Source organism: Aristolochia californica, unplaced genomic scaffold (assembly GCF_029961685.1).
Source record: "Aristolochia californica isolate CCGP_79_NKW_82.1479 unplaced genomic scaffold, dmAriCali1.0.hap1 SCAF_7, whole genome shotgun sequence".
Lineage (NCBI taxonomy): Eukaryota > Viridiplantae > Streptophyta > Magnoliopsida > Piperales > Aristolochiaceae > Aristolochia > Aristolochia californica.
In genome coordinates this window covers 36,836,731-37,113,384 of record NW_027182268.1, presented here as the reverse complement: position 1 = coordinate 37,113,384, position 276,654 = coordinate 36,836,731, and the positions used below count along the sequence as shown (strand labels likewise).

The 276,654-nt window shown below is 37.7% G+C and overlaps 31 protein-coding genes, 2 long non-coding RNA genes and 2 pseudogenes across 51 annotated transcripts; 16 read left to right on the top strand and 19 right to left on the bottom strand.

Moving 5' to 3' along the window:
- Positions 1-15,822: 15,822 nt before the first annotated feature.
- Positions 15,823-21,780, bottom strand: LOC137935943 (boron transporter 1-like). Its single transcript, XM_068780381.1, has 13 exons — positions 21,698-21,780; positions 20,372-21,599; positions 20,074-20,156; positions 19,750-19,942; positions 19,516-19,654; positions 18,528-18,693; positions 18,208-18,374; positions 17,824-17,997; positions 17,562-17,657; positions 17,324-17,461; positions 16,922-17,241; positions 16,423-16,693; positions 15,823-16,288 (listed from the first exon to the last, which is right to left on the bottom strand). Exons 2-13 carry the CDS (start codon positions 20,473-20,475, stop codon positions 15,959-15,961), a joined length of 2,181 nt encoding a protein of 726 aa, XP_068636482.1. The 5' UTR covers positions 20,476-21,599; positions 21,698-21,780; the 3' UTR covers positions 15,823-15,958.
- Positions 21,781-31,212: 9,432 nt separating this feature from the next.
- LOC137936958 (uncharacterized) lies at positions 31,213-33,199 on the top strand. Its single transcript, XR_011109592.1, has 2 exons — positions 31,213-31,723; positions 31,901-33,199. It is a non-coding gene; the product is annotated as an uncharacterized lncRNA (long non-coding RNA).
- Positions 33,200-35,371: 2,172 nt separating this feature from the next.
- LOC137936378 (DNA (cytosine-5)-methyltransferase DRM2-like) lies at positions 35,372-43,230 on the bottom strand. 5 transcript variants are annotated; one of them, XM_068780990.1, is made up of 9 exons: positions 43,152-43,230; positions 41,877-41,922; positions 41,694-41,798; positions 39,606-39,702; positions 39,449-39,495; positions 38,098-38,217; positions 37,352-37,448; positions 36,807-36,919; positions 35,372-36,724 (listed from the first exon to the last, which is right to left on the bottom strand). In XM_068780990.1, the coding sequence occupies exons 2-9, from the start codon at positions 41,877-41,879 to the stop codon at positions 35,474-35,476; spliced, it is 1,833 nt and encodes a 610-aa protein (XP_068637091.1). In that variant the 5' UTR covers positions 41,880-41,922; positions 43,152-43,230; the 3' UTR covers positions 35,372-35,473. The 5 variants fall into 5 exon arrangements, with proteins under 5 accessions (XP_068637091.1, XP_068637092.1, XP_068637094.1 ...); XM_068780991.1 differs by lacking the exons at positions 41,877-41,922; positions 43,152-43,230 and adding exons at positions 39,924-40,535; positions 40,939-41,229 and having other exon boundaries at positions 41,360-41,781; XM_068780993.1 differs by lacking the exons at positions 41,877-41,922; positions 43,152-43,230 and adding exons at positions 39,924-40,545; positions 40,939-41,229 and having other exon boundaries at positions 41,694-41,710.
- Positions 43,231-43,609: 379 nt separating this feature from the next.
- LOC137936100 (uncharacterized) lies at positions 43,610-46,563 on the top strand. 2 transcript variants are annotated; one of them, XM_068780647.1, is made up of 5 exons: positions 43,610-43,672; positions 44,272-44,645; positions 45,610-45,714; positions 45,831-45,878; positions 46,089-46,563. In XM_068780647.1, exons 2-5 carry the CDS (start codon positions 44,379-44,381, stop codon positions 46,335-46,337), a joined length of 669 nt encoding a protein of 222 aa, XP_068636748.1. In that variant the 5' UTR covers positions 43,610-43,672; positions 44,272-44,378; the 3' UTR covers positions 46,338-46,563. The 2 variants fall into 2 exon arrangements, with proteins under 2 accessions (XP_068636748.1, XP_068636749.1); XM_068780648.1 differs by having other exon boundaries at positions 43,622-43,672; positions 44,310-44,645.
- Positions 46,520-48,760, top strand: LOC137936096 (pentatricopeptide repeat-containing protein At1g74600, chloroplastic-like). The gene is made up of 2 exons (XM_068780642.1): positions 46,520-46,603; positions 46,803-48,760. The coding sequence occupies exons 1-2, from the start codon at positions 46,584-46,586 to the stop codon at positions 48,745-48,747; spliced, it is 1,965 nt and encodes a 654-aa protein (XP_068636743.1). The 5' UTR covers positions 46,520-46,583; the 3' UTR covers positions 48,748-48,760.
- Positions 48,761-49,107: 347 nt separating this feature from the next.
- Positions 49,108-55,306, bottom strand: LOC137936095 (coatomer subunit alpha-1-like). 2 transcript variants are annotated; one of them, XM_068780641.1, is made up of 5 exons: positions 55,198-55,303; positions 54,787-55,041; positions 53,044-53,538; positions 51,200-52,529; positions 49,108-51,026 (listed from the first exon to the last, which is right to left on the bottom strand). In XM_068780641.1, exons 2-5 carry the CDS (start codon positions 54,992-54,994, stop codon positions 49,397-49,399), a joined length of 3,663 nt encoding a protein of 1,220 aa, XP_068636742.1. In that variant the 5' UTR covers positions 54,995-55,041; positions 55,198-55,303; the 3' UTR covers positions 49,108-49,396. The 2 variants fall into 2 exon arrangements, with proteins under 2 accessions (XP_068636742.1, XP_068636741.1); XM_068780640.1 differs by having other exon boundaries at positions 54,787-55,306.
- Positions 55,307-60,095: 4,789 nt separating this feature from the next.
- LOC137936097 (probable polygalacturonase At1g80170) lies at positions 60,096-63,224 on the top strand. Its single transcript, XM_068780643.1, has 9 exons — positions 60,096-60,375; positions 60,488-60,616; positions 61,195-61,365; positions 61,489-61,509; positions 61,635-61,842; positions 62,065-62,146; positions 62,244-62,352; positions 62,503-62,619; positions 62,744-63,224. Exons 1-9 carry the CDS (start codon positions 60,124-60,126, stop codon positions 63,044-63,046), a joined length of 1,392 nt encoding a protein of 463 aa, XP_068636744.1. The 5' UTR covers positions 60,096-60,123; the 3' UTR covers positions 63,047-63,224.
- Positions 62,116-69,933, bottom strand: LOC137936098 (shaggy-related protein kinase epsilon-like). 3 transcript variants are annotated; one of them, XM_068780645.1, is made up of 14 exons: positions 69,739-69,933; positions 68,251-68,351; positions 68,044-68,136; positions 67,909-67,968; positions 67,543-67,815; positions 66,951-67,025; positions 66,811-66,867; positions 64,984-65,124; positions 64,818-64,868; positions 64,639-64,734; positions 64,462-64,545; positions 64,174-64,276; positions 63,610-63,721; positions 62,116-62,588 (listed from the first exon to the last, which is right to left on the bottom strand). In XM_068780645.1, exons 1-13 carry the CDS (start codon positions 69,770-69,772, stop codon positions 63,636-63,638), a joined length of 1,254 nt encoding a protein of 417 aa, XP_068636746.1. In that variant the 5' UTR covers positions 69,773-69,933; the 3' UTR covers positions 62,116-62,588; positions 63,610-63,635. The 3 variants fall into 3 exon arrangements, with proteins under 3 accessions (XP_068636746.1, XP_068636745.1, XP_068636747.1); XM_068780644.1 differs by lacking the exon at positions 62,116-62,588 and having other exon boundaries at positions 63,372-63,721; XM_068780646.1 differs by lacking the exon at positions 62,116-62,588 and having other exon boundaries at positions 63,372-63,718; positions 69,739-69,929.
- A 1,981-nt stretch (positions 69,934-71,914) lies between these two features.
- On the bottom strand, positions 71,915-73,540 carry LOC137937072 (iron-sulfur cluster assembly protein 1-like). Its single transcript, XM_068782115.1, has 3 exons — positions 73,095-73,540; positions 72,392-72,446; positions 71,915-72,236 (listed from the first exon to the last, which is right to left on the bottom strand). The coding sequence occupies exons 1-3, from the start codon at positions 73,366-73,368 to the stop codon at positions 72,089-72,091; spliced, it is 477 nt and encodes a 158-aa protein (XP_068638216.1). The 5' UTR covers positions 73,369-73,540; the 3' UTR covers positions 71,915-72,088.
- Positions 73,541-74,770: 1,230 nt separating this feature from the next.
- On the bottom strand, positions 74,771-80,242 carry LOC137936148 (ADP-ribosylation factor 2-like). The gene is made up of 7 exons (XM_068780706.1): positions 80,108-80,242; positions 78,826-78,985; positions 77,338-77,408; positions 76,898-77,017; positions 75,643-75,761; positions 75,445-75,526; positions 74,771-74,978 (listed from the first exon to the last, which is right to left on the bottom strand). Exons 2-7 carry the CDS (start codon positions 78,971-78,973, stop codon positions 74,973-74,975), a joined length of 546 nt encoding a protein of 181 aa, XP_068636807.1. The 5' UTR covers positions 78,974-78,985; positions 80,108-80,242; the 3' UTR covers positions 74,771-74,972.
- Positions 80,243-80,644: 402 nt separating this feature from the next.
- LOC137936093 (1,4-dihydroxy-2-naphthoyl-CoA synthase, peroxisomal) lies at positions 80,645-83,967 on the bottom strand. The gene is made up of 9 exons (XM_068780638.1): positions 83,656-83,967; positions 83,372-83,494; positions 83,033-83,134; positions 82,311-82,349; positions 82,112-82,210; positions 81,892-81,939; positions 81,290-81,385; positions 81,091-81,213; positions 80,645-81,013 (listed from the first exon to the last, which is right to left on the bottom strand). Exons 1-9 carry the CDS (start codon positions 83,911-83,913, stop codon positions 80,897-80,899), a joined length of 1,005 nt encoding a protein of 334 aa, XP_068636739.1. The 5' UTR covers positions 83,914-83,967; the 3' UTR covers positions 80,645-80,896.
- Positions 83,968-84,088: 121 nt separating this feature from the next.
- On the top strand, positions 84,089-86,149 carry LOC137937391 (peptide deformylase 1B, chloroplastic/mitochondrial-like; annotated as a pseudogene).
- Positions 86,150-92,622: 6,473 nt separating this feature from the next.
- Positions 92,623-94,528, top strand: LOC137936881 (galactinol synthase 1-like). The gene is made up of 4 exons (XM_068781821.1): positions 92,623-93,000; positions 93,129-93,449; positions 93,889-94,023; positions 94,120-94,528. The coding sequence occupies exons 1-4, from the start codon at positions 92,671-92,673 to the stop codon at positions 94,339-94,341; spliced, it is 1,008 nt and encodes a 335-aa protein (XP_068637922.1). The 5' UTR covers positions 92,623-92,670; the 3' UTR covers positions 94,342-94,528.
- Positions 94,529-95,500: 972 nt separating this feature from the next.
- On the bottom strand, positions 95,501-102,010 carry LOC137937826 (uncharacterized). The gene is made up of 6 exons (XR_011109664.1): positions 101,936-102,010; positions 100,348-100,420; positions 100,132-100,207; positions 99,853-99,968; positions 96,993-97,188; positions 95,501-96,081 (listed from the first exon to the last, which is right to left on the bottom strand). It is a non-coding gene; the product is annotated as an uncharacterized lncRNA (long non-coding RNA).
- Positions 102,011-108,144: 6,134 nt separating this feature from the next.
- On the top strand, positions 108,145-109,913 carry LOC137937390 (MYB-like transcription factor EOBII). Its single transcript, XM_068782453.1, has 3 exons — positions 108,145-108,280; positions 108,453-108,582; positions 109,616-109,913. The coding sequence occupies exons 1-3, from the start codon at positions 108,145-108,147 to the stop codon at positions 109,911-109,913; spliced, it is 564 nt and encodes a 187-aa protein (XP_068638554.1).
- Positions 109,914-116,400: 6,487 nt separating this feature from the next.
- On the top strand, positions 116,401-129,089 carry LOC137936820 (pantothenate kinase 2-like). Of its 2 annotated transcripts, none has more exons than XM_068781720.1 (23): positions 116,401-117,198; positions 117,836-118,127; positions 121,322-121,531; positions 121,689-121,744; positions 121,905-122,021; positions 122,143-122,262; positions 122,356-122,450; positions 122,559-122,652; positions 122,935-123,066; positions 124,683-124,795; positions 124,952-125,144; positions 125,250-125,458; positions 125,579-125,623; positions 125,726-125,774; positions 126,192-126,274; positions 126,660-126,776; positions 126,922-126,985; positions 127,270-127,416; positions 127,519-127,677; positions 127,941-128,024; positions 128,146-128,343; positions 128,657-128,728; positions 128,813-129,089. In XM_068781720.1, the coding sequence occupies exons 2-23, from the start codon at positions 117,881-117,883 to the stop codon at positions 128,900-128,902; spliced, it is 2,694 nt and encodes an 897-aa protein (XP_068637821.1). In that variant the 5' UTR covers positions 116,401-117,198; positions 117,836-117,880; the 3' UTR covers positions 128,903-129,089. The 2 variants fall into 2 exon arrangements, with proteins under 2 accessions (XP_068637821.1, XP_068637820.1); XM_068781719.1 differs by having other exon boundaries at positions 121,683-121,744.
- Positions 129,090-129,374: 285 nt separating this feature from the next.
- On the bottom strand, positions 129,375-131,627 carry LOC137936543 (uncharacterized). 2 transcript variants are annotated; one of them, XM_068781280.1, is made up of 6 exons: positions 131,487-131,627; positions 131,061-131,210; positions 130,822-130,986; positions 130,586-130,708; positions 130,282-130,425; positions 129,375-130,007 (listed from the first exon to the last, which is right to left on the bottom strand). In XM_068781280.1, exons 2-6 carry the CDS (start codon positions 131,169-131,171, stop codon positions 129,558-129,560), a joined length of 993 nt encoding a protein of 330 aa, XP_068637381.1. In that variant the 5' UTR covers positions 131,172-131,210; positions 131,487-131,627; the 3' UTR covers positions 129,375-129,557. The 2 variants fall into 2 exon arrangements, with proteins under 2 accessions (XP_068637381.1, XP_068637382.1); XM_068781281.1 differs by having other exon boundaries at positions 130,822-130,920.
- Positions 131,628-132,378: 751 nt separating this feature from the next.
- On the bottom strand, positions 132,379-137,929 carry LOC137936871 (monodehydroascorbate reductase 4, peroxisomal-like). Of its 3 annotated transcripts, none has more exons than XM_068781810.1 (9): positions 137,516-137,591; positions 136,471-136,494; positions 136,261-136,349; positions 135,542-135,593; positions 135,085-135,165; positions 134,779-134,897; positions 134,212-134,431; positions 133,603-133,721; positions 132,379-133,471 (listed from the first exon to the last, which is right to left on the bottom strand). In XM_068781810.1, the coding sequence occupies exons 3-9, from the start codon at positions 136,261-136,263 to the stop codon at positions 132,734-132,736; spliced, it is 1,332 nt and encodes a 443-aa protein (XP_068637911.1). In that variant the 5' UTR covers positions 136,264-136,349; positions 136,471-136,494; positions 137,516-137,591; the 3' UTR covers positions 132,379-132,733. The 3 variants fall into 3 exon arrangements, with proteins under 3 accessions (XP_068637911.1, XP_068637912.1, XP_068637910.1); XM_068781811.1 differs by having other exon boundaries at positions 136,471-136,544; positions 137,516-137,529; XM_068781809.1 differs by lacking the exons at positions 136,261-136,349; positions 136,471-136,494 and adding an exon at positions 137,840-137,929 and having other exon boundaries at positions 137,516-137,684.
- A 3,971-nt stretch (positions 137,930-141,900) lies between these two features.
- Positions 141,901-143,628, bottom strand: LOC137937389 (high affinity nitrate transporter 2.5-like). Its single transcript, XM_068782452.1, has 3 exons — positions 142,667-143,628; positions 142,355-142,576; positions 141,901-142,186 (listed from the first exon to the last, which is right to left on the bottom strand). Exons 1-3 carry the CDS (start codon positions 143,566-143,568, stop codon positions 141,901-141,903), a joined length of 1,410 nt encoding a protein of 469 aa, XP_068638553.1. The 5' UTR covers positions 143,569-143,628.
- Positions 143,629-145,406: 1,778 nt separating this feature from the next.
- Positions 145,407-149,551, bottom strand: LOC137937543 (probable apyrase 7). 2 transcript variants are annotated; one of them, XR_011109619.1, is made up of 3 exons: positions 148,237-149,551; positions 145,815-146,854; positions 145,407-145,641 (listed from the first exon to the last, which is right to left on the bottom strand). XR_011109619.1 is itself a non-coding variant. In XM_068782611.1 (2 exons), exons 1-2 carry the CDS (start codon positions 149,339-149,341, stop codon positions 146,289-146,291), a joined length of 1,671 nt encoding a protein of 556 aa, XP_068638712.1. In that variant the 5' UTR covers positions 149,342-149,551; the 3' UTR covers positions 145,407-146,288. The 2 variants fall into 2 exon arrangements, 1 of the variants encoding a protein (XP_068638712.1); XM_068782611.1 differs by having other exon boundaries at positions 145,407-146,854.
- A 1,683-nt stretch (positions 149,552-151,234) lies between these two features.
- Positions 151,235-151,654, bottom strand: LOC137937387 (uncharacterized). The gene has a single exon (XM_068782451.1). It carries the CDS (start codon positions 151,652-151,654, stop codon positions 151,235-151,237), a length of 420 nt encoding a protein of 139 aa, XP_068638552.1.
- LOC137936796 (uncharacterized) lies at positions 151,585-154,694 on the bottom strand. Its single transcript, XM_068781680.1, has 3 exons — positions 154,492-154,694; positions 153,276-153,589; positions 151,585-151,703 (listed from the first exon to the last, which is right to left on the bottom strand). The coding sequence occupies exons 1-3, from the start codon at positions 154,692-154,694 to the stop codon at positions 151,672-151,674; spliced, it is 549 nt and encodes a 182-aa protein (XP_068637781.1). The 3' UTR covers positions 151,585-151,671.
- Positions 154,695-155,856: 1,162 nt separating this feature from the next.
- LOC137936749 (uncharacterized) lies at positions 155,857-159,652 on the bottom strand. Its single transcript, XM_068781611.1, has 3 exons — positions 159,404-159,652; positions 158,541-158,724; positions 155,857-156,314 (listed from the first exon to the last, which is right to left on the bottom strand). The coding sequence occupies exons 1-3, from the start codon at positions 159,543-159,545 to the stop codon at positions 156,092-156,094; spliced, it is 549 nt and encodes a 182-aa protein (XP_068637712.1). The 5' UTR covers positions 159,546-159,652; the 3' UTR covers positions 155,857-156,091.
- An 864-nt stretch (positions 159,653-160,516) lies between these two features.
- LOC137936727 (glycosyltransferase BC10-like) lies at positions 160,517-169,887 on the top strand. The gene is made up of 11 exons (XM_068781580.1): positions 160,517-161,255; positions 162,240-162,353; positions 163,424-163,524; positions 163,716-163,787; positions 164,860-164,941; positions 165,072-165,152; positions 165,445-165,483; positions 165,701-165,766; positions 167,001-167,150; positions 167,320-167,448; positions 169,733-169,887. Exons 1-11 carry the CDS (start codon positions 160,953-160,955, stop codon positions 169,748-169,750), a joined length of 1,155 nt encoding a protein of 384 aa, XP_068637681.1. The 5' UTR covers positions 160,517-160,952; the 3' UTR covers positions 169,751-169,887.
- Positions 169,888-170,264: 377 nt separating this feature from the next.
- LOC137936728 (CRAL-TRIO domain-containing protein C3H8.02) lies at positions 170,265-174,711 on the bottom strand. The gene is made up of 6 exons (XM_068781581.1): positions 174,347-174,711; positions 171,698-171,850; positions 171,390-171,536; positions 170,972-171,124; positions 170,722-170,844; positions 170,265-170,391 (listed from the first exon to the last, which is right to left on the bottom strand). Exons 1-6 carry the CDS (start codon positions 174,473-174,475, stop codon positions 170,314-170,316), a joined length of 783 nt encoding a protein of 260 aa, XP_068637682.1. The 5' UTR covers positions 174,476-174,711; the 3' UTR covers positions 170,265-170,313.
- Positions 174,712-178,604: 3,893 nt separating this feature from the next.
- On the top strand, positions 178,605-182,658 carry LOC137936372 (protein neprosin-like). The gene is made up of 7 exons (XM_068780982.1): positions 178,605-179,330; positions 179,439-179,525; positions 179,615-179,857; positions 180,971-181,135; positions 181,220-181,273; positions 181,362-181,508; positions 182,082-182,658. The coding sequence occupies exons 1-7, from the start codon at positions 178,968-178,970 to the stop codon at positions 182,457-182,459; spliced, it is 1,437 nt and encodes a 478-aa protein (XP_068637083.1). The 5' UTR covers positions 178,605-178,967; the 3' UTR covers positions 182,460-182,658.
- A 1,160-nt stretch (positions 182,659-183,818) lies between these two features.
- On the bottom strand, positions 183,819-196,425 carry LOC137936589 (arginine-specific demethylase JMJ20). Of its 2 annotated transcripts, none has more exons than XM_068781360.1 (10): positions 196,261-196,425; positions 195,118-195,454; positions 193,919-194,089; positions 193,171-193,333; positions 192,118-192,235; positions 191,257-191,326; positions 191,107-191,187; positions 185,691-185,747; positions 185,486-185,597; positions 183,819-184,431 (listed from the first exon to the last, which is right to left on the bottom strand). In XM_068781360.1, exons 2-10 carry the CDS (start codon positions 195,325-195,327, stop codon positions 183,902-183,904), a joined length of 1,512 nt encoding a protein of 503 aa, XP_068637461.1. In that variant the 5' UTR covers positions 195,328-195,454; positions 196,261-196,425; the 3' UTR covers positions 183,819-183,901. The 2 variants fall into 2 exon arrangements, with proteins under 2 accessions (XP_068637461.1, XP_068637462.1); XM_068781361.1 differs by having other exon boundaries at positions 195,118-195,190.
- Positions 196,426-197,326: 901 nt separating this feature from the next.
- On the top strand, positions 197,327-204,221 carry LOC137936130 (hexokinase-1-like). 2 transcript variants are annotated; one of them, XM_068780684.1, is made up of 10 exons: positions 197,327-197,498; positions 197,602-198,017; positions 199,142-199,292; positions 199,391-199,573; positions 201,460-201,534; positions 201,753-201,908; positions 202,029-202,127; positions 202,227-202,357; positions 203,460-203,541; positions 203,657-204,221. In XM_068780684.1, exons 2-10 carry the CDS (start codon positions 197,746-197,748, stop codon positions 204,002-204,004), a joined length of 1,497 nt encoding a protein of 498 aa, XP_068636785.1. In that variant the 5' UTR covers positions 197,327-197,498; positions 197,602-197,745; the 3' UTR covers positions 204,005-204,221. The 2 variants fall into 2 exon arrangements, with proteins under 2 accessions (XP_068636785.1, XP_068636784.1); XM_068780683.1 differs by having other exon boundaries at positions 197,327-198,017.
- Positions 204,222-204,760: 539 nt separating this feature from the next.
- On the bottom strand, positions 204,761-211,939 carry LOC137936787 (25.3 kDa vesicle transport protein SEC22-1-like). 3 transcript variants are annotated; one of them, XM_068781664.1, is made up of 7 exons: positions 211,701-211,939; positions 209,657-209,780; positions 208,785-208,990; positions 208,366-208,526; positions 208,103-208,249; positions 206,044-206,120; positions 204,761-205,234 (listed from the first exon to the last, which is right to left on the bottom strand). In XM_068781664.1, the coding sequence occupies exons 3-7, from the start codon at positions 208,970-208,972 to the stop codon at positions 205,151-205,153; spliced, it is 657 nt and encodes a 218-aa protein (XP_068637765.1). In that variant the 5' UTR covers positions 208,973-208,990; positions 209,657-209,780; positions 211,701-211,939; the 3' UTR covers positions 204,761-205,150. The 3 variants fall into 3 exon arrangements, with proteins under 3 accessions (XP_068637765.1, XP_068637766.1, XP_068637764.1); XM_068781665.1 differs by lacking the exon at positions 209,657-209,780 and having other exon boundaries at positions 208,785-208,999; XM_068781663.1 differs by lacking the exon at positions 209,657-209,780 and having other exon boundaries at positions 211,701-211,938.
- A 5,888-nt stretch (positions 211,940-217,827) lies between these two features.
- On the top strand, positions 217,828-221,728 carry LOC137937529 (cell division cycle protein 48 homolog). The gene is made up of 9 exons (XM_068782594.1): positions 217,828-217,912; positions 218,290-218,452; positions 218,560-218,788; positions 218,888-219,654; positions 219,755-219,976; positions 220,125-220,196; positions 220,377-220,658; positions 220,789-221,148; positions 221,247-221,728. The coding sequence occupies exons 1-9, from the start codon at positions 217,878-217,880 to the stop codon at positions 221,541-221,543; spliced, it is 2,427 nt and encodes an 808-aa protein (XP_068638695.1). The 5' UTR covers positions 217,828-217,877; the 3' UTR covers positions 221,544-221,728.
- A 428-nt stretch (positions 221,729-222,156) lies between these two features.
- LOC137937528 (LRR receptor-like serine/threonine-protein kinase RGI3) lies at positions 222,157-226,225 on the bottom strand. The gene is made up of 2 exons (XM_068782593.1): positions 222,881-226,225; positions 222,157-222,769 (listed from the first exon to the last, which is right to left on the bottom strand). The coding sequence occupies exons 1-2, from the start codon at positions 225,729-225,731 to the stop codon at positions 222,261-222,263; spliced, it is 3,360 nt and encodes a 1,119-aa protein (XP_068638694.1). The 5' UTR covers positions 225,732-226,225; the 3' UTR covers positions 222,157-222,260.
- Positions 226,226-229,690: 3,465 nt separating this feature from the next.
- Positions 229,691-234,849, top strand: LOC137937802 (kinetochore protein SPC25 homolog; annotated as a pseudogene).
- A 9,252-nt stretch (positions 234,850-244,101) lies between these two features.
- Positions 244,102-247,220, top strand: LOC137937681 (galactinol--sucrose galactosyltransferase-like). The gene is made up of 4 exons (XM_068782796.1): positions 244,102-245,325; positions 245,512-245,689; positions 246,172-246,539; positions 246,649-247,220. The coding sequence occupies exons 1-4, from the start codon at positions 244,102-244,104 to the stop codon at positions 247,210-247,212; spliced, it is 2,334 nt and encodes a 777-aa protein (XP_068638897.1). The 3' UTR covers positions 247,213-247,220.
- Positions 247,221-249,257: 2,037 nt separating this feature from the next.
- On the top strand, positions 249,258-254,509 carry LOC137937744 (altered inheritance of mitochondria protein 3-like). Its single transcript, XM_068782900.1, has 3 exons — positions 249,258-249,612; positions 251,674-251,952; positions 253,149-254,509. The coding sequence occupies exons 1-3, from the start codon at positions 249,367-249,369 to the stop codon at positions 254,244-254,246; spliced, it is 1,623 nt and encodes a 540-aa protein (XP_068639001.1). The 5' UTR covers positions 249,258-249,366; the 3' UTR covers positions 254,247-254,509.
- Positions 254,510-255,282: 773 nt separating this feature from the next.
- On the top strand, positions 255,283-276,323 carry LOC137936474 (zinc finger CCCH domain-containing protein 27-like). Of its 2 annotated transcripts, XM_068781177.1 has the most exons (8): positions 255,283-255,554; positions 270,408-270,526; positions 270,604-270,666; positions 270,757-271,481; positions 271,587-272,792; positions 273,063-273,407; positions 273,897-274,430; positions 275,808-276,323. In XM_068781177.1, the coding sequence occupies exons 1-7, from the start codon at positions 255,499-255,501 to the stop codon at positions 274,425-274,427; spliced, it is 3,045 nt and encodes a 1,014-aa protein (XP_068637278.1). In that variant the 5' UTR covers positions 255,283-255,498; the 3' UTR covers positions 274,428-274,430; positions 275,808-276,323. The 2 variants fall into 2 exon arrangements, with proteins under 2 accessions (XP_068637278.1, XP_068637277.1); XM_068781176.1 differs by having other exon boundaries at positions 270,604-271,481.
- Positions 276,324-276,654: the final 331 nt, after the last annotated feature.

The following is a 276,654-nucleotide window of genomic DNA, read 5'->3' as shown; positions in this document are numbered from 1 at the left end:
TATTTGTCATTATCACCTAACTGAAGGTAGATTTTTTTAATTATAGGTCACCACGACCTTTTAATGAAAGCAAGAATGTGGATCACATTTAGGGGTGGCATCGAGCCGAGCCGAGCCCGAACTTGCCTATGTTCAAGTCGAGCTTGATTTAAATATTTCGAACTCGAGCTCGAGCCTAAAATTGTTATCAAGCTCGAGCCCAATAATTTTAACCGAGTTTGAACCGAGCTCGAGCTTCAACATTCAGTTAAAACTTTTCAAAAAATACATGTCTCGAGTTCGAGCTCCAACATACATTTAAAACTTTTCAAAAAATATATATCAAATAAATTATATATACATTATGCATACATTTTATATAAAATTAGGCATGAACTCTACTTAAAATTGGGCATAAGGGTGGCATCAAATAGAGCCAAACCCGAACCTTCCTATGTTCGAGTCGAACTTGATTTAAATATTTCAAACTCGAACTCGAGCCAACCTTAGCCTCGAGCCTAATAATTTTAACCGAGTTTGAGCTTCAACTTACATTTAATATTCTGCATAAAATATATGTCAAATAAATTATATATAAAATTATGCCTACTTCAAAAAAAGAATGATAGGGAAAGTTCAGGATTGAATCTCGATAATGGATTAGAATGCACCAATATTAATCTTTTTTATCCCAAATGTTGTCTAACTTATTTTGTAATTTCTAAATCTGGCCATAAATTTACTATAGCCTCCTTAGTGACCCTGGTTAAAAATTTATATTCTAGGAAAAACTAGAAATATTTTTCCTAGGATACATATTTCCAAAAAAACCTTTAAATAAAATCCTATTACTATTAGTGACTTACTAGAAAATTTCAAAACATATTTTAAATTTTCTTGGGAAATTTAAATGAACCTCTTATTGCCTCTTCCAGGGAAATAAATAAAAATTAATAATCAATCTAATATATTACTATACTTATCAATAGATTTTTAATCAAATATAATGTAAAAAACAAAATTGCTATAAAAATTGTCTCATGCTAAAAGTATTACAACATCAACTGTCAAATACTTATTCAAAAATTTTCTATACAGTTTTCTAGCCCATCTTGGCAGAAAATCTTACTTAGAAAATTATATGATTTTTTTAATAAGAATTTCCAATTAGAAAAATGTTTCCAAAAAACATGAGGCACTAATAGTCCCTAGAAACGTATTTCTACTAAAAATGTCTTTTCAACATTTCTTTAAAAAAACACTAATATGGCTTTGTTTTTAATAAATTTTTATTACCAATACTACAAATTATTTTGTATGTCATGAAATTTATCTTTGTGATGGGTAAATTAAATTGAAAGGGTATTCTAGATGAGTCTTATTTGGGGGGGTTAGTCAACTTGACTCAGGACATGAACTTTAGCCGCATTACTTAGTTCATGTCCTGGGGTCGTTAGTGGAGAGCCGGACTTCAAGTCATGTACATGACTAACATGACTCAAGAGATCATGTCCAAAGTGTAAACGACGGAAAGTGTTTTTCGCCCAATTTTGTCATTCATGTACATGAAACGAGCGCGCCCCTCTCATTTTGTTCCCGCACCTCCTCTCTCGACTTCAGCATCCATCTCTCTGCTCCCTCTCTCGGCTTCAGCATCCATCTCTTTGCTCCCTCTCTCGGCTTCGGCATCTCACTCTGGTCTCTTATCTCCGGTCTCCCTCTCTACGGCCTCTCCCTCTCTACCTCCGTCGCAGAGTACAGGAGGTCGAGAGGGACAGGAGAGGGAGGCCTTCCTCCCTCGGAGACGGATTCTCTCCCCTCCCCCCCCCCCTCGTCGGCCTTCCTCCCTCTCCTTTCCCTCTCGACCTCCATCGTAGAGCACGGGAGTCCGAGCATCTGTTGCAAAACCTCTCGGCCTCCCTCTCTTCTTCGTCTCGGTGTACCGTCGGAGCGCCGCCTCTGTCGGCGTTGCCTGCTGGCCCATCGCGGTCGCCGTGGCCCGCTAGCTCACCGCTGAGGAAAAAGACGCACAAGACGATGGTTTAATTTTTCCTAAGTTAGGAAAAATTAAACTATCGTCATAAAAATCACTAATTTATAATTTTTATTTATAAAATAATTATTTTTATTTATTTAATATATTTATTTTATAATTACTGTATTAAAAATAGTGATTTAATAGTCATAATTAAAATATTATTAAAATAAATATTTGAAAAATTATTTTGGTTTAATTATCCCATTGCTATAATTATTAAACCAATGGTTTTAAATTTTGTGACAATATATTATTAATTAGTAATACATAAAATATATTATGTTATTGATACATATATAAATTTATTTATTATATTATTTTTATTATTGTATTAAATTAGTACTTTTTAATATTAAAACACATCTTATGTTATTAAAAAATAATTTATAACGTTATTTATTTGTTACTTGTAATTAATCATGTGCATATTTCATTGGCTCACGTAATTACCATATTAATGCAAATAAAATATCTAATTCAATTAATAAATATATTAATATATTTAATTATACATTAAGAACTTATTCGTGTAGTAATAATGGTTGTTTTACCTAATTTGGGATCTAAGGATTATGTTATAATTAAGTGCATTGTAAGGGTTTAGACATTCTCTTGCTTTTTATGTTTTTCTCATGTTGGGGCACTAACACTGGAAACTGTTTTCCAGTGCACATGAAGTCGTCAACACTAACACCAAGTGCGAAGATGAAGATAATATAGATGACTAACATGATCTTCATGTTGGAGATGAACATGAACTTCAAAAATTCATTTTGTTGACTAACCCCCCCTTACTTAACAATCCAAATTAATAACTGAGTTTCATGTAATAGGATCAACTTCATCTCCTTTACCTACTGCTCCCTACTTTCATCTGGTTTCGACCTTTCGACCCTCACAAGTCACAAAGACTTGAAATACACCTCTAAGTTAGGAACAAGATAAACTTTCAAATTGAGAACAAGATTTAAGTACAATTATTTAAGAACATGGCTCAATTGTAAAAGAAAATATTAACAAAATATTTCACATGTATAAAAATATTTTTTTATAAAATAATTTATATTTATTTTCCTAAAAGTTCACTTTAATTATATTTTTAATTCATTTAAAATTTTTAAATATATATTTTTATTTTTTTCCTTCACTCTTCTCCTCTTATTGCTATTTGTTTCCTTTTCCTTTTGTCTTCAACTCTTATTTATTTTTATTTTCCTTTTTCCCTCTCCTCCATTTTTTTCATTTTCCTTTTTTTCTTCCCTTTTTTCTTTATAATTTTATAAAAAATAGTTTTTATTTATTTTCCTCATTTTTCACTTTAATTATAATTTAATTTCATTTAAAAAATTTAAATATATTTTTTAATTTTTTAATTTTTTCCTTCCATCTTCTCGTCTTCCTACTATTTGTTTCCTTTTGTCTTTCAACTCTTAATTATTTTTATTTTCATTTTGATCTCTCCTCCTTTTTTTTCATTTTATTTTTTATTTTTTCCTTCCTTATTTTTTTATTTATATCTTTATAAAATATTTTATATTTATTTCCTCATTTTTCAAATTAATTATAATTTTAATTCATTATATATATATATATATATATATATATATATATATATATTTTCCTTCACTCTTCTCCTCCATTTTTTTCATTTTCCTTTTTTCCTTTTTTCTCTTCCCTTATTTTTCTTTATATTTTATAAAATAGTTTATATTTATTTCCTCATTTTTCACATTAATTATAATTTTAATTCATTTAAAATTTTTAAATATATATTTTTATGTTTTATTTTTCCTTCACTCTTCTCCATTTTTTTTCCTTATTCTCCCATTTTTTCCTTTTTTTCTTCCCTTGTTTTTTCTTTATTCCCTTCATTTTCCTTTTCTTTATTCATTCCTCTATTCACTAGAGGTTTATTAGTCGCACATAGGTAAAAAGAGGAGAATGGAATGAGATGAAGGCTTATAAAAACCTACCTAGAGGAAAGCCAAAACGTAGTCGAAACTCGGAGACATCCCATCCCAATCCCAACTCTTGGCTGCTGGGTCTAGTTAACGAGTCAGAAAAATCGAATCGAATCGAGTCAGAATCGAGTTAAGTTTGAGTGTCTCGTGAACCGGTTCGGTTTGATGCCATCCCTAAATCACTTTCATATAGGTTAACTTCATCAGAGGTAAACAATAAACTTTTTGGTTACGCTCCGAGGTAGAAAATGAAACGGAGTTGTGCTCTACCTTATTGAAGCAACTAAGAAGTCGTATTGGTTAACATGTATGGCTTGTGGTAAGCCAACAAGATTAGGGTAAAACACCGAATAATATTAAGTAACAGTAGAAGACATGTTGGACATATTTTGTCAAAAATAGGTATTGTGTAAAAAATGGTATCAGAGCCAAGAGCTTAGGTAAAAAGATACTTGTGTACATAGGTAGAAGTTGTTATGTGATAAGAATGCAAAATGACATATTTTTATCTCTTAATTCTTAGACTTTTATAATTATTTGGTGCCTAAATATACTCATTATTTTGATATTTTGATTTAGGATACGATTGAAAGCGCTAAGTGCAAAACGAAGTTAATTGGGTGATTTTAGACAATTTCGACATCGATTCATAATTTGGGCATAACTCTCTCATCCGAGCTTGGATGGAGATGATTCAAGATTCTATAGATTTAATGTTTTGGATTTAGTGCAACACGGGCTGTATCTAGGTCGAAATCGGGCTTGAAGTAGTTGCATGTGCACTGTGACCCAAACCGGATGCATGAAAAGAAAAACCCTAAACAGGGAGAAAGAAGGGGATTAAAAGGAAAAAAAGGAGTTCGGAGTCCCATACCTTATTTTCTCTTCTCCAGTTTTTCTTCTCTCTTTTCTCTAGTTTTTTTCTTCAGATTTCTTCATGGCCCTGCGTGGCTAAACTTTCAGACTTGGTAAAGGGAAACTGAAGCCTCGATATCCATACAACTGTGAGATCTGATTTATTTTCATCATTCAATTTATGTTTTGAGTATCCAATTTTCTTCTAAATTTTTTTTCATGATTGTCTCGTTTAATCTCTAGGAGGTCTACTAGTTTATTACTCGTTGCAATCTACTACTAGGTTAGATGTCAAATCCGTAATTGTTTGATCTCTCTAACTTGTGAAGCAATCAAGATTTGATGATTTGCTGCGTCAGAAATTATTAGATCTTGAGAAGAACGTTGGACTAAATTAAATGCAGCCGCTTGTGCTTGTGTTGTTTAGCTTCATCGATCTTTCTAATTCTTAAGGTTACTGCTAGATTAAACCTTTAGTGCTTGTTTTCTAATTAACTATGAAAGGAGAGATAGGAAGATAGTTCCAACGATGAATGTGAATTGATATATGCTTGCATCAATGATCAGTTGTGAAATTCTGATAGTGGATGTTGACTTAGACCAATGTTTGTTCTTTTGATTGATTTCGATTCTTTTAATTTGAATTGTTTCTAAGTTGTTTTTTTTAAAAGTGTTTTTGTTATACTCAAACCCCTCCATCCTTGTTCACGGAGCATAAAAAGTAGACTAATCACTATTCGTGGGATCGATCCTTACTCGCACTACTACATATATTTTTAGGAGTATAGGTTTTATTTTTGGTTGCCTACGACATCACACCAAATTTTGGCAGATTAAGTGATAAGTAGGTGTGTTCTTGAAAATGAAATTAGTTCTATTCTCACCTTTTGTCATTCTTATGCTTGTGGATGTCACTTTGGAGCTAAGAGGACATCCAGAAAGTGCTAGAATGTGGTTTCTATTGGCTGTCTTTATTCAAAGATTTTATTCTTTTTGTAAATCATGCGAACATTGTCAAAAGACAGGTAATATATCCCCAAGGAATGAGATGCCACAAACCCCCATACTAATTTGTGAAATTTTTTATGTTTGGGGCATCGATTTCATGGGACCATTCCCCGTATCTTTTGGTTATGTTTACATTTTGCTTGTTGTTGATTATGTTTCAAAATGGGTACAAGCTAAGGCTACAGGGACTGATGATTCTAAAGTTGTTACAGATTTTATCAAGTCTAATATATTCTCCAGGTTTGGAATTCCAAGAGCTCTAATAAGCGATCAAGGCACTCACTTTTGCAATCAAACTGTGGAGACTTTGCTGAGAAAGTACCATGTGACCCACAAGGTGTCGACTGTCTATCATCCGCAAACTAGTGGACAAGCGGAAGTGTCAAATCGAGAGATCAAATCTATCATTGAAAAAAGGGTCAATCCAAGCAGAAAAGATTGGAGTTTGAGCTTGGATGTCGCCTTGTGGGCATGTAGGACTGCGTATAAGACGCCCATTGATATGTCACCCTATTGGTTGGTGTTTGGGAAACCATGCCACCTTCCAGTTGAGTTAGAACACAAGGCTTATTGGGCCATCAAGCATTTCAACATGAAGATGGATGAAAGTGGAGAACACAGGAAGTTGCCACTACAAGAGTTAGAGGAAATTCGTAATGATGTCTATGAGAGTGCAAGGATTTACAAGGAAAAGATGAAGGCTTTTCATGACAAGATGATCTCTAGGAAGGAGTTTAAATTGTCAGAGTGGTTCTGTCCACTCTTGTAAGCGGTAGCTTTCTGCACCTAACAGATCGATCTGTTGGGTTGTATTGGCTAGCCGCTGTCATGGTATCAAAGTTGGGCACGCCACGTCCTGCGTTCAAACCCCGTGAGAGGTGGTCAAGAATGGGCGGGGTGGGTGTCAGAGTGGTTCTGTCTACTCTTGTAGGCTGTAACTTTTCGCACCTAATAGATCCATCTGTTGGGTGTATTGGCTAGCCGTTGTCATGGTATCAGAGTTGGACACGCCACGTCCCGCATTCGAATCCCGTGAGAGGCGGTCAAGAATGGGCAAGGTGGGTGTCAGAGTGGTTCCGTCCACTCTTGTAGGTGGTAGTTTTCCGCACCTAACAGATCGGTCTATTGGGTGTATTGGCTAGCCACTGTCATGGGTGTCAGAGTGGTTCTGTCCACTCTTGTAGACGGTAGTTTTTTGCACCTAACAGATCGGTCTATTGGGTGTATTGGCTAGCCGCTGTCATGGTATCAGAGCTAGGCACGCCACGTCCCACGTTCGAATCCCGTGAGAGGCGGTCAAGAATGGGCGGGGTGGGTGTCAGAGTGGTTCCGTCCAATCTTGTAGGCGATAGCTTTTCGCACTGAACAGATCAGTCTGTTGGGTTGTATTGGCTAGCCGTTGTCATAGACTTGGTCAAAAAGTCCTTCTATACCATTCACGGCTTCGTTTGTTTCTGGGTAAGTTGCGTTCTTGTTGGATTGGACCATTTGTTGTTACTAATGTTTTTCCTCATGGTGCAGTTGAAATTCAAAGTATAGCAACTTCCAAAGTGTTCAAGGTGAATGACCATAGACTTAAACCTTTCTATGAAGGTTTACAATTGATGAACTTGACAACATTGGACCTTAAGGATCCAATTTATACTAGTTGAAGATAGAAGCATTGAGTCGAGCCGATGACAATAAACAAAGGCATTGCTTGGAAGGTAATCCAAGGGGAGTTCGTTCTTTTTTCTCTTTATTTTTGTACTTATATTTTGGTTATTTGTGCCTTCTCTCTTTACATTTCACCTTACACTAGGGACAATGTAAGTTCTAAGTGTGGGAGAGGGGATTTAGGTTGTGTTCCAATTCTGTTTAAAAAAAAAAAAATTCAAAAATAATATTTCTTTGTTTTTGTGGTTTTTAATGATTTCTTGGTTGTGTATGTCATGTGCAAGATTAAATTAGGCTCTTGAAAGATTCATAACATGATTGAATAAGTAATCTTCCAATTGAGAATGAATTAGTCTAGTTATTTTCTTTGAGGATGGTAGTCACTAAATTTGGTAGACAAAAGCCGATGAGGTTTTGAGCATTTAGATTGACACATCCATATAAGTCTCACTATTTTTTTTCACGAGAGATATTCTTGCATGGATTTGTTTCTCTAGAACTTGCCTTGATTCTCTTTGAAGTCACATTGACACATGCATGCATGAACATGATTAAGGCCCTCTTTGTTATAAGCTACATAAGCCAAATAGCCTACCTTGTAATTAATTTTTTCCTTTTGTTGAACCCCTTTGAGCTTTATTGTTTTTTTGTGTGAACCCACGTAACAAGCTTTAAACCTGAAAAAAAAAAAACCTTTACCCAAGCCATAGATCTAGTGGAGCATTGTTCATCACTATGGTTCGTGTGGGTGTGCAAGAAATAAGTGTGGGGGTGTCTGGATTTGTGGTATGGTAATGAGAGGTGAAATGGAACATGTTTTCATTCTAAATTCATGAGTTCCATTGTTAGTAAAAAAAAAAAAAGTGAAGAGAAAAAGAAAAGAAGAAAGGAAGTTATGGAGGGAATGACTTTTAAAGTTACAAACTGTCAGTGTTCATAATTCCTCCTAAAATTCCAAGAAAGGGGTCTATTTATACGAGATAGATACAAATTGAAGAAGATGCTGAGTGGAGTGATTGGTTTTACATGTCTAATATATTTGAGCTTGAGTTGATTCATTTTTGCTCCACTAGTTTCGATGGCTTTTGAGCTACATTCCCAAATATTTCCCACCTTGATCCTAAACCCTGTTACAACCCTTGAAAAGTCCTTATGATTTGTGTTATGCATGTGATATGACTGGTGGAGAATGAGAAGATATGCAAGCCAATGGTAGATCATTTTCATTGGAATGAATTTGAGAGAAACACATACTTTTCAACCACATGAGAGTAGAGTGTTTATTTAGTTTACTCCATCTTTGAATGAAAATGCTTACTAAGTAATTGTAAGTTGTTTAAGAATGTTTGTTCGTGATATTTTATGAGTTTTGAAGAGCTTGGTTGTTTTTTGTTGATGGCGTTACAACCTTGGTGTTTTTGGGAAAGTGAATTTGAGTTTTACCCGAGGACGAGCCAAAGCTAAGTGTGGGGGAATTTGATGAGAATGCAAAATGTCATATTTTTATATCTTAATTCTTATAATGTTATAATTATTTGGTGCCTAAATATACTCATTATTTTGATATTTTGATTTAGGATGCGAATGGAAGCGCTAAGTGCAAAACGAAGTTAATTGGTCAATTCTGGACAGTGTTGACATTGATTCGTAATCTGGGCATAACTCTCTCATCTGTGCTCGGATGGAGATGATTTAAGATTCTATAGAATTAAAATAAAACTTTATATAACTTTTATGTTTTGGATTTTGTACAATACGGGTTGTATGTAGGTAGAAACAGGGCTTGAAGTCACGACATGTGAACTGTGACCCAAACCGGATGCACGAAAAGAAAAACCCTAAACGGGGAGAAAGAAGGGGATTAAAAGGAAAAAAAAGGAGTTCGGCGTCCCAAACCTTATTTTATCTTCTACAACTTTTCCTCTCTCTTTTCTCTAGTTTTTTTCTTCAGATTTCTTCATGGCCCTGCGTGGCTAAACTTTCAGACTTGGTCAAGGGAAACTGAAGCCTCGGTATCCATACAACTCTGAGATCTGATTTATTTTTATCATTCAATTTATGTTTTGAGTATCCAATGTTCTTCTGGAATTTTCTTTCAAGATTCTCTCGTTTAATCTCTAGGAGGCCTACTAGTTTATTACTCATTGCAATCTACTGCTAGGTTAGATGTCCAATCCATAATTGTTTGATCTCTCTAACCTGTGAAGCAATTGAGATTTGATGATTTGTTGCGTAAAAAATTATTAGATCTTGAGAAGAATGTTAGACTAAATTAAATGCAGCTGCTTGTGCTTGTGTTGTTTAGCTTCATCGATCTCTCTAATTCTTAAGGTTGCTGCTAGATTAAACCTTTAACGCTTGTCTTGGGTTGTTTAGTGGTTAGGGTTAATTGGATCACTTGTTTTCTAATTAACTACGAATAGATAGATAGGGAGATAGTTCCAACGATGAATATTCAAGTGTGAATTGATATATGCTTGCATCGATGATCAATTGTGAAATTCCGATCGTGGATGTTAACTTAGACCAAGGTTTGTTCTCTTGATTGATTTCGATTCTTTGAATTTGAATTGTTTCTAAGTTGTTTTTTTAAAAGTGTTTTCGTTATACTCAAACCCCCCATCCTTGTTCACGGAGCATAAAAGTAGACTAATCACTCTTCGTGGGATCGATCTTTACTCGCACTACTACATATATTTTTAGGAGTATAGGTTTTATTTTTGGTTACTTACGATAGCACACCATTATGCTCCTCCCAAAGTTACCACATTGTCAAAATGGTTTCAGAGCCAAGAGCCACATCTCGTCCCCGCTCTAAAAAATAATGTTTTAATAAAAACACCCGTATCAATTGATGCTAATTACGGTGACACTGTATCATCCCTCCCAAATCAACTCATAGCAACAAAAATCTTCTTCACAATAAAACAGTAAGATGTTTTATAAAAAAATGGGTATAATCTACATATTTTTTTACATAGGAATAATGAGATCTCCGTACACAAATGAATAATTAAAAGAACAAAGCTTAACATACATTAATGACTTACTTGAGAAATAGTTTATTACAGCTAAAACCTTGTAAATTCAATTCTAAAGGGCTGAACTTTTTGTTAAGTTTTGAAAAGTAATAAGATTTTTTATCCCATTTCGGCCACGAATGCCAATGATTCTGGTCCTGCTCTTGTGCTTCCCTTCCTCTTGATTTATTTCTCTCCCTTCTTCTCTAACTCTTTTCTCTTCTTTCAAATCATTGCGCTTGACCAATGGCTAATGGTTCAAGGTAAGAGAAGACCAGAAAGAAAAAACGGATGAAGGCAGAGAAGGTTGTTGTGTAGGGCAGTTCAGTTAATTGCCAAAAGGTGCTCGAGGTAGAGTGTTCGATGGGTGTGAGAGTAAAGTAAAAACTAAAGCAGAGGTGTGATATTACTGATGTGGAATTATAAGATAGGCATTAGTAGGATGCCACATCACAAGTAAGATGGCAACCTCAACCCTAGGTGCACTTAAAGTTTTTTCTTTTTAATTTTTTTTTTGTATGTCTTACCTTGTAATGAATTCTGGTATTTTAAAGATGCTGAGTCATCTCTGAAATTTATGGTCACACAAGACTGGGCCCAAATCGGCTCATACCAAGTCACACAAAGTGTCACACCATTAGATCGAGTAAGAAAAAACTTTTAATCCCTCATGGGTGAAAAGTAAGCTAATTAGCCTATCTTTTAAGAAGAAATTAAACAAAAAATGAAGATAAATAAGCTTTCACGTAAATGGGGAACTTCAAACACGAATTTGAAAATATTTATGTGTGACTTATAAGACCTTATTTATAGTATCCTTTACTCAAACTCTAACCAATAAAAAACTACTACCTAAGTAAGGAAAATCTCAAATTTGTTCAAGTAGGCATTATCCTACATGCCTAAAATCCCTCAAAACTCATATCCAAATCCATCTGGATAAGCCCCCAACTTCAAATTTTGAATTTTGAAACCATCAGCTAGCCATCTAGATAGGCCCGCGTGCATGAGCCACCCTAGATCATGCCCGCACCCGCGTATCATTCTCCCACAACAATAATACAAACGTCCTTGTCACATTACCTTATTTGATGGCTAAGAATAAACACTTACCAACCAAGTGAGGTCACTTGATTGTTTGGCAGAATGCAAGTTAATTAGGCTCCTCCCAAACTTGCTACAAAATGTGTCAAATGACACAAGAGCCTGCAGTCCCATCACAAACACCTCATCTGCCGCATACTCGTTTGGCACGAACACGAATGTGTCCAAGTCAGAAAACAAGTCTATTAGTACCTCCTTGAGTTGCTTTCCAAGCATCTTTTGCACTTGGATCGCCCTTGATCATGTTTGTAACCTCCCTCCATGGTGGAGGGAAAACTCTTTGGCAAATCTTCTGGCATGAAATCATTCTTTAGGATTTCCTCCTCTTCATCTTTCAACCCATTGTTCGTCACCTACCAAAGAAACAATAAAATTGGGTTCTCCTCCCTTAAGACCCATTTTAAGTTTGAGAGCTGAAACCATTGTCATTTTCCCCTTTACATAGTCCCCTACATCAAAAATTACACAAGGTCCTTTCTCGTCCATAATCCTTAAGCATTACAAAGGCCTTGCTTTTACAAAGGAAATCTACCCCAAAAATTACATTAAAATCGTCCAAATGAGCTACAACAAAATTTAAAAATCCAACTCACTTTCCAACGATGACATGAACATGCTTGGCCACTCCAAGCATGGCTTTAGTTTTGCAATTGACAACTATTAATCAACTGTTCACCAATTTCCCACCTTAATTTTTATAGTGTTGCTTTCTCCTCTGAGATTAAGTTGTGGGTAGCTCCCAAATCAACAAGAGCTTTCACATTGTAATTATTTAGCAATGCATCTAGAAAAATTAGTTTAGTCCTTATTGGTTTCTCGACCATTGCTCAAATTGCATAAAAGAACCAACTCGACGTTCTTCAACATGTTGATCATCACTTGATTGCCCGACTCCATCGTCCACTTTAATAGCATTTAGTAGCTTCTTTTTACTTGGACAAGCTTTCACCAAATTATCTCCTTCACAAAGAAAACAAGTAATCTTTCTATTTTTAGGATTAGTTTTTTTCGTGAATTTTTTTTCTTTTCTCCATTTTTATGTCTCCCTTGTCTTTTTCAAAAGTTCGTATCCAAAAGACGTATTCTTATGGTTTTCATTGTTCTCATTTCTATCGGATTTGTTCTCAAAGTATTGCAAGAAGAAAAAAAAAAGTGCAAATCCAAGGACAAAGTCCTGCAAGAAAAAAAAAATCTCATTGGTCGTGTTATAAATGCTTAACGTTAAATAAGTATAAGATTGAATATACTCATGAATCATCATTTTTTGCTTCAATACGTGCGATTCCTTTCAAGCTAGGTAATCAACATCTTTGGGAAAGAAATGGCGCTTCAATTCACGCTTGAAATCTTCCTAAGTGTCAACCGAATTTTCATCATTATCAGCATCACTAACCTTTCTTCTCCACTACAAGATAACATCATTAATGGAAAACATAGATGTGGTACTAACTTTTGCTTACTCATCCGTGAGATTTGAAGTTTCGAAGTATTTCTCAACTTGCCATAAGAAGTTCTTGATCGCCTTCGAATCTCGTACGCCTCCGTACAATTTAGGCTACGGAACCTTGATTTTCATGTGTGGAGAAACCCTTTCCCCATTCAAAATGGATCACTCAATAATCTCCATTCTCATTCGCATCTCATCCAACTCCGTTCGCATCTCGTTAAGATCGTTGCGAGTATCCGCCTTTAGAACTGTAACAACAGCATACACATCGATCTAGCCCTTTGCTTCAAGCCTACGTTCTCAGACATCTACGACTTCTTGAATCTTCTCCTTCCAACTCGAGCTTTGACATTCCACCATACTGAGCCTAGTTTCAAAAGAAGTTGAATGAGAGTCGATTTTGGAGACTTTCTTCGTACTTTTGTTTGGAGCAATTTCCAATGTCGATCCAGAAGAATCCATGACTGAATTGTCTCTGCTCTTATACTAATTGTCACGTTGCTAGAACTTTTCTTTTTCTCTCTTAAATTTCTTTTTCTCTATCTACCCAAAGTCTTGTTCGAAGAAAAAAGTTTTTGTGCATTATCCATAAGTGTAGATCAATTGTTTTTGTTAGGGTTAAATATTTTAATTCTCCTAAATAATTATTAAATTCCTCACATTCAATTATCACTTAAATTTTTATATTTTATTTTCCACCGTTTTTATTATTTTAAACATTTATTACGGCGTATTTGTGCCAATAGAAAATTGTAGGAAAAAATGTCATAGGAAAATTTTCTAGTGTAAACACAAACCCCATAACTAATTTCTCATTGTTTTATATGACAAAACAAACTCAAGAAAACCCGCCAAAGAGAATCTTTTCTAATAGGAATTTTTTTAATGAGAAAAATAGTCAAAATGGAAACGAATTTTCCGTTGTTTTGTTTTCCGATGGCAACACAAATAGTCCTTAATTTGATCAACACTAAAATTTTCTTATAACATTTTTTCCTATATTTTCATTTGACACAAACACACCCTTAATCAAGTAATTTGACCATTTCTTTTCCAAGCCTCTAAAGCTTTATTTGATCCAAAATCTGGAAAACTAAGCATCATTAGTCCAAAGGAACACGGTGAATGCTCTCTTGGTTGCAATTAGGTGAAACAGACATTCATGTGTTGTTTAATTGATATAAAATGCAGACAAGGATACCATTTGAAGATAAGTATCCATTACCCACTTTCTACTTACAACTTGTTTTCTGGTTCGTGGTGGAGAACTACTCACACCCATGACTGATAAAAAAGATATCTAAACAGGAATATAGCTTTCCTTGTAATTGCTTCCTAATATTTCCTGCCCAAAGTGATTAATGTCCAACATCACTGATTGCTTCTACAAGTAGTTGTTTTTCATTCCAAATCAGTTCCCAAGTTTCAGTCACATTCCATGGTTGAGAGGAAGGTAGTAGCTGTTGTGAGAGCTTCATCCCAATTGCAATAGAATGCTCCTGGGGGCTTCTTCTTTCCTGAGCAATTAACATTTGACAGCAGGGGAAGTCATTAAAGCCGTCCTTCGAAGCAAGTGTTGAAAAAAAAAAAAATGAAAAACCTAAAATGCCTTTTCTTCAAACTTCATTGATCCAATAAAGCCCTCTCTGGGCTTCCACAAAAACTCTTGAGAGAAAAGTTATCTAGCTGGATGCATAGTGGACAATGAGTCATTGAACTGATCCAACTTCCAAGAGTGAGTTTGAATCTGGTAGAACAATGGCAACAAACTTGCCGGCCACAAAATCACCTTTTATCTTTCTTCTTTCTTTACATTTTTCTTCTTGGGTCTAATTGTTCATTGTTCCAAGGAACAAAAATTTAAATGGTTTATCCAAAATTTGTCAAAAGTACCTTTTCTTATTCTGGATCTTGAGTATCTTGTTCAAAATGATGTTTCACAATTATAAAATTTCCAAGCACTAATCTGTGCCAAGAGATTAAAGATTAGTTAAATTCCAGTATAATCCAGCACAAAAGAGCAGATTACTGATGCAATGAGTTCAATTTAATGGTATTTAAGCAGATGAAGCTGTGTTGCCTTGTCAAGGAATCCCAAAAGCCAAAGAAAGAATATCTCTTGCAGCGACAGACAGAGGAGAGAAAAGATAAAGTCCTGATTGATTTGGAGATAACATCAGCCATTCACATTTCCCCACTTGCTTCAAATACGTGCAACTCAATGGCTACCGTTCACATGTCCTGCTTTGTCTTTGTCACAGAAATGGCATGCAGTGATACTGAGTGGCAGACATGAATTCATCTTCCATCAAAGAGTACCAACTAGGTATAATCCAGCAATGTCTAGGACCAGGAGGAGACAGCAAAGACACACTTTCTTATCTTCTTGAAACCATAATTTTGTCTAAACCACCACAAATGAAGAAGCAGAAACAAGTTTGAAGCAACACCTTGAGGCACTTGATGAACATGCACTTTATCTGCAGAAAAGACAGGTGCCTGCCAAGTGCCAATTACAGGTGAACTACTGACAAGCAAGCAAACAAACTACTTTACATCAGACTGGGTATGGTTTCCTTCTGTGTGTTTGTGTATCTTTATCCTTCCTAGTCCACATTCCACAGTGAACTAGTTTTTTCCTGGAGTGGTGGTTTGGAAAACTGGTACGTATATCAGAAATGATCATGAAGAGAAAACTTCAAGTAAACATGCGTTATATTTGTCAAGATCTCAAGGTAACAATTTCTGGCCATCTGACTAAGTGATAGGGTCTAGAGCATCATACCCATGATTCAAATACAACATACCAAATCAGTTTACACGATACACAATTTACACTATAAGACCCCTCGAGTGACACAGAAAAACAACATAATATAGTGACTAGACATCAACCAGATTTTGGAGTTTGAGAACTTTGTCCAAGTGTGGAAGTACGAGGGCTTGGAGTATGCTTAGATGGGATCTCCTTGCCAGAAACATGTAGGCCCTTCTCCATTCTTAGCTCACTCAAATGTGGGCTATGAGCCCTTTGGGAAGCCCGGGGACTGTATATGGCCTTTAAGTCCTCTCGTGGAGTAGTTGGTGTTGAGCTTGATACTTTTGGACTGTATGTATGACGAATCTCCCCTCGACTTCGTGTAATGATGTCATCCAGGATTTCTCCTGAATCTGCATGAACATCTCTTCTTCCAGTTCCAATCATGCTGGAATCTCCCTCCTGTTACAGTGTAACCACTTTTTTTAAGCATGGAAATTTTTTTATTTCTTTTTCATTTTTGTGTCTTAGTAATCAAATATGGTAAAGGAACTTCAAAATTTGACCTGAATAGAGCACTAAGATTGCCGACTTACATTTAGTGGCATGCTGTATGACAAAGCTGGGGCTTCTTCATATTCTGCAGCATCCAAATCTTGAAGGTGTGCTGCTTTGAAAAAATTGGGAAGAATATACTGTCGAACTGGGACTAAGAGCATAATAAGCAAGGGGAAGAGTACTCCAGCAATGGGAATCCATGTTAGGCCGAAACACATAAGCAAGTAAGTTGTTTGAAACAATGTGAAGATGGCAATGGCCTTGAAGGGAACTGTCTCAACAAATGTGGCATGGTACTCCTCGAGGACCCTGTTACCATTTAGAAAAAAGTGATGTAACAGCAAAAAAGCAAAATCATGCACGGACAATACAGCAGAGCAGTATAAATATTAGAAGCAACCTGAAGCATATGCATAGGTAAAGTGATAAATTGGAAGATAATACTTCCATTGCAGTTTGGTTTCCTGTTCATTTAGGGATTGTTATTTAAAGATGTTTAGTCTTCAATTTCTGGTTCAACTTAGAAATAGAACTTACTTGTATCTTCGACTTGGAGCTGTGAACAGCAACAGTATCCTCTCCCAGAACTGGTTTCCAGGCAAGCTTTCAATAGCCATGAAGGCAAAGTATCCCCAGAGAACCGAGGTGGGAATCTTCTTTAAAACTGGCATAGCAGCAACACAGCCTCCTACCATTGTAGCCTGAAGCAAATTACTAAGCCTTTGCTCTTTGACCTCAACAGGTAAAAGATCATCTAAATCCTTCTCTAAGTCAAACACAGACTCATCAACAGGGGCATCCATGCTGCCATTACTTGAAGCCATTTGGATGGTAGATTCTTTCAACTCCCTTAGCCCCTGGTTAAAACAAGATATTAAACGTAATTTTTTAACCTTTATGAGAATCTAACTGAGATATATAGAGAGATGCTAAATTTACCAGACCAGTGGGAGCTTGATAAACCAATGGAGTTTGGATCTGATCATAAGCTTCTTGCATGTTTCTATACAACTGACTCAAATTTGAATTTTTGCTAATACTTTTGCGGGCAGTTGCCACAAGCTTGTTGCGCAAGAGCTGTTGCAAAAGCAAGTGAGCACCACATGTTAGTTCGCACAAGTAATGACACAATTTTTGTGAACAAAAACAATATTTTCTCTTCCCCCTCTTTTGAGACCTGATGCTTGAGCGTAGCCAAGCTTTTGGTATGCATTGGAGATTGTGGAATAACACCATTGGAAGGAGGAATACCGATAAGACCACAGACTATCACCTGTGTCACCATAGAATTACCAGAGTTTATGATTAATCCTGGACAGCCAGAGTAAAAAACCCATTTAATATGATTAAATATCCCAGTTTATTTCTAGAATCTGTCTCATTAAACTATCAAACAGAAAAAATAAAAAGTAAAACTTAATCCAGCAATAATAGCTTACCAGGAAGCCAAGGAGAAGCAGATCATAATGAAAAGAAGGAGGCTTTTTAAGATTGAACTCCTTTTGTTGAGCCAGTTGTGATGCCACACTATGATCAAAATAATAGAGCACAGCAATCATGGTGGCTGGGATAAATGCTCCAAATATGTAAGTCAGTGGCACATTCAGCATTTCCTGCCAAAACAAGAAATAATGAATCTGCCAGACAATTTTGCATCAGAGTAATTCTACCCTTTTAATTTGTTGCTTATCTATGATTGCCTGGATCATCCACAACCCAATCTCCACTTCTTTTGTTATTGTAAAAAGAAAATAAGAAATCTGAACTCAGTCGGAGATATTGCATTTTGGAAATACAATAGCTGGAAAAGTTATTGCCAAAACCTTGATTACAGTCCAATTCGAGTAAGCCCCTGAAGACCATGGATTTGGGCTGAAAAGACGCCTTGGGATCCCACTTGGAACATCCTTTGCTGGTATATATGATATGGCAGTCCATACAAGTACCATTAAGGGAACCCCATAGTCAGCAATAAACCCACGTAGCCACCCTAAGAATTTCACGTGCATATTCAATCACAAAGCAAACTGTCAAGGAGGAACATGAGAGCACACTTTACTAATGCAAAGGCTTAAACTTTGTTACTAATGGTTAATATCCCATGTTATAGTTATTAATCATATGTCATAGGGTTTTATAGTACCTGTTCCATAACGCCATGATCGTGCTTTTCGGCTCTTCAATGCAGCAAGAAGAAGGCCAAAAGATAGAACCAAGGCAAACATTCCATTTCCAAAGCGCCAAGCTGGTTGAAGTGCAGTTTGGTTGTGATTTTCTCTTTTTGGTATGCCAAACTCATCAACAACTCCCTATTCAACACAAGTGGTTAGCTTTAGAGCACTGATGAAGTAGACTGCATTTACCGCTATACAAAAGCAGAATAATTGTTATGCTATATAAGGTGGCAAATTTTTTTAAAAATAGTATATATAAGTAAATGATAATGAACTAATATCTCCCCATCAATTAATTTGCTCTCTTATGTCCTTTACACTTTTCTGTTTTTCCTTTTTTTCCCAAAAGGGAATAATTTTTAAGCTTAATGAACTACAGTCAAAATCTCACAAAATGGTTTAGAAAAAGGAAAAAAAACTTAAGGTATGTTTGGAACCCCTAAAAAAGAAAAGAAAAGAAAAGAAATTTCTTTTCTTTTGTTTGGATGTCCATGGAAAATGAGAGAGAAAATGAAAGAGAAATATAGTTTCTCTTGTTTGGATACATGTGGAAAATGAAAAGAAAAGAAAATTAGTAATATTTTAAAATTTTGATGATTAAAATTTTCTCTACCACTTTCTATTTCTTTTTTTTTTCTCTTGGAATTCCATCATTTTAAGATGGAAAATATTATAACTAAGAGAGAAATTATATCTCTCTCATTTTCTTTTCTCTCCATGATTCTCTGTTGCCAAACAGCAAAAATCACTTTCTTTCACCCTTTTTTTTCTTTTCTAGGGATTCCAAACAGACCCTTAGTAATGGATGCTTCCAAAAAGAAAGTACCAAACCACCAAAAAAAATAGGGCCCAATGACTACAATATTACTAAAAATTCAAATAAAATAAGTATTAACTAAAAAACACTCAAACTGAACTATTTTTTATTAAATACGAAAGACTATAAAGAGGCCTCACACGAATAGCTTGTTGCATGAAGAGCATTGCAATAAGCAGCCCAAATAGTTCACCAGCAACACGAGTAAACCTATTAATAATGGAGCATGCACCCAAAATTGCAAGCAAGAAGAGAAGAAATGCTGTCCACACACATACCCTGAAACCCAAATTAAAAAGTTCAGGAAGAAAAAAGAGGTAATTAAGAAACAGACATAACACACTAGAATGTAGTTAACATATCACATAGTATACCATGCCGTCCATGCCAGAAATAGCTTTTGACCCAAATCCTGTCTATCCTTTGCAAAGTTAAACATAAAAGTATACATGAGAACCGTTGGTTCTGCAACACCTAGGATCAGTAGTGGCTGTCCACCAATAATAGAGTGGATAATGCCACATAACGATGTAGAGGCAAGTGTTTGCACAGCAGTTATCGTCCCATCTGCAGCAAACCAAAGGGAGTACATTCCGTAAGTTCAATCCCATACAAGACATTGAACAAATGGAAAAAAAAAACATAAATTAGATAAAGAAAAGGTAAAGCAAAATTATTGCTAAAAACAGCTGTCCTACTCGTATTTCTCTCCAGTTGCTCCCCAAATGAAATGACCGGAATAGCAGAAGCAAAGAAGATGTAAGTTGTAGGTGCAAGGATCCTGAACATCCAAACAAGGCAATTCTTTTCAAGATAAAGTTCACAGATTAGTAAGTGCTCTTAAATTGGTCGTGAACTGACAAAGCGTAAGTATTGTTTGTACCTCATAAATTCAAATATGAATGAAAAGAAGATAATCTTTTTGAGTTCATACATGGTACTCCAAACTGGAGGTAACAATTGCCTAATTTTATTTAGCATTTCATCAACCCTTACCTGAAACCTGCCCGGAAACCACCAGTCCAGTCTTGTTTGTAGCAAAGCAACCTTCCCTCCAAATCGTTCTTAATGCCACGGAAAGGCACAAAGGTCTCCTCCATTAAGATTGTTTCTATTTCTTGAGCCAACAAGGGCTCATATTGTATTCAATTACTTCAAGAAGATATCAAAAGACAAGAAAGACACACTGGAAAGCAAACACTAATTTGGACACAGACTTATGAGCACTCGAGAGGCCTTCATGACATTTAGACTTGCATAATTTCCTACAAAATCTTTGAAAACTATAGGCCGATAAACTCAAACTCCAGGAAATCAGATGAAAAAAGGCCCAGGATTTTGGTTAGATTGGCTTTGCCAGATGAAGGACCTGTGAAGTGGCCCATGAATTATTCTGTACACTTTCTGGATACTACATATCTCAAAAAATTCAAAGAATGAGTTTAGGATATCGCCAAAAGAATTATTTGTATTAGTAAAAAAAAAAGAATGAAAATACCAAAATCTTGATTACTTAAAAGCCATGGCTGAAAAATCAGTGAGCTACGGACAAAAGCTTTTAGGCCTAATTGACATAATTAACGAGCAGCCGCCATGTGATCTGATGCTACTGATTAACGAATGATCCCAAAAAACCTCTCAACCATTTTTTCAACTCTTCAAAGAAAAGAAAGAGTGGAACAATCTCCCCAAGGAGAGAGCAATGCTTGGAAACAGAAGAAACCAATTACATGGTCAACACACAAAATCTTCCTCCGACCAGCAACAAAATCCCAGAGATCAGATAGCGGGGGCCGAAGAATTAGCGAAGATCCATTATCCACAACCGAATTTCAAGACTTCTACAACAACTGAAAGCAAATGTGCATTTCTCAAACAGGAACAAAAGCTTCAATATCCAAACAGTACTGGCTATCAGGAAAATAGAACATAATCAAGCAAAGACCGATCCTAGGCGATTTACATGTTCAAAACAGAGACCCTTTTTCGAATTACAGCAATTCTGAGACGACAACACGGAAAACAAATGCTGAAATTGAGTTACATGATACAATGGAGTAGGAGAAGAAGAGCACACACAAACTCCGAACTGGTAAAACAAAAGCAGGTTACTTATAATTGGAGTGTAAGCAAGAAATGTGCTGGAGAGAAACTGGGGGATCTCGAGAAACAAGCTTGCAACGGAAGCGGCAGTGAGGTTGGCATATATAATTCCTTCCATAGCCTACAAAAAAGATTAGCAATAAAAAGCAGAAGTAATACTGTAGGTAGGAAAAAAATGAAGTTTTTTATTTGTGAGATCAGTTATATCTCGAGACTTACATGCGTGGATGAAATCAAGTTGCAGAGATAGAGCCATAGAGGGAGAGGGAAGGACAAAAGAGGTGAAGCACAGAAAGTTTTCCTTTTCAGAGGCAACTACAGAAAAAAAAAACTGACGGAAATCAGAAACCCGGAAAAGGACGATTTGAACAAATGAAATGCCGGAAATGTCCACTCCACCTTTGGCCTTTTCCTCTTTTATCGGTAATGAACATCATGCGGCGGCCTTGCTTTTTAGTTTTTACGGCTGTAATAATTGGAAATTTGAGGGTATTTTTGTTTACAACAGGTTTTGATCGCGGCAAAAGCAGATTAGATGATGTCATAACATATAATAAAAAATTAAAAATAAAAAAATAGATGAAAGGGGGCCCCTCCCCCACTGCAGTTTCTGCCTAGGGGAATCCCTTCCCTGTGACTATGAAAGGGGAACAGGCGGCTGCCCCACACCTTTCTGGCTGTGGGGGTCTTACTTCGCTGGTGCCAAAAACTGTTTTTTCCTTTTGTCTTTATTATACCTAGTTGGCATTAGTGAATGTCAACTCAAATAAATAAAAATATCCTTAAGCAGATTAATTAATTTATAATTGGAAGGCCGGGCATTTAAAAATACGATCTATTCAAAATCACATATAATCGGGTCGTATTATATTTTTAAAATTATTTTTATCCTATATATTAATGACTAAATATCTTTTTTCACAGTTTTATCTATTTTTATGATAAAATGAAAATAATAAATATAATATAAAAAATAATGATATTTTTGTAAATAGTTTTAAGTTTCTAAGGAAGATAAATGTCATTTTAAAAAAAGATAAGGGTAAATAAGAGAATTGAAACGGAGAAGGTGCTGGGTTGGGTAGGTGTGGTGAATCAAGCATATACTCCTTTGTTGGGTTGAGTTCATCATAAATAATGAGACTGCACGCGGGATGTGCAAAAAGTCTCACTTTTTTATCTTTCGTACCAAAAAGTAGACCCCACTACCCTTTTTCCTTTTTCTTTATTTATTTTTTAATCTAAATACAATCAAATAATAACCGCCCAATAAGTTTTATTTATTTATTTATTTATTTATTTTTTGCTATGTACCACTTATATAGGGTACTCTCCATTAATAATATCCCTAAACCTTAGAGAACCAAAACCCAAAACCCTTAAAAAATGTAAGTCTACTCAATGTTATTAAACCTGTCATAGTCTCTTATTCAATGAAGTAATTTGTGTTGCTAAACTCTTTTTCAATTGGGTCTGACAGTTGGTTTGGATGAGGATTAAGTCATGCATGGATCTTAAAAAAAAGATCGATAACAGTGACAATTCCAAAAGTAAGTGGGCAGAAATAATTAGGGGTGGCATCGAGCTGAGCCGAGCCCGAACCTGCCTATGTTCGAGCCGAACTTGATTTAAATATTTCGAGTTGAGCTTCGAGCCGAGCTTCGTCTCGAGCCTAAAATTGTTATCGAGCTCGAGCCCAAAAATTTTAACCGAGCTTTGACCCGAACTCGAGCCTCAACATATATTTAAAAATTTTCAAAAAATATATATCAAATAAATTATATATAAAATTATACATATATTTTATATAAAATTGGGTATGACCTCTACAAAAAATTAGGCATAACCTATATATATAATACATGTATAAGATTGAGGCATAACCTCTTCTTAAAATTGAGCATAATCTATGTATATAATACCTGTATAAAATTCGGCATGACTTCTACTTAAAATTGGGCATAATCAATATACATAATACCTACATAAACACTCCATAAAATTATTATACATTCCATAAATACTCCATACATTGCATGACATTATAAATAAACTCCATACAATAATCAAACACAACAAAATTAAATGAAATATCACTATCAACTTAAAATCACCCAAATAAAAACTATAAATCCATTATAAAATTACAAACTATAGTTGTTTCTCTTAATGCTAGAAAATAATATACGTCCCTGCATGAGCAAAATCTCCACCTATGACAAAAACAAAAAAATAAAATTAGTTATTGTCAAATAAAAAAATATTCTTCCACTACTAGTTACTCAATGTCGTTAAAAATATTAAAATTACCATGATGAGAGAAACATGAAAAATCATGTAGCTGGTAGCATTATCTCTACACTCTACTTCTCAGGCTGTAATCATAAAACAAAATTTTAATAAATAAACCTAAAAAATATACTAAAAAATATCAAAATAAATAATTAATCAAAGAAATTCACTTTTTGATTTTTCTTTACACCTTGAAGAACCCGAACCCTATCACTGCCACAAATCAAAGCTTGAACTGTATTTGGTGCCAAGGAAGAACGATAAGAGTCTATTACTCAACCACCAACACTAAATATAGACTCTGAAGCTACTGTGGATATGGGAATTACAAGGATGTTTGATGTCATCTTAGATAATACTTGAAATTTCATATGATTCACTTTCCACCATTCTAAAACATTAAAATCATATTGTGAAGTTTCCTCACAACTATATACACCTTCTTCAAGATAAATTTCCAATTCTGACCTTGGTGAATTAACTACATCATTTTGTTTCATATAACTCATTAACTTTGACCAACTTGAACTTGATGAAGGCCTACGACTTGTGGAAACACCCATAGAGCTAGTACTTGAAACAATCTCTTCATTTCTAATATTCACATTATATAAGGATACATATTCATCGTAGATCTCATATAAGGTGCGTCGAACTAAATTTATATTCATTGTAGTTTCCTCCTTAGAATATATCACTGGAAAACACATTTCGATCAACTTTAATTTGACCATTGGATCCAAAACTGAAGCAACAACCATCAATAAATTGCATTCACCCCAATACTTCTCAAATTTCTCTTTCATTCTACTAACCATTGTCCTAATGAAAACATTTTCATTTGTAGAACGAAAATTCAGAACTTCTTTTACCCTATATACTTCACTAAAGTACAAATTAGAAGTAGGGTAGTCACTCCCAGAAATTATATTAGTAACTGCATTAAAAACTTCTAGAATCTCACACACCATGTCAACCTTATCCCATTCATCAAAACTTGACAAACAATCATAAGTTGGTTCTCTAACTTTAAATCTAGAGAATGCGTCTTTGAATTTTAATGCAGAAGACAACATGTCATAAGTGGAGTTCCAACGAGTTGGACAATCAATAACCAACCTCTTTTCACCAAGTTCTAATTGTTGTACAATTTCAAAAAAAAGTGCGAAGTCTAGCCTCAGACAAATTTATGAATTTGACACTTTCACGCATATTATCAATGATATCCTTAATCTGAACAAGACCACCTTGGACTAATAAGTTCAAAATATGAGCACAACAACGCACATGAAACAACTTTTCACCACACACCAAATTTTTTTTCCTTGAAAATTTTTGTTTCAAAACTCTGATACAAACATCATTATATGCAGCATTATCAACTGAAATACTAAAAACTTTATTTTCAATCTCCCACTCTTTCAAATACTTGTAAATAGCATCTGCTATATCAACGCCACGAGGAGGAGGATGAACATGCACAAAACTCAAGACTCGTTTTTGTAGCTTCCAATTACTGTCAATAAAATGCCCAGTAATAACCATGTATTCAATTTTTTTATTTTGGGACTTCCAAAGATCCGTGGTAAGACTAATCTTGTTAATCTCTTTTAACAAAATTTTCAATTTCTTTTTCTCGGCCTCATACACCTCCATACACTCCTTCTTAATGGTCTTACGAGATATTTTCTCATAATTCATATTTGCCATCTTCATTACAAAATTAAATCCCTCCTCCTCTACTATCATGAATGGATGCTCATGCATATGAATCCAATGAGCAATGAGTACTCTCATTTTAGCTTGATCATATTTTCCTCCAAAATCCATAAAAGGAAGCCCAGATGGACTCTGATCAACATTAGACCCCGCTCCCACTGGTTGAAAGTTTAAGGTTTTTTGTTTTCTCATTGCCACTTTTCTACTAGTGCAATGTTTTAAATGTCGACTCATATGTGTGGTCACTCCATTACTAATAACACTCATATTAATTTTGCAATGAACACACTGAACCTTTTTTGTACCATTAAGTGATACTTCTTTGAATTCCAACCACACATGAGACTTTTTTTGTCTTTTTTAAGTATGGGTAGAATCACCTGCATCCTCATTTATGGTAATTTCATTTGGGCCCACTTCTATGACAGAGGGTAGTGACTCTGGTGGAGTTGAGTCACTATTTATAGCCACACTAGAACTAGTGTTAATTATTGATGTCAATTAAGGAGGTGTTGACATTCTTACTTCTAAAAAAAAAAAAAATTACAAATTAAAAACATAAAGAAAAGAAAGTTATCCAGACAACAAAGATCCTACACATAATTTAAGATACTTGTCTATTCTTAGAGGAAGGTATGTGACATTGTGATAATCGGGAACGACCCTTGTCTTTCAATGCAGCGAGGTCTCTTTGAGCCTGTAGCCCTGCACCCAATAGTTTCCAGTCTAATATACCGATCCTTTTTTATATATAAATTTAAAAACTGTTAAGAGAAGGAAATAAGCACACCAACATTCTCTTCTAATATTTTGATGAAATTCAACCTCAATACCAAGAAATTAATGATAAAAATGAAAAAAAAAATCAACACTTACAGAACCCGAAAGTGTGTTCGCCGTTCAGGGATATCTCCAAAAGTCTTTCCAAGAATGAAGAAGCACTGCTGAAACGAAGCGAGAGTTAGAAATTTTGTAGGGTTAGGTCGGCGACAAAAAAAAAAATAGAACATTAAATAAAAATCTTACCTCCCGTCGGACCGTCGCTTTCGTCTCGTCAACGAGGAAGAACTTCAGATGAAGAAATCGAAGAGGAAGGATAAAAATCGATTGTAAAAAAGAGAAATAATTTACATCCGTCTATATCTAACGTATCAATTCAACGAAATATGAACATTTGACAAGGTTTAGGCATCATATATCATCCAATGAGTAAATTTAAGACATCAAAGGTTCACACGCAAGATCTCAATTTCCAAAAGATAGAAAAGGAACTATCAAATCACTTTTGCTAATACATCAAGCCATATAAAATTTTAGAACAACAACAGATATAAGTTCAATGAGAATTAAGAAAGAAGGACAAAAGCTAACATTTTTTAATTCTTTTTTATAATAAAGAGAAGTTGGATGCAATTAAGAAAACTCCTGATTCCATTAACTATAATAGAGTATTATTGAACAGAATATGTTATCAACACTAACATTTTTTGTTTTTTTTACAATAAAGAAAAGTTGGATGCAATTAAGAAAGCCCCTGATTCCATTAACTATAATAGAGTATTATTGAACAGAATATGTTATCAACACTAACATTTTTTATTTACTTTGATAATAAAGAGAAGTTGGATGCAATTAAGAAAGCTCCTGATTCCATTAACTATAATACAGTATTATTGAATAGAATATGTTATCAACACTCAAAATCATGAAATAAAATTTCATTGCTAAAATATATCAAGTAACAATTTGAATACCATTGTTGTTTATTGCTGAAATGTATGATAAACGTACAAAATTTTATAAGAGGTCAAACACCTAAAAATAAGAAGGCAAAAAAGAAACAGGATCCCAAAACATAAAAATATTTGAAAGTCTAGAATAATAACTTCATTTATGAAGAACAGTGGAATTTGAGAAAAAAAATTATTGATAACCAACTATTTTCCAAATATTATAGCACTTGAGTTTAGTAAGTCATTCTGAGATATACAAAAGCATAACAAATGACAAGGTGGGGGATTTTTCTCCCCCACCCTTCCTTTCCTTCTCGAATGTCATAACTCAGTATGAAGTTTCCTGGCTCTCGGCCAGCTAGAATACAATTGATGGCACACTCAAGCAAAAAATAAAAAAAAATAAAATAAAATTAAGAGAATAAAATAGGTCAACCTCTAGTAAGAACAGGTATCACTGAAGCACCATTGAACTATTTGAGATGCAAACAATTGCAAGAAAAAGAGAGTATACCAAAAACTCATCTAGTGGAGGAACCTATATTACAATACCAACTGCCAGAATTTGAATGCCCCTCACCCACCAAAATCACTTAAAACTAACTTTAATATTAACATTAGGATTGGAATTGTAAAGGAGATTTCCTTGAAACAGTGGAGGTTGTGCAGATGAGACTTGAAATAAGACATGAGAACAAAGAAAATAATTATGACATCTCTGTTGGAAAATCCATCCCCCAAAGCTCTTTTTCTTTAAGTTATAGAGGAAAAGGAAACATCCTTATACAATCTGTATAAAATGATCTTCCTAGTACGTTGTGACAGTGCATTTCCTTCTACCCTTAAATCAAGAACTCACCGTTTCAAAAAATCAAACAGTATCAACACTTAAAATCATGAAATAAAATTCAACACTCAAAATCATGAAATAAAATTCAAACCAGCAATTTTCTTCCAAGGATTTCTTCTCGAGTGTACTTTGTAAGTTGAAGAAAACTGTCAGCTGCAAATATCTGCAAAAAAAAAAAAAAAACAGATCGTTATCTTTGCTTAGGCATAACTGCATTCTAATACAGGACATTTCACTTACAGAAACAAAGTGTTTGCCGTTCGGATATCCAAAAAGACTTTCCAAGATTGAAGGAGCACTGCTGAGAAACGAAGCGAGAGTTAGAGATTTTTTAGGGTTAGGTCGGTGACGAAAAAAAAGTATAAGGTTAAATAAAAACGTCGATTTTGTCTCGTTGGCGAGGAAAAACTTTGGATGAAGAAATTGAAGAGGAAGAAGAGAAAGAAATCGCAGAGGAAGAAGAGACAGAAATCGCAGAGGAAGAAATCGAGGAATTGAAGAGGGAGAGGGAGAACGAGGGATTTGAAGACCAAATCCCCCATTTCCCCTGAATACCTGTCGACGGACAGCGATTTCCGCAAGAAATCATGCTGAAACGGCATGGAAATGGCAGAGTGAAGTATGGGTTTCGCAGGCGGCAAGACAAAACGAAGAGACGGTTTCCCCAAAAATTTCCAAATCTCCCGATCCCCGAATCGCTCGTTAAATTAATGAGTCGGCTCGCGAGACGACGAGCCGAACATGGCTCTGCTCAAGCTCAACTCGTTAATGTAAACGAGCCCATTTCTAAGTTCGAGCTCGGCTCGAGCTCGAAATATAACGTATCGAACCGAGCCGAACTCGAGCGGCTCGCGAGCCGGCTCAGTTCGAAGCCACCCTTAGGCAGAATGCAACCTCTTTCCCTTTTCGTTGGTTAGAAAAAGGGGAGAGAACTGTATTTTTTGTTATTTGGCAGTAAAGAATCATTGATATGAAAGAAAATAAGAGAAAAAATGACAAAATTTTCTCTCACAAAATGATGAAATTTGGGGAGAAAATAAATGAATTAGAAAATTGAGAGAAAATTTTAATCATCAAAATTTAAAATTTAATAATTTGTTTTTTCATTTTTTCTCATTTATCCAGACAGTTTCTCTTGTGCATTCTCTCTCATTTTCTATAGGAATCCAAACAAGATAAAAGAAACCTCTTTTCTTTTCTCTTCATTTTCTTTTCACTCAGCTTCCTATGTTCCAAACACAACCTAAAGGTTTTAACTTATTTTGGTAAAAAAATAAATTTTAAAATATTATTAAAATTTTGAGATATAACCATTTCTAAACCTTATAAGAAAACATTTTAAGCATTTTAAGATGGATATAATAACATGTCAACGACATGGCTACAATATTATTATGTAATAATAAATTTTATTTCCATGTATTAAATATTGAATTTTGTATAAAATTATTCAATGACAAAATCAAGGATATCGTGGGATTTACTAAAAAAAAATTGGTTGATACATGGGAAAATTATAACTATTGTATATATCATGAATAAAACTCATTCACTTGTCAGCTTCAAGATTCTCATCTTTGATGTCAATTGAGAAAGGAGGAGGAGTGCTCGTGTCTCATCGCTTGAAAATGGAGACATAATTGTGGGTATTTTTTACTTTTAGTTAAAAATTTTAAATGATTTTCCTAAAAAACTTAACTTTATAGCCGCATTCAAAAAAAATCGCATATAATCGAGTCGTATTTTAATTTAAATTTATTTCCTATCCTATATATTAATGATAACTATCTTTTTCCTAGTTTTATCAATTTTTATAATAAAATAAAATTAATAACTATAATATAAAAAAAGTAAATGATATTTTTATAACTTGTTTGACGTTTCTAAGGAATATTAAGTAAGATACATGCATGTCAATTTAAAAAAGATAAAAGGGTAAATAAGAGAATTGAAACGGTGTGGTGAATCAAGCACTTATATTGCTAAATTCTAAATATTACCAAGTTCATTGTGGACTAACCCCCCCTTTTTTGTTAGGTTGAGAGTTCATCTTAAATAATAAGACTGCACGCGGGATGTGCAAAAAATCTCTCTTTTTTATGTTTCGTGCCAAAAAGTAGACCCCACTACCTTTCTTCCTTTTTCTTTCTTTATTTTTTTAATCTAAATACAATCAAATAATACCCGCCCAATAAGTTCTTTTATTTATTTATTTTTTGCTTGGTACCACTTATATTGGGTACTCTCCATGGGTGGGCGTATCGGATCCAATATGTATATACTAAGTACGTGTCAAAATCTTATATGGTGTGTCATATTCGTGTTTAAGAGTAATATAACATAAAAGGTGAAATAGTATTAACCGTTATGTAATATAACATATATACCCTCTTAAAAATGTGAAATGTATCGACCAATATATATCACTATTTGTTTCGTGTTAGAAGGGAAACAATACTACTCTCATGTAAAATAACACATACCCTCTAAAAAATGTGACATATTAAGTGATACATGCAATGCATTTATTAATATATTCACCACAAGTTTATTTCGCCATAGAAAATAATGAGAAAATTAATTGACGCGATAAGAGTTAAAAAATGGCTTGAATGCGTTTTAGTTTGTTTTTCTCATATATTTCTATTAGAGTAATATGAAATTCATTTCTTCGCTTCTGTAGAGGATTAAGAGAGTTGCACAAAAGATTATTATGTTTTTACATGTTAAAATATATAATATTTTAAATCAAATAATATAATTTATTATAAAAATCTTATTTTTTTATAATTATTTTAATTAAGCATATTTGGTAATTATTATTCATATATTTATTATAATGCATTAAAAATATTATTAATTTTTGAAATTTTGAAGGGGTAATTTCAAAATATAACCTTCTTAAATTATCGTATTTTTTAATTCAACCTATTATTCATTAATATCGCTAAATTCTAAATATTAACAACCAAGGGAATGCATTAAATTTTCAGTATTATTTTGATTTATTATTATAAAGTCCAAACGAGTCCTCCTTTTTTTTTTTTTTTTTTATAGAAATAAGAAGAATCCTTCCCTTCCTCTCCTTTTTCTATATCCGTAACTCTTTCTTAAGGGCAAAGCAAGAGGGGTGTGGTGTGTTTCCTTTTGGTTGGTACAATCACGGTTAAAATTTTCTGGAGTGAAGGCAATCGATTTGGTCGGTTCAATCAAAATCTGGCCTACCTAGAAGGCGTCGCCAATGAAATCGTTGCCGATCGGTTTATGTCTAATTCATCCGGGATCTGAGTGATTCTGCACCAGGCTGATGCTCCATTAGGGGGTTGGGGGGGTTGCGTTTCCTTTTGGTTGGTTCAATCATAATCTGGCCAACCTAGAAAGCGTTGCCGATGAAATCGTTGCAGATCGGTTTATGTCTAATTCATCTGGGATCTGAGTGATTCTGCACCAGGCTGATGCTCCATTAATTTATCAGCAACTACTAACGACGGCGTTCCAGTCCCGCAACTCCATTAAGTATATAATATACAGGTATGATGACTCAGAACGAGATGTGATAGTCGATTTTCTGCTTCACACTCCGGCCGAAGTTTATTAATAAATCCAACGCCATCTTCCACGATTCACAGCTCATCAGAGCCACCAAATGAGGTATCTCTGGAGTTTCTTTTGCTTTGTTTATTTTTTTCCTTTACAGAGAAAATTACTTCCTGAGCTTAAAAAATCTCCGCGGCCCAATACCAAACCTCACGGATCCAAATTAATCTTCTGGAAGTATATAATACGACCCACTTGTGTGTTTATTTGCTTATCCATTGTGAAATTTAGGTCTATGAATGGAAGGAGCAGGATACCTACTTTCTTGTTTATTTCCCATTCTCTAAGGAATTGAAGCAAATCTACAATAAACGAGATGAGTGACTGATGGGAGACTTGTGAATGGTGATAAAAGGGCGGGGGAGGATACAACTGGAGGAGGTTTCAATTTGCACTGTTGATATCCCATCAGCCTTCGGGAAAAGGGATTCTCTTTTACCTCACTCACCCTGTTGCGGCATTAAGAGGGGAAGAAACACAACACCTGTAAGTATCATAAGTCTTTCTTTAGAGTGGACAGGAGAGAAGTTTATGTTATCATTCGCATAATTCACCAACCCATGAATTGAAAACTAACGCAAGAAAGAAATATCCATGGAGAAAGGAACGAATGAAGGTGGTTGTTTTACTGGGCAAATTGTTTTATGATCAAAGTTTGCCCGGAAGTTGTTTGTGGATATGCTTAAGAGTTGAGAGATAGAGCGACAGAAGGGATGTTTACAGGGCAAATTGTTTCATGAGCAAAGTTTGCCCGGAAGTTGTTTGAGGATATGCGTAAGAGTTGAGAGATAGAGAGACAGAAGGGATCAGAACGAAGAGAAGTTCCGTCACATGCACGAAGGGAGTGGAAATGCAGAGATGGTGAGATCCCAATATCATATAGAATATTGTAATTAGGTCAACTTCGAACATCAGGAATTGATTATGGAGAAAATCTTACTGCTACGTTGTCAAAAAGTCTGATGGAAACACAAAACCTACTTTATGATAAAGGTGAGTGACGTGAAGATGCCGAATAAATAAATGTTACTTGTATGATTTGATTAATCTCCACTACCGAGAGCATCACTATCATGCAAGCATTGACCCATGGAATAATGAATAGCCGACCTTAGTTTTCTGGGCTTCTCTTCCATCAAAGAATCTCACCATCAAGCTCTGAGAACTTCAAATGTCAAGATTGGCTATTAAATGGTTTTGACGTAGCAGGATCAGGTTGGTATGCTTATTTACAATTTTTTTATCTCTGCTTTGGATTCATTCAGTTCCTAACATCTGAAGCATGTAGACAAAGGGGGAGCTCCAATAAAGAGGTGACTTTGAGAAGTATTGGGCGTTAATGGAAGTCAGGTCAATCGTTAGGGTAAGGGATGGAAGGCAACGTGTCGAGTTGCAGTTTGAAAAAATGAAAGCAATTTAGGTACTAGGTCTACATCAGATGCTGGAGCAGAGATGTTACTCCTGTCAAGGTTTTGTGTCTTGTACTGCAATTGACCCGCCATTAATTTGAATCATTAAAAACTTTTTTTTCTTTTTTTAGAATTAGAGAAAAAGATAAAGCATCTGTAGGGTCTGTCAGTGTCTCTATCCTAAAAAAAAAATGACGGACATAATTATTTTTTCTTTGAATAATTTTTCATTAGAAAAATTTGTTATTGAAAAATATTTATTTGATCAATTTTTGTCACCATAAGTAATGCTTGTGTCTACACTGGAAACAAAAGGAAATAGTTACAAATTGATAACACAGAAGGTAGAAAATAAGTCGATGGTCATTTTCCTAGTCATTTTAACATTTTTAAGTACTAGAGGAGTTTGTGTTAAAAAACAGCACAAACATAAAAATTTTCCACTGGTTTTGTTTCTTATAATTTCTGGTTGGCACAAACTTACTCTTCCATGATATGGTGAGTTCTGCACTAGCAAAAATGATATTGACAAAGGTTTTGTGGAGACATTTTTGCATCAAATGACTCTATAAAAACTTGTGTTTGAGGACTGGGATCGAGTAAAACAAAACAATTACCACCAGGTAAGTGGTCCTATTTAAGGGGCCAAACACAACTTTTAAATTTCTTGGTTTAGCAAATTTCAACCCCATAATGCTTGTGCCGAGTCGAAGACTTACATGGTATTTTTCCCTTGGAATATATTAGAATGTCATTTCAAGTTGTGTAGAGGTTGGAATTAAGGTGACATTGAGCCGAGCTGAGCCAAGTTTGAACATGTATATGTTCGAGTTTGATTAGATTTGAATACTTTGAATTTGAGTTCAGCCTCTGAGTCCAAATTTTTTAACTAAGTTTGAGCCCGAAGCCAAGTTCGAGACCTTGGTACTATTGAATTGCAAGGTATCACAAAGGAGTCTAAGACTTTGTAATGGAACATACTAATGTATAATAACTAACTTAATAGACCTAAAAAAAGAACAAACACTTTCATCAATTGTGTTTATTCTATTGACAAACAACAACATTAATGTTGAGGGACCCAAAAGGGTTGAACAATTGATTGTCTTTGAAGTTTGAGGTAAATAAAAACAACTATCAACCAACTAAAGAGGAAATTGACGAGATCAACTCGAGTAAATGGTTTTTTTTTAGAAAAATTATACTAAAGAGTTAGCTCACCAACTAACAAGCCAAGTTTGGAAAATCTCTAGTTTAATTTGTTATACTTAATGAGCTTATTTCAAGTTTGAACTCGAGCATTACTCAAGAAAAAACTGAACAGAGCCGAATTCAAACAGTTTGCAAACCGATTAGGCTAGGCAACTCCTCTAGTTGGAAAGATACAGAATTATCAAAAAATGATTATGAATGTAACTTTCTCATCACTTGGCCATGAAGCTAAGCATCAGCAAGGAGTAGACAAAGCATGACAATCTGTCTTGGAAGCATTTGGAAATGTTTGTTTAATTGTTATGAGTGGAAAATAAAGTTCTACTGAATATGGTAAATGCTATTTTAGTAGGCAACTGCTACATGTGAAGTTACTGATATCTCACCGAAAGCGAATTCTTTGTAGTGGCTGTGGATTGTTTGCTCTAGTGCCTTTTTAAAGAAACGAAAAGAACAGAAATTGAGAATGAGAAAAAACAAAAGTGAGCAAAGAGAAAATAGGTCGAACTCATTGAAGGCTTAAACTAGAGGTAGGCGTAAAGCAGAGAACCTAGTACCAGGGGGGCCACAAAGAAGCGAATTCTTTGCCACTTAGGTATGATTTTGTAACTTTATATCATTAAGATGAGGACATAAAGCATAGAATACCAGAACATGCCCCGGACTTGTCGTGTCTGTTGTGATGAAAACCTAGAGCTCCACCGCTTAGCACTGAACTCTTACAGGTTCCAATATAATTTCCAGAAGTAGCATGGTGCACAGTCAAAAGTGAGGGGTTGGGCATGACATGTAAAGAGTCTGAACATGGGTGGACTAAATTAGATACCACTCAAGTGGAAAAGCTCTATGAATTCCTGGGCTCAATATTATACCACCCAACCTTACTCCCTGTGCTACTGTGAAGCCGAAATTTCCAGAATGAAACCTTAACCAAAGGTGCTTAAGATATGATTACTTTGGAATATGCAAACTATGCAGCCTTTTTTCACTTGAATGATGCTTGAAATTCTAGTTGGATACTGGTTTTCTTGTTACCTCTTTTGATGTGGCATGTACCTATCAGATGTTGGCATCCAATACAAGGTTAAAAAAAATTATTGGGAAGGAATTAGAAACTTAGAATTACCGAAAGTATTGCAGAAACCAAATATTTACTCATCAAAGGAGTGATATTTCCCAAGAATCACATTTTTTTCTCCATGATGCTCTTAACACGATCTAAGATTCGAAAATAATCATAAAAAAGAGATGAGTGCTCGCCTACAAGTCCATCTCTACTCACCCGATTACCACCTGAAAGGTTATTGCATGGGCTACCGCCAACAACCAAATCGAAACCCCCAACTCTTTTGATCAATTGCTCCAGCCTATCAGCAGTCAAGTCCTGAACATCATCCAAGTCAACCAAAATCCCCCTCTGGTTTGTCTGTTCCCACCAACTCCTAAAAATGTTTCTGCTAATTTCTGATTTTTCAACTGAAACTACTGCCTTTAAGGGTATTCCAAGCCTGTGCAATGCAACTTCAGCCCCACCTATGCCAGAGAAAAGAGATAAAACTCTGATTCCATTTGGGAACATATCTTTTAGGACCGATAAGTGGTAGGCTACTGTGTCAACCTGAAATGAGTTCCCTAGAGCTTTAAACCTACAAGTCCTGCTGGCACCACCTCCTCGAGTATGATCCTTTGGGAACCCTAATAACATTTCCATCTCATGAGGCTCCAGAGGAGCAGCCCTATGAACCCCAACCCACACTAAGTTCCACTTTCGGCAGTGTATCTTCACATACTTCTGAACATTTGGTGGAGGTGGATCAGAACAGCAGGAAAGTGCAGTCCGTATCCTCTCTGTAACAGTGCTGCTTGCCTTACATGTCTGCAAACAGTTGAGTTGGGTTCTTGTGTCCCATGAAGGCCACCATTTCTGGGTTAGTGGAAATGCTTCAAAGATTGTGCATGGTGGCCGTGGCTCTAGAGGAAACCTGTTGTTAATGGGCAAGTTGTGGATGTAACCCCTTTTCCTTGCTGCAGCACAAAAATGCTTAGAATCAACAAATTCGGGCTCGATGTCATACAGGAAGCGGCTTATTGTCTCCCACACCCCCTTGGGAGCTAATGCCACATTCTCATAGTAAAAGAAGGGCGGTCCAATGGCTACCTCAGGGATCTTTCTGTGGGTACGAATATTTGGCATATCAGGAATCCCAAATCCCATCATTGAACTTGGAATGTTGAATGAGGCAAGTTCATCATTGTCGTCATTGTCGTCATTATCATCATTATTGAGAAATTCATCATTGCCACAGTGGAAAGAGGGTTTTTTCTTTTTTAGGTTTTTCCTTTGAGACTGAATTGTCCTTGCCCATGTCGAACATTCTTCTGATGTCCTCTTTCTTGTGATTCCAGAATTCTCACTTAAGTGGCTCAATCCTTCCTGTAAAATAAGACAAATTGTTGTACAATCATAGCATTATGGATTTTATTTATTAACACACTTCCTCATTCTTGCTAAGTACCTCATATTCATTAGAACCTGACTGAGACAATTTCTCTAGCAGAGCATCCGATTCTCTAGCCATCCGAGCAGCATAGATGAAATCTTGTAATTCTATAAGAGAAGCATTTGAACCTTCACGGAAGAAGACAAGCCAATAGTATGAACAAGAGAATAAAGAAGATCAACACACTCCAACAAAATTTTTGTACGAAAATAAAATAATTTCCAGGACAAATCTAAAAAAATAGATCTATTATGACAAAAAAATGCCAATCGGAAGCCAGCTTCACCACTTAATACCAATAGGAAACAGAGTTTCACCAAGTGCAGAGCTAAACTGTCAAAATAATAGAAGTTCCACCTAGTTAAGCCAGTGGATGCAAGCACAAGATTCTACGAAATTTTTGAGAAGCAAAATTCAAATGCTTCAGGTTCATAAAATGTTCAACCAAAAGGGCATTAGTTCACATAAGACTAAACCATTTCAGGAGTAAATTAGGAAATTCACAAGCCATAGCCTACTTTCAACTTGCCCAAGCACTACTGTAAAAAAACCATACGCACCACATCTATCCATAGCTGCAGTGGCCTCATCTTCAGTGAAGCCCATTTCCACCAAAAACATCCAGTTCCTTTCTTTGTCCGACACCTCAATCTTTTCCTAGAACAACATAGAAGAATCACTAGAAGTCCTAAACTGCTCTAAACTTCATAATCCCCACTGCGCTGCTTCTGGAATCCAATCAAGTATAAGAAACAAAAAATGCAAGAAAGGATGAAAAAAGATAAGGAAGAAATGGAAAGAAGGAAATGAGAGCAATCATTTAACTAAATAACATGCAATCAAGCTACCCAAAAAACTTAGCAACAGCAGTTGAAACAGTGGCAGCCTAAAAATGCCTATTTGGATAGATAACAAAACAGCTTATTCTGGAAAAGTTTGAGAACTTGTCATTAGCAACTCAAGATATCGTTTTGCAGATGATGCTCTTCTAGAAAGCCCACAATGTGTTGGCATGACCTAAACTACTTAAATAAGATGCAGATACTATTGCTACTTAACAGAGACAGCAATCCTACAGAGAGACGAGAAATATGCTGAAGAGAGATTTGCCAAACTCTGGAAGTAAATCAACTTCCCTAAGCTAGAAAGATTTTCTGAATAAGCACTCAGCAGCAAACACTTTAACGAGCATCTCATAGAAAATTAATAAGGTAGCAATATAAACATGAATACTAGCCATGATTATCTAACAGATGTTAATTTCCGGTATGATCTAGTTATAAAGTTATCAAACAAACTGACGAACCTCGTCTGCAATGTCACTATCTACCGCAGAGAACTCGTCATCTAGTGAATAGCTTTCATTTGCAGAGGAACTTGGATCACTGACAGCTTGTTCACATCCTTGAGGGGACTTTTCAAGAGCCTGGCAGGTAAGGCAATATAATCATCAGACTACATTCTCAACTAACAGACAAACAATGTCCAGAAATAAACCATATGCAGTCCCTGATCAAGGTCATGCATTTCTTATCCACAACATGAAGATTTTTATTCAAAATTTGGACTTTTCCAAGGGCTATAAAGTTTCCTAGAATGTTTTGTAGAAATTCAATCGTCATCTCTAAAAATGGTATTTATACTTTCTGTTAGTCATTAATATGTAACAATTTTTAAACCACCTGAATCAGCCTTTAAAAAAATAAAATAAAATAACCCCATACCCTGGAGAAACTTGCACCCAAGACCTTATATTAGAAACCTGACCCAGCCACTGATCTCAATGACTGGTCAACTCATGTCCAAACCAATTCAGTCAGGTCAATAACTGGTCAACCAGTTCTTAATAAAATAAATTTCATTAACACCATTTTCTGTAAAGGGTTAACCACCAACATACTCTTAAATATTGCATAACTGCTGTATTCCAAATTAATACCTACACTCCCCTGTAATATCCCCAAAATTACTTATTTAAATTCATTCAATCAGCTGTAACTTTGCCAACTGAGAAGACAAAACCACCTTTAAGACAATTAACTTATAACATTGACCCAGGGAGGAAGGGGGGGGGGGGGGGGGGGGGGTTGGGTGGGACGGACGGACTAGCCCCTCACCGAACATGCAGGGCTACTTTTCTCCCTCCCTGTTGACCTTTTTTTTTTGGATAGTCCTTTATCTCATCTTTTTTTAGGTAAACTTAACTGATTGGCCCAAGTTAAATTAAAGAGAAAATCAAATTTCTAACTATGGATGTACATTTATCTTTCAAAGGTTAAGAGTTAACTGCGAATTTAGTGGTAGAGGTATTTCAGCATGCAAGTATTTTGCCATATTTAATGAGTATGTAGGTAATTAAACTTTCTTATATTGAAAGCTAAAAAATACAACTAAGCTAACTTGATCACAGGATGAACTAATCAAGCTAACTGAAATTTTCCAGTGTATTTTCAGGCTTCTAAGACTTGGCTTGGGCTAGTCACATCCCCTCTCATCCAAATCTTTAGACATTTATTCAAATAACTATCACATAAGCAACCTGTCACTCCTATGTCTATAATGCAGTTGCGAGAAGAGACAATGCCCAGCCACAGGTAGTTGAAATAGTCAACTGTAGAAAAAGAAAAGAAATCAATATGAAGATATATATTCCTTACTGCATATGTAAGCAGAGTTTCCAGTATTGTGTTTGCATTCCCTTCGCCTGCATGTTGGCAAGATAACATAATAGTAATCTCAATTATTTCAAAGCAGGCAACCAAGAGTTAGTTACACTGCACTTAAGCCAGCCAATTACAAGCCTTTGGCCCATACCATTTTCTTCAATTGCCTTAGCCACCATGTCTTCTGAGAATCCCATTCCAATAAACTCGGAAAGAATTTTGGAACGGGAAGGCCCCGGAGCTCCTGCCTGAAACAGGAAAAATAAAAAGAATGAAAACCAACAGAGGAAAACAAATAGGTCATATAAAATTAATGATCTCCTTTCTTAGAAAATAATGAAACCGAGAAACCTCAGATAACATTCAACAAGGACACTATCACCGAGTACCACATGTTCATAACAGAAACCAATAGAAAAGGATCCTCAAAACCTGGTAAAATAATATATGTGATAAGCAGTCGTTCAACCTGCAATTTTGTATAAATGAATTCCCATCTCCATCTAGGTACCATAAATTCTTAACAGACTAGAAGCACTCCAAACACAATGCCTGACTTGTCTGGGGTAGAGCTGCTCCTCCCATAGTCTTGATTGACATATATGCAGCATGCATGTATCATAACATTCAACACCATGGTTGTCATGCTGCTTAAATAAACTTAAATAGAGGAGGTGGAACAGCTAAATCTTATATGAAAACAGCCTCAGCTGAAGCATTGACAGCGTCCCTGTGTTATTCAGCTCTGACAAGTTAGTTGTGTACATAGCTGATTTCAGTCTCTGCAAGTGCTGCTGCTTGCACACACACTTTTGGTCATGCACCATGCTCTACTGCAGTATGTCACCAGTCAGTTCAGCTGCTTGAGAAGGAGCTCCTGCAATGGATAAACACAAACAAGAGTGCTGCCCAATGCATGTGAAAGACTATTTGGAAACTATTGCCTTAAGCACTGGCTGCTTGCACTGCCCTAGTTGACCTATCATCTGCAGTCTTCTATCCTGGCATACCTAATTGTTATTGGCTGCTGGTAACATGCCATGTGCAGAACATATGGAACACTTACACCAAAGAGCAGTGCCTGTAAAACACTTAAAGATAGATGCCAAAACAGAGAATCTAATAAGAAAAAACAAAAAAATAAGGAACAATAAATAAGGGACATCACTAAAAAAACAAAAAGATCCAGAAGAACAAGAAACTTTAAAAGCTTCAAAGCTCCAAGAATGATCGTGACTTGAACAAGGTAGAGGCAAGCTGAAAGTCTAACATAACATCATGATAACATAGGACTCCTAGTCCGTCTGATAAACATGATTTCAACAACAAAGGAAGATACATGAATGGAGGACATGAATGTTTACTATCAAAATCACCATAGCCTTATCTCCTCCAGCACCCAACACTCAGACGTTTTGGAGGAAAAGAAGAACAACAACAAGAAGAAAATAGACTAGGAGAGAACTAAATGATCAGCGACTTACTTCTAACAAATTTTTAGGGCAGAAGAAGTCGGCCATGTACTATGCTAGCCCAGTTTGACCACAAGTCACAATCATTCACCTGGGAAAATGGCAAAATGATGCTTCCCAATCAAATTGAAGAGAGACCAGATGATATTGCCATTCAGTAGGTTATAAGTCATAATCAGGGTGCTCATTTTTTCTTGTTGTCCTCTCTTTCTCACAACCAGTCTATTTGGAGCATTTCTTGATTCAATGAACCCTCTCTGATTTGTTTTGTGGATTTCACAGCTATCCATGACATGTGATTCACTGTCAAGGGTAAACCGCATCAATGCAATAAATGACAGTACTCCTGATATAGTAATGCAATCCAACACCAACAGTAAATCATTTTTTAAATAAATCAACCAGAATATATTAAATAGCAAAAGATACTTACCCTAACTATGCTTTTTGACCATGGTCCAATCTAACAGGAAGGACGGCCAATTCAATTGTGGTTGCAATCTCATGCTGACTTTTGTGTTTAATGAAAAGCTAGGTTTCAGGACGCAACAACAAAGAAGTATAGAGAACAAAAATGAACATGCTTTCTTTGTAAGATACAGTTCCTGCATCCCCTTTTGAACGAGTGAAAGCAGAATCTTCAAGTATACTAAACCTATGTAGTTAATTTCTGACACTTAGTCTCAGACATTTTGAGCCTTTTTTTTTTTTTTTTTTGAGAAAGAATATTAGAACAAATTATCATAGACTTAAGAAACCACATTCACCTCTTGTACACCACTGGTGCAAGATGGAGAGGCAATTTTCTCTGTCTCAAGTTCATCTTCGCTCCAACTAAAATCCTCATCCTCTCCACTGTCAGTTTCACTACCCTACAGAAGCAGGAGTAGAAAATTAAAGGCATAAAAAATAGAAGTGCTTTCTAAATCTGTCAATATGACCAAATTTACCATTTTTAGAAATTTCCAATTTGCTACTGGAAGGGATTCCTTAAAACTGGTAAGAGACAGAAGAAAACATAGTTAAGCTCCATTGAAGAATGCAGTCAAAAGCAAAACCTGAAATCCAAATGAAATAATAATAAAAAGAGATAACCAATTCACAGATTAGCTTACAAATACCACAGGGAAAACCTAAAAAAGAAAGTAATAGGTAGCTTTCTATGACTCAAAATGCGTGGAGCACAACAAGTTGTTTTACTATTGGAAAAAGTACAAAAGAAAATGAAGAAGGAAAAGAATAGGAAAAATTTTTACCCTACAATTGACGAAGTATAAGTATCATGAGATTTACCGCTATACTAAACTATGTTTGAAAGTACAATCAGTCAGGGGGAAGACAGAGGGATCAGTGAATGCCACGAGATAAGATGGAAAATATGTATAATGAATAAACTACAGGGGGAATTAATGTGTTTGGAACATGAATTTTAGAACTCAGAACTCCAAAAGCAGTGCTCGAGTTTTAGTGAAAATGCAATCACTGCAGCAATAGGAACTTGGAAGTGAAGTCTATTTCTGATCCTTGCAGAATTTTATCACTGTTCCCTAAGTAAAGGACTTGAACTCTTCTCTCCTCTCTCTCCTCCCTTTTCCTTCCTTCGCTTTTTCTCTTGCTATATCCTTCTCTTCTTCCCCTATCTGTTGTGGATAGTAATCACAGGGAGCAGATTAATCTACAATATGTAACATAGTAAAGAAAAAAACCTAAAATCTGTATCTTAATAACAAAACTCGAGAACGTATATTCCAGAAATAATTCCGAGACATTCCACCCAATTAGCGGGTTATGCTCAACATGCTCCTGCTATGGACCTAACAACCAAACAACTGAGGCAATCTTCTTAGACGCTGCCAGGAGGCACTCCGTTCTTATTAACGTCGGTTAAAATGAAAAATACCGAAGAAAGTGCAAACAATTAAGATGAAACAGCATAGGCACCTCTAGAACAAGGCACCAAAAAAGCTGAACGGGAAAAACAACCAACCAAACGAACGCAGAAAAAAAAATCAGTGCTAAGACACTCAAAAGTACGCCCAATAATGAAATGCATACAAATTGAGAATGAAACGGAAATAGACATAAGAAATACTTTCGTGTGGCCAAATTGGTAGAGGAAATCTATTTTTAAGGAAACAATGCTGTCATCAAAGCTTAAATCAAAGCAGAAAAAGCTAATGACATTGCCTAATGAAGATTGAAACGCAAAAACTATAATATTTTACCTTGGATGACCGGCAACATTGCTTTGTCATGAACTCAAACCGCGCGCAGTGGCACGGAACTAGGGCAGGCAATTTTTCCCGATTTCTTGGTCTTCCTTTTTATATGTACCTATTATTTAATTTTTTTATTAATCAATGTCAATTATAAAGTTTATTAAAGAATGGTTTGCGGTCATACAATCACAAGAAAAGAGCGCAGTCAATCGACATCGGCCGCGTAATCAATGCAGATCAACGGCCCTGATCCTCATTCAGCTGATTAAAGAAGTCAGCGCCTGGCGCGCGAGAAAGCTCAAACACCAGTCAAACCACGTGATTCTGGATAATTTCCAGAGTGTAATATATTGGCATAGACAAGGTTAGTTTAGTCAATTTCTTATTGCCCCGCCTGAGTATACGGGTGATGACGATAGATGGATATGAATATACAAAATAGGCGTTGTCTGATTGATTCTTTGCATTCTTGCTGTCTGGCTTCGGCCATTCTCCGCACAGGAGCTCTACATGCGTAGCTCTCCCAAGTAAGCTTCACATGTGTTGGTTTAACAGATTCAGCATGTTTTAGGGTTTCTAATCTCGGTCAAGCTGCCTTTCTTCAGTCCAAGAGTACATATTGCTCTTCTTAAAGACTTTGAGAGTTGAACTGTTTTTTAGTTGGTGGTGTTCTTGAGTAATTCGTAATTTCGTATGCCAGACTTTATTTTATTATGGTTTTGGTGCTATCGTTGTGTGTTATGAGGGTTTCTTTTGTTTTGATAATAGCGTCTTTGTGCTGGTGGATTGGAGTTAAGTTGGTTTTTTGTTTTTTTGTCCTCGAATTTGCTGTATTATGCAAGTGATTTTTAGTACATACTAGTTTCATATTTCTTTTGGATTTCCATAGCAATTGAATTTGATCAAGTTCTTGTAGGTTAGTGTTTTTCATTTAGTTCAGTTGACTATATGTAAAGTATTGTTACTTTGCGTACTGAGGGAGATTATTGATTTTCGTGCTTTGATGTGTGAAGATCGTTTCCTTTTCTTTTCTTACTTTCTAACATCTAGTACTGGATGAGATCAGTACGTTAATGATGAGTTCCTTGGGGAAATCTCCAAATCACATATTCTAACTATTATTCAGGGAAGTGGCCTTGAACTTGGTTGATACTTTGATCGTAGTGTTTTTTACTTCTCTGGTACGAGCACGAGAACGAGGTCTTGAGGATTGGATTGAAGTCAGGTCAGCTGATGGGATCTGAAGGCCTCCCACCGATTACAGTTCATGTGACAGGATTCAAGAAATTCCAAGGAGTTCCTGAGAATCCTACGGAAACTCTAGTCAGTAACTTGAAAGAGTTTGTTCGCAGAAGGGGATTGACAGGACCTATCACTCTTGGGAGCTGCACAGTTCTTGAGGCTGCAGGAGATGGAGGCCTCCCAATGCTCTACAAAATGTTGGAGTCATCTTTGCCTGATTCCCAGGCAGATTCGTCAAGTAATGGACAAATCATATGGGTTGGTTCATCTTTGCTCTCTTTAATTTTCTTTAAACTCTGTAAAATTAACACTGAAGTTCTAATTGTAAATCCAGAGATCTAGCTAAGACAGGCAGCACGTTTAGCAACTTTTGTGATAGGGTGTTTTGTATTGAGGATTTTAGAGTGTATCTTGTCAAATTTATCTTGCCATGCTTGAAAATTTCCTGCTTACTTTCTTCTTTTGTTGTTATATTTCTGCTTAAGATTCTGTAAACTATATTCTATCCACAGCTTGTAAAGGAGACTCTTCCAACCGTCCAGAGTTCCAACTCTTAAAAATTATAAAGCTAGAAAAACATACTTTGCAGAAGGTTTTTCCAAATTCCTAGCTTTACTCCTGCTTTGTGTGAGAACTTTCGTGGAATATAGAACAACATTTTATTTTTGTGCTCAATATAGCATCAATTTGGTTTTCCTTCCGTTCTTCCTTCAAGATTAACATACCAAAAGATAATGGCCTCCAAGTTGCAAAAGTTTGTACCGGTGATAGTATTTTTTTTAACAATTATTTTTTCTGTTTAGGCAGGCAACCAAATTATACATCCATATTTAAGTTTTTCTTTGAACAAAAACATCTACTGCGTCTCATGCCAAGTTATTTGTGAATGGACATTTGATTCAGCATTTCCGTTATAAAGTACACTGTTAGACGATTAAAATGTACTCTCAGGATTGAAAATATATTCTCCTATCTCAAAAATTGAGTGAATGGTACAGGAAAAGTCAGGGGCTCATGCACTTTTCTAGTCTCTGATTGTTACAGGTGCTGGTCAGCGAATATAATACTTTTAATTTTCTCACAAACTTTAAAGTTACTGGTTCCCTAACTGTAGACTAAAGCCTAAGCATTATTTGTTGCATCTTCTTACTGTCACATATTCCATTTAATAGATCTTGGGTAAATTAAATGACTTTAATGTTTGTTATTTCACTATTTTCAGCTACACTTTGGAGCCAACAGTGGGGCAATGCAATTTGCCATTGAGAGGCAGGCTGCAAATGAAGCTACTTTTCGCTGTCCTGATGAGCTTGGTTGGCAACCTCAGGTGAGTCTCTTGGTTGCTCTGACTTCAAATGGGGCATAAATTAATTTGTCTCTTTGTTTTTGGTGGAACTTTGATGGTTTTATTTTTCTCTGATCTAATTTTTGTGATGTTGTTAGCAACTTCCCATATTTTCTGAGGATGGTGAAATTTCCATAAAAAAACTGGTAATGTTTCCAATCTATTTTCTTCAGTGACATTTGGCTTGTAATCTTTGAGGTAACCAACAGCTAATATCAACCCTGGCTGTTGTCCATGAATTGTGACATGTGTGTAAATTATTTGTGAGTTACTTTGCTGAATGTATTCAGTCCAGAGCTTTTTAACCCAGTTTTGTGCTTCTTTTCCGGTTCTTGTGTTCTTCTTTGTTTATGTAGACTACTTGCTGCATTGACTGGATCACGACTGTCTTAAAAAAAGGGGGTTTTGATGTGGTGATTTCTGATGATGCTGACCGGTTTGTGTGCAACTATCTCTACTATCACTCTCTTCGGTTTGCAGAGCAGAAAGGTCACAAGTCTCTATTTGTTCACGTCCCTCTCTTTTCACGAATTGATGAAGATACACAGATGGAATTTACTGCAACTCTGTTGGAGGCTCTTGCCACTATTCACCAAGGATCATAAACATTTCAGGCAAACATTTCATCTGTAAACTTCCTGTTTGCATGTCTTGTTTATAAATAAAGGCCTCCATGTGTCGGGAGGAACTTTTGTTGGCAAGATTTAGAAGTTCTCTGATCTTTCGAGGAGTTTATGTAGTGCATGTGTGTGCTTGAAGTCTGTGACAATGGTGATACCAGTATGATGCAATAATCGCCCTGTATGTGCAAAAGAATTTTTCTCTTCGGTCCTCTGTGGCCATGACTCCTAATGAAACTAGTTCTTTATGGGTGAGTTATCTTACTTCCCTTCCTTTGCTTCTCACCCTCCCTAACCCATTTCTTCTTCGATTCTCTTCTCTCTTCAGTCTGGCGCTTGTATGTAAAAGCACCGTCTCCTACTGTACACTCTACTTGTATCTTACTTTTGTTTCTCGTTGGTTTTCATTTGCATCCAGATAACAAATGTGTCTCTCTTTCCCATTTTCAGTCTGTTCCTAATGCATTCAGGGAATTTGCTGCGGTCCACTGCAAAGCGGTTAAGATCAAGAACCTTGGCCGCTATTCCTGCAATTCGAAGTTTAGATGGGGTGGATATGTGCGTCGAGTCTAGTTCTTTACGTTCGGAAGTGGAGTTGACTGCGGAAATTCCTGAAAGAGAAGTGATCTCCTGGAACAGAATGATCGTGAGCCATGCTAAGCATGGTTTGTCAAGACAAGCCTTCAACCTATACAAGGAAATGGTTAGTCGAGGAATTAGAGAGAATCCGTCTACATTCTCCTCTGTTATAAGTCTCAGTAGTGATGCTGGGTTTTTTCTGGAAGGTCTGCAACTTCATGGCAGGGTGACGTTCCTTGGGTTTATTTCAAATGTTTTCGTTGGGACTGCTCTCGTTGATTTCTACATTCAACTTGGGCATCTGGATCCCGCGTTAATTTTATTTCATGAGCTGCCGGATCGAAATACGGCAACCTGGAATATAGTTTTCCGTGGGCTCTGCAGATTTCGTCGATCAGATGAATTGTTAGAATTATTTATTAAAATGAAATCTGAGGGTGCTGGTGCGAATTCCATCACATTTAGCTATTTAATAAATGGGTGCCGTAGTGGAGGGTTTCTGGAACAAGGGCGGACTCTCCATTGTCAAGTGATTAAAGCTGGCTGCATGCCATCGAGTTTGTTCATTGCTAATGCCCTGGTGGATTTCTACTCTGCTCACGGTTGCTTGGTTGATGCAACAAAATCATTTGAAATGATTTCAGTTGAAGATGTTATCTCGTGGAACTCCATAACTTCAGTGCACGTAGACGACGGGTTCGTGCCGGAAGCTTTGAACTTTTTCAATAGAATGAGATCGTGCGGCAAGAAGCCATCAGTCCGTTCGTTTGCAGCGTTCCTGACATCATCGAGCAGGAATCAAAACCTCCCATTCGGGAAGCAGGTACATGCGTTTGTGCTGAAACTGGGATTTGACCGCAGTTGTGTTTACATCCAATCTGCGCTAATCGATATGTATGGAAAATGCAGCGAGATCCAAGCTGCAGTGCAGTTGTTTGACGAAATTACTGATAGAAACTCGGAGAGTTGCAACTCCTTGATCAGTGCTTTACTACAGTGTGGCTATGTGGATGACGCAATCGAGATGTTCGGGATTATGGTTGATGAAGGCGTAAGACCTGATCAAGTGACCTTTTCTCTGGCAACAAAAGCATTATCATTGTCGGCCGTGGCATGCTTCACAAACTGTCAATTGTTACACAGTTCCTTGATAAAATCAGGTTTCGAGTCCAATGACATGGTTCTTTGTTCGCTCATTGCTGCCTACTCGAGGACTGGTCATATTGAGCTCTCCCACCAAATCCTAACGCAGATTTCAGCACCAAATTCTGTCTGCTACACATCGTTTATCTCAGGATGTGCACGAAATGGAATGGGTAGAGAGGGCTTAGAGATGCTGGAGGTGATGATCCAAAAGGGTCTAAAACCGGATGCTGTTACATTCTTAAGTGTCTTAGCTGGTTGTGATCATACAGGACTCGTGGAAGAAGGACGAACAGTGTTCAAAACAATGAAAGATGTTTATGGTATTGAGCCGGATCAAAGGCACTATTCATGTATGGTTAATCTTCTTGGTCGAGCTGGACTGTTAAAAGAAGCAGAAAAGATGTTGGTTCTTGCGCCAATCAGAGCTGATTCTGTGATGTGGAGTTCAATCTTGAGAAGTAGTAGGGTTCATGGCAATAGGGATATGGGAAGGAAAGCTGCTATAGCTTTGATGGAGTTGGAGCCTGAGAACCCAGCAATCTATTCTCAGGTTCTTAGCTTTTATTCCGAGATTGGGGATACAAAATGTTACAAGGAAATTAGAGACACAATGGAGACAAAGAAAATAAGCAAGGGCGTTGGCTACAGTTTGGTGGAGGTTAAATTGTAGTAATTGGTGCATATCCTTCAGTGAGTTTACAGCTTCTTGTAGCTTAATCTCTCTATCTTACTACAGGAAATTTAAAAGCAACAATTTAAAGAGACACCTAGATCAACTACAATTATTTAAAAATTCATTTTCATTGGAAACGAATTCAAGCGCAACTCAACCTAATACAGAAAATTGATGATTTCATAGCCTTATTAACTTCTTCCACTGAATACATTGGAATTTAAACAGTTAAGAATCTGAATTATTGATTAGTTTCACTTGAATCACCTTCCATCTCGGAAGGAAAAAATGACACCAGGGAGAGAGAAATTCCATCGTCAAGGTTTTCTTATCCATGCAGCTATGAACAAAACTGAGAACAGCAAACTTCGCGACACGGTGTATCATATAATATTGAACTTACAACTGTGCAGTTCATCTACCTATCTTGTTTTATCTCACAAGAAGCGGATGATAAAGGCAGTCTAAAGCAGGAAAGGCATCTATAGAAGGGAGAATGACCAGTAATAAAATAAGGACCAAGGGCATAATGTTCTTCTGACGAATGGCACATTGAAGCAGAATCAGCCGTACTTGGCAGCTATTTACTATTGTTACTCAGATAGAGAAGGTTATCGGAAGAACAGAAACGGGAAGACACCTTGGATCATCTTACCTGAGAAGGTGAACAGAAAAGTCCAGATGCATCTGCACCGACAACGGCCAAATCACAAACAGCACATATCTGTCCTTCAATAGATGGTACAAATCGAGACCCACAATAGGGACACCCCACATCTTTCTGACCACGGTAAATTGGCACATGTGTGGAACCACAGATCACAAACGGATTTCTGAAGTCATAGTTTAGCTGATATGTATCTTTCATGTTTTCCTTGGCACAAGCTTGCAAGACTTGTCGAGCCTTCTTCACTTGGCTCGCATTAGGAGGGTCCGTCTCCAAAAGCCGGTTAGCAAAACTAGCTGCTGTGTTATAGTTCTTACCCTTGTAGCAAACACCCATAGCATTTATCAAGACCAGCCTCAGGTGAATTCTTTGCAGATTGCAGTGTGTGAAGTAGGCTGCCAATTCCTGTTGACGTACTGGGTCATCCTTGATCTCTTTCCTTCTAACCTCCATCCTCAAGCCTAACGCATATTCCCTCACTATTGAGATCAACTCCTTTACCTCATCCACCACTCTCCTTGAATCGACACGAATTAATGGAATGGTGTACAGGATTTGGAGGAAAATCCTCAATGCCTCGCTGAACCTTCCCTCTGTAGTTAACTTGTAAGCACTCTTGAGTTTCTCATCTAACTGGGAAAATCTGTACACAAGTGTGGGTGCGTTCTGAATATTTGAGTTTGAATTGATCAATTCTTTCCCAATTGCCAAAGGGAGCACAGGAGTAGAAGCAAATGCACTAAGATAGCTCTGACTACCTGTGTGAAGGTCTAAGAACAAGGGTCTCAAAGGGCTGAAGTTTTTAATGCCCAATTGCCGGCTCAATAAATGCATTGCTATATCAAAATTGCCAGCTGCCACATGTTCCCCAGCAAGAGAAGATCTCTCAATCCAGGTCTCGTTCACAGGTTTACCAGGTGTGGGAGCAACAAAGACAAAAGATCGAGAATTGGCCATAGTTTTTGGGCTATCAACATCAGCAGGCAGCCCTAAATCATTGAGATCTTCAAGTTCCCATCCACCTTCTCCATTCCCCTCTTCCTTTGGTACCCCATCTTCAATGCCTGATGCATCATACTCATCTTGCATGTCATGCTCATCTACAATGTTCAAATCTTCACCCCAGCTGGCACCAGCAGCTTCTCCATCCTCAGCTCCTGCGCCACTGGCATCATCAAGCCCCGCTTGAAAGATACCTCTCTCAACTCTAAGCAGGGGCCAGTCTCCACCAGAGAGAATAGGTTGTGGTGGCAAGAGTAGCAGAGGAACCTTTCTTTCTGGCAGAGATGGAACTTTCCCTCCTAACTCAGCTGAAAGTTTTTCAGCTTCTTCTCTGAGCCCATGAACTGCAGCTGTAATATATGCACAAGGCAAATGACCGGCACTTTCCAGGATTTTGACTCGTTCACGAATGTCGCCAAGGTACAGGGCATTGTGGAACTGACCCATCACATTGTTTTTAATCTCTGCTATCTTCAACATCTTTGATAGTTTCTCTATGTTGCCTGTTATGAGATATAGAAAAGATAGCCTTTCAAAGTTCTTTGTCCTCTGATATGCATATTCCACATAGCTAGCGTTCCCCTGCCTGAGGGCCTCAATGCCTAACCTGCAGTGTGTGGAAAATGATGAAGAGTGTGTTAGAGGGACCAAATATAATACTGCTGCAAACACCAAAACAAACAAAGAGTTACCAAAAGTGGAAGGGCAGAATAGCAAGAGGAGACAAAGTGTGGGAAATGAAAAGCATAGGCTTAGTGACCCTCATTACTGATACCTAACCTGTACCAATGATCTTTTTCGTCAATCTCCTTTGCTGAAGCGACTGCAGTCTGGATGTTTCCACTTTCTATTGCCAAGTTGAATCGAGTTTTCTCATCTTTCACAAGGTGAAGAGCCACTTCGGGGAAACCCTTCTGCTGCAGATAAGCAATCATGGCCTGCCCACAGAGCTGCGAGCCTCGAATCATGCTCATAATGTTATGATATCTCTTTTTTAGCAGGGAAAGCTTAAAATTATACTCAGTTGAATCAATTGAAACGATTTGGTTCTTTCGATCTCGGTCCAAGCAATAAATGGTACTCCCCAAAATCTTTGCGATATAAATAGGGTCATCAAGGGTCCGGATAATTCCATTGTCTCCATTTGGAAGACAATACTTAATATGGTTAAGGGTTGTATATATGAAAACACCACTATCATCCCATCCACCACTCTTCACACGAGTTGTCTCATGAAGGGTACATTGATGGATAAGTCTTTTGTTTGCAATAACAATAGCATGTTTGCTAAGCAAAGCAACATTTTCCGAGTCATTGGACCAAATAACATACTTCACATAGGGGGTCTGAAGTTCCCCAGTGATGGTCCTCTGCTGGAGATCAAAGATGACAACCTTATCCTCTGCCCTGCACAACAAATTGCCTGTACCAGCATAGAAAATTCCATCGCAGGCAATTGGGAGATTGCTTTTCTTAACAATCTCATTCTGAAGGTTCTTGACAACAGCTTGATTGTTACTCCTATCAAGCACAGCAAACCTATTTCGTGCCACAAAAATGGCAGAACCACTGACTCCTCTTTTTGGTTCTTGCAAATTATCACCTCTGTCAGCATGTTCACGGGGTATGATGTAAAGTTCATATGACCCACCATCCAGATCTGAACAAATCAAGACAGCATTCTCTGTGGAACTAAATGAGAGAGTTCTTGGCCCTTGACTCAAGCTGGTGGATCCAGGCCGTCGAATTGGAAGGAGCTGTATATCTCTTTGAGTAGAAAACTCAAGGGAATGAAGAAATCGATCCTTGACATAGTATAACAAATCACCACCCACTGAAAAAGCTGGCCTTTCTCGCTCCAACTTGAAAACAACCATGCCACTATCATGACCAGCAGCAAAAAGGTTCATTTCAGGATGGGCAGCAAGAATCCAAAACCTGTCATGATCCCTACGAAATGTCTGCAGAGCAGTTCGCTTTGTGAGATCCCATACACGTATACTCTTGTCCTCCGAGTTCGATATAATAATATCCTGCTTTGCATGGAACAGTACACAAGATACATTATTCATGTGTCCTCTCAATGTGTCTACTTCCCAAGCTTTAGTATCTGAATGAAAAAGATGAAAGGAAGAAAATCATTGCCATCAATAGTAGGTCAAGTTATCGCAGAAAATCATTGAAAAATAAAAGCAAACATTATGACACCACATCTTCCAACAGGTTAAAGAAAATACTGAGTTCAAAAGCATGTAGATGCAATAATCAGTTTATGGTAGCTGGTAACTTAAGAGCTATAATTAAACTTAGATTTCCGAAATGAAAAGCCACCCACCCTCTCTCTCTCTCTCTCTCTCTCTCTCTCTCTCTGAAAATGACGCCAAGCGAATAACTTCAAGCTCACATATAATCCCACATTTTGATTTTGCAAAACTCAAATAGATGAAATTGAAGTGAATGAAATGTATGCTTACTCGAGCTATTTTTCAAATAAGGTTTTCTTTCCTTTCACCATTGACTTAGTTTTAAAACAGAACTCGGAAAAATCTTGGTATCTTCCCAAGTCACCAATCAAATGCTAAAGCCATAGGTTTAACATAAAGAAATGGATACCCAAGCATTACCATTCATCCTCCATAATTTAACTTGGCGATCATCAGCTCCAGACACAATTAGAGGCAAACTGGGATGGAAAGAAGCCCAATTCACCCCACGATCATGACCTTCTAAGACATACTTAGTAACACAATCAACCCCTCCAAATAATTCTGTATTCATTTGACTGAAAGGAAGTACATCATCAGCTGGAGCCACAGTCTTCTTTTTGAGGGCACTGATATCCCAAACACGAACTACTTGGTCCAGTGAAGCTGTTACCACAAGGTCTTCCTTAGGATGAAAGGATGCACACATGACATAATGATTGTGACCAGTTAAAACATAAATGCAAGTGCGTGATTGCCAATTCCATATTCTAATAGTTTGATCATCACTTGCACTAATTATCCAAGGGCATTCATTATGAAATTGAACAGTGCGGATGTAATCAAGGTGCCCAAGCAGAGTAAATAGACAGCGATGCAGCTTATGATTCCAGACTTTGATCTTGTAATCATCACCTGCAAAAAAAAAAAAAAAAAAGTCATAAGCAAATAGCACTGCCAACAGTGATCAGGAATTCCTTACTTCTCCAACACACATTGTCCTTCTGAATTATTCTTTTTCTCTAGAAGTACATTTTGTTGCTTGTATTTTTCTCATGCACAATTATTGATTTTGTTTATCTTTGACTTACACTTTTTGATATATCATCAAAAAGAGGTATTGAGAATTGACTGAGTGGACAAGGCAATAGATGGTATTGGAAGCTACTCTATTTTCTTCCTTATCCTTTGATTAGACTGTAAACATAAATTAGAAAATTTTGTAACAATAAATTTTGATTAGTTTTCTAGGTGTTTATTGGTTCTAATCATATATAATCACTCCATCAACCATTCTCTCCAGTGTCAGGATGTGCCCAAAAAATCAGTAAATAAATTTCCTGACATTTGTATGCTCCCAGATCGATAAGAACATCCTACCTTTCTGAAGTGACAAGAATTTAATCAACAAAATGAGATGGCTTGAACCTGAGAATTCCATGATTCGTTTTTCACTCAGTTCTGCACATATCATGTCAAGAAGCTCAAAAATTATTTAACCTCTCCTTTTCCTCTCTCTCTTACTCAATAATCCCAAACTTCTAGAACCACAATTTCTGTTTCCTAAATTGTCATTTTGCTAGCATTTTCTAGCATTTGCAATGATACCCACAAACAATACACAGGGCACAAGTAGCTATATAAACTCCTTGATAGTTTGACAGGGCAGATGCTCAACTACAACAGCCGCAAGTATTAGAAATGTGTCAACTTAAAAAAATTGCCAAGGTAAATCAATTCATAAGGCTCGGTAAATGGAACTGTTAGCTAAACCCAAATTATATTTCCAAGCTGCTTAGCAAGCAAAAAATCACTTAAAAAAAAAACCAAAGATTTCACCGTGAAAACAGGGGTTCAGCTGCCTTAGGTGGAGAATAATCAACAAATACAACATTAGGACATTCAACTTTTGATTGATCATACAAGTTAAGAAAACCCAAAATAGTCCTCTTCAAACCAATATCTACAGCTAGAAGGCTCTAATAGTGTTCATCCGTTCAGATTTTCCAGTAGTGAAACAGTCTCCATAATGAGCAATACCTTCAACAGGAGAAGATTGCGCGAAATTCAACAGATATTTCACAGTAATGAACTCATGAATCATGATCACTAAAATTGAAGTAAGAGTGAAGAACAACTAGGAGAAATGAGAACTTTAAATACCTCCAGAGACGAAGAGCGGCTGAGAATTATGGAAGTGGACCCCCCGGACGGGTCCCTCATGCTCGTCAAATCGGTCGATTAAAGTTCCCACTCTGTAGTCCCAAAGCTGTATCACCCCAGTGTGTAGACTAGCTAGTATCCATGGCCGCTTGTTGTGGAAGCTCAGACCCTTAACCCTATTGCTCTTCGTCTCAAACTTCGTCAACATCTCTCTTTCTCTCTCTCCTCTATATCGGTATGCACGCTTCTAAATCCCTAGAGCAAACAAAACACAAAGGATCCAATTGAAACAATGTCACATCGATTTCCTTTGCATTCGAATTAGGGATTTTGATAAATGATAGGTCCACAACCACGTGTGTACTGCAGTAAACAGATTCAGATCTAGAGAGAGAAAATCGAAGGAGGGACCTGCAGGAGAATTTGTTGCATTTCTTGAGCAGAAGTCTTCTTTCTCTCTCACCACGCGCTCTGTAACTTGCTCCAGTTCAACTTACATCATGTTCTTGCTTTGGGAGAAAAGAACAGAAGCGGGTCGAGGGGAGAGACTCGCTTGCAGAAATTAAGCCCAAAGCGACGACAAAGAGGGAGTTGGCATGGGTAGGAAGGCAGACAAGTGGATAGGGCAGAGCCCATCAATAGCAAAATGAAAATGTAGGCCCAGTGATGCGCCATCGGAGACCCAAAAACCCAATTAGGATCGGACCCTAAACCCTAAACCCTAAGTTGAACCACTTCGAGATCGGCTCTGTTTACACCCAAGTTCAAGTCTTCGACTTAGTTTAACAGAGATCAATAATTCACAGGTTTTATCAATCTGAGATACGAGTTTTTAACAAAAAGATATATCTATTTAATCACGTTAAACCTTTTTTTCTTAAAATTATTTCAGACATTAGGCCATGTTAGTACACCCGAAGAGTAAGTAAAGTGAAAGTGATTAGACTCTCACTTACTCAAAACCGTCAGTGCACGCACCCAGAAGAAAGTTTCACTCGTTCCTGTGTAACAAGGGTGAAAGTGAATTCCGACCCAAATCCTAGTTCATTGACTTTCACTCGCCCGCTTAACACTCTCAGCACCCTGTTGCTTTACCTTCCCTCTCCATCCTCGACCCTCTCTGCTTCCCCTTTCTCACCTCTCGCTCTTTGTTGGAATCTCATCTCAGCCCTCTCTGCTTCCTCTCTCTCGCCTCTCGCTCTTTTTTTATTTTTGTAGTTAATTAAACAAATAATTTATTTTTATTATTAATTTATACCATATTAAAATCTATCTTATGCTATTAATAAAATATTTATTTATTATTATTATATTCATTGTTGTTATTACTATGTGAAATTAGTGATTTAAGAGTGATAATTATAATGCTATTAAAGTAAGTTTTTTGTATAATTATTATATTTTTATAATTAATTAAAATAATAATTTAAAATTTCCAGAATTAAATTATTAATTTATACTACATTAAAATCTATCTTATGTTATTAATAAAATAATTTATTTATTTATTATATTCATTATTGTTATTACTATATTAAATTAGTGATTTAAGAGAGATAATTAAAATATTATTAAAGTACGAATTTGATCAAGTGTCTAAATATTATAAAATTATACATTTTTGTTTAAGTATTTTATTTTTATAATTAATTAGTGCACAATTAATTTTTAACTCATAATTATTATATTAATTTAGACTAAACTACAGTCTATCTTAATTTATTAAAGAAATATATTATTTAATTAATTATTATATAAATATATTTTAATATTACATTAAATTACTTATTATAAAAGTAACCATATTTGTTTAGTTCATTCCCAGTTTAGGTATATTATAAGAAGTAATTCATTCTCTTGTTTACACAACATTTTTCATTTTGGCCACTAACACAAAAAAATTGTTTTCTAATGCACTTTACATCGAACACACTAACACAAAAAGTGATTCACTTTCCCTCCGCCCCCTTTAAGTACACTAACCCCTCTAGGTTTAGAGGAACAAATTTGCCTAGTGGAGAGTTGAACCATCTAAGCCAAGCCTTAACTTTTCTTGCAATTGTCTTAGATCACCGTGATTTGAAAATTTATTAGAGCATATTCTAGTTAAAACCACTTGGTCCAACCTTAAATGAATGACTAGGATAATATGAGGGCACCCCATTCCTATAGGGTGGGATCCCCTAAGGGCTCCTTTCTTCTTAAATCGATCAGTGAACAATCTCAACCTCTGTTTATCTAATCCATTGTTTTTGCTCTTTCGTGCATTTGATTTATATATGAGTATTGTTGAATTTATGAAAAAGAGAAAAACTTCATTGACTTCAATATAATCAGAGTACATGAACCTTTATTTATAATAGAGAAAATTAGTAAAATCCAATTATAATCAAACTACTTTTGTCTCAATTACACCCAAACTTTAACACTTACAGATAAGTCCTAACATAATTAAATAATCCAGTATAAATAGAAGATTAACATGACTAAAACACCTTTAAACTAAAACTCATCTATGAGACCTGCTACCATAATAATTGTGGCTCTGTTAGACTTCTTATTGTGTAAGACTTCTTATGCCATTGAGCCAATCTTCCAATACTCTTGGATATGTGGGGTTTCCTTGGTCTTAAGGGTTTGGGCTCATCTTCTAACACACTTGGATATGTGGGTTTTCTTTGGTCGTGTGGGCTTGGGCCCATCTTCAAACAAGTATTAAGATTGTCCTTGTTGGCGTAAAATCCTCTAGGGAAGGACTTCATCCAAATCCATAAAAACAGAGGAAGAAGTCCTCCGTAACACCAACTTCGGAGATGATCCGAGAAACCAAAATTAATTCTAACTATAATTTTTGTATATAAATACGGATGTAACTAGATGAAATAATTGAATAATTTTTTTTTTTTTACCAAAAGTCTACATGGTATCAGAGCTGGAATAACCTGTTTGGCGACGACATAGGGAGGAAATTCATGTTCTTTCTCCCTGCATCATGCTTCCTACTGCGGACCCAATTTCGGAAGCTCTTGCCATTTACTCAACATTGGATGCCACTTAGATTACGTTACTGACTGACGCCACGCCTTTCTCCATCGCCTCTGCCTCTTTGGCCAACGGACGAGTCTCACTCGCAAACCACTCTCAGATCTTGTTACCGAGTGTGATGCTTAATCTGTTCAACACCTCCACCGCTCCTCCGATACTCTGCGAGCAAATCAAGCGCTTAGGCAAGAACCGCGACATCCTCTGGGGTCTCCTCACCAGATCGTCTCAGTAGGTGAAGAACGAAATTATACATAAGCTAGCCCCGTCGAAACCTCTCAATCTCCACCGACATTGAGTTACACACATTCAACACCTTCATGTTGTCGTCCAAATAGGCCGTGAAGAAGAAGTGGCTAGTTCGGAGAGATCCAACGACCCTCTCTTAGAACCCAAAAGCTCTGTAGGGCGCAATGCCCTCCATAGCTCGTCAAACCTCCCCATGTTGAACTTGCGAGCCTGCATCAGCTTCCTCTGTTTCACGTTGAACCAACTCTCGAAGAATCACTCGAACAAGGGTTCCTTGGAGGTCCGCAAGAAGAAGCTATACCCGCCCACAAAGTACAACAATGTGACGAAGTAGATGGGCTCCATCACGTCCCACGACAACTCCTAGAATGTGAACCCCACCGTCTGGGTCACAAACACGCACAACTTGGCCCAGAGTTCCCTCCGCATGACAGTCACAAGCTTAGGGTTGTTTGAAATTTGATAGAAGCAAGTCTGTCTTTGTGGGCGGACATGTGGATCGCATTGAATAAAAGTTCAACACAACTTTTATCAGAAGCAGTTTGACTCGGACTAGATTCAAACCGGACTCAACTCGGAGTAGACTCGGACGTATCCCAAGTTGTCTAGATGTATATCTCAGGCAAAGACAAGCTGGGGTATTTGAACGACAATCTCCTTCGATCTCCTCTACTCGTGGTCGAGTTGACCACGAGAATGACTGAAGCCTTGAGCAAAGCTTCGGCCCTAACCCAGACCACCAACATTACTACTACATATATTGGTGGCAATGACACCTCCTATGTATATGATCTCCGACGACATGTGACACTGGTGACTATCTTGAAAATTTCTACAATAATCTCAAGGGCCGCTAGCATAAAATAGACTTCCGCCGATCGAACCCGATAGAGAACTCAAGAAGAACGGATATATGGCCTAGACCATATCCAACTACGAAGAAAAACCTTTGAAGCCAAAATAATTCAATTCCCGTTTGTTAAATTTGAAGACTAGTTGGCATACATACTTACAAAAGTAGTATGCAGCAAGAACTTTTACAACTCACTTGGCAAGTTGGGCTTTAGAGATGTACATGCACCAACTTGAGAGGAACTATTAGCGTGAGATCCTCTAGAGGACAACTTCTTCCGTATACATAAAAACAGAGGAAGAAGTCCTCCTTAACACCAACTTCGGAGATGGTCCGAGAGACCAGAATTACTTATAACTGTAATATTTGTATATAAATACAGATGTAAATAGATGAAATAAATTAAATAAAAAGAAAGATTTTACCAAAATTCTACGGTGTTACTTGCAGGAGGGATCCATCCAGAATTAAGTTCCTCTTAAATTCCTGTCTATACTGACCTGATATGATTCCTAATTATAGGAAGCGTTTGGGTTATATACTGTTAAGAATATCCTCACGACATCGAGGTGGGATCCATGGGGGATTTTGTTTCTTTTTTAAATGGAAAATAAACGCTGTTAAAGAACTTGGTAGCTTGGCCTCGATTATATTTCTGTCAACCGGAACAGAGCCTCGGTCTGGGCATATTGTTGGCTTCATTTGTTCCAGAGTGGATTATATGAGTTCTGCCAGCAATTGCGTAAACATGTCTACCCACCATGAAAGACGAAAAATGTCCCAAAATGCAGTGTAAGACAAGCCACAGAAACCATTTCTCAACAACGCAGTCAAAGTGCAGCTCTCTCTCTTGTGGAAGAGTAAAGCAAAGAATACGCTGAGAATCCATTTCCCACCATGCAGTGAACTGAAGCAGACCGCCTCTCCAATGGGGAAGAAGAAGAGTAAAGCAAAAACCTTCAAAAGAGAAGATTTACTTGAACTTAAAGCCTACACATGAAAGGGGAGAAAGCTAAAAAACCCACTTCGCTCTTTCATCTACTTCAAAGCCAAGCCATATGTCTCGCGAAAATTCACTGCTAATCTACTGAGGACACACCTATTATAAAGCAAAATCTACTTGGGCTGCTGATTTACAGTTAAGACCGTGCAAGAGCGTCGAATAACAAGATAACAAGCATACCTTAAGAAAAATGAAGGTGCTGTGCGTTTCCCTTGTTGTTCTACTTCTCACATTGCATGGAGTCGAGGGAAGCACCTTCATTGACGACATTTTCACACCTGATTTTGATGACCAACACTGGGACGAATCAGAGGAAGAATGGGAAGAGGACGACGAAGTGTTCGAATTCTTTCCGACTCTGGGAAGTGAGCATAGCGGAAGAACTGTTGTGAATGTGGATGGATTTGGAGCAGTGGGTGATGGTGTTGCAGATGATACTCGGGTAAGTCTCTAATGGTCACTATTTTGGCTCTCTCTTTGTTTTTCCCTGAAACTCAAGTCTCAAGGCTTCGTTTCATTCTCTTATTGTTTCGGGTATGCTGTGTAACTGAAAGGCCTTCGTGAACGCGTGGGCTGAAGCTTGCTCTACTGCAAAATCAGTACTACTAGTGCCAGAGGGTCGGGAATATGTGGTTAACGCAACCAGATTCAAGGGGCCTTGCGCTGAGAGGTTAATCATTCAGGTAATCTTATTGCTCAAACTTTAGCTTCAATGCCTTGCTCCTTTTCTATCCCATAATAATGATGTGCTGCTTCATTAGTAGGTTATGGACCTTTTGCCACATTCAGTCGATAATGTAAATCAGTGTATCACCCATATGTTTCAAATTTATTTTTGTAGGTTTTCTGTGAAGTTGGGTCAAAACTCTTCCCAAAATAACTAATAATTTAAGGAACCTTTTTCTTAACTAATAAACTTAAGATTTTTATAGCCACTAATCTATGTGGGACTATTCCTTAACACTCATTCTCATATAAATACCTGTTCTGATGCCCCTATGATGTATGTGAAGTTAGGTCTAAAACCTATCTCAAAATAACTAATTTCGGAAGTTTTTTTTTTTCAACTAATAGATTCAACATCTTTCTACTTATTAATCCATGATTTATGCTAAAAATTATAAAATATGTAATCCATGATTTATGCTAAAAATTATAAAATATGTAGTGATTGGTGTTGGATATTGCTCACCTTTGACGAATAAAGGAAAATAACTGCACAACACAGAGATTGTCGTAATGAAGTTGTCCTTTGGAACAGATATCTGGAACCATCATAGCGCCTGGTGAACCTGATTCCTGGGACCCAAAAAACCCAAGAGTTTGGCTCTATTTTACCAAATTACAAGGGGTTAGTTTCCAAGGTGGAGGGACTCTGAACGGCTCAGGCAGCAAGTGGTGGTCCTCATCTTGCAAGAAGAACAAAGCAAATGTAAGTTCTTTTCTATAACCAACTCCGGAGACAATCTTCACTCTCCAGAAACAAATTCTACTTACCCACATGGTTCGTTAACTGTTAAGTGCTGATATCTCTCGTCTATTTTTGTCTCGACAGCCGTGTAGATCTGCTCCGACGGTGAGTTCACTCTTTCAATCTGAAGTGACATAACGGAAGCAAGTCCAGTACTCCGCTTTTGTTTTTTCGACGAGGAAACCAAGAGGTGGTACGTTTTGAAATGCATTCTTATGTTTTAAATGCAGGCATTCACGATTGACTCGAGCTCTGCCGTGAGGGTGAGGAACCTCAACTTCAAGGATAGCCAGCAAATACACTTCACAATTGCTAGATCTAGAGCTGTACGTGTATCTGCTGTCCGAATTGACGCACCACAAGACAGCCCAAACACTGATGGAATTCATATAAGCGACTCCACTGACGTTGTCGTCGAGAATTCCAAGATAGGGACAGGTTTGTTTCGACTTTTTAACAATCTTGCAACCTGTCAATGCCATTGAACTCGAGAAAGATTTCATCTAAAATACCTTTCAATTTTTAAAACCATAAATGAAGTGTGACTAAAATGGACTTTGATCGACTTGATATAAATTCGGCAAAATTTTACCTACACTAGTCATATTTGACACATCTTTGACGAGACTGAATTACTCACCTTGCTCTTCTGGTTTTCAGGGGATGATTGCATCTCCATTGTTAATGGTACCTCAAACTTAAAAATGAAGAAAATATATTGCGGACCAGGTCATGGAATCAGGTAAGAGCATCTTGTATAAATTGTAATTACACAGATACCAGAAGATCAATAAAACAACAACTTACAACTTGTGCTCGTCCTGTTTCACATGGATTAGCATTGGGAGCCTTGGCCAGGACAAGACAACAGCTACAGTGACGAATATCGTTCTGGACACTGCTACTCTCCAGGAAACTACAAATGGTGTGAGGATTAAGACCTGGCAGGTAAGACTTCCATCTCCAACACAGCCAAATCGGCCATCCTCCCACTGAACAATCTCCATTGAAACAAGCTAGCTTAGCCATAGTGAATAGTTCACATAGGCAGTGAACAACTCAACCAATTTCATACTCTACATGAACTTTTCCAAACAGGGAGGCTCTGGCTATGTTCGTGCAGTACGCTTTGAAAATGTGAGGATGATCAATGTTGCCAATCCAATCATCATTGACCAATTTTACTGTGATTCACCAGCTAGTTGTCAAAACCAGGTATGCAATCTTTGACTGAATTAAACAGGAGCCTACAATATTTCTCATGTTTTTATCCACTCTCCAAGAAAAACTAAGCCAATTTCAACACATAACTAGTTAAACATTTTCCTTTGCTCATTAGACATCAGCAGTGAAGATAAGCCAGGTGATGTATAGAAACATAAGTGGAACTTCAAAAACTCCAAAGGCTATGAAATTTGCATGCAGTGACGCTGTCCCCTGCAGCAACATTGTATTGTCTAACATCAACCTAGAAACTGAGAATGGCAAGGCAGAAACCTACTGCAACTGCGCCACTGGGTTCAACTATGGGACTGTACAGCCTGCAGCAGATTGCCTAGGCAATGACAAGAACTCCCGTTGTGAGACGGCAAATGTCAATGTGCAAACAGAGAATTGGGACCCAGTTCACACAGAGCTTTAACTGAAGAAGTATATGTTGCCACAACCACTATAACTGACTGTAAGGCAGAGAGATGTATTGCTTAATGAGCCATGTGAGAGAGATCCAAGGGGAGCAGGTTCAAAATCCCAGATGGATGAAAGAATTGGCAATAGTCATAAACTTACAAAAGGATTATAAAGACATCTAGAAGCATAGTGAAAAAGGAGTTTGTTTCTCTAGTATTTCATTTTGTTGATGAAAAACTTAATACTTACGAATGTATACTACTATGAGGTCAATAAAATTGTTTTGGATTTTTTCTGATATATTTTCAGTAACCTTCTAAAGATATGAGCCCTCCATATGGAAATTTTGCACGCATTTGCATTCATGTGCTTCAGTGTCTAATCTTTAATGTTTTTGTATCATCACTGGCTGGATGAAACAAATAATTCAGAGGACAAATACAATAATACAATAACAGGTTTAAGGTCTTGAAGTACCCGCAGCTGGGTACATGAAAATAATAAGCCAAGAAGTCTTCATGATACAAGGTACGTAAACAAGACATTGATACAACTGGTATGACCACTTTGGCATACCTTTGTTTCGTGGATGTGCAATGAACTTAGAAGCCAAGGAAGGGGCACTGCTTCCGTGCATGCTCTGGGATTAGCTTTGCTAGTAGCTCAAGGGATGCACCTTTTAATTCTGCTAATAAGAGACCAACATATTCAACCAAATGCTATAACCGGCTTCTTAAAAGAACAGTAATAGACCTTTTTGTAGTGCCAATAAATGTGAAATTCTAAGCATGGAGCGTAACTAGCATTACATCAAAGGCCAAATATGGTCAAAGTAGCCATAAACAAATTAATTTTTATGAGTACTTCTTAGCAATGACAGTTGAGACAAATCAATGGGTATATAACATCTTAAAAACTCCAAAATAGTTTTTTTTTTCCTGAAAGGCAAAAGTTTTACTAAAAGAAAACAACAATACAAGCCACCTCCACTCACTAGCCACTAGCAAAAACATTCAGTAAGTTGGGGCTCAAACCCAACAGCAAACTATTCACTTGCCACAAGCAACTTGTTAGCAAGAGAAAACAATGAAAAGTATGACTTCCATAAGCTACAGAATTTAGCTAGAGACTGTAACAGACCTTGAGGCTTAAAGTTGAAGAGGGGAGGCAAGGGCCGGCCATTAGGAAGCCGCGTATTTGAGTCACGGAGTTCATCGAAAAACGGATGAACCAATGCTTCTAACTGCAAGTCAGAGAGAACAATGAATGACAACTGAAAAAAAACCCACTTAAATATAATGGCATGAAAATGAAAATAACAAAAGACAAACGAACCACAATATAAAGGAACCATCTACAGAAAAATGAGACCAGTGTAAGTGAAAGAAAAACATTTGCTTAACAAGGGGATGAAAATAAACTACTCACAGCAGTGCACCGCAGATTTGGGGAGTATTGAAGAAGTCTTGAGACAAGATCTACAGCTTCTGGAGGCATGCGTTTATGAAATATCTGAGGAACAAGAAATTTTAGGGCTTAATACTTTCTCTAATCTTAAATATGAATACATAGTCGAAACATGCATCAATGATATCAAGAGCTAACTTTGTGCCATGGATGGGCCTTGATTTGTGGGAACTTGAATTCCGTGTAATTGGGATTCATGCACTTTATTTCCTCTCGAGTAGGTGTTCCAAGAACCTGGAGTATACAATATATAAAATCATAAGTGGTTTAGTTGACAGAAGCATTCTGTTTTTGTTCAAGGTGTTCAGAAAGTCCACCTTGATGATCTCTACAAGTTGGTCCACACCACTCTCTCCAGGAAAAAGCGGCTACCACAATGTTTCACATGAGAAGAACAAGAAATATGAATTCTTTAGAAAATGTTTCTCACTTCGGCTGACATCTTTAGAAAAATTTTCTTCTAGTATCTAGCAAGTCGTATACCTGTCCAAGGAGCAATTCAGCCAGGACACAACCTACAGACCATATGTCAATTGCTGTGGTATACTCTGTTGCCCCAAATATGAGTTCAGGAGCCCGATAATAACGAGAGCAAATATATGATATATTTGGCTCACCCTTCACCTATTGTCAAACAGCAGAATGAATTTATCAAATTATGCAATAAAAAAATCATGTAGGAAATAAGACAAAACACATGAAATCAAAAAATACGCACCAGACATCTGCCCAGTTTTTTAGCAATGCAGGATTCCATGCATCTTTAAGTTAGTTTTAGGACTCTCTAAAATAATATTTACCAGAGGAAAACATGAAAAAATGGCTCATGTATTCAGAAATCGATTTAATTTAATTCTACACACTAAGTAACCTACAAAGTTTACTCAGCAATAATATTCTTTATGGCCTCATAGATGTACAGTTACAAGAGAACATATCAACTACATTTAAACTAAGCCGAACATCATAGAAACAATATAATATACAATAATCTTTTCAGACAAAACTTTTACCAGTAGAACCATTATACATCCATGAAACTCCTCTAGTCACTAAAAAACTGTACTCTTCAAAATCATGCCCAGACAACTTTTTTAAGATTTTTCAACAAACTAGACAACTATCACCAACAGCCTTCATTATGAACTTCAAGCCGTCATCATTTCTCTTACCAGTCGATTTTGAATTTTCATACTATTCGCCAATCGATTTGACACAACATGGAAAGCATCAACAAAGGCATGCCCTTGCAATTTTTTCCATCCAAAATCAAATAAACCAGGCAAATATCACAAAAATGAGATGCCAGAGGTTGACCAGCAGGTTCAAAAGTCAAAATATAAAAACAGCTGAGGATATCGAAAGACTAGGGAGAGGAGGTTTTCCAAAAACAAAAAGCACAGTAAACCCAAAACCGGAGACCTGAACCTAAGACCTCACGTTAAGAAACCAGGGAACCAAAAGCTCATTTGGCTCAGTTAAACAAATTTATACTCAATGTCTAATCAGTTAATTTTGTACCTGACACCATATTAATCACATAGAATCAATCAAATGGATGTTAAGTTGTGGAGCCTAATTAACGCCTTACGCAGAGTTGGTTGCCCAAGTTTTCTCTTTATATTTGGGAGCGCCGCATCAGAGGAGAATCATTAGTTGCGGCTGAGAGAGGTTAGAGAAAAACATGAGTATGAGTGATTTCTCTTATAAACTACATCATCATAGTGAAATATTACAGCGGCGGAAGACAGAACGTAGATTCACCTTGAGGTGAACCTGTATAAATCTTGTGTTTTTTGTGCTTATTTCTTTTTCTACGATTTTTATTGCTCTCGTTAGTATTAAATTAGGGCGTCTAATTCCTAACAATGGAACCTTGGCAGATGCTTGCATAGGTGTCCAAGCTCATATAAGGATCTTAAATTACAGACCACTGGTTCAAAGACAATATAAACGTACCTGATTTGCAATCAAAACTCCAAGACGTGTATAAAAATTAGTATTCATTGATCAACAGTGACATACACAAGTTGGTGTGCCTAAATAAACTGACACATTGAATTGAAGGAAGAACCTTGACTGCTGGATACTAAGCCATGTTTTTTAAGGATTGAAACTAAAAAAAAAAAAAAAAAACAGAGAAAATGCGATAAGTGTAAATGATCTCAGAATATTCAATCAGACAGACATGAGAATCACTAATCTCTGAGACTACAATTCCACATAAGAAAATTTAAGGTACCTCAAGATATAAATCATTTTTTGATTCTATATATGGAGAAAAGCTAACAACTTCAATCAGAAACCTACCAGAACTTTCGCACTTCCAAAATCACATAGTTTGAGCTGGTGAGTATGAGGATTCACCTGAAACAAATGGATGACTAAGAAGGGGCACCAACGAATGATAAATAAGTAGCCACAAATCTAAGAAAATATATAATACAAACCAAGAGATTCTGAGGCTTTATGTCTCTATGACAAACTCCAACACCGCCATGGATATATGCTAAAGCTCTACAGATCTGCCAATATAGATCAGCACTTGGATAAATTCCTAGTATCCCAATACAATGAATGTAATTTAAATTTTTTAATAGAAGTCTCTTCTTTCAGTTTTTTTACTTCCCAGGGTTGCAGTGTTATCTGTAGTAAATACAGGTAACCTACAAAACACCCATGGCTTTAATTGATTTATCTGGGTATGAGAGCCAGTAATGTTTACTTTAAGGTATCTCATACACAAGACACTCTGCACTGAAGCAATTAATCAGATGACTCGCAAGATGGAAAAGATAAGAATGGGACATGCAATTTATAAATAAATATATTTAAATACAAGAAATACCACTAAATTTAGAATGAACTGAAAAGACAAATATGAACCATGCAATAACCTCAACTAGCATTCCACATGAACAATGCTGTTGTACTTCTATATTGGTTGGATCTCCTTGACAAAGTCATCACCCGTTCAAAATGAAATTTATTCTTTCCAATGATTAACAAAAGAAGAGCACCCACATATAAAAGGTTACAAACCTGATAAGTATAAAGTTTAACATATATTATAGGCATCCTCTGATTTGCTCTGCTATAGTGTTTCCCTACACGGTAAACCGTCTCAGGTACATACTCAAGAACTAAGTTGAGATATAGTTCATCCTTCTCGGTTGTTGAAAAGAAGCAATGTTTCAGGGATACCACATTGGGGTGATCAAGAAGGCGCATTGTTTGCAACTCTCGATTTTTATACCTCTTATCCTGCAAAACCTTCTTGATTGCAACTGTTTCTCCTGTTTCTAAGCACTTGGCCTGTAATATGAAGACAAGGGGGAAGCCTCAACGATTACATGATAGCTTAATAATGTTTCAAATAGAATACACATAAAAAATACTATTAGTTACCTGAAACACAATACCAAATGAACCATGTCCCACCACACGCTCTGCCATGTAACTTATAGTCTGAGGTATGAGCAGGGATTATTCAGAAGGCATGCCACAATATTGCAAAATCAAAACCATCTAGAAAACATTTACCTGCTTGGGTTCACCATTTCTCCCACCAATTGTTGTCACAATTATATGCCCTGTCTCTGTACCATTTCCATCCACAACCGTAGCTTCCATTTCCTAACCAATCAATACAACACTTAAAATAGAAAAGGAACAGTGTAGTACACAGGTAAATATTTTATTACCAAAAACCAAAGGAAAGGATTCAGTAAAAATATAAGCATCTCCAACCTTATCATCCCTAATCTTCATCTCATTAATTTCCTCTGGCAACTTATCAACAGACATCATACTTCCACCAGTCTTTACAATTGTTGAAGGAGGCGCCATACCTGCAGAAGCCATAACTTTTAAAAGGCCAGACACACAGTTCTTCAGAGACCACAGCCTCATAGTCTCAATAACAAAATTAATAATCTAACTTGTACAGGAAACTATACAAAAAATCCAAAAAAGTACTAAATGAGATCAATTAGCTGCATTTGAAGCCGACAAATATCATATCCTGCATCAATAATCAGCCAGTTGAGTTCCTCCATAAGAAAATTCTTACAGTGGGTATCGACATTAGAATTATTGGAGAAATGCAGTTTGCTAAGCACACGAAGTTGTCATAACGGATACTAGAAACATTTTGAGACATTCACATTTTACTTCACTATCTGCTTAAACTGCAAATCAGTAGTTCTCAGACTCATCCAAGCAATTAAGAAAGGACTATCTCAACTTCATTTTCTCAATTTCTGTGTTGCAGTGACGATCACCAATTTACTGCAATACCTCCTTCAAGTACCCCTGTTTCTCATGCAAACACATCAACCTCTAATCAAAGAATTGATCATTGATCGCCATCCATTTCAAAGACCAGACATTGATTTTGGTCCTTATGGCATGCAAGTCCGCAAACCATATACAACATGCGATATGAAGGAAACCATTTCAACCACTAAGCATTAGATACTCCGCATTTCAGACTTCAATGAAGAGATAATGTTGAATTTTCTGTATCCCAAACTCATGCAATAAGATTTTGTTGTACAAGTAGTGCTTTAATGATTGTAAGTGCAGCTATGTCCAATGCCGTATTCACAACACCTCTGGCTCTTAATAGTTTCTTTCCGTGCTCTACTTCAGTTTCTTGGGCTGCAACGTAATATTACTGAGGCTCGGCAAATACCAATCACTAACCAGCTGTCAGGTCCGATATTAAACAACGATCTTCAAATAACGAAATCTGTCAGCAGCCATAAATACTACTTATTTCCTTAAGGTTGACCTATTCCACATAGCTAAAATACACCCAGGTACTAACCAAAATTCTTCGAACAGAAATAAAAACAATTGACAACTCATCAACATCAAGTCCTTCTGTTGAAATCCAAAATTCAGCAGAGAAGTGTATACAGCTGAAATCAAGCAGCTCAACCTTCAATTAGATTTGTCGCTAACATAAAGAGAAAACAAGTAAGAAACGTACCGAGAGGAAGTAAGCCAAAATGAAACAGAAAAAAGAAGTCACCACGCTAGTGTCCATCACAAAAACGTTTATGCACATAATCGACCACATCAAAGAAAATGCGGAAACTAATACAGGATTACTTGAACACAACAGACTCCACAAATAATGCGCACAAACAAAACAACGAAAGAAAAGAAACGAAAAGGAAGAAACAAAAGTAAGGCAACAATGAATAAAAAGGAAAAAACGAAAAACAGTACCTGGAATAGGAAATTTTTGTGCAGTTGGCACCATTACAGAGGAAAAGGAGCGCCTACAAATTCCAACTCGGCCAAAGAGAAAATCCAGAACAAGTAGAGCACCAACATAAACAAACTCCGCCTTCTTCCTCGCAGCGATCCTTCATCCAGGCTTTGACCATCAACTCGTAGTCCGAAAGCTCTCTTTTTCCTTGTTTAATGCTCACTGCTCGAGCAGGTCGGATTCGAGAAGACATATTAAATCCGATTGGCAGGTGGCTTTGACGTCCGGAGGCAGGAAGTGATCTCGACAGCTCGGCTGACGCCACGTAGCAAACAACAATTCTTTTTTCAGTGGACTTACTGACTCTTACATTTGGCGCTGACGTCTCCATCTGTGTAAACCAAAAAGAGTCGAGCCGCAGTCGCGGTGATTTTCTCCTCGACTGAAAAGACGAAATTATTCACACACTCTACGCAGTAAAGGAGGGCAATAATGTCCTAATAAATTAAATTTATAGGGCAAGTCGCTTTCCAATGCCACGTCGACCCCTCTAAGCCACGAACACCAGGAGATCCTAACCGTCGATTCCAAAAGGGCTCCACAAAGAGCCTCCTCAGAGCTCTCTTCCAGATTTCCCGAGGTCCTTCCTCCGCTGTTCGTCTCCATATCACCATTTACGAACACTTTGAGAAAAATCTAATCAGAGACACAGTCAAAGCTATAAAGCGGGAGCGAATGGCGATGTCCAATAAAGTGAAGGCATTGGCAGGGAAGTGAGGAGCTGATTGACGACTGATGAGTTCGTCTGATGCCGCAGAGGAGAGAGGAGGAGATCTGAGATCAGGTGACGTGTGGTAAACTGCGTACTTCTGTCTGTGGAGATAACGACGAGAGGCAGATGGCAGCAGGAGATGCCAGGCGTGGCAGATGGATTCTGGGTACATGGCCAAAATGAGGATTCATTGTTACTAATTAGGGCTACCTATATATTTATGTTGTCATGGCTTTGCTAGTGATAAGGAAGACATTAATTGAAAAAAATTAAATGTTGCTGCTCACGCAAATTGCCTCAGGACTTCTGGTTTTCTACATGAAAAATACTATCTCAACAAATTAGAAAAACATCAGTGAACACATGAATCTGGTAACACAATTCTCACTTACAAGAAAACTGAGATGAAACTTTCAAAGAATAATGCTCCTTGTACTCGAAAAAAACACCGCTTTACCCACCCTTCATTGATGATAGGTAACAACATATTTATTTATTCCTGCACAAACACCCCAGAGCCTGTCCAGTCCAATCCCTTCATACTTCATTTTCTTGAACAAATTTAAAGCTTCACCCAATCTCCCAGCCTTGGCAAATCCGTCGATATCAGTACTGTAAGTGACCACATTTGCCCCACATTCCTCTTCGTCATGATCCCCGTCTCACGACCAGCTCCCTCTACCCGAAAAACAGAACCTCTTTATCGCCCCGTCGGTGGCTTGCAATGCCTGTAAAAAATAAATTTTGCTGCAATTACTCCTCCGGTGGAACAATTTCATGGTGGCTTCTTGAACCCTAGCCCCCCGGGTTGGGTCTACCTCCACCCCCAGGACCTGCGAGACCTTGTGCCTTCGCTGCCACTGTCAAACCTTCCCGCCGTTGATGTCACCTGTCGTCAACTCCGCCGATCATCTCCACCGGTTCTCGTCGGTGTCGCACCGCGCCAGACTTCCCCCCACCCCTGCCCTGTGTCGTCTCTGCCACATCGTCGAATGAACGACCTAATGGGGGAAATTCCGACTCTATTGATTTGCTAAAAAGATAGGATGAGAGAAAGAGGACTATAGAATTGAGAGAGTTTTCGGCAGACTCCAACATCACAGAAGGCCCTAAATAATCATTTAAGTTAATGAACTCCCGAACTCATGAACGAGACTCGGTCATAACTAAACAAATAAAACCCTAATCTCGAAATCGACTCAGATGGGGATGCGTTGAACTGAACCGTGCCGGAACCAATCAGAATTCGAACTGTTTGGAAATCGGCTCAGTTCGAACAAAGATCAACTTCACAAGACTCGGGCAAGGCGGCAGCCCAAGGCAAGAGTAGCCACACCGCTCTTCATTTAATATTTAACAAAAAATATTAAATATTAAAAGTAACTAAATGGGGTTTAATGCAGATCAGGCGATTCCATTACCAATTGACCTGAGTGACATCATTGGATTATAATTTTTAAAATATTAATATTAATATTAACTTCGTAACTGCCAAATAAATATACAGAAGAAAAGAAATAGAACACCACAACGTTGGACTTCACATGGCTCATTTACACTCTTTGTATAAGAAGATGCTTCACTTGCATCGTCACTCAAGCATCTGCAGCTTTCTCAGTATTGGCCACTGACAATTTGGCCTTCTTCTCCTCGTAGTCTTTGACTGCTGCCTTGATTGCATCTTCAGCGAGCATACTGCAGTGGAGTTTTACGGGAGGAAGCGAAAGATGTTTAGCTATTTCTCTGCAAAAATCATAAGAGACACAAGCATAAGAACCGTCTGCAGTGTGCACCCTGTGGCCATATCAGAGAGCATTTGAATAAATCAATTGACGATAAGAGATGACATATGTTCTAGTTTTTTGAAAAACAGAATACATTAAAAAAATACAACATACGTGTTTCTGATAGTCAATACTTCCTCCATAGCCTTTCCCTTCACCCATTCAGTAGCTGCAAATCAAAATGAGACATCATTTAATTATCATACAAACCACAGGATTATAAAGCAATCACTAAAGGCAGCAACTCAAAAGCCCAATCCAACAAGATAGCGAGACTACAAATGATGGAGGAGGATGAACAGAATAAACTGATAAAATACTTGTATTTTACACTAATATCATCCAACAACAGAAGTCACGGAAACCAGAAAAACAGATATATGTTATATTAAGCAACGAAAAGGATTTGGGCATAACCATGAATTAGAAATTCACTAGTTATAATCTCACAAAGGATGAAAATCATCCTTGGAATTCATAGAACAACATCTAAAAGCATTGGAAATCCCTAATCATCAAGTAAAAATGTTTTTTTTTCTCAGTATCAAGTTATATCAATTAGGTAAAGACACCTAGACTATGTTTACAGAGAATAGGTAAACCCCAAACCGCCCAAAGAACACCCTCAAATCAAATTATTGATCAAATAGAACGGAAATCACAGAAATCCTAGGAGCAATAAAAACACCAAAAGCTACAGCAAAGTGTATTTAAAAAACAATAATTTTGCGGCAGTAAACAAACAAAAACTTGCAACTGTTATAAAATATAGATAGCCGTTACGGACTAACTAGCTCTAAAAGAATCGAGAATATACCAACAGAGGAAGATGCTATGGCGGATCCGCAACCGAAGGTCTTGAAGCAAGCGTCGACGATGTTACCAGAGGCCTCATCCACTTTAATCTGCAGCTTCATGACATCTCCACAAGCGGGCGCTCCGACGAGGCCCGTCCCGACCGAGGGATCATTCTTGTCAAAGGCTCCGACGTTTCGAGGGTTGTCAAAGTGATCGACCACGCGCTCGTGGTAGAGACGGGCGGTCGTTCGTTGCCCCAACGCTAGGATTCTCCTGCCTCCGATGCTCAGCATCTTGTCAATCTTCTCTAATGAAGAAAACACAATCAGAAGAAACGGGATCTAGGGTTTGCTCGGCTCCTTGATTCTCTTCAATAATCCAAGCCTTTCCCAATTGAGGAATTCTTCCGTTCAATCTTAACCAGTGACGCTGGAAGGCGGTGCTGATAACAATAACCTGTTGATAGTCATGTAGTTGTCTTATATAAATAGGCTACCCCTGAAAAGAAGGAAATAGGTAATCTCGACACGAGTCCCCACGTGTCAGGGGTTGGCCGAGTCGGTCGGGGGCACTACTCGGTTCTCACTATCTCTACCGTATACGATGAGATATTTTCTGATTTTGAACATGATTTAATATATAGAGGTGTTAATTTTATCTATTATCCATTTTATTGTCAACAAGTTTATTAAAAAAATAGAATCAATTAATACCTTTCTCATATTATTATAATTTTTACGTACTTATATTAGGAGGACCTTATTATATTATATATTTTTGGTTGAAACAGAATTATTTTATTCAGCTCATTAGATAGACTAACTATTAACAAAATAATAGATATATATATATATATATATATATATATATAGACACATATTTTGAGTCCTCGATTAAATAATTCACACCTCTATATATGTGTGCCGTATAAGAATAAATCATATAAGTTATATTAAATAACTCAATGTCGCTACACCGTGTTGTATCCATACTTACGTGGACCTGAATTCATATTTAGGATGCTCAATTTGAAGAGTATCCATGTTCTTTAATTTTTAGAGATAAAATGTATAAAAAGGTGTATCAAATCCATATGAAAAGTTTACTAGTTTAAATGAGGAAAATTCGCGAGATATCGATCCACTAAAATGTAAAATGTGCTATCCCAAAAAATTATGGAAGTATCAGCTAATTCTTAAGCTAATGCTCAAACTAGACAATCGGCAACCCAATCCCTAAGAATTTAAATCGCATTTTCCTTCAGTTAAGAAAAAAAAAAAAAAAAAAAAGGGCTGCCATTGCTAATCGCTGTGTCAATATTGCACCAGATCCTTACAATACAAGTACAGGGCGTTAAACGTTATCAGTATCAGATCTTATCTACTTGACTCGGTATCGTAATCGTTAAAAGAATAAAAGTAACTATATAATACATATCACATAACTATACAGTATATAAAACATTATATCGACATTTTCACATTCCGAGTAACGGCATCGAATGGCACCAATACCTTCGTCAAAACGGCAATTGCTTCGTATCTACATACCGAAAATTAATTTGCACAATGGCACAACCACCACAATCCAAATGCTGATGCATAATGCCAAAAAAAGCCCAACCATAGACAAGCAGCCCCCACGCACAGGCCAGACATTTTTTTCTAAAAAATCAAATGAGACGGCAACATTCCCTTGCAACAACCCCCTCAACATTACCAGACAACATTGTTATATTATGCTTTCTGATTAATACAGTAATGCGTTACCAGTTATAACGGTGAAAAGAGGAAGGCCCTCTAATTCCTTGAAAACCGTAAACACCTCAACCCCAAAATGGAAAACAAAGATAATATTTACCCCCCTGCATCCACCAAAAACCAGCCTCCGCAAGTCTTTAGACCTGCTCAACAGAATTTAGAAAAAAACAACAAACAAAGCAAATAAGCATTTACTTATAAATAGATAGGACATTAAAAATAAATAAAAATTCCAAACTGAAATCTTCGTTTTGGCAAAACAATAATTAAAAAAGGCAGAATACAGCTACAAAAATATGATAAAGATCCTAAAAATGACAATTATACGGCAACTTAAGGATCTTAATGTTGAGAGGATTTTATCATTTTTCTAATTCTTTGCACATCAGAAGCTTTATTAAATAGCAAAGGTCCATTTGCTAGTTTACAAAATTTAAATGACATTCACCAAGGCAATTCGGTTGTTGGATACATGCCCTATCAGGATAAATATTATAATTTCCTCTTTTGTTACGTAAAACCAATGACACTTATACCCACCAACTCAGTATGGGAACTCTCATTTTGACATGAACCCATTATTCTAAAAGCTGATGGGTATACACTTGCCTTGTTTGCAATGTTGTTAGAGAGCCAATCCAGACCCTCATATAGACCCTCCCCCGAAGTTGCACATGTGCTCTGGATGTACCTGAAAGACCGATGCAGGAGGGGGAAGTCAAAAGATTGGAAGTGAGGACTCGCATTAAAATGGATTAAAATAAAGAGCAATTAAGAGGGGTTAGTAGTTAAAATCCAAATATGCACCAGTGGCGTTGACGAAGGGAGTGAAGACCAAGCTTGTCTGTTATCTCTGCAGCATTCATTGCATTTGGAAGATCTTGCTTGTTAGCAAAAACAAGCAGCACTGCATCTCGCAGCTCATCCTGGCATGACAACATAAATAAGTCTGACAGCAATTCAACTGAATTAAAGTGAGGTGTCGATGAACTAAACATGGATCGAGGAACAGGAACAGCATATACTCTACTCATAGAAACTCATTATTTAGTTAGGATAACATGGAAGCCAATCATAGACTTTTTGGTACATTTTCTTTTTATTTCTTCACATAAACCAAACTGGTAGCAGATGATTGGGACATCTGTGACTATTAAGAACTAAATGAATGGAAATTTTGGTTCACCCTTTAATCCTCACCCATTTTATATCTTTTCTTCCTTATGTTGGCCACAAAGGGAAGTTAATCAGACAGGAAGAAAAGGTAAAAGACCCATGCAAAGCATTCAATATGTTGTCACCAGATGCAGAAGCATATATTTGTCACATCAAGTCTACACATGAAATTGATTTGAATTTTTAATAGACTGATTCAGGCAGAAAAGAGAACCTCAAGCTCTGAATCATAGAAATTACAAGATACAGAATAGGAGCTGCAACAGTTAGATGTATCAGTCAGTATAGGATAATCTAATGACAACCCAAATATTCGATCTTTACCACTATGCATTAGGAGATAAACTCCCATAAATTAGCATCCCTACAATCTCACCTATATCATCCAATATCATCCAATATCTAACAATTTACTGGTAATACTGCAAATATTGGTTCCGGACCAGATAGGCAGCATTATTACATAACCTCATAAGAGATGATCCATCCTCATGAACCTAAACAGATAATGATGCCACAGGAATATTCATTATAATCAAAATATAATGCCCCTCATTAATAGTAAAATCCCATGGACAGCCATCATGAAGAATGCAACCATAAGTAAATAAGTATACACTTTTCCTAGTTCCAGTGATATAAACAAATTGCATCAACAAGCATTCTAAAAGCAGTGCTTTTTGCTTCATTAGTTAGACTATGCATAGCTGACATGATGATACCGCTATCTACAAGGATTTCAACGAAACTGACACATATATACATGCCAGCTTTAGGAGGTTAACAAATACCAGCATTGCAAGCTACAACAAAATACAATACCCAGAATTAGATGCCACACCTGCATACCACATTCAAAAAAACAAAAAGAAAGAAAAAGAAATACCTCATTCAACATTCTATGCAACTCATCTCTAGCTTCAACAACACGATCCCTGTCATTGCTATCAACAACAAATATAAGACCCTGGGTGTTTTGGAAGTAATGTCTCCACAAAGGTCGAATCTGCAGAAGTATTAAAATGGGCCTCATCATTAACTTATCTATTGCAAGATTTCTGAACATGACAAAAACTAAAACACCAAATGCCAAAAACTTGTATGGTATCAAAATAAAGACATGGTACAGTGACCCGGAGGGTGGCCTTCCCACAAACTTGAAAGGGACTAGCTTACAAAATTATAACCCCCAGAGAAAAAAGACAATTAGCCAGAACTCAAACAGCAAATATATGTGTTCTTATTCAAGTTACAAATTCACAAAATGATTAATGCCAAAAAAACAAGTTAGAATAAGATATAAATGAAAAAAAAAACATATATCACCTTGTCTTGGCCACCGACATCCCACACAGTGAAACTGATATTCTTATATTCTACAGTCTCCACATTAAATCCTGTAGAGATGATATATGCATTTAAGTAGGGCATTTGCAGGCAACCAAAACAAAATAAAAAAAATATTGCAACCCATTTAATTTCCACACAAACGGGATGACAAATGTAATATAATTGCTATATTTCCAAAATTTTATTATCTATAGCTCTCTATGGAACTAAATCAACAAAATATACGGCAATCAGTCCTCCAAAAATCATAGAAAATAAACAGAAATGTATATGGCATCTCAATGTACCTTTTATCTAGAATTAGTAGTGCACAAGATGACAGTTTTTGTTGTGATATTTATATTTTATGTGCTTATCAGGCAGCAGACATATTTTTCAGGTGAAGATAACTGCTCAGGTGATTTATATATTGCAAGGCCAACCAAAGTCATGCAAACAGCTCATAACGGTGCAGTGCATGCAATTCATCTTAGTAGCAATTCAGGCTGATAACTTCATTACGTGTTTAAGAATTCAATATTGTCCTAAAAAATTCCTATATGTGATATTTTTGGACAGTCCCTCTCAAGTTAAGGGGATCTGATAGTCAAAAAACATGGAAAAAAAAAAAAAAAAGATAATATGTCTTTGATTCATTGGCCCATTCACTGCCAATATACGTAACTTGAAATTTTCAGAAAACCAAAAGATGCATTCTTTGGACAACGCCGTTTTCCCTTAAGTCTCCATCATGATTTGAAATGACTGCAATAAATCTATTTAAATTGAATTATAAACTCTGATGTCTGCTGATCACTGCAAGGGATGATTCTTGAAATATTTCCTCTCTACTTCAGCCTCCAAGTTGATGACATGGCATTATCAGCAGCAAAGGTGAAACTACCAACCGGTATATTCAAGAAATGCATGATTTAAAAATAATAATAATAATCTAAGTACAAAGTCCAAGTAGTTACATTTCAATAATTTGAAGACCAATCTGGGCGCCAGAATGATTGTCCGGACAGAATAAACAATGGTATCCCAGTAAAAATAAAAATAATAAATAAATTGAAAGTTTATATGGATCACATCACTGATCATGACTACAGTGATGATAATCCAAAACACAAAAATATTGATTGTCAGACAAATTTTAAATAAGAAGATAAGAGGAGGACAAAAATGCACTTAAAATTTTGAAGAATTCTACAATTATGTTCACATAGTTAATCAGAACCAGCAGATGAATTCTTCTGTCAGCAAAAAAGGACATATAGCTACATAGGCAGCTCTACCAGAAAAATGTAGTGCATCAATAGAAAGATGAATACATCATCCTTAAGCAGGAAATTAACTGAAATTCAATTATATGCAACAATCATCACAAGCAATAGCCCACTTAATCCCTATGATGTACTTATACTTATTTTTCTCTCACATCTACTTTCTCCTACAGAATGTAATCTCACATAATATACTTACCAATGGTGGGGATCGTGGTGACAATCTCTCCCAGCTTAAGCTTGTACAAGATGGTAGTCTTACCAGCGGCATCAAGACCAACCATCAGAATGCGCATCTCTTTCTTTGCAAAAAGCCGGCTAAAAAGCTTTGTGAAAGTCAACCCCATCTTTGTTACTGGCTGAAATATACACCAAGGGAGGTAGAAAAACTATATAAGACTGAACCTAAAAAAACTGGAATATCAAAATAAAACCTAGTAATAACAAAGGCACCATAAAACTGATAAATGACTAGAACAATAAGATCCAGAACTGCTCAGCTTCCACTTTGACACTTTTTTTTTTTAGTTTTCTGGAAAACATAGTCCGTTGAATAAAAACTGATATACATAATACAGATGTCTTAAATAAATCATATACACAAATTATGATAATTATGACTAATTAACAAGGCTATAAGAAGTGGAAATCATGAAGAGTTTTGCACAAGTGCAGCATATGAGAAACCACAAGCAACAAATCATGACATGGTAAATCAAGGTAAAAAAAATGAACGATCTAACAAACTTTGGATTCTGATCCACGTTCAACATTGAGCTATACCACCTAGAAAAAGTGTTGACCTTCACAAAGAATATCATCAAATTTCTCTTGCAGAAAAATTCAAAGTACAGATCAACACGATCTCGTTACAGATTTAAATAATTATAAGAACTTTCAAACAACAAAAGCATGGACCTCTAAGACGAAAACAAAAATATCACCAAGATCCACAAATAGATAGACATCTTTTTAAAGGTTTTTTTTTTTTTTTTTATAAAGTAGACATCTTTTTAAAGGTGAATAAACAGAACCAAATCCAATGGCTTAACGAACGAAGAAAAATTTTGCACAATACTTTCAAGCCTAAACGGAAAAACCTCAAGTTTGCATTACCGAAAGAGATTAAAAAAAAAAAGCAACAAATTCAACAGCGCCACGCAACAAAATCAATTAGAAAGGCACAATTTAACACGGATCAAATCGATCCGATGAACGACACATCCAGTAGAAGGTTTTTAGTTTCCAAAACTATATCGTTTAAGCAATAAGCGCTATCGACTTAAAATTCGAAATCTGCTCCAAAGAAATAAGCTAATGTTCAAAAACCCTAGGAAAATACATAAAATAGCTATTACAAGGCCACAATTATAAAAACCCCAACCAAAGGACTTAAACATATTATAATAACAACAAGAGAAGACACGAAAACGATGAAATCTAACAGAAAGAAAAGGAAGATAGAAGAAGACAACGAGTACCTCGGACTTCGGAGCAGAGAGAATGGAAGCCTAAGAGAGCTGATATTTCACCAGCATAAATGGGGTAACAATTCGTGATAAAAAGGAAATCGAAGTACCAGACTACCCTTTAGTCGTGTGAAAAATAACAGTAGACCACCTCCGGACCAGGCGTCGTGCTGCATCCGCCCACGAATCGCTCTCCTCAAAAATAGGTAAGGACTAATACTTAATAATAAACATCGGTATACCGTAAATATCTACGTACCCTTAGTTTTTAGCCTATTACCCATATACCCCTGTAAATTTGCCAAATTATAAGGGATCATTACGGCCAACGGGAAAATTATTTTCCTTCTGATTTATTTTCTCATAGAAAAATTTACTTAAACTAACTCTCTTGCGCTTATACCACCATTAGAAACTATGAAAAAATTAGTCAAGATGTTTGTGTTTAATACCATTAGAATCTCTGTTTTTTAATATACTTAAAATAAAGTTAATTGCTTTTATTTAATAATTAAATATAACCCAAAAATAATATTATCTATGGGAAGGAAGTCATTTACTCTTATTTGGGGAAGGGAACTTTAAATCTTAGTCTGCTTTTAGAAAAAGATAATACCATATGCTTGATTAATCAAAACTAAGATTATAAAACCCAACTTGATTAACTTAGCAACATCAAGAACCCGAGTCAGCCATTTCGATCACCAAAGCTTCCATTAGCACTTAGTTGTTTCTGATTCTTTGCTCGGACAGTGATAAGGAGCTCGAATAATTGCAGGAAAGATTGCAAGGGAACAATCGTTAAGGTCGTGGAGGAAATTTCGAGAAATCCGGGCGTCTACGTTCCATAAATGCCGTCCTCCCCTCGTTACCCTCTTCTGTACCGTAAAATATCAGAGTCGCATTACCTCCCAACTCCTGTGAAGATAGTGAATTTCTTAAGCAATGTCCAGTTAAGTGAGGATGGAAATCAGCTTCATCGTTTTAGGCGGTACCTGAAGACCTGCGTGGCCGTCATCTACTGCATTCAATGAAGCTTTCAGCACCCGAATGGCAGTTGGGCTGTTTCGTAGAATCTCTCGGCACCATTTCAGTGTCTCTTGCTCGAGTTTTTCTAGCTGCATCACAGACAAAAGATGAATTAGTTGAGGCGGAGTAGACACAAAGGCTTGTTATTTTGCATAAATCACTTACGGGAACCACAGAATTTACTAGTCCCATTCTTTCTGCTTCAGCAGATGTGTAGAACCTTGAGAGGAACCACATTTCACGGGCTTTTTTAGGCCCCACCTGATAACCAAGAGGTAAGAGTAAATACTCTGAAGAGATTTGCAGAGAAGAAAGAGTGATCTCTCAGGATGTAGGACATGTCAATCGTCCAAAAGAATTTAACGAAATAGTTTTATATCAGTTAAAGTAACAACTTCGTCTCATAGTTCAAGGGCCAACTTACTTTCAGATTTTTAGTTTACTTCTGGATTTTCCTGTCAGTTTATCAAAATGAATAAAGCAGATCGATAGCTGAATAGTTGTAAAAGCTACAGACTCTGTTGTAATTCTATAAATACTGAATACCTGATCAATGAAATGAATGGCAAATTAATCTACGTTCCAATTCTATACAGATGAAATAAAGTTGACAATGTTAGCGGCTAAAACAACGTAAAAAATTTCTCTTTTCCTTTAAAAAATCGATATCGGTTTAAAACAGTAGTATCAGGAAAAAGAATTTAATATTTCTGTTACCCAGACAAGAAACTAATATGGATAAATGAAAAATCCCACTCGCTGCTTACCAATCGGGACATGATGGAACTTCCATAACCTGCATCAAAGCTTCCAACCTGCAAATAGAAATCAATGTCCAAATCAGCACACAATGAGCACGAACATTTTTGGTGCAGACGACTAGTCTTTAGAGAAGGGTTAATAAGAGCTCTACAGGAATAAACTGTCAATGTTTCAGCTAAGCAATCAATCAGCTCCAACAAGAGAGAACAACGAACATATGAGCACCTTTGGACCTGTTTGGCCGAATATAGCATTATCAGCGGCGATTGTCAGGTCACAAACCATGTGTAATACATGTCCCCCTCCTACAGCATAACCCGCGACCTGCTCATCCATAAGCATTCATGAATCATGAGCATAATTGTTACAGGAACATGGATACCGAAACAATCTAACACGAGCAAAAGAAGGGTTTACCAATTACCATTGCTATTACTGGCTTGGGAAGGCGACGTATTTGCACCTGTATGAAGTCAAACAAAGTACAAATAAATAACGAACATCACTATGTCTCTTCTACTAGGAGCAGCGGGTCTTCTAAACTACCAAGTGATACTTAGGGATTGTTTGGAACCCCAAAAAAGAAAAATAAATAAAACGAGAATTTGACCATTATTATTCCCAAAAATAGTTAGTGAAAAGGAGAATTTAATCATTAACTATTTTTTGGAATAATAATGATCAAATTTGCAAGCCCACTTGGGTATTGAGCATTTACCTGTAAGAACTGAATTCCTTGTAATGGCTAGTTGCAACTCGGAAAAATGGAATCCTAAAAATCTTTTTTTATGTAGAGTCATAAATGTGTGGATCACATATAGATTTTTTATGGATCCAGTTTTTCCTTAGACTCTTGCTCGAGCCGGATGATGACAAATTATCATGTCCGGTTCCCTCGGGGGATGGATCCCGAATCTTTTGAAGCTTTTGACAAATCCGTCATTGATAAGAATCTCCTTCAACAAAAGGTTGAGGACTGTATGGGAGTAAATGGAGTGTCTTGAACTATTTCAGGCTACTCAATACCTTGAATGATATGCACTAGTCTCGTAAACAAAACATAACCACGCAACATGCTCAAAGGAAGCAAGTAGGAAAATAAAATTTTAACCAGTCTTCAAAGAGCTAGGGGTATCAGAACCAAACCTGCAGATCTAAAACATTAAGCCGACCAAAATTTTCATGATCGGCGTATCCATCGGCGGTTCTCAGTGATTGGTCACCACCACTACAAAATGCCTTGGATCCCTGTCAAAACATATTCCAGCTGTGGTTAATTTTCAGTTTATTCAACCTATTTCAACGAAGAACATTACAATTTCCACTAAGATTCCTTCCAAATAACTCCGTCTTCTACAGAAATCAGAATAGAAACTTGCCGTTCTACAATTCTAGAACTCCAAAAAACGAATGACAAAAGCTCTTCAACGAACTAACTGAAACCTTCAGACAAGGTCTCGATTATGCTGAACAGAGGCGAAGTACCTTTCCCGTGAGGATGATTACTCCAATTGAACTATCATCCCTGGCATCATTGAATGCACGCATTAGCTCCTTCACCGTCTGTGGCCGAAATGCATTTCTTCTCTCCGGCCGATTGATGGTAATCTGAAAGCGCAACATACACGGAAGCTAGACTAAAAACTCGATTCAAAGCCTATTAACCAATGAAGCAATAAGAAAGTGAACGGTCTCCTCACATTGGAACAGAGGCTCCGAAATTAAAGTCATAACTTGCGTTCGCATAAATCCTAGAATCAAAGGCATACCTTGGCAATCCTATCACCGACAGCTTTCTCATATATAATGTCTGTGTACTCTTTCTCCGACTCATCGCAAGCACTTCTCCAAGTAGCTTCGTGTGTCGGAACTTCTCCATGAACGCGGTGATAACTGTCTTTGGTTGAAGTATTCCAAAGAGAAATCGTATGATGAGAAGGGAGAGTAATGCGGGGCATCAGGTGATTCGAGAGTGCATTGATCCTTCTGCTCACGATTTCCCTCTCTTTATCCGAGATTTCCGCCATGAAGCTTCTTGTATTGGCGACTCCGGTTGCTCCGCCTGAGAGGATTAACTTATCTCGTCGAACGCCCGTCTCAAGACACGTGTTTCAAGTAGGGATGACCACCGAATACTGAGAAATTGGGGAAGGGTAAAATAGTAAAATAATAAATTATCTTTCTTCCATCGTTTCCGAGCTGATGTCCTTCCTTAACGTTTCGCCTCCTGCTACATCCTCAACTACTGCAACATTTGCCAGAGCCGATAACATATACGCAGCAGCAAAGATAGATTTACCTCCTATCGTCGTCTCCCTCTCAATGAAGCCATCAACGCGAGCTAAAAACACGAGTATAAAAGCTATCACATTTCTTTGGGTGATTCCTGCTTGCTTGTTTTCTCCTTGCTGTGGGATCTGGTAAATTTATCAAACTAAGCAACAGTCCTCAAGCTGAACTTCTAAAGTCATTATTCTCTATTATGTTTGTAGTTCTGACATGCGGTTTGAATCGCCACTGACAATTGTAGAGTATCCTGATCCCGTGAGAGCTAAAAAAACAAGAGCATTGCAGCATTGAATGAGAATCTGAAGAAGTTAGTTGACGAGATGATTGATATCATGTTCAAGTTAGTTCTTTGGAGTATTGTCATGGGAACTTGGTAGTTACTCTTGCATTTAAGGTACTTTTCTCTAGGAGTCTGTAAATTGGTTCTTTATCTCTGCTTCATATATAGGCCTGCATCCAAACACATCTTGCCACAGTAACTATTGCTTCTCGACACTCAGTGACATATGATGACCACCACAAAATCAGTACTTCACCTTATTTAGTCTGTTTTATGTTGTGGATTTGCAGATATGTATTTTGTATATTTTATATGTTTATGCAGAAACTTCATATCTACAGGCATGTGAACTATATACTTCTTGGCTTCCTTTTGCACAGAACTGATGGCATTGGATTTTCAGCTCCTCACGTAGGAGTTAATGTTCAACTCTGGTGTTTAATCCTGCTGGTGAACGTGGTGTAGAGGAAGAATTGTCCCTGTAAATCCAAAAGTTTACAAGTTCTCACAGAAGACAGTTCTTTTCAATGAGGGTTGCTTATCCTTTCCAGGGATATATGCAGATGTGGAGGTGGTGACATGTATGATGATTTTGGATTTTGTTACATGTATTACTGGATCTAATCAGGATCACTGAATCTGTTTTATTATTTCTTCAGAGACTGGTGTCCCTGTAGGTTGATGCTTGGGATGTAACTGGTGCTAGATTTACAATGAGTTTATCTAGCTTTCCTGCACGAGTTTTTCAGCATGAATTTGATCATTTGCAGGCGCTTATCTTCTTCTCATGCTTCTTCAATTGCTATAGTACTTCATTGTTGTTCTAACAATCCATCTCCTGTTGGTTGTTGTTTTCTTTTATCTTTTACTGATTAAAAAGTCACTTGGGGACTTGATACTCTAAACAGCTGAACCCACTAGCCAAGAGTAGTTCTTTAGCATTTTGTTGGAGCATTTAAATGAACTAGGGTTTAACTTGGGGAAGGTAACCATAGCTGAGCAATGAAACTCATAATTTTGGATCTCTCTCTCTCTCTCTCTCTCTCTCTCTCTCTCTCTCTCTCACACACACACACACACACACACACACACACAAGCATGTGTATGTACCCACAAACATTCTGGAAGACAATATTGTGCTGGGGCATTAAGTTGGATTTTGACTTTTTCAGGGATTCTTTTCTTTGATCAAATGACTACTGAAGTGCTAGACAGCATTAGCTTGGACCTTCAGGTGATTTAAGAGATGCCATATTTTACCATAAGAGGAAGATTTACTGTTCTTACTGATTCTCAATATATTGAGTGTTCTTACTGTTCTTACTAATTCTCAATATATTTAAGACATGTACAGACTTCAGCAAAGAAGTATCAAACTCTGACTGGATTGCCAAGCCCTGAAAAGGTTGAGAATCGGAATGGAAGAAAAGAGGCCGTTGGCATTGCAAGAAAGGAGGTTTCTGGTTTTGGAAAATCATGAAGGCTGGTTGGCTATTACATCTAGATTTTCTTGTTTAGTTTGTTGAACACTTCATTCTACTCTAATACTCATGTTTTTGTGCTTGTATTCTTGATTACTAGTCAAAAGCTATGCCTTCCAATTGATTGTTAAATTTTAAAAGTACAGCGAAGCTTTTTAAGTCTTATTATTTATGTATTTTGTAGTGCCCATTTTGGATGGATATATACCATGAGTAGATTTCAGAGATTTGAGATTCAGTTTTTTCAGTAGCTTCTCGTTGATGAATGGGCTATGCCTTTAAATCTAGCCAAGCACTTTATGCATTATGTATTTCTTTTACCCCTTAAAATGCTTTCTCCAGGGTATTATCCATAGAATCTTTTGGGACAACCATTGAAGGAAGTCTGTCGAAACAGTGATATGTGTAACATATGACTGTGATTCCTCTAAGAATTGGGGGGATAGTGTTGATGTGTTTTGGTGCCAAATCCCTGAACTGAATCAGCTGAGTCAATGTCAGATGTTTGTCCCCATAAGTGGTTCCAGCACTTGGTGTCGAGCAGTAGTTGATAAGTCTAACGCTACACTTACTAGAAGATTGGTCAAGGATGTGGCAAAGTGACTTGTAATAAAAAAGATCTGAAAAGCACATGATGAGCTGTAAAAGGACTGTAAAGTTGGGTCCAAGGCCTATCCCAAAATAACTTGTCATCTTAGGAAACCTCTTTCCCAACTAATAAACTCAACATATTTGTTCTCACTAATCCATGTGGGACTATTCCTTAACACTCCCCTTCACTTGTAGGCCTTTTGGGCTCTTACTTGTGGATAATTTGGGTGGAGACCCACTTATGAGTACCTGCTCTGATACCATGTGAAGTTGGTTCCAAGGTTTATCCTAAAATAACTAGTCATCTTAGGAAACCTCTTTCCCAACTAATAAACTCAACATATTTGTGCTCACTAATCCATGTGGGACTACTCCTTAACAAGGACTATGTCCTAATAACACTGGCAATCTGAAATTGGCTATGCCTTTCTAACAACTTGACTAAACTTTTTTTGAAATGACATGTGGATTGACTGACATTAGTGGACATTTAAATTTTGAAATTGTTGATTTTCAAGACTCCATGGATTTAGCTCGTGGAGAAAAAGAGAGAGACACCCATTGGGAGAAAACAAGAGAAATAAAAGGTTATGGACTTGTGTCCCCCCCCCCCCCCCCCCCCCCCTGAAACTCAATTTATAGATTAATGAAATTACAATATTACAATTATGCCCCTGGAACTTCAAATAATTACATCAATGTCATCTCTATGACATGACTCTTTATTTACCACCCTGCCATCACTATCTGGGCCTGCGGGCCTTCTCCTTGGTATGTGGGCCTTGAGCCCATCTACCACATCTCTTGGATGTATATGTCTTCTTTGGTTGTATGGGCTTGAACCCATCTTTAAACACACATGGACTTGTGGGCCTTCCTTGGTCATGTGGGCTTGGTCCCATTTTCCAACACTCCCCTTCAAACTGGGGGTGAGAGAACATCATGAACGCCCAAGTTGCTACAAATAGTGTATAAGATCTTCCCGTATAAAATGCTAGTCCACCATATCTTCCAACACTCCCCCTCAAGTTGGTGGTCTCTTCCAAGAGACCCAATTGGCATAATATAAGTGGGAGTAAAATCACTCTTAGTCGTAAGACATTGCTCCATACTCCAATCAAATAACTCATGCTGGATGTTGGGCACACTCCTATCTTCTGTAGGTAGTGGGTCTATACGCAGTGCTCAGAAGTATAATAAAACTCCTTCATCACTGTGTCCCTCCGCAGGACACCGACTCTCAAATGGTAGGAATAATAAATGCTAATTAAGGGGGGTAATGGGTAATCACCCAAAAGATAATATTTTGGGGCCACCATATGTTTTCTAGTTCATCAAAATAACCAATGCTGACAACAATCAGCAACTGAGAAGTCCTTCAATAATAATGTCTCAGTCAAAGAGACACAATAGCAGCAGCGAAAATTGGCTTGGTCCAATAACACGTACCAAATAATGAAAATCCAAGGACCCATAAAATAATCCGCTACGAGTCCATCAGAAGGTTGTGTACCAAATAATATGCTGACCAAAGAATAAGCTGCCAATACCTCAAAATAGCCGAGTCGCGGAACAAATAGGTATAGAACTCAGCACCCCAGATCCGTATAACCGAGGCAGGCAGCAGGTGAGCTGGGCCGAGTCAGTCTGACCCGGCTGAGTTGACTCGGTAAGGAACATAACCAGTAAACGATCCTCGGGTCTCTGATTTACTGGGTTAACCCAAGCAGAATAGGGTGACTCGGGTAATAACTCAGAACAATGACTCGGCTTGTTGGGGTGACCCGAGAGGAACAGAGTCATCGTCTTCCCCGCGATGCTGGCCTCTCGTCTTTGTTGGCTTTGCTGATTCGTCGTCCAGAAATGGCAACCCTTATTCTCCATAGCCAGAGGATATTCTGAAAAGAACTGCAACAGAGCTGGGGCAAGGAGAAGAGCCAGCGAAGGACTTTCCGAAATAGATATTTCCAGCAGAGAACGTGCTGCCTGGAAGATAATAAGCAGGAGCAAAATAATTCTGGATGGTGACTGTTGATTTCTGGAATGATATTACGGTTTCTGGAATGAAGACGACTTTCCACTACATGATTGTCTGTCAGATACCATATTCAGCTTGATAATCAGACTGTCAAGATTACAGAAAATCAGATACCAGTAACGACAACAAGGCTGGATGATAAAGGCCGGAGAAGGTAAGACGATAAGCCAGCTAATGTTAGCAAAGAGACGATCAACGGAAATTAATCGGCAACGACACGGTAGAGACAATCTGGAATGAGTTTCCAAGAGAAAATTTTCTGTCAACGAATAAGCCTGTCACCAGCTGGAGGAGATAATCAAGCAACGATACTGCTGTCAGTAACGCAATATCGACAAGATATTCAGAAAGATATGTAATAGGCAGAGACAACCAGCAACTCGGAAGCCTTTCTATAATTGTCTGCTGATAATAATTAACAACTCGGTATGTTGTATATAACCTCTCGGCAATAAACCATCTCGGCTCTCAGCAACAGCTGCTAGCAGAGATACGAGGCAGGAGCAGAGTAACGACGCTGTCAATCAAGTTAAAAATGGAATGATAGGATGCGAAGATCAATCATGATGCTGGCAGCAGTAAGCCTGATCAGAGGAGACGAGCCATCGAAAGACTTCCAGAAATAGATCAATTCAGCAGAGAGCTTTCCAATGGTGCTGGGGTGTTTATGATGAATTAGTGACTTGGAATTGTCTCTATGTCTAGCAATGTAAAATGAGATAAGCTCGGGATAGTTGGTCTGAACTGGATTACAGCAGTCTGATAGATCAAGTGAAACTAAGATATGAGTTGGCAGAAGGAAGCTAAGATAGACCAGATATGATTCACTGAATATCTGGTGAGCTTGTTCAATCACCAAAGCAATTTCCGGAATGAAATATCTAATGCCAGCAGAAACAATTTCTGGAATGAAATATCAGATGCCAATGCTCGAATAACATAGGCTAGATCGAACTAGCCACGCTTTGCCAGCCAAGGTCCAGCCAAGAAAAAGAGTCAATCCTCCATTGATCAGTGGACATTGACAGAGAATGACAATAACTTCAGTCTGATGGCAGGGATATCAGAAGTCAACAACCTGTTTACCAAGTAATGGAATTGCTGTCTGAAGTGATCAACTGCCGGACAATAGCGGAGCAGAGATACCAGAATAGTGGAGCAGAGATAGATTCAACAACAGAGAATCAGTATAACTTCAACAACACCATTGCTGCAGTATACCGGGGGATGAAGATTAACGACTAGCCAACAACCAGAGACCCATTCTCTTCATCGAAAAAAAAAATCCCAGACAGAGTCAAAACTGCTTCTGTCGTGACTCAGAACATTACCAGACCAGCAAACTAATGGAAACTGCTCAGAATTCTAAACATCTGCCGTTCAAGAACAATAGCTATCATGTAACAGTTGTCTTTAATAGAAAACCATCATTTTGCAACAATAACCACCTCCCGTACTGCTTCTTTTACAGCAGCTGCAATCCTCTTCCATTCTGAATTCCAGAACAGTGGAACAAAAGTTCTATAATGAAGAGAAAAGAAAAAAAATTACCAGACTAGCTGAATAGAGTGATGATGGCCGAGTTCAGTGACCATTTTCTTCGCTCCATGGAAAAATAATTGAAATCCTAAAACACCATAGGTACGAGTCGAAAAAATCAATGCTCTGATACCATGTTGATTTTTAGGACTTTATGGATTTAACTCATAGAAAAAAAAAAGACACCCACGGGGAGAAAACAAGAAAAGGTTATGGACTTGTGTCCTAACCCTCCCCTGAAGTTTAATTTATAGATTAATGAAATTAAAATATTACAAATATGCCCCTAAAACTTTAACTAATTACATCAATGCCATCTCTACGAGATGACTCTTTATTTACCATTTTGCCATCACTATTTGGGCCTATGGGCTTTCTCCTTAGTATGTGGGCCTTGAGTCCATCTTCTACATATCTTGGATATGTGGGCTTTATTTAGTCGTATGGGCTTGAGCCCATTTGCTAACAGAAATCAAAGAGTTAAACATTGGAATGCCTAAATTGATAGTGGAACTTAGTATCAGAAAGTCTGGCAGAAACTATTTGTAGTAATACTAAGTCAAGTCATAAAGGCTCACCCATTAGTGTTTAAAAAAAAAAAAAGTCATCACGACCTCTATCCCTAGAAATGTCCCAAATGAGGAAAACTTTTTCTAGACATTTTCTTCTACTCTTTCCTACCTATTTGACACAAACAGACTCTCATTTATCCTCTTACTAGGGTGTAAGGATGAACGTTTAGGTTAAATCTGCTAATTTCACATACATTTCAAAGTACTCACAAAAATAACCAATAAAAAACATGTATTTTTTAGGAGCCATGAACGGAACTGGTCCCGATTCCACTCCATGGAGTAGCGAACACGTAGGAGGAAATATCAAGATTAGAGGCTGAGGCTGGGCCTGTTTCTGCACACATAATTTTCCTTTGTTCTCTACGTTTCAGACGAAATGCATCAACATCCGGAGCTCGAGAGACGGATATGTGGCGGTCGATGACAGAGACGGAGCGCGAGCCTACCCCGTTCTTCGGCCATTCGAAGTCTTGACTGTATTAGATCAGTTTGAATGCACGTCGGATTGGGTTCTACGTGGCTTCCGTGGTTCGTGGGAATAAGGGCTTGGTTCGATCTGGAAGTAGTAATACACCTAGCAGTTTGAGCCAGTGAATGTCTGAAGTTCTGAAGTCCCCGGCAAAGACAAAAGTGCAGGAAATTATTCTCTCTTTGCTGTTTCCACATACTTCATTCGCACAGTCACTGTGAAAATATTGGAAAAGTGGAAGCGAATCCCACCCACAAAAGAGCTAGAATTCCTGTAACGGAGAAATGGGAAATTAACAGGCCAGAAAATGAATTCAAACGTCGTGGCGTTGGAACTTGGAAGTCTCCAGAAAAGACAGCTTTCAATCTCAAGTGGACGCAGCAAAAGACACATTGCAAACGATTCTGTTGAGATGGGGAATTGGACGGACGTCCAATCATCCCATCAAGTTGGCAATTTTTCCATCTGCTGCCGTGGATGCTCAAAACGGGAAAAAAAAAAAAAAGTAACTAAATAACCAGGCGAAGAAGACAAGACTATCAATTTGCCTAGTCCTCGTGATCACCCTTCTCCTGATCAACTATCGGCGAATCTTTGATTATCCATATGGCACAAAATGATTGGTCAATATGTGTCCGACTGGAGACGAAACAATGAGCGTGAAACTCTCATTAGTCTCACCGTCTCATGGTCATCCTATCTTAACTTGGAATTTTTTTATTTTTTGGATTATTTAAATAAATAACATATTTGTTCCAAAGTGGGCCACCCAAATTTGTATCTCATGTGTGGGGGCCCCGAAGACCGCTTTCATGGGTGGGCAGGTCGGACCAAACGTAAAGGCCCATCTCTCAGATGAAAAGCGCACGTGCTTTTACAAGGACCGAATGCGGCTCCACGGTAGTCGCTTACTCGAATAACTGGGACCTACACTGGTTAAAGGTCACTATCGCTACCGTTTGTTCTTCCCATGCAAAAAACCCAAAAATTGAAAAAATGGAAATATCTTTGACGGTAGTCCGCGGCGGCGTACCACGCCAACACATGCAGCCTCGCACAAGTTGCGGTGGGCCCAAGTCAATTAACGAACATGAACCGTTGGATCAAAAGATGGGAATTTTTCGATCCTGAGCGTGCCATGTTGTTTGTGGCCAAAAGAGATGGATTCTCTTTCTTCTACGAACGAAAAGGACTCCCAATTCGACTCTTCTGCTCCCGACGAAGACGACGACAATGCCATCTCGACCGTCCGTTCTGCGATAAGGCTCAATCGGACGGTCGATTGCATGACAATCATTCGTATCCTTCCACTAACGTTGGCTCACCTCATTTCATCTGCGTTTCATTTCCCTCCCATTTGCCTCGCATTTGCAGCCTATTTAAGTACTCTGAGTGCTTCAATGAAAGGTCAGGAACAGAGTCTAGTAGAGTTGCAGCTTTGTCTTGCTCTTTTACTTCTCAGTCCTCACTTCTCTCTCTCTCTCTCTGTAAGCCACTCAGAGGAGGAAGAAGAGGAGATTTAATGGCTCCAGGAGTGCAGGTGCTGTCTAGTTCTGGCAAGGTTTCGACCCTGAAAACTGGGTATTCGAAGCGAGCTTACGTGACGTTTCTTGCTGGGAATGGAGATTACGTGAAGGGCGTTGTTGGGTTGGTGAAGGGGTTGCGTAAGGTGAAGAGTGCTTACCCTTTGGTGGTGGCCATCTTGCCGGACGTGCCTGAAGAGCATCGCCAGATTCTCAGGTCACAGGGTTGTATTGTTCGTGAGATTGATCCAATTTACCCGCCAGAAAACCAGATTCAGTTCGCCATGGCTTACTACGTCATCAACTACTCCAAGCTGCGTATATGGGACGTAAGTAAAACTTTTAATTCAAACCAGCTTCCGAATTTCAATTGATCGACTTACTGTGTGATCAGTGATTCCGTTGTGATGATATTGAATGGTGGTTAAGTGAATTTGTGTTCATGATCTGGTTGCAGTTTGAAGAGTACAGTAAGATGATTTATCTGGACGCGGACATCCAGGTGTATGAGAACATAGACCATCTGTTTGATGCACCGGACGGGTACTTCTACGCCGTGATGGATTGTTTCTGCGAGAAGACATGGAGCCACTCGAAGCAGTACTCGATCGGGTACTGCCAGCAGTGTCCGGAGAAGGTAACATGGCCGGCGGAGATGGGTTCACCTCCTTCGCTCTACTTCAATGCCGGGATGTTCGTATTTGAACCCAGCAGATTGACATACGAGAGCCTCCGCGAGAACCTGCAAATCACTCCTCCGACTCCCTTCGCCGAGCAGGTAAATCACCTCTTCACTTCGAATGATGTTTGATTAGCAGAGCACGCAGTGTCCCAGTAGAACTATTAACAGCTTTGCATGGGATTCCTTCTTCTTCCCTCACGATGGAACGTATACTGGGTCGAATTTTGGTCAATTTAAGAAAATAAAATGAAACAAAAGTACTGAAATAAATGACGAATGGGGTCTGATTCATAAAATAAAATCATCAGAGAAATATTACGAAGTCTTGGCATTTCTGCATCACAGAAATTTTGGTGACTCGGCATTGGTTGGTGGGTCCAATTTGTCCGTGTTCTTCATGTTTAAAATTCAAAATCACGAAAATAAGAATAGGGATTTCTAAATCTTTCAAGGCTCTGTTGGCACCTTCGCCACTTCCTTTCTCTAAAACGTTTTTCATTTATTCACTAATGTTTGAAGACGGAACCTTGGGCAGGATTTCTTGAACATGTTTTTTGAGAAAACATACAAGCCGATCCCTCTGCTGTACAACCTCGTCCTGGCGATGCTGTGGCGACATCCGGAGAACGTTGAGCTCGATAAGGTGAAGGTGGTGCACTACTGTGCTGCTGTAAGTTCATTCTCTCTTCCCTCTTAAGGCTCTGCAGACTTCTCTCTTCGAAGCGCTACACCAGAGTAATCTTCTCAAACCATTTTCTTGATTCAGGGATCAAAGCCATGGAGGTACACGGGAAAAGAAGTGAACATGGATAGGGACGACATCAAGATGCTAGTACAAAAATGGTGGGATATCTACAGCGACGAATCCCTCGACTTCAAGGCAGGCGACGCTGCTGTATCAGAGGGAGAGACCTTTTCCAGGCAATCGATCATGGCGTCCATGCCAGAACCAGCAATCTCTTTCATTCCTGCTCCTTCAGCTGCTTGAGATTAGCAGCTAGCTCGTTACCCTTCTGTTTTGTTTGCTCTCCGTATAGATCTCCGAGGAAGAGAAGAGAGGGAGCCTCTTCGTTGGGTTATGCGATACTCCATCCACCCGTATAATCAATTAAGGGTGTTTTATTTTGTTCCAATCAATTTATATATGTACGTGACTACATGGTCTCCATTGTCACAGTATGTGGCAGATAATTGAAATAAGTGAATGAAACACTAGTTTTCACTGGTACAGAAACATTTTGGTCCTCTTCGCAATATGCACTTCCTCCATAATTAGACAAATGTAAATCAATCAAGAGATAAAAATGAAGTTTAACCTTAACAAATTTTCTTTTTCTGGACGAAAGAGTGAATAACTCACCTGTCTGCAAGTTTTTTTATGTCATCTCTAAGCCCGAATTTCTAAATTATGTATAAAATTCATAAAACTGAATTAAATGGATCTGTATATCTATCTCATTCTCAACCATTGTTCTCCGTCTCTTGAATATATCAAAGACGTCGGAATGGGTCAAACCTAAAAAATAGGGAACAATTAACAATCTCTTCACCCATTAAAATGTAAAATTTCAAATAACAAGTAAATAAGTCTACAATTTTTGTGGCACTTATATATTCGCACAAACAAAAAGCATATTTTTTAGAAAAAAAGAAAAGATTAAAAGCACCGAATGAACTTTTAATTATTCTCCCTAATTGGATTGTATTAGCTATTAACCCCACGAAGATGAAGATGTGAAAGATGATGATTCAATGATATTGGCCCTCCCATCCTAGGTTCCAAGATTCCTAAATGGAGGCAGGCATACACCACTCATCTGCTGGACAGTTTATGCCGCTAAGAATTGCAAGACGATCGCTTTTAACCCCCACCACCAGACAGTGGACTGCTCTCGAAATGGAGAATGATGCGGGGGCATCTGAAAATAGCACTCTTTGACTTCTTGCACCTCGAATCGCAGCTGTCTTTAGATAAGACAAGCAGTAGCAGAGTTTGGATTGACTACTACCATGCCCGAGCTTCAGATAATTCACTCGAAAATCTAGCACAAATTTGTTGCTAGGCCATAGGTGACACAAAAACGATTCTTACCGCTGACATTGAGTATCAGACGAGATCCAAATTAGGCTCAGGTATTCACAGCCAGTACTGGGGATGGGAGGCCACCAATATCCAAGAACAATCGTGCAGAAGAGACAACGGGACCTATTCAAGTCACTATCTGCTGATATGAAGCTAATACAAACAAGTTGTGATCAAATTGACAAGAAGATCCGCTAAGCATGTACAGGGGATAAATTGCAATATGCAAGGATGGTTCCCAAGTTAATCGAGAGCTCCTGTTGATTGATGGGTTCTCACTATAGGCTCGTCATCAAGTTTTGAGTTGAGGAATTCATGGAAAACTCACAAATTCAGATCTGTAAATATTTTTAAGTTCAAAATGCCATCACATACCTCACCTTCTTCATTGTCTCGATCATCTTCTTCATGCGTGTTTGCAGTCTTAAAAAAGAAATGGTTCTTCCCCTCAACCCATCTTCAACTCTGTGTCATTTTTCTCCATGACTAGAGTGATCTTGTCTGTGGTGCAATATTCCACCCTCCCTTGATTGACCATGTCTCTTTGGCTTGGAGCCCAGGATGGGAAGCACACTCATCTTGAAACTTCAAATCATTAGATGAAAGCATCTGGCCCACAATGGATTCAAGGACATATCTCTGAACCTAAGGAAACAAGTCCGAGTGGAACAATTAGAAATAATTGACTCTTACTATTGAAATATAAAACCTGAAACAATTTTGCAGTTACAAAATAAAAAAATGCCACCATCATGATATCAGATAGGGCTGCACACCCAGGTGACTTTTTGAAAAGCCAATCCCACTCCAAACACTGAACTGTCCCTGTGATAGGCCAGGAAATGGGGTTGAAAATCTAAACCCTATCCCTCTGACAGCCTATAGAATTGGTTTTTTTCTTTTAAAAACACCATTTTTAATTAGATATTTTATTTTTTTAACGTTATTACAGTCTTTTCTTTAAGAAAGAAGGACATAGATGTCATTTAGTTTTCAACCAAACTTTTTGTTTCCTCACATATGTCCTTTTTAAAAAAATTTAAGTACATTATGTTAATAAAGGCCTAAGATCAGGTGGAGAAAACCTGTCCATGCTCCAAACCCACACGTGTCTAGGGTGGGCCAGGTCGGGGAAGGTTCCCTATTTAATCCACCCCACGTGCACTCCTACCTATGTGTCACTAAATTTTGCAGTCATGAATTTGAGTTATAAAATATTAAATATAATTTTCTTGTGACATATTTAAATACTGTCAGAGTCAAACATGTTTCAATAGGATAACTTTGGTTACTGTATATCTCTTTATAGTTCTAAACTGCTACTCTGACTAGCATGATAATGATAACTGCCAGGTGAACTGAAAATTAATGGACATTTGAGAGAGCTCCATTGTTAAACAAGTTTGTTCTTCTTCCTCTTGTCTGATTCTAGGTTCAAATTCAATCTATACTGTCAACAAATGCACAAAAAGATTATTCAACATAGACATTGAATATTTCCAAGATTTGGATGAATAGAAGATTCAGTAGCCTGCATATTGATTGAGAAAGCCTACTTGCTTGAGAAGCAGATCTGAAACTTCTTCTCCAGAGTATTTCCATGCCTGAGAATATAATCCTTGACAGCAGAGCTTAGTTGTACATGACGAGGCTGGGAATCTGGAAGTAAAATGTCCTCATTGGCCCAACAAGATGCTTGAATCTTGAGCCTGGTCCATTTGCATTCTTAACTTGCAGTTCGACTATAACTTTCTAAAACAAACATAAAATAACCAGGAAACCTCAGGTTATTCAATCATCTACTGCTTGAAAGCTGAAATACCAAAAGACATAAAACTAAAACATGAAAAAGTAAAATGTACAATCCCAAGGCAATTTCATATATATAACATCAAAGAACTGGTATGAAAAAATCTCACGCGACTCTCATAGCAAGAAATCTCATAGAGTCAAAATTATTATGGTGGAGTCTTACAGGAGTCTCACAAAAGGAGGTCTCACAGAAGAGGCTTAGTTAAAGGTATTTTAGTTGTGTTAGTCATCTATTTATGTTTAGTTATTCAATTGTTCTAGGATTTATCTTTTAGCGTTTAACTTTTGGTTGTAACTGGGACAAAGGTGGTTTAATTGTAATAGGATTTTACTTGTTTCATCTATTATAAATAGAGGCTCATTGTACTCAAATTACAACAAGTTAGTGAAGTTTTTCTTTTTTCCAAAAATTCAACATGGTAGTTGACTCGGTTAACCCACAGAGATAATGTGATCCTTTTTTTAGTTTATCATCTCCAGTAGTTTAGGTTCGTATTCTACCTTTTTTGTTCATTTCCTGTCCCAGTACCCGTTGTTTCTTTGGCGTTAGCACTTTCACACTTAACCTTTCATATTGCAAATTATATATTGACGAAAAGATCTTTTAGTCTACTTTCCAAATCAAAAAGAATTTTGGCAATCGAAGTTTTCTACAAAGAGAAATGATATTTGAAGCAGCAAAGCTCAGGCAACAAGAGAGATTCGAGCAGTAGCAGACAGCCTCAATTTTTGATCCATTTTATGCCATCAAGAATGAGACTTTATATGGAGATTTATATGTCAAAATAAAGATTTGTAAGTTTATTTTCTACTTTATCAAACCATTTCTTGATCTAAATTTTCGAGAGGGAGATATCAATTTCGCAAGTCATGCTGGCCAAGATAGAGTACTCAATTTGACCAGATTACAGAATCCGAAATCTATCGTATTCTTTTTCTCTAAATAAGTATATTTTTTGAAGAAATGTTATACTTTTTTTTTTAAGAGAAAAAATGTTATACTTGAATGAAAGGTATCAAATTTTATGTCAATCTGATTTATCTATAAGGAGATGTTCACATTGGAGTCAATAAGGGTCAAGCTACAAAACGAAGTAAATCAAGAGGTCATAAAAGATTCAAGAATGAAGCTTTTTTATGTCAAATTAGGTATCAAATTAAAGTTCTTTTAGTCTAGTTTCTTGAGAAACAAATCGTTTGTGATTCTGATCTATATTTTGGGAGATATTGATATCAGAAGTACTAAAGGTTAGTTTTGCCGAAAATCTCTTATTTTCCTATTTTTTCTCTTATTTTTTCTCTTATTATCTCTCCAAGCATTAATGTGAATTGAGTTTCTTTTTCTCCTATAATCATAATATTTAAGCCAAATTTCTCTTCTAATCAGAGATTTTTGGTCAAACTTAATCACTCCATGATGTGCTCGTTCAAGGTATGTCATATCCTGCTTCGATGTTGTTTTCAAGTTTTATGTTTTTGCTACTTAGTTTTGTATCTTACACATCATCAACTCCAAAAAATTGTGGTTACTCTAAAAAAGTTATACTTGGTCAAATTTATCAACTTCTACCGTTATAATCTCCCCTAGTTTTTCAAAAAAATAAAATAATAATACTTAAAAAAAGTCACATTCTAGATTCGTTTGGAAGTATTGAGTGTTGCACAGCCGCCTTCTTCCGGTTAAAGTTGTTTTCTTCATGTTTTTAGTTTATCATCTTGTGTTTTCATCACTATAGAGCAATGCATAAACCCATTGCCTAAAAAGTATAGGAGTGTTCCCAACATCCAACTCAAATCAAATCTTTTATTCTTCACCCAAGAAGTAATTTATGTTTGAGCTACCATTAAAAAGTGAGTAGTCTCTTTGTTGTACCCTACGGTCGTTCCTTTTTTCCGCCTTTAAAATTAAACAGTGTGTTTCAGACTATGACCATTTTGACTGGTATTTGGAACTTTGTCGTACTGCTAGGAGTAATTTTGTTTTCCCATATTGTGTTTTGTCCAAGTTATGTCTCTATGTCCTTTTTATCCCCAGCTTGAGGGGGAGAAGAAGAAAAAAAACACAAGAAAGGGGGAGAACAAAAGATGAAGAATTTTGCATCTATGAAGAATCTTTTCAGCAAAAGAAAATTGAAGACCAAAAATCTTTTTCTTTACAAGTTGAAGTCATAAACTCCAGTTTGTGGGGGAGTGTTGAAGAGCAGGTATGAAAGAGCCTCACATGACTCTCATATCAAGAAGTCTCACAGAGCCAAAATTATTAAGGTGGAGTCTTACAGGAGTCTCATAAGAGGAGGTCTCACAAAAGAGTCTCAGTTAAAGGTGTTTTAGTTATGTTAATCTTTTATTTACGTTCAGTTGTTCAATTGTTCGAGGATTTATCTTTTAGTGTTTAACTTTTGGCTGTAAGTAAGACAATGGTAGTTTAATTTTAATTGGATTCTACTTGTTTCCTCTATTATAAATAAAGGCTCGTTGTGCTCAAATTACAACAAGTCATTGAAGTTTTTCTCTTTTCCAGAGATTCAACATATAAATATGTGCATATATGAATACTTGTATATAGAGAAACATAAAATCATGAATAAGATGAGAATGCTTGACCTTTGTAAGAAATAGCCTCTTGATACAGGTGCCTAACCTGGCCAGAAGAGACAAAAAATTCAACAATGCAAAAGATGGCATACAATGGCACTTACAGGAAGTTTTAAGGTGAGTATCTGCAAAAACAAAAACAAAATGATAGTAAGTAACCCCCAATAACTCCCACCCACCAGTGCACTTGCTGGGATCCAACTAGTTGCAGCCTTAGAATCCTTCACAGGTTGGGCAGTTGACTAGTCATTGCAGCAGAAAGTTTAAATATAATGCAGCAAAACAGACCTTTTGACAAAATTGAGTAATCCATGGCATAAGTTTCTCAAAACTCTCTTGGGCAGAGAAAGATACTTCACTTCCACTGGAAAAAAACCAAAATTTACTTAGAAAAACAACAGTCAGAAATCTATTTCAACATTAATCTATTTGATGACAGGAGAAGACGAAATATGGCCAGACTCATGCATGAATGAGTCAAAATTCTTTGGTGTGGAAGGTAACCTCTTTAGCTTTCTTGCCATTATAGTTTCTGCCACATTTGGATGATAATGATATATTTCTTTGTCACAGATGCCTGAGTTCACAACAGGAGAAGCAGTACAGGAATTAGAAATCCAAGCAAATATAACTAGTGCAATTCAAGAGTGAATTATAAATTATTTAATGCAATCATTTCCTTTATACACTTAAAAATGTGCAAGCTATTCTCTGTTCAAGATTCATGTGAGAAAAGAAGGCAAGACTTGTGGTGCTTAATCTAGTTTAAAGTTTCTTTTCTTTTTCTCAAGCTTTAAGCTAGTATTGAACATGACTTATTAGGCTAGAACTTTAAGTGTTGAGCTCAGCTTGATGTTGGTAAGAAATAAGATTTCCAACAGTATATATTATTATGAACAAATACTTTTTTCTTGAAAAGGACTATGCACCAAATACTTTAAACAAGCTAAACTCAGCCTTGAACACTGGGGGGCTAAGCTTGAGCTTTTCTTGGTTGGGAAGTCTGAACTGAGATCACAATTGGATTTTGTGGAGAAGAGCCCTCACAAACTCATGGTTGGCCAAGTTTTTACAGTTCACTAGACCTTGTGTCAATTAAACTAAAAAAAAATGTTGATCCTCTAATGCTGATAGCAAAACGCAATCTACAGTAAGAACATACATGAGAGGTGGGAGTGCAATGCAATGAATCATTAAAAATTGTAGGGAAATAATCAGGTCGAACTCTCATGGCATTAAAAATAAGTTATGAAACAATCAGGAAACACATCTTCAATGCTCTTGGGGAGCCTCATGGGCAAAAAACACATCTTCGATCCTCTTATGGACCCCTATGGGCAAGACCACTTTGGCTCTGATGAACCTCTCAAGTTTTAACCCTGCAGTAATCTTAATGAAATTCTCACCATTTTCAAAAAAAATAATAAAAAATACTCTAATTTTGTGGGACAGTTTTGAAATTTTCAGTGGTTCACTTTAAAACAAAGCAATCACGCATTTTAATCTCATAAGAGAAGGACAACAACTAAGACTCCTTGGTGGTTCTGATGAAATACTTTTTTCAAGACTGAAACAATACCATAAGCACAAATTGTATATGATTTTCTGCTGCAAGTATCACCCAAAATACACCAGACGCTTCTCCAAAATCATGTTAACATGGCATGAGTGCTCCTCTAGGTTTGACTCTCGTCAAAGGTCCCACATAATCTTCATCATCCCTAGAACCTAGTTGGGATCTAATGAATTTCTTTCCACCACTCCATTGTATCATTTGACACATCCATTAAGATAAATAGTTTTTCTTTAAATCTGCCCACAGTCATCCATGTGACATACACCCTTCCCCTAGTTCTTGTCAAAAACACAGACAAACATATTCACTGATGCACTACCAAATCTCCGTCTTGGCATTCAAATTTTCTCATCTATTGGTGTTACTCGTAGGTGATCTCTAATATTCCAAATCCATTTGTCCTCCTTTCATTACAAGTCCATGTCAAATTGACGGAAAATGTGCAAAAAATAAGAAGAAATCATACAAACCATGGAATAATATAGAAACTTAATGAAAGAAAAATGACAGCCTTACTTGTTGTTGTGAACCTAACTACTCCATCTGTCCAGTCCTAATAAGAATTTCAATCAGAATAATTACTGAAAGTTCTGCAAAACATAGAGGATAGTGTTAAGTGAGCCTCACTGGATCCTCACTCTATTTCTCTGCACTCTATACTCCAGTGCTGCACGAGATCACTAAAGTTCCCTAAGCTACGGAATCAACACAACGCGAAATATCCAAACCACAGTGGTGCTAAGATCTTACCACTCTAGAGAAACTCTGACGACAGGATGAAACCACATGAAAAATCGGTACTGCAGTCGACTGAAGAAGCAGAAGCGAAATTTTCCTCCGGAAAGTCGACTCGACTGGCAAGAGAACAACCTAACCGTTTGGCCTTTTTTGGCGGGAGCAGAGAACCAGCGATACGAAGGTAAGGACGCCATGGGGAGGCGGAGAGACTTTAAATTTCTGACCGTCAGATAAGATTTGTGATTCAGATCTAACCACGAAGTCTGGTCTTATTAAAAGGATAATTTTTCCTCGATAAAGAAAAAGTCGGTGGGCCCAAAACTTTGGAAGTCCCAAATGTCCTCGAATGGCACATAGATTGTTGTTGCAAATCCCTTCTTTGTTATAAATTGAACAAATGTGCTCATATGGCATTGTCAGATTGAATAATATCGGAAAAAATTATTCTAAATTGATGGTTACGATTGGCCAAAATTCTAACAAATTCCATCTGTCCTCGAATGGCATATAGATGGTTACGATTGCATGCAAGGATTTTATGGGTTTCATGGCTGGTTCGGTTATAATAACATCTCAACAATCCATCATGTTTAGCTCCATATTACGCTGCCTTATAACCCATATGAAGGTCGGTTTTGGTCTATACCAGGTTTAATTATTGATTGGACCAAGGTGGGATTCCAAAGTGGGGTTATTAAGTACTAAAAAGGGAGTCTGGTTCTTCGGTTCAACCAGGTAGAACCGGTGATGCAGGACAGAATAACGATTATCCTATACGCAAATCAAGCTAAGAATCACGGGAGGAACGCAAGAAATCCGCCCTGAAATCGTAGAGAAAACCTCTCTACATCGATTTACAATTTCATTATTCAACAACTTTCTTCTCTGTTCACATAACAACGTTTTAAACAAACTCAACACCCCCGATAAGCCCGGGCTGCAGCTCAAAATAAAACAAACCCTAACCTTAAAAATTATGGTCCAACCCGGGTTCAATACAAAGGATCCAATTATGGATCCGACTAAAGACCCGCCTGCAGATCCGACTCCGATTAAAGATCTGATTACGGAGCCGATTACTTACACCGGATCCGATTAAGGATCCGAATATGTAGCCGCATTAAATATTCCCGCCTGCATCAGTCTCCTCAATTTGGAAAGAACTCGCCCTCGAGTTCATAATAGCTTCAGTGGTTTCAGTGGAACCCAGAAAACAAGGATGCAAGGGTGGGACATGAAAAACATCAGAAATCCTCAAATGATGCGCGGGAATGGCCAACTTCGCCTGCTCGGGCGGCAGTGCAGGAGGAGGATCCTCCGCTATGTCTCCATGCTCAAACTCTACTAAAAACCTGGACAGTGAAAGCAAGTTAGTAGTACCGGCTATCTGCAGAGGAGTGGCTCTTGCCTAACGAGGTGTCAACACCATCTTCTTCCCTGTGAGGCTAAGGGAATAGGTATTTCTCCACCCATCTTGGAGAACACGACAATCATACTACCAAGGGCGACCTAACAATACATGACAAGCATCCATAGATACCACATCGCACCAAGCATTATCAAAATATTTCATGTAGATGGAAAAAGAAACGAGGCATCACCTATTTACTGCTACCTCACTGCCTTTAGTTAGCCACATCAATTTGTACGTTTGGGATGAAGATCTGTCTGCAACTGTAATTTTTGGACAACCTCTTCAGACACTATATTCTCACAACTGCCACTGTCAATGATCATCTTGCAGACTTTATCTACTATTGTGCAGGTCGTGTGGAAAACATCGGTTCACAACCAATCATCCCCTGAATCCCCCTTGGGAGTCAACAGACTCTTACAAACAACTAAAGTCTCATGGCCATCACCATACAATACCTCTCCATCCTCATCATCATCATACACAGGTTCACCAAGTTCCTTAGGCTCATCTACCACGTCTTCCTCAATCAGAAGATTTTTGCCCTTCTGACTAGTAGGTTCCCTACACTCAGTAGCTTTATGTCCCGACTCACCTCAACGAAAACATCGAATATTTGAGTTAGAAGTACCTTGGGGAGGCTACTGGGCAGGACGGGATTCCTGAGGGCGAACTGGTCGGTTATTGTGATCACTTCTGACCATTGGCCTTCAATTCTGCTATTTTTCCACAGTCAATGCACTCTAGTATGCTTCCGAAATGGTCCACAGAGAGTGAAGAGTGAGGACATCCTGTAGGGGCTGTTGTAACTCCCCCAAATACCGTGCCACCATCTGCTCTTCTATCTCAGATAAGTCATTCTGGGCGATCAACTAATAGAACTCCTCTGTGTAATCATCCACTGATCTCGAGCCTTGTCGCAACAAATGAAGTCGCTAAAACAAGGTTTGAGTGTAGCTGAAAGGAAGGAATTGACCCTTCATCTTCTTCATCATCTTCTCCCAATCAGTGATCTTGGTCTTGCCCTGCCGATCTCGTGATCACCTCAACTGCTCCCACCACGCAGATGCTCTGCCCTTGAGTTTGATGGCAACCAGTTTCACCTTGACACTATCTAGGACTTCCTTATACTCAAAGATGCGCTCTATCTCCTGCAACCAGTCGATGAATCCCTTGACCTGTAACGTACCAGAAAACTCGGGTAGCGTCACTCTAAAGCCGAGGTCTATAGGTTGATCTCCCTGACCGTGGTGCTCCCAGAATCGAGCATGATTGCGATATAGATTTTTGAACCTGGTATCAGAATCATGATCTTCCATCTCACGATTATCGAAATCCTGCGCCGTTTGACACTGGGTTAACTCGGCGACGACCACCTGACCTGGTATCCGAAAATCTTCATGTATCACCGCTTGAACATTACGGCTACGACCACCAGCCATGGAAGACAATTTTTTTCTACTTTATTTTATTTTTTATTAAAAAAATAATATAACTTAGGGTTTTCCCCCAAATAGAAAATACCTCGATGCTGATGAAATGCCTCTAGAAATCGGGATTTTCAAGCTCAATTTTTTTTTTTTAACTCGGGCTTTCAGAGCCCTCTTTCTTGAACTCGCGACGCTCCGGTGGCCCTCTCCGACAGCTGTAGGACCTCCCTTCTCGCACGAGGTATCCTCTCTTAGATGACCCTTGTTTTGGCACCACGAAACCTCAGGTTCAGCGCCCCTACATTCGGTAAATTTTGAACCCTATCTGCGGCGACGACAACGGTAGTTTTGGCCACGACAACGGCTACGATGACATCGTGCGACGGTTCCGGCAGCGACGATGACCTGCTCAAGCTATTTGTCGAGTCCGAAGCTCTATTTCTGTAACTGCTCGGTCGAGTCCTGAGCTCTGCTTGGTCGAATCCTGAGTTTTTCAGGTAGCAGTGTTGAGCGGTAGCTCAATGGTGATGTCGACAGAGACGACGTTGTCTTCATCGACGCTTCTAACTGCTCGTTGCGGCGTCTCTGGCGAGACCTAGCTTCTTCCCCAGCCTGAAGCTTTGATACCAATTGACGTTGGACAGGATAACGATTATCCTGTACGCAAATCAATCTAAGAATCACAGGAGGAACGCAAGAAATCCGCGCTAAAATCATAAAGAAAACCTCTCTAAATCGATTTACAATTTCAATATTCAACAACTTTCTTCTTTGTTCACAGAACAACGTTTTAAACAAACTCAACGCCCCCGACAAGCCCAGGTTGCAGCTCAAAATAGAACAAACCCTAACCCTAAAAATTATGGTCCAACCCGGGTTCAATACAAAAAATCCGAGTAAGGTTCCGACTCCGACTACTTACCCCCTGAATCCGATTAAGGATCCGAATATGTACCCGCATTAAATATTCCCACCAGCATCAGCCGACCAGTCTAGATCGACAACACCGGTTATTAGATATATAAGATTTGTTAGTTTATGAAATATAATTGGGGGGGGGGGGGGGGGGGGGGGGGGTGTTAGTCCACAATGAAGTGGAATGAATTCCCCCCGCATTACCTAGTTCATACAAAAATGACATTAGTATAAAAAGACTTGAATTGAAGTGAGATTACACCATTTCATTCGCTCAGGCAAAACGGGGGAAAACTGTTTCCTACCTATTTTGCGAATCATTAGCTTTCCACGCGCGTTGCTTCGTCCCCCCTCCCCAAGCTATTCTGCTCTCCCTCTCAGCCTTCGTCTCCAGACGATCTCTGCTCCCTCCGCGATCCTTCAGCAAAGTGTTTTTTTTTCTCTTCCCTCTCCTCTCCCTCTCAACCTCCGTCGCAGAGCACGGGAGGCCGAGCCTCTCGGCCTCCCTCTCTTCCCCCCTCCCCCCGTCGGCCCTCCTTCCTCCCTCCTCTCGATCTCCCTCTCGACCTCTGTCGCAGAGCATGGGAGGCCGAGCCTTTGTCGCAGAGCCCCCGACCTCCCGACTTCTCTTCTTTCTCAACCTCCCTATTTTCTCCCTCTCGGTGTACCGTTAGATCGTCACCTTCGTTGCCGTTGCCCGCCGTCATCACCGTTGCCCACTGGCCCGCCCCTGAGGAAGATGAAGACAATGTTTAATTTTTTCTAAGTTAGGAAAATTTAAACCATCGTCATTAATTGGTATAATTATCCAATTAATTAAACCATTAGTTTTTCATTTTTTATTAATATATTATTAATTAATAATATGTAAAATATATATTATGTTATTGGTAAATTAATATATTTATTTATTTATTATGTATTTTTTTATTTTGTATTAAAATAGTGTGTTTTAATGTTAAACTATATCTTATGTTATTACAAAATAATTTATTTATTTATTATATTCACTTATGTTATTATGTTATTTTTAACTTTTTTATTTATTTTAAATAATTTATTCTAGTCACACATAATTAGTATATTAATTTATAATAAACTGTAATCATTAATTGGTTTAATTATCCAATTGTTATCATTAATTAAACCATCAGGCTTATTTATTATATTCTCTTGCGTTAGTTTTTAATTTTTTTATTAATTTTGTATAATTTATTCTAGGCACACGTAATTATTGTTTTAATTTATAATAAATTATAAACATCTAGTAATATAATATAGTTTTTCATTAATTAAGATATTAATATATTCTAATACTTCACGTTAAATCACTTATAAGTGTAGTAACCACGTTTATTTTTGTTAACTATATGTTTAGGTATATGTTCTATTTAAGTATATTATAAAAAGGTTACTCATTCTCTCCTTTATATCATATTTTTCATTTGGGGGCACTAACACTGAAAATCGTTTTTCCAGCCACTTGAACTCTTCTATACTAACACCCAAACATGAGTTGAAGTTGAATCAATTCATTTTACTTCGATTCAAGTTCATTGTGGACTAACGCCCCTAAGGTGAATCACTTTTAATCATATGGGCAGGATCGATGGAACTCGTTTAGTTTTACAAAGAGACAGTCTCATTCCTTCTCTTCATGTAATCGGAACGACATGTGGCCATCGAAAATCCATTGATATGATCGATCTTCATTATTTGTCGTTGCAAAATTAGTAATTTTATTTCACTTTTGCAGCGTAAAAATTTTATTCATTGGCTTATGGCTACGACCAATAATAATAATAATAATAATAATTCATTTTCTTATTCTCTTTTAAAAAAAATTTGGAATACCCCGAACAATTGGGGTGACATTTTTTTTCCATCCCTTAAAACCGACATAAACAAATAAACCTTTTTTTTTTTTTATCGAATGAAAATTTTCCAATTAGGAGTTATTTTCTCAGGGGTTCCTATCAACACCAAACATGGCCTAAAGTGTAGTACCCGAATCATCCCCAATATTAGACAAGTAAATACGCATTAATCAACTAATAACGAACTTAATTGAATGCATCTTTATGCATGGCACGTGTGTTTAGCTAGAAATTCATTATGTCGATATTCATGAATGGGGCTGTCTATAAAGCCATTTGCCTACCATCCTTCTTCCTCACCCTACCTTGTCTGCCACTCTTCATTTTTCTTCTTCTCTCTGACCCGAGAGAATGGATAAGAAAACCAGCAGTAACCAGGACGTGGAGGTCAGAAAGGGCCCATGGACGATGGAAGAGGACCTCATATTGATAAACTACATCGCCAACCATGGCGAGGGCGTTTGGAACGCTCTAGCTCGCTCTGCCGGTAGGTTATTCTCTGATCGCCTTCTTCACTACTCTTTTCTTTTCCCAGCTCTCATGACAGCAAAAACGAAAGATTCTTCTTCGTTTTTTTCGATTCATGGAGGCTACGTGCAAGATATATAGAACGAGCTGTTTACGTTTCCTCTTTCTGTTTTTGGATTTTGTGGGAATAGGGTTAAAGCGTACCGGAAAGAGCTGCCGTCTCCGCTGGCTGAACTATCTCCGGCCGGACGTTCGACGGGGGAACATCACGCCTGAAGAACAGATGCTGATCATGGAGCTACACTCTAGGTGGGGAAACAGGTGAGCTTTTCCTCCCTTGTTTGCCTTCATAACTCAAAAATAATAAGAAATATTTACAATAATTAGATTTTTTTGTGCCCCAAGTTGGTCAGGGAATCTTGAGGCCTGAGAACTGCAAACCCTAGAAATCTTTCTTCTTTAGTTCATTTCTCTTGGTCTTCATTGTATCAGCCAGAATAAATTCAAATTTACCTAATTAATTTATTATTTGTTTAATATATGTTTCTTTAAAATATAAAAAATTATTATAAATAAATTATTTATTCTCATTTGCTGGTTTCTGAATTAAACTCTCAAAGAAAGCAAAGTGATTAGACAGGAAGCATTAATTGGTTACTTTCTTCTATACGACTAGCATTAATCCTGCAATCTGCATGCATGTCCTTACGAGGACGACAGGGGTGGTTTTATAAATTTCGAAGGGCGTCAAGTTCACCATTTTAAGCGTAATAGATGTTTTCTCGCACTGTTCTGCTCGATTTTCATTAATGATGTGGTTTTCTTATGTTAAATCGATTTTATTGGCGTTTTCAATTAATGTGTTTTCAATGTTTAAGTCATTTCATGTTTGAATCTCTGTCTTGAACTTGTTCCGCAGTTTCTACTGGCTTTCTGAAGCTTTAAATCGAAAGATCACAGGTTTATTGTTCATGTAAAAAGTAATTTAATTTGCTCGATGAAATGGTTAACTTTCAACTGGAATGAGGTTTAGAAAAAAAAGAGAGAAGAACAGAAGCGATTCCGTGTACAGAATGAAATATGAACTTGACTCCCTCCAATCAAAGACTTGTCTCTGAAATTTTTTGCATGAAAGAAGATTAAAGAGAGAGTGAGAGGGAGAATGGAGGAAAAAAAAAAAAACGCATCCGTCACTGGAGGTAGTTGGTTTCCGGAATAGAAGAAGAAGTGTCCTCTGCTAATTAACTCTTCTTGTTCATGTCATTTGACTGGATCGGATGCTTCAGAACTGTTCTGGGTCTTCATTGATTTTGGACCTAATGAATTAAGAACGGTTTGTGGAAAATCCTGACAGGTGGTCGAAGATCGCTCGGCAGCTCCCAGGAAGAACCGACAACGAAATAAAGAACTACTGGCGAACGAGAATCCAGAAACTGATCAGACAGGCGGAGCCCTACAGCAACCCGAAGTACAACTCCATCCTCGATGACGCAAGCACCAGCTACAGTTGCGGCACCAACGACGGTCCCCCGGAAACTTATTCTTCCATTTGGCTCGACGAGAACCCAGAAGCCTTTCAGCCCTCCTCCACCATGCCCACCGAATCCATTGAGGGTTTCTGGTCCGTGGAGAACCTCTGGTTCAACGAGTAAATATTTCAGGCAGTTCGAATAAATAAGACCATCTTGTACGTAATTACGAAAGAAATTTATAGTTTAGAGTACTCCTGTAAGATGAGGAATGGATACAAGCTTACTTTCTTCTGTTTGCAATATATGGAATGGATAGAAATCTGTTACGAGTTTACTTTCAGTCGTGGTGGATTTCTTGCTTAACGCCGCGGATGGAGCGAGGAGAGACTCTAGGTTGACGACGATGTAGGATGTGCGCACTTTGCGGTTAAGAGATGGAAACCCCCACGTGGTTAAATCGCTGCTCTGAGGAATTGTAGCACGTGGGAATCTTGCAATAAAGGTTTTGTTTGGGCAAACAAAAAAATCCACCTTTTCCACATGGTGTTTTTTTATGGTATATCCCCACGTGAATACGTGGGAGAAACGAGCCTAACGACGACCCTTTATTGCAAGATCATATAATATATTTATTTATTTATTATATTTATTTTTTATTACTTTATTAAATTAGTGATTTGAGAATGGTCAATTATTTTTGTTTAATTATTCATTTTTATATTAAAATATATCATATGTTATTAATAAATAAATAAATAAATTTATTATATTCACTTCTATTATTTTTTACTTTTTATATATTTATTTTTTATAATTAATCAGTGCACAATTAATTGTCACACATAATTATTGTATTATTGTACAATAAACTGTAATCATTAATTAATATCATATTTTATTTAATTAATTTATATATTAATATATTTAAATTCTACATTAAATTAATTATTAATATAATAATCATGTTTGTTTACATCATATTTTTCATTTTGGGGTGACACTGCAAATTGTTTTCCAATACACTTGAAGTTGAAATTGAATTAAATCATTGAATTGAATTTAAAGTTGAAAATAAACTTCAAGTAATTACTTAGGTTAACTAATGGGTAGAAGTTTGGTTATTGTTGGGATAGCCTGAAACGGAAAAGAAACGAGACAAACGGACTCGAAAGCCGGCGTAGAAAGGCTATACTTTTCGACCAAACGGGCAGACATGAGGCTCGTGGGATGGAATAGAAAGACCACATGTGTGGTCGGGGTCAAATTTTTAACCCGAGTTCGAGGCCGAGCTCATGTTGGTTGAGTCTGAACATGGGTGAGTTTGTGGAGACTCGGATAGAAGATACTGCAAACAAGTTTGATTCCAATAATTGACCTTTCGAGTTACAAGTCCTACACAAAGACCATTTGTGCCATCTTAATACATAAGAGGAGCACACTATGATTTTCATGGTCTAAAGTGGCAAAATGTTGCATTTACTCCCTCTCTCTCTCTCTCTTTCTCCTCTCTTCGTGGGCAAGTTAAAATCGAATCAAATGAGTTATATTGACTTTCGAGTCGCCAATTTGTGATTTCATATATAATCAAGCAACCCTTAAATTGAAAGAGACTAAACACTCTCAAGCTTCTTGAGAAAAAAATCGAAACTAGTCTTCTTTGTGACAATTTACAAACCTTTCTCGTCTCCAACATTTTATTCATCGTTACTCTCCCCTTTCTTTCATATAGTAGATTACTAGTTTTAATTTTTTTTAAGAAGGAGACGACTAATGTGAGGGGATGGAAGAGAAGATTATATCACTCACAAGAAACTTGAAGGCTCGAGCAAAGGGGAGAAGGTTCCCCCTCATAGTGTAGATATGTGGGACTTATGGTGAAAGGGTAATAAAATAGTTTTTTCATGTATATGAGATACCTTATAATCAGACATGTATCGGCCCTATTGAGATCAGTCGTATCATGTAGTGCAAAGCCAACTATTTTAGGTGATAGGCCCACCCGCCTGCAAGAAGAAAGTGGTGGTCAAGAGAGAACACTTAGAAAGTGCTTTGAAAAATGAATGTGAAAGTGAGTTATTTTTTTGTGTTAGTGTGCATAATGGAAAGTACTATGTAAAGTGTAAATATAATTTTTATTAATTAAATATTTTGATAGAAATTTTGATAAATTTCTTATTAATAAATTAAAAGAGAGAGTTTAACTTGTCATAAATTAAAAAATAATTATGGCTAATAAAATAAAATAATTAAACAAAAACTTAATTTTATAATATCAAAATTGTTAATAAAATTTATATTTTTACTGTGTTTAAATTTCCAGTCTTAAACTAGTTACTAAATATAATATTAACCAACGATAATTTATATAAAATATTTTATTATATAAATTAGTCTGTTAACTCTTATAATATAGTTGTACTTAATTTTTTTTATTAATAAAAGAAGATAGATTTTAACTTGTGATGAATTAATAAGTAATTTTAAATTGAATTAAAATTATTTATTAATTAAATATATACAAATAAAATAATTTAACAAATACTTACTTTTATAATATCAAAATAGTTAATAAAATTTTATTTTTACAATGTTTAAATTCACACTCCTAAACTAGTGATTAAATATAAGATTAACCATCATTAATTTATATAAAAATATATTCTATTATATAAAATTAGTCTATTAACTTTATTGAATGTGTAATCCCATTTCTATTTCCTACACTGAAACTTCTGCAGATCAATGTGCAAAATATGGATAATTTCTTGGAGTAGAAACATGGCAGAGAAGGGCATCTGTAGAACAGTGCAGCAGAACAACACCAGAAAACCACTAAAAGCAACCTAACCATTTGATTCTGAATTCTTGTGTAGAATTCTTTCTTCGAATAGAATAATACTGAAGAAAATATCCATCAAGAAAGAGTACTCCAATGATTTGAAGTAGCTGTATCAAGTGAACATGCTGAAGCAAACCATGCTAAAATGGCAGCAAGAACTTTAAAGATTTGAGAGCAGTTTAATTGAGCAGTGCTCCAGCACTGGCTGATCTCCATGTTACATAGTCAACAATGGATATCTCTAAATTTGCTCTCATGATCAGACAAACTCCTGAACTAATGGGAGATTGCTTCCTCCTAGGCATACGTTGAGGAACATGCCTATGACTGGACTCCTAAATCAAAAGTTCAGAAATAATTAAAGAATTAAAGGTGTTTAACAGCAAATGAAGCAATGAAACAGGACCCTTGGGGACAAGGAAAGATTCAAGTAGTGCCACAACTGAAAATGTAGAAGAATAACCTAGCATCATATTAAACTAGTCTAACCATATTGGATTCAGAGTCAACTCCCAACATGTGTCAGTACAAAGAATAATGCCGGCATTTTGAGCAAAGGAGACACTCATTTAGGTGATTTTGACCAATCACAGAGACTGAAGTTTTTTACCAACTTTTTTCACATCAAACAAATGATAGGAAGGTTCCCTCCACTTCTCTTCTGGATGCTTGAATCCGTCTAACTTTCAGCTAATGCTTGACCAGCCAAGATTTTGTAGGAAGAAATTGCTGAATATTCGTTGCTAATATCATCAGTAAGATTCTTTTACTTTCCTATGCACAAGGGAATGGGCACTTGTAACAACTGTTTAAGAGAGGAGTGTCACATCCACAACCAACTCAGAATAGTTCGCAAATGCTCAGATTAGTACCTGTAGAGTTCATCAATGAAATAAAAAAGTCAAATACAAAAAGTGTAGATGAAGCAAGTAGATGTTGAAGGGAAGAAGCCAAGAAGTTGCTTCTCAATCTAAGAGTGATTCATGAACCTAGTGATAGTTCAAAACAAGGACCAGAACATGGCTCCATTATAATAGAGGAAGTCAAGAAAATTACAAAATGCACAAAATATGACTCAAGGACAAACAGGAAAAAGACTTATTAGTTAAAAAAGAATAATAAGACTGTCATAATAAGACCTAATTTTTTTTTTAAATGAGCTTAACTTCGGAGTTCTGATGAGATCCGGTGCATTATAATAAGACCTAGTTGCAAAATAGAATTGAAAAATTCAATGTTTCTAGCACCCATAATCAGATGGAGGACGTGGTACTCACGTATTCATAGCAAGCATAAAATGTAAAGATATGACATCTTAAATTCACAAAGCAGAACTTATCCATGTTGTAATAGATTTTGAACAATTCATTGCAAACATAAGACATGCTAGACATAAAGTATTCTAAGAATATTTCCCTCACAATAACAATCATTTATCACGTCATTCTTCCAAATATGCCAAGTTAGATAAAGCTTTAAGAAACATAACAAAGTAATTTTTGAAGCAACAGAAAAGGACAATTCATCCTTTACAACATACTGAATGTACAAAATCTCATAAATAGAGGATTTTGTACAATTCTCAAATTGGATGATGTGAATAGAAACTGGTTATGCTTGCTTCCTAGAATTAATCCAAAAGAAACAACATGAGAGTGACGTAAGTGAATTCATTGCAAACTACAATCCAATAAGACTATTTCCCTCACAATAACCATCATTCATCACTTCACTCTTCCAACTATCATAGGTTATATAATGCATTAAGAAATACATTTGAGGCAGCGAAAAAGGACAATTCATCTTTTAGACCATACTTGGATGTATAAACTCTCATACAAGAAAAAGTTTGTACAATTCTCAAATTGCATGATGTGAACAGAAACAGGTGACGCTTCCTCCATAGAATTAGTACAAACAAAACTAGATGAGAGTGACTATTTAATTAGGTTGTATACCAAAAGACCTAGGACAAAGCTATTCTTAGTGAAGCCATAAACCCTGAATGTACAAAAACTAGGTGAAATATACCAAAGCAGACTGGGAATAAGATAACTCAGAGATTTCTTTTGTTGAACAAACTTAAGACACGATCTAGAGAATCAGGATCATCTGAGAATCTAATAAATTATGTTGCTTCTAAAAATGGCAGTTAGCAACAGTGACATGGTGTTGGACCAGTGAAGAAAATATTGACAATGATGAAATAGACAAAAAAGGCGAAGATGACCAACTGATTGGACAAGAACTCACCCAAAGTCTATCAACCCGTCTCTTATGTGTCAAACTAAACCTATTCAGGCTAAGCTTGCACTAAGACCAGGCTTTATGTTCGACATAAGGTTCATCTGTCTTGCTTGGTGAAAAAAGGTTAAATATCCCAAATGCTTCTGTCTGGCTTTTGTTCAATCACTAGATTATGCATGTAAACAAATTTATGAAAGTCATCTCGTGAGTCCTAGTTGAGCCACGAAAAGTGACTACATTAGCTCAACATAGCAACTAGGCAAACCCAACTCCAGAGTCGAGTTTCCTTCAAACCAGGAAAGGGATCATGAGCACACCACAATGCAAATTGAAATGCAACATGTTAAATCTTGTGAGTTTAAGCAGTTAAATGAACCCCAGTTTCGTCTATCTACTTCCAGGGATCTTTAAAGTGAACCAGATATAAGACATATTGAACCAGTATGAGTAATTCCACACACTTAAATTATATGCTAAAGGTTTTCCTCTTACATTTGGGGATTACAACAGGTCCCGGTTTTTATTTGGTTGGATAATGTCATTAGAACTATTGAGCAACATCATGCAGTTAATTCGGTCCAAGTTCATCCCCAAATGATACACAAAAGTTAGCAAACAGTTTCCCAACTAAAATTGCAGGACTTTTCCAATCTTTAACCTATGTGGGAGTATTCCCACAAACGACACACAATATCAACTTTAAAAGTATATTCTAAAGAGTTTCCTCTTAAATTTTAGGACTGCCATAGCTTCCAAATTGACATCTCTGCAGAAACCTCTGACTGAGCCTAACTTGGTTACCTCTTCCAAACATTTTTTTGCCTTAAAAACCAATTTTTCTTTTTATTCCCTCACGATAAGAAGTGGCAAAAGTACTGTGTCATGCATTTAAGATAGTTCCTGCAGCTAGATCCACAGTGATACAGACCATATATATAGCTATAGTAACCTAATTATCCGAGGGAATCGTTTCTCAAGAACCAATTAGCAGGATAGGAGTAAGTCATACTATTGCCTTCAGACCATTAGAAATAGACAATAATTAACTGACACACTACATACCTAAACCCTAGAAATGTGCATAAAAGAAGGATGAAAGCTAGCAGGTTTAGAAGATTGCAAAATGTAGTTTGATGCTAGGTGAAAAGATGCTAAACACCACAAACAAACATAGAGTCAGAGACATAAGATCAATACAGTAGAGTTCTATTACCAACAAAATGTTCGAGAAGGGCTGATAAAAACGTGTCCGAAATACTGACGCAAGAAGGTTGAGCTATGCTCAATCAAACAGCAGCGAAAATTGGTTACAGCATCCTCTTTGAGAAGATCCACCACTCTTTCTGCGTCAATTAACACCGGGTAGAATGAAGCAATGTACACATGAACCTACTAAAACCGATGAGATGAAGAGCAAAATAAGCCTGAATATTGGAATAGAAGTGCAGAGCACGCTAAGCTTATATGCAGAGAAGTGGAAACGAGAAAAAGGAAATTCGACTGCAGCACTGAGAAGTAGAACATTCGCCCCTAGTGCACTTTCAGTTTTGGGCTGCACACAAGCATCTTGCAACCGAAGATTCAAAAATTATAAATTCATCAGATATTCTGTCTTTTGCTTGTCATTATGAGCAGCAGCAGGCACAAAGCACATACATTACCTGCAGAGAGGAAGAGAGACGGTTGCAGAGAGGGTTAGCCGGAAGATGAGAGGCGACCGACGGCGGCAGGTAGAGGAGAGCGATCGCAGGTAACAGGCGAGTGAAGAACAGGGAGCGCAGGTAGATGGAAGGCGATCGAAGAAGAGGGAGCGTCATCTTCCTGCTAACCGAGCGAGAGGCAGACGAACCGCCGAGTGAAACGAGTGAAAGTGAATTACCTGCGAATTCACTTTCACTCCCACATTCACAGTGCACCAACGCTTTTGGGGCCACTTTCACAGTCAACTAACAGGCCCTGTAGAAGTTGTCGGAGATGCATCTTCTTCGGCGTTCTTTCTGTATTCCAGTGGCAACAAATCAGATCAATAACGCTCGGGTATCCAGCTGTTTGACATTGACAACATTCTACTTCTCCAACTTGGGGCGGATCATCTGTAGACAAGAACAGGGTTTAGGGTTTTGGTATTGTTTCACATGACTCTGGATATGAGCTACCTGGAGGGCACATTCGCTGTATTTCGAGATTAGGATGTCGTTTTGATCGCATGGAACGATGGAAATGGAAATTTGAACGCGCCAAGCATTTGGGTTTAATCTGAATACGGTTGTTGCGCATTAGACAATAAGTACAGCCTTTCGTTTAGCAAAGGCCGAGCATCCTTCAAGCCGTTTGTGCTCCCAATTTTCTCTCGTCTCACCTTGGAGGTCCGAGGAAAAGGCGAGTGATGATTCATCTAAACAGAGCTGGATATAATTTCTAGGTTCATCGTAGAAGAATTATTGAGTTCGGCAGTTGAACTGTCGCTGTTCTTTCTTCTCCATTATTTCTTGCTCGTGTTCCATTGTTTTCCTTTCATCTGAAGCTTAACGGGAGACAGATAATGTTGATGGATATTTGAAATGGATGAAATTTGGACAGACAAATAGCATTTGTCCCTTCTCATTTCTCGTAAGCTTATTTCAGTCAATCAACGTCAATTCCATATGCAAGAGTGAGATTGATTGCCGCAGCAACGTGATGCCCGGCAATAAATACAGCAGTCCACGAACTGAGTTTTCATCCTATTTTCTTTTATTTTTCTATTTTAGAATTGGTATTAATGACATATCTTTTTCCTTTAAATGCATTTGTGTTTTGATTGCTCTGCAAATCCATGTTTCATGTTGTTTTATTTGTTGTTAGTTTCCCTTCGTTTAGGCCCTTGCTCTTGGTTCCATTTGTGTAACCGTTTCTTTAGCCTTTCCTTTAACATTTTTTACTTTTTAGAAAATGTTTTCTTTTCTGAAAAGAAATCCATGAGATTTTTTTTTTTTTCACTCTGATTTATGGTTCTCCGCCAATAACGGTTACACAGACAGTTGGAGGTAGGCTGCAGGGAGAAGGAAGTTTGGTAGACTTAATGGCCGATCTAACACAAACCCACCAAATTGCCCAGTTCCAAAATAAAAGGGAGGACAAGGACAACGACAAGGAGGAGGAAGAGAGAGATATGGCGCCGGCGGCTAACCAAATCCATCGTTCAAGTTCTCGGCCGCAGCTTGATGTTAGTGGGGCTGCAATTCAAGGCAATTTTGAGGAGAGGAATCCGACAATTCTTTTACCCAATCAGTCTGATGACATATCACATCTGGCGTTGGATCTTGGAGGTAAGAGATAGGATTGGTTTAAGAGTCTCTTTTCTGTTTCTTGGTTGCTATAACCCTTTCAAATTGAGTAGTTTATTCTCAAGGTGCTGCGACTTGTTTGCGTTAAGTGATTCTGTACCCCCTGATTGGTGTTGGAGCCGTTTCTTTCCTTTCTCAATATTTGATGGCAATTATCCATATTCACGTTGATTACAGTTCAGCTTACCTTTATCGTTGCAATTATTCTGTCCTTTTTAATATTTGGTTCCACTCTCCAGATTCTATTTTTTCCCAAACTTTCAACTCTTCCTGTATTAAGTTTTTTCTGTTTTCCTCCATTACCATAATGTATTTTCTGTTCTGTTGTCAGCTTTGTATATGTCGCATGAGAACGTAAAATATGACCATTATTAATTCCATGTGGAATATGATTCTCAATTGCATATCTTTCTTAATTGCATCCATTCTCGAGTTCAATTGGAAGTTATCGGTTCCTGGAAGTGTTGAAGTAGTTTCTACTTCTTTCTGTTCCTCCCTTAATTTGGGGATTTGATTCTAGTACCTTATCCTATCTTATTTATGTTGTTTTTAACCACCTTTCCTACTGTTTTTTAGTATCTGTTGTTACTTCTCAATTATGTAACTTCTTTGTTGTTTGTATCTTTTGTACTATTGTGAGGTGTATCTTTTCTATCATGGTGTCAATAGAATTTTTTTATGACGATAACTAATGCTATACCGTGTGGTTTATCAATCTGTTCTTCGAGTTCTACACCTTACTTCAAACCTGAAATGAATTGTACTTTCATCCACTTCAAAATTTGGAGATACATGCTAATCAATTGATTCCTCTATTGGCCTATAGCATATAAAAACTATGTGCTTTCTACTTCACTGAGGATATGTATGGTTTACATGTCTCTTTGGCAACTAAAGAGCTGCTAACTGCTAAGTAGTGCCATGAACAGATTCTTGAAAAGCAGATAGCTACCTTGGATAATTTGCTCTCTAGAAGTTCTCAGATGAGTTTCAAGACATAGCAACGAATCTTTCCCCAACTTTGGGCTACATTTAAGAGAAGCCAAAAATTTGGTCAACTCTTCGGCAAGAGATGGGGTCTCCCAGAAACAAATTTTAGTGGGGACTTCCTCCCTCTTGTTTTTCCCTCGCGTAGTTCTTCCATTGCTTATGTTTGTGTTTTTGTATTTCTCCCTCCTTTCGTATTTGTCTTCTTGCTTTTTGCAAGGACCTCTTATTTGTTCACTCTGTTCCAACCAAAATAAAAGGACCGTTGTCAAAAGTGAAGAAGAAAGATAATCTGCTCAACTGCCTCAAGGGTCGATTAACTTGATCTGCGATGTAGTTGGTCTTTTTCTTTTCTTCTTTAATGTGTGTGTGTGTGTTTTATGTGTTGGTGAATGGAATAGTGGAATTTTTTTATCATGTATGCCAGAATGGCACATTTAGTTTTACAAAGACTTCATAATGGTTTTGGCAACTGTTTTGGTATTTGACTTGGGGCAACATAACAAAAAATTGCTCACACCAGCTCCTTCATGATTGTTTGCTAATATTGTCTATGTAAATGTTGGCTGACTATGAAATGGGGATAAATCTAACATGTTTTTAGTACAGTTTTTTACCAAAGAGTTGGTTTATACCAAGTTGCATTTTCATATGGAGCTAGAGATGAATATATTACTGAAATTTGAGAGTAAAGCTGAGGTTTGAGATGCTTTGTCATTTTGTCAAAGGCCTAGTTGTGTACCTCTTAATAGTTTTTGTTTAACAAGGGTTGAAGACTGAGAAGAAACACAGGAAGATCAGAAGTAATGTAAACAGAAGCAGCGAAAAACACTTAAAAGAAGGCCCATGTAGGACAATATCAGCAAGTGATAGAGCTAATGGAGTCATATAGTCATTTACAATATAGTTGGGGCAGCTAGATCACAACATAATTGGGGCAAGGCTCTGATGATAATAATAAGGATATGCAATTAAGTTTTCATTTTATTGTATTACTCATCTTCTTTATGTTTAGATTGGATCCTTACTCTATGCACTCCCTATTCAAAGGTGATGAATTGCGTAAGACACACCAGAACTACATTGGTAGCTATGGTTCTAGTTGTTTCTTATCTACACCATTACAATATGTTTCACCACTGACTACCCTTTTAAGGGCTCCAACAAATGCATCGTCCCATTAGGCTTTGGGCATGATTTTATTGGATATAATCAGATAGTGATCTTATCTCTTTTAAATTTTAAATTTAGTTATTTATAGATTGTGATGATGAATTCAGCTTTGATGATGAATTATGAAAATCTCCCTGTTTCTGGTCTCTCCCTCTCTCTCGCCCCTTTCTTCTTCTTCTTCTTTCTTCTCTATTCTTATTCTTCTCAATTCTCCTATTTCTCATTCCCAATTCTTCGTTCTTTCTCTCTATTTTTTTCCTTTCTCCTTCTAATTCTAGCAATTAACTGACATTCGGCCACAACAATTTAAATTCACGCCTCGTCACGCTTTGTTCCGTATCAATTATGGACTGATTTCCAAAAGCAAAAAAACCGACATTTGGCCCAACAATTCAAATTCACTCCTCATCACGCTTTGTTCCATGTCAATTATGGAATGATTTCCAAAGGCAAAAAAAAAAAAGATAAGTATAGTGCTGGGTTCCTATAGATGGACCATCTAGAAGAAGTATGACAAGATCTACCTGATTATAATTTGGCCTTTCTTATCCATAAAACAGTTTTCAATCTGTGTATACTTCTATAAGTTTAAGTTCTAGGAGACAGTCCTGGAAATATGGCAAAACTTGAGCCTAAAAGAATGAATTTCTTTGAAATCTCATCTTCTACATGAATTATTTATGGACTGTATATTTCTTTATTGGCCATCGATAGTTTCCCAGAAGCCCAATTATGGTAGATGTGGCATCAGAACATCAAATTGTGGGGTCATCTCATGCAAAGAATAGTGTAGCTGGTGAGATTTACTGATTTTATGTGGATTATGATCTGCTGACCTACGAATGCTCCCCCATATGTGCTGCATAGCTTGCGAGTCTAAATATAACTAATAGCTGGTGTTCATTATGATTCTGTGTGAGGATCATTTTGAAGTGTCCTTACCTGTGGTTGTTATGGATTTATTAGTGCAAATGCATTACATGGTATTTAACTGTGACTTTTTATGGTTGTTGTAGGGTCTCTTATTAAATTGGTCTATTTCTCAAGACATGAAGATCAGCCGGCTGATGATAAGAGGAAGAGGCGTATGAAGGAGAAGCTAGGTTTCTCCAATGGTACAAGGAGATATTGTATTCTTGGTGGGAGGCTCCATTTTGTGAAGTTTGAGACCAACAAGGTCAATGAATGTTTGGATTTTATTTCCTCAAATCAGCTACATCGTGGTGGTATGTCTAGCTGAGATACACTTGATGTTTGCATGAATTATGTTGTATCTCTCACTTTATCTGTGAAAATAATCTGAGGGTCATGAACCAACTGCAATTCTTTTACATCCAATTTTTGTGTTCAAGCACTGATGCGATTGAACTTTGGTAGGAAAAGATTCACCTTCCTGGCGTTCTGGCACTCTAGCTGGTGAAAACGATACTATAATTAAGGTAATCTTATGCTGAGACTTTTTTTAAGTGTTCTGTGTCAGATTTTAAAGTAATTTTGTATGTTTGTCATTCTTAGGATTTTTTGTGTTCCTATGGCTTGTTCTTGTGAGCTCAGTTTTTTATTCTTGTGAATCTACATCTAAGTATAATCTCTGAGAAGGCCACAGGTGGTGGAGCATACAAATATGCTGATATCTTTAAAGAGAGGCTTGGGGTTAGTCTTGACAAAGAAGATGAGATGGATTGCCTTGTTGCTGGTGCTAATTTTTTGCTTAAGGTGGATCCCTTACTGACATATTTATCTTTGGTTATGATAATTTTTCTAATACTGGACACGTCTGCCAGGTTTTTATACATAAAACATTAATGCTTGTTTCTTTTAATGTTGGGTTTGATAGGCCATTCGTCATGAAGCTTTTACACATATGGATGGTCAGAAAGAATTTGTGCAGATTGATGAGAATGATCTGTTTCCTTATCTTCTTGTTAATATTGGCTCTGGTGTTAGCATGATCAAAGTATACTCTCTTTTTTCCTCTTGTTCATCTGTTTATATCATTAGTCTAGCTATAAGCTTAGATACGTTATTCATCTTTCTTGGTTTGATATAGGTGGATGGAGATGGAAGCCTCCAACGTGTTAGTGGGACTAATGTTGGAGGTGGTACGTATTGGGGTTTAGGAAGACTTCTTACAAAGTGCAAGAGGTATTTTTTGTTTTTGTTTGTTATTTTTTCTTGTGTATGTGTGTGTGTGTAATATTAAACTTCTTTGATATCATTTTAAATGTCTTTCACATTCTTTTTCTGTTCCAGTTTTGACGAACTGCTTGAGCTTAGTCAACGTGGTGATAATAGAGCTGTAGACATGCTTGTTGGAGATATTTATGGTGGTGTGGACTATGCTAAGGTATATATCTTGTTGCTCACATGACTTTTATTGAAAGATGGATTGACTATAGCTAACCGGAAACAAATATGATCAGAAACTATTCCATTATTTGAATTGGATCTCAAACTAAGTAATCGTCACCTGGATGTTGATGGTGGTGACAATTCCAACTATTATGAGCAATCTTGCAGGGAAACTTTACACGATTGTTCACTTTCTTTGAGGCTTTCGTCACAACAGTTTGATTGGTAGATGCATCTCATTTCCATATAATGACCAAATGCTTTTGAATGGTTTTAGATTGGTCTATCTGCATCAATTATTGCTTCTAGCTTTGGAAGGACTATTTTTGATAATAAGGACCTTTCAGACTACAGACCTGCGGATATTTCACTTTCTCTCTTGCGAATGATTTCTTACAACATTGGGCAGGTAGGAAGTGCTCAAAGCCTACTACTCCTTTATTTTCTGTTGAAGGCAAATTGCATAAAACAACAACATTGTTAGCTTTTGAGGTAAGGGACTAGATTGACCCACATATGCATGAGTTAAAACTTGAAGAAAAGGTCTTTATATGGATCCAACTACATTTCTTAAGACAAGAGTTTTGTGATTAGTTGGATATCTTGGACCATATGTACCTGCTGAAGGTTACAACCCAAACCCAACCATATCTACAGTTTGTAATGTGTAACACAGAAGTTATAAGTTACATGGTGACTTCTTCTTTTATTTTTATTTTTTGTATAGCTTTCTCTGATATTTTTAACATGATGAGTTACTGATGTGAGATGTTTAAATGCCTTCATTGATATTTTATTTGTTTATAATAGATGCCCTTATTGATATTTATTGATTTTTATTCTTTTTCCTTTAGAAAAGGAAAGGGCAGCTCTGATGGTTGAACCAAATGGGGAAGGGGGGTACTTGTGTTTCAAGATAGAAATCCCAGCATCTCGTGGAACTTAGGTTAACCCTGTAGCATTTCTATTTCTAGACTAGTCCATTCTGATTTTTAAAGACAGGTTTTTAAGAGTACGTTTGTAACCTTAAGGCTGTTTGGTTAGAGAAAAAATGGGACAAATGGAAAGAAATTGGAAATTTTATGCAAGTAAAAGGTTTTCAACAGTTTAAAAGTGTTTCGTTTTCTTTTTTTTCTCTTTACTTTCTCTCTAAGATTTTTTGGTTCTTTTGATTAAATTATCTTTGTCATAATGCAATCAACTCAACCGTGTTATTAACATCAGGAGTAAATGGATCCATTGGTTCACAAACTCTTCCTCAAAATATATGCCTGGTTGGTGCATTGTTTGAATGTTTCTTAATGGCAAAGAGGAAAGCATCTAAAATTATGATTAGCTGCATATTGTGCTCTTGGTGTGCTGTCATGGAATTTACCAACAGAAACAGCTACTGCAGCCCCTGCATGATAAACTTCTGTTGAATCAAAACTTAAACTAAATATTTTTTTATTCTCAATGCTGATTGCACAAGCACACTACACTCTTTTCCCCAACAAGACTTGAACCCAAGATCTCATGTTCCAAACCACCCTATGTGGCCATTGAACTAAAGGCCCGGTACCCAAAACCTTAATTTGGAAAGGGAGGAATTAAAAGGCAATACTAGGAGTCAGCAGAGTAAGACATTTATGAAGTTATCTCCAGTATTCACTGGAGTTGAAATGTCATTTATTTCAATTTGCTGTCAGTAGATCCAATTTTCTCTTGTTTTATATTCTGTGGAAAAGACAAATTGAACAGATAATGACTGTGAGGATTGTTGCGCTCATATTTAGTCACCTTGACTCCACAGCTTGAGGGTAGTGCATAGACGTTTTTCCAGCAAGGAGGACTATCCTAGCAGCTTGAATTTTATTTTTTATTTTTTTATTTTTATAGATGACAAGAATCTCATTTAGTCTCACCCTATTCTGTGTATTAATCCTTATCTAGCGTGAAAGATGGAGTGCAAGTGTCAGCTCTCATGTATTAGTTTTTTATTTGGATGCTTAGTTTTGGTGTCCTAATTGATTTCCCATGTGGTAGATTTCTTACTTGAATGCACTTCGTTATGGGATCAAGCGGATCTTTTTTGGAGGATTTTTTATTAGGGGTCATGCATACACCATGGACACTATATCTTTTGCAGTTCATTTCTGGTAAACATCTCGAATCTTTTGGTATATTGTTCAAGGTCTGGAGACCCATACTATCTTTCTTTTCTAGATTCAATAAAACTGAATTAGTTCTTTACACTGTGGACACTGACCATGTGTGTCTTTTCATCCCCTGTTCTTATTCTTTTCTACTTTCAGGTCACAAGGTCAGGCTCAAGCAATGTTTTTGCGTCATGAGGGCTTCCTAGGAGCTCTAGGTGCATTTATGAGCTATGAAAAACATGGTCTTGATGACTTGATGGCCCACCAGTTAGTGGAACGATTTCCCTTAGGTGCTCCTTATGTGGGAGGAAAGATTCATGGCCCTCCACTAGAGGATCTGAATGAGAAGGTAAGTGAACCTCATATTGTCTCATTCATTTCTATGCAGAACTGTCTTTCGTTGTAACTTTTGTGCTGCAATGTTCACAAACATTAAATTCACATACCTGTGCAGATATCTTGGATGGAGAAGTTTGTGCAAAAGGGTACAGAGATTATTGCTCCTGTGCCAATGGTCCCGCCTGGGACAACTGGTGTTGGAGGGTTTGAGCGTCCTTCATCCAGCGGTGACTCCTTACGTTCTGATGCAAGCACTTTAAATGTTGGTGTGCTTCATCTTGTGCCTACACTGGAGGTGTTTCCATTGTTAGCAGATCCAAAAGTGTATGTAATGATGTATTTTTTCTGCTATCTTGAAATATTTGTACTTGAATATCTGGATTGAATGTTTTGATACCCGTTAAAATCAGTTTCTTAATGTACCTTTTTTCTTCCTGTTGACAGGTATGAGCCTAATACTGTTGATCTATCAGATCATGGTGAACTTGAGTAAGCTACAAATCAATACCTTAGTTTTTTTTTTTTTTTTCATCACATGATCGTCAACATTATAATTTCTGTAACCTTATGTGTAATGCCTTTTTTTTCTAGATACTGGTTCACAGTCCTAAAAGAGCATCTATCTGATCTTGTTGATAAGGTATAGGGTTCATTTTTTAACCTTTTCTGGATAGGTTGAAATTGTGTTACACTTTTTTTTTTCAAAATCGTCTGCATTTTGTTTGGTATTGGTTTTTCTTTTTTTATTCTTTTGGCTTTGGGAGATTGCAGAAAGGTGGCTATTTTTAATGTGTTGCTCATTTCTTGCAAAGTAAGTTCAGGTTCAGTTTCTTTTGATTTTACCACACGCCTATCATTTCTTTCATGTATTTGCATTTGACCAATAAGTTCTAACATGACTTTAACTGTGCACGCATGAGAATGAGATTCGGACAACTTCACCAATAAATTTTCAAAAGAAGAAACGAGGCAAAAAGATTTTCTTACTAAAAGATCATGGTTGCTCTTGCTTGAAATGATGTTTCATGTTTAATGTGTCTTTGTGCTTTCTTGGTAGGCTGTAGCTAGTGAAGGTGGAACAGAAGATGCTAAACGAAGGGGAGATGCATTTGCACGTGCATTTTCTGCTCACCTGGCAAGGTATCTACTCCATCTGGTAAAGCATTTTTCAAAGTTTCCATATGGTGTAGATGGACAGATGAGCTGGCTGTAGTAGTTTTAGAATGTTTATTAACACTCTGTAAAACTCTTATCTATATACTCATTAAACCATGCTAAACTATACTTCACCTCATGATTACAAGAGTCTCATACAGTTTAGATGAACAGATGAGCTGTTGTAATTTCAGAATGTTTATTGACATAGTGTAAACTCCTAGATATACCCTCATGAAACTCCTTGAGTGGCTTTCTTCATTCTGGATATTATCAGTAAGTGACCTCCATAAACTATTAGATTGGTAACTTCATCGTTGTTGGCCACCATTTAGGAAGTGAAATTTAATGAGTATGTAAATTGTTCTAGGTTGATGGAAGAGCCAGCTGCTTATGGAAAGTTAGGCCTTGCGAATCTGTTGGAGCTGAGAGAGGAGTGCTTGAGAGAGTTCCAGTTTTTCGATGCTTACAGGATCATCAAACAAAGGTTCAATACTTTTCTTACTCAATATTTTATTTACTGTACATGAATTTTGTCTCTTTTTAGGTTTAACATTGTAAGGCACATGTAATTGAACCAACTGTATACAATCGCATGTTCTCAGTTACTCTTGTATTTCCATTTTGTGCAGAGAAAATGAGGCTTCTCTTGCTGTTTTACCTGACTTACTGTCGGAGCTTGATGGTCTGAATGAGGTAAGGGGATTCTTCCCCTTTCTGGACATTCATAAGTTATAATGAAAGAGGACCAAGTTGCCAAAAAAAAGGTCATCAAGTGCATGTGAAGCTCCTGTTTTGCTTCTTTTTATTTGATTTTGGATAATTTCAACCTTGGCATTTGGAAGTTTTAATGCAGAGCTGACAGAGTGTTGTGTATTTATCGAAGCCTCATAAGCATCTATTGTCCTTTTATAAATATGACTGCATATATGGTTTGCACAGACGATGTTGTTAGTAAACATAATTCTCTTATTTCTTAGGAGGCAAAACTGCTGTTTCTCATTGAAGGCGTCCTTGCTGCAAATATATTTGATTGGGGATCTCGCGCTTGTGTGGACCTGTACCATAAAGGAACTATAATTGAAATATATCGTATGAGCCGCAAAAAGATGCAAAGGCCTTGGCGGGTAAGTTACAGACTAAGAAAAATTATGGAATTTTTTTTTATGTTATTATAAAAGCTTAGTGTTATTTCAAAAAGATTTATTTGAGCTGCTCTTGTGCTTCAGGTGGATGACTTTGATATGTTTAAGGAAAGGCTTATTGGCTCTGGAGAGAAAAAGGCAAAACCACACAAAAGGGTTTTGCTCTTTGTGGATAACTCAGGTGCTGATGTGGTTCTGGGGATGCTGCCTCTGGCTCGAGAGTTTCTTAGAAGGGGAACTGAGGTAAGTTCTGATGACTAGGCACCTATCCTCTACTCTTGAGCGTTTAGTATCAGTTGTTTCCACTCTCCTTGTAATAGACACAAGTTTCTAGACCCTCAAAACTATTTTTGAATTTTAAGTTGTTGTTATTGAAAGAAAGTGGCGACAAGCTTCTTGCCTACAATTTTAGTTTGTAAGTCCTCTCTGCAGATAACTGTGGTCTGAAAGGGACCAATCTTAATCATTCCAACTGCAGCAACTTAGATGTGATTATTTTGGTGCAGGTGGTTCTGGTTGCTAATTCCTTGCCAGCTCTAAATGATGTGACAGCAGATGAACTTCCTGAGATAGTAGCTGAAGCTGCAAAGGTTATATAAAGCATTATGAATGCTTTTGGAAAATGCTCGTTTGATTTCATCTTTTATCTATTTTGCACCTGTTGCATCTGCATTAGCTTTACCGGTACTCAATTCTCATAAATCTCTGCAGCATTGTGATATCCTTCGCAAAGCTGCTGAAGCAGGAGGCCTTATTGTGGATGCAATGATAAACATCCCAGATAGCCCAAAAGAGAATTCATCTTCAGTAGCCCCTTTGATGGTTGTGGAGAATGGCTGTGGAAGCCCTTGCATAGATTTCCGCCAGGTCAGCTCGGAGCTAGCTGCTGCAGCAAAAGAGGCCGATCTGGTAAGGGTGGTAGCCTATCAAATGGTTGGTTTTTATTATGATTGACCAATCCTCCTAGGAACTGGTTATCCGATGAGCTTAGGACTATGCTCTGCCCTTGGGAGTCATATGGTTGGTAGGGCGTCCTGGCTCTCTTCCCTTCTCCTTGCTTAATAACCAGAAAGAAAAATACATCTTCCCCTGGTACAACCCCTATCATGGTCAAACTTCATGCTCAAAAGCCACCTCTGTAGCCCATCTATTTATCAACGATACATCAGTACATAAGATTTACCAGAACTGAAATAGCATTTTCTCCTATTGCCTCTGACAGATAATTTTGGAAGGGATGGGTCGAGCCCTTCATACAAACTTTAACGCTCGTTTCAAATGTGATGTTTTAAAGGTCAGTTTTTTGCATATTTTATGTTATTTGCGGTATAACCATGTGGTAATTCTTCTGTTTAACATAAATGACTCTTTTTCTCAGCTTGCAATGGTGAAGAATCAGAGATTGGCTGAAAAGCTGGTGCAGGGAAATATATACGATTCAGTTTGTCGATACGAACCAGCTTGCTAGGTTTTGTTGTTCTCTTGCCTTGCTCACATATGTTTATTAAACAACACAAAAAGTAGAAGTTATTTGTATAACTTTTGCAGAAAATTCATTTATGTTATAAGCAAAAAGATACTGGCAGGTGAATTTGGGTTTCTAGCCTTCCGCCCTAGAAACCATCCCTGTAACAGCAGCAATTCAGAAGCCAACGTTTTCCCAAGACAAGAAATGAGACTTGAGTCGTAACAAAACTGATGGTATAAAAAACGAATTTCATAATTCTGAAGAATCAATGATATTAATATAATGTCCTCATCAGTCCAAAAAAATAAAATAAAAACTAATGATAGAAGAAAACTGCTTACTCTGGGTGGAATTTTCCATGCCATAACGATGAATTCTAATACTTCAAGCAATTCAATAGATTTCTGTAGTTTCGTTTTTTGTTAGAAAAAATAGAAGTTACTGCAGTCAAGACATGATATAAGACATCTGATTTGCAAGTGGAAGAGTTCTTTGATGATATGAAGCTCATCTTTTGATAAATTCGTTAAATTGTACAAATGACAGGCATGATTTTGAACTGCTAAAGAGGCAGTTCTGCTACAACAGATCAGCAGCGTTCTAGTCATAAGCAAAGCCATCCTCGCAGCAGAAAAAAAAAAATTACTCTTGCCTTCTATTTGAGTTTCGAATGCCTCCTATGTTCTCTGTTACTTCTCCTTCTTCGCTGCCATCTGATCTTAATATCCTCAGAATTAAGTATAGCACTCTCTTGCATAGACCCATCGTGCTCACTTCTCTCTTCTGTAAAACTAGGTTTATGAACATATCCTCGAATTCTTGTGGCTTCAGCCAGCAGGTCAGTAATTAACATTTCAGTTGTTTTGGTTGTGATCCCCCTTAGATACCAGGAAATGGGTGGAGGTGGTAGAAGAGCTGGCTCAACCAACTGCTCTAAGTTCACCAATGTTCCCACTCTTCCTTTTCCTGCAGTATAAAAATCATAGTCGGCCAAAGATACGGGTTTGTGAGGATAACATGACTGCTCATCAACAAATAAAGGTTCTAGTCTCCAGCATCCTTCAAACCTTCTCATAAATCCGGCCTTGCCTTGCTTAAATTTCACCTGATAATGTGAAATGTGAAGAGAATTACATCAACAAATGTTGCTATGGCTCAGTGATTTCATGGGGGGTTTTCTAGTAGGAGATATCCAGTTCCACCTCTCTAGGCCTGAGGTTCCATGTGATTCCAGGTATAAAATCAACCAGAAAAAAAAAAAAAAAACCAACATTTTGAACAATGTAGAGATGAAAATATCTGAGCAATTTGATGCAACAAAAATGAACATTACTAACAGACAAACACACAAACACACACAAAAGAAACAGTAGCTTTACCGAATGATCAGCTCTATTCTGATCCACTAGAACATGAATTGATATTGTTCCTGAAAACCAAAGAAACCTCCATAGAGCTGCTTGCTCCACTTCTACAACCTGTCTTAACCCTTCATCCACCAAAACCCTTCGTGATATCACTTCCTAGAGGAAGTATCAGGTTTAGTAAACGTTCAAAAAGAAGGAAGATGATTTGAAGATAGCAAAATTTAAAATGAACTGAAGGATAACTTTGACTATCCCGAAAAATAAGAGGGATAATTGTCAGAAAAAACAGAGAGTAAATATGGGATAATTTGCTGACCTTAATGTTCTTGAAAACCCTTCTGTTATCTGCGTCTGTAACAATATTGTATATTGCATCTGGCGGTAATCCAACTTTGAATCTCACATTGAGGTTGCAAAGAGATCCCTTTGGTACAGTAACCTGTAAGATCACCATCAATTTTGCCATTTTTCTTCTTTTTTTGGAGAAAAATAGAGTAACATATGGAAGGATCATAGACTTTTTTACTTCATTATTTGTAAGAGGATCCATACTTTTATTTCCGGAGGTTGATCTATCCAGTAGGGATTATCATTCCAGCGCTGCAGCTGCTGCTCCAAGCTGACATCTAAAGTAGTGCTTGGACGTTTCTCCTTTGGCAGCAGAGAGATTTCAGGGTCAAATTTCCCAAAATTTGACACAGACTCCTTGAACTTTGACTGCAAAGATAATGGAAGATTTCTCATTCCATACCAGTAGATGATTTTATAGGGACAAAATAAAACAGAATTACTTTTAAACAGTTGTGGAATCTCTGAGGGATCTGCACTAAAAAATCAATAGCTGGGCGAAATGTTGCTGGATGCCCATGTCTTTGGTTGTCATGAAAATCTGAAGATTCCATGAGTTATAATCCTCAAGATGCTCTTAACTGGATTAAAATCTGCAAGCGTTAAACTCTTTCACATTAGAATTGAGTTCTCAACATAATTATCATTATTAATGGGAAAACAAACAAACAGTGTTAGCTGTGGAATGTGAATTTTGTACTCTAAAAGCAAACAGCCAAGAATAAATAGAAACAAAAAGGAAATTGAGGACATGTTCTATCAGGAGCTCCATTTTGAGAAATTCCAGCGTTTTCAGCTGCCGCTTGGACGACACCCCATCATAGCTAAATGTTCATCCAATTCGAGTATGTGGGAAGATCGATGCTTACCCTTCTTCTCATTTCACTCGTTTGGTAATCGCTTCTCGCATTGCATCGTCCTCTGAACTCCGAATCTGAAGCCGACTAGAGAAAGGAAAAATGACGCAGCGTCGTCAAGAATCAAAACTCGAGACCATTGGCTATGGCAGATTTCGGGGAGATAAACTGGGATTTGTATTTTAACAAGCTTTTTTTGGGTATTTGTCCAAGCAGATTACTCTCGCTATAAGTAAGAATGTAGAACTAAAAAAAATTGGAAAAAAATATCATGAAATCTTTTTGGCATTTGTGCATTTTGGAGACGAATGATTTTTCACTTGATTTCTCAATATTCTTTTTACTTATAAGAAATACTAAAAAAGAGTTTTTTAGTACTCAAAAATTAAATTAATAAGCGTGTTTCTTAATTATTCACCTCTTATTTTAATTTTTTTAATTATTAATAAAATTATTTTATTTCTAGTATAAACCCAATTGCTATAAATATATTTTTTAATTTTTTTATGATGACAAAAATGCAAAAAAGAACAGTTAAAATTTTTTTGTTTATAAAAATTAAGAAATTAATTAGTAAAAATTAAATTTATATTATTTTTATGCTCTTATAGTGGCAAAAACGATCCTTAGTATTTGAAGATCTCATTTTAAAATAAATAAATATTTCCATTTTCGTCTTTTAAATCTTTAGACAACTTGAGAAAAATCACTTTTCTTTAACAATGGAACCAAATTACACGAACAACATGGTTAGCTCTGCATTCCTTGCTCAATGCTGCACATTCAAAGGGCTCTTCCTCCTTGGGGCTCAAATAATGGAAGCCAAAGGAACTTCTCCTCAGGCCACTTTATAAATGGCCAAAAGATGAGGCTGCAAACATTGAGACTTTAAGGCTTATAAATCTTTAAAAATTGTTACAGGATATGAATTATTATCACCACTCGGGCACCACAGCATGTTCATATACAAAGAACAGTTTGAAATTTTGATACAATAATAGATATGAGAATGATGCAAGTAACATGTAAAAGAATTAAAGACAGTGAGAGGATGGATCCTACTAGCAGATCACTAGAGCCTGTCGCCCTCCGCTCACCACCTGCATCGCCGCCTCCGTTACCAATAAGCAAATGCAGCAATGGAAACAGAATTTTGATACAATAATAGATATAAGAATGAAGCAAGTTAGATGTAAAGAATCAAAGACTGTGAGAGGATGGATCCTACTAGCAGATCACTAGAGCCTATCACTGTCCTCTCACCACCTGCCTCGCCGCTTCCCATACCAATAAGCAAATGCAGCAATGGAAACAGCTACTACCACACCAGCAGTTACATTCCATGCATACACTGGCTTCTCTAAAGGGAGCTCAACACTGGAAGGAACTGGAACTGTTGTCACAGGTACAGGTGAAGGTTGCTTCACAACATTCTTCAAGGCAAATTCTAACCCCTGCTTTGCCAACTCATCAATGTCCTGCACTACTGGCCTAAGCCTCAACAATTTTGCTATAGCTTCATACTCTTCTTTGGTACCGCCCTCAAGAAATGACCCGACAATGTGACCTTTGTTGACCCAATAAGCCCCAAATGTCTTACCTGAGAAATCTCCAAAATGAACAGCTTCACCTACATTATCCCCATAAAACTGCCATGACAATGTGAAGACCCTTGAGTAGAAGAAAGGTAAATAGTCAAAATCACCCATTTTATTGGATTCCATTATTGCGGCCACTGCATGTCTGGCTGATTTCCTGGCTGAATCTACATGTTCCAGTCTTCTGATCTCATTAAAAAGCTTTACCGGGAAGGCTGCCACATCTCCCACAGCATAAACTGAGCTGTTGCTTGTTTGCAGCCGACCATTTACTTTGATTCCACCTTTTTCTAATGCCAACTGATCATCAAACAGACTAGTATTTGCACGGATGCCAATTCCTACTACAACCATGTCAGCAGGAAGCCGTGTCCCATCCCTAAGTATCACTGCAGCCACCTAAATTTGATAGAATAATACTTACTATAATGTGTCTTACAAATTTTTTAAAAGGGATTGCTTATTCTGGACCACGCCTTGAATCACTTGAATGTTCAAAATTCAGAATACACTGTATAGACAGGAATTACCTTTCCTTCAGAGTTAGTCTCAAATGATGACAAAACTGTCCCTTTAACAAACTTAACACCCTTTAATTTGTAATAATCCTCGTAGTACTGTGCGATTTTTGGTGTAAACAACCGAGCCACTGCAGAAATCAAAAGCAATATTCAAGAACAAATATGCCATAATTGAGAGGTAAAATAGTATATAAAAAAATGACACTAAGGCTCCTTAATCGGAACCACAGCAGATACTATTATATCCTAAAGGAAACACCTCCAGAAGACTAACATTCTGTTTTGGAGCAAAAAAGTTTGATACCAATTGAGATATCAATACGCTAAAACAAATGACAGGGAAGCAGCAAATTTTACAATAGCATCTGGCAAAAGATCATCTTCAGAGAGTTTTCTCCAAACTGGGGTTGGCTACATGGATCTTCCTCCTTTCTGCTGAATCATTTGTCAGTTCTGTTACTAAATGATAAGGAAACAGGATGTTTTAGTTGAACCCATGGTGCATTAAGATCTTAGAGGTCTAACCTACATACTAGATGCCACACAACTATTCTTGAAAGTGAGGAAGTAGAAAAATGGGGGGGAAAACAAACAATTAATCAATCAGCTGATACTTACTGCAATGTGCCTCAGGGAAAACCATGGTGACATTTATTTTATTTATAACCAATGAAGCTGCGCATTCCATGCCAATGTAGCCACCACCAATAACTACAGCATTCCCACTAACACAAGATTGCATCACATTAACGAGCCTAGTTGCATCAGCCAAATTCCGTAAATAACATACGTTTTCAGCTTCTGATCCTTTCACTCCAAATTCTTCCAGTTTTAAAGCCTACAATAATTAACATACTTTTAGATTGCAGCTGACAACATTCTACCAGAGTTTTGGTAGACCCAGCTAATAACCAATGAATTTAGTTCAAATTACTTTAGTTATGAAATGCCACAGTACTATACACATCCTAAGTCAAATGCAAATTGCACTGAAACTGTGTTGCTCGAACCAGGCTGGACCAGCTGGTGAACGGCAGGGAGGCAAGGGCTCCTCTCCACACTTAAGGGGCCCCAACCATATCTAATTTGAATACGTCCAATCAGAGTATCCATGAATAATAGTTCAAGCAAGTACCTCGTAAGATAACAACAAAGTTCTAACCATGGTTGTGTTAGATGTAATACCCGAGCACCTGTTGCCACAATAAGAATTTTATAGCTGATAGTCTCTCCAGTAGCAGTTAGCAACGTCTTCCGCCTCACATCAACAGACCTAACTCGTGTTCCAAGAACCAATTCAATTCCTAAAATGAAAAATCAATTTTTCAAAAAGTTACATACAGGAAAGAAGCAAAGAAGGAAAAATATTTTTAAAAAAGGCTTCAACCAGAAACTTAACAGTTCCATCACATCAAGTATGTTCCCATCATTCAGCATGAACGTATGAAGATAATGAAAAGGAAAGATGCAAATTAATAAAGAGCCGATTACCATGTTCTCGGTACCATTTTGGTGTCAATCTTTCATCATTAGCACCAACACAAGTATGGAAAGAAGGTAGGCGTGCAGGAGCTGCATATTGAGCCAAAATACAGTTTCAAACCAGTGCAGAGAGAAATGAAGATTATATGAGTTCAAGTTGCAATAGCTAAATGTATCTGAGTTTTAAGATGTAATAAGCCCAAAAAGGTACCACAAGCCACCCAAACAGTCTTTCAATCCTTAAAATATTTCTTAATTCTTCAAAAAAACAAATCTTGTTTGTCAAAAATAAAGCTCACCACAACAGGAGAAGCACATTTTTGTTTAAAGAGAAGCACAGTTTAGGGAGGTAAGAAAAGTGTAGACAGTTGAGTAATAAAAGAAAAATATAAGCTATTTAAAGAGTAATATGTGTAAGCAAATTCAAAGAACAAAAAGGCTTGTACTGCAGAAAATGAAACAGTACCCTCTGGAAGTAAGAATCCCTTGCTCAATGCTGGTCGTTCATAAGGCATAACCTAGGTAAACACAACAAAATACTTTTAGGCTCAAATCAAGGAAGCCATTAAAGGAACTTTTTCTAAATTAACCACATAACTTGTATATAAACTTGATGTTGAAATTCCATATTAACATATCTATTGTAGAACATCCACACCTGAAATTCCATTCCATTTTTATCACCTTTTCTTTAATTTTTTAGGAACCGACAGCAATATGCATTACTTCATAATAAGATGCTATACAGACGTATGACTCCTCTACTTGAGAGTGAAGACTTAAACTACTTGAATTTTTTATTTTTTCTGATCCATCAGTCAGGTAGGCTGGACAGGGGTTCTGGGAAATTCTTGGTAAATCAATCACACTTAGCATTGATTATATAGTTTATTAGAACCCAGGCCGGATACAAGGGCTCCCTAATTAATGTTTGAAATTCTTAGTATTACTAATCATATTTATCTGTCTACAAGGGCTTCCTAGTCTACAGATATTTATCTGTCTTTAGTCAAAAAAAAAAAAATATATATATATATATATATATACACATATTCATCTGTCCTCAGGTGAAGTTTTACTTTTTTGGAATGTTCTTCAAACCAGATGGTGTGTGCGTATTGAGAGGAGGCTGTGGTCAGAAGACTTTATTTACTCCAAAACATTGATATGGTTAAAACATCTCACCATTAAACAGAAGTATACATCTGACAACTGTACTTATTCCATCCTGCTACCTTTAGTCATATCAGCACAGAATCAGACCAATGATTCCACTGCACTAATGAAAACTAGTAAATACCACAAACTAATTAAGTGGACTTCTCTTGTCCTTATGAGATTTCTCAACATGTTTTGGTAAGAAACAACATAAGTTGAATTGCAAGTGAAATTTACCAGTGTGCCTCTACTTAGGATCACCTGTATTGGCACATGAGATGAACCTTATAAGAGTAAAGTCCATATGAAAACTAAAAAGACAAAAGTCAACATGATCAGGAAAGAGAATGATCATTTTCAGAAAATTGGAAAAAAGTATCGAATAAAGAGTCTATTATGTCGATGACTGAGAAGCAATGCACAAAACTTCAGATTTTTAAAAAGCATCAAATGATCATGAACTTAGTTGTCAGGGATTTCCCCATGTATTATAAAAATAAAAAAATTATAAAACATGAGGGCAGGCTTTAATTCTGTGATTGATACAGTTACAATATATTCCTAAAAAACAAATTATAGAACTGCCTTCTACCATGGAACAACTATCCAAGTCTTATAGCTGAGGGAACACAAGTTGAAAACCATGTCTCTGTGCCTGTTCTTTTTTTCAAAACTGAGCCAAGTATTCGCATGCTATAAACTTTATACTCATCAAATTGAAAAGATGAAGATTTGTCAAGAACATAAAATAATTTATACAACTATATGAAGATTTGAAACAGATCTCACTGTTCATGCATATTTTAAGATCACCAGTCTAAAGACATTTATATTAATGGCGCTTCTAGTCCTTGCAGCAATAGAGCTGACGAGGAATACTCAAATATCTATAAGTTGCCACAGAATCCAAAACAAGAACCCAACCGGGCCACTAAACTGAGAAGAGTGAAGTGAAAACTCGACCAAACATAATTTAGACACCAATGTTCACAGAACTACAAGCGGAGATTACATAAAATTCTCCAGTAAATAGGTTCGACAGGTAGTTCAGCGGTGAAAAATGTAAAATTAGACACTGAATGGAATAAAACAAATGAATCGAGAGGGTCTCGATTCAAAGAGCTGCAGGAAAATGAACCCATAATTTATCGTTTAGTTATCTATCTGAATAAACCAAATCACAAGCTATCAAGGGTAAAATAGATTTCAAGTCAATAGAAGACAAGCGATGAGATACCAATATCGACAGAAAAAGCATATAAAAGAAGATAGAGAACGCTACCGATTCTTCCGAGATTATACAAAGGTCTCCATGGGAAATTCCCTCTCTGGAAAACTCAAGAGCCGCATACCCAGCAGCCACGCCGCCTCCGAGAATCACATAAACAAAAGCTCTTCCCATCTCCGCCTTCGTCACTCCTCTCCAACTCCGAAAGATTGCGTCCTTTGTTCTAAACGAAATTTTGGCAGGTAAAAACCCATTACTCCCAGATATTGTTTTTTATTTCAGTATTTCGATTGGCGGAGCAAGTGGGCTTTTGTCAATGCTGACGCCAATCAAAACCTCGAAGAAACATTTCAAACGTCATCGTTCTGTGATTCTTACCTTTCAGCCCTCTGGATATGATTCCCTGATCTGACATATGCTTTTTTGTGGATTACAGATACCGCAACGGAAAGAATCGAACGAAAGAATTGCAGCAAATCTTGCCAAAGGAGAAGCTTATTGCTCAAAAACAATTTCTTTCTTTGTCTCACTCTTCCCTCGCTTTTTAGTTTTTACTTGCAATTGATCAAATATTTTCTGTATGACCAAAAATTAATAATAATAACTGCATTTCTGCTTTTCTTTTTGGGTGCTATGCCGTTTTTCAATTGATATGTGCACCTGCGATTATAGAAAAATCATAAAAAAATATCGAGATCATTAATTATGGTGTTTGTATTTATATTAAAATATATTTGATAAATAATAATAAATAAGATTCAAATAAGAGGTAAATGATCAATAACCATTTTACTTTTTTCGGTTTATTTTCACTATTTTTTATGATTGAAAACTTATTTTCTTATCGTTTGTAATATTTCTTAAAGACAATAAGAACCAAATAAAAAAGTAAAATTCAAGATTTCTTTGATTTTTTAAATAAAAATCAATCGTGATATCTTTAAAGGTAGCTATTTTCTCGAAAAAGTTCTAAAGCAAAGAAAAGTGTTCTTCAAGACCTTCGTCTTCTTTCTCCCTATATAGATTCATAAGAAAATATTATCTATTTTACACGTTTTTATACATTTTAATAGGCATATTGTGTATTGATTTAAAGACATTCATTTTGCATAGTCAAGATTTTGAAGTTTTTGCTTGTTTGATTCAATGTTAATTGTTCTATTGATCTAGAGTGCTTGAAAAAGTTTCACAACAAGATTCATAAATTTACAAAAAAAAAAACAAAAAATTGTACAATAAATTTTTAGTTCACATAATTCAACTTATTAGTATATTTGTAGCTCAATTGAACCTTAGAATTTTTAGGTCACGTAGTTTCATTTTCCAACCATCAATTTGGAAATAGCACATAGGGGTGTGTTGACGAGCAAGCATGGGAGTCTTACATGGCTCTTACAAAAAGAAGTCTCACAGAACAATAATTAATATGACATAATTTTACAAGATTCTCATGGAAGGATGTATCATAGAAGTGTTTCAGTTAAAATATTTTATAGTTATTTCAATTTTCTATTTATATTCAGTTGTTTAATTATGTTATGACTTATCTTTAAGTGTTAGACTTTGGGTGTAATTGGGATAAAGACACGTTAATTGTAATTGGATTCTAATTATTTTTTTATAATATATAAAGGTTTATAGGATTCAAATAAACAAATCAACGAAGTATTTCTCTAAATTTAACATGGTATTAGAGCGGGTTATGTGAGTTGACTCGGTCAACCCATAATGATAATATGATCATTTTTTTATTTATCATTTCTAGCAGTTTAGGTTCGTATTATATCTTTTTTTTTCCTAGGATATGTTATTTCCTTGGTTTTCACTCCTTCGTCTTGAATTTTTTGTATTTTAAATTGTATATTGACAGAAAGATATTTGAGTCTATTTTCCAACATAAATTTTTTTTTTAGCAATTGAAATGTTTTACAAAGAGAAATTGATATCTAGCAGCAAAGGTTAGACAATAAGAGATGTTTGAGCAACAACAATTTTTTTTTAACTTTTTAGATATTTTATGTCATCAAGAACAAGACTTTATGTTGAGAATATCAAAAGAAAAATTTATAAGTTTATTTTTTAACCTATCGAACCAATTCCCACTCAGAGCTTTCTAGGGAGAAAGATATCAAGACTATAAGAGTTAATGGTCATGTTGGCCAAAGAAGTAGTACTTAGTTTGGCTAGATTGTAGAGGCCGAAATTTATCAGATTCTTTCTCTCAAAATTAATATATTTCATGAAGAAAATATATACTTGAATGAAAGATATCGAAGTCAAATTTTAGGAGTAAATTTCATGTCATTACGATCTATATGTAAGAAGATATTCTCATTAGAGTCGACAAGGGTTATACTACAAAATAAAAAAAGTGGTCATAATAGATTCAATAATGAAGTTTTTTTTTATGTCAAATTGGTTATCAAATTAAAGATTTTTTAGTCCAATTTTTTTAGAAACAAATCTTTCATGATTTTGAGCTATATTTTAGGATATATAGATATCAAAAGTACCAAATTTAGTTTTGTCAAAAATCTCTCCTTTTTATATTTTCTCATTTCATCTCTCTATGCATTGACGTAAATTAAACTTCTTTTCTCCTAAAATTCTAGTTTCTTAGATAAATTTCTCTTCTAATCAGAGAGTTTTGTTCACATTTAATCACTCCATAATGTGCTCATTCAAGGTGTAAGATATCCTGCTTGGATGTTGTTTTCAATTTTATTTGCATTTTTGTTATTTAGCTATGTATATTCTATGTTGTCATCTCCAAAAATTATGCTCACGCCCAAAAAGTTTCTTTATGGTTATACTTGATCACACTAGTTTGTTAAGTTATTTTTACAGTTCTATCATCACAGTCTCCCTTTTTTTTCAAAAGAAAAATGTCACATTTTAGATTCGTTTGAAAAAATGAATGTTGCATAGTCACCTCTTTCCAGTTAAAATTGTTTCTCTAATACTTCAATTTCTAATCATTTGTTTTCATCACTTAGAGCAATGCCTAGACCCATAACCTAAAAAGTATAGGAGCGCGACCAACATCCAACTCGAGTCAAGTATTTTATTCTTCTACCTATCAGTGATTTGTGTTTGACCTACCTTAAAAATGAATAGTCTCTTAGTTGTTTTGATTGTTATCTACCAAATGTCACATAGGTTTAGGGTTTATGTTGGGTAAAGTTAGGTTAGATTGAGTAAAATTCTAAACCCCTATGATATATTTTCAATAAGATAATTTAGCCAATTCTTAAGGTCCTTCGATGCACAGTAAATATATATACATTTTTATATTTGTGTGTGTTTTAGAAGCATCCACCCATGCAAACCGAAATCAATTTTTATTAATAACAAGTAACTAACGAGCAGCTACACTTCACCCGTCCTCCGTTCCTCTTCCTGGGTTCCTCCCCTTTGGGAAAATGGTAGAGCACCAGGTTAATGCAACGCGCTAGCGAGTGCGAGATTGTTTGTGGTAAGCATGTTGAGCTGGGAGTTGATCTTGGCCAGAGGGGAGGCCAGGCCGGGCTCCTCAGTGAAAGCGTCGTCGCAGGTGGAGTAATCGGTGAGGACGGCGGAGAGGTTGATCTTGAGGTCGGCGAGGGCCCTGTCGCTGAGGTTCTTGAGCGACTTCTCGAGATTTCTTATGGCGTCGTCGTAGACTTGCTGGCAGACGTTGAAGTTGGCGCGTTCCATGGATTGCTTGCTCTTGTCCTTGGCCCTCATGATGGAGGCCATGCTCTTGGCCTGCTTGGTGGAGGCGAGCGTGACCAGGATGGAGGCCTTGGTTGCGCCAGCGGGGGTGATGGGCTCGGTTTTATAGATTTGCTTAGCGGCAGAGTAGCAGAGGTTCTGGTGGTCGGCCTTTTTGCATACGGTCGCCAGGTTGGCGAAGGCCGCGCTGGAGCCGGAGCAGAGAACCGCGGCAACGGCGAACGCCAGAGACAGGCGGAATGCAGTCGATACCATCTTCGTCATTCGCTTAAGTCCGGCGACGGGTGGATCAAACTGGACTTGGAAGGACGGAGACGAAGGTGGCTAGCTCTTGTTTCTCGCTCTGCCTTCCCAACCCGGAGGGAGACCCTCTTATGCAGAGCGCAAACCATGGATTCGCGTTGGTTTCGCCTCCATGGCTGAACAAAAACTACCACCCTCCTAATTTTGGTAAACACTCGAAACCGTTTTGATTGAGTTTCAGCCATTCTCTGCTAACTGCTTGCAGGTTTTTCTCTCTCTGTTCATGTTTAACCTTTATTTAATTTAGCAAATCCCAACTGCTAACCGCGCTTTTGCTTTTTCTTTTTCTTTTCCGTGGGGTTCACCCTTAAAATCAATTGAGCCGACCCAATCACATACACAATCAATTATTTCACAAAAAAATTCAAATACAACCAACCCAAAAACGAGATTTTGACACAAAAGAGGGTGCGAAGAAATTTTTACACAGAAGGTGAAGCTTCGGTTTCGAGTTTCTCATCTTCATCCCGGAGCAAGTAGTAATCCTCTTCAGCGGCCTTGAATTCTGTGGGTGGCTCACAAAGCATTCCTCCCCACTGTGGGAAATAAATGAAACTCACTGGTATGGTGCAGATAACAATCATAATACCCATAAGACTGATTCCCGTTTCTTTGGAGAATCTGGAGCCTGAGAAGAATAGCAGTTGGGTAATGACTCCACCAGTCGTCCCGCCACTTCCTGTCATTCCCGATATTACTCCTAAAGACCTGTGGGGTTACAAGAGAAAGGATCATAATCGGTCTTGGAATCCAAATTGGATTCCACTTCAATACTAAATTAACTCGAGACTCTGATGTAGTTGTAGCCATGATCAGGTTTAATGTCTAACAGTCAGAATAGAGAGAAAAAATTGCAGTAACAGAGATGGCTCTCACCTCTTGGAGACAAAAGGAACCACTCCGAAAGTTAATCCAGAAGCAGCTTGAACAAACACAGAGAACGCAACCATCACAATTATGGAGCTACCCAGCGAATTGGCTCGCCCTAGCAGTACGCAGAGCAAGCCTCCTATTGTCTGCACAGCCCACAAGCTCCAGAGTCTCCCCTTCATCCCGAATCTCCTCCCCATCAAATCAGAGATTACTCCCCCTGAAGGCCTGTTAATAAAATCAAAATCTCAGCTTTTCAGATTCTAGCTATGGAGTACATTTTTCCAATATTTTCTATTTCATTTGCGAAGCTTTTACCTGGAAACTAGATTGGCCAACCCGAAGCTCGCTGCTATGATCCCAGCAGTTTCAACATTGACGTTGAATCGATCGTAGAAGTACTCGGCTACGATGTTATCTATCGCCAATTCTACCCCGAAGCAAAACCCATAAGTCAAGGCTAAAATCCATCCCCGGTAATTCTTGATCCCGTGAGAGAGAACTTCCAGCACGTTGGGTTGTTTCTGGTTTGTCTCCCAGGTCTGGACTCTCCGGTAGTCGCCGTCGGGCAAGTCTTGGCCGAAGGCCAGCACTGCTAACGCAGAAACTGTTTGAAGAGTTGCAGGAACGAAGAATGCGATTCGCCATGCAGTGAAGGAGGCGACGTTGAAGCGGCAGATGAACGAGTAAATGATGGGCATGAGAAACTGGGTGAGTCCACCGCCCACACTCGCCCACCCTGCTGCAATCCCATTTGCTAATCCGACGACACTTGAGGAGAACATGGAGCTCATCCAGAACTGATTCGCGACGAAATTGGCGATGGACAACCCGACTAAGAATCGAAAGAGAATGAATCCAGAAGCAGAGGAGATGAAAGAGATTGAACATATTACGGGGACGGTTAGCAGGGCCACTGTTGCGGAGGAGAGGCGGGGCCCAAAGAGATCACAGGCTGCTCCCATAGCCAGGCGGGAGAATATCGCGCCGGACAAGGAGGCGACGCCGGCATTTCCGATGTCTTCATCGGTGAGGTTAAGATTGTCCCGGATGATGGGGGACAGGGGAGCGGTGGCAAATGTGGAGAAGAAGCAGGTGAAGAGAGAAATCCAGGCGAGGTGGAAAGCGCGCATATGCGGCTTTGCCACAGAGAAGAGTCTCAACTCCTTTGCCTTGTGATCGCCATCCACAGGGAGAGCGAAGTAAGTGAATTCTACCATTGTGAAGTAGATGAATCCGATCAAATCTGAACTACCTGACTTTAAAAAGAGTATTCTGGTATCAGGGTTTCTCTGGCTGCTTCTCTAAATCCTTGAATGCTCGGACAGGCAGAGCAGATTCTGGTGGGGTGAGATAGAAACCAGAAGTACAGATCTCTCACAAAAGATTGCAGCTTTCTTTGCCCAAAGATTGGAAGTTTCAGAGTATAGAAACTACTTTGAATTCTTTGGTTGAAGTGGTCCAAAAGAATTGGGGAGTCTTTAAACCTTCCGCAATGTTGGAAACAAACCGAAAGAAGCTGATTTGCTTATAAGAGCTCAGTATTGGTTATGGCCATTGCGTGAGTCAGCTAAACTCTCCTTTTGATTTTGTGGCTCATATGGCTTCTTGGCCTTGGCTGCTGAGGTAATCCAACTCCAGGCATTTTGGATTTATTCCAACAACCAGAGTTTGCTCCTCTATGTCTGGAAAGTCGAGACTAAGTAGGAGCTTCCTTAATTTTTCTGATTGATAATAAAACTATCAGACGGGTAGCTCAGATGATTTTTACAGCATAACTCTCCATTAGAATGGACCGTAGTGGAGCTTTGTTTTTCACCAGTTGAAGTTTGCAGTAAGCGGACAGCTGCCCTTTATGTCTTAAGAGGTTGATTCGTCTCCACCTGGCCATGCAATATAGAATCTTCAAGTCTGAGGCCAGCAGCGTTCCCACCCGGTGGTTGATTGAAGAAGACGCTTCAATAAAGGTTGATTTGATCCAAGCATTAAAAAACGGGAAAGTTGAAACGAGTCTCCACTTATAGACCCATGGATTAACTCTTAAGCATTCAAAGCAGCCAAGAACGCAAGAACGAGAAGGTCGATCATGGCTGATGAAGCACAGCAGGGGTGACAGACGAGTCTCCACGTCCTCTGTTGTTCCTCGTTTCTGAGAGAGAAAAAAACGAGTTTCTTCGTCTGCTGCTTTGCCCCTTGAGAAGCTTTTACAGGTGAATTCCTTTTCTTCTGGCCGACACCTGCCAACCAAATAAAAAGTTATATGGGGCCTTTGGTTACTTTTGAATTGCTAGAGGATTTACCAACTCATACAAGATTACAAATGGTTTTTTAAACGAAGGGAGGAAGTGTAAGGGTTTAGGGTCATATGGTTGAGGGTTTTATGCCTATTAAACCCTAAGCCTGAAGTCCCATAAAGGATGTGATTTATATATATGCTTATAATTATTCTTGCTTGATTCTAAGGAGCACAGGTTTTGTGAGAATTACCATGTATCAAAAGGTGTGTGCCTTTACACAGCTCCCTCACCACTAACTATTGACTGCATCTATCTTGGTGTAAAGCCTATTTATCAGTTTAAAATTATGACAATTAGATACATCATCTTTGCACATGTTATTCAAGAATTAGCTAAAGAATACCCCAAACACAAGTTCACCCCAACGTTTGTGTTTCTGAGATAAGAAGAAAAAGACCTAACTTAAAGAGAATTGACTTTCCTGTATTATATTTGTTCAAGTTCGGATTACGTCCATTCCAAAATGACTTATCGAAGTTAAGACGCTTTTTTTAATTAATAACCATACAATTTTTTTTAACATTAACGTATACAGGATTATTTACACAAACACCCCCTTTCGGGTCCATGCCTAACAAGTAGACCATAAGCTTGAGACATGGACAACATAAGGCCGAACAAAACATTCCCCTAGGTTTGATATCATAATAAAGTTGGGTCCAAATCCATCCTAAAATGACTGGCCAAAGATAGTAAACTTTTTCCAAACTAATAGCCACCAAATATTTCATCTTTTTTAAAAAAAAAAATGGTGTGTTTTATTAAAACAGCAAGGTTAATCAATTACAACAAGAGATTGCATGAGATCTCCATATTTAGACATGGAACCAAAAGCAAGAAAAAAGGGAAGTAATGTCTCCGATGTCCCGAAAAGATACCGATATTCAAGAGCAGTGAACCCCCCCATTCCACTATACCATCCAGAAAATATTCACTTCTAATGACTTGGTGATTTTTATTGTCTTGCATATGAGTACTTATGAATCACCAGAAACCCTGTAGAAAAGAAGAAAAAAAAAGAGAATTTGACCATTATTATTCCTATAAGTAGTTAGTGAAAACGAGATAATGATCAAATTCTTTTTTTCATTAACTATTTTTGGAAATAATAATAATCAAACTCTTATTTTCTTTTCTTTTGTCTTTTTTTCATGGAGTTCCAAATATACCCTTCAGTCTTGTAAGTTTCAGAGGCTATGAAGGAGACTGCAGGGCCTCAGCTGTAGGATGGCAATGACTTCTGCAGCAGTCCATGGCCTCTGCTGGCTGCAGTTGATGCCTTTGCTTTAAAATGCTTACAGAGTGACGAAGCCAGAAACATGGGCCTAAAGATTACATCACACTGCCATATTTTCCTTAAGCTTGCACATGCCAGCCTTGCTCCTTAAGAGTCTGATATCAAAGAATTTTACCACCCACAACAGAAGCAAAAGAGAGAAAGGAGCATGCTCTGTGTCTACATCTTGACTCCTTTGCCCGTTGGATCAGGAAAATCATTCTTGCATCTTATCCACCACAAAGATTTGTGTATCCCCTAACAGACTACTAAAACTCCCCTGTATATATTAGAAGCTATTAAACTGCCTGATACAAATAGCATTCCAAGTCTAGTTACAGAGACCTTCCACAAGTTTTGAATTTCACTAATTCAGCTGTCTTTTTGAACGTATATAGGATGGCAGTGAGATGCTAAGATTAGCTGCCCCTCTTTTCCCAGCCATAGGCCCTAAAACTGCTACATTGTGCTTAACTTTCACCATGTAGAGAATAGATATAAGGCAGAAAAACAGGAGAAATAGAAGAACAGGGGAAGATATGACTTCTACCATTCTGATTGCAAAATGGTCAGCTAGATCTTCGGATTTCCCTAACCAAAGATGTTGATCTTCAACTAAAGCAGCTCCTAACGTCCACGAAACATCCCCAGGGCCAAACATTATCTCTACATCACCCAAACACAATGCATCCTCAAGGAGATATGCCAAATAGGGCATTCTGAAACATGACTGTTCAGCATAATGTCGTGTTTTATAAATATCCCCCAAGTCCTCCCATGGTCTTGAGCATAATTCTTCACCTCTCACCAGAAGCTCTGTCAGATTAACTTTTGGATTCAAATTCAAGGTACTGTAAACGGCAAAAAATCCAGATAATGCACGAAAGCGTGAAACCATATAGGAGAAAGTTGTTTGATTCAACAAATCTGTGCCTACAAAAAAAATGCAGTGAATGTCAACTATGTGATAATCGTGGAAAGAAAAAAATAAAAAAATCAGAATTACATGAATATACTTGATAAGGAAAAAAAATCTCTGATATTGATACCAGTGGTTTGGCTCAAGTCATAAAAATAAAATTATTATTGTTGATGTGTACTAGCAGTATTAAAGCTTAAATATGTATGGCACTGTGCATTTCCTTCAAATGTAGAGTAGTCATAGATGACTAAAGGTGTCAAGTAATCAGTCTCAAACAAGTTTCAAGCCCATGGTTTTACTTATTTGCCTTTTTTTTCCCCTTCTTTTGAATGTAGTTGAGCAAAAATTTGCAGCCTTCTTATTATTGATTGATGATTTCTCCACCTTAAAATTTAAAGTCAGTTGAAAAGATACCATGTGCAGATTCACATGAACAATCCCACAAAATTAGTTCATAAATTATAATTTCAACCTATTGGTTTATAAGCCTGAGCAATAGGCCTCCTAAATGGCTACTCATTTAGGATAGAGTAGAGCTCCAACTTATTGCGACCAAAATACTTCAGGTGGAACCTGGCTGGAGCTTTTTTCACGTAAGTAGCCTAGAGGACAATCCATTATCCAATTATGGGCTGAATTCATGTTCTCATATTAGACAAGACTCGTGCAGGCTGCCAACCTGATGCAACCCTCAGTTACTTAGAGAAAAAAACAATCAGTGAAAATTTATTAGAATGGGAATGGAAAAAAAGTTCTGCATCTGGGTGATCACCAATTTGTTAGGCCATCAACTATGAACACCCAGACTATCCATTTTTTAGCCTGTAATAAAGAATTTGTCCACAGAGATAGTGATCTCCTCCCTATCCAAATAGGGAAAACAATTTTCCAATATTATTTTCACTGTGGTACCAGAAATATATAAGCATGCCCGATATATGCATCAACTAACATAATGCTGTATAAGCCAATTTGGTTTAAGTAATTTACATCAAGCACAGTTAGATTTAGCATTAGGCAGTGGTCGCTACATGTGTCATCCTTTCTTCTTCTGTATCTTCTATGGCATGGTTGGTTGGGTATGCAACATGAATAGAGACTTTTTGACCTTTTTTAATAGTTCAGGCCCAGGTGATCTGGTCACTTGTTAGTTGCAGCACATTTTATTTTATTTTAAATATAGACTAAAATGGTTTTTTATTTCCAAAACAAGGTTTTCCATGTCACAGTAAAGTTTAACCAATTACCAAGGGTTCCTATATGGAAAGCACTAGCTCTGCTTTAGGAACCTCATGCCAATGCTCCTAACCGTAATTGTCATTACTAATCATGTAAAAGCAAACAATCATACTAAGGTGGGATCAAGATAGAGCAGAAGAAATTGGCCACTAACCAATTAAAGGTGGCACTTTGCAGTTGAAGTCATTCATAAACTGTAACCAATCTGAGCTGTTTGAATAGATTGAAGTGGCCTTTGCAACTTCCTTGCATTCTTGCCAGTTTGGATCACCAACCAGATGGAGCAAAGTGGACTCATTATTCATATGTTGACCGATTGGATTTTGCCAGTCTGTGCCACTGGGCATAAAATGGCAGCCATAACAAGTATAATTTTGGTTAAACCCAGAATTGAGACAAGGATGTCTGAGTTCCAATGTGCCATTCTTTCTAACTCTGAGAGACTTCTGTTTGCTCAACATAAGAATAGATCTTTCAAATGCTGCATTCAAACCTAATGCAGGTAGTGAATAAGCCAGGAGCTGATGTTCTATGGAACCAATTTTTGATGTAAGGAAGTGTTCTCCTTCTCTTGTTTCCTTCACTTCCATAACCACCTGTAAAGAAGAACCACCCAAATCAAGAACCCCTAAAGTTGACTCAGTTGAAGGATGCTTCAACCTTTTCATTTTGTAGTTTAGAGCAACCCAGCCATAGTAAGACTCTTCTTTCCCACGCAGCACCCTTATCCAACTACTCCGGTATATAAAATGATGTTTTTTCAATATGGACTCTGCACACTTCAAAACCCAGCCTGCATCTTCAACTGGCAACCTACGCAAACCTGCCGTAGCTAAAACAAATGCAGGAGTTTTTGCATGTTTATCCAAAGGTATCTGGTGCTCTGCCCAAAGAAGAAGTGGCTCCAGAGCGGAGATTATACCAGAAAAATTGCCAACAAATTTATCCAGACCTGGCTCTGTTTGCATGCAGTGATACTGACAAATATCACGCTGAGGTGCTGCCCTGGAAGAAGGGACAGGAAGTGACTGCAACATGGTGGGTAGAACCTGATCATTTGTGTTGTTTATTAACCATTCATACACACTTATGCGTGTACCCGTGCTCCCACAGTCCAGAACAACAGTAAAATGGGAAGACTGAGTTACAGTGGAGACTTTATAAGGTCCATTGGCAAGAAAAACAATGATCACCATAATCAGAACAACCAAAACGATGAAAGAGATTTTCAGTCCACATTGACATAGGCGAGGATCCATGAATGGGAGTTCAATATTAGAGAGGGTTCTGGACTAAGTAGAAAGAGCATAGACAAAAATGCGCTGTTAAGCTCATAGACTTCTACCTCCTCAATTTGTAATTCTGCAATTCCTTCCAAGCATACGAGGACCCTTCCTCAATATCGAGTCCCTTCCAAACAGGAAAAGAAAACTCCAAAGAAGATACAAACACCCACAAAGTTGGAGTTGATAACGCGAACAAGATCATCCCTTTTGGAAAAACATTAACCATACAGTCTTACCATGCTAGCGTAAGAATTCCACACCCATCAGCTAATAATCGCAAGCGAGTGCATGAAACCAATAAAAATAACAAAAAAATAATAAATAAACCATCATTGTGCAGCTAAAAATGTGTCTGCAATTTCATTTTCTTACATCAAATGCAACCCAAGGCCATTTTAGTACCCCTTGGGAATGAGAAGGAAACTAAATACATACTCTTGTAATCAATTCCGTGAGGCACCTTCTGGGAGAGAGGAAAGAAAAAATGTATGAGCAAGTTCATATTCTCACACCGAATGCTACCTATGCCATGTTAGCACCCTCTGAGAATGAATAGATAAACAAGTAAGAGGGTTATCAGGATGCCCTCGTAATTAATTCCGCTGAGGCCTCTCTGTGTTAACTGATAAATAACTCAGAATTTTTTTGGCAAACTCAACCAGATCAATTGGTTAACTATTGAAGAGTCCAACTCGCCCCCATGGACTTGTGACTCCGATCCTGTAGGCTTTGGTGACTCAAGGTTCGTATTAGAGAAAGGAGAGCAAGGGGAACAAGTAATGGATTGTTGCCTCCCCCCGGCTCTTTTTGTGTTGGTGATCGATAATGGACTAAAAAGGTATTTTCTATGACATTAAATACCTTTACTTTATTTTTTAATTAAAAACGTTAAATACTTAAAATGATTGAATGCATGATAGTTTAAGACGTGTCGGACCTGGCTCTGATACTATAAGTATGGAAAACCAATCTACACAAGAAAGATGGACCGGAACCACTTTTGACAAATACAACCTAAAAGACCAGTTTGTTAAGTGCGGAAAGCCAAGTACCTAACCCATCAATAGACCAAGGGTGGACGAAACCTAACCCAGGTGGACCGGAACCACCTAACTCTGACACCTACTGTTCCCGTTCCCTACCGTTTCCGTCGGGATTCGAATGCGAAACGTGATGCCCAACTCTGATACCATGTCAAACACCTAGCCAATAGGACTTCCCAGGAAGGAACCCATCCTAGTACTACTCTCGCCCAAGCTCGTTTAACTTCAGAGTTCTGAGTCAGACGCCTAGCCAATACAACCCAAAAGACCGATCTGATGAATTGTATTGGCTAGGCGTTTGAAAGACTCATAGGTTAAACAATCAAGAACGTTTAAAAATATATTTTTTATTTTAGATAACATAAATTTAAAGGTATTATTTATGTTATCTAATTTAATAAAATGAAGTTATTCAATTGATTAATCTTAAGACACGATTTATATTATATAATAATATAATTATTATTTTATTATAATTAATAAAATTAAGATATTAAATGCCTTAGATATTGAATTTATAAAATATACAAGGTAAGGTTTAACAATTAATAATCTTTAAATTAGATACATCAATTTCGATTTAATATATTTAATAATTAACTTCATACATATTTTATTTAATTAATATATTTAGTTTATAAATGAAGCCAAATTATAAAAATTAAATTACGTTAATAACATACTCAATAATTAGAATTCAATTTATAGAACAATTTTTTGAAGCTAACCTTACTAATGAGTCCCAACTACCATAGCAACGAGATTCTGCAGCCTCTTCCGCATTCTGTGTATAGAAATTTGTATTACAGCCAAGAAAATAGCTTCAACGACTGGTCTGAAATTTGTATTCCAGACCAGTAGATCGGCAGTCTTCAGTTTCAGACCCAGCAATATTCACCCAAACTTCATTAACACGTCCAATAATCCGAAAAGGAGAGTTATACTGGGCTATAGAGTACGCATATTTCCCTCCGCCAGCAGTTGCATTTGCCCATGGAGATCTGCTTAAGCTAATAGCAAGTTTCTCTGCCTCGGCAACTATGTTGTTGTCCTTTGCAAACCCAGAAAATTTCCTGACTGCAACACAATGGCTTGCCTCGTTATCTGACTGTAGATGAAGTTCAGGGAGGGGGAGGGGCGGGGTTGACTGGTACTTCAATGGCAGATAAAGACGGATGAGGTAGGCTGATGAATGCAGTGGACCTGCGTCCGGAACAATGCTTGTTAAGACTGGGGTGGTCATGGCTATCCGAGAAAAGTTCAGATTGGCACCTTGAATGTACTGAAATAGCCTGAGAAAAACAGAAGAAAGAAGAAAACATTACTCCAAATCAGTCTTAGTAGGCACCATTGTGTTTAGATTTGAAGCTTGACAAGTCCAGGTATAGAGAGAAAGAGAGTTCAGAAACAAGATCAGATGATCCGTCAAAAGGTAAATAATTATGGTAGAAGCATTACAAAAAAGTATAATATTCCTATTTCAATGAGTAGGAAAAATTAGAACTGATGAAAGAGAAATTTCTCCACTAAGACACTTAAAAATTCAAAAACATAAAAATTGTAAGAAATAAACCTTGTCAAAATTAATGCTGCTTCATGTACTACATGTTTTTGGTAATAGCATGTTATTCAAATTATCAACCACTGTTAGATGACTAGGAACCCTTGGTGCAATTTAGAGATCACATTCCATTGAATATCACATTCCCTTGGAGTAATTTCATTTGGTTCCAATGAATTTTAAGCTACTTCAATTTTCAAACATGATGAACTCTCATGTACTTAGGTTCCCAATAATCTTTAAGAGGAAGACATTTGCAAGTCATTATTTTTGCTGAAGTACAAAAAACATTATAATATGAGCCACTAGCCTGAACAATTGGACCAAAAGAATTAGCTAACTGAAAGGCTGTATAATAGACACTGGATCATAAACATTAATTTATAAGCAAAACACAAGTACAAAGACTAACATCATCAAGTCTGATAAACAAACAACAAGTTGGTCAAATTAACCGCCGGAAATAATTTACTTAGTAGATAGATGTGAATGTTGGTGGGACTAAAACTGCCAGCAAAGCTTGCTAGACCAAATAAGAGCAGGTTTGGCTTTTGAATGAAAGCAGATTGATGTCAAATCAACATAATACATGTATCTAACAGCTGAGTAGCAGTTAAACACACTTTATGGCACCAAAACCAAAAGAATGAAACATTATATTGCATTAAATTTGCACGATTAAGGAATGCACAGATTATAAATCCCAAGAACTTGCTTTTGTACAATTTATCTGTCCAAGATTTCCCAAACCAACTTTCTTTTGTACCATATATTTGTCCAAGTTTTTCCAAACCCAGAAGTTCAGAATTAAGCCTTTTGACTCGGATACCTCGTAAATAGTATCAATGGGCATGTTAGACCCTAAATGATGATTTCTCTGCAAATGAATTCAATTTGGTGCTCCTGGATTTAATGTTAATTTCAAGGCACTTATTTTTTAAGCTGAAAGATAACTACCCGGCAACCTGGCTAACAATTCAGAAATGATCCTTTAAAATAGTTTTTGTAAGTCTATTAGAACTTCAGAATTATGTAATTCTCAATGCCAATAGAAATTCCCACAAGAAGATTCTTCATTAGAAGGCAATCTGCATGGACGGATTTTTACAAGGATGTCAAATACTATTGCCTTTCCATGATAATATGATGAAGCATTACAAGAAACTATGTACACACCAGAGAATTCCACAAAGAGACTAGCAACCCCCTCCAATATAACCCACAACATCCATCCAAACCTCATTTAACCGTTCAGTGAGATGAAATGAGGCATTGTACTGTGCAATAGAATAAGTATACTTGCCTTCAGAAATATTTGAATTTGGCAAGTGTGGCTCACCTATACTGGCCACTAGATTTCCTACTTCATCCCCAATATTAGTGTCATGAGCAAATCCAGAAAATTTTCTAATTGCTATACAGTGATTTCCCCACTTTTTAAATTGCAGGTTTTGCTGAGGAAGTGGAAGAGGTATAGACTGCTGCAATCGTGAAGATATATAAAAGCTCACTAAATAGTCTGAGGATTTTTCCTGCGGTATTACAGTCGTTAGGATAGGAGCAGTCATCTTCAGTTGAGATGAATTAGTGTTTGCACCATGGACATATTGACGCAACCTGAGGATCCAAATATCAAAGACATAAAAGACAGTTTTTTCATGATAGTTTATACTGGAAATGACAAAGATAGTTTGACAGCAGAGTTCTTTTGCTAATTCTAAATTACCATTATCAAATTGACTGGAAAGAGAAGAACAAAGGGCTCATAAAACACTAAAGGGAAAAACATAGAAGCAAATTAAATAATTTACAGTCTGGAAGATCATTACTATTTGACATTTTTAGACATAACTAATTTAATTTGTTTCCCCATGAGAATTTTCTTCAGTTAAAATTTAGTGATGACGATAATGACATAACAAAAATCAGAGACAAAATCTTATTCTCAGCCTAAAAACAAAAATTCCCAAACCAAAGAAGTTGTTTACTTCTACAAGTGTTGCACTAGAGAGACTTCAAAACATCAGCATCTGATAATAAATGTCCATAAACAGCTTCCAGATGATAAGTATTTTTAATTCCTTAAGAGGTCCCCTCACTTCAACCCGAAAACCAACTTACGAATTCAAATCTATACAAAGACAAGTTTGAGTATATTTTCTTAAACGCGTACCCAACCCGAATACAAACTGAACAGCACAGAAAACATAGTTGTTCCTTTAAACCAAAACGACGGTAAAACTAAAAAAATTCTAAAATGCGCTCAATGAAGAAAGCCAGAACATTTTACATTAATTTACAAATTTTTATATATTACATCTCTACCATCAAATTTCACGTTCATATAAATTCAAAGCTCTTGTGAAAAGCTTTCAAGTTATTTTACGAATATAATCCTACTAAATACAGGCCACGCCCGTCGGCCAAAAGAAAAATAGTATAAACCAAACAATAAATTACCAATAACTCTATCCCAAGAAACAGCAAGAAGGTAAATAAATCCACATTCCACTTAAAACCTGTGAAATCCTTCTCTAGTTGCCTTATCAAATGAAATTCCACGAACAGGAGCCGACATCCAAGCAGTCTCCCGATACAATCGGACCTCAAAATCCGATTCCGAGTGCACGACGGTGTACTGAGGCGATTCGATGGCATCGCCACAGACAAAAACGAAGAAGAAACAAAGGATGATGAGAGAGGGAGGGAATTTCAACTCCATCTTGCTCGACTGAGTACAAGCAGTTGAGAAGTATCTCTAGTTATATAGTCTTAGAAACCCGCTAAATTACCATTTTATCCCCCTCTGTGCTAAGGCAGTGGGACCTACTGTAGGCATGCACCCTTTAAGATTAACCTTAAATTAGTGATTAACCACAGTAATTATACGGCTCCCACAACGTTTATACTTTTTACAGTAAATAATAATTTTTTCCAGTAAATTTAGATAAAATGAATTATATAAAAAAATTTCTCGGGTGGAAATTCGGTAGCCAAATTCACAGCCTTCGGGAGGTGGGGGGAGGAGAGTCCGCCTAGGATGAATTCTTTTCTCGTTTTTTTAGTCTGGGCACCTAATTATGTCAACATAGAAAAATTATGAAAAACTTAATTTCCTTTGAAAATATTTTGGTTGTGAGAATCAAATATCAAAACAACCGTGATGATGCGCTGAATTGTCTTGTCCACGAGTCACAACAGCACCCATGTTGATAAAAATAAAAGGGTATCAAGTCTCGTTCTGTTGATTACAGATGCTCATACGACGAAGAAGAGAGACTGCTGTCGGTTTACCAGAGATCGTCCTCCATTGAGCACGAAACAATTTTATAAGGAGATGGTGATCAAGTGGGTTAGTCAAAAGAACTCAAAAAATTTGCTCAGTACCAAAGGAACGAAGATGCTCCCGAGCACCAATAGATCGTTCCCACGGTGCTCTGAAGCCATGCCCTCCTGTCGACCATTTATTTTTCCAATTTTGGTCGGAGTAAGCAGTTTTAGTATGAGAACGAGAGCACTCGACCGAAGAACTTACCAGTGGGGGGACCCATTGTAGATATGTTATGATCTGGTATCCACTTCCGCGATGGTCTGAGAAGTGATGGCTTGCTGCTACTACATAAGAAAACAGATTAGATGGCCCTGTTTACATGGGACACAGAAAAAGCTAACCATCAAGCATAAAATAGTTTCATCCTTCATAATTCTAGTCCTAGTTGTGGAACTGGAGAGGCAGGCTACAAACCAACTTCATTTCATATATCATTCAGTCATGATTCATATAGAAGTGGAGATAACCCAACCAGAAGTATCATCATGATTAAAAAGGCAAGCAGACCAGCTAAGATACGAAACTTTGGATAATTTAATACAGATACACGAAGTTACCAGTACACCACTGAATATTTATTAAATATGAGAAGCAATTTAACTATTTATACCTGAATCCTAGAGCAAGTAAACAACATATCACAAAACAGCCTTGTTGGCTTTTCTTCATGAAATTTCGATAGCAAAAACCAGACCAAGAAACTCACAAGAATACATCTTTAAAACTTCTTTTGACAGAGAATGACCCATCAAGATCGACGCTAGCACACAAACTTAATGTGGACCATTTCACTTAGTTATTACTTTGAACCCCTTCTCTTTCAAGAATGCACTCCACTCCACCTCTTTGCGGCTAGCTCCACCATATACTACATATTTTGGTAGTATTTTCCCATAGGTCATCAAAGCTCCACCATCTTCTACAGCTTTGCCGACAGCTGTTGCCAGGTAACCATCGCCAAGGTTCAGACCTGCTTTGGGTTTTAGCTCGCTCACCAAACGTTTCATATACCTGCACTTGAAGAAAGAAGAGTATAAACAATAACCAAGCAAAGAAGAAGCTAATTGAAAGAGATTAATGTACATTAACAAAAAGGTGCCTGCCAGGTGTTGAAATCTCTAGAAATGAGTTATTCTTCATTAACAAAAGATTGAAAAATAAATTGAGAAAAAAAGAGCTATATATGCATTTCATAAATGACGCTGTTACCAGAAACAAATAGGTAGCATAAATTTCAAGTACAGAAAGAAGCTTAAGAAACGGCAGGAAAAGATTCCCTAGTCCACAGGAAAATGTTCTCTAAGAAACATTTTTTGAAAACACACCATCCTCATCAAAACATCATCTCATCTATGTTGGAGTTGACAACATGTCCTCCATTCTGCTGTATCATTTACCAATTCCTTGGTCTTGTCAAACAATTCTTATAAGTGAATTAATAGGTCCTGTATGACAGACACAAAACATATGAGACTTATTTTACCAGTTACTAATGTTGTTCCTAAAGAACTGGGTTCAAGACAACCTGTAAATAAAAAACTAAATAGAAAAATGATAATATAAAAAAATAAGTTAAATAGAAGAGTAAAGTGTATAAGTTGATTCTTACTACTTTTTTTAAAATAAGGATGAGGAAAATAACTTTTGAAAGAAAACGAAGCTGAAGTGAGCTACTTTGAACAAATGAAAAGCCAAAATAAAATAGTTTTATCAAACCAAACAGTCTTGAGTACAATTGAGAAGTACAATAAGAGAGGGGCAAAGGAAGGGAAAGGGGAGGACATGTGAACACATACATTCATGCAAGTCAGAACCAGCAAAAGTAGTTTGGAATGTGGTTGACCTTTTACACATGGGGTATTAAACACATGAGGTCCCGAGTTCTGAAGCTGGACTGAAGCCAATAATAATCCAGTCCAAATCCAACACAAAACCCATCTATTTATCAGGATATTGGGACAGTCATACCACAAGTCTTACATCATTTTGAAATTTTAGAATTGGACATGTTTTCTAACTGCAAGCTTTTAGCATTTAATTAACATGTTGTCTAACTAAAAGCCTTTAATTAATCTGCTTCTAACAATCTACAGCAGTGAGCAGAACACTTTGTTGTAAAACTTGACTAGACCAAGAAGTAGCCATCCCCAATAAAAGCTGAACAGAAAAGCAAAATTAGCAGATATCTATTGATAAAGTGAACACACCTTAGTATGAGATCTAAAACAGGATTCATCCATCCCACAATAACAAGGATAACTGAAGCACTTGCAAGTTCTTATTTTCTTAAGGAAATCATAAACTTCATAAATACTGTAAAACTTGCTGTTTTGGTAATGTATATTAGAGTTAACTCTTGCCTCTATTCTTTTTTTTTTTTTTTTTTTGAAAATGATGTATATATTAACAGAAAAAGTTACAAAGGACAGAGGAGCAAATCCCTAACAACAAGAGATTGAAGGGTGCCTCTGTTCTTCACTCACTCCAAGACTCGAGTACCTATCTTCATCACCAGTTTGAAGCCATGTACACCCAACAAGATGCCGCCACCGCCGCCACATAAGAAAAGTTCTTGGACTTCCTACAATCAGTGGACTTAGCAACATTTTTTAATTCCAGAACAAGGAAACTTGGACCTCTTGGATAACAGTGATTTCCTTCCAAATAGAGTCAATATCACCAATTCAATTCAAACAGATATAGTTGGCATTATCTTTCCATGAAAATGATGTGCAGGTTTACATGCCTTTACTTTTCAGACAGGCAGTAAGTAGATGGAAAAGGGTAGGAGCTATTTTCTAGAAAAACTCTGATCACTATTTACATAATCTGCTAAGTTTCTTTTAGCCATCCTTCTCCAGGAATCATAAGTTCATAGAAGAACTTTCAGTACTCCATGAGAGCATTCACATATCATGGTTATTGCATAACTGGAGTAAGCAATACAGCATTCAAAAAAAGGTAAGATCAGATAACAAGCAAGAAACAGTAGGTATGCTAAATGCAGCAGGGAGCCTTCTTCACCATGCCAGCTTTATCCAGGCCATGTTCAGTTAGGTTCATGTGTCCTCCTCCATTTACCTGTACTCTTAGCTATCATACGCATGCATCCAAGAATTCTCAAGAGTTACCTACATGTTTCTCAGTGCATACGTGCATAATCTAGTTCATGGACATGAAAGAAGAGGAATACAATTACACCAGTGGATAAAAATGACAGCTTAAGTGAAGAAATACCAGGTCTTGGTGTAACTTTCGGGCACTACTATATCACCTCCAAGGGCCTTAAGCTCCTCAATTGTGTCTGGTGTACCAGGTTTGTCTTCAATTATGCTAAGTGTTTGAATTCCAAGCTTCTTTGCTTCCTGGATAACCTTTTTGCCAATGTCACTATCTCCACAATTCTGGACCAGCGTATCACCTTAACAGAAAACCATTGTCACAAGGAGAGTTAGAGAGGTTGCACTCAGACTAAAGGATAGATATTTTAACACGAAAAACAATGTAAAACTACAAAACATTCACAAAACACTAAATTGTCAAAAAACTAGAAATGAACATCGACAACACTATAAAAACTGGAGGATGACCATCTCAACTGACCAGACCCAACGCAGCAGTAAAATGTATGTCTAAATGGAAGTCAAATGTGCACCAGAAATATCAATTTATCTAAGTATTTTTTTCTAATTCACATTACCCACGAGTCCTTGACCTCTAATCTGAGAGCTAAAAGATGGCCAAATTTCCCATCGGGCAAAAAGTTATTTGAATGTCTAGGATTTACAAAAGCTTAGACCCCAATGCCGTTACTCATGAAAGATTTCCATTTCAATCGTGTTAACAAGTAAAAAAAGACACTTATGACCATAAAAATGGCAGATGGTAAGCAGTGTAAAGAACCCCCCCAAAAAGCTACAATAAGCCAATTCGAAATTGCCCATACATCAACGGAAACATCTTAGCTTCTTCTGAGCCCGATAAATCATAAGAACCATAAGATCCTCACAACTCGAGTTAATGCTTCGGAGAATTTAGTTTGAGATGAACAAGAGTTGAAAACTGGAAATACAAAAACAAAATTAGGGATTCTGAATTACCTTTATGCAAAGAGAAGGAACGGAGGATGGACGAAACATCTACCGTTTGAGAAGCCGATTCAGTGGAGAAGAAGCTTAAGATTTCACCACGGATATTAGAGTTTTGTCGCCCGATGACGACGAATCTGCACAGAGATTGCATGTTTCCCACTCGTGGAGAACTCGATAAAGATCGGTTTCAGTGATTTCCGTCCCGATTCCTTTCAGTGTGTCCACGTGAGACGACGGAAATTTCGAATCAGAGAGGTGTTCAGATACTTCCATATTGATCACTTGCGGAAGACGCACGGGAAAAATAACAAAATTAGGTAGATAACAAATTTAGAATTAATATTTTAAATATAAATTATAGTAAATAAAATGATAATATTTAACAATCGAAAAAATCAAATCAAGAAAAACTAAACGTGAAAGATGATTAATTGGAAAAAAAATCTTACATTAAAATTATTAAAAATTAATATTAAATTATAAGATTGAACAATAAACTTTGACGATGAAGACGGTCTTATTAAACTATAAGATTGAACAGCTATCAAATGTTCAAGAACACACTTTGGGTATCAATAAAAATAGGGAGAGTAATCTCACAGGGATTTACAAAAAAAAACGGATCTTTAGAGTTAGATCTTCAACTTTTCTTCTCTGAGTTTTTTCATTTATCTTGGACTCCCTCTCAATTTCTATTTTTTCTCTTCTTACGATCTATCTGGTGGTTATTTTATCTATTTTCTCTCTGGTTGCTTTTCCCGATATTTTCAGCAAGATGGTGGGACCTATCCGACACATTCCTCAAGCAATGCTTTATATTTCCGCAACCTCCCTACTAAATTGGAGTCATCACGACGTTACTCACCTAAGTAACGAATCAACAACCCAGAAAAGCCCTCCACTTGGTCCAATTTACATCCGCATATCTATTCTCTGCTCGTATTTTCAGACGGATTCAAAAGGGAATGACATTTACGTAAATCACACGTAAAGTGAAGGTTAATTTTGTCTTTTTCTTTTTTTAAGTAGGTCAGATGTCTCCGGGCAGCACTACTGCAACAGCTCGCGACTATAAAAGGAGCCCGAGTTCGGTGGAATCTCCTACACGCTTCCTCACATCTACAGTCTACTGTAATGGCATGGCCTCGGCCTCCTCTCTCCTGCTGAAACTACTGTGAATTTGGTTCACGAGAATCTCGATATCCGCATCGCTGTCATTTATCAGTAGTCAACGTTGGATCGCCATTGATGAATTTTAGCATCAACCGCGTGAAAGATCGGTGAAACATATGAATGTCTCATTTGGAGACGCTGGAATATCTCCACTTTTAGTGTTCTGGTACTGTTATTATTTCGTTTTACTGAAGCTTTGCTGATTATCGCGCCTCCATTACTGTTACATATTCTTTTGTGTGAACCGATCTTATCTGGTATTGCTTTTGGAGGCAGTTGTTGCGCTCGAGAAGGATATTGTCCTAATCTATGTCAACACGGTTATTTTCTTTTTGGATTTCTAAGGATTTTGTTGTGAAGAAACGTGTAACCGAAGTTTCGGTTCATGAGCGTCCCAGTAGTATACAGTCTGAGCCCTGAGGTTGGAGATTTGGTAGTTCCTCTCAAAATGATGAAACAAAAGAGTCTCCAGAAGCAGAAATCTTTCAAGCCATGGAAGAGAAGGTTTTTTATGATGATTCTGTTGAGCTTTTGTTTCGGAAGTTTGATACTCATGCAGACTCAGTACAGCAGAATTAAGATGTTCCCGTTGGTGTCCCATCGCCATATCCAAGTGCCTAAGATTGCGTTTCTTTTCATAGCACGAAATCGTATTATGCTGGATGTTGTCTGGGATGCCTTTTTCCAGGTACTGTTTAGACATTTGCCACTTTCCTCTTCTTCTTTTTGGGATACATAAAATACTTTCCAGCCAGCACTCATATTGATCGAATTGAAACTGCTTAACCATTCTTTCGATCAATTTGTTCCTTATTATTGGTTGTCGCGTCACTACTTTTTGTATACGTAGTCATCGAATAAGTACTAGAGCTACATATTCGAGGCTTGTGAAACTTTAGTCTTTGCATTCTCTTGACGAATGTAGTGACTTTATCATTGTCTATGGTATTATTAGATTCTTCTGCAGCATAATACTAGGTTTTTTGTCTTCCACCTTAGATGAAAATCTGTTATATTTTCTGTTTTATATTATTTGTTATTTTGTTGTAGATCTCTTTTTTTGGGCTTACAGCCCACATACTCTTGTTTTTTGGTACTTTTTTTTAATTAATGCTATTATCCATCATTCCCCAAAAAAAACATTACTAGGTTTTACATCTCATTTAATCATGAAAGCATCATCTTGCTGTGGCAGAGCATGTAAATGATAAAAAAAAAATTGATAAATAAACTTTTAGTGCTCTTAAGCAGTCTCTAAAATTGCTTCTATGTAGAGCGAGAAAAATTATTATCTAGATTTCCTCCTAGCTTGTACTTTCTACAAGGATTCAAGTGCAAGAAAAGTTAGTAAGTCACTGATCTCTGAAACTTGTTTTGAAAAATTCTCAATCTGTTACTTATCACTGTGTGGTACGTGTGTCTCTTTCTGGTTGACAGGTTGGTTGATTTGGACTTATAAAGGCTGTAGTTTCTCATAAAGTTTATCATGCATGGCAAGGAAATCTGGTTTGGTTATTCGACGTTTATGCTTTAATAAAGAAAGACAACAAGCATTGTCTTCTAAATGACTGAAATTTTTGGGGAACATTATTTTAAATGGTGAAGTTTATGCCATTGTCTTATCCATGTCTCTTTTTTTTTTTTTTTTTTATTTGAATTTGTACTTCTGCAGGGTCATGAGGACCAGTTTTCAATTTATGTTCATTCAAGGCCTGGATTTTTGCTTACCAAAGCAACTACAAGATCTGCCTACTTTTATGATCGTCAGCTCAATGATAGCATCCAGGTTTTTTTTATAATAGTCTTTATTTGAATAATGCCACTTTTATATCATAAGTGAATTATTTTGAAAAAATGTTGTACCTGAAATACATCGAAATGCAAAATGATAAGGTTATCTTTTTTTTTTTTTGTGGATTGTTATGATTTTTCATAACATTCGTTGTTTGCTGTACACTTCGGTGTCCAAAGGAATGCAACAATAACATCACTACAATTCTTGAGCTAGCTTTTTGCAGACCAGTAATTCAATGCAATCTTATTTTGAGGTTCCTCACAGCTCACTTCGTTTTGTGCATGGAAAAATAATTTTCCCATATTTGGGGTATACTAATTTAGGTGCATATGTGTGGGTGTGTGGTGGTGGTGGTAGGAGGGTGCTTGAACTACTGCTACGTCTGGTCAAAACTGCCATTGTTGCTGAAGCATGGAACCATAGGCACAGGAAATAAAAAAATGCTGAAGCATGGAACCATGTTTAATTTTTTCTTGTTTTACAAAAAAATATTTATTGTTTTCTTGCCCTAATTTTTTTAAATATCGTCTTTTATTGTCTTTGCTCTTTTCTTTTTGTTGGTGATGATTGTTGTTTTGACCTGTTGTATCTGAAAGAAGGAAAAGAAAGGATATCTTTTTGGTCTTTCGTTTTTTAAATCTTTAAATCCAGTTATAAAATACTAAGACAGAATATGCCATTCAAAATATTTACTGAAGTTAAAACTTTTAATGGAGTTCCACTTGTAGGAATGAAAACAGACTGCTTGATTTGTAAAAAAAAACTATAATCTTTATTTTCTTTTCTGAAACTAGTTTGTTCTTAGTGTCCATCAGAAATATGGCATGGGTAACACTTACTTCATATTCTACGTTTAATTTCTTGATTGAAAGATGATATTATTTTTGTTCATGCTTAGTTCATCAGGATGGCCTGGTGCAACATGCATTTTGTTTTTTGTTTTTTTTTTTTTCCTCAGAAAATTGTGTTGTACTAATCTAATGTATGGTGTAGTTGGAATTCTTTCTTTTGTTTCAGTTACTAAGCTCTAGTTTTGCTTGTCTTGCTTGTCCACGTTCCAGGTAGATTGGGGAGAGGCAAGTATGTTAGAAGCAGAGAGAATTTTGCTCAAAGCAGCGCTTAATGATCCTTTGAACGAGAGATTTGCATTTGTATCAGACAGGTGAGCTTGAATGACTAATGACGAGTAAAAAATGCATTAGGTCATGTTCTTTTGCCTTATGTATAGGTTGCCTGTCTGTTATACATTTATTGATTGATCTTATATTTTTACGGAAATATACTTATTTCTAGTTCGTAACTGACCTAACGTCATATGATTGAGTGGCTCTTTTTTGAATCTTCTTGTGACAGCTGCATACCTTTATACAACTTCAGATATACTTACAACTATATCATGTCAACATCAACGAGTTTTCTAGACAGGTGAGTGAACTGTTTCATCTTATCTTTGCAACTTATGCTTATGAGAAGCGATCTTCAGATATGTTGTATTTCTTCTTTTCTCCTTTTTTTCTGTTTTTAGTAACTGGGGTCATATGAGTAATTAAGGCTCTGCAATTACTTTCTGCTGAAAATGCTTATCAATGCCGCTTTAGTTCTCTTGATTTTTGAATGCAGCATATCAAGCTAGAAATATCTCTGTGGGAAAGAGGACAAGTTTCCAGTCTACGTTTCTCAATTAGGAGAGGCCAGATTCCAATTACAGGAAAAGAAGGGAGATCTACCACTCCTCTCTGCCATATCCGACCACTCTATCTCTCTTCTCTCCCTTGCTTCTGTTTTCTTCCTCAAAGCCCTCACTCTTTTAAAGAACAACCCACCCCCACCCCCCCCCCCCCCCCCCCCCCTCTCTTTTTCTCTTTCATTCACTGGGTAAGGGATATGAAAGACATGGAGGTGGGGGTTTCCCCTTCTCCTACCTAGTGGCCATCACCAACCACACCCTTCTGCCCATATCTTCTCTTTCACCATGGTTTTAGCCATAGTATCAGCGATGTTGCACATCTCATTTACCCAGCCTAGGACTCTTACTGGCTAATGTCCAAGTAGGTGTATCTTTTGTCATTCCTTCTTAATTGTTTGTTTTAAAGATAAGTTTGGGAGAATAATATAGCGTTTTATGAAGTTTAATAAGCACGTTTTATAGAGGGCTTTCCTTTCTTCCCTTCTCATTCAAAAAGGTAATATTCATTTAACTTTAGGATAACGTTAAATTGTTGTCAGCCCTAAATGCAAACTTGAAACAAATTATTAAATAATTTGGGGTATAAGGATGCCTTATTGAAAGGTTTTTGTACCGTGCATACTGAAATTATTAACACACTTTTGCTATTGTGTTCTATAGTTTGGTTCCCCATTTTGTGATTAAATATTAACTTATAGTTGATGTTAGGTTATGTCATGTTTGTTTTGTTTGCACAGTATGAAATCTTTGGATGTTTGTCGGATGGTCAATAGGTTCTAATAGCATCTGGTCATATAATGCTGGAAGCAGCTTTGCTGATACAAAAGAAGGCCGCTACAATCCAAAAATGCATCCAATTATTCCTGTCCAAAATTGGAGAAAAGGTTCTCAGGTAATTGTGATTCTTTCTTTTTGTTTCTCTTTACAATTAAATTCTTTGCTTACTTGTTCTGAAACCCTGCTGCTTAATACCAACTTACCTTTTGAATCCCCTGACTGTATATCTTGGTTTGTGCCCTTAGTGGGCTGTCCTAATTAGGAAGCATGCTGCTGTCATCGTGGAAGATGAGACAGTATATCAGATGTTTCAGCGACATTGCAGGGTAAAGGGTTTCATCATCATGTTTGTTGGAAGTTGCTTCTTTGATATTTTACAATATCTATTATGTATGTTAATTGTGTTTCTTTTGTTTTCAACAAAAAATGAATATTCTTAACTAATTCATGCATTCAATAATTAATTTCCATTTGGAAAGAAATAACATAACTTCTATGCATGAAAATTTTGCTCTATATTTTTCTACTCCAGGAAACAAATAGGTAGCTTTTAAGTTGCTCTTCGTCCTGTTTAGATTGCACAATTACATATTTACTTCTGTTTGCCAAATGATGCAGAGGAGGTCACTGCCGGAATTTTGGCGGGATAAGGCTTTTGTAAGTTTTCCCCTATATTAGATGATGTGGTATTTTTTTAATTCTGCCTTTTTTGTATGATATACTTAAAATATGTTATAAGGGCACCATCATTGTTATCATTACTCACTGTTATTATGCTGTGGTAGTTGTAGTTAATGCTTTTTATCGTTGTTATTATTGTTTTTGAGATAAAACTTTTCGCAAACTAATGCATCTGATTGTGTTTCTTTTGCAGGCTGTGGATCCATCTAAAGAACATAACTGCATACCAGATGAGCATTATGTTCAGACATTGCTGGCGGTTGGTTCCTTTTTCTTTTTCTTATGATTTGCAGTTTATTCATTGACTGAAGTCGGATTCATTGAACATGTACTGAAGAAAGGAACATGACATTTGTCTCAGAGGTGTTTTTATGTATCTAAAGTTATCAGTCCCTCATAGTGATGTTTCTCTAGATAAGTATTTCTTGAAGAAGTGCACTGATTGGCTCTCTCATGTTTAATATAAATTTTTTTCTATTTGTAAAATAGTTTCTAATACAATTGGTAGATGATTCCTAGATCTTGCAAGGTTTATATGTATAAATACCTAGATTTCTCTAGGCTACAAATTAATGCCTATCTATCCCCATATTATGACATAATTACATATGTACTTCTGTTACCTATGTCCCTGTATTATCACATTAACTACATATATACTGCTGTTACCTACATCCTCCTATACAATCATCAAAATTACGTATATCCTGCTGCTTTTAAATACTATAAGTTAGCTCTAACTTGAGATGTGAAACTACATTAGTACCCACACAGCTGTGATATGTGACTTTTTACTGCAAACTTCAGTTTGATGTGGGCCTATGCAAGTAATGTTGGACCAACTTATAGAGCCATAAAATATGATGTGAGACATCTATATGGTTATTAGGTGGGTTCTACATCACTTATGGGTCCACATTGTGTGACTATTATACTTAGATGTAAAAGAACCATTATTTAATTGTCATGAGGCATGCCTGTTTACATGTCAAAGTTAGTAGCGGTATCTAGGTAATCTTGGTTATATTGTAAGGGTTTGTAGGGTTATATTGTAAGGGTTTGTAGGATTAATTTGAAGCTTTGGATTCTTTAAAATAAATTTACTATGTACATTAGCTGTTTGCATTGAGTCAGAATAATTAACACTCTCTTTACCTTGAAGTAGTTACATTTTCCTTTAATTGCAAAGCAATATATTGATTGGTTCCCACACATCCTTTCTGAAAAGTCCTATGGTTGAAAATCAATATAAAATTTTAGTTTCATAGATAGTTTTTACTGAGCTTTTGAGTGGTTGAAGCTTCTTATGTTTTGTCTTTTTTGGATTGTTATTATGTTGTTACTATTTCATCATCATTTTTTGACATCCTCATCATTGTTAGTATTGATACTATATTACAATTAGTGTTGCTATTACTACTACTACTACTACTTCTACTACTACTATTATTACTATTATCATTATTGTTTACCTCTTTTGTTTAATTATACAGCAAAAAGGACTTGAAGGGGAGATAACTCGAAGATCATTGACGCATACATCATGGGATCTCTCATCCTCTAAAGACCGTGAAAGACGTGGATGGCACCCTGCCACATACAAACTTTCAGATGCTACTCCCATACTGATCCAAAATATTAAGGTAATGGAACTCTGTTTGAACATTAACATTTTTTGTGTCGTAGAACTTTAACCTTATGTGATCACCACATGCACGAAGTATCAAGTGCTTCTGCTCACTGGAGTATGTTAAACAAATTCAAACCCAGATGTTTGCTGACTGTTCTATTGTCACTCTCCCTTTACGGCAGGGAATTGACAACATATATTACGAAACAGAGTATAGAAGGGAGTGGTGTAGCAGCAAAGGGAGGTCATCTTCATGCTTCCTTTTTGCAAGGAAATTCACTCGACCTGCTGCACTCCATCTTCTTAACATGGTAAGCATATTATACTCAGACAGGAAACTATATCCACAGATTAATGTTTTCAAATGTTTCTTATTCTTTTTTGGTGCTGTGGTGCATCTTTTCCCATTTAATAATGATAGATTTAGAAATTAGTGACAATAATATAAATCAACAACTTTTTAAGCCATTCAGTTTCATCCGACTTAAGATATTACTTGTGTTTGTGAGGGAATTATTTCGGTGTACATAGTCATGGTTGTTTAATACAGTCCAAAAGTTAGTCAATAACAATATCTTACTTAAAGCATATAGTATTTTCTCCTGTTTTGTTAATACATCTTTATCAAAAAAAAAAAAAAAAAACTTAAAGCATATAGGGGAGTCTGTAGTTTACTGCAACATATGGCTTTGATGTTGAGAATAATAAGTATACTGTTGTCAGGTGTAGGTTAGATATTGTAGTCCAATTGTAAAATAAAATAAAATAAGGAAAGGTTTGATAAATAACTGATATAATTTAATATAGTCCTTTATTTTTATAAATATTTAAAGATTTAGGTGCCTACAGCTATTAGTGGGTTCATATTCACTTGTTGTGGTATGGATGATGCATTAATTGAAAATTGTGAAAGGACAACTCCATCATCCATACTTAGGATGATGATATGAATATTCATTACTGCTAGACCTAGATAATGTCAACTTAATTACTAACTACTAATACTGTTGTAAAGGAAGGATCAATGACCATGCTAGATAGGGGTATAAACGGATCCAGATATTATTTGGATCTGTCTGACCTTTAATCGGATATTCAGTAAGGTATCTGTTTTGGTTTTGAAGCAGAACCAGAATCAAAATATCCGCGTCTAGTAGATATCTAAATGCGGAATCCTACATTGTTACTGCCCATCCCCCAAGGTTTTAATTTTGAATTTCACTCTCTTTCAACTTGAAGGATAGGCATTCTTAAGTCTTTTAGGTTAGGGAATCTTTTCATCAACTAACTTTTCCTTTTCGTTTTGCTCATATAACATGATGGTTTGGATTCCCAATAAAAACCCGATAAAAATTCATCCCCATTTTCATGCGGTAGCAACTATCGTCTTTGTCTATTTCTCTCCATTTCCATTCAGCAACAATGCTCGCCTGTGTCTATATTCTCCCTTTTTCTCCGTCTACCAAGTCTTCTCCCCAATCTCCAATGATTTTTTTTTCTACTCGAATGCTTGAACCATATAATTATCTTCATTCTTATCATCCAACCAGTTACAGCTTATCTTTTCTTTTTTAATACTCTTCTTGTTTCTAATTTTTTTCCCAGATTTGAGCTAGTAGACTCCCCACCTCCCCCCCCCCCCCCCCCCCCCCCCCCCTTGCTCTTTATTCTATCTCCTTTCTTTCTCCATTCAGATATCAGAAATCTTTAGTTTTTTCTGCATTGCTTTTTTATTTATTGTTTAAGTTTCTTTTTCTGCTCATATTTTTTATACATTTTGGATTTCGGATACAACCTGAATTGATACAGCTCTAAGGCTAAAACACATTCAACTAAAAAAGTGAATAAATCTGAGAACACCTCTTTAGCACTGACATCTGCCACCACTTTAGATCTTATTGGGATAATAGGATGAAACTTTTCTTCTCAAAGCATGTAGCTTTACTAATGCCATGCAGAGTTAACACTAGGTGTATGCTCTATTCCAATAACAATGACAATAAAGGAGCTAAAACAGATGTGAGTAGATTCGATGCTCAGAGAAAGTGAATCATCTTGGAAACATGGTATTTTATAGCAGTATCAAGTATCTGACTACCTAATGCCGCCATTATGGCTGACACAAATTGGGAATCAGGTTGTATTGGCTAAAATATTCCTCATTAGATACTTAATTCCAATATGTACAACCTGGCATTTTATTTTGTTGGCATTACACAATCATCAATGACAGTTGATATGCATCCAAAGTTATTTACTTTTCGTGACAGATTGGATTTGTGTATCACTAGAAAAGTGAGCTAACCTAATGTTCGAAATAGTTTGTGCTTAGCAAAGTGACTCCCTATCTCACTTTTAAGTATTCTTTGGATGAAGCAACTCGTGCATATTTGCAGAGTAATTTCAGTTTCTGTCGATTTGGCTTGGTTCCGATCTGGTTAATGTACCAATGCATTTTTAATAATTCACTTTCCCTTCGGTATAAGAGCTGACTTGTTTAATAACAAGTTTGGATAGGTGACATGACTAGGTTCAGGCTACTTCCCATTCACCTTGATATTTGGTCTCACTTTACTCCATTTCACATCTTGGCAGTCTGTTATCGGAGTTTAAAGGTGCACTGACTACGCTAAGAGACTAAGAGACTGCCTTCACCAGCCAGTGGGCACGAAGTAAGTTCATATTTTGATCCAACAATAGCACTGCGGTAACGACAAGGGCAAAATTTTTATTGTTGTAAAGTATATCTTATATGTTGGTATTGTTCTCTTTTTGTATCATTTGTTTTTTTCGCTCGAGACTTCTAGTACATCACAGTTCGTATCATATTCATATACCAGACTGGAGGGCTGAGTTCAGGATTCCAGTTGAATAGTGTAATATCCGGTTTTTTGTACATACAGTTGTATCGCTCAATATGTATAAGCAAATGCCACCAGTGGCCAGTGATAGAATTGACGCCAGAAGCAAGTATCTTGGCTGAAATACCCATTATGCTGTTTAAATCAGTCAGTATGCAGTATTCCATTAGGTACCATTGGTTGACATCCTTGGTCGTGCTTTCAAAACGCAGCTCCTTATTTAGTTCTTGCATTTTCTCCAATTCCCTTAAACTAAATTTAGTAATCTCTCCCGTCGTCCCCTTGAAATGTACAGATTCGAGGGAAAACATGATTTTACTCTCTGAATGCATCAGGAACCGTCTCGTCAGTGAAATACTCCTTCCGAACAGTGTCCGCTGAACAAAATCTCACCTTGAATGCAAAACGACAGACAAAAGGGTGTCAGATCAATCAGCTCAAATGAATTGATAGTGTGGCACAGCTACTCGGGTGAATGTTCCAGGTTTTGGTAAATTTTTGCCAGGATTTGCTTAGCCCTTGATATCAAATAGCTGCTATCAGTTCATTAGACTTGGGAACCACCAAAATGACAAAAAAATAACGAAAACAGTGGTTGGCGTTATACAACAAAAAGAGAAAAAAAAGACATCCATAAACAGAAAAAAATATCATTCCAGAGAATTAGGGGAAAGACAAATTACCAACAGCGGATACAAACTTATGAGAGGAGAAGACACTTACTAAAGAGGCATAAGATTTTAACAACGGCTTGACCAGTTGCCATATGGGCTGGAACACAAAAGGGGCATCAACAAATAGGACCTGGCCCAACCTCCTTGGGTAGTATGTATAGAACACACTGATCTATAAAGAGGCAAGCACGCACGTCAGGAAGTAGGAATCAAGCACAAAGAAGCCTAAACTAATCATGTTTCATAGACAAAAATAAATATTTTTGAACAACAAAGAGAAGCAAAACAAATGTACATACCATAAACATTAAAAAGCCAATATCGCCATTCTCTGTACTGAATCCACGAAGATCAAATACACCTAGTATATCCTCCTTTCCTGGGGGGAGTCTACTCAATGCCGTTTCAATCAGAAAGACACAAAGCTTCTCACTCTCTAAAGTATCCTGCTTCTGCAGCCAAATGGTACATGAACTTGTATAATGCCAATAGAAGAAACTCAAGACCATTCTGAGGAACTATACAATATTCTAGCACAACCTCCCACCCATCCACCCGATAGAAATGACTTATGGATAATGACACAGAAATATGAGAAAACATTTCCAGTTAGTTGCCTCCAACAGACAATCTGAAGAAGCAAAAGTATATCGCAAGCCTCATTTTTGTATTTTTTTTTGTTTTTCTTAATAAAACTTCTTCATCATTAAGACTTACTGCAGGGAAATGCTTGGATGCAACAACTACTAGAACAGGCCTGCCATTCACATCAGGAAAGTCATGCACATACGCTTTTCCTGTTGTTCTTATACCCATTACAGACTTATCTGTCAATTCTGATACACCAAAGTCTTGACGCCATTTCTATCAAATGTGAAGGGAAGAGCAACAAAAAGTTTCCTTCTTTCTTTTTCTTCTCATCTGACAGACATTCTACAGATATATTTTGACAAACATAACCTATATCTTACAAGGAAAAGGGGAAGTGTAGAATGATTATCAACACATATAACAGTTAAGGATACAATAGCTTTGGTCAGTTTGCTTATGGCATCTTCCACGTGGAATTTCCGGTCTTTCAGAAACCAAAGGATCATATCTTCATCATTTCTTCCATTTTTACCAACAGGAAGATCAGGATGTTCTTTCTCAAGTCTCTCTTTTACTTCCAACACAAGCTGTGCAGTCACAGAAATTAAAGTGTGAGAAGCAACACATACATGAGCTTGATTTTTTATATGTTAGTATGATAAAAATTCTAAATCACTCTAGGCTTAGAATATCTTGGGAAGATATTGGCCAGTCATTTCAAGATGGCATTGTGTCCAACTTATTGTTTACTTTAGTGAGATCCCTTACTAGGGCCTATTTGTTATCTGTTCAAGCAGGCTTAAACATTAGATACAGTAGGCAAAAGTCCTACATCTTTTTAGGCTTAGAATGTCTTCAATTTCTAGATTAAGATTAGGAAGTTGGCCCGCTAATTTGTTAGCACTTTGGGATGAAAACAGACTCATTTTGCCATGATAGAAACACTGAAAATTTCCATGATTGCTAGTGCTGAAAGAAATCTGCTATACACCAACATAGATTCGTGCACGTGATGCATTCATTAGAGTCATCCACAACAAACAATTTTACTCTTACCTTAAATATGACATCTGCAAAGACTTAAGAGACAAATTAAATGAAAATTGAAACATACATTGACCGATTGCAAGGAGTAACAGTGGTCCTGGATTTTAAACCAAGACTATCCATATTCATTAGAGACTGTCTACACATGCAATACTCAAACACCATATGCTGGGTTTTTCCATCCATATAAAAACTGATACCATCATATCCGTCCAAGTAACAAAAAGGGTAGTGAAAACAACTCATCTTATTCCACAATATCCGAGGTCAATTACCTTTTGTTTTAGCAGTGATGTCCCCAGTTCCTATTGATGGACTAATGAAGCAAACTGCAATATAAGTGGCATAAGGATTTTCAATGCATGTATGGATATCATAGATGACGTTATTAAAAAAGTAATTACTAACATCCCAGGGAATTGTTTCACTTCAAAAGGATAAGTGTAACCAACTTTTCTATTAATAAGCACTCTGAGACAACAAGAGAACCAACTCTTAACCTTAATTAACTTATTGCAATAGATCTTTCTTTTGAGACTGAGTAGCTTTGCAATAGATCAAATTACACAATTGATGTTCTAGCCTCCCTTCTTGTAGTGAAAGAGTTTCCAAAATATTTTGTTAAAATTCGATATTTCCCAACAATGCACTTGGACACCCTCACCTTTACAAGTCCAGTCAAAGGATCCCCACCAGTTCGGCCTTAACCTACTGAAATCACGTCACTGGAGCAACTTAACAGACTTGAGATCCCCAGAAACGAAAAAGAGCAAGCCTCTGAAACGGCTCCCTCTGTTTTTTTGGGGCATGGGATCCCACCCACCCCATGTGAATGGATCCCATTTCCCCAACAAAAAAGAGGAAGCTATTTCAGAGGCTTGCTCTTTCTTCATTTCAGGGGATCCGGCTCAAATTAACAAGCCAAGAGAGAGAAAACAGGTAAAACACAATTGAACGAGACCTATTTCTCCTGTTCGAAAGTGTTCAGACCTGAAAAGATCTTTTGTATACTATAAAAACTTGCTTGTTCATCATCCCACTCCATGTAGACACCTTTCAGCATGATGAGCAAGAAGCGTGTTTTACTTCTTGCAGTGTCAAACAGTGAGCTTGTAGTGACCGGTGCTTAACCTGTTGATCAATTTGGGGGTAAGTGTTTCAGATCTCTTATGGTATTGCATCATTCCAATAGATAGACGAATTGTGCTAGAAATTTGAGCTAGGTTTATTTCAATTGCCTTTTGTTGATTTGTGCACAATTCAGATGCCATTAGTATCTCAAGCTCATATGAATAGATATCTCGAATATATCAGATCTTATACAACATAAATTCATTCCACAGACCTATAAAAGCAAATGAAAGAAAAAAATGTTAAATGCCAGCTTAAGCTTCTAAAAAGCTTTACTAGATACTCTTAAAAATTTAAATAGTTAAAAGTTCAAGACTTCCTAATTATGTAGCTTGGGCCTTTAGTCCTATGGTCACATAGGGAGGTTTTGACAGTGAGGTCTTGGGTTCAAGTTTCACCATGGGAAAGGGGAGTATGCGTGTATCATTATTAACATTCGAAAAAAAAAAAAAAAAAGACATTACAGAACTATGTGTATGTAGAGCTAACAAAGTCAATCCCTCTTCAAATCATTATGCTTATTACTGTCTTAGACATTACAGAATTGTCAGAATTGTCTAATTGTGTAAAGTAATATCTAGGCAACGTTAACCCCTAAGAGATGCAGATTTAAGCTTCCATCAAGCACTGACGTGTAACAGAATCAGTAAATAACCGCATTGACTTCCTGTTCCATTCCTCCTGGTTTATTTCCTTCCATCAGAACAAATGTTTGATAGTTCAGCAGCAGATGACAACAAAAATCCAATGTTCAAATCTTCATAAACTCGTATACCCCAAAAGACCAGTAAACTAAGAATACAGCTAACTGGCATCCACAATCACCAAATGCTATTTCCCATAGGAGAAACTATAAGCGAGAAATACGGCTAGAAAGATGCTTTTCTCAGTTTTCGCGGATGTACCTCATGAATCTGAATCCGTGTCTGCGTAGTCTGATTGTGAGAGAAGGCTTTGCAGAACCGAAGCGATTTTCGAAGAGAGACAGAGGAGACGGCGGAAAAGGTGAGAGGGGTCGAGAAGCGCAGTGCCATTCCTGAAGCTTAGTAACTCTCTTCCTTGGAGTTGGATTCTTCAATATGCGGGCAGCTGCTTCTCTCAATTCAAAGTTTGTCCACGTCCGGACTGTAGTCTGTGTTGCTGTATACTAACACGGTATCACCCGAAGCCACGACGCCCACCGATGAATCCCGATAAGATTTGCTTTGAAAAGGAAAATGCTTACTGTTGCGAAATTGCGCGAACCAAAGAGCAGAAGCCTTCTACCCAAGTATATTAGGGTCAGATTGGTCATGCACGAGTGAGCGAGTGATTTTTTTAGCGGTTTCTTGGGTCGAGGGTAAAGATTCCTAGTAAGATATGGGCCTTAGATTGAAGCCCAGGCTCACAAGTAACATCCAATGGATAAAAGCCCACTGGTTGTTTCAAGCTGGCCAAGATCTCACACGTAGTGGTGGGAAGTGGGAACTTATACGGGCCTACTCCAAACCTGACCCATGGAGGCTAAGGTTACGTGGTTTAAAAATGATAAAGAAGGTAATTAAGAAAAAAGGAAATTTTTAATGGTTTTGTTACTTAAAGAGCTTAAATTAATTAATTTACATGGTTATTAGAACTGTACTGGCTGTGGTTTTCCGATCAGACAGTTCACCTGCGATTCAGCTCGGTTGAAGGAGTGGGTTATGGAGAGATTAGACTTGCCTTTTCTAATTTGGGTGATTCGTCTGGAATCGAAATGATCCTACCTAGTTTTTACTGAGCCTGGGTTGGTTCCAATTCTGAGTAAAACACTTGGGGTGAATCGAAGGAGTCTGGGAACTGGTACTCGGGGATCAGTCCTATCCTAAGAATCGATCCAGCCGAATTCGTGTAGTTGATGAAGATAAAGAGTAGTGTCGAGAACACGAATGGAGTCGGCGAGTCTTGACTAGTAACTGTAGTTGCTGCCGTTGGCGCAGTATTGTCGATTGCCCATCGCATGTTTGGTAATCGATCTAAGAGAAACTTTACGTCAAGAAAGGCCCCATTATGATACCCACATGTGGCCGTTCTCATTCTTAATCCTCAAATTTCCCCCAATTTCTGCTTTCTATGAGAGACATCATGATGATGCGGAGGATGCTGTGGGTGGACGAAGCATCACGATGCAGGAAGTGATGCTGCACAGCGCGGAGGTGAGAGACGATGATGCGCAGGCAGGCCTCCATAAGTAATTGGGAAACCTTCCTTTAGGATAACCCAATCCCCTCAACAAGCCCGAGTGGTTTTGGGTGGAGAAGCCGGTCAGCGACATCTTTCGATGTGTGTTTTTTTGCAGACTCTTTGCCGGACACAGAAGCTCAGTCCGGTAAGAAAAGGTGTCCAAATGACCGCTAGACACCATCATGAGAGAGAGAAAGAGAGAAAGAGAAAGAGAGAAAGAGAAAGACGTGCCTAGAATCCTCCTTAATTCTCTACATGGGTCAATTGATTTGCTTTAGAGATGTCTCAGTTTCTGTCAAATGCGAGACAAGACAAGACGGTATGAATTTACAATTTGCCAAAAGCCTGACCAGAGTGGAGATGAGTTTTCACTCTTACTTGGGTGATCCGTATTAGAATTTGAGGGACCGGAGTTGGAACTCAGCTCTGACACGGAGCAACAACTCATCATATCTTACTGTTTTTAAGGGAGGGGTCCCCTCATAAAATGGTGGTGGTTGCATAGGTTCTTGTTGAAAACGCATTGAAGGGTGTGAGTGTGAAAGAAGAGAAAAATCTGATTGGGAGAGAGACCCCTACAACTTGTGCTCGTGCGTCAGTTATATCCCTATCGAAACTGGAAAATCCACCACCACTGATTCACTCCTCACCACTGTTGGATTTCTAGTTTAATGGGACCCAGGCAAAGCTTTCTTTTCCTTTCTCCCTTCTCCCTTACTCCTTCCCTTTGTTTTTCCTTTAAGGTTGCCCTTCATTCCATGGATGAGAAATGAAAAAGATTTCCCCTATCCTACTAAGTTCTCACATGGAGTTTTATTTAGGGCTTTTGTCACCTACCCACATGGACTAAACTCTTCTTCCATTGGTATTAAACATTCTCTTCAAGGATTTCAAACAAACACTTCTTTACTCATGTAAATGCTCAAACATCAGCTTGTAGTGGAGGAATCTGAGCCATGTGTCAACTTGGACTACATAAGGTGCATTTTATGCCAGGCAAGTTGGGTACAGGATATTATCACTTTTCTAGTGGGGTGAGCTCATATTTTGCATATGAGCCTCTTTGAGTGGTTTTAGGAGACCTACAAGTCATTGTAGATATGTCTCCTTAACCATGTTGCATGTCCAATGTTATGCACTCTACTCTCATTTACTAGGGGTAATTTTACCTGATTACCTGTTCTATTACTCATGTATTATGTAAATTAATAACCTTATCTAATTATTCAAATATTTTTCCTCGATGCCATTTTTGTATGTTAATTAGATAATTAAATATAACTCAAGTGACTTTTACCCAATTATTTCTTGTTTATGTTCCAATTTTCACAAATGTTCGACGAAATAATTATATGAGTTTTCTTCCTTTTGTCACATTTTCATTAGGTTGAAGTCATTCCTTAATAGCACTTAGTTAGTTATAGAGAACTTAAAATTCATGAGAAAATATTTTAATACTTCAAGCAAAAGAAATATATCATTTGCAATTCCCTTTCCACATTGCTCTTGAAAATGGCAAGCATTTCCCAAGCCAAAAAGATGAGTCCACATGGCTTTCTCCTCCCAAAGGTGCAAGACCATAAAATCGAAGTAAACTTCTTTAGTTATTCTTTCTTTCTTCTTTTTCTTTTTCTTCTTCTTCTTCTTCTTCTTTTTTAAATGAAAAACAATTCAAAGTATGGTTCATTTCCACTTGTGGGGAATGTTTCATTATTCGCTACTGAACAAAGGACAAAATGCTTCTCAATTTGAAATCGATGTTTAGATAATGAAGTTCTCCTAAATCTACCTAAAGTTTTTATAGATAAACTAATCAAATGGGGTTTTAGTTTCAATCCTCACAAAAAAAAAAAAAAAATTACTCTCATGATATGTTCGATATTTGATTAGACAAAGGCCATCAGAAGAAGAGTCGGAAGAAAAAATTTATAACAAAATAAAAACAAAAAAATATTTTTAATAAAAACCAACATACTAATCCAAATAATAAATTTAATTTTTAATAAATAATAAAAATCATTTTAAAATTTTTCCTTGAGTAAAGTAAGCAATGATTTTTAATATGCTTCTTCTCTTCCCAACAGACCAAAAGAGCCTCCTCACCTAATCTCATCTAATTCTAATTACTCTCTTTCTTTCTCTTCAATACTTATCACTAAAAATCATCATACCCGGTTAGAAAATTTTAAAAAAATGAGATGATGATCAAATTTTATTTTTTATTAACTATTTTTAAAAATAATAATAATTAAATTTGAGTAATTTCGCGCAATACCTTAAGAAATGCAGTTCCTTGGACTGGGATTAGAATCTATTCCCCACTCAAATTAGATATCTACCAGTACATTTTCTTTAAAACAAAGTGGGTGAAAGAGCTGTGGAATACTGTGGAAGTGGCAAGAATCATTGCAGACTAAACTTTGGTTGGTGCCAAGCAAGTCGTTGAGAACAAAAGAATAAGTGGACTACAAGGATGAAGAACAAAAGAAATGAATAAATTTTGATTTTGTAAACTAATGTGCAATTAATGGAGGAATAAGAAGAAGAAGAAGAAGAAGAATCAAATCTATCATTCCCAGAAACAGGAGTAGTGGATGCAGTGAATTTATAATACGAGAAAGAAATTAATGGAGCCTCAGCGGCTCATCCCCTTGAAGTTCCAAACTTCAAAACAGCACGAATCAAATAATTCTGCTGTTCAGAAGCGAATTAAATATCCAGTGCAGAAAACGGAAGGAAGGTAGGAATTCTGAGGAGGGAAAAAGAAAGCAGGCGACCTTTGTTTTTTTTTTTTTTTTTTTTTTTTGGGTAATTAATCCACCCTACAAGGGCTGACACCAGGAACATCTAGGGAAATGAGAAAGGGAGCAAGTGATAACCAGAATCAAATGTAATTCCTGTGTCCACCACAAAGAAAAGAATAACTGTAATCAGAAGCCTGTAAGCCTATTTAAATCCAAAAGAAAGAGAAAGTTTCAGTCCTTGTATTGGAGACTGAAGCCCCTTTAGCTTTCTTTTCGTCTGAAACCCAGAAAAAACAACCCAGGATTTTCTTCTTCCCTCCTCCACTTGGGAAAGACCTGTTAACATGACCATTGAATTTGCTTCATATTTTTATCTGCTAGTGCCTGAAAACTCGTCTGTCAGAACCCACGACAAAGTATTTGAGACTTAGAGAGAGAAGAGGGAGGAAGAAGGAAGAGGAGTCTAGTTTTTCCTCTCACACCTTCTCTGTTTTTCTTTTTTTTTTTCTTTTTTTGGTTCTTGAGTTTCGGAAGAGTGAGTATTCTATTGGATCCATTGAATGGTTTCCTCGTCTCTTGGATGGATCTCTTTGGAGCTGGAGCAGGAGCTGGAGCTGCTTCATGGACAAAAACAAGGAATATGTGGAGGTTCGGTGACAACAGAAGAAGACAACACCAATGTATAGAACAAACACAAACAGTTGCAGCAGAAAAAACACGGCAAAATTCGTCTAACATGGCTTCTAGCTCTTGCAAAATCTCCTCAATCATTCCCATTTTTGTTGCTTTCCTACTTGTTCTATCTGTCAGTCCTGCTGCCGCGGAGCCAGCTGATCCTATCCCGGCGAATCAGACTTTACGGCCCGGAGAGGAATTACAGAAGCTGAAATGGATACAAGAGAAGCTCAGAAAGATCAACAAGTCTCCTGTGAAAACAATTCAGGCATTTTCTTCAACACCCAGCAAGGATAATTTTCTGATCCTTCCATTATTCTCTCTTTCACAGGCTCTGATCAAAGTTTTGATTCTCTGTTTCCGCTACATTGTGCAGAGTCCCGATGGTGACCTGATAGACTGCGTTTTATCACATCAGCAGCCGGCTTTCGATCATCCCAGCTTGCAAGGACAGAAACCACTGGTAATTCGAGTTCTTACAAACTCAAAAGAGTTCCTTAGCTCGGAAGGAAATTTAAGAAGTTTTAAAAGATCGTTCCTGTTATGTCGTAGGATCCACCTGAGAGGCCCAGAGGACATAACCCCACGGGTTCAGTACCAGAAAGCTTCCAGCTTTGGACAATTGGCGGAGAATCGTGTCCTGAAGGAACAATTCCGATTAGGAGAACAACCGAGAATGATATTTCAAGGGCAAGTTCCGTTCAGAAGTTCGGTAGAAAAGCAAGAAGACCAGCCATGAGAGCAGTAAGACGCGTTAGGCGCGTTAGAAGGGATTCTACAAGCAGCGGCCATGAGGTTTGTATTCAAGACTGAATTAGGCAAAAACCCAAGTGAATTTTCCATTCGTTTGACGCGGTTTTTAGGAGGAACTCTACAGTTTCAAAAAGAACCAAAACAAAAACTGTTTCTCCGAACGAGATTACAAGAAGTCTCATCGCAAAATCTGTTTTATATCTGTTTTTAAGCAGGAGCAGAAGACTAGTTTTTGAATGATTTGGTCTCATGCTGAGTTTTGAATCTGCTCTTGATTTGGCAACAAAATTCACCAACGAAACCTCAGAATCATTTTTTTTATCGGTTCGTTTTTGCTGCTTTGGAAATGCACGACACTGCAGATTTTAAAGGTATAATCGCCAAATCGGAAGAAGCTGGTTTTTTTTTCATCAATAAGATAAAAATACAAAGAAGCATAAAAGATAGTCAAGCTCAGAACATTTCCTTTCTTCAAGAAAGTTCAGACTTTCAGTCATCGGAATCTTTGTGTTTTTCTCTGTTTGATCTCAATCCAGCTCCACTCCAATCCATTGCTGCTCAAAGCTAAAAAAATACCCAGAAGAAATGGACTGCTTTTATTTTACCTTTGTCTTAATCAATGAAAAGTAAGTCAAAACTGAACTTATCGCCATTGTTTTGGATAATTTTATTGGTGAATACTGTGTTTTCATACAAAACATATTATTTTCCATTCCCACAATTCTCAGATGTGACTTCGCATGAGAGTATGCAAAAGCTTCTAGAAAAGGAACTCAAACAGAGCACCAGCCTTCTCTTTTGTTTTGTTCAGTCACATTCTAGCTGGCACTCTTGAGTAGACTGAAATATGGTAATCTCAGTAAAGAGATGCTCCATTACTGCTCACCTCTATGCTTATCCTCTTTACTCGTCCTTCCTGCTAAAGAGGTAGAAGATGAAATCAACCCCTGAACAGAAATAACCAATACTTGTTCCGTTTTACCAGACCAGAAAGAAGAAACTCAAAAAAGAAAAAGCAGAAGAAACAGTATTTTGACATGTTTTCTGTTGGGGATTGAACTGGCTTTCATCTCTAGTGTACTAGTTCTGGAAGCATTTCATCAGTTATTTATTACGCATTTGTCAAGTATTGATGAGTGAATTTATGAATTACAGCACGCAGTTGGGTATGTTATGGGCGATCAGTACTACGGGGCCAAAGCCAGCTTAAATGTGTGGGCTCCACACGTTGTGGATCCGAATGAATTCAGTTTATCGCAGATGTGGGTCATCTCCGGTTCATTCGGTAACGATCTTAACACCATTGAAGCCGGCTGGCAGGTAAGCAACCCAAACTTTTTTCTCAACCAGACGTTCTTCAATCTTTTCACCGGAAATTTACCAATGGATGGTTCTCCTCCGCAGGTTAGCCCAGAACTATATGGAGATAACTACCCTCGTTTCTTCACTTACTGGACTGTAAGTAGTAATCACTCCGGTAATTTTGCTTTACCGGAAGAAGAAGAGAAAAGGAAATCATAGCTTTTTTTCTCTTTTGAGTTTGCAGACCGATGCGTATCAGGCGACGGGATGCTACAACCTGCTTTGCTCGGGGTTTGTGCAAACGAACAACAAGATCGCCATCGGAGCTGCGATATCTCCGACGTCCTCCTACAATGGCGGACAGTTTGATATCAGCCTCCTCGTTTGGAAGGTAAACCCGTTAACCTATTCTTTAATTTCACAAAAAAAAAAAAAAAAAATTAGTTTTCTCCATTTTTATAATAAAGGCCCACAAAAAGAACGGTCAAGATCTTCCCACGCGGGCCTGAAAAAGGAAAGAAACAGCTAGCGATGCTTCTTCGCGACCTACCAGAGTACTTACGTTGACTGCTTTTCTTCAGCGGCCTCAACCGCTACCGATGTAAGCGCAAGCCGGATCCCACGTATCGTATCTGGTATCCGAACTGAAATCAGATACCTACCAGTGGCTTTTTCCGGTGGCTAGTGGTGGTGATCTGCGGGGCCCAGCAGTTCCCTCTGCAAATCCAGTTGTCTGTAGGGCCCAGTCATGTTACAGGATCCAATGGGGCCCATGTTTGTCAGTCTTTCAACTGCGCGTGGGCCTGTTTTTCTTTAAAAGAAAAAACTTTCGTTTTTCTACTTTGCGGTATTATTGGCTTTTTCTTTCGAAAATAACTTTTTTTTATTATTCTAATATTCTCCATGAATCCTTTTACCAAATTACCCTCTGAGATGCCCTGATTTGAACCCGGGTCTTTTGCAGGACCCTAACCATGGAAACTGGTGGCTAGAGTTTGGGTCAGGATTACTGGTGGGATACTGGCCAGAGTTTCTATTCAGTCGCCTGAGGAACCATGCAAACATGGTCCAATTTGGTGGAGAGATTGTGAACACAAGGGCAAATGGGTTTCACACCTCAACACAAATGGGGAGTGGCCATTTTGCAGGAGAAGGGTTTAGGAAAGCTTCTTATTTCAGAAACCTACAGGTGGTTGATTGGGACAATAATCTCATTCCTCTCTCAAATCTCAGAGTCTTGGCTGATCATCCAAATTGCTATGACATTCAAGGTGGGATCAATAGTGTTTGGGGAAATTATTTCTACTATGGAGGACCAGGAAGGAATGTGAGATGCCCATGAGAAGCTCTCATGCTCTCATGTCTATATATATAATTTTTTTTTTAATTGGCTTGGGGTTATTAAATTTTGATTTTTCTTTCTTTTTCTCTTTTGAAAAATTAATTTTTTTATCCCCTCTTCTCTAACTAGGAGATTGGTTAATTTTGTATTACATTTGAGGGGCCTAATGTAAATTTAGAGAAAGAAATTAGTGAATATATTCTGTCTTTGTTATTTTTTTTTATTTTTTTATTTTTTATTTTTAAGCTATAAATAAATACAACAACCATGTTGTAGACAATCTTATAAATAAAATATATTTTAATTTAAAAAAAAAACTTTGATACAGCTACCCTGGCCGACCCAACGGCCAACTTCCTTTATAGTAATCAAAAGATTAGTTTTGACTTCAGTCTTGCCTCCTTTCTGCGAAAAACCTAAGCATATACATTCACAACGGTGCCTTCAAATATAAAGAGAAAACTAAGGCAACCTCCAAATATAAAAATATGAGTCCGGTCGGCCAAACAATATTTTTTCTCCAATAATTTTTTTTAAATAAGTGCCAATTAAAAATTATATTAAAAATTATAATAAGAGAAATTTTCCATTAACCAATAACTTTTTTAGCATTTGTGTAAAAAAATTAATTTTTTATTCTTTTTATATTTAAAATGATTTTAAAAAGATAGTATATAAATAATGTATGAAACATAGGATATAATTGATGATGAAGACAGAGCAACCGTCCCTTCTACTTCAAGCTCCGTCATCATCACTGACCAAATCATCTCCCTTCTCCCCCCACCTCAGCCTGTGGAAAGTATTAGAATACTGGCATTGTAATGAAAACAATAGACATAGTTAATGATGCAGGTATGGGAATTATCAGGAGCACGATAACGAAAGCAGACGCAATTAATGAGGACGCGTCTCGTAAGGCATCGCGGCTCTGTGTTTTTGTGGTCCGGAGGTTTGACGTGAACGACAAGTCGGTGATGAAGTCACCGGCAGCGTACGCAGACTTTAGATGTTTGATTATTTTACTCAGCTGGCCTCTGCTTCCCAAGTTTTTCTATTTGCTCCTGTGTCTTCGATGGGAAGCAAAGCGGGTCGGTGCCGTCAGCCCCTTGCGTGGGTTTGAAAAGCTGGAAAGACCGGCCGCACTTCCTTTTCAATGGTGTCATGGCGGGTGGTTCAGACCGCTGTGGTCGTTGAAGAACATTTTGATTAACATTTCGACCGAGTCCGGAAAACAGCTCGGGTGTGTTAAGTCGTGGAGCCCGGATCGAGGAGGAGACTTGCCCTGTTGCTAATAGTTATTTTTTGATAAATAAAGGCAGCTAATCCATGATTCTGATGATTAGTTTCTGTGTTGATACTGTCTTAGAGATTACAACTGACTTTCACCAAATCACGACTAGGATCGAAGAGACTAAACTCTGATGAACTTCTTTGTTATTTTATTCGGGAAAGAAACCAACGTCCCAAGGAGCTATGACATTAAGATACTTGATCGCATTGTTGATGGCCTTAATCAGTTCCTTGGGATGGGAGATCTTAAACCCAAATGCATTTACAAAATCTGAGTCCAAAAGATCTGATTTCAGGAACTGAATTAACTGATGGTCTTCCATGTCCGCGTCTGAGTTCCTTATCCCTGCTCCTTGTCCCGCATTCGTGGCCTCATACGTTCCATTCAGTTTCGAGCATAGCTCAATGAACTCTGGCTCTGTCAACATCTTTCTGATTTCAATCGAGGAAAATTGGTCTTCTTCCAAAGAGCAATGGAGATTTTTCTCAGTAAAGGCATCCACAGATATCATCTTTGACGCAACTACATGCACAGATTTCAGGTTGGTAATGTGATGCTGAGCTCGGCGCGATCCTGTTCCACAGCGACTTCTCTCGTTTTGCAAAAGATGGTACACAAGCACCAAGTTGGCGAAGGAAATCCGTGTGATGAAGGTGAAGAAATCAAAAAAATTCATCCCTAGCAGAAGAACATTAACAATCAAGAAAAATCTCCACAGAGGCCATAAAAAACTGATGAACAATTTGCTTGGTGTGGTCCAAAGGTGGTGTTTTGAAAGCATAGATGATTAGCTGTTGAGGTTGAATTATCTCATAGAAGCAACAAAACAAAGTTGTCATCTGACAGTGAACAGGGACTACTGATTTCTTAAAAACTCTTTATAGAGTTTCTTTCTGTTTGGAACCTCTAGAAAAGAAAAAAAAAAAAAAAGAAGAGAATTTGACCATTATTGTTCCCAAAAATAGTTATTGAAAATGAGATATTGATCAGATTCTCCTTTTCACTGACTATTTTTCAGAATAATAATGGCCAAATTCTTATTTTCTTTTCTTTTCCATGGGGTTCCAAACAGACCCTAATAGAGTCACTCTTGGTCTCTAATGCTTCCCCTCAGTTGCAGAATAATCAAATGTGTTGAAATGCATGTACAAAGGCACATTGGTCTTTTACTATTTGGGTATGTCCTTCTAAGTGTTGCAGTAAGATTAAACATCATGATAGGAGTTCATGTTTCACGTTTCATGTTATCCAAGAGTCATTGAGTTCAATGCAATGAGGGGCATTATTGTACCTTGTACCTTTTTCACTTAAGTGAGTTATTTAATAGTAAGAGGGTTCTATTTCTAGCCATAGAAGAGAGCAGCTCCAAGGCACTTATCTCTTTCCCTCTGTCTTTTTCTCTTTTTCTCCTTTCTTCCTCTATTTCTCTATCTCCTTGATATTTTTCAAGATGTAAAACTGTTTGCACCAGATCAATCCTCCGAAGCCATTGCATTATTGCACTACACAATACAGACTCATATGAACCTGATACTCAAAAAAGTAAAAGGGCACAAAGAGAAAGGGGAGGCAAACAGAAAAGATGAGAGGAAAATGAAGGAAAGATGGGAAGATAAAGAGACGAGATTGGAAAGTAAAACAGATTCCAATCATGGATTAGGAAGTGAACAACAAGTAGAATTTCCATATGAACAAATTTGCAGTTCCCTTCCTTTCAAAGAAGCATTTATACCTGTGTTGGCTGCAAGATTTCGCTGACATAGACCTTCAAAATTATCACAGATATCTCGAATGTCCTCTATGTATTCCTTTGCCTCATTGTAATCTTTCAAAAGCAAATTCCACTGGTATGGAGACATGTCAAAGATTAGGCAATAAAAAAAGTGATAATCCAGCTTCAACAACATCTGATTTCACTGGATGATTTTCATACTTACCACCCAAGACAGGTTATATGCATTGAACCAGTTGTGATTTATGGATATTGTATCCTCCTGTGGGGTAAATAATAAATAATAAATAGTCTAGCTAATCCAAATTAATACAGGATCATTCTGCAGTTAGTCAACCAAATAAATAGCAATTTGAAATCCAAAGATTTGAAATCTACAGATGCCATAACTATGAAAAAATTTCAACTGCGATGGGTCCTCCTTGGGCAATCCAAGCCCAGCAGGTATCGGTGGAGTGTTTTTTGTGATAGTGCTGGGCAGGTGCTGCTTGCCTTCTCTGGTCCAGCCAGCCCCTGTGGTTCCGATGAGGCTGAATCAAAATCTCTTTTGGCAGGTATGTTCAAGCAAAACTTTCTAAGGACAATAAATATTGGAAGGTGACCCACTGGTTGAGCAAGTAAGAAGACTCCTCCCCCTCCATGGAGCCTCTAGCAGATTTATGATAAAATTTCAGATCTGAGTTCAGAATGGTATTTTCTCTGAAACAAAGTGCCTTGATCAGCCAACTCACAGGATGATCTCCCTGCAAAAGGCGGTGTGTCCAAAGTTTCACTCTGCTTTGGACCATCCCTTAACTTCTAGTTAGATTTGGTCTAGTTGTATTTTATGTGTACTATAAGCTTGCTTGATCTCTCAATAAAAGCTAATCGCAATTTTCAAGAAAGAAAGAAATAACTATCAAAATTTTATGGCACCTGTTCCCCTGGAATTTCATAGAGGACGAATACCAAATTTTGACAACACGTAGAAAACTTGCAGACAGAGAAAAAGAAAGTCATTAAGACTACAGTTTCATTTTTAATAGAGGAACTCAAAGTAAGTCTATAGCATATCACACACTCAAAGGCCCATGGACAAATTAATGTTTCCCAGACCCTGCATACACAATCACATGCACTTGCAAAGGCACTCACAGGTGCCCATGCAAACAAACGTGGACCTGCTACAGGGCCTGGCTTGAAAGCATGCTTTACGTTCAGGTATATTCGATGCTGAATGTATCATGTCAGTAACAAACTTGGCTTTGGAATCTTATAACATCCTCTTCTTTGTGGATTAGACCACTTGTGATACACGGTCGGAAGTGCCAGGGATGGAGACGTGCATGGCTGGGCCAAATATGGTTGCACTGGAAATGCCATCGAAAAGGGTTTCTCAGAATGGTACAGCAACCCCAAGCCCTCAAAAAGACCATCTGGTGGCAACAGCATCCTCACAGGACCCAAAAACACGAACCTGGCATGAAACAGTCAAGGTTGCAGCAGTTGGAGTGCGCACAGACAGCTGCTGCAGCCCAGCCCAGCGTGTGGGTGAGGGTGCGCGGGGCACTGGTGGAATGGCGTGCGGGGTGCAGGGCGGCAAGTGCAGGATGCACACGCGCGGCACAGCACAACGCGCTCATGCACCAGCATGGCCAGCAGGCTGGCTGAGTGGCAGTTTTGCTTCAAATTTGAAATTTGAGTTTCTCCTACCCAAATGGGATTGGGATAACGTAGTTTGAGACAAATAAGAGCACATGGGATTTGATTCCTTTGATTTTGAATAAGAGAGAATTTGCCCCTGCTTTTGTGGCGAATTCTTATTGGCTCATGGTTTATCCTTGATTTGCCTATAAATAGGCCTTGTAAACTTGATGTATTCATCTCCAAAAAATCGTGCATAGAATACCTCATTTCTGGCAGAGCTCATTTCTTTTCATTTTGGCTTGGTTTTCCCTTGAAACAAAGGATTACTAGCCTACTTTTCACCCAATGTAACCTAGGCCTCACGCCGAAGCTTTAGAATCGAATCCTAGCCCAATATAGCAGCATGACAACTGGTATCAGAGCAGAAATGTTTCAGACATGGCTTCTTCATAACTGACGATGGAAATTGCTTAAAACAAAGGTAAGAAGAAAGTCTCCAAAACTGAATCCCATTTAACTTCTTCTGAATCTAGGCTCGAAAAGGTGGAATTCCAATACTCGAGTAAGTGGAATTCCAATACTCGAGTAGGGAGGAGAAGATTCAAGGGTTAGAGGACAATGTTCATAGTATCGTTGCCACCTAAAGCGGACACAAGTCAATAACCTTGACGAGATGCAGTTGGAACTCGAAGAGATGTGGACGAGAATGGCAATTCTCGAACGAGCCGCTCTAAATCGAGAAGGTATTCTTTTACCGATGAAGATCAAAGTGCCTGAACCAAAACCATATAATTGCGTACGCAATCCAAAAATGATCGAAAACTTCTTGTGGCAAGTGGAGCAATACTTCAAAACTTCTAAACCCTCAAATGAAGAAGTAAAGGTTAGTACTACTATGTTCCTTGTTGATGATTCTATTTTATGGTGGAGGAGGAGAATGGTTGACGTCGAGGATAGAGAAGACTCGGTAGACACTTAGAAAGATTTCAAGCACAAATTGAAACTCCACTTCCTTTCGGAAGATGTTGACTACTTAGCGTGAAAGGAATTGCGGGCGTTGCGACAAAAGGGAAATATCCATGAGTACATCCAATCTTTTACTTCGTTGATGTTAAGTATTCCTAATATGATCGACGAGGATCAGTTATTTTCATTTTGACGAAACTTCGTCCATGGACCGAGCAATAATTGAGGCGGCGAGATGTGAAGACACTTGTTACCACTCTAGCCACCACCGAAAAGCTAATGGATTTTGAGACAAAATCCAACGAAAGCACCTCCAAATCCACAAACATTGATAAAAATGGGCACAAGGAGAATTACGAGAAGAAGCAATTTTGGAACCGAAATTCCAAGAATGAGAATCAGAACTCCAAAAACGGAGAGAAGAAGAAGAAGAACCTTGTAGACAAAGGTACTTCTAATAAAAAATTAAATGCTTTATTTGCGAAGGTGATCATATGGTGCGGGATAGTCCGAAAAAGAGGCAATTGAATAACATCAAAACGAACGAAGCCGTTAAGCAACTGAGTAACAAACCTAGAATGGGTTCAATGAAGTTATTTAACTGCATTCAAGCCCACATCAAGAAGACTACAAAACCGCTGGTAAAATCTAAACAAAAACTCCTCTATTTAGATTTTTTGCTTGATGACATTAAAGCAAAAGTTATTATCGACATCAGAACTACCCACAATTTTGTTTCGGTGGAAGAAGCGAAACAATTAAACCTACGATGGGAGCAAGATAATAGTTGTATGAAGGTTGTTGATTCAATGACCAAGGCAGTGCTTGGTGTGGCAAAACGCACCCAAATTGTTGTCAGAAAGTGGGTGGGCTTCGATTTTATTGTTCTTCACATTGATGATTTTAATGTAATTTTGGGCATGGACTTTCTTTATAATTGCAAGGCATTCGTAATACCCTATTTGGGAGTTGTAGGAGTTATGGATGAGGTTGGGCCTTGATTTCGAAGCATGGGGATTATGTACAGAGGAAGGCCGCAATACATTCAGCTCTCCAGCTTAAGAAGGGTTAGGTGAGGAAAATCTACTTTTCTTGTTGCTTTAACAGTAAACGAACAACTGCTTGAGAATCAATCTGTGTCGACCAACATTGAAAAGGTCCTGATGGAGTTCAAGGACTTAATGCCAGAGAAATTGTCAAAGAAGTTACCTCCATGGAGGAAGATTGACCACATGATTGAGCTCGAACCGGGTGTTAAACCACCAGCCAAAGCACCCAACCGCATGGCACCAAAAGAATTGGAAGAGCTTCAAAAACAACTCTAGGAGTTGCTTGAAGCCACGCACCCGTACCTTTTCAAAAGAAAAAGGATGGAAGCAAGAGGTTATCCATCGACTATTGTGCATTGAACAAGGTGACGGTAAAGAACAAGTATTTGATTCCCCTCATTGCGAACTTGTTTGATCAACTCTGTCATGCTCGTATTTTTAGTAAGCTTGACTTGAGGTCAGGTTACTATCAAGTCCGAATCGCTGAACGAGATGAGAAGAAGACCACATGCGTAACAAGGTATGGTTCATACGAGTTTCGAGTCATGCCATTTGGTTTGACGAATGCCCCGGCTACTTTTTGTACTCTTATGAATAAACTTTTCCAGCATTTTCGAGATGAATTTGTAGTCGTTTATTTGGACAACATTGTGGTGCATAATAGTAGGGACATGGAGGAGAATTTGCATCACTTGAGGAAGGTGTTCGAGGTGTTGTAAAAGAACTCTATTTACATCAAAGGGAGAAATGTTCATTTGCCCTATCGGAAGTGTCCTTTTTGGGACATTGGATCAAAAGAGGACGGATATGGATGGACGAAAAGAAGGTGCAAACAATTGCTGAATGGCGCCTTCCAACCAAAGTATCAGAGGTGTCTTTTTTGGGACATTGGATCAGAGGAGGACGGATATGGATGGACAAAAAGAAGGTGCAAACAATTGTTGAATGGCGCCTTCCAACCGAAGTATCGGAGTTGTGGAGCTTTCTTGGGCTTGTGAACTAATATCGGGAATTCATTAAGGGATTTTCAGCCTTAGCAACTCCCTTGACAGATCTTTTGAAGAAGAAGCCCAAGGGCATTAGTCGAACAAATGCCAAAAAGTGTACGAGTCCCTCAAAGATGCGGTCACCAAGGAACCAATCCTACAACTTGCTGATTTCAGTAAGCCTTTTGAGGTAGCTAATGATGCCTCTAACTTTGCAATTGGTGGTGTTTTAGAACTGGACAAACATCCAATCGCTTTCGAGAGTCGAAAGCTTAATGAGACGGAGCAGTGCTATACTATTGAAGAACGGGAGATGACGGTTGTAGTGCATTGTTTACGCACTTGGCACCATTACTTGTTGGGGTCGAGGTTCGTAGTGAAGATGGAAAACATAGCATCTAGCTATTTCCTCACGTAAAAGAAGCTTAGCCCAAAGTAAGCTAGATGGTTTTCCCTGGTTTTCCCTTGAAACGATACTAGTCTACTTTTCACCCAAAGTAAGCTAGGCAGCACGCCGAAACATTGGATCAAATCCTAGCCCGATATAGTGGCATAACAACTTTACTCAATTGCAATGAGAGGGGCATTTCTAGTGTGATGTCTTGGGGGCAATTTTGAACTTGTAGTGTGCATTTTTGCACGCATGTGTGAATATCTATCTATGTGATCAACATGTAAAAAAAAAACATTCTTTTCTTCACTTTTTGGCACTGCTATTGACCTAAGGCAGCCTGAACAATCTTTTTCAGGTCAGATTGAGGATAATAAGGATCTAGCCCCTAGAAAGCTCTTTAAGGTAAACAAGTTTTAACACTTAGAAACAAGACCACCAAATTCGTTCCGGGACTCCTCAATAACCACACAACAATATAAAAATAATCAACAATTAAAACTTGTGAAGTTTATCATATTTTGAACTTAATGGTACCACTGCTAGGTCAAAAAATAACTTCATTTTGCTAAATAATCAACAATAAAAACTTGTGAAGGATACCATATTCTGAACTTGATGGTACCACCCACTAGGCACAAAGATGACTTCATTTTGCTCTTGAGTACACTCCAACCAAATAGCCTACACATATGACAAGCAACATTTTAGAGTTGTTGTGCTGAAAAACTAGGAATATCACGAGCTTGTTACCTTCTTAAACCCTGGAAATTGTACTTCAACGACATCTTCAAAAATGTCATAAACTGAATTCTTCATGTTCCTACATTTAGCAGCATGAAGATTTTTTTTTTGAGAAAAAACATAAGGATTTTGTTGAAGAGCAAATATGGAAGTGTCTTACATGACTATCACAGTAAGAAGTCTCACAGAGCCAGAATTAATATGGAGTCTCACATGAGGAGCTCTCACAGAAGAGTCTCAGTTAAAGGTGTTTTAGTTATGCCAGTTTTCTATTTATGTTCAATTGTTCTAGGACTTATCTTTTAGTGTTTAACTTTGGGTGTAACTAGCACAGGGGTAATTTAATTGTAATTGGATTCTACTACCTTCCTCTATTATAAATAGAGGCTTATTGTATTCAAATTACAATAAATTAGTAAAATATTTCTCTTTTCCAGAAATTTAATGGATTTTCCCACCAAAAGCCAGTTAAAATCTTTAACTCTTGCAATCTAATACAGCTTATTTCACTGCTTCCTCAATTCCAATGAGAACCAGCACTGGGAAGCTCTAACAGTTTATGTTAAAATAGAATCAATAACCCCAATTCTCACATTAGTGATTTTCAGAAGTGATATTTTATAGTCATATTACCAAAAAAGGTGAAAGAGAATTTTGTCTACAGAGGCAATCATCTTTTCATTATTCCTACTCTTATCATATGAATTACTGTTCAATCTTCATAGTATGTTCCCCAGGAAATTCCATCAATCCAGTATAATACCATGGAGGTGTAACTTTAACTCTCAGGGAAGAGGTCAGTGATCTTTCCTTCACACTCTCAAAAGCCTTGCAAACAACTATTTGGACCTAGAGGAGCAAGTGATGTACCTATCAAACAAAAGATGACATTGTGAAGGTGATAGGAAGTGCCATTGTTTCCTTCCACACACATTTGCAGACCAGCTATATGACCTAAAAACATCTGCATGAAGAGGAGTCCATGTGCCTGCAGAGAGTATGGCAGCATGGTTAATCTTTTGACAACAATCAAAATGGAAAAACAAATGAGAAAACAAAAATTAGTTATGTTCGGACTAAAAAATGACATAACATAGCTGGCCAATCATCACAATACATGTCTTCACAACATGCACTCGACGAGCACAAGGCCTCATACAGAAAAGGATTGTGATGTACCAAGATCACAGGCATTTTTGTTTGATATTCGGGTATCCTTAGCTAATGAATGGTCTACACATACAACAAGATGAATGTAGGACACTGGTCCCAGTGAAGAAATGTCCACCCCACCCAGTAAATGTTGCTTCACATGGAAAATTTCATGCTTCATTTGGTCGCTTTTTGAAAATACCCACAGTGGCATGCTCTGCCCTAATAGTTTTTCTTTATTCAGTTACGAGGATCAGATACAATAAAAAGTTAGATATAAATCTTGAAATAGATTTTGTGGAATAAAAACAAATGAAGATAAAATGGAAAACGTCACACCCCACCCATCTCTACATGCAATTACATTTGATAATACAGAAGAATCTGCAGGGACATGATAAAGAAGTAGAATGTGAGAAGAGAGAAGATTTTTAGCAATCTGGTGAGTTGAGTTGTATTCGTTTTTTTCCTTCCACTAAAGTTGGTATTGTCATTCATTTTTCTTACCTAATAAAACTGATCCTTCTACCTTAAGAGTGATTACATAGCTTATACTTATACAGCAAGTTTAGCAAAGCTAAATTGTGACCCTGCTCCTGCAACTCTTGAACACAATGTTTCCAGGCCAACCTCATGGTATCCCTTCCACAACAAGCAATTATGCTCGGATACCTTCAACTGAATGGTAGGACTTTTGTCATGTGTTACATGATGATTTAGCTAAACACATTTTGCATAATTGGATGAAAACAATAACAAGAAAGTTTATACCTTTAGGTCCCATGTAAACAAAACGGTAATCTGAGCAATTTATTTCATTTATGTCTCGGCATGTGTGGGGATCCTCATGCATTTTATGAGTGTCAAGATATAGATTGAGCCAATCATCAACGAAAAATGGTGGAGTACTATATGCTACAAAATTAGGGTATTCCTGAGAAGAAGACGAGAAAAAACAAATCACTCAATCATCAGGGAAACATGGCGTAGTAGTGTATGCTACAAAAAATTAGGGTATTCCTGAGAAGTAAACGAAGAAAAATAAGCAAACCACACAGCCACATCTTATGTCCTGAATGGCATGTCAGTAATCTATTTTGAGGATACTATGTACATTGGCATAGGTGTCAGATGCGGACATCCAAAAGAATTTAGTGATTGAATCATCTCCAAAATGTTGTTAACCTGTTTCTAAAAAAGTTTTGTTAACAGAATGTCTGCAAATGAAAGATCCAGGAAGAGCTTAGATTTGGGTTTGAGGGAAATGCAGACTCAAAAAATCAGTTAAATACACTTAAAATGTATCCCTTCCAACCTATGAGCACATCCGGAAAATGCCTCTACATCAAATAACAAAAATGAAAAGTGAGAGACAAGAGATGTCCTCATCATGCTTTCTGTATTAATTTGATCATAGAGGCATGACAGGTTTGTCTTTTCAACAGTGCAGTAAGATTCAAACTTTAAAGCTGAACATGTAAATATGAAGAAAAAAAAGTTTCATTGAACTTCCACATACCTTAACGAAATGCCAATCCTTTAAATACAAAAGATCTTGGTTTTTGCTGTTATAATTTACAGAATTACTACATTTTCTGGTGGAAAGCTCGAGCCAATGGATGATGAATTCCTTGACAGACATTTGAACCCTCTTCTGATCTGTGAATTCCCTTCTACCACATTCGGCAACCTACAAGTGCATTGATCTGCAGAGTTAATGAAAAGCAGAAGGAAACAAGAAAGTGTTTTTTTTTCTGAAAGGTGAAACAAGAAAGACGGTACAGAGAAAAAAAAATTGAGGAATGAGAATTTTATTAAACCAAGGAATGCATAAAATAGGGCAGGTAAAAGGTGCAGAAAGAAATAAAATAATTCAGTATTAGGCTGAAGGAAGATCTAACTGCCTTACAGCAAGAAGTTGTTTTTTTAACTCCCTCAATAACAAGGGAGCAACACAATTAAAAACAAATAGAACTGCAATTTTCAAAGCATAAGGAATGGGCTAGTTGTTGGGAGCTTTTATTTTTCATTCTTGTTTTTAAACGGTGCAAATTTTTTTAAAGAACAAAAGGGCAACAACAAGCTAAGAGAGGGCAACAATATTCAAGACATGTTGGAGATAAGAGCAGGCAGACCGGATTTCCAGGTCTCATGTTCTCCTGTTTTAAATATACTATCAGGCAAAAAGGAATAGTGTCCTTAAAAGAAGCACCATTTATGTTAATTCCTTCGCTGATTATCAACAATCATCTTGCTTCACTCACACCTTCCTCTTCGGTAGTATTCAATTTGTCTGAACACAATTTAAAGGGTATATCAACAGATTTTTGCTTTAGTGTTACAGATGTTACTGTGGTCTATTCCATAACTAAAAATGGTATCATTTGACAAAGCTACAACCATTGTTTCATATACGAAAGCAAAAATTTCACTTCCTTCCTGATAGTTCATGAAAAGAAGGATTCCCGCCAAAAACTCTATACACAAAAAAAACAAAAAAGAACAAAACATATCAAAATGATTCAAAGTGTAGCATGTTAGATTAATTTTATACATAAAACCAAAAGGGTTAATTAGGTACTCCACTAAAACAAAATAAGCATCCTTAATTCATGACGGTGTCATCGACAAGAACATCACATGTAAACAGTTCGAGGTTGAACAGCCATTTTTCACCTAGCAAAAAGGATGATCTTCAGAGGGTTTAATTAGAAGTACCTGAATCATGGAACTCCCGAAATGCGTCGATAAGAAATGAAAATTTGGTTTTCCATCTTCGGTGACCCAATCCCTGCAGGCCCCCCAATCATCCATCAATCCAGTCAGTAAAACAGGCTCATTTTTCTGCAGATACCTCTCCACGAATTGCTCGTAGCTAAGCTCTTTCCCGTTTACTCTCTCTATTTTCCCTCCAATTTTAAGACTCATTGTCCCTCAAAATTTTGAAATCGAATCACAGAAATACGGAATACTTCGAGAGCAAATTCGAAGGTGCTGAAGCGAACGTATAAGAACCCGAAATCCAGTAAAAGCGCCGGCTCAGAAGAAGAGACGCCTACAGAAAATTGTCGGAGAAAGTAACGAGATGAGAACGTTGCTGACTTGCTTATTCGAATTGAATGAACAATGAACTATGCAGTCCACAGCCTAGTCACTGTTGCACTGCAAACTGCAGCTGGAAAGTAACGTAGATGAGGAGAGATTCTTGCATCTTTGGCCTAATTGTCTCGGTTTGAGACATGATTTCTACTCTCAATGAATCATATGGGGATTAATCTCCTCCCATAATTTATAGAAGGCGAATGGAACCATCCCCATTTAAATCTAATTCTGAGTCATATTGAAAACCATGAATTCTAATGATAATTACTTCAGATTTTTGTTAATCCTTTTCATTATCCAAAATCTCTTCTAAAATTCTATTGAGAAATTTAAAGCTTCTATTTTAGGTGATTCACTAAAGATAATGGCCTTCTAAGAAGGATTATGTATTCATTAAACCATGAGCAAAATTAGATTAAGATAACATCGGTGTTTTTAAAGGATCCTAATTACTAATTCTTTCAAACTCGTCTTGGTTAATTACTGTGACATTTTTCTCAAGTATTCGAAAACAATATGGTTAAGAGCTACATTCTTTATACAATATGATCAGAATTCATAATAAAAACTCGATCTTTTATGTAATCAAAGTTGGTAAAACAGTGAATAGTGAGATTGCTGTCTTCTGATTCAAGAAAAGGCTTAATGCTTAGTCCATATAGACAATTAAATGTTTATCTATCAGACACATCAACTGAGTAGTCAATTTTCAAACAAGAGCAAACAATGGTTTAGGTGAGTCAGTTATGTAGGTAGTACCTGGAAATGTGTACCTCCTCGAAGGTGCCGGTCACCCTCATCCTCATTTATTGTCGTTCTCGTCAGAAACCAGACAAAAGGTGCTCTGAAATATCTCGGAAGTCGAGTCGAGACCCACCGGAATCGTTGCTTCGCACGGCGCCGATGAGGAGATGAGGTGACTAATCATCCTCGGAGGGTCACAGAAGGCCCTGCCGCCCGCTCTCCCATATAAAAACAGGCCTAACCTAACCTGGCTTTTTCAGTCCGGTCCCTCTTAAGGGACCTACTGCCCTAGGCGGCACCGGCTTGCCTGCTTGGGTTCCTATCGAAAAGAGAAAAAATTTATTATTATTATTATTTTAAAAAATAATTATAAAAAATAAAAGTATTATAATTTTTGTGTTTTTTTTTTGGTTTCCATGAGAGATCATTAGATTCCCTTTTCTGTTAAGGTCGGTGCGTAACACGTCACAATGTTTCCTGTACTTTGATCCGGCTAAGTCGTGCTACGTGTACTCCAGGGAATCTTGGAGCCACGTGCCTTCATACGTGGTGGAAGATGCGTCTACATGTCAGCTGCGTCTATGGCAGGCATCTGCTGGTGGTTCACATGGAAGATGGAGACTGAACCCCTCCCTCCTTGGCTTCTTTCTCCCTTATACCCCCTCTTTTGGCCCGAATTACCAATAAGACCTTCCAGTTTATTGTTTGGATTTTGGAATATTCGGTCAGAAAAGGTGGCCGGTATTCAGGTTTTAATTTATAATAATTTAATATTTTTTAATAATTAAAATTGTTTAATTGTCTATAGAAATTTCACTAATTGGAAATTATTGGTGGCACTTGAATAGCCTTTTTGAACGTCTTTTTGGTAACAATTAATTGTACTGGAGCTTGATTAATTGATGTGATTATCCGTTAATCATCTGTTATGCAAATATTGGCTTACTTCGGATAAGCACGATAAAAGGTTATGAGCTGGCAGTTGTAAATAAATAGGGGGGCCATTCTTGTAAAATTCAAGATTAGATGAGGCTATTTATGTATCTCTCCTCATTGCGGACGCTCCACAGCAGTAGCAACAGAAAAGGGTGTTGAAGTGCAGGCAAAGATCCGAGTTTTGCCCGCTTTCTCGTCCGCACCCTTTCCATGACCGAAGTCCATCCATCGAATCGGGAAGAGTGATTTTGAGATCGTTGATTGAAGTTTCTGGGGACCGGAATCTCGTTTCTACATTGACACGGTCTCTGTATAAGGTTGAAATTCCGGCAATCGGGAGAACTTGATCCTATTTTAGGGTTTCTTCTCTTTCGGGAGATCTACATTTTTATCTGAAGGCTTTCTTTGATTGTTAAACAGAGAAGCAGAAGCCTCTCGAAAGGTTCCCAGGATTTAAAGAAACGTGGGGTTTTTTTAAAAAGTTTTTGGGACGCCATTTTGGAGGAAACGCAGAAAAATCGCATCAAAAACTAGTTTTTACTAGTTTTTTCGCGATTATTCATTATGGGCAAAGTGGCCGTGGGAGCAGCAGTTGTCTGTGCTGCCACCGCCTGCGCGGTGGCAGCGCTTATAGTCCGCCATCGGATGCGTAAATCTGGGAGGTGGGCTCGCGCTATGGCGATTTTGAAAGAATTCGAAGAGACGTGTGCCACTCCCACCTCAAAATTGCGACAAGTAGCGGATGCAATGACTGTGGAAATGCATGCAGGTCTAGCATCGGAGGGCGGGAGCAAGCTCAAGATGCTCATTAGCTATGTTGATAATCTTCCCACTGGGTATGATCTCTTGTTTTCTTTTTTTTTCCTTTTAACCAGTCTTATTAAGATTCCGCTCTTGTTAGTTATGATCATTTTCTTTTCTGTTTATAACTCTGTTTCTTTTTCCTTTTCTTTTACGGTTGTTAATGAATTCTTAAATTTTAATTCCGATACGTTATTCGTGTTTTATCGGTGAAAGCATACGTGCATGCATGAAAAAGTCTAAGCATTTAAAGTCCATTTCATATTTACGGGCTTCCATGCGAAATTTCCTTTCAAATGTCTATCTTAAATATTGCTTGTTCTTCGTCGTAAGTAAAACTAACGAGAAAATGATTAGTCATTTTTAGTATGTATTTGTTTTTCCTTGAGTCACTTGTTTTCCTTGTCCTTGAAACTAAATTTCTTGTTACCACGGATTGTTGGACTAATTCTCGAGTTTGTTCGAGCAGCAAAATCAAATCCGTGAATTGATTCTTGTTCGCGAACATAGTTTTAATATTTACTATGTCGGTGGAACTTAGATAAAGGCAAGAACCAAATCATGTTGAAACGCAAATTACAATAGAAGTTTACTCATCAGACGATTGCTATTTTTGGGAATCTTCAGAATGAAGCTTCTGTCATTGTATGGCTACTGAACTAGGAATATTCCTTTTATTTTTTCACTATGCAAATGTATTTTCTGGTCTATGTGTGTTTGTTGTATTGCTGCTAGGTGGTTGTTTGGCTGTCTGGTTCAGTGTTTAAGTAGATTTACTGGCTGACTAAACCATCAATGATTTTCAAGTTTTAAACTTGGATTTGCCAAGTTCTAGTGGTATATAAAATCCTGTAAAGCAGAATTCAGTTGCTTTTGTTTATTCCTAGCATCTTGAAGATCAGTTTTGGTATTGTTACTTCAGTCCTTTTTTATGTAATACGACCATTGTCATCAGAAGTGAGTGAGTTAGTTATTTGCCCCTGGAAGATCTGTTTTTTTTTTTTTTTTCTGTTATGTCTGTTTTGGTGATGTACCAACCCTGAGTTTACTTTTTCTTCGAGTTGATTTTTCTGCTCATGTCACTTCACTTCAAAGTTTAGCCCTCTCTGGAATGGGACTGATGATGCATGTTTTTCCTTTTGTGAAATTTAAATTTTAGGGATGAAAAAGGTTTATTTTATGCATTGGACCTTGGTGGGACAAACTTCCGTGTACTGCGAGTACAGTTGGGTGGCAGAAAAGAGCGAGTTATTAAACAAGAGTTCACTGAAGTCTCCATTCCTCCTCATTTAATGACTGAAACTTCAGATGTAAGTGTCTGTATTTCTTCCTTGTCTTGCTTGATACCAGGATCTCCTTTTCATGTTATATGCGTATAAAAAGTTCTAAAAGGTTTGTGCTTCTTCAGGCTCTATTTGATTACATTGCTACTGAGCTAGCAAAATTTGTGGCTACAGAAGGTGAAGGTTTCCATCTTTCAGTTGGCAGACAGAGAGAACTTGGATTTACATTTTCATTCCCTGTGAGGCAGACATCAATATCCTCTGGGACACTCATAAAATGGACTAAGGGATTTTCTATTGAAGATGCGGTTAGCTCTGATCACCTTTTTCCCGTTAAATAGTTTTTATGTGCATTCTCTCATGTTTAACTCTTAAGTCTTCTTATCTTTTTAAAGTGCCTGTGTTTGTGTTCGTTATGTTTCATCTATCTGATTTTGGTCAAGTCAATACAGTGAAGAATATCCCAGAAAATAATCATAAAGTAAGGCTTTTTTAATTTGAAACAAAGAGACCAAATAAATAGTGATTGAATTACATATAAAATGCTTGACCTGCCACTCTGTACTGATTCACTGTAAGTTGGTACCCTATAGGAGACACTCGCTTATTTGATGAGTGCCTTGTGGAAATTTTATATGAAGCATGTCAAATGCTCTGTTAGTGTCATCATTAGTTCTTTGCATTTTATCATTCAACCCTATGCCTGCTCATTCCCATAGTCTGCTATCATTCTCACTTTATTGTTAACCATCTATATTTCATTTTCAAGTTGCAGAGCATTAAATCTTAAAGATAAAATATTGGAAGCGACCACAAGTAAAACTTCTGTGAGGTTCCTTGCATCTAAAGCAAAATAGCTATGTTTAATAAAAAATGTGTATGAAGACGGACTTGCAGTCTTCTACAGTTTCTTGCAAAATCTCCTGTGAATCATCTGTTCAAACATAATGAGATAATTTTGCTCCCTAAGGATTTGAAAATAAAGATGGATAACGACGAGGGAAAACAGAGAAATGATGTACTATAAGTTGGATAATAAGAATGGAAGAAGATCCAACTCAAACAAACCAGGAAAGAAGAAGATAATTACAAAAACTATCTCCTTGCGAACGAACTAAAAAAGTAAAGACACCCTCTCCTCTTTCCTTAAGAGTAGCTATTCTCTTTGACATTTTTAACCTTTATGTTTTCTTTATTCCCATTCAAAATCAACATCCAAGTATTTAATTAAAGAAAAGTGAGAGGGTATATGATGAAGTAGGATTAAGGCTACTAATTTTTTTTAGGGGTAGCCATGGATCTGGCCAGGATTGACTTTTGAAAACCTGAACCTAACCCCGAAACCCAATACGAAAAAACCCGTCCCCTTCCCTGATCTTATCCCCATCCCCACAATCCAATCCCGACCCTTCCTTGCCCCATCCCTGTATCTTTGACCTATCCCGCTTTAGTCCATGATCCAACTTACCATTCATTTAATAATAATTTTTTAAATAAATATTTAAAATATTAAATTAATTTAGAAATAAAAAATTGTAATTAATTTAAAAGGATAAGAAATTATTATATTGTATAAATAAACAATAATGAAAATATCTCAAAATTTTGAAATCCTCTCTTTTATTTCTAAATATATATAATTATAGTTTTAAAAAGTGTATATAAGTTAACTAAGTTGGGTTTGGTAAAACTCATCCCTGCCTAGAACCCATGCGGGTTTTTTTCCTCACTCCTGTCCCCAACCTGGGGGTGAAACTTAAAACCATTCCCCGGGGTTTTTGGGTCGGCTCAGTTTGGGTTCCCTACAAAACATGACCTGGTGTGTGCCCCTAATTTTATTACCTTTTTGAACCTTTTGTCTGAACTTTCTGAATGAAGGTGATATCTGAGATTGTAATTTCATCCATAGCAAATTCTGTACATTGGAAGCCTGCAGTTGGGGATGGGTTTGGTAAAACGCACAAAACTAATGTTCGTGATCCTTGCTTTTCATCTTTTTCATATGTTCAAAATTATTTGTTCCTTATAAAATAATGTTGATCATTTAAACCTTAGTAGGAGTAATATTAAGAATAATAGTTGTAGTAGTAGTTGCTTTTGGGATACTAGTCTCTATTTTTTCTTTGAAGTATTAAAGCTTGAGGAGCATTTGCATATTTTGATTTTCTTTTCTTTTTCATGATTGTTGAGCCAGGTTGGGGAGGATGTGGTAGCTGAACTTACAAAGGCTGTGGAGAGGCAAGGACTTGATATGCGTGTATCAGCTCTGGTAAGTACATATTTGTAGCATTTAGGCACTGTGAAAACTTAATCTTGCATTTTTTATTGTGAAATGCTCCTAGCAAGTGAGCATATTGTTGTTATTTTTAATCACTTTGAAAACCATCCTCCAAGATGCTGTTGGAGCAGATATTTAAAGATACGAGTAGAACTCTGCATGCACTCTTTGATCTGTTCGAAATAAGCACCAATAAATGCACTATACAGGTCAATGATACAATAGGGACACTGGCTGGAGGTAGATACTATGACAATGATGTTGTTATTGCTGTGATCCTTGGTACTGGTACAAATGCTGCTTATGTGGAGAGAGCACATGCAATTCCTAAGTGGCATGGTCTGCTGCCTAAGTCAGGAGAGATGGTTAGTGATTTTGTATGTGTGTATTTATTGATTTCTCAATGTTTATCATGCAAACATGCTGCAAACTTTTGAGTTTAGTTTGTGGTGGAGACATTCTAAAAGTTTCATTCTTTTCTGCAGGTGATCAACATGGAGTGGGGAAATTTTAGGTCATCACATCTTCCCATAACAGAATATGATCAGGCATTAGACAGTGATAGCCTCAACCCAGGAGAACAGGTTACTTGTGAATGTGATTGGTTCTATATTAATGCAAAGTTTTCATGTCTTTACTTCTGGGATAACATAATGATGGATATGTGCACTTGATGTTGGTAGATTTTTGAGAAGATGCTGTCTGGTATGTATTTGGGAGAGATCGTACGGAGGGTCTTGTGTAGAATGGCTGAAGAAGCTGCCTTTTTTGGGGATACTGTTCCTCCAAAGCTTCAAGTACCATTTGTACTGAGGTAATTATGTCAACAGGTCAACTTTGGCTAAAACAGCCTTGTTAAGTGGTTTATATTTTTCTGTGTCTTCAGTTGATCAAATCTCTTGTAGCCATTACTAGACATAGATTGAGAAAAAAATGGTGTTGGTGCCTAAAGATAGGATGAGCTAATAGCTACATCATACTGGTGTTATCTAGTCCAGTATGCAATTGACCATACCTCACTAACCCTTTGTTTTTTCAAAAATAACAGGATGCCCTTTGAGGTCTGGATCCTGAGTTTACTATTTATATAAATAAATGACAAAATTGCTAAAAGCTATTTTACCCTCCATAGGGTGCATTTTAGAGAATCTTTAGAAGCAGTAAGTAATGAAGTCAAGGACAGAATGAACTGGCTGAGGATCCTGACATAGTAAGTGTCGTTGTCAGAACAGTAGGTCTTCCTTTAATGCTTTTCATGAACCAACCTTGAGATACCATCTGCTTTATCGACTATTTGCAAATGTTGTGTTAGCTTTATGTGTGTTTTGAGTTTCTTGTATATATATATATCGTTCTCAGGATGTTACTTAAACTGTATGCCCTACTAAGCTACTTTTTTGGATTTTGATTATCAGGATGAAAATATAGCGAAACATGATTGTGGTTGGGACAGCTGCAGACATGCTTAATTGGTTAATTTGTTTTTTGAATGAATTGACTGATTTTTTCTATCCAGATGGCCAAATTCATATTAAATTTGAAATATAATTATTGATTGCTTTGTGGATGGATTTTTAGGGCCAATGTTCAAAATTGCTACTTCTTGTGGTGATCTCAGGTCTCTCTCACAGTTCATCGATGTTCAAAAGAAACCATGTTGAGTTCCTTTAAAAGCAAAAGAGACCTTGTTGAATGTCAAAAAAAAAAAAAAAAAATTCTTGTTGAAGTTTTAGCATGAATCCAGTGTGTTCACAGTTTTCAACTGAGTACGGAATGGTGAATTGTTTTTCATGATCGGAGAATACAACCACTCCCATCCTGATCATGTTCTGCATCTCTCGAGTGATTTGTGAATTTGGCTTTTCCTCTTCTCATAAACTGCAAGTAATAATAAGTCTCTTCTATGAAATATGCAGAACTCCTGAAATGTCTGCCATGCATCATGATTCATCCCCGGATCTGAAGGTGGTTGGAACCAAATTGAAGGATATTTTAGGGGTAAGTAGGCTCTTAATTGCTGTTGCTTGCTAGTTGTTCATTTTACAATTTTTTTGAGCTGGTCAATGAATGTTATCTGGATTTGCTCATATGTTTTACCTGACAACTGTCATAGATTTCTAGCACTTCCCTCAAGATCCGGAAAGTGGTAATTGAGATCTGTAACATAGTTTCCACTAGAGGGGCTCGACTCGCAGGGGCTGGAATCTATGGAATTTTAAAGAAAATTGGGAGAGATGTAGTTCGAGATGGTGAAACACAGAGAACGGTAGTAGCCATGGACGGTGGACTGTTTGAGCACTACAGCGAGTATAGCACATGTTTGCAAAGCACCCTGAGGGAGTTACTTGGGGAAGAAGTTGCAGACAATGTTGCCATTGAGCACGCTAATGATGGTTCAGGCATTGGTGCAGCTCTACTTGCAGCTTCTCATTCCCAGTACCTTGAGCCAGACGAGTCCTAGAAGCGCAAGGCGTCTCCGCTTTTGTTTTCTTCCTTTTTGAAAAGCTCTTTTTTTCTTTTCCATCTCGGGGGATTTCTGGAATTCGGCTGTCTTTTATTTATAGTTAGGAAGTGTATAAAGTGCAGGACCTGGAAGTGATCCAAGTCTAGTTAAGATATCCACACTCCGGCCTGCAAAATTTTCTATTCATCTTTATTGGAGTTGTCCTTTTTTTTTTTTTTTTTTTTGACATTCCTATATCTATCTCTTATGAATAAGAGGGGGATGACGGAACCCTGACCGGTTCCGTCGAAAAAAGTTAAATCCGGTAACCTGGAACATTTTGCTGAGCGGAACGTTTTTGCACTCCAATTTGTAATTGCAAAACTGGATTTTACAACGTTTGAGGTAATCATTAGTTTATAGCAAATGGTTTTCCTTTTTTTAATTAGTGAATTATTCTTCTTTTTTTTAAAAGTCAATCTCGTAAAAAAAATTCTCGACGTTTTTATCATTTAACCAACATTTTATTAACCAGAACATTAAATTAATTAATTATTTTATTTCGTTATTATAACCTAAATGGTTGATCTTTGATTTTTACATTTTAAAACTAAAACCCTAAATGATCGAAAACTTATTGTAGACACACGGTACGAATGATGTTCGAGAGCTAAAACCCCACAAGCTGCCATAAAGCAGGCATAGTTTTTAGGCAACTTCAATCCAAGCTGCTTTGAAACCTAAAAGTCACAACGATGCAGATTGTGGATTGTAACGAAATGACAGCAAATATGTAATAAAGTAATTCTACAACAAACTTGAGTTAAACTTCTTGAATCAGAATGATCAGAAGCCAAATTTGGTGACGAGCTCCGAGTTCTAACAGCATGGCAATGTAAAAGAATTCCTCATATCTGACCTTCTTTCATATCCCCTTCCTCACAGTGAAATTAACACTGTCCTATACACTGTAATGTAAAGTAAAATTTGCGACCACAAACTGACGGGCGCTCCATCGAGTATTGCTCAATACCCATATGCTCTGTATTATAACTTCCAAAATAGATCACAACGAGTGCAAAATTCTGGAATGCGCCGCTAGTGATCCTTGCCATCACGCCAAAGATGTGGAGTTTATAGTAGTAAATTCGAAAGAGAGCCAAATCACCATATCTTCTTTCTCACCCAAAAGAGAAGAAGAACCACTCCAAGGACGATAGCAACAGGGGCGTATTTACGAATCAGAGCCTGCAAAAGAGTAATATCACGTATTGAGATTTCAAAAATGCAACTGGAGATTGTCACAAGAATAAATAAGAATAACAGGCATAGGGCTTGGCGCCATGATTTTACATGGGATATTAGGAATTCTTGCATAAGGGTTGGGGCTTTTTTCTCTTAAAAAATAACAATTAACAACTACAAAAATAACGATATGTTCAGGTAATACTTCAGCTGTTCCACATAAATTTAATAAACAAAAGAAGTAGATACAGTGACAGAAACAAGATTCATTAAAGTGCAAAGAAGATAATTACTCGATTCCACTTTCCTTTTTCTTTTTTTCTGAACACATTGCAACATTAAAATTTGACAGTACAACAAGTAGACTCTTGAAGTCTCAGCATCAGAAGAAAATTTAGAGAGTACAAAACCTCGATAACTGAAGTCTAATCTTTCTGTAATGCAGAATGAGAGAAAGAGAACATCAATTGCACCCAAATTTTAATTGTGGAGAAACATTCAGAAATAATGTGGATATGTCGATATTAACATTCAGGAATAATGTGGGCACACATTGAGAGGAAAAATTCCAACTAAAATGATCCCAAGTCAGCCCTTCCTGTCTGTCTCCCTACTGGTAGGTGATTTTCAGAGTCAAGGAAGACAACCCAAATGACTGTTTTACACATTCCACGGCAAACAGTCATAACAAAAACATGTACTTTTGCAATCCATGATGTCTGGAAATTGAAAGATCCTTAATGTGCACCATAAAATGTATAAAGAAGCTTAATTTTGTTATAGAGCAGGAAAGATTTAAGAAAACAGCCTACCTGCCGATTCAAATCCTTTGCTTTATCCGCATAAATACGAGATTCAGATGTCAACCGGCTGGACATTTGACTAACATCTACAAATTCAAAAATCAATAGAGGCATTAGAGTAACTTTCCTTCTTCTAACTCTTAAAGTACTTTTAATATTAAACAGCAAAATTTGAATATAAACATTCCAATAGGAGGAGGTATTTACTCCCGTAACTTCAAAGGCCCCATAATTCATCAAAGGGGCCACATGGGGGAGTTTATAGTCGAAGGTCTTGAGTTCAAATCTCACCAGAAATTTGGGTGTAGTAAGTGTCAAAAACACAATTTTTTTTACTTTCCAGTTTGAGTTTTCAGAAATTCCTTTCAAGTTGCACATTAGCTACACGCAGAATTTTATGGGGACTTCTACATGCATAAAACTATATGACTACTTTGTATTTTTTAGTATCTTTTTTTTCATCATAAAATAGAATTTCAAACTAAGTCTCCAGTTGAAGCTAACAGAACCAACTATATTACCACTAACCCAAGCAGAAAGCTACCTCAACAAGAAACAAACAATCGTCGCCACAAAATGTAGAGTTTTTTTCTTTTTATTTTATTCTGTCCTATTCTTCTTCTTGACAGAAAGTCCTTCCAGAAATTCAATACATGATTCATAAAAGTGCAGCATCAAAACTCCTCTAGATCAGAGATGACTTTGCTAAAATGCTGCCACTATAATATGCTTTTTAAACAAATCGGCAAAAAAGCTAATAGAGACTTGTTTTAAATAGAAAAGTAACCAAATTATATACTGGAACCTAGATTAGGGCTGTCAACGGATAGGATTTGGTCTGGATATTCAAATTCCGAATCCAATCTTTGCAGATATTCAGATATCTGAAGTTATATTTCTGAATTCGGTTCCATCAAATAATTTTTTAATTTAGATAATATTCAGATCAGAAATCATATAATGAAAATAAATGAAATAAAAAAGTAAAAATGGAAAATAAAACATGAAATTTTGGTTCTTTGAAGCATCAACAAGAAGCTTAATCCAAGAGGTAAAGCAAAGAAAAAACTACCCTCTCCCTCAAATGCAAAAAAGAATAGATCAGAAACCAAGGAAAAGGAAATAATCAGTAGGAAAAAAGAGAAATAGGCAGGCTGAGAGAGAAATACAAGAAGCAAAGGAAAAAGGGAAGAAACTAAGCAAAGGATTAAAGAAGAAACAAAGAGATAAGAAACACAGAGATGAAATGAGATAAGGGGGCAAAAGAAGAAGAGAGACAGAGAGAGGTGCTAATAGAAAAACAAAGAGGAAGTGAGAGAAAGGGGACAAGAGAAGAAGAGAGATAGAGAGAGGGACTGACAGAGGCACCTCAAGAGAGAATCTGAGAGAAAGGTAGGCAAGACAGGGGAGGAGAGCTTACCTTGAGGGAACAGATGATCAGAACAAAGATGAAAGGGAAACAAAGCCAAATTTGTGCTAAACGAGGAAAAGTAAAAACCTGAAATGATGGCTACTAAAGATTCCCTAACTTAAATTATTTCCAGGCTGACAAAGGATTATTCAAATATTCACATGAAATAATGGCACCAAAGATTATTTAACCTATAATATTACCATGCTGACAAAAATATATTAAAATATTCTTATCTTAGAAATTTAAGTAGAAAAATTCCAAAATTTTAAAACTTTGAGGGGACAAGGGAGACCCTGAGTGGTAAAAGGGTAATATTTGAGATGCACATATTATCAACCCAAATCCCTGGATTCCGGTTCCAAGTCGAAAATATACCAGACATCTTATTAGATATTCACATTCAGTTTGATAGAACCGAAATTTCGGATACAGATCTGGATCACATCTGGATCATTTTAAACCCCTATCCTAGATCACAATATCTGACCTCATGGTGTCCAACTTCCAAAAAGCCCAGGTCCTTGACCATTTCAACAACTGTTTTGTAAATTTTCAAAACAAGAATTTTCATTGCCACTATCCAGCTTTCAGTTCAACGATATTAGCCAATAAAATACAACAAGATGCGTAAGGAAAGGATCATATATAACTTACGATCCAGTTTTTCACCAACACCAAGGACTTCTTGCACATTCCGAGTCATGATTTGGTGGACCTCATAAAGTTCATCATTCAACTTGGCAAGATTTCGCTGAGTGCGGGTGTCCAAGTATAATTTCTTGGTCTTCTGTATGAATGTATCTATAAGGAGGAGGAAGACAATAATTTTTTTAAATTATTTTATGTTAAAATGCATAAATGAAGATATTCAAATATAAGATAAAATTTGGAATAAACAATGCATAAAGAAGATATACCAAATTTAATAAAAGCATAAGGCCTTGCAGCTGTCTCAATTTGACTGCCATTGACTCTCTCAAACTCGTTTCTGAGGTCTTCTAGATACTGAAATGCAAGTTTCTTTGGATAAGAACGATCACACATTGTAAGATAGCATACCCTGCCTTCAATGATATAGCTGAAGTGGTGATTAAGGCAAACACAATTATCAAACTGATAGTCTCCCAAGAAAACGTGGATCACAAGAAAACTCAAAAACTGAAAAATGAAGAGAACAAACAATTTCCAGGTGAATGTGCAACTGGCAAATAGTCTGTATACTACTGAGAATCTATGATCCATAAGGAAAGAAATAACAACAATGAGAGAACAGATCAAAATTGATGTTACAGCACAAAGAAAATCCGCAAAAATGAGATCATTTGGATTAGGATACTGGAAAATGTATGGACCAGTCTCAATTGACATTCTGGAAGGTTCATTCTGGCCCTTACAAAGGTTCTTGAACAGGGCCTTGGCCTGCTGCTTGTAGTACTCAGCATCTTTTGTATCATTGCCATCATCAAGTCCTTCTGCTAAAGGAAGCCCATCAGTAACCCTAGCTATCATTGTCAGTTTCACCATCCTCTCTGTTACTCGGTCCTGGAAAAACTAAGAAAGATTAATAAGATATAGTTCAGAATTTTGCAGGCTGCCCCTCCTAGAGTGAAGAGCAGTCCAGACATGCGAATAACTTTGGAAAGAAGCAACATTATTTTCTATGATTTCAAGCAGACAAAATACTAGCATCTTTACAACCTGCTTTTAGAAAACTTAATATAAAATAAATTCATGCTACAAGCAATGCCTTTTTTGACAAAAGTCATTCACAAAATGGAGGAAGATGAAGATAATCTGAGTGAGACGGGCAGAGAGAGACGAAAAGAGGGGGAGAGAGAGACAGGGAGATAGGGATGCAAACAGAGAGCCCATCCCCAACTTTTCATCTTATCTACTCCAAACCGAAAGTAAAAATAATCAAAAAACAAATTGGAACAAGACATTTCAGGAAAAAATAGGGCAAAAAAAAGAAGAGGATTCCTAAATGAAAACTTGTTTTCAAATGGAAAATGAATGCAACAAAATACATTCATATGTTTCTAGTTTCTTATATAAAAAATGTGGATAAATGTAGCCTTGGCCATTGTGCTTGTCCGAGCTCAACAAATGTTACAATATGTCAGTTCCATGATGAATGTGCATACTTATAACCACGAGAAAAGTTTATTAAGAAAGCTCCTGAGAGAGAAGTAGAGAATAGTTGCATACATCACATTAGACAGCAGGTAGATCAAAGCATCACTGACTATGAAGAGCATTTAGAAGATTACGGTTGAGAAGTGGCTACCACATCCAGTTGTTGTGAGTAGAATGTCTTGGTTTTAAGCTGAACCTATCTATTGAAGTAAGAAATCTCAGAACTAAATAAATAAGAAGCCAAAAATATATCCAAAGCGATCATCATTTCCTCACACATTTGAAACCAAAACCTCAAGAATAAAACATACTTGCATGCAACAAGAACTAAGCGAGAAGTAGAAGGAAAGATTTATAAGCAAAAAGGAACTTTTTTTCCGTTGAAAAAATAAAATCAGTTCCACCATCTTTCATAATTCTTTCAAGTAGAAAATTTAACTAATTAGCAACTTTGCATTTTACAAAATGCTGTGTCCATATAAGAATATGAAAAGTGTTTTGGAGCTACAGCACAAAAACTAAATAAATATGTTTTTTTCACATTTTAACAAACAATTATTAGACATTAATACAATTTTCAAGTTGTCTAAAGACGATTCCCACCCTGGACACCTGACTTTTAAGATTGACAGCACAAGGAAATTTGAAACCCACACTAATCAAAGTCCTTGACTAATGGCACAATTAATTAACTTCAAATGCATCTCAAATGTCAGGAAGGCGTGTGGAGGTAGATTGCTCCATGACAACCCAAACAACATCATGATACAACCAAAAGAAACGGTTCTCAGCAGGATTCTTCAGGCCAATTCTCGCTCCACACTGGACACTGTTCTTTTATCATTCTCCCATCCAATTGGATATTGTGATTTGGTGAAAGCTAAAATAAAAACCCTATTTCAAGGTCTAAAGTTCTTCACTAGAAATTTTCAGATCTAGTGGCAGTTGAAGGTGATTCAACAATTGTCATCAACTGGATTAAAGAGAGTTCGACTCCTCTGTCTTAGATACATCTTGAGAAAACTAAAAGACATTTATAATCCTCTCTTAATTATTTGGCAGCACACTCCAAGAGCTGAAAATTATATTTTTTAACATGTAGGATAGGAAGGAGTCTCTCGCTTCTTGCTTGTAGTGGGTGACTCCTTTAGTATCTTGAAGGATTCCATCTGCATGCTTTTTTTTCTTCTAATTAAAGACGAACACTATTTTCAAAACAAATATACAGTCAAAAATATATGAATTGTGATTATGGTATTTGAATTGTACCAAACAACTGCAGAGGTTAGTCTTTTTCTTCTTTGAAGTTTGTGACTATTTACGTCATGAAATTAAAGGACAATATATTCATACAATCTAATACCGGCAAACGGTCATAGTTGGACAATCTTCATGGTTCACCCTGTTGTAATTTATCATGTTTTCCCACTAGAAAGAATTGGTGATGATCCTCACCACCGTCATCAGCATCCTCACCTCCATAAAAATCTGAACTACATTGAAATCGACTCAAACTCTTAACTCACCTTATTTCATTGCAATGGCTAACTAAATGCTGCTTATGCATCACTTTTTTTAATATTAAAGCGTCTGGGTAGTAAAACCACTGATCTTCGAATGCTTCGGTAACTGTGATCATAAAACAATCAACTGGATTTCCCTTCCTAACTTCTTACCCGAGGAAAGCCACTCGCTCACAATGAAAATCTCCTAGTGTGAGAGTGGAATCGCCTCCAAGAGCATGAAAGGCGATTACGAATGTCAACTAGAGGGTGGTTCAAGAGTTACAGCAGAAAGTCTATTGTCTTAGATTTAAAAAAAAAAAAAAAAAAAACTAAAATCCCTCTGCAGCTATACTTATATTTAATCATTTGAAGAAAATCTCAGAATACCTCGGACACGGCGTAAAACTTATAACGATTATGTTATCCACGACAGATCCACCGATAAAGAGACCAGATCTCATACCTATAAATAAATTTTCCATGAAATAACAACTATATGTTTAATATGTTCACGAGACAAACATCGCGCGTCGGGATATCACCAAACAAAAACGCAGGGGTTCTATTTTTCGAATTATGAGGAATTTGTATTTTGAACACTCGGGCATCACCTGTCTTCCACGGTTGGAGCCGTAGAGCGCTTGACGAGGAAGGGAAAATCCCGCGAAACTTCGAACAAATAAGAGATAACGCAGATCGAGACGTGATCGCCAGCAGTGCTAGAAGATCGAGTAATTGGAGACGGAGAAGAAAATAGGGGAAGGAAGGCTTCCTAACCGAAAGGCGATTGAATTTGTTGGGCAGATGAAAGAATAAAAACGATAACACTAGAAAGCGGAGCAGTAAGAAACTAACCCAAACGTCCAGGCTCCCAACCACGAGCAAGGAAAACATGAGATGGTCAAAAGTCTGGCCACTTGGCCCAAATGCTTTTGCTTGTCGACCGACTCGGTACTGGGCTCACCTCTGACTCGGGTCATGATTGTTTGTTTTGTTCACACGAGTCCAGGGGTCATATGGGTTGGCTTAAGTGGGTAGGCAACCCGAACCCAACTGATTTTTAAGCTATGTTTGAAATAAACAAAGTGGAGAGAAAATAAAAGAAAAAGTAAAATAAAATAAAAGAGGTATATTTTCTCTTGTTTGGATGCCTACCGAAAATGAGAGAGAAAATAGAAGATAAATATAGTTTATCTTGTTTGGATATACATGAAAAATAAAAAAAATTAAATTAAATTAATAATATATTTAATTTTTTTATTATTAAAATTTCCTCTCGAGTTCCTATTTCTTTTATTTTCTTCCAAAATTCCATCATTTTCTAAGAAAAAATTTAGTAACTACGATAGAAAGTTATTTTTTCTCTTATTTTATTTTCTCCCGATGATTTTCAACTGCCAAACAACATAAAATAAATTTTCCCCTTTTATTTTATTTTCTTTTTTTTATGTGGGTTCCAAACATAATCTAAGAAAAGAAAAAAAATGAGAATTTAAACATTACTATTCCCATTAATAGTTTGTGAAAATGAGATAATGATGAAATTCTTTTTTAATTCTAGTTACGACGTCTTAAATCTTAGCCTAGAACACACCTTTTTCTTTGGTGAATGAATGGTTCTAAAGAAATTTTGAAATTTAGAAAAAAAATTATATGTACTTATCCTCAAAATATACCTTGTTACCTAGTTTTAGCTTGGTATTTTGTTAATAACTAACATGGGGGAAGGCACAAGTCACTTCTTTGTCCCCTTAACCACGTCTCTTCTCTTGTCTCTATAGAGCTAACCCATCCCCTCATTCTCTTGTATAATTAATTAAATTATTATTTTTATTTTACTTTATAATTATTGTATTGTTTTAGACTAAACAAAATCCTATCTTATTTTGTTAATTAAAAGTTAAATAAAATTATCTCGATAAAATTAAATTTATAAAATTATTTTATTAATAAACTCATTCTCCACTTTCCACTCATTTTTTCATTGTGTACACTAACGCAGACAGGTTTTTTACACTATTTTTTTCATAAGTAGTCAACTCGTTGAGTCACGTATCCTTCCAGTCCAGACCCCAATTTAAGCCCCCCAAATCTGGGTTGACCCAGTGAACAATTTATCTTTGACTCGATACTTATTCCTAGGGTCGGCTTAATTTATGGGTTTGGTTCAAAAAAAGGTTTTTAATAATATTCGTTTGAGTCAAGGACTCTTTAAGGGGAGGAAGGGGTAGTCAACAAACTAAAAATTTGATCTTCATCTTCATCTCATGCATCTACATGATCTCCATCTTCGAAATGGGTATTAGTGTGGACAAGTTCATCTTCATCTTCATCTTCGAAATTTAAAATATGAACCGTCAGATCAGGCAGTTACAATTCAATTATAAGATATAAACCGTTGGATTGAGGGATTATAGATTTAAGGGTAAGATAAAAAACTATCATAGATCTGAACTGTCATATAAAAGTGATTACAGATCTAACAGTCAGGTTGGGCATTAATATTTTGAACCGTCAAATCTAAGGGGTGGTTTTTCCAAAAGGTTAGAATGAGATATTAATTTCCAACACCTTCGTCTCCGATCGCCCTGGCCCACTACGCCCTCACCGAGAAAGGCCCTACTACCTTCACCGATCAGCCGCCGCAACTCATAGCGGACGCATTCTCAGCGCTAACCAGCATAACATTAACTCCACTGAGTAAGGTCCTCTCTGGCGTCTCCTTAATTCGCCACAACCTCATGATTCACTTACCAGGTCCTACGACGAAACCTACATCTGGGCTTTGGAGCATCTGTTCCAAAGTCTGAAATTTGAGTCCTAAACGGTAGGAAGCGTTCGCGTTTGAAATCTTTCCAACTCGCCATGCTCTGCTTGCTTGAGTTTATGTGTTTCGGGCAGAAACTCTGTAAAGGTGGTAAGGGAGATTGAGATGGCACAAAGGGGGGGTTAGTGCCCCAAATGGATTCTTGAAGATCAAGTTCATGTCCAACATGAAGATCATGTCAGTCATGTACATGAAGATCATCTTCGCACTTGGGGGGGTCAACAAATTGGAAATTTGATCTTCATCTTCATCTTCATATTCATCTTCATCTTATGTATCTACATGATCTTCATCTTCAAAATAGGTGTTAGTGTGGACAAGTTCATCTTCGAAATCTTCGAAATAGGGTGTTAGTGTGGACAAGTTCATCTTCATCTTCATCTTCGAAATTTAAAACCATTGATTTTATTAATTATAAAAATAAGTTAATTAAACCAAGTGTTTGAGTTAACAATATTTTAATTACCACTATTAAATCACTAATACAATAGAGTAAATAAAAAATAAATATGTTAATGAATAAAAAAGTATTATATTAATAACATAAGATAGATTTTTTACGTGGTATTAATTAATAATATATTTTGAAAAAATTAAAAATAATTAATTAATCAAATGCATAATTTAATTATATTTTATTTACCAGGGACTTAAGTATGAAGTTTAATATAGTAATAAAATTGAACAAAAATAATAAATAAATACATATACAACTTTATTAATAACCTAAAAAAAATATTCTAATAACGAGTTCGTGCCTTTAATTATTAAAATCATCAAGTTACAAGTTTATTACATATAAACGACGCATGTTCAAAAGTAATAAAATACAACCATCATTTATCGTTCCACATGGAAGTCGATATGGCATCTCGAAATTGTGTGGCTCTTGTGGATTCTAATGCACTCTGCCTCCGAAAGCATGTTACTTGGCTACCCACATCCTCAAGACCATTGCAATCATCGCTGTCTGTATACATTTTACATAAAATTGGATATGACCTCTACATAAAATTAGGCATAACCTATATATATAATACATGTATAAGATTGGGTATAACATCTTCTTAAAATTGAGCATAATCTATGTATATAATACCTGTATAAAATTCGGCATGACCTCTACTTAAAATTGGGCATAATCAATATACATAATACCTGCATAAACAGTCCATAAACACTCCATAAAATTGTCTATACATTCCATAAACACTCCATGGAATTGTTTATATACACTCCATAAAATAGTCTAAACACTTCAAACACTGCATAACATTATAAATAAACTCCATACAATAATCAAACACAACAAAATTAAATGAAATATCACTATCAATTTACAATCGCCCAAATAAAAACTATAAATCCATTATAAATTTACAAATTATAATTGTTTCTCTTCATGCTAGTTGTTCCTCGCCCATTTCCCCCCATGAACTGATCTCCAAATCTTCCCCTTGATTGATCTTTCTCTTGTAGAGGAGGCAACTCCTTCAATACTGCAGTTGTTACATCATCCGCATTGCCCTAACATGCAAGTAAGAACATCCAGAATAAATTCGTGATTATGGTAAAAAAAAAAAAAAAAAAAGGGCCAATTCTTTACTAGTTTACTTTTAACAATCTAAAAATTATGAATAGGGATATAAATATTGTCCTGATGAGACATTCTCAAGAAGGCCTCCGGACTCAAAAGTCTCCTACTCCAAAAAAATAAGATTGGAAAAAAAAATCTTAGAACAATGGTTAAAATGGCATTAGCAACAAGTTCTCAACAATATCAAAAGTAGGATACAAGTAGTTGTCTATAAGGCAAATCAAATACAACACTAAATTAATAAAAAAAAAAAAAAAGTTTAGACTTACCTTATGAATTTGAGAAAAATCAAAGCCGAAGGGTTAAATTGAAATCACAGAAAAAAGAAAATACCATGTGGTGGATTTGTATAACACCCGAATCTCCTCACCACATGGCAAAAACATTCCATAGCACTTCAAAACTCCTCAACAACATTCTAAAACATTTCAAAATTAATTAAACTATTTTCACTACTGCATTTACACTAAACAATGAGAAAATACAAACATCAAGTCCTAATTCACCGAACACCCCTGCCTGTGTAGGCGACTTAGCCTTGTTTGAATTGGACTAAAAAACCCCTAATAAAACCTAAACCATAAATCATCAAACCCTAAAGTCAAACCCTATCACCTACTAAACTCTAAACCCTAAACACTAACTCCATAACGCAGTACCCTAAACCTTAGAAGCTCTAAACCCTAAACCCTACACCATAATTCCATACCCTAAACCCAAAAAACCCTAGAGCTTAAAAACACAAACCCCCCCCCCCCCCCCCCCCCAAAAAAAAAAAAAAACCTTAAAAACCCTATCACCTACTAAACTCTAAACCCTAAACACTAATTCCATAACTTAATACATTAAAAGCCCTAAACCCTAGACCCTACACCCTAAACCCAAAAAACCTTATAGCTTAAAAACACAAAACTCCCAAAACCTTAAAAACCCTAAACCCCCTAAACCTTAAAAGCTCTAATCCCTAAATCCTTAACCATAAACCCTAAACCCTAATTACTGAACCTTTAAATACCAAGCAGCAAACCCTAAAAATAATCCATACACGAATCAAGAATTTAGGCTATAAACCGTAACCCTAAATCCCAAAATAATGCACAAATAACCCCCAATTATGCACTGAAAATAAATTTAAATCAAATAAAATACTAATTTAATGAAAAAAAATTAGGGTTTAGGCATACCTTCTGAAATTTGGGGAAATCCGAAGCCGAAGGGTGAAATCGATGCCTAATCGAAGTAGATATTAAGCAATCGATGCCCAAATGTCCAAAATCGAAGAAAATCGAAATGGAAATGGGAAAATCGAACGAAATCGGAAGGTATTTTCGGGGGCAAGGAGACTAGCCAGAGAGAGAAAGGAGTGGGAGGCCGAAAGGGAGAAGAGAGGGAGAAGACAGAGAAGAAAGGGAGGTCTGGGAAGGAATAGAGAGAGAGAAGCGAGAGAGAGCGAGTCCGAGAGAAGAGAGGGAGTCACAGAGACGAGAGAGAGGGTGAGGCCGAGAGAAAACCGAGAGATGAGGCCGGAGGCAAGAGGGAATTGAGACGGTGGCCGGAGACAAAGGACGAGATCGATTTTGGTAGCAGCGACGTCGGGGACGCAGGGAAACGAGCGAGGGAGTGCGGGAGAGAGGAAGAAAAAATGAGAAATGACGACGCGCGATGGGGGGGTGCGAGGAGAGAGAGGGAAAAAACCGAGCATCGCCCGTCCTTCAATTCAAAGAAGATCAAAACAGGCCTTCTTCCACATGATCGAAATTAAACCGTGGAGATAAAGGACCCCTTCATCCCCTGCATCGAGATGAAGCTTCATCTGCGCTCCACTAACGACTTCAAGTGTTGAAGGGCGTTATGCGGTTGAAGATCATCTTGTCCTTCAAGTTGACTAACCCCCCCCCAAAGAGATATAGCAGCGACATGGGGGGCGCAGGGAGACAAGAGAGAGAGTGCGGGAGACAGGGAGGAAAACGAAAAAAAGGAAGCGTCGCACGTCCTTCGTCTCAAAGAAGATCAAATATGGCCTTCTTTGAGATGAAGGATATTAAACCGTGGAGATGAAGGACCATTTTATCCTCTGCATCCAGATGAAATGTAATCTGCGCTCCACTGACGACTTCAAGTGGGTTTAGCCTTGCAAATTGCAATACCGAAGCCATGCCGACGCAGGTGACCCGAACCTGAAGCTCTAGTTGGGTGGTCCAGTGGGGTCGCCGGTTCTTTGACCGTTTAATTGAATCTTGCCTTGCGATGGCCTACGAGTTTCTATAAATAAGGCCATTCGACACAGTAGAACGTGCTTCTCAGCCGTCTCACTTTTCAGATTACGAATTTTCGTTCTTCTACAGATACTACGAAACCCTAGCAATGGCGGACAAAGGCCAGGCGTCCTCGTCAGAATCGTGAGTTCCTTGTTCTTCTCAACTGCCATTTAGATTGTTTTGTTTCGTTCAGAAGACATGTTATGAGGAGATCGTAGAAATAGGGTTGAGATCCAGTTTTCCTTTAACTAGCATTCTTTTGCTCCAATATTTCGTCGTGATCAGTGGATCAATTTACGTTGGTCTTCTATTTAAAGTAGTTCTTTTCATCTTTCTGAGAACCGGAACCTAGCTGTGCTTCCGTAGGCGACAACATAGGTACCTCGTCGTGGCAGTTTAATTAGATAGCTGAGCTTGTTTTATAAAAGAGTTCTTATATATCTCATTTTAGCTTCCAATTCCTCTGCCGGTATACTGGATCGAGTCTTATTTACGTTTCTATGCGTTTCTTCTTGCAGCAAAGGAAAGAAAGATTTTACTACTGCTATTCTGGAACGCAAAAAATCGCCCAATCGTCTAATTGTTGATGAAGCGGTCAACGATGACAATTCTGTTGTCTCGATGCATCCCGCCACAATGGAGAAGCTGCAGTTTTTCCGGGGGGACACAATACTTATAAAGGTGATTTTGAAAATAAGTTGTTTTTATCCATTTCTATGCTTTAATTCGTTTTTTGTGTATGATCAAGTTTACGGTGAAAATATTAAGTATTGTTCTGCGTGACACAGGGAAAGAAGAGGAGGGACACTGTTTGTATTGTTCTTGTTGACGAACAATGTGAAGAGCCCAAAATTAGGATGAACAAAGTTGTCCGTGCAAATCTGAGGGTACGCCTTGGAGATGTTGTGTCTGTTCATCAGTGCCCAGATGTGAAGTATGGGAAGAGAGTCCACATACTTCCCATTGACGATACCATTGAGGGTGTCACTGGCAATCTGTTTGATGCTTATTTAAAACGTAAGAACAGCTAACTGTTTTCACAGCTTTTTTTTTTTTTTTTTTTTTATATAAGCCTTACCATATATTTTGTTGCTAACTCTATGAATCACTTAACAGCATACTTTTTGGAGTCGTATCGACCTGTTCGCATAGGTGACCTTTTCCTTGTGAGGGGAGGCATGCGTAGTGTTGAGTTTAAAGTTATCGAGACAGATCCTGGCGAGTACTGTGTTGTTGCCCCAGATACAGAGATATTTTGTGAGGGAGAACCTGTCAAACGTGAGGATGAAGAAAGATTGAATGAAGTTGGTTATGACGATGTTGGTGGGGTTAGGAAACAAATGGCTCAAATTCGTGAATTGGTTGAACTTCCTCTTAGGCACCCACAACTTTTCAAGTCTATTGGTGTGAAGCCTCCCAAAGGTATTTTACTGTTTGGCCCTCCAGGTTCTGGGAAAACCTTGATTGCAAGAGCAGTTGCTAACGAAACCGGGGCTTTCTTTTTCCTGATTAATGGACCTGAGATAATGTCAAAGTTGGCTGGAGAAAGTGAGAGTAATTTAAGGAAAGCTTTTGAGGAAGCTGAGAAGAATGCACCTTCAATCATCTTTATAGATGAATTAGATTCTATTGCTCCAAAAAGAGAAAAGACACATGGTGAAGTGGAGAGACGCATAGTTTCCCAGCTCCTGACTTTGATGGATGGTCTCAAATCTCGTGCCCATGTAATAGTAATGGGAGCTACCAACAGGCCTAACAGCATTGACCCAGCACTAAGGAGATTTGGAAGGTTCGATCGAGAAATTGATATTGGTGTTCCAGATGAGGTTGGGAGGTTGGAAGTTCTCCGTATCCACACAAAGAACATGAAACTTGCAGAAGATGTGAGGCTTTATACTGGTTCATTTTTCAGTTTCTCCAATTCTTTCAGAAATCACATTAGTTGCTTACTTTGCACTTTTGTTCATCTAACTCTATCCGCAGGTTGATCTTGAGAGAGTTTCAAAAGATACACACGGTTATGTTGGAGCTGATCTTGCTGCGCTCTGTACAGAAGCTGCCCTTCAATGCATTAGGGAGAAGATGGATGTTATCGATCTAGAAGATGAGTCAATTGATGCTGAGGTTTTGAACACCATGGCTGTCACTAATGAACACTTCAAGACTGCTTTAGGATCTTCAAATCCTTCTGCGTTGCGTGAAACTGTAAGTTTTATTCATATGCATCTTACATATTCCCATAGAGTAAGGAATTCTATTACATATATATATATATATATATATATATATATATATATATATATATATGTGTGTGTGTGTGTGTGCATACTGATTTGATTGTTGGAATTGCCAGGTTGTTGAAGTGCCTAATGTGTCCTGGGATGATATTGGTGGATTGGAAAACGTCAAAAGAGAACTCCAGGAGGTATGCCTACTGTGCTGTTGCTTATATTTCTTGCATGTTTGTTGTTTCATTTTTTTTCCCATTTTCAGACTTTACTTTTATCCGCTTGGTGTACTGGGCTCTTTCTATTAATTCCTTCTCTTTGGCCTTTTATTTCAATTGAAATAATTGAATTGATACTATCGTGGTGGTTTTTGATAGACTGTACAATACCCTGTGGAGCACCCTGAGAAGTTTGAGAAATTTGGTATGTCACCTTCTAAAGGAGTCCTTTTCTATGGACCTCCTGGTTGTGGCAAGACCCTCCTTGCAAAGGCTATTGCGAACGAGTGCCAAGCTAATTTCATAAGCGTCAAGGGTCCTGAATTGCTCACAATGTGGTTTGGAGAAAGTGAAGCTAATGTCAGGGAAATATTTGATAAAGCCCGTGGATCTGCTCCCTGTGTTCTCTTTTTTGATGAATTGGATTCAATTGCTACACAGGTATTGCTCCAAAGTTTAAATGTTTTGATTTTGGGTTATTTATTTCAAGCGATTCATTGCAATTTTGTGCCATTGAATGGTACCAATTATAATATCTAATCTCGTATTGATCATGTTCTTCTTCTTTCAGCGTGGGAGCTCAGTTGGAGATGCTGGTGGTGCTGCTGACAGGGTTTTGAACCAACTATTGACAGAAATGGATGGTATGACAGCTAAGAAGACGGTATTCATCATAGGAGCGACTAATAGGCCAGACATCATTGACCCGGCACTACTGAGGCCTGGTAGACTAGATCAACTAATATACATACCATTGCCAGATGAGGCTTCCCGTCTACAAATCTTCAGAGCATGCTTACGAAAGTCGCCAGTCTCCAAGGATGTTGATCTTGTTGCTTTGGCAAAATACACCCATGGATTCAGCGGTGCTGATATTACTGAAATATGCCAACGTGCCTGCAAATATGCTATCCGAGAAAACATTGAGAAGGTCAGTCAAAAAGTTATTTTTGGTTAGGTGTGTTTCCTGTGTCTTGTTTATTCCAATAATTGTTTTTAATTTTATTTTTCTGTAATGGGGAATGGTAGGATATTGAGAGGGAAAGGAAGATGAAAGAGAATCCTGAAGCCATGGAGGAAGATGAAACAGATGATGTCCCAGAGATTAAGGCAGCTCACTTTGAGGAATCCATGAAATATGCTCGTCGTAGTGTGAGCGATGCAGACATCCGAAAGTATCAACTGTTTGCTCAAACTTTGCAGCAGTCTCGTGGATTTGGGTCCGAGTTCCGGTTTCCAGATCGGCCAGAAAATACCGAGGCGACCACTGCTGCAGATCCATTCTCCTCTGCAGCCGCTGGAGATGATGATGATCTGTACAACTAATAAACATTAGCATGAGGTATTAATATGGTAGTGCTTATGGGGCTGCCATATAGTTGTTTTTAACCTCTTTAATGTCGGAAATGGTTTGCAGTCACAGTTCATTTCTTCACAAATAGATGTATGAATGGTGTTTTGTTTTATTTTTCTTGAGAGAATGCTAATAGAAAAATGAGATTCACGCTTCCCATACTTTTCTTCCTCTCGTATTTTATGAGGTTATATGTAGCTAGCCACCAATTAAGCTCCCGACTTTTTCTATGGAATGAACCAAAATGTGGTTGATGTGACGCACTTTCCCTTCACACAAAAAAAATCTCCCTTTTTAAGTTAGTTATATTTTGTTTATAATATCAAGTGTATTACACTAGGATATTTGTGACATGAAATCAGTCTGAGATATTTCTTAATCGTTTATACAGAATAATAATTTAAATAACATAAACATATCTGTTAGACAAAATGAATATTATTTTTTTCTTCAATAAATTGAATTAGTATGTGCACGTGTGCATGTAAGCTCACACACGCAGAAGCCTAATCGTCGTAGCCATCTAACTTTTATTCACCAGATTTAAGAATTTTGAGTGTTCAGAAACCAAAAAGACTCCGTGGCTATCCCAACTAATGAAGGGGATGATGAAATTTTCGTTAATTGCTCAGTTTTGCTGCTATACACTCTGCTCACATTTACAGTTACTAGATGCCCTCGCGAAACTCTCAATCCCACCCTTCATTACAGAGTTCTCGACTGATCCCACCAGATGAAGAAGAGTAAGCTATTGAACAGTGTGAAGATCCTTGAAGCAGGAGCTGAGCAGGTGTAACCATTGAAGAGTACGACGGAGCATCTGTTCTTCTCCAAGAATCGTTTCCGAGTTTACTCGGCTCAGATCCAGTTGCAGGCTCATGTTTGATCTCTCTCAGCAATGCTGCGACGTCTTTCATGGACGGTCGGTCGTTGGCTCTGTTGCTTGCGCAGAGGAGAGAGATTCCCAGAGCTTGGAGCATCTCCTGGATTTGACTGTCGGGTCGACCTTGCAGCTTCGGGTCAATTATCTCGACCGGGTCCTTTTTGCTTCTCAGATGCTCCCGAACCCACTGGACCACGTGTTGGCCCTCCGAAAACGATGGATCGACCGGTTTTTTCCCGGTTATTATCTCCAGTAGAACCACCCCGAAGCTGTACACGTCGCTCTTCTCCGTGATTTTCAACATGCAACCGTACTCTGCACGATATTAATTATTTTTACTATCAATAAATAAATCCAATGGCTTCAAGAGAAATTCAAATGGGTCCCGCATTATGTATGGTCAAGATTGAGGAATGAGACTATTACCGGGTGCGATGTAGCCGTAGGATCCGGCAAACCTTGGATTGTTAGCTGATACTGAACCAGCGTCATGCGAGCCATCCTGGCTTTCGACGAGTCGGGCGAGCCCAAAGTCCGCTAGAAACGGTTCGTATCTCTCGTCCAACAAGATGTTGTTGACCTTCACATCCCTGTGCAGGATAGCAGGCACACAGCCGTGGTGCAGGTAAGCAAGCCCTTCTGCGACGCCCTGCGCTATCTTGAGCCGCACTTCCCACTCCACCACCGCGCCTCCGGCCGCCGGCGTGTCATGCAGCAGAGCTCCCAGCGTCCCGTTCGGCATGTAGTCGTAGAACAGCAGCCGCGTTTTACGGTTGGAACCCCACCCGATAAGCCGCACGATATTTCTGTGCCGGATCCTCGCCAGCGTCGCGATTTCCGACGAAAACGCTGACGCCGAATACGCCTCCGATGACCGGAATCTCTTGACGGCGATGCTCAGCCCCGCCGGGATGGTCGCCCTGTAAACGACTCCGGACCACCCTCTGCCGATGACGTTGCCGGCCGTCAGGCACTTTGCCACGTCATCGATGCTGAGGTCCAGTTTCTGGTACAGCGTCACTTCCCAGGGTGGCCCCAGCTGGGCGTCATCTTCACCGTCATTTTCGTGCGCGCCGTTTTTCCCTCCCCGCCTGCCTTTCAGGAAAATGAACAGCGCCGCCATTAGTAATGCACAAGCTGTGCACAGTAGCACGATCATCGCCACGCGGGCGGCGGTCGCCGTTCGCCGTGGGGAGCCAGGCCGGATGGCAGAGCACCTGCCTCCCGCGAGGCAGAGGTCTGGGTTCCCGGCAAGGTCGCTCACCGGCAGCTTCGCGAAGAAAGGTGTATACGGAACTCGCCCTGAGAAATCGTTGTAGGAGATGTTGAGCGAGACGAGGTTCTGTAGTCCGGAGAGGAACTGAAGCCCGCCGGAGAGACTATTATGCGAGAGGTCGAGGACTGCCAGCCTCTCGAGGTTTGAAAATTGACCTGGAATATCGCCTGAAAGGTTGTTGAAACTGAGATTCAGTGCGATCTCAAGTGCCGGAATCTGACCCACAGTCTGTGGAATCTCCCCGCTGAAACCATTGCTGCTGAGGTCCACTAGCTGGAGCTTAATGCATTTCCGGAGCTCCGGCGGCACCGTGCCGGAAAATTTGTTTTCCGCAAGAACAAGCTTGGTCAGCGAAGTCAACGATCCCACGTTTGAAGTCAGACTTCCTTCAATCTGGTTGTCGGAGAGGTCAACGAATTGAAGGGAGACGAGGTCGCCAAAAGTTGCAGGGAGTGACCCACTTATGGAGTTCGAATGCAAGTCGAGGAAGGTCAGATTCCGGCAGCCGGAGAGCTCCGGCGGTATCGCCCCAGTCAAGTGATTTGACCCCAGATCCAAGAAATTCAAGTTCTGTAGTTTCCCTATCTCCGGCGGGATTTTCCCGGTGATCTTATTGTCATTGGCCCTGAGCCGAACTAAAGCCTCGCAGTTCCCAATCTCCGGCGGGATCTCACCGGACAGATTGTTCGAAAGGAGTAGAAGTTTGTTGAGGTTCTTCAAATTGAAAATCCCTTCCCGGATTGCGCCAACAAGACTGTTCTGAGAGAGGTCGACCGCCTCGAGAATAGAACATTGGGACAGAGAGGAAGGGATATTGCCTTCCAGTTTGTTTTGCCACAGATAGAGAAGCGTGAGGTTGGTCAATCGGCCGATTTCCAGAGGAATTATCCCGGAGATCTGATTATTGTCGAGCTCGAGATGGGTGAGGCCCTGGCAGTTGGACAGCTCCGTGGGAATGCGGCCGGATATCTGATTCATGCTCAGCTGCAGCTCCTGCAACAAGGTCAGATTTCCGAGAGCCTGAGGGATGCTGCCGGTTATTGAATTCATGGAGAGGTCGATAACCATTAACTGCTTGCAATTTCCGAGCTCCGGTGGGATCACCCCCACCAAGTTGTTCTGCCAGAGTAGAAAATTTTTCAGGTTCCGAAGATTACCCAACCGAGTCGGGATCGAGCCCGATAAAGAATTCTCATACAGATAGATGCTCTGTAGACTGGTACAGTCTCCCAGTTCGGAAGGGATTTGGCCAGAAAGAAGAGCTGTATAGATCGCCAACATCTGTAGCTTCTTCAATAGGCCCAGAGTACTCGGCAGAAACCCGGACATACTGGTCTCTGCAAGGCCTAACATGACCAGATTGCTGCAATTTCCAATCTCCATCGGCAAGGGACCAACAAGGTTCTTGTTCCCACCAGCTCTAAGCACCTCCAGACTCTTCAAGTTCCCAATGGTGGAAGGTATTGCGCCACTGAGCTGGTTATCGTACAGTACCAACCATCGGAGCGTAGTGAGATTGCCGACCTCCATTGGAATCACCCCTTCGAGCCGATTCGAATCGAGTAGCAGAGTTTCAAGTTTGCCCAACCGGCCAAGCTCGGCGGGAATTTCGCCGATGAGGCCATTATCACTCAAATCCAAGTAACTAAGTTCAGGGCAATTCCCTATTTCTCTGGGAATAGGACCCGTGAGGTTGATTCCTGTGAGAACCAGCTTGCTCAAGGACTTCAATGAAGTCAAGTTAGAGGGAACATAGCCAAACAGATCCACGTACCTCAAGTTGAGCTCCACAACTTCCATATTAGCATTGCAGGAGACGCCAAACCAGCCACATGGAGTAAAATCCGATCCATTCCAGCTGCTCAACGCCTCAACTGATCCATTCAACACCCGTTTCCAGGATAGGAGGACTTCACCTTGTGGGTCTACGGCGGAAGCCAGGAGAGAGAAGGAGACGAACAGCAGCAAGTAGAGGCAGGTCCATTGACGAATCAAAGGCATTACTAATCCCAACCCCTTATTGGGTGACTAGAGCGTGAGAGGAAGAGAAGAAGCCTTGAGGGGAGGGAAGGAAGAGGTGAAGATAGAACCGAAAGGAGAGATGTCGCGGACACCCATGTCGCTGTCTTTTAAAAAAATGCAACTTCGAGACCCAAAATCTCCGGATCCAACACCAGCTAGGCCATGATGTTGGTGCAGAGCGACGGAATTTAGAAGGTGTCGTCCCATTAGTTTATGGATGGAGAGCAGTGGAAGGAAGGAGTTTTTTAGTGAAAGGGAGAAATGGGCAACGAGCTTTGTCCATATTTTAAGAGCTTTATCTCTTTATCTCATATAATTATTAGAACACGGATCTCCGATTCTCAAGAAACGAAAACACAGAGCTTTAAGCTGTAGCAGAGACGGATCATCCATGCATGACAGCCATGGAAATGAATGATGATCTCAGTCACACACACAGCCCTCAACAGAAACACGGTCAAGGTAAAATTAATCCACAGGAACCTCTCTTGCTCTGCCTCCTGGTCGTCTTCTCGCTAGCTGCAACTGCAAATTCTTCTTGTAAAAGTAATTGTCTTTGCTCATGACAGGGGCCATGCCTGGGGGGCCTCGGTGACCATCATACTCTACATGGTTGAACGTCAGTTAAAAAAAAAATGAGGAATCTAGGCACGAGGAGGTGCGTCCAGCGCACATGGAAATGAATGAGGAATAAGTTTTGAGAAAGAGAGAGGAAGAAGGAATGGATCGATAATGGAAGGAGAAGGATATTATAAGAGCAAAGAGTCCAGTGTGTCGGACAGCTTTTGGTGAGAAAATTTTTGTCGATGGCAAGAGGAAGAGACAACCCTCACCAAAAGCAGAGAAGCCCACTTTGACGTCGACATCCGACCTCCTTCCTCTCTCCTCTACAGAAACTACTGGTAGCTGCATGGCCGTTACGATATCGGATTTCGTAGTACCGATTTAATTATAATAAATCATAATAATGCGTCTCGGGTGGGTATTCGGGTCATGATTTTCGGATAATAGGGCTCCTTTCCCAAATTAAATTGAGAAACTTTAATGATTTATAACAGATCCATTTCTTTCATGGGCCATCGGCCCATAAAGTGTGACATGGAGCCCATTTTACCTTTTAATCTCCTGTGGGGACCACCTCAACTGTCCTGACAGCTAGTAGCCACCCGCCAGCTGCAGTACAGGGGTATTTTCGGGCTAAACCTTAAAAATCTAGTAAAAAAAATAAATTAAATAAAAGAGGAGATTTTGCCTACTGCGTGAGGGTAATTTAGGGAATTCGTACCGAATGCACGTGCATCGCGAAATACCTGCCGGCCACACCCTTTCACATACGCATGATTATACTGGGCAGCACGGAATTAGACATCACGTGACATCCAAATCGGTGAAAAAGGCCCGTAAAAATATAAAGGAATCGCCACATCGGCGAGCCGTTGACACCACGTGCCAGCGCTGATTTTGTCGCAGCCATTAGGTTTCAAAAAACGGTACGGTGGCGGAAAATAGCAAAATCAGTGTCCACTTTCGAGGAGGTTAAATCAAGAAGGTTCCACAATGGATAGATCTGTATTCTGGACCCACAGTGTAGTCGGTGGACCCAGGGCCCATAACTGAAAAAGTTCCACGACGAACGTAACAAGGACGAGCGACACAAAGCGAGAACCGTGGTGAATATAATTGGGATTGGGCTTAGTTGGTCGAGGAGACATTGCAACAAATTTGATGTGACCCAAAGGAAATGCGATAATTTATATAATTTTGTTTTATAATTTACCAATAAGACTACTTTTGTCTGAATATTTTCGTCCAAATATCAAGAATTATTTTTAATAAAATAAAAAAATATTTTTATTTATTTATAATTTTATGAATAAATTATAAAATTTTCTTGGTAAAATCTATATTTATGGGCCACGGAATGAAATGTCAAAGATGACACTCATGATACAAAAGAAAACATCCGACTAGAAAAACACTGAAAAAAGTTAGTTTCATTGGAGGGTAGGATGTTTTTTTCTTGTTGGAATTGGGTGGAGTGCTACTTGAAAACATTGTTATTATATTTTAATTACATTTATTTTATATGATAATTTTTTAATTAAAAAATAATATTATTTTGGTAGATTAAATAAGGTAATAGAGTTTTTTAGTAATAAAAACACATTTAAAAATAAGCTCTTATTAAAAAATTTAAATAGGTTAATTATGTAATTTTATTTTTAAATAATATACTTTTAAAATAAAATAATTAAAAAATACCCTTCTCATGTGAATTGAATTAAAAATGAAGACTTAGATTTGCCCTTGAAAAAATAGTTATTTCATTTTTTTAGTAATTAAAAAAAAAGTTACATGTACCCAGTTCAAAAACAATTCATGAATGATACAAATAAATACTAGATGATACAAAAAATAACACCAAACGTTTCAAATCTCTGTCCCTACATTACAATCAGTTTTCAAAATTGAATTATACCTTATCATTATCATACAAAAATTTGTTTCAATCTTAAACAAAACAATTCGGCCTCCGACATGTAACATGGTCTCATTCATTCTCTCTCTCTCTCTCTCTCTCTCTCTCTCTCTCTCTCTCTCACACACACACACACACACACACACACACACACACACACACACACACACACACACACACACACACATCCCAAATGTTCCATTATGGTGTTTCCTATGTGGTCTGTCACGAGTGAGGAATTTCAAAATCTACCAACATTTACCCATCCTTTGTCTATGTTTGAACTTTAGATTATAATTCTCCGATAACTCTATAAAGTATAAGGTTTAAGGTTTAGGGTTTAGGGTTTAATAACACTAAGTGGATAAAGATTAAAATATTGCCTTCTTCCGTCTTCCTTTCACTTATTTTAATTCTCTGCGTATTTTTTTAGAACTCTTAAGCTCGAATTAAGGAATAATGGAGATGAATCTCCATTAGAGGGAGGTGGGATTGTGGAAGATGAGTGGGAAAGCCACTTGGTCGGAAATGCTGGACGCAGTGCCCCTTTTGTATAGAAAGTGGGCTTTAATGGAGGTTTTCTTTGTTCTTTTTGACTGGTAAGTTGGGTGCTGTCTGCACCAGGGCCGATGGTGCGCCATTTGAATTGTTTCTGAACAATCGGGGATTGGCACTTAAGCCCCTACTGTGATCAGGGCTGCTGCTTCTTTGTTCTTCGTTCTTTGTACTACTGCTGCTGCTGCTTGAATGATTTTAAAATAATATTTAATATTTAATAATAAAAATTATATATATATATATATATATATATATATATATATATTCCAAAGTTGTGTGTGGAGGGGTCCCATCCCTTCCATATAGGTCAACCAACAACCCTATCCTCACATTAAGTGGGGATAATGGTCCCAAAACTGAAAATGGGCTAAAATGGACTGATTGACCTAACTCAATGATTTGTTGGGGGAAAAGAGGGGGGTTTCTCTTTGTCCTCTTCCTTTTCTATGCCATTGTAGGCTGTCTTCCCTACTATCAATGACAGGGGAGGGTAGGGCTCCTCCCACATGACAAAATGACCCTACAAGATGGACCAAGTTAACTTGCTTCGATTGGCACAAACACACCCTAACACACCCTATTTGATGACCTAATCGGCCAAGAGTCACAAAATTGTTGTTTAAAATGGAATCAGGAGCGTTCATTCATGTGGGACCGATTGTCTCGTCGTTTAGCGGAGATAGATGGGCCTTTATGATTTTTATGGAGACTTTCTAGATGTCCATGTTATATCTCCAGGAAGTCTGTTGCCTAGAAAAAACGGGCATGGCCCATCAGGTTATCTACTTGGGCCTAATCCCTTCTGTTGGGCACTTGAACTGGCCTTCTCCGGCAACGACGCGGGGACACAATAAACATGCAGAAAAGTTTAGATTTGCCAAGAAAAATGATCGAAATTCGCTTGGCCACCGAAAACGAGATGCGAATTCATCTTAACTCTTTGTGCGAGTCACTGCAATCGATTAAATTGAAAGCAGAGAAAACAGTTCAACATTAAGGTATTTTCGTGTTTTCGTCTAGGTCTGAGGTGCTTCATATGTGATTCTTCAAGTTTACCTTACACTTCAGCTAGTAGTGGTCGTTTTTTTTTTTCTTTACCAACTACTTTGGAACATACTGTTGCTATTAAGAAATTTGGGACCGGCGCTTGTGTTTTAGTTATTTGTTAATAACCCAACATTTTAAATTAGAGGATTCTGTAAGTCGAGTTAAGAAACATGGCGGACAATGTTTTATTACCACAATAGCTTCATGCCTTAAAGAGCGACTGAGCATTCTTTGGTATGGGATCTAACTATTCAAAACATCTCAACTAACGATGTTTTCCCTTTTCTTTCGTACATCCTGTTTTATATATCTAGATTGTACTTGTTATTCTCATGGAAAAGCATATTTATTGCAAACTCAGAACCAAAATTTGTAGGCTTTGTTAGAGGTAGTTTGTAAGGACAAATAGTGTGATTACTTTTCAAGATTTTGGTAGCGACGCACTTGGACTAATCTGGTCATCATCGAATTCAGTGAATTATTTAAAAAACATTGTTGATAATTTTTTCTTTTCTATTCAAACTCAATTCTATTTATTTTTATTTTTTTTGACCGAGTCCTATGGAAAATTGAAATACTATATTTTTTAATATATATATATATATACACACACACACACATACACAGCTGATCCCATACAAAAAGCCATTTGGTGCAAAATATGTAAAATGGCTATCTCAGCCAGATAGCCTTTGATCGGATGGCTGAGATAGCCGTTTGATCGGACAGCTGTGATAGCCATTTGATCGGACGACTAAGATAGCCGTTTCGCATGTTTCACACCAAATGGTTTTTCGTATTGGATCAGCCCTCTATATATATATATATATCTCAAATTGAAGTCAGTTAGCATGTTTATTGTTGACCACCCTTATGCTTATCTTTGTATTCTTCAAGTTAAAATTTTCATGTTTATCAATGTTTTGCAGTTAAACTGTGGAAACTGAAGGATTACCATAGACAACTAGAAGATGATATGGTGATAGGTGTGCAATTAGTTATTTTTGTTTTCTTTTTTAAAAGCATTATTTGTCAATATCTTCAGCCCTTAGAATTATTCCAGTTTCCAAGCTGCATTTATTTACACTTCATTTAGATGAAAAGCAGTTGACTTCAAATTTATTTGATATACAGATATAGGACGGCAGGAACTTCCAATATTCTTGTTGGTTTGTTTTTTCTTAGCTGGTTTCCATTTCTAGTATGTACCCTCACTGAGGAAGACCTTCATTTTGATCACATTGTGTTTATCATGTAAAATGATCTTGTTCTGGATCTATTATATAATGTGGTTATCCTTGAAAAAATAGATTGATGTATTCCTTTTCCATGTATCTGTTGCTTCTGCAGTGAAGACTCGAAAAGAGGCCAACCATCACAGTACCATTGAAGCCCTGTCTGATGTAAAAAGTAGAGTGGAAAAACTTGAGAAAGTTGTACTAGAACAACAAAGAAGTAGAGATAGATGCAAAAAAATATTATCTGAACAATTGATCGGTAATGTTTATTCAATCTAGAGCTCTCATGTTTCAATCCATTTCCAGTCTGGCGGTTGAATTGTTCCTATGACTTTTTATAGTTGATGTCATTGGTGTATAACGACAGTTGTTACAATGTTTTATCATTCTTGGTCAATGGAGATCTGTACTTAATATCTAGATAGAATTTAAGCAGCAGTTTCAATTTTGATGCTTTGATCAAATAATTTTTTTCTGAGTTTGTAAACAATGAAATTGATTTGAGCAATTTTAAAAGTAAAGAGATGTAAATCCTCTCTTTGAAGGTTTTTCAAAAGAATGATGAACATATAATCCTATTAACTCAGATGAAAACTTGAGATTCACTCATCTTATAGTGTTGAGCTATTCAAAGCATACGAAATAATGAATGACCTGCCTGTTTTTTCAGGATTTCTAATATGGATTTGCTGTTGCATAAGCATTTCCTTAAACCACAATCTTTGTCCAGTTAATAGCATTTCTCTAGCTACTTTTGTCTTTGTTTTTGTTTTTTTGTCTGAATGTTTACTTCATGCTCAAATTCAGCCTTGGCTATGCTGGAAGAAAAAAACTGTCAAGCAAAGAAGCACAATGAAGACTTCGAGACGCCGATTTGCTGGTACAATAGGGTCCTTGGCATCCGAATTGAAGGAGGACAGGGTACGCTAGGCCTTTTTGCCTGTTGTGATATATCATTTTTCCTATTTGCATTAGAATTTCATGATTATTTGTGTATATTGGTTTTTGAAGGAGTCAAGTTCATTTTCAACAAAATTGACTTGAATAGTCCAATTAAGGAGTTTTCATTTACTATTCGACATGACAGTGATACCTACACTTGTAAGTATGATTTGTACTCTTTTCCTAGTGTAGCCTTAGTCTCATGCATTGACAATACTTAGTTATTCTTGTTGTTTGATACTGTCTTATATAAATGAAAATTTCCATCTTGGGTATGCTTTTCTGTTTTATATCAGTGGTAGATTGTCAACCGTGTTTGGATGACATTGAAGACTTGATTGAAGACTTGAACCAGACCAATGGGTTATATAACTTTGTGAGAATTATGAGAGAAAAATTCCGGCTTGCTACATCAGATGGTGCGATCTCTGATCTATTGAAAGCTTCTGATGGTATCTTTAGGCTGATGAATCTGCGGAGCTTTGAGAAAACTAGAGAAAACTAATTATCGTCTCTATGTTTGTCTTCTTATAGTAGCTCCACAGCATTTCACTTATTCAAAAATGCCTTCGACCAGTATAACAGCTTCTGCTTCCTCTGTATCTGTAAGCAGTCAAAACAAGTCTCAAACTGGACAACAAGCAGATCTGGATGGACCTTCAAAAAAGTCAATCATGGCAGACCATATAAGCCTCTAACCGCATCTCCTGAATCTGCACTGTCACTTTGCCGTTCTCCACGTTTTAAGGTAAAAAATTAATTTTCTTTTAAAATTTTACCCACATATTTGTTGATTACCAACTTGATAGCTCGCAGGTGATGCAAAATGGTGGTTTAGATTTGAGGAATAACAAAGTTAAATGCTTCCTCTAGAATGTAGGTAATCTAGATTTCAGCAACAATTAAGAAAAATACAATCTGAAATCATGTTTAATGTAGGAGGTAAAGTAAGATTTTTGCAGCTATTAAGAAAAATAACAAACAGAGAAGAAAAAACACAATGGATAAGTTTATGCAAAAGAGAACAAAAATCAGATTTTATTCAATAATAAACTATTGATTTCTGTGTTACTTATGAAGCCCTTTCATTGGCATTAAAATCAACAAAATAGGAAAACTCCTATGTTGTTCATTCTAGGCATTAGATCTACTATATCCGGTTGTACTTTCTGAAAACGAAATATGAATATAAGAATCAGTTTTTATCTTAAAGACTTTCTAACTTTAGGCTACACTAATTTAGAAACAAAGACCTAAACTTAGAACAGGAAAATACTACTTGAAAAAAAAAAAAATTAATTGAAGCTTTTAACAAAAAACGAGTTACTTTATAAGTGATGCTTCCCATCAAAATAATAAGTTACTTGTATAGTTAAAACCTCTAATTTCAGCAAGTTTGCAACATAGAGACTTTCTATTTAGAACTTTGATATTTCCAGTACTTCACTTTAAAATAAAAAATTCAGGCCTCTTTAAATTGATTCTTCTTCTTCCTTCTTCTTTCATAAACATGAGTGGCTTTGGAGTAATCTCTTGTCCTTGCATATTTTTCATCTACATCTTCTACGTTATGAAATACTGCATCAAGGGGCTGGTTCTTCAAGTTTTCCTTTGCTTTTCTTGCTGCTTTACTCATGATTAACAAGTTTTCATGAGATCCTTAGATTATTTTCCAATAATTTCCAGTGAACAAAACTTAGTGCAGGTTATTTTCCAATAATTTCCAGTGAACTAAACTTAGTTTTATTTTCCAATAATTTCCGGTGAACTAAACTTAGTGCACAGACTGTGAAACCCAAATCACATGTCCAACCATTGGTTCATGTCACTTAATAGATAGAGCTTGGGACAGAAAAGCAACAAGGTTTGCATTAGGGAACTGATTTGTGCATGATAAATTGTTTTATCCACATTCTTATGTATTCCATGGTGAGAACACACTAATTGACTGATAACAGAATATTTTTTTTCAGGGAACCATAATTATGTTTTAGAAAACGAATCATAATTATATTTTCACCTCAAAATTTAATGCTGTTTTTTGATACATGCAGGGCCTTTTACATTGTCAATCAAACCCAAAATATACTGTATTTTTTTTAAACTTCAAATTTAGTTCTATTGATTTAGTTGATTCGATCTCGTTATGTCTGTTTAACTCGATCCCGTGTCTCACATCCTAAACCAATTCCGTAGATTGCTGCATCTTGTTGTCACTAAAATTTTAAAGGAGTCATCACATTAGTGCCCTATAACTGCCAAAAACTCTCTTGTTACGCCTTGCTTATAATTCATCATTTTATACTTGGACAGATGTGTGAGATGTGCACTTCTAATCCAGTTTAAATTCTTCATGAATGTATTTGTTGTCAATTTCGCATGTGAACTAGGGCATGAATTTGCAGCTGCCTGAATTGGTTAGATTAAGACATCTTTTCTTTCAATGCATGTGCCTGGTTACCTGTTTGGAGTAATAATTTAGAGAAATCTTATTCAGCATCTCATCATTGTGAACTTGGGAATAACAGAATGTATAATAACCACATGAAGGCAACTATGGAATTACTGTTGTATACTACAGAGTCTTAAAGAGTCTTGATTTGGAGAGGTGTATATCCTGCTGCAATTGAAATGATATCTGAGCATCACCCTGAACAAGGTAAATATGCTACTGAATCATTCTAACAAGCCTAAGACATTTTTTTTATTTTTCCTTTGTTGGGAATTGAAAAGACTCATGTTTATTATTAAATCATGTTTGCAATTTATTGTTCCTTTCACTCTTTCTCTTGCCTGAAATGTATCTATACAGGTCTCATTAATTTTTTATGTATCGGAAGCCAAAATTGCTTTCATATGCCTATGGACTTGGTTTGAAAAGCAATTGAAATAGCTGTTAATGTTGATATTCAAAACTTCTCTTCCTGTTAATGTGGATATTCATTAATGTATCGATTTTCTCTCCTGTTAATGTTGAATGTTTTTTCAAAGCTTTAACTGATTGAAAGGGCTCTAAAAATAATCTTCCAAATGACAAGAAAGGGCCAGTGTGCCACTCTTTGCGAAAAAGGAATGGTAAGTGGAAAACGAGATTTGCATAATCGAGATTTATTGAGAGAAAATGAGATTGTTCTGACAAGAGAAAAGTGATCGTTGTGTTCTTGAGAGAAAATGAGGAAAATCCTCCATTCGATCTAGTTTGAGTATTCAGAAAAAAGTTCTACAGAGTTCGTGTGCTTACTTAGTACCTCTGCATGTCTAAGAGAGCAGAAGGTTTGTTATATCTTGAGGAGGGATCGCCACCATTCAGTGAATACAATGGAGAAGAGGCAAATATCTTTCAAAGACAGTGAATACATGTTTAGGGCCAAATTGAGTTATTATTTAATTAATTTATTGATTTATATGATTGAGGAAGTGCCTTGACAAAGAGGTACTACATTCGGCACCGACCTATTTATTTGGGTTTCATTAAAGGGTTATTTAAAGTTATGTTAGTGCATATATTTATTTCCAACACTTATATATATATTAGATTAATTATTATTTTTTATTAGATAAGTATTATTTTTTATTTATTTCCTTAGAAAAGGCAATAAGAGGTCCATTTAATTTTCCTAAGAAAAATTTAAAATATTTCTTGTAATTTTCTAGTAAGTCTCTAATAGTAATAGGATTTATAGTTTTATTTGGGTGATTGTAAATTGATAGTGATATTTTATTTAATATTATTATGTTTGATTATCGAATAAAGTTTATTCATAATGTTATACAATGTATGGAGTGTTTAGACTATTTTATGGAGTGTATAAACAATTTCATGAAGTGTTTATGGAATGTATAGATAATTTTATAAAGTATTTATAGAGTGTTTAGACTATTTTATGGAGTGTATAAATAATTTCATGGAGTTTTTATGGACTGTATAGACAGTTTAATGGAGTGTTTATGAAATGTTTATGCAGGTATTACGTATATAGATTATGCCCAATTTTAAGTAGAAGTTATACTGAATTTTATATAAGTATTATATATATAGATTATGCTCAATTTTAAGTAGAAGTCATGCCCAATCTTATATATGTATTATATATATAGGTTATGTCCAATTTTATATAGAGGTAATGTCCAATCTTATGTAAAATACATATATAATTTTATATACAATTTATTTTATATATATATTTTTTGAAAAGTTTTAAAGGTATGTTGAAGCTCGAGCTCGGTTAAAATTTTTGGACTCGAGCTCGATAACAATTTTAGGTTCGAGACGTTGTTCGGTTCGAAGCTCAGCTTGAACATCGGCAGGGCTGGATGCCACCCCTATCCACGGGTAATCAGGTAAATAGATGGATAACAAAATTGCATATTCCAGTAATCAAATAAGGAACTACCTCTTACCTGTTTAGTCCCCTATCTGCTTCTTAGTTACATTGCCTTCCAGTTGCCTGTACAATTTAATTCACGTTTAAGGTCAATATCCATAAATTCACGTCCAAATCTCAATAAAAATTTAAACGGAAAAGCAACTGTGAGTAGAGTCACTCCTTGATTTTCTTGTCAAGGTTGAGTGTGAAAATCTTATCGTCTTCTCCCCAGAGCAGAAGTATCTTTTGCAACGATTGCACGAAAAATTTAAATCCTGTAAGGAAACAACCACATCTTGTTGAGTAATGGCAGAGTGCTGAAAACACATGCGAAGGTTGGGGAGGACATTATTTTGTCACAATCAATCAAACGCTCCAGAAGCTGAGATATCTCCTCTTTGCTATTGATAATCGACTACACAGTCAACTTGTTTAGGGCCTTTAATTGGTTTAAAGGCAGTATTTATGGTGTGGTTGCTGTTGGGGAGAAGTATAAATCTAACTTGCCCAATGAATCCTTCCGATGGAAAGCGAATATTTCTATAGCACGGTGGACAAAAGCCAAAAATCACAACCACGTACAAATTTGCTTGTAAAATATTAAGAGATGAAATGGGATCGCATAAAGCTGGGACTGTTACCTCGTTCATGGAGGATTCTTCAGGAGAACAATCTCTCGTCGCTCTCACTCTTCGAAGAGGGCCTGATTCGACGTCTACTCTTTTGCTCGTTATCAAGAACCAGAATTTCAGCCATGCGAATATTCACGTACAAAGATGTGATGGGGAGTTCTCCGTCGCTGCAGCTATTGATCTACTGCAAGTCAAACGCTTCCGAGTTGTTCGTCCTTATCCTGTGAATATGGGTTTTCTTTTTCTTTTCTTTTTGGTGGGAATCTTTATAAAACAGCTTCATTGAGTATCTGAAAGCAGACTAATGAACTAATTATTTCAGTTCCTTAGAGATCAGGAATTATAGCTTTAACGAGTCATGGAATACACTTATAAAAACTCTATCCCTCTCTCTCCCCCAACTTGGACTGTTCATCTCCATTGATTTATAAACAACGGATGGGGTATGGCTTACGAATGGACAGAATCCTTCTTTTGGAAGCAGTTTGCTCTTATCGTCTTCGTTCTTTGGCCCAAGTACAGATTGTCCCCTTCAGCTGCCACTACTACTACTGTCTTCGCTTGTCTGCTACTAACTATACTATACAAAAGGCTGCAGGCTGTGGCTCTCTCCCTCTCCCGCAACACCTGGGTCTTTCTGTTCTCGTCCATTTTGTTGTTTTTAGTAGGTGGGGTCCAGCCCATGAGTGGGCCCCACCACTAATCTCTTTCGTGTGAAAGAGTTAAAATAAAAGAAAGAGAAAAAAACCCTAGTGAAGAAGGGTGTTGGCCGTGAGCCATAGAAACAGAGCACAAAGACGTTCGGCTGAGAGAGAAAAAGGGGGGGGTTCGACCGAGAGGAGAAAGAGAAGAGAAAGAAGAAGAGAAGAGAAAAAAAGGAAGGAAAGAAAGAAGGTTTCTCGAAGCTTCTCTAAAGTTGTCTTTTTCTACATCCTTATTTTGGTGAAATCTCCATATCCGGTGATCTCTAACCTTTGTTTATTTGGTTATCTCTCAATTATTGTGAATGAGTTTGAATTAAAAACTTGTTTTCTCTCATGATTTTGTAAACCTCAAGTTTGGGTAAACTTGAAAGTAATTGATATTGTAAGCCCATATTTAACAGTGGAAGATTATTCGGATTTGCCTCGTGGTTTTTTCCCTTTACATTGAAGGGTTTTTCTACGTAAATCTTGTGTTGTGGTTGTATGATTGAGATTGGTTGTTTGATTGAGTTTGTTTATTTGTGCTTCCCATAACAAGTGGTATCCAAGCATTTGGTTGTTTGGGGTGTTTTGTTATCCAATGGAGAGTTCAAATGCAGCTAATAGAATGGTTGGTTTGAATGGAGAAAATTAGATAATATGGAAAGCAAAGATGGAAAACTATTTGTATTACAGAGACTTGTATGCACCCATTGAAGGGGAAAAACCTGAAAATATTTCAGATGAAGACTGGAAGAAACTTGATAGAAAAACAGTTGGACATATCCGACAATGGGTGGATGATAGTATTTTTCACCATGTCTCAAGTGAAACTTCAGCCAAATCATAATGGAAAAAATTAGAGGATTTATATGAGAGAAAAATAGCTGGAAATAAAGCTTTCCTCATAAGGAAGCTTGTGAATTTGAAGTACAATGACAATGGTTCAATTGCACAACATCTCAATGAAATAAAGAACATTGTAAATCAATTGGTAGCCATGAAGATGGTTCTTGATGATGAGCTCCAAGCCCTTCTATTATTGAGTTTTCTGCCAGATAGTTGGGAAACCTTAGTGGTATCGTTGAGCAACTCCGCTCCGGATGGAATTGTGAGTATGAGTCTTGTCACTAGTAACTTATTGAATGAAGAAACAAGAAGAAAATCACTAGGTTCTTCCCACTCTCAAACATTCGTGTTTGAAAAGAGAGGTAGAAGCAAAAGTAGAAAACCTCAAGAGAGAGGAAAATCTAGAGGAAAGTCAAAGTTAAGAATGGATTTTGAGAGCTACTATTGCCATAAGAAGGGACATATCAAGAGTGAGTGTCGGTTTCTCAAGAAAGCACAAAAGGAAGGAAAATATAATGCCAAAGAAAAAGAGAATGAAAATGATGAAAGCACAATAGCGTTGGATAATGAAGTTGCTATTATGACTTGTGATGTAGATTCTCTTTTAGCAAGTGATTTTGAAACAAGTTGGATTGTTGATAGTGGTGCTTCCTTCCATGATACTCCTCATGCAGAGTGTTTTTCTATGTTTCAGTCCGGTGATCATGGAACAATGAAAATGGGAAACACAAGTTTTTTGAAAGTTAAAGGAAAGGGGGACATAGTCATCAAAACTAACCTCGGGTGCAAGATGATTCTTCGAGATGTAAGGTGTGTCCTAGATCTTCGCTTTAACATAATCTTTGTAGGCATATTAGATGAAGAAGGATTTGAGAATCATTTTGTTAATGGCAAGTGGAAGCTTTCCAAGGGATCACTTATACTAGCAAAAGGAATCAAGTCATGTACTCTTTACAAAACTTAAGTAGAAGTTATTAATGAAGACTTGACTGCAGCCCTAGAAGCAAGCTCATCAAATTTATGGCATAAGAGACTTGACATATGAGTCAGAAAGGGTTAGAGATTCTAGCAAAGAAAGACCTTTTACCTACAGGTATGAAAATTTCTCCTTGTGATGATTGTTTGTTTGGTAAACAACATAGACTTACCTTTGCTAGAAATGCTCATAAGAAAGACACAAAGATTCTTGATCTTGTTTATTCTGATGTATGCTCTATGGATGTTAAGTCTCTTGGTGGTGCAAAGTATTTCGTTATTTTTATAAATGATGCTTCCAAGAAGGTTTGGGTCTACATTATGAAATTCAAATGGGAAGTTTTTTATATATTTCAAAGGTTTCATGCCCATGGTTGAAAGGGAGACAGGTAAACAACTTAAATGCTTACGTAATGATAATGGAGGTGAATATCCTTCTAGAGCATTTAAAGATTATTGTTCAAAACTTGGAATTAGGCATGATTTGACAGTTCCAATGACCCCTTAACACAATGGTGTAGCTGAAATGATGAATCACACCATCGTGGAAAGAGTAAGGTGCATGCTTTCTATAGCTAAATTACCTAAATCCTATTGGGGATAAGCTGTGAGGACTGCAGTTTATTTGATAAATTTGTCACCTTCATACCCTTTGGGAGAGGATATTCCTCAGAGAGTATGGAAAGGAAAAGACATTTCTTATTCCCATTTGCATGTATTTGGTTGTAAAGCTTTTATGCATGCACCCAAAGAAAACAGGTCAAAGCTTGATGTGAAATCTATTCTATGTGTATTTGTTGGAAATGGAGATGATGAGTTCAAATATAGATTATGGGATCCTAAGAATAGGAAGTTGCATAGAAGTAGATATGTGGTCTTTCATGGAGACAAAACCATTGAAGACCTTGAAAAATTTGAGAAAAGTCAAAGTACTCCAGATATTACCTCATTCTTGCCTCTTGTGTCTCTTCCTACACCAGTTTTTGAAGAAAGTATAGAATCTCATGAAGATGATGATGTTATTCATGAAGATGTGACTCATAATGATGATGAATTGGGGGAGCAACTAAATGAACCGTCTCAAAAAGTTGAAGAAGAAGAAACTCCTATTGAACAATCGGTGGCTAAACTTGAATTGAGAAGATCTCAAAGAATTAAAATTCCTTCTCAAAAATATCCTTCTAACGAGTTTATTACTCTTACTGATGCAGGTGAACCTGAAAATTTTAAAGAAGCTCTGAAAGATAAGAACAAGAATATGTGGTTGAAAGCTATGGAAGAGGAGATAAACTCTTTGCATAAGAACCACACTTTTGAGTTGGTGACATTGCCGAAGGGTAAGAAGACCTTGAAAAACAAATGGGTTTACAAACTGAAACAAGAAGGGAATAATCAAGTCAAGTACAAAGCAAGATTGGTTGTAAAAGGTTTTAGCCAAAAGAAAGGAGTTGATTTTGAAGAAATCTTTTCACCTGTAGTGAAGATGTCATCAATTAGACTGATTCTTAGTCTAGCTGCTAGCCTAGACTTAGAGATTCAACAAATGGATGTCAAAACAACATTTCTCTATGGTGGCTTAGAAGAGGAAATATATATGGAACAACCAGAAAGATTCAAAGAAAAAGGGAAAGAACCTATGGTTTGTAAGTTGAAAAATAGTCTCTATGGGTTGAAACAAGCTCCAAGACTATGGTATAAAAAGTTTGACTCCTTTTATGATGGGTCAAAGCTACAAGAGGACATCTACAGATCATTGTGTTTACTGTAAAGGTTCCCAAATGGTTTTTTTTTATAATTCTTTTGTTGTATGTTGATGATATGCTAATTGTTGGGCAAGATATGAATTTGATTGACAGGTTGAAAAAGGATCTCAGCAAGTCCATTGATATGAAGGACTTAGGAGCAGCCAAACAAATTTTGGGCATGAGGATTTCTCGTGATAGAAGGAAGAAGAAAATTTGATTGTCACAACAAAAGTACATTGAGAAGATTCTTGAGAGGTTCAACATGAAAGATGCAAAAACGGTAAGTACACCACTTGCAAATCATTTCAAATTAAACTCCCAACAGTGTACTTCAATTGAGAAGAAAAAGGAAGCCATGGAGAAGATTTCATACTCTTCAGCAGTAGGAAGTTTAATGTATGTTATGGTATGTACTAGACCAGACATTGCTTTTGCAGTTGGTGTTGTGAGTAGATTTCTTGCAAATCCAAGGAAAAAACATTGGGTTGCTACTAAGTGGATTCTCAGGTACCTCAAAGGTCTAGCAAATTGTGTTTGTGTTTTAGTGGTTCAAAACCTATATTAGAAGGTTTTACAGATGCAGATTGGGCAGGTGACATAAATGGGAGAAAGTCTACGTCAAGTTACTTGTTTACTTTTGCAGGGGGAGCCATCCCTTGGCAATCTAAACTTAAAAAATGCATTGTTCTCTCTACAACAGAGGTTGAATACATTGCAGCAACTGAAGCTAGTAAAGAAATGTTGTGGTTGAAGAGGTTGATGGGTGAGATAGGCTTCAAACAAAAGAGGTATGCAATTCATTGTGATAGTCAACGTGTTTTGGACTTGAGTAAGAATACTACTTTTCATAGTAGGACAAAACACATTAATTTGAGGTATCACTGGATTAGAGATGTGTTGGAAAATGATATGTTATCTCTTGTGAAGATCCACACTAATAAAAACCCATCAGATATGATGACAAAAGTGGTAACCAAGGAAAAACATGAGTTGTGCACTAGTCTAGCCGGTATGGAAGATTTTGGTGAGCCCTCCTCATGGTCTGGAGGGGGAGATTGTTGTTTTTAGTAGCTGGGGTCCAGCCCATGAGTGGCCCCCACCACTAATCTCTTTCATGTGAAAGAGATAAAATAAAAGAAAGAGAAAAAAACCCTAAGTGAAGAAGGGTGTTGGCCGTGAGCGAGGGAAAACAGAAGGGTGTTGGCCGTGAGCGAGAGAAACAAAACGTGAAGATGTTCGACCGAGAGAGAAAAAGGGGGTTCGACGGAGAAGAAAAAGAGAAGAGAAAGAAGAAGAGAGGAGAAAAGAAAGGAAGGAAAGAAAGAAGGTTTTCCGAAACTTTTCCAAAGTTGTTTTTTTCTACTTCCTTATTTTGGTGAAATCTCCATATCTGGTGATCTCTAACCTTTGTTTATTTGGTTATCTCTCAATTATTGCGAATGAGTTTGATTTAGAAACTTGTTTTCTCTCATAATTTTGTAAACCTCAAGTTTGGGCAAACTTGAGAGAAATTGATATTGTAAGCTCATATTTAATAATAGAAGATTATTCGGATTTGCCCCGTGGTTTTTTCCCTTCACACTAAAGGGTTTTTCCACATAAATCTTATGTTGTGGTTGTATGATTAAGATTAAATGTTTTAGCTTCTATAACGAGCATTTGATTGTTTGATTGAGTTTGCTTATTTGTGTTTCCCATAACATATTTTAATATTTTATAATTTCTAAACCTGTAAAACAAAATCCTGGTTGAATCCGATCAATTTATTCAATCTATCATGTCCCTTTGTGACGACACTAATCCAGTAATCCTTGATTTCTTCCCCGTCAAGCGATCAGTCCTAGCTTGTGTCAACCTACGACGAACTGCCCTTTGAATCATATATTACGACTAACTGAAATGCTGTCGGGATATCTTCTGTTTTTATATTCCCTAGTCGGTGAATCGGTTGAACAATGCAAATATTAAATTCGAAGTTCGGATAAGAAAAGATTCAACACGTTTGATGATCCGATTCGCACCGTCGAGCCGCGTCCACATCTGCTTTACGAAGGTGTCCAGCGAATCGATAGACGGGTTGTTGCGCGTAAGCACAGTTTACCCATAGCCGAGAATAACCCAGAAGCTGCGGAAAAAGAACCCATAAAGAAAAGAAAAGAGAATGGTTGTCGCCACGTAAACGTGATCATTTTCCATTATCCTGTAACTACAGGTCAGTGGCGTGCGTTCAAAGTTCGAAACTGTTACCGGTAATGGGAAAGACGAAACCTCGCTGAATTCGGGGACGAGGTGGGACAGTCAAGACGATCACACGTAGGAAACATTAATGATGTCATGGACCGTGGGAAGAGAACTAGGGTACGTGGCATCCAGTGGCAGTGGCGCACTACGTACGACAGCCGCCGGTCTACTGTCCGACTTTGCGGTTCGAGAGGGGTTACACCGTGCCACTCGTAAGTGAAGCAGAGGTGGCACGCGTAGAAGCTTCCTCGTGAGACATTTCTGGTTGAGGGCTTGTAAATATATTAATGTGGTCAACATTAATACCAGTGTAAAAATATCACGAAAAATATTTGTTGTTTAATTTTTTAATAAATATAAACAAACTAACGGTTGATCAACTACTTGAAGAAAATTTGAAAGTAAGAAGATTACCCTGGTTGCTAATCAGGTTTATGTATAAATTTGGGTCCTTGGGCACTCGTCTTCTCCAAGTTTCCAGTACTCTTCTGCTCTATAGAGTCTTGTTTAAAGCTGCAAATCATCTTCTTTCTGTTTTATTCTCTCCTTGTAATCGATCGATCTTCTGATTGTTTTTAACTTGCTGATGATTAATGGCTCCAAACTTGAGGAAAGGCAGCGGGGCGGACCCGATGATGGAGTTTGCTGGCCTTACCTGTCCTCCGTCATTCACTCTCCAAGGTGGGAAGTTCTACGTCAATGGTCTCCCGTTTCTGTCAGATGTTCCTTCAAACATCGTGGCTACGCCGACTTCTCAGATCAAAGGCTCCGGCTCTAGTACTAGCGGATGCTTTGTGGGGTTTGATTCCGACAGTCCCAAGAGTTGGCACGTTGCTCCCATCGGGAAGCTCTCAGGGATCAGATTCATGAGCATATTCAGATTCAAGGTCTGGTGGACGACGCATTGGATCGGCAGCAAAGGGAGCGACGTCGAGCACGAGACCCAGATGATGATATTGGAAAAATCTGATTCTGGGCGGCCTTACATTCTTCTCCTCCCTGTTATCGAAGGCGCATTCCGGGGTTCTCTTCGAGCTGGGGAAGACGATAACGTGGCCATCTGCGTGGAGAGCAGCTCGACGAAAGTGACTGCTTCCACCTTCCGTACGGCGATCTACATGCACCCCGGCGACGATCCTTACAAACTGGTGACAGACGCCATGAAAGTGGTGAGGGCCCATTTGGGGACATTCAAGCTCTTGGAGGAGAAGACTCCGCCTGGGATAATCGACAAGTTCGGGTGGTGCACCTGGGATGCCTTTTACCTGAAGGTTCACCCGGAAGGGGTCTGGGAAGGTGTTCAGAAACTGGCGAACGGCGGTTGTCCACCGGGACTGGTCCTCATTGACGACGGGTGGCAGTCCATCTGCCACGACGACGACCCCATCACTGATCAGAAGAGCATGAACAGAACCTCCGCCGGCGAACAAATGCCTTGCAGGCTGATCAAGTTCCAGGAAAACTACAAATTCCGGGACTACCGCAGTCCATACCCCAAATCTGGCGCCGGAATGGGCGCCTTCGTCAGGGATTTAAAAGAGACGTTCAACAGCATCGAACACGTATACGTGTGGCACGCCCTGTGCGGCTACTGGGGCGGCATCCGGCCAGACGTCCCCGGCATGCCGGAAGCGAAGGTGATCCCGCCGAAGCTCACCCCAGGTCTGCAGACCACCATGGAGGACCTGGCGGTGGACAAGATCGTGAACAACGGCGTCGGACTGGTTCCGCCGGCGAAGGTGCATCAAATGTACGAGGGTCTCCACTCCCACCTCGCCGCCTCAGGGATCGACGGCGTCAAAGTCGATGTCATTCATGTAAGTTCCCGTCTCGAAGCACCGCCACCATGAATGAATTTAGCCTTCCTTTCTTGTCAAAAGAAAAAAATACACCTTTCCAGATAACGAAGCCGGGTCCCTGTTAGGATCTCATTCCGATGCGGCTTATTGAAACTTCCAAAACGTTGTCGCTGATTTGGTGTCTGGACTCTGAACCGTGATCAGTTGCTGGAGCTGGTGTGCGAGGAGTACGGCGGGCGGGTGGAGCTGGCTAAGGCTTACTACAAGGCGTTGAGCGATTCGGTGAAGAAGCACTTCAAGGGCAACGGCGTGATTGCTAGCATGGAGCACTGCAACGACTTCTTGCTCCTTGGAACCGAAATTGTTTCCCTTGGTCGCGTTGGTTAGTTTTTTTTAAATTTTTCATCATTTTTTATTTTTCCTCGAGTGATAAAAATAATTTTAATAAAAAATTTCAAAAAGAATCAAATCAAATATTTTTTTAAACAAAAAACCATTTGGTGCAAAACATGTAATGGATCAAGATAGCCGTTTTTGAATGACCATGATCTTTGATCGGATGGCTATTGATGGATGACCATGATCCATGATCGAACGGCTGAGATAGCTATTGATAGAACAGTTATGATAGCAGGGATCAAGATAGCCGTTGTTGGACGACCATGAACTGTGATCAGATCAACAACCATGATCCGTGATCGGACGGCTGAGATAGATATTGATCATGATCGGATAGATAACCCTCTATTTTTTATCTGAAAAATAATACAAATATTGAATTATAGATATTAAATATAATTAATTTAATTCTAAAATTATTATTTTAAAACCAATATTAAGAAGAATAGCTTGAAAACTAAACAGGGGATGACTTTTGGTGTACGGACCCGTCGGGCGATCCGAACGGCACGTTCTGGCTGCAAGGGTGTCACATGGTGCATTGCGCTTACAATAGCCTGTGGATGGGTAACTTCATACACCCCGACTGGGACATGTTTCAGTCCACTCATCCCTGCGCCAAGTTCCACGCCGCCTCCCGTGCTATCTCCGGCGGCCCCATCTACGTCAGCGACTCCGTCGGAAAGCACGATTTCGATCTCCTAAAGTGCCTCGCCTTGCCCGACGGTACAATCCTCCGTTGCGAGCATTACGCCCTTCCGACGAGGGATTGTTTGTTTGAAGACCCGTTGCACAATGGCAAGACCATGCTCAAGATTTGGAACCTCAACAAGGTATCCAATCTTGTTCTTCAATTCTCACTTTTTTTTCCTTTTCATTGTTTGTGAAGATTGCTAGTCAATCGCTTCGACTAATTGTGATTAATGTCTGTGTGTTCGAAAGTTTACGGGAGCTCTGGGAGCATTCAATTGTCAAGGAGGAGGATGGGACCGTGAAGAGAGGAAAAATAAAAGTGCTTCGGAGTATTCCCATGTCATCACTGCGACTGCAAATCCCAGCGATATCGAATGGGAGAACGGCAAAATCCCTTTCAATGTTGAAGGGGTGGAAACTTTCGCTGTATACTTCTACCAGGCGAGGAGGCTAATGCTCTTGAAACCGAAAGAGAATGTGGAAATTACACTCGTCCCGTTCGATTTCGAGCTTCTGACTGTCTCTGCAGTGAAGACCTTTTCGAAGAAATCGATACAGTTGGCTCCGATTGGTTTGGTAAATATGTTGAACACCGGAGGAGCAATTCAGTCGTTGGAGTTCGACGAAGTAGAAAACGTGGTTCGAGTTTGGGTGAAGGGTAGAGGAGAATTGAAAATCTTCTCCTCTGTGAAACCTATTTCTTGCAGAATTGACGGAATGGAAGTGGAGTTCGTCTATGATGAGAAGATGGTTGGGATTCAGGTTCCCTGGCCTCACTCTTCTGGTTCATCTGCTGTTGAATATTTGTTTTGATGGGTGTATTATCGACGAATAAACTGATGTTTTGCTGTGATTGTAATTTATTGATAAAATTGATTTGGTATGAAATAACTAAAAAAAACACTTATATAATTATTGGCTATTCCAAATTATAATTTTTTTAAAATTTTCAAAAATTATTATTTTTAAACTACTAAAATACTAATTAAATATTATATTGTTTATAGAATATGCTTATAATAATTTATTTTAATTTAAAATCTATTAATTTTTTAAAGTTTTATAACATAAAATTATATATGATTATGAATAATATTAGTAATTACTTTATTTATTCAAATAAATAGGCAACGATAAATAATTATGAACTTTCAAAGTAATTATATTAAATCATTATTAATAGATCTATTTAATAAAAATAAAATAATATGTACTCATAAATTAAATAATTTATTAAATATTTAAAGTTACTAATTTAAATATTTATAAAATTATAATAAATAAAAAATATACATAATTAGAATAATAAAATAAATTCTATCCATAAATATTCTTAAAATCATTGATAGAATAATGTAAATAATTTTTTTAGAAAAAACACGAAAGAAGAGTTATTGGATATCACCGTCCTGGGAGAGCCTCCTTTGGTCGCCGGCTAAATGAGTGATAGAGATAAATATAATAATATATATAAAAATAATGATAAAAATAAAGATAACTAATGTTTGAATTAGAGTCCTAATTACTTATAATATTTCTATGTAATTTTATAAATAATTTATATCTATCAATAATAATTACAACAATATTATTTTTCATTCATATATTCCCGCGATCATCTCCTCGTTGCTGATGAAAATAGCCCCGGCCTCCTCCCTCTTTCGTGTCTGTTGTCATCTCATTTTGGCTAACAGGAAGACGGCGACAGGAGAAGGATGCCCTCCCCCACCCGCATTCGCACTAAAAAAGCCAATAAGAAAGAAGACGGAAAGGAAGAGGAAGGAAGGAAGAAGGAACGTAGAGAATTTTGTCCTCGGTAGTGGCAGAGGCCTTTGCTCCTTCCTCCCTCGTGCTTTGTTCTTTTTAACAGTTGATGGTGGTTGCCATTGTTAGGCCTTGGCCCAAGCTGCTGCTCTGCTGTCAGAGTTGAGCCTCGGAGCTACAGGGAAGAGCCAGCAATTTCTTACCTGAATCAAGTTCAAGTCGCCAAGTGTCTGCAAAATCGGAATAGCTCTCATTCTGGATCTCTCATCTGAAATGTGCTTCGTAGAGTGGAGAGAATAAAATATCGAGGAAGATGCAGGAACTGCCAGAGACACTCTCCAAGGTATCTTTACGTAGAAAACAATGGAGATCTATCTCCACATCATCATCGTAAAACTGGTTTATAAGACCATGAAACGCATGAATTCGGATAGGAGAGAAAACATGTGTAATTACTGAAATAATATATAAGACCAATGAACATTGAAAATAATTGTTTTGGGTTTGGTACCAAATGAACCAGTTGGCACCGGTTGGAGCCATTAGATGCTTCTCGTTGTTCTTGGTGGATGGCCACTTATCATACCCCCTAATATTTAATAAAAATATGTTTTAGTTAATTAATCTGTAATTACTACACGGTATTTCTAATTGACGTATTTTTAAATATCACCGATAGATATCTATACGTTCAGTTAAATCTTATTTAGATCATATATTTTAGTGATTAATTATTTTATTTTATTTTTTAAATAATAACAATAATGATGAATAATTAATGTCTAATGAAGTAAAGGGTTGGTTTTGTAAATAACATGATGCTTCGTTCTGTAAAAGTGGACAAAAACGTTCGGTATGATAATTCTTCTTGGAAGAGACGCAGTCCGGTGATTCCAATCTTGTGTTGTCTTACTTCGCTGCCCCTGATTGTATCCGGATTAACAACAATGCCACTGTGGTTCCAATTGCTCGGTGTTGCAGGGAAGACGGATCGCCACGGTACTATAGCCTCGCTAAAATGCGCTGAGCGTTAAACCAACTATGACGGCAATATAAACCAGGACTCCAAGTCAGTCTTGTCTCTTACCTTCTCTCTCACGAAAAGGTGAGTCACCCTTTCGTCTCACAGCGCAACACCGTCGGCACCAAACCCTTCTTCTCTCCTGGATACGTTGGGTAAAACAAGGTGTAGCTTCGGAATCGATGAATTCCTCCCAGTTCATGGACAAGCAGATCATGGGGCTTTCGGGTTCCCAAAGCAGCGACATCTTGGATCTTTTGAACTCGCAGGAAGAGCAGAATGGGGCAGGGAAGAAAGAAGAGATCCTTCCTAATTACGATTTTCAGCCGATTCGGCCCGTTTCGGCATCGAATATTGAGGGGAGCGGAGTTGGCGTTGCCAGGGATTGGAACTCGGCTGATTCGAAGACGAATGCGTCGAGCTTAAGAGTAAGTCTTTTCCCATTTGGTGAGTCTCTATTCGTCTTTCTCTGTGTCTTTTGTGAACTAGAAATATGTGATGAAATTGGGTTGCAGAACATCGATTTGCAATGGTTATTAGTCAGCGGTGTTTGTTTTTATTGTTATTTATTGTTTTAAGTGGCGAGGGATTTATAGAATTGTTTATAGAAACATGCGCAGTTTAAATCTCTGGAAGTCGAACTCTAGTGATGAAGTTTTGTTTTCCTAGTTTTTGTGGAAACATATTGTTCGTCTATGAGAATTATGTATGATGATGATACGACTTTCAGTGTAAGTTTCTTCTTGTATACAATTTGTTTCCAGTGTTTGATTTCCTGTAGGCCTTCATCAGCTCCTTTTTTCTCGTTTTTTTGGCGGTATCATTTTTGGTTCATTTGGTTTTGCTTTTCTCGAGATTCCATACTCACAGCCATTCTGAGGTTCCAATGGTGGCAGGCGTACATCTTTATGGGGGAAGTGGATACTTCTACATTGATCTCTCAGTGAATTCGTGAATTGCGTCTTACCTTTGTCACTATGTGTTATGTTGTTCAGGACCATAACTAGGATTTTAGTGGTGGAGGGGCCAAGGTTAACCACAGATGTGACCTGTAATTGTTAGAGTACCTTATCAAGATACCTCTGAAGTTGGGATGGGTGTATCACTGGTATGTATTGGATTTTACCCTGGCCGATGTAGGGTCTATCAATCGATAGGTCGATACAGGGGAACATATTAGCCGATAAAATCATTATGTATCAGAAAAATGATATGCCCACCTCTACTCTGAAGCATCAAATGTCCTAAAAGCAATTTTCTCTCGCTTTTTACAAATAGGACAAATGAAAACATCCAAAATAGTCATGTTTCTGTCTACTAGATTCATACAAAAATTATAAAAACATTGGTTCTTGCTCATTTTCTTATTTAAATTAAATTAACGTTTTTGAAGAATTCTAAGTTCTAGTCCTAGTTCTACTTAGCTTGAAATAGAAACTATTCTATAGGATATATTATTTCATAAAGTTTTTAGAAAAATAAATCTTATTTGCTAAATATCCAATGTTCGAGTTGTCAACACCTCTTTCTAGCCTAAAATCCTGTTTTATTGTCTTCAATTTTATTTTTATTGCCCTATTCCGGAATTTTTTTAGCCCCTTTTTCATATTTCAATTATAGAATTTTCCATATAGGTATGCCTGGTTATGTGTGAGTTGGGGTGATGGAGGGAGGACAGAATTCTAAAATTAGGTAGGTAGTTTGTTCTAAAAATTCTAAAAGTAGGTAATTCTAAAAGAAAAATTAAAATCATGGGGGGGTCATGGCCCCCATACCCACTAACCTAGCTACGCCTATGATGTTGTTGTTGCTATATGGATAACTTGACTATTGCAGAGCATTTTGAGTTTCTGATTTTTTGTTTCATTTATTTCACTCTAGATATGTTTTGTGGCATCTAGGAGCATTCCGGGTTTCTGACTTTTCTGTCTATATCATATTTGCAATTTGTTTTGTCTGATGCCAGGCTAGATTTATTGTTGTCTTGTAAGTAAAAACTGGAGATTTCCTGAGTTTTCATGTGTGAAGTTGGTAAAGCTTACATATCCAATATTTTATGGACCATAAAGATAAAGATCAATTGCAAGACAATTTTATGTCATGTCAAGTATTGCTGAATGCCAGGCAAGTATTGTTGAAAATATGCTGCCTTCTTCAGCATTTTTTGAGTTTGTACTAGTGTTAAGGATCTGGTATATTTGCAAAAGATCTTTTATGGAAGCTTCCCATTATCTACTAGTCCTTTATATACTTGGCCAGTATCTCTTTTATTCTTTGCAACACCAGTTCTCATTAATGACTTTTTATTGTAAAAATAAAACAAGACCAAAAGAAGGAGAATTTCATATACATTATTACCAGTAGAAGATCTCTTTAGTGTGTTAAGGTAATCGTTGGCTAGATCAAATTTATGGTTCATTTTATTTTTGCTTTTTTTCTTTTTCTTAAAAGGAGATTTTAATGTCTATTCTTGTAAATGTTTGACACAGAATTATGGTCCTCAGCTGTCACTCGCTTCATCTAAAGTTACTCCAGAAAAGGAAAGGGGCATTTATGAGACAAATATGGTGTCAGAGTTCGATAGATTTATGCAGAAATATACTGATAATCTACTGCACGCAATGGATGGTTTTAGTGCTCGATTATCACAGATAGAGACCAGAACACACCATCTTGAGAGCTCCATTGATGATCTGAAGGTCTCAATAGGGAATCATCATGGCAGCACTGATGAGAGGCTTGGGCAATTAGAGAATATACTTAGGGAGGTATATTTCTGTTCCACTTATGCCCAATTTTTTTATATGCCAATGCTGTTTCTTTTATTGTATACTACATAAGCTCTTGAAAGAAAGTAATTCCATGATTTTATTCTTGTATAGGGAGCATGTATTGACTCTTTTTTTTTTCATATTTTATTTTGTCTTCGAATATGTGCTAAATTACCCCAACAATTACATGTGAACTTTGAACACCATCTTCCTTTCTCACCTCAATTAAGATCAGCAAATACTAAGAAATAGCGTGCCCATGTTCGAGCTTGTTTATTCATTAATGCTGTCAACATTGTTCATGTTCTGCTCATTAAGTAGGATAGATATTCTTCACCGGTTAAAACCCCAAACTAGACAAAATGGCTGATGTTACTTACTGCTCATTAGAAATAAGATTTGGAATTTTTTAGAGATATATGGTACCTGATCTTGGTATTTAATATGTTCATTCTGGCAAGTTATGAAAGGATGAGTATCACATTGAAGTAATTGGATGTATTGTCTTCCAGTTTGCCTGTCCCATCTAAAAAATTTAAGGACTAATTGCTAAATTTTGAGGTTGACAGGTTTTATTGTGCACTCTAGTCTTACCTTTTCCTAGAGGTGCATGTGACTCTTCTCTCACGTGCTTTATAGCTGCAATTTACTAGTAAATTACATTTAGTGTCTAGGGTTTTCCCCTTTTTCTTCCTTTGGGGGACTGGGCATTGCTACCGGAAACTGTTTTCCTCCCAAAATAAAAAATAAAAAAATTTCAAAAGCATATCCTCTTGATACAGATTTGACCTTCAGTATTCTACTATGATGAGGTTAGTTTGTTGATCTAAAGAAGTTGGGTAGTATTCTAGTCAAGATATTCATGATGCAACTTCCAATTTTTCAGAGCTGCTTTAGTCCACAGCGGCATATCACTAGGAAGATCAAACAAGATGATAACTAGGCCTTACACGTTTGTCGTTGTTTTTAAAATAAGCAATGTGTGGTATTATATTTTCTGCATTTTGGATTATGCAGTTGTTTGGACTCCCTTGTGGATGGAGGGGAGTGGGATTTACCTAGTTCTACTCTTTTGCTTGTTGTAATGAGCAGCTATGAGGTCTTTTCCCTGAAAGACTTTGATAGAACGACAGGAGCAGTAGATTCTTTCTGCTTTTTGTATTTTGTTAATTTTTTTACATTTACTCTTGCAGGTGCACTCAGGTGTACAGGTCTTGCTTGGTAAGCAAGAGATAGCTGAGGCACAGATACAACTTCCCAAGCTTCAAGCATCAAAGGCTGTGGACCAATCAAGAGAAACCCCTAACACAACACATACAGATGGTCTGCAACAGAGTTCCCAATCAGTTCAGCCACCCCCACCCCCTCCTGTTCCTTTACCTCAGCCTACATCCCTCCCGCCACCAAATGTGCCACCTCCACCTGCATCTCAACAAAATCCACTACCCCCACCTGTTTCGTTTCCCAGTCAATTAATTCAGAGCCAGATGCCTCTAGCTCCATCGTTACCACGTGACCCATACTATCAATCTCTGGGTCAGCCATTAGATACCACGCAAACTCAATTTCAAATACCCTCTCAGCAGCACCAATCTGTGCCACACCAACCTTATCAGCATATTTCATACTCACAGCCTTCTCAGCTGCCCCCGCAACAACAATCTATTGTTCCTGTAACACCACAACTCCAGCCTCAGTTTAGTCATCATCCTGATGAGCATGCATATATGGCCCCACCACCTCCAAGCTATCCCCCTAATATGCGTGCCCCTGCTCCACTGTCACAGCCACCAAGTGGATCACCTCCACCCCAACAATTTTACGAACCTAACAGCCACATATCCGAATCATCAAGAAATCGTTCTGGATCAGGTCAAGTACCATTTCTTGCTGGGTATGGACCACCACCACCTGGCCCCAATCTCAGCGAGTCATACCCTAACAGTGGATCTCGCTATGGAGGCTCTGTGAAACAACAGGGGCTCTCTTCACCGTCTGCTCCTTCTGGGGGGAGTGGTTATTCACGGCTTCCAACTGCACAGCTGTTGCCCCAACCTATTCCCACTGCATCTAGTTTTGGCAGCGGCTCTACAACTGGTGGAAGCGGTAATAGAGTTCCCATGGATGATGTGGTTGACAAGGTGACAACAATGGGGTTCTCAAGGGATCAGGTGAGAGCGACCGTGAGGAAGCTGACTGAGAATGGGCAGTCAGTTGACCTGAATGTAGTGTTGGACAAACTGATGAAGGATGGAGAGTTTCAGCAGCAGAAAGGGTGGTTTGGACGATGATTGTCGTTGGCACATTTGTTTTTCAAAATTGTTTGTGTACAGAGTTGTATCTATTGTTGATGAAACTAATTGATCCTTCCAAAGCTTTACTTTGTTGAGTGGAGTGACATTCCTCGTGCATTACCTCTTTGATCTTGTTGGATAGCTAGTGGGCACTGTGTTGATGTTGTTGTTGTTAGATTGCAACTCTTAAGATGACTGTGGAATTGTCTATATGGTCATCCATTTGCTCCATGTGATTCGCAGGGGGCTAGCTTTTTTTATTCTTGTTCTCTTGTTTCAGTGAGTAGATGGTTTTTATCTGGTCTTCAGTAAGATATATTCTTTGGTCAGAAACTATAGGAAAAATATACAGTGGAAAAATTCTTCTGCAACTGTTTGTCTTATATTGTGGGGACACCACCTGTGTGCCATTGATTACATGACTATATATCAGGAAGCATTGGATTACGGTTGGATTTAAACCTGATCTCTATACTTGATTCTGAGAAAATTGAGAGGTAGATAATCAATATGACCCGCCATGTCTTCCTTTTTGTTGACCACATTCTCGCTAAAAAATCCTACTCCAAAATCAAACCCGACCTAGAAACCCAAATCCCAAAAAAAAAATGTTAGATAGTCGATCCCACTTCATTTCCCTTCCCCTGACCTTGTTCTATTGCTGTGTAGTCGGAATTTGGCTTTCAAAAACCCAACTGGGAACTCTAATCTCTAAACCCGAACTATAAAACACCTGAAGTTGGAAAACCAACCTTGACCTGCCTTGTTTCACTTTAGCTTGTCCCACCTCATTTCCCTTTCCCTTGATCCCATTTTCTCCCAAAAAACACACGCCTACCCTAAAGTTGACAATATAAAAACCCTTCAGTTAGAAAACCTAAAGTTGACAATATCAATATAAAAATTGAAATTATTTTTACAGGGTGTAAGTAATTTACTTTTTAGCCCAACATTTGCTGTGCACTAACTAGTTGCTTTCACTATTGACCTGGACACCAACAGTTCCTTAAATCTTTTCTGAGTCCGGCTTGATTTCTCTGTGTCGAATTGTTCTTCGTATCACTTCCAAGGTTCTTCGAGGTGGAACAGAAAGAAAAATCTTGGCGTGCGGCAAATCCCTACCACACTACCTGGTAGAGCTCCGCGCGGTTAGTCGTCGATAGGTGTTTAATTTATTTCTTCCATTTGTTTCCCCTGTAGTTCGTACCCCTTCAACTCCGACAGCGATGAAGAGTGATGATTGGAGATCATGAAATTTGAGGAATCGTCTTTAACTGGATATCTCGTGAAGAATCTCGAACCCTTGTAAGTGATTTTCGTTCATTCTTTTCTTCGAGTTTTCTTTGGCATTTCTAGAACATTTCTTTCGTAAGGTTTTTCTTCTATTCTTTTTATGGTTTTAGGGTTTCTTGATCGAATTAGAAGTGTTAATGTAGGAATAAAAGATCAACTAACGGACTATATCTCGTGCTGAGGGAAATAACTTTGAAGCAAAATTTTGGGCATTCTAATTCAGAATTTCTCTTTCTTCGAAACCCTAAATGCAATTCAATTTCGCAACCGCCGTGTTTTAGTGCAAAGTTGCGCAGTTTAGCTTGTATCTATATCTTCTACTTCGTTTCTTAGTTAACGAATTATATCATCAAGCCGAACATTGGTTCTTTTGGTTGGACTCGGTGAAAATGGAGGCACAGGGCTCAGTAACCACCGGCACTGAGGGAGGCTGAGTGCGGTATTTCCTTTATGCGCTGCATCTTTCTGTTACGTTCGCTTCATTTTGGGCAACAGGGCTGTGTACCTTTCTGTTGCGCAGAACACACTTTAGTGGTATGACGGGGTTAACTGTTCTCTCTGTTTTCATGATTTTTTGCTTCATATCGCTCATGGACATTACTACTCCGAATGACTGACAAAAAAGAAAAATCTAAAATAATGGAAAGAGAATTTAAGAGGACATACAGAGTGAGTCCTCAAACCCTTTATTCCAAAAGAAGCGCCAGTTTACTTGGGATTTAACCTCTTTCTTAGTCTATAACATCTTGAGTTGAAGTTCTAGAAAGTGAGGTAATAATGTTTAAGATTGGAAATACTAACGTTGCTGTAGAGCGCTTTAGAAGAAAATGATAATCCTGGTTAATGTCTTGCTACCTTAAGGTTGTTAATGTAGGTGAATTTTTTTTCATAATAAATATAAGTGGCTTTTTTTTATTAAATTGATTTTGATGATTAAAATATGGATAAATAGATAGATCAATGGATAGATATATAGAAGTAGAGGATAACACAGTTATGGATATATGGTGAGAAAGGTAAGAAGAGCAACTAGTCTATGCTTTAGCATAGAGGGAAATGGCAGGTCCTGGTCTTACTAACAGGTTTTGTTGTCCTAATTTATAACTGATTTGGATTGCTAAATGACAGTTAATTCAAATAAAATTAAATCTTCAAGTGAATGAATCGGATATAAACTGTAAGACCATGTCTTGGGCATTGGACCTACCTTTCAAATAAATATTATCTGAGTAAAAGGTAAAGGGATTTCGGTTGTATTTTATTTATTCTAGCCAAAGAACATGGGCACATTCAGCTCACAAGTAATTGTATGTGGTTTATGTCTTTTGAGGTATAAAAATAAACCTAATTCATGGCGATAGGTCTATCATGTGGGCCCAAAAATCTCCAATTTTCATTTGGTTGTACATGGGCCAGCAATATTGGAAATGACAGATTTAACTTATTGAACTCTGTTGTAAAACAATACAGGGCATTTTGGTTATTTTACTTTATTTTTATTTATGTGTCTTTATGTAATCTTGTTCTGTATGTCCAACTATGTTATGGACTAAGTTTCATATAAAGAGGACACAGAGAATAGGAGATATAAAGAATTAGGGTTTACTCTGAAGTAAGGGTATTTTTGTAAAATGTACCCAACTTTTATTATAAAAATAGGTTGGGGGACGTGTATGTCCCCCAACGCAGATCAGTTTACTTCTCTCATCTCCAATTTCTCTCCCTCTCACTCTCTCTTCAACCCTCTATCTTCTTAATTTTTTCATGGTATCAAAGCAGTAGACAACATCTAGGAAGACCTTTTGTCAAGCTTTTTATCCTTTTGAAGCAGACGTTTACATTAAGAAAGGATCTTTATCTAGTTTTTTGACTATTGGTTAGTAAAAATCCAATTTTTTGGCAATTGGTTACAAAGGATTTTTTTTTTTCTTTTAAAAAAAAAAAATCCAATTTTTTCTCCTTTTCTCTCTGTCATAACCCTAGGGTTACTGGTTCTACTGTTCTAAGAACAGATTTTGATGTTCTAAACTACCCAAAAGAGGTTTTTTATGTTGATCTCGAGATGTGTGCCAACTTACAAACCTGTCAGTGTTACGTCATCTTTGTCATCTGCTGATGTCAGCCCTAGTGTTAATCTCAGTGCAGTGTATCTTCTGGAATTTGATCCATGTGTTGGATCTTTTGGATTTCTTGACTAGTGCACATCTTCTCTATCCCTTAACAGTGATTTTACGCTGTGGGGCCCACTTAAGCTGGTTGATTTGGAACTTTTTGGTATTCTTATATATATATATATATATATGATATGACTGATTTTGGTAAGGTTTACACTCCATCTAAAAAATCATATAATCTGGATGTTAAAGATATTATTACTAGCACCTCTGAAAAAATGAATGGTGATAATTATCTTACTTGGTCCAAATCTATTAGAATGTGCTTAAAGAGCAGAGAAAAACTGAAATTTATTAGGGATGACCTTCTGTCCCTCAAGATAATGAATGGGAGGTTGAAGACAATCGAGTGATGACTTGGATTGTCAACAACATGAAATCTAATATCAAGAGTCAAGTTATGAATTTTGAAATTGCCTAAGCCATGTGGCTGCCTTTAAAAGCTCTTTATGGATAAGAGAGTAATCTTTCCAGGATTTATGAACTATATATAAATTTCTTTGGCTTGAAAAGGGGTAATAAAACTGTGACCGAATATTGTAGTTATTTTCTGAGTATTTGGCAGGAGATCAATGTCTTTCATCCATTTACTATGGATAAGAATGGGAACTCTGAAAATAGCAAAGTCAACTCCTTATGGCAAAATTTCTAGACGGTTTGGGTACTTAATTTAATAGCATAAAGGCACAAATTCTGGCCTCTGATGAAGTACCTAACCTCTCTACTACCTTTAATAGGGTACAGAGAGTTGAAAAGGCAGTTGTGCCTAAAGCTGGAAAAGATACTAACATTGGTGAAGTTACTGCCCTTAATACATCAGCTACATCATTTGCTTCCACAGTGACATCTAGGGTACATATAGGGACTAGCAGAGGCAAAGGTGGAGATAACTCAAGTTGAGGATGATGTCGAAGAGATGGTAAATCTGAGCGCAAGTGCGTTCACTGTGGACATAAATCGTTACTCGGATAAATGTTGGATAAAGTTTCGGAAGCTTGCGTGGGCAAATGCTATTACATAAGAGGGTACAACCCTAGGGTCTGAAACTACAACATCAGTCCCACTTGGTGCTTTAGATGAATTACAAAAATTAATACAACAACAACAACATATCTCACAACGTATGGCACAACTATCTATATTCCTTTTGCATCCATGACACATACGACTCTTCCCATAGGTATGTTTGCATTCTCAGTGTCTCATTCCCTATCTTGAGTCCTTTATTCTGGTGCCACAAAACACATGTCAGGTATGTCCTCACTATTTTTTGACTTAAAAGAGTCTGTTCTCATTACGCATGTTAATTTTGCCGATGGGTCAGTTTCACTAGTCAGTCAGGTGGCTAAGTCCATGAATTATTCTCTAACCTTTTATCCTATTCATTGTGTCTTTTAGGATCTCGTGACGAGAAAGATGATTGGTTCCGCTCGTGAGAGAGGGGGACTATACTATTTGGACAACCATAATCCAAATAGTATTTTGAATGCACTACACACAGCCGATTCATCTCTTCAGTGGCATCTCAGACTCGATCATCCATCTCTTGAAAAACTGATTCAAGTAGTTCTAGACTTTCCTTCTAGTATTACTTTTCAGTGCAAGTCATGTCAACTAGCCAAACATCATCAGAGCTTTTTTTCCTATTTCATCTCATAGGACAAGTAAACTATTTGAGTTTGTCCACTCAGATGTCTGGGGTCCATGTCCTATGACTAGTCAGTTTTGTCATAAGTATTTTATTTTGTTTATTGATGATTTTAGTAGATGTACTTGGATTTATCTCATGCGAGAAAAATCTTAAGCCTTTGTTATATTTTAACTATTTTATAATGAAATAAATAATCAGTTTGCAACCTCTATCCATATCTTGCGAAAAGACAATGATCTTGAGTTTATGAACTGTAAATTTGACTCTTTTTGTTAGTCACAAGGAATCATTCATTAGACTTCTTGTGTGTTCACTCAACAACAAAATAGAGTTGTTGTTTTTTTTTTTTTTGAAATGATGCTGAATTTTATTATGAGAGCTCAAACGAGCAGATTACAAGAGGGGAAGCCTTCCCAAACATTGAGAGATTGCTGGGAGGTTCCGAATTTAGTCAATTTATCAGCCAAAGAATTGGCTGATCTAGGAACGAGGTTCCAATTACAATGAATGGATGACACAATGTCAGCAATACAATCAGTGATTGGCCAGTGGCGCCAAGGAGGGGAGCTATCTTTTGAACACCACCTGATGATAGTCTTCGAGCCGCCTTCGATAATCAGCTTGCCATGAAGCCGCTCTTTAAAGATTTTGGAGGCCAAATAGAAGAGCACTCACTTCAGCAGTATTTGAATCAGCAATACCCACCGGTCCTGCATAGGATAGAATAGGGTCTCCACTGCTGTCTTTGAAAACACCACCTAACTCCAGCTGGCCCAGGACAGCCTAAAGCACTGCTGTCAAAATTGAGTTTGGTGCAGTCGTAAGGGGGAGGATACTAGGTGGCCATAACCGGATTCCTACAGGGGCCCGTCATGTGCGTGATCAAGCCCCAATTTTCTCGAAGGGAAACACCCGATAGAGAAGCAAACTCCTTCCTAGAATGTAGCCAACTTGAGATAAGGCCCACTGCCTAAGAAGTTACAAAATAGAGTTATTGAACGCAAGAATCATCACTTACTTGAGGTAGCTAGCATTATGTTAATTCATATTAATTTGCCTAAACCATATTGGGGTGATGTTGTTCTTACTGCATATTTTCTGATAAATAGAATGTCGTCTTCTGGTCTTGATGGTAAGATTCCCATTCAAATTGTTTTACCTATTGCACCCTTTTTTTCCTGTAGCACTTCGTGTGTTTGGGTGTGTTATGTTTTGCACATATCTTTGATCCCTCCAAGGATAAATTGTATCTCGTTTTGTTAAATTTATATTTTTGGGACATTCTCGAACACAAAAATGATGCAAATGTTATTATCCATCTATGAGGAAAACATTTGTGTCTGCAAATGTAATTTTCTTCGAGGATGTTTCATTTTTTGAATTTTCTAGGTTTGAGTCACTTTCGCCTAAACCTTATGTACCTAGTCCTGTTATCCCTATTCCAATTGATGAATGTGTTCTGAGTTCACGTGATTCTCCTGAGAAACCACTGAAAGTATATCCACGCCGACAACAACCATCACATCTTGCTCCAGATCCCCCATTCCCACCAAACCATGATTTTTCACCGTCGTCTGATCATGAGGTAAGTGATCTTCACCTTCCTATCACTCTTTGGAAAGATGTTCGCAAAGGTGCTTGCCACACTCACTTTATCTCTTTTGATTCCTTATTTGATAGTTATCATAGGTTTGCTCTGGCCATTTCCACTTGCACTATTCTTTCTTCAGTTTAAGATGCTTTGTTAACTCCTCATTGGAAGAAAGCCATGGATGTTGAGATGGAAACACTAATTGATAGGGGGCCTTGGGAGTTTTGTGACTTACCTCCTGGTGTTGTTGTGGTTAGCTATTGGTAGGTCTATACTATTAAATATAACTCTGATGGATCTGTTGAATGATATAAGGCTCGTCTTGTAGCCAAAGGATATACTCAAACCTTTGTTGTGTATGTTTTTGAAACTTTTTCTCCGGTTCGCATACTCATTTCTGTTGCAGTCCATCAAAGTTGGTCTATGTTTCAACTGAATATTAAAATTGCCTTCTTATATGGTGATCTTGAGGAGGAAGTCTATATGGAGCAACCTCCAGGGTATGTTGCCCAATATGAGACACATAAGGTATGTAGACTCAAGAAGACCCTTTATGGCTTAAAACAATGTCCACAAACATGGTTTGAGAAATTTAGTCAAGTAGTTATACCCATGGGATTTCGTAAAAGCCATTGTGATCTCTCACTGTTTATTATGAAACGATTATTTGAAATTATTATCTTATTGATGTATGTAGATGATATCATCCTATTAGGGAGTGACAGATCAGACATTGAAAAAGTTAAGTCTCATTTGTCGAATCACTTTCAGACTAAAGTTGTGGGTCAGCTAAAATATTTCTGGGGTATTGAAGTTGCAAGAACTAAGGAGGGAACGATTCTGACTCAGAGGAAATATGTCACTGATATGCTTCAAGAGTATAGATTTCTGGGGGGCAAACCAGCTAATACACTATGGAGGTAGGCCTTGATCTTCATGATGATCAAAGTCCAGAATTAAAAGATAAAACAATGTATCGGAGACTAGTAGGCAAACTCATTTATGCTACAGTTACTAGACCAAATATCTCATTTGCAGCCAGTTCATGGAGCATTCACGTATGATTCACCTAGAGTTTGCACAAAGAATCTTGAAATATCTGAAAGGAGCACAAGGAAAAAGGTCTTCTTTTTAATCCTCATAATCACTTGAGGATTAAGGCTTTTCTTATGCTGACTACGCAAGTTCCAAGCTTGACAAAAAATCTAACTACTGGATATTGTGTATTTTTGGGAGGAAATCTAGTCACCTAGAAAAGTAAAAAGCAGCATGTTGTTGCTTGGCCCAATGCAGAAGTTGAATATAGAGAATTGACCCACACCGTCAGTAAGTTATTGTGGGTAAAATCTATTATCCAGGAATTAGGCCTCTATCAGAATGATCCTATGACTATGTATTGTAATAACCAGGCAACAATCTTTATTACAAGTAATTTGGTCTTTCATGAAAGGACGAAGCATATAGAGATAGATTGTCATTTTTATCCAGAATGCAGTAATGAGGAAAGAGGTAACCACTCCATATCTTCGGTTTGGTGATCAACTTAGCGATATTTTTACTAAAGCACTGGGAAGGCGTGAATTTCTGCGGCAAGCTGGGATTATTTGACATTATTCTCCAGCTTGAGGGGGAGTGTTGAAAACAAGTACAAGGTCATTTTGGTCATTTTCCCTTATCTTTATTTATGTCTTGATGTAATCTTGTTTTGTATGTCCAACTATGTCTATGGACCAAATTTCATGTAAAGAGGACACGTAGAATAAGACATAGAGAATCAGGGTTTACACTTAAGTAAGGTCATTTTTGTACATTATTCTCCCGTTATGCAGGTGTGGCAACCTCTTCAACTGGGCTTCATCAAGCTAAATTTTGATGGTAGCTCCTTTGGCAATCTTGGCATGGCAGGCTTTGGTGGCGTGTTTCGGGACTCCTGAGGCAATTAGCTCATGTCCTACTCCGGTCCCATGGGCATCTCTGACTCCACCTCTATTTGGCTCCAGGCCCTCCTCAGTGGCCTTAGCATTTTCCGGGATTGTCTCTCTGGCCCTCTCCACATCGAGGGAGATTCTGCAATGATTATTGGATGGTTCTCCTCTCCCTGTACCCCATTGTGGCGACATTGGGATGTTTTTTATTCTACTAAAGATATTATCCCCCACATTACCTGTATTTGGTCTCATGTTCCCAGATTTACTAATTCTGTGGCTGACGCCTTTGCTAAGCAGGGAGCCTCCCTTCAGTCCTTTGTTGTAAGGGGTGTGCCTCCCAAGTTTGTTTGTTTGTTCTCCTTGATTAATAAATTATCACTTCTTAAAAAAAATGGCATTTTTGTAAATTGTACGCTGCTCTTATTATAAATAGAGGTTGGGGGACATGCTGGTAGCCCAACGCAGATCTATTCACTTCTCTCATCTCCACTCTCTCTCCCTCTCATTCTCTCGCTTCAACGCTCTCTCTTCTTAATTTTTTTGAACTCAAATATTTGTCAGTGATTTGCACATCTAGTTGATAGAGATGGGTGGGGAGGTGATACTAGTTATCAGGTAAGAGAAAAGGCCTAGCCCATAAGCTGGCCCCCTTAAATTACCATTACTTAATAAGGATTTGTTATGCATCGACCAGCTCAAACTGAACGCGATGTATACATACTTATGGTTGATGGGGTAGAGAATATAAAGCCCATATGCGAAGTGGAAAAAGTAGGAGTTGCAGGTACTATTTATGATGTCCCAGAGCCTGCGAGACGGGAGCTACTACAGCGGAAACTGCTCGTTTTTCCTTTCTTGCGAGTATAGTTATCCTGAGACTCAGAATTGATAGACTTCAATTAGCCCATGCATACTCAACTGTTTTTTTAAATAAAAAATGCTTGATTGGCTCTTTTTTTATTGTTTTCTTTGATGATCAACCTTGTTTTTTTTTAAAATGTTCAAGCATGTTCAAGCTGTGACTTGACATGGTCTCACGCTAGAAAGCCAACTACCAAAAGGTCCAATCCGCACATAGTGACTTCTTGAGTATGAAATAAGTTGAAATTTTTTGTTATTTATTTATCTATTTACTCGGATTAGGTGTTAGTCTTGCTGGCTGAACTCTGAGTGGAGACTCTCTCCTTTTATTTTTTTAATCTTTTTGAGGACTACGTGGAGACGAGTAGCCATCCCTCTGGATAGAATTGTAAAGAGATTGTTTCTTCTTCAATTTTATTAGTTTCCTAGTGGCTGCAAGTTTAGGCACTGCATTTCTTTTTATTGTCTTTGAAAAACATAATGGTGATGACTTGAAACTACAGATCCATTGGGATTATCAACCAGGAACAGTTTAACAGAATCAGTCTTGAGATAGCTAACTGATTTATCTTGAACTGGCAATGATGGTGTAGTCATGGAGCTTTTACAGCCTCTCTAACCTTTAGGCGGCCTGAAAATTTCTTGTTCACCATTTGCAATTAATAAGCTAATAATTACATATGAAATATGTTGACCTCTATTTCCAGATTGTTTCCTTTCAAAGCATTTGTTAACTTTTCATGGTCCTACATACATTTCAACAAAAAAATTGATGTTTGCTTGACTATAATGTTGGTGGATACTAGTTTCAATGATTTCACCTACTGACGTGTGGCCTATCATGCTAGTTGACCTGACTTCTTTGAATTTTGCTTTCGTAAGTTGAAATTTTTTTTATTTTTTTATTTTTGAAATGATGCTAATTTTTATTAAGACAAAAGCTCAAAAGAGAAAATTACAAAGGAGGGAATCCTTCCCATACAATGAGAGATTGTTGGGAAGTTCCGAATTTAGCCAATTAATCAGCCAAAGAGTTGGCTGATTTAGGAATGAGATTCCAATTAAAATACAAAGAAGATACAATGTCAGCAATACTATCAGTGATGGGCCAGTGGCGCCAAGGGGGGAGGTTGTCTTTGGAACACCAATTAATAACCGTCTTCGAGTCGTCTTCAATGATTAACTTGCCATGGAGACGATCTCTAAAGATTTGGAGGCCAAACAGTAGAGCATTAACTTCAGCAGTATTAGAATCGGCAATGCCCTCCGGACCAACATAAGAAAGAATGGGGTCTCCATTGTGACCTTTGAATATACCACCTGCTCCTGCTGGACCAGGACATCCAATAGCACTACCATCAAAATTCAGCTTTATGCAGTCACAAGGGGGAGGATCCTAGATAGCCATTCTAGGAGCTCTGCTAGGGCCAGACATGTGAGTGATCAAATTCCAATTTTCCCGAAGGGAAACCTTTGAAAGAGTGGCAAAATCCTTCTTTGTATGAAGCCAGCTCGAGATGAGGCCAACAGTATGAGAAACCGTGTTGTCTGGGGTACTAACTTTGGAGTTGAATCTTCGGTTGTTCCGCTCGAGCCAAATGCACCATGGAACATGCTCAAGACAGGTTGGAAGAATTAACTTGCCCAACTGAGGAAGGAGAATCCCTCAAACCATCTCAAAGGTGCCAAAGAGGTCCTGATGTAGCCCCAGTTGGAGCCCCATTTTTTGAAATATCTTCATCCAAACTTGTCACGAAAATCCACAATGTAAGAGGACATGTTGGACTGTCTCTTCACACTCACCGCTAAGGGGACAAGAAAGATCGGGGGCAGTGAAGCCTCTTCTGTGAAGGTTGTCTGAAGTAAGAATCTGTTCCCTGATGGCTGACCAGACGAAGAACTTGATTTTGCTTGGCCCTGAGAGTTTCCAAGCCAGATTTGCCTTGTGCTCATGAGGACTAAAGTCTTGCTTTCTAATATGAGAGTAAGCCGAAGTGACAGTGAATCGGCCATTGTTACTAGGCTTCTAAATCATCTTATCAACTGAGTGCTCCCGGATTATAGTATTGCTGAGTTTAGTAAGGAGAGAACAAAAAGCCTACGATTCCTCATCATTTAATCACCGACGAAACTGAAGACTCCACAAGTGATTACTCCATGAATCAGCCACAGAGTAAGAGAGGTTGTTTGCCACCCTATGCAGCCCTGGAAAGTCCTCTGAGAGAGATTGAGGGTCACACCATTCATCCGACTAGAAGAGAAAGGTCCTTCCGTTGCCCGTGTGAAATGTGGTAGCATCTCTGAATACTGGAAGGAGCTTGAAAACTGATTTCCATATCGGGGATAGGAGGCGAGTAGTGTCACCCTCTCTCCACCATACACCCGAAAACTGAAGGTAGAATTTCACCATATTCTTCCATAAACTGTTGTGCTTGTTGAAATTCCAAATCCATTTGAGCATAAGAGCTCTATTCATTTCTTTTGTAGGCCGGATGCCCAATCCTCCCCTATTATGGGGCATGCAAATATCCTTCCAACTGACCAGATGGTATCTAAAGGTATCTTCTGAACCCCTCCACAGAAATCGTCGACGGATGGCATCAATTTTGGAGCAAACGGAGGTCGGATAATGCATGAATGATAACAGATAATTTGGAAGCCCCGCCAGACAAGACTTGAGGAGAGTGAGACGCCCCGCTCTTGATAAGAGTTTACCCCTCCAAGTGGCTAACCTCTTTTCAAATTTCTCAATGAGGGGGGACCATAGTGCCTCGAATCAAAAAGTGGGAGCCCAAGATACGTAGCTGGAATATTTCCCACAGAGCATCCCAGATAGTCCGCAATATTCCGAAGTCCAGCTGGATCAATATGATAGCCAAGGAGAGTGGTTTTTCCCCAGTTTATGCTCTGACCTAAAGCTAATTCAAATAATCCCAGCACGGCCCGTAATTTTTTTATTTGATCCATAGTACCAACCCCGAAGCAAATAGTATCATCTGCAAATTGGAGAATCGGAATATCAAAGGTTGTGGAATCAGTCGTGGGTAGGAGCCATCCCATGTTCTTGGCTGAGTAGATCAAGGAGGATAGGTATTCTGCCACCACATTGAAGAGCAGGGGGGAGAGGGCGTCTCCCTGTCTGATTCCTCTGGTTTCTTGAAAATACCCGCAAACTGTGCCATTGAGAAGGACCGAGTAGCTTGCAGAGGAAATGCAGCTTTGGATCCAGAAGCGCCATTTTTCTCCGAATCTCATCTTCCCCAGGAGGGTGTCCAGAAACTTCCAGCTAACTCTGTCAAATGCCTTTTCGAAGTCAAGCTTGAGGATGAATCTGGGGAGCTTTCGGACCTTGAAGTGATGACTAAGTTCATGACATGCCATGGCTGAATCAAGAATGTTTCTTCCCTTAATAAAAGCACTCTGACCATGGTGAATGGCAATAGGAAGGATTGCCCTGAGACGACTAGCAAGGAGGCGCACAATCACCATATATGCACTGGTAGTGAGACTGATCAGCCGGAAGTCGGATGGGGACTCTGCCCCATTTTTTTAGGGATGAGGGCGATGAAAGAGGCTCCGATACTCCTATATCTGATGTCATGCTGATGAAAGGAGCGGGTCATGTTGGAAATGTCTTCTCTGATGCCAACAACGACGATAAAATTCCCCGTTGAATCCATCCGGGACGGGAGCACGATCCAAAGGAAGACCAAGGGCTGCAATTTCAATATCCCGCGTAGAGAAGGGGAGCTCGATGAGACTGACTACAACTGATGGAATAACTTGAAGGTTAACCCTTTGGAAGAAGGGCCGAAATGGCTGGTGATCAGAGTATAAATCTGTAAAAAAAATTCATCAGTGAGTCAGAAATAATGGCTCGGTCCGAGGTGGTCTCACCGTTGACGCTGAGCGTGACAATGCGGTTGGCCCTTCTTCGTGCAGAGGCAACTGCATGGAAGAATTTTGTATAAGCATCCTCATCGGAGAGCCATTTGAATCTTGCACGTTGCTTCCAGTGCACTAACGCGTTGTGGGCGAAGGACTGCAACTGCCCTTAAAGGGCATACCTCTGAGAGACTTCCGGAGAAGATAGACCTTTGACTTCCTCGAGTCGAGAACGGCTATCTGAGACTGCCAAAATGGGTATCAATCATAATCGGCCAATGATCGGAGACGATTCTATTGAGCACTTTGCCGGAGACGTTACTGTAGAGTTGGAAGCTAATCATTGTTGGCTAAGAATTGTTCCAGCTTTGAGAGGACAGGGGGTTGCCAGCCATTTGACCAAGTGAAGGTCTTCCCAGATAGGGCAATCTCGTCCAGGTCCCAGCTGCTAATAAAATCAGCAAATAGCCTCATGGAGGTAGTGATTCTCCGGGACGGCGGGGATTTCTCGTGGCAGAAGCGAGTGACATTGAAGTCACCCACAAGCATAAGAGGAATGGGCCACTTCTGACAAGTCCTCGATAGATTCTCCCAAAATAGGTGGCGCTCATGGTGTCTGGTAGGGCCGTAGACACCAACTATGCACCAAATGTTCCTCGAAACTTTGTCTCGCAGCTTGATGCCAAGGGAGTAAGAGCCACTGCAACAGTCAAACACCTCAGTAATACTGGTGTCCCACATCAGTAGGATACCACCTATTGAAATTTGACTGCACCATAATATGTAACTATACATGCTTTCAGTGAATAGCCAACTACGCAATCCATACTTGCAAATGTTGTATTTTTATTTTCTTCCGTAAGTTAGAACTACACCTATGTTAACTACATTACTCCCTATAACCAATACCACAAGCTTACAGTCCCTAACCAACAATGTGGATGAATGTGTTTCTAATTGCATTAATTTATTTTGCCCTAGTATACAGGATTTCAAAGTTAGAGAGGCGCTTCGAATTACTTTTCACAATTGAAAGATAGGAAGAAAGTGAAATAAAGAGTGAAAAATAGGTGAATAGGAAAGTCTCTGTGTATTTAAAACATATCAAAATCGACAAGAAGAAATCATGTAAGGTTATAAGGCCGTAACTTCTACAGGTCATGATTTACATTTAAAGAATAGGCTATGATTTATAAAAAAAAAGAATCGCAAAGCTTTGAAAATTTTATCCAGATGACTTGGAGATGATTCTTATTGGAGTGATATTATTTATTTGATAAAAGGAGTTAGATAATCAAATGAGGGAACATGGAATCAATGTAAAAAAAGGGGATGTAGTTGAATGAATTAAAGCATCTCTTTGATCATCTTAAATCATAAGATTGTCAATGAGCTTTGGGATATCTATCAGTTTCAAGTTTGTGGCTCATTGAATTGATATAAAGAAGTACTTCTTTATTTTTCCATGCAAAAACTTTCAAGTGCAATATGTGGCCTTATAATTCATATGACGTGGAGATTATTCTTATTGGAGTGATAATCATTAATTAGATGAAAGGAATTAGATAATCAAATGAGAGAACATGAAAGCTAATTACTTCCTTGTGCCCCCCGTCGCACTAACTAGAAGGTGATTGCTCAGATGTCTATTCCATCCTCATCCCCTCGGATGGTAGCTTGGATTCCCCCCCCGGTTGGCCACTGCAAACTCAACCTTGATGGGTGCGCTCTCGGATGTCTTGGTTTGGCAGACTTTGGCGGATTGATTTTCGATGCTAGTGGTACTGCTATTATTTCCTACTCGGACCCTCTTGGCATTGCTGATTTGACTACGACAGAGCTATCTGGACTCCTTATCTTCCATGATCTTTTCAGCGGGTCGCTCATTGTGGGAGGAGATTCTTGGGTCGTCATTGGTTGGTGCTCCTCCTCCACCTTCCCACCCTGGAGTCATTGCCATATTTATCTTGACATTATAGATCTTGTACCTGGTTCCATGTTCTCAGATCAGCCAATTCGACTACAGATTCTGTGCTAAATTGGGTCCTTCCCTTCAATCCCTCGTTGTAAGGGGAGGTCTCCCATAATGTTTCTTTTTCTTTCTTGAATTAAAATCATCACCACTTAAAAAAAAAAAAAAAAGATGAGAGAACATGAGAATCAATGGGAAAGGGGGGATTTAGCTGAATGAATTAAAGCATCTCTTTGATCATCTTAAATTATAAAATAGTCAGGGACCTGAACTTTCAAGTTTCAAGTTTGTAGCTCATTGAATTGAAATTATATAAAGTACTGCTTTATATTTCCATACGAAATCTTTCAAGTGCTTATTATAATTTTTTTTGAAAACCTTAGATGTACTTCCTACATTTGTTAAACTGAGAAGCTTTTTTGTGGAAAAACTAAGAAGTACCTTGTTTGATTGCATTTTTAACAGGGTTTATGAAATATATGTGCTTGTTGTTAGAATTGCATAAGAAACTTCATCTTAACCCTTTAGATCTAATTGTTTTATGTTGCCATCATATAGTTTGTCTTCTAAGTTGCTTTGATAACCATAAGTTAAAAGCCTCTCGGTGTATTTGACTATATGCATTGAATGGATGGATTAATAAACTGTCAGATTTGATGTTTGGATAATTGAGGTAGTTCAGCTGTCCAATTCTGAGATTGACCATTTGGTAATGGGCGTTGATATGGCAAGACATGATCAAATGGAAGTCACTTATATTTTTTGTATAAACGCTCCTGATACCTTTTGTTTGTATTTTACAGGACAGAAGCTGACCCAGTGATTCTTGCTGAATATGTGGCAGCATTATTGAAGAAAGATAAGCCTACTAAAGATTTGGAACAACTCTGTACAGAGAACTTGGTTGATTTTCTAGGTCAAGGTATGGCATATGTGAAATGCTGTTCTTTTGTTTATGCTGAGCTTCTCTACAAATGCTGAGCTTCTCTTTATTTGCAGATACAAAGACTTTCATCACAAAATTATTTCAGGCTCTTGAGGATGGTTCCATCATAGCATCTGGTGAGAGTCCTGCAAAGACGGAAGTAGTTGAACCAGCTTCAGCCGTCACTAATGTGGAAACCATAGTAAATAATTTGTCACTGAATGCAGAGAGGGTTTTATGTTCTTCTGAGCATCAAAGTGACCTTGAAGAAAAAGAGGTGAGTGAGGATGATGATGATGATCGCAATCACAAGCACCGAAGACGGGACACTAGGGTACTGTCTACAGATAAAGATGTCCAGGAACAAGTCATGCAGAAAAGAAACAGGAAACGTGACAAGCCCTATGAGAATGGACAAATGTTTTCTGCAAGTGACCCTCCATCAAGTGATTTTCATAGAGACCATGGCCTTACTGCTGGAGAAAGTGTAAAGTATGATAAACGGCTCCGAGGTTTTGGGCAACTGCCTAGGCCTCCACAGGTTTTGTCCCACATGTCAAGAGGGTTACATTCCCTTTTTGATCTCTCTCATTTCCCTGTTGGCCGAGGGCGAGGACACAACTCTGTCCCTTGGAGCCAACGTGGCACTGTCGATACTCTTGATTTTGCTTCACAAATGGCTGCACGGGGGCCCACACCTGGTCTTTTTGCTGCAAGCACACAAAATGCATCATGGGGTCCATTTGGATTGATAGGGATGCCTAGTGGGAGCCTAGACACACTTCATCCACTTGGTTTACATGGGACAATTCGGCCGCCCATGAATCCCGCTCTTAATATGGGGGTGCCTCATCAGCGCTGTAGAGATTTTGAGGAGCGTGGCTTTTGTCTAAGTGGAGATATGTGCCCCATGGAGCATGGGGTTAATCGGATAGTTGTTGAGGATGTTCAGGTAAGTTTTTTCCTTCTCAACCATAAGCTTCTTAAATTTTTTATTTTTGATAGTTTGTTTCCTTTGGACATCGTCTTTATAAGGTGATGACTTTTGAAATGACAGAGCCTCTCCAAGTTCAATCTTCCTGTTTCACTTCCAAGCACAAGAATGATGGGAATGCAAACTGGACCTGGACCACTACACTTAGTCAAGGGTCCATCAATATCAGCAAACAGTAAACCTGTTCAAAGTAAAAGTGGGAAATCTGCAGTGGCTGATGATGGTCTTGAAATTAGTGGATTTTTGTCCAGTTCTACAGTCGCTGAAAATGATTTATATGATCCTGACCAGCCTCTGTGGACTAATGATGAGCCTGAAATGTGTGGTCCACGTCTTAGGCATCCCTCTCCCAAGAATAATGAACCCGATGCTCTTTGTGAGACGGAACTAACAGAGCATACCCAAGCAAGTGAACCTGTGTGTAAAACCTTCGTTTCTTCGCATGGTACAAACTCATCTGTTTGGGGGCGGATTAAGAATCCTGAAGATAAATTAGAAATTTCTGGTCACTTGAGTACTAGTTATATAGAAAATGAAAGGAAAGGAGATCAAGACGGGGTTATTACTAATTTTCATGATGTGGCCTCACAAGAGAAGCGGAATCTCAATGACTTGAGTTCCAAAGCCATAAATTTAAATACTATCCCTAGGCCTCGTGCAGATGTGTCACGGAATAATGCTGGGAGGTCATCTCAAAAAGCTTCACGTACACTATTTGTTAATGGCATTCCCCTTAAGAACAACAGGAGAGATACACTTTTCTCTCATTTCAGAAAGTTTGGAGAGGTTGTTGACATTCACATTCCACATAATAGTGAAAAGGCCTTTGTCCAGTTTGCTAGAAGAGAGGAGGCAGAAGCTGCACTTAAGGCACCTGATGCTGTGATGGGAAACCGCTTCATCAAACTATGGTGGGCCAATCGTGATAGCATACCTGATGAAAATGAAAGCAGTGTAAATGCTTTGTCTGCTCCTTCACGTGGTTTGACTACAGGTTATATCTCATCTAAGCCATCAGTTGACAAAGGAAAGGAAGATGTTCCATCTGCAGCTCCTAAAGCAGAGGCCTTTGGGCATACTACCAGTGCTTCTACGTTAGTAACCGGTCATCAAAGTTCTGTTATATCAAGTGGATCAAAGGAACTGCCTCCATCACAAAAGAAGCTGGAGAGTTTGGAAGTGTTGAAAGAAGAACTCCGCAAAAAGCAGGAAATTCTGAAGCAAAAGCGTAATGAGTTTCGTCGCCAATTGGATAAATTTGAGAAACAGGTAAGAGACTCTTTCATTTCTTATACTTCTTGGAGCATTTAGAAGTCAGGAAGTCATGGTGTGTTTTAATCCAAATGGCCATCCTCTTGTGGATGGTATAGATGGATGATGCTATTTTATCTTGCATTTTACTTTTTCGGCACTTATACTGAGGCATAGAAGTACACACATAGATATCTGTACATACATCTATGTTTGGTACATCATGTCGGTGTGATGTGGCCGTTCAATATTTAAGGTAGTAGCCCATATGGAGTTGGTTTTGTGCAGGCTATTACAGTCAAGGGTGAGGTGGTTTCTGAACAAACCGTCGAAAGGCATAAGGCAGATACAGCTGCTTCTCTTAAAGCTGTCTCCAGACTAGCTACCGTGAAGCCTAATAGTGGTGTCGCAATTCGACCTGATTCAGATAGGGTGCGAGATAAGAACTGTTGCTCCGTAGAAGGGATTATTTCCCCAAATGGTTCAAAGACAAGCTCGATTCAACAGCCATTAAAATGTTTGAAACAGCCAAGTCATATGCCAGGGCTTCCATTTCTTGCCAACAGGTTCAAATTGGACAATCGACCTACAGCATTTAGAGTTCTTCCGCCTTTGCCACCTGATTTTGCTAATGTAACCTCTCTCTCTCTCTCTCTCTCTCTCTCTTTCGAGCAGAAGATATGTCTATCCCAGTATATTTCCATTCTGAACTACTTTAATGATTTTGTAGTGCTACCATTCTGTCCAAAAAAAATTGTCAAAAGATGCTATGAAATCTCTAAATCTTTCCTTCCTGCTGGTTTCTCAATGTGAGGAAGCAACAAATATCCTGTGGCCAACAGGCATAGCCCTGCAACTTATTGTGGAGGTGCTATATCATGTTCTTGTCATAACAATTCCATTATCCATGTTCTAGTCATATCTTGTGGAGGCATAGCTCAGGTTCTGATTGCAAAGTTTTGCTTTATCCAAGAATGTGTAGTTTCATTATAATTTCTTTGGTATTCTGGTGTTCATGTTGATTTTGGTTTTCCATTTTTTGTTTTTGGACTTCAGACTCTTCACATCCATTTTCTTTCACCTATATTTCTTTAATGAACTTAACGATTTAACTATTTTCAGGTTACAGTTTTGAGGGAGCATTTTTCAGCATTTGGGGATTTGTCTCAAGTTGAGATAGAGGACCCTGAAGGTAACCAGATTAACACTGCAGAATTGATGCCATCTTCGAAGTATTCTGCTTGTATATTTTTCACTTCTCGTCGTTCAGCTGAGAGGGCATTTCAAGGTGGTAGAAGTTGGCGAGACCACAATTTGCAGTTTACATGGCTTACGACGTCCAGTAGTTCTGGTAACTCTAACAATGGAGGGGCTGGTGAAAATTCTCCAAGTGCATCAACTACACCTAAGGTGGCTATTGATACTGAAGCAAAAAAGCTGGTATGTTCCTCATCCGGTACAGAAACGTCTGGTAGCACTTTTGCTAGTGAGGTAGCTCAAATTGTTGGAGGGGGAGTGCAATCTGAGAAGGTTGAAGGCGTGAATGATGACCTCAGTTGCTTGGAAACGGAGCCCGTGGAAGCCTACCCAACCTTTGATAAACAATCAATTATGAACGCTGATGATGCTTTGAATGTTGGATTGGCCCAGTAAAAGGTGAGTTTATTTTAATTTGGTAGGGTGCTGCTTTGCTGGCATGAAGCACTATCAGTTCTATTTATTAAGATACGTACCCTGTTCATAAGGACTATAACCATCTAGTACTAAGCCATACCTAGTGGTGGTAAACTGTGATCCAGCCTGAGAACCCAAACTCAGCCAGGTCCATCTCTCTGACCCAAGCAATGGAGGTAGTGGCTGATCATTAATCAGCTTGCTTTTAGGTTTAATACTGGACCCTGATTTCAACCTGGACACTGGGCAGGATAACCGTCTCTTTATTAAGTCTATATCAATAGAACCCTTAGATGCCGTTGATTATTTCTGTTATTCTGTTTTGTCAACTAGAAAATATCCAATAAGATCATTAAAATAATTGGACATTTCAGAACTGATTTTTTAAAATTAATGTGTTTTTTATTGTTTCGTCTGCAAATTTTGGAACTAGCAATCTAGGCTTGGATCTTTATTTTTAGTCAATTAATGGAAGTCATCTGGATATAACCCAATATAGGATGAGTTCAAGCCGATTAAACCCGACCTGTTGTTGTACATGTTTGCCTTATGTTAGCGAGGATGAATAATCATGTAAAGGGGCAAAGAGTTTTTGCTGGGTTACAGTTTAGAGTACTTTTTTTTTTTTTTTTGGGAGGGTAGGAAGAGAAGAGCTATTACTGTTGTTATTTGTTTTGTTTTGTTTGTAGAAACCTTCACACAACAAAGAGATTCTTGTTAAGTTGGGTCCAAGGCCCTTCCCAAAATCACTAGCCACCTTAGGAAGCCTTATTCTCAACTAATAAACTCAAGATATTTGTACTCACTAATCCATGTGGGACTATTCCTTAACACTCCCCCTCATGTGTAGACCCTCTTTCTGTGACTCTACAAGTGGATAATTTAGGAGTAGACTGTTTAGGTGTAGGCCCTCTTTTGTGGCTCTACAAGTAGATAGTTTAGGTGTAGGCCCTCTTTTGTGGCTCTACAGGTAAATAGTTTAGGTACAAGCCCACATATGAGTACCTGCTCTAATACCATGTTAAGTTGGGTCCAAGGCCCATCCCAAAATGACTAGCCACCTTAGGAAACCTTATTTTCAACTAATAAACTTAAGATATTTGTACTCACTAATCTATGTGGAACTATTCAAACTTCATTGTTTATACAATTTACTTCAAATCAATCGTACCATTGATAAAGTTACTACTGTATTTATTGTGCACTAGTTTTTATGCCTCATTTAGACCTAGTTTTACTGAATCTTTCCACTAGTGGGTACTATTGTGCTGAAGAGTTGTTGGGTCCTACCACCAATGGTTTATAAATGAATTTATTTTTTTATCCGTTCTCCGATTTTCCTTGTATTGGTGTATGCAGGAGACCGAGTACCCAGGGTACAACTTCCAGTGAAGCTTACAGATAAATTGCCAATCTAAGTTTCTTCAAGAGGTCCTTGTAAAACATCTACGGCCTCTTTTCTCAACCAAAGAACAGAATTTCTGATGGGATATTTGCAGCTCTCTTGGATTTCTTTGAGTTGCAGATTTGTATGTAGCTTTTCAAAGGTGTTTTTCTTTTTTTTTTTTCTTTTACAAGAAAAAATATTCCTAGTAGAAGTTGATGAAAGAAAAAGTGATATTTTAGCTATTCTTAGGACTGTTTTGTTTCTTATTTTGGACTGCTTGATGGCCCAGTTCTGGCTCTTTTCTCCTGTATTTTTCTATAATAATGTAATTTCTGTTGGAAACTCCAAATAGGTCTTGTCTATATTCGCATGGTTATAAAACCAGAATTTTGGACAAGATTATTTTCTTGTTAAGCAAGCTCTTGCATGTGGTGATAGGGGCTAGAGATGGTCGGTGTGTCTCATTTGCAAAACAGAGATTGTTTGGTTGTGAGATCATGAACTATTTTTATCTTTGAAGTTGATCTTTTACACGGTTGTTCATAATTTCTATAATTTTATATCGGCTCTTTTTTTTTCTTTTTCTTTTCGTAAGTGGACGTGTGGGTAAGACTTTCGCTGCTTCGTGTGTTACAAACTCATCTGAATCCTGGTCAGGATCATACAGAAGCAGCAGATCTGGACAACAATAAATTCAATTTGTTAATCTTCATCGGGCAGCGTTGGCTAAGAGCTCCATTAATATTAACAATTAGTGAACCTGGGAAAGTAAAGGCCGTAAATCTGCAGTGAGCCTGAAATGTTTAGCCCAGGTCTGAT

Bases quoted from the DNA above. Each gene is read 5' to 3' on its own strand.
- LOC137936378 (XM_068780990.1), bottom strand. The intron at 39,496-39,605 runs GTATGGGCCAAA...GCCAACATGCAG, and splicing joins TAAGGCAATTGAAGAAAATG to GCGAAGGGAATGCAAACACA. The intron at 38,218-39,448 runs GTAAGGAATATA...CTTACCTGCCAG, and splicing joins AAACTCTGCTTACATATGCA to GCTCTTGAAAAGTCCCCTCA.
- LOC137937389 (XM_068782452.1), bottom strand. From the start codon at position 143,568: ATGGTAGAATTCACTTACTTCGCTCTCCCTGTGGATGGCGATCACAAG. The intron at 142,577-142,666 runs GTAAAAGCTTCG...TTTTATTAACAG, and splicing joins TTGGCCAATCTAGTTTCCAG to GCCTTCAGGGGGAGTAATCT. The intron at 142,187-142,354 runs GTGAGAGCCATC...GTAACCCCACAG, and splicing joins GTTCCTTTTGTCTCCAAGAG to GTCTTTAGGAGTAATATCGG.
- LOC137937390 (XM_068782453.1), top strand. From the start codon at position 108,145: ATGGATAAGAAAACCAGCAGTAACCAGGACGTGGAGGTCAGAAAGGGC. The intron at 108,281-108,452 runs GTAGGTTATTCT...TTGTGGGAATAG, and splicing joins CGCTCTAGCTCGCTCTGCCG to GGTTAAAGCGTACCGGAAAG. The intron at 108,583-109,615 runs GTGAGCTTTTCC...AAATCCTGACAG, and splicing joins CACTCTAGGTGGGGAAACAG to GTGGTCGAAGATCGCTCGGC.
- LOC137936589 (XM_068781360.1), bottom strand. From the start codon at position 195,327: ATGAGTCTTAAAATTGGAGGGAAAATAGAGAGAGTAAACGGGAAAGAG. The intron at 192,236-193,170 runs GTATAAACTTTC...TACTCTCTGCAG, and splicing joins TGTTTACATGGGACCTAAAG to GCACATGGACTCCTCTTCAT. The intron at 184,432-185,485 runs GTATAAATGCTT...TTCTTCTGCTAG, and splicing joins AAATCTTGCAGCCAACACAG to GGATGAATTTTTTTGATTTC.
- LOC137936871 (XM_068781809.1), bottom strand. From the start codon at position 137,635: ATGGGAAGAGCTTTTGTTTATGTGATTCTCGGAGGCGGCGTGGCTGCT. The intron at 134,432-134,778 runs GTATTACATCTA...TAATTATTGTAG, and splicing joins TTGTGGCAACAGGTGCTCGG to GCTTTAAAACTGGAAGAATT. The intron at 133,722-134,211 runs GTAAGTATCAGC...TGATTTCTGCAG, and splicing joins TTTCCCTGAGGCACATTGCA to TGGCTCGGTTGTTTACACCA.
- LOC137937387 (XM_068782451.1), bottom strand. From the start codon at position 151,654: ATGACCACCCCAGTCTTAACAAGCATTGTTCCGGACGCAGGTCCACTG.
- LOC137936820 (XM_068781719.1), top strand. From the start codon at position 117,881: ATGGCCGATCTAACACAAACCCACCAAATTGCCCAGTTCCAAAATAAA. The intron at 122,653-122,934 runs GTATATATCTTG...GAATGGTTTTAG, and splicing joins GTGGTGTGGACTATGCTAAG to ATTGGTCTATCTGCATCAAT. The intron at 127,678-127,940 runs GTAAGTTCTGAT...ATTTTGGTGCAG, and splicing joins TTCTTAGAAGGGGAACTGAG to GTGGTTCTGGTTGCTAATTC.
- LOC137937072 (XM_068782115.1), bottom strand. From the start codon at position 73,368: ATGCTGAGCATCGGAGGCAGGAGAATCCTAGCGTTGGGGCAACGAACG. The intron at 72,447-73,094 runs GTATATTCTCGA...TTTGATTTGCAG, and splicing joins CATAGCATCTTCCTCTGTTG to CTACTGAATGGGTGAAGGGA. The intron at 72,237-72,391 runs GTATGTTGTATT...TGATTTTTGCAG, and splicing joins GTATTGACTATCAGAAACAC to AGAAATAGCTAAACATCTTT.
- LOC137936130 (XM_068780684.1), top strand. From the start codon at position 197,746: ATGGGCAAAGTGGCCGTGGGAGCAGCAGTTGTCTGTGCTGCCACCGCC. The intron at 199,574-201,459 runs GTTAGCTCTGAT...TTGTTGAGCCAG, and splicing joins GATTTTCTATTGAAGATGCG to GTTGGGGAGGATGTGGTAGC. The intron at 202,358-203,459 runs GTAATTATGTCA...TGAAATATGCAG, and splicing joins CAAGTACCATTTGTACTGAG to AACTCCTGAAATGTCTGCCA.
- LOC137936100 (XM_068780647.1), top strand. From the start codon at position 44,379: ATGGGATCTGAAGGCCTCCCACCGATTACAGTTCATGTGACAGGATTC. The intron at 45,715-45,830 runs GTGAGTCTCTTG...TGATGTTGTTAG, and splicing joins AGCTTGGTTGGCAACCTCAG to CAACTTCCCATATTTTCTGA. The intron at 45,879-46,088 runs GTAATGTTTCCA...TTGTTTATGTAG, and splicing joins AAATTTCCATAAAAAAACTG to ACTACTTGCTGCATTGACTG.
- LOC137936093 (XM_068780638.1), bottom strand. From the start codon at position 83,913: ATGGCGGAAATCTCGGATAAAGAGAGGGAAATCGTGAGCAGAAGGATC. The intron at 81,940-82,111 runs GTGCTCATATGT...TTCTATTTGCAG, and splicing joins TCGGCCAAACAGGTCCAAAG to GTTGGAAGCTTTGATGCAGG. The intron at 81,214-81,289 runs GTAAGTGATTTA...TCTGTGATGCAG, and splicing joins TAGTAAATTCTGTGGTTCCC to CTAGAAAAACTCGAGCAAGA.
- LOC137936728 (XM_068781581.1), bottom strand. From the start codon at position 174,475: ATGGCACTGCGCTTCTCGACCCCTCTCACCTTTTCCGCCGTCTCCTCT. The intron at 171,851-174,346 runs GTACATCCGCGA...GTGACTGCACAG, and splicing joins CACGGATTCAGATTCATGAG to CTTGTGTTGGAAGTAAAAGA. The intron at 171,537-171,697 runs GTATCCTTAACT...CACATTTGATAG, and splicing joins GCAAACTGACCAAAGCTATT to AAATGGCGTCAAGACTTTGG.
- LOC137937543 (XM_068782611.1), bottom strand. From the start codon at position 149,341: ATGGATCCTCGCCTATGTCAATGTGGACTGAAAATCTCTTTCATCGTT. The intron at 146,855-148,236 runs GTTAGTGGCCAA...TTTTTTTTGTAG, and splicing joins CAAAGTGCCACCTTTAATTG to GCACAGATTTGTTGAATCAA.
- LOC137936543 (XM_068781280.1), bottom strand. From the start codon at position 131,171: ATGGAATCTTCAGATTTTCATGACAACCAAAGACATGGGCATCCAGCA. The intron at 130,426-130,585 runs GTCAGCAAATTA...TACTTCCTCTAG, and splicing joins GGGTTTTCAAGAACATTAAG to GAAGTGATATCACGAAGGGT. The intron at 130,008-130,281 runs GTAAAGCTACTG...TCACATTATCAG, and splicing joins AGAATAGAGCTGATCATTCG to GTGAAATTTAAGCAAGGCAA.
- LOC137937528 (XM_068782593.1), bottom strand. From the start codon at position 225,731: ATGCCTTTGATTCGTCAATGGACCTGCCTCTACTTGCTGCTGTTCGTC. The intron at 222,770-222,880 runs GTAATAGTCTCA...AATATCGTGCAG, and splicing joins CTACGGCTACATCGCACCCG to AGTACGGTTGCATGTTGAAA.
- LOC137936095 (XM_068780640.1), bottom strand. From the start codon at position 54,994: ATGTTGACGAAGTTTGAGACGAAGAGCAATAGGGTTAAGGGTCTGAGC. The intron at 53,539-54,786 runs GTATTTAAAGTT...TTTTTTTTGCAG, and splicing joins GCCGCTCTTCGTCTCTGGAG to GTGATGATTACAAGATCAAA. The intron at 51,027-51,199 runs GTTAGGTATCAG...CACACACTGCAG, and splicing joins GAAAAAGATCATTGGTACAG to GTTAGGCATTGAGGCCCTCA.
- LOC137936727 (XM_068781580.1), top strand. From the start codon at position 160,953: ATGAGCGTCCCAGTAGTATACAGTCTGAGCCCTGAGGTTGGAGATTTG. The intron at 161,256-162,239 runs GTACTGTTTAGA...GTACTTCTGCAG, and splicing joins TCTGGGATGCCTTTTTCCAG to GGTCATGAGGACCAGTTTTC. The intron at 164,942-165,071 runs GTAATTGTGATT...TTGTGCCCTTAG, and splicing joins ATTGGAGAAAAGGTTCTCAG to TGGGCTGTCCTAATTAGGAA.
- LOC137937744 (XM_068782900.1), top strand. From the start codon at position 249,367: ATGAATTCCTCCCAGTTCATGGACAAGCAGATCATGGGGCTTTCGGGT. The intron at 249,613-251,673 runs GTAAGTCTTTTC...TGTTTGACACAG, and splicing joins CGAATGCGTCGAGCTTAAGA to AATTATGGTCCTCAGCTGTC. The intron at 251,953-253,148 runs GTATATTTCTGT...TTACTCTTGCAG, and splicing joins TAGAGAATATACTTAGGGAG to GTGCACTCAGGTGTACAGGT.
- LOC137936096 (XM_068780642.1), top strand. From the start codon at position 46,584: ATGAAACTAGTTCTTTATGG. The intron at 46,604-46,802 runs GTGAGTTATCTT...TCCCATTTTCAG, and splicing joins ATGAAACTAGTTCTTTATGG to TCTGTTCCTAATGCATTCAG.
- LOC137936881 (XM_068781821.1), top strand. From the start codon at position 92,671: ATGGCTCCAGGAGTGCAGGTGCTGTCTAGTTCTGGCAAGGTTTCGACC. The intron at 93,450-93,888 runs GTAAATCACCTC...AACCTTGGGCAG, and splicing joins CGACTCCCTTCGCCGAGCAG to GATTTCTTGAACATGTTTTT. The intron at 94,024-94,119 runs GTAAGTTCATTC...TTCTTGATTCAG, and splicing joins TGGTGCACTACTGTGCTGCT to GGATCAAAGCCATGGAGGTA.
- LOC137936787 (XM_068781664.1), bottom strand. From the start codon at position 208,972: ATGGTGAAACTGACAATGATAGCTAGGGTTACTGATGGGCTTCCTTTA. The intron at 208,527-208,784 runs GTATCCTAATCC...TCACCACTTCAG, and splicing joins ACTGGTCCATACATTTTCCA to CTATATCATTGAAGGCAGGG. The intron at 205,235-206,043 runs GTAGGCTGTTTT...ACTCTTTTGCAG, and splicing joins CAAAGGATTTGAATCGGCAG to GCTCTGATTCGTAAATACGC.
- LOC137936097 (XM_068780643.1), top strand. From the start codon at position 60,124: ATGAAGGTGCTGTGCGTTTCCCTTGTTGTTCTACTTCTCACATTGCAT. The intron at 61,366-61,488 runs GTAAGTTCTTTT...TTGTCTCGACAG, and splicing joins GCAAGAAGAACAAAGCAAAT to CCGTGTAGATCTGCTCCGAC. The intron at 62,620-62,743 runs GTATGCAATCTT...TTTGCTCATTAG, and splicing joins CAGCTAGTTGTCAAAACCAG to ACATCAGCAGTGAAGATAAG.
- LOC137936749 (XM_068781611.1), bottom strand. From the start codon at position 159,545: ATGCAATCTCTGTGCAGATTCGTCGTCATCGGGCGACAAAACTCTAAT. The intron at 158,725-159,403 runs GTAATTCAGAAT...TTTTCTGTTAAG, and splicing joins TTCCTTCTCTTTGCATAAAG to GTGATACGCTGGTCCAGAAT. The intron at 156,315-158,540 runs GTATTTCTTCAC...CTTCAAGTGCAG, and splicing joins GAAAGTTACACCAAGACCTG to GTATATGAAACGTTTGGTGA.
- LOC137936474 (XM_068781176.1), top strand. From the start codon at position 255,499: ATGAAATTTGAGGAATCGTCTTTAACTGGATATCTCGTGAAGAATCTC. The intron at 255,555-270,407 runs GTAAGTGATTTT...TGTATTTTACAG, and splicing joins GTGAAGAATCTCGAACCCTT to GACAGAAGCTGACCCAGTGA. The intron at 271,482-271,586 runs GTAAGTTTTTTC...TTGAAATGACAG, and splicing joins TAGTTGTTGAGGATGTTCAG to AGCCTCTCCAAGTTCAATCT.
- LOC137937529 (XM_068782594.1), top strand. From the start codon at position 217,878: ATGGCGGACAAAGGCCAGGCGTCCTCGTCAGAATC. The intron at 219,655-219,754 runs GTGAGGCTTTAT...CTCTATCCGCAG, and splicing joins ACATGAAACTTGCAGAAGAT to GTTGATCTTGAGAGAGTTTC. The intron at 220,197-220,376 runs GTATGCCTACTG...GGTTTTTGATAG, and splicing joins TCAAAAGAGAACTCCAGGAG to ACTGTACAATACCCTGTGGA.
- LOC137935943 (XM_068780381.1), bottom strand. From the start codon at position 20,475: ATGGAGGAGACCTTTGTGCCTTTCCGTGGCATTAAGAACGATTTGGAG. The intron at 17,658-17,823 runs GTAAGCTATTAT...ATGGTGACACAG, and splicing joins TGCTTCTCCTTGGCTTCCTG to GTGATAGTCTGTGGTCTTAT. The intron at 16,694-16,921 runs GTAAGTTCTATT...AAATGGTAACAG, and splicing joins GCTCCAAGTCGAAGATACAA to GGTCCTCGAGGAGTACCATG.
- LOC137936372 (XM_068780982.1), top strand. From the start codon at position 178,968: ATGGATCTCTTTGGAGCTGGAGCAGGAGCTGGAGCTGCTTCATGGACA. The intron at 181,274-181,361 runs GTAAGTAGTAAT...TTGAGTTTGCAG, and splicing joins GTTTCTTCACTTACTGGACT to ACCGATGCGTATCAGGCGAC. The intron at 181,509-182,081 runs GTAAACCCGTTA...GGTCTTTTGCAG, and splicing joins TCAGCCTCCTCGTTTGGAAG to GACCCTAACCATGGAAACTG.
- LOC137936796 (XM_068781680.1), bottom strand. From the start codon at position 154,694: ATGGAGTTGAAATTCCCTCCCTCTCTCATCATCCTTTGTTTCTTCTTC. The intron at 153,590-154,491 runs GTTTTAAGTGGA...TTGGATCCTCAG, and splicing joins ACTAGAGAAGGATTTCACAG to GTTGCGTCAATATGTCCATG. The intron at 151,704-153,275 runs GCAAGTATACTT...TGTTTTTCTCAG, and splicing joins AAATTCAAATATTTCTGAAG to GCTATTTCAGTACATTCAAG.
- LOC137937681 (XM_068782796.1), top strand. From the start codon at position 244,102: ATGGCTCCAAACTTGAGGAAAGGCAGCGGGGCGGACCCGATGATGGAG. The intron at 245,326-245,511 runs GTAAGTTCCCGT...AACCGTGATCAG, and splicing joins TCAAAGTCGATGTCATTCAT to TTGCTGGAGCTGGTGTGCGA. The intron at 245,690-246,171 runs GTTAGTTTTTTT...AAAACTAAACAG, and splicing joins TGTTTCCCTTGGTCGCGTTG to GGGATGACTTTTGGTGTACG.
- LOC137936148 (XM_068780706.1), bottom strand. From the start codon at position 78,973: ATGGGGTTGACTTTCACAAAGCTTTTTAGCCGGCTTTTTGCAAAGAAA. The intron at 75,762-76,897 runs GTATTTCTTTTT...TTGTCATGCCAG, and splicing joins TGCATAGAATGTTGAATGAG to GATGAGCTGCGAGATGCAGT. The intron at 75,527-75,642 runs GTGCATATTTGG...TCGGTCTTTCAG, and splicing joins TCCCTTCGTCAACGCCACTG to GTACATCCAGAGCACATGTG.
- LOC137936098 (XM_068780645.1), bottom strand. From the start codon at position 69,772: ATGGTGCCAACTGCACAAAAATTTCCTATTCCAG. The intron at 68,137-68,250 runs GTTGGAGATGCT...TTGATTGGTTAG, and splicing joins TGAAGATTAGGGATGATAAG to GAAATGGAAGCTACGGTTGT. The intron at 64,546-64,638 runs GTTAGCTCTTGA...CTTGTTCCTCAG, and splicing joins AGGCCCATCCATGGCACAAA to ATATTTCATAAACGCATGCC.